Source organism: Microtus pennsylvanicus, chromosome 10 (assembly GCF_037038515.1).
Source record: "Microtus pennsylvanicus isolate mMicPen1 chromosome 10, mMicPen1.hap1, whole genome shotgun sequence".
In the NCBI taxonomy this organism is placed as follows: Eukaryota; Metazoa; Chordata; class Mammalia; order Rodentia; family Cricetidae; genus Microtus; species Microtus pennsylvanicus.
Window position 1 is genome coordinate 33,604,129 of NC_134588.1, and position 288,358 is coordinate 33,892,486.

General features: G+C 40.5%; 1 protein-coding gene across 2 annotated transcripts; it reads right to left on the minus strand.

The window, feature by feature from the left end:
• Positions 1-73,252: 73,252 nt before the first annotated feature.
• On the minus strand, positions 73,253-202,335 carry Nek7 (NIMA related kinase 7). Of its 2 annotated transcripts, none has more exons than XM_075988129.1 (10): positions 202,197-202,335; positions 146,960-147,044; positions 128,688-128,828; positions 117,886-117,948; positions 116,174-116,284; positions 101,799-101,907; positions 100,831-100,938; positions 88,123-88,217; positions 84,209-84,322; positions 73,253-73,470 (listed from the first exon to the last, which is right to left on the minus strand). In XM_075988129.1, exons 2-10 carry the CDS (start codon positions 147,014-147,016, stop codon positions 73,360-73,362), a joined length of 909 nt encoding a protein of 302 aa, XP_075844244.1. In that variant the 5' UTR covers positions 147,017-147,044; positions 202,197-202,335; the 3' UTR covers positions 73,253-73,359. The 2 variants fall into 2 exon arrangements, with proteins under 2 accessions (XP_075844244.1, XP_075844245.1); XM_075988130.1 differs by lacking the exon at positions 202,197-202,335 and adding an exon at positions 201,783-201,880.
• Positions 202,336-288,358: the final 86,023 nt, after the last annotated feature.

Consider the following 288,358-nt stretch of genomic DNA (forward strand, 5'->3'; position numbering starts at 1 on the left):
GTGTTGCATCAGCACATCATGCAGGCAGTACTGCATCGGTACATCATGCAGGCAGTGTTGTATCAGCACATCATGCAGGCAGTACTGCATCGGTACATCATGCAGGCAGTGTTGTATCAGCACATCATGCAGGCAGTGTTGCATCAGCATATCATGCAGGCAGTGTTGCATCAGCATATCATGCAGGCAGTGTTGCATCAGCATAACATGTAGGCAGTGTTGCATCAGCATATCATGCAGGCAGGCCAGAATTGTAGATCATAGGGCTTGTAGATGGATTGTATTTACTTCTCTCCTCTGGTGGCATGCAGAGTACCTCCAGTACCATGAACACTAGTCAGTAGATGAAAGTTCAAGTTAGGCACCAGCTTGACTATGTGTTCAATGAGGTGTGTTCTCTTCAGGAATATCCCCTTATCATCAATTTATAAAAAGCAACCAATAGTCTTTGCAATATCCTGAGAGATTTTTTTTTTGAGGAGGGGTTCCCATGGGAACCCTTTTGCTAGCAACTTATGGTGTGGGACAATTGTCTAAATCTGTCAATTATATTTTAAATAAACACTGATTGGCCAGTAGCCAGGCAGGAAGTATAGGTGGGACAACCAGGCAGGAAGTAGAGGCGGTGCAACAAGAACAGGAGAATTCTGGGAAGAGGAAAGCCCATTCCTCCTCAGTCATTTCCCAGTGTAGTAATAGGAGCCAAAAAAATTACCAAGCCATGTGGCTAAAATAGATAAGAATAATGGGTTAATATAAGTTATAAGAGTTAATAAGAAGCCTGAGCTAATTGGTCAATCAGTTTATGATTAATGTAGACCTCTGTGTCATTTCTTTGGGACTTAATGATTGCGGGAATCAGGCAGGACAGAAACCCCAACAATAAACTTAATTAGATTTAATGTATTCCTGGCATTGGAGGCTTTACTTGGTAGTGAAAGATGCATAGTTGAAGCTTTGTCTCCCCCTTTATTTGATTGCTCCATTTAAATTTATTTCATACATGTATATATTTTAAAAAAAAAACTTCTACTGTACAGGAGGATTCTATATGATCGTTCAAATGGCCCTTAGTGTCAGCTGTCTGGAGAGTGTATTCAATCAATTAATGTCCTGAATAGAACAAAAATCAATAAAGTTGAGATAGAAAAGTTAGGAGAAAAATAAAGAGAAGAAAATGTAGAAAACATCACAATCAAATTCCTTATTTCTTCATAATGAAATAAAGAGACAGTTATTTAGCTAACCTAGCTGAAGAAAGCTTGCAAGACAAGTAGATGATGGGTTATCAGGAGAGCAATGCACAGCACTGGACTTCTATTTTCACGAATTAAGTAAGCCATGTTTGTTGGCTACCTCCTGGGCACATTAGTAGACACTAGATATTTAGCGATCAATGAGATTGATTTGTTTCTGATTACCCTTCTTCTGAAACTTGCTATCTGATGCAACCCTCCTCGTGCCATCATTAAAAGAGGATTTCGCTATGAATGACGTGTCAGATACGGGGTGGGGCTCTTCGTGGAGAGTCTCAGAATCAATCAAAAGTTCCACCTTAACTGTGTCTTGGCTAAGTGACAGCCAGGATTCTTACATTGTCTTTCTCTGGAATAAAAGAAACTAGCTTGATTGGATGGAAGTAGGTGTTGAGTCACACCATACCACAAACTCACATTGGAGGTTTCTTAGACTGGTCTGGGAGAGAAGGAGATCTTAGATGTCTGCTTCTGAAGGAGAAGTGCCTGGAAAGGGGAGGGAGAATGTGTGGTGCTCGTTTTGAAAGGGGGCTTAGCATATCCGTATAGAGTCCAGAAAGCTACAAGAGAATGCATGTAAGGAGTGGCTGTGGTTGGTGATGTAATCTGCCAGGTCCCCCAGGGCAGGCAAGTATAATGCCTGAAGCTAACATTAGGAGCCAGAAAATTTGTATTTTTGGAGACAGGCATGGAATGAACTGTGGATGAAAGTTCTGTACTTCAGAACGTGGATTTCCCTATGAATGTTGCTATGGGGATTTCCATGTAGTATATAAGTAAATGATGAAAATGTTATCAGTAGCACACCAGCCTCTCGCTCACATCCCTCAATAAAAAGCTACTGTTGAAAGTCACAGGCCAAGACATACGTAGTTCTTTCTACCATAGGTAGGATTTAGAATCTAGTCTCAGTCCATTTTCTATTTAGGTCATGGTAGATGACCTAAGGACCGTTGCCTGTCAGTTAAAGACCGAATTCTATATTATTGTAACACAGAGAATCTCCCAATGTTAATTACACAAACTGCAGGACTCCAGAGCCAGGAGAGCCACTGTGATGAATTCATGAAACAGATTTTAAGAATGTGCCATTTCGTTTGCTGAAAACCTGACATTGTCAGTCAATACCTGGGATCTGTTGACGGGCAGAACTGACACTGAAAAAGGCATCCCTCTGATCTTCCAGAGGAAAGGAATGACAGCTGGTGAGTCCGTCTCAGAATTCCTCAAAACTGTCACCTCTGAGATTCTTATCAAGCCCACTGTAGCCACACATCCGTGGCATGCATTAAACATTACAAGTCCATTCATCTCAAAAAGTTGGAAATTACAACGAGAGTTTAATTATTTGTCCTGTGGTCAATTAAAATAAGACTATCAGAGTAAAGCCAGTTTATAAGACTTTTGTTTTTTCTACCAAGCTCTTTAATATGGCCAATTTAGTATGAGATTCCATGCTGGAAGCCAAACTTGTAGTTTGGAAATAAGGTCGAGTTTTCAATTTAGGTCTCCCTCCTCCCTGTTTTTTTTATTACAGCCAAATGCAGCATGCTGTTTTAAGATTCTGTGGATTATAAACATTTATGTGCAATCCTCTTTTAAAATTATTGTTTTCCAGACTTTAAGAGGCTAGACCTATTAAAAAGTTTAACATTTCCTAAGTTCTTAGCTTAGGAGGAAGAGCAGGGCCAGCGTCGACTGGTCAACCTTCCATAAGAGCAAACTCAAGGCTCTGAGTTTTTTTTTTTTTCAGAAAAGACTTTCTCTAAATTTATTTCCAGCTACTTTTGTTTTCCTTGAGGGACCTTTGGAGCACTATATTGCTACTTTTCATGTTTTTTATTTGCCCTCTGGAACCATAAAAGCTCAAAGGTTCATAAATATGCATTCTGTAAATGTATTATGCTGACAAAGTGTTGTCCAAATAGCTGCCTTGGCCTTTGGGGACCGAGTGAGTTTACAGCTTAAACTACGCTTCAGGGTAGGAGGAGAGGAAGGAAGAAGGGAAACAGAAGAGCAGGATGGGGAAGAGGAAGGGGACCGAGAGATAAACAAACAGCAAGAATAAGAAATAACAGCTTAAGAGCCGCTTCCACAAATGAAAGGAAGCAAAAACCAATGAGAAGGGAATTAGAGGTAAAAGAGAAGCTATATTTTATACAAGAAAGAGAAAGAATAATTTCTCTACTAACAACCCAAAGTTGTTTATTTTTCCCGTAAAGTGGTTTGACTGAAGAGCTTCACTTCCTTGTTTTCTAATTTATGCTTTTATTAAAATAAAATTTGAAGAGGAGGTCTATGCCCTTATAAATTCTGATTCTCATTGGGCTCAATATAGTTTGACCCCATTAAGCTCAAATTAGGTAAGTTACAGTTCTGATGATTGCCACTGTGCAAGAAATAGGAATAATAGCAGGGTTTTTTTCATGGTGAAGCCCCTTGCACATCATATGTAAGTCTCCAGTGAGTTGCACTAATGAACATGAAGGCAACATACATGTGAACTGAAGTTTCCAATTTGTAGTAAACCTGTCATGGGCAGCAGTGACTACTGGCTAACCCTCTGTTTAGAGATTCTTCTCTCATGAGAAATTCAGTGTGACATTTTTTAAAAATCATATTTTTGAAATAAAAAATGAAAGTATCATGCCTAAGAAGAAAAGACTTGAAAAAAATCAAAATTTACATGTAACTTGAATTTAAAAAATTAAAAACCAGTAAAATGTTTGAGGAAGAAGAGACCAAAATATGTGAGGTACTTGAATTCATTGGGTAGTATTCCATCAGATTATAATTGATAGTAGTAATTACTACCAATTATGCCACAACCATCTGACTGCTCTTTGGAAATGCTGAAAAAATGATTAACTAGTCTTCAGCTATTTTTCTCAGTGAAGAGTTTCCATAAGTTTATCCTAAAGAGATATGACTTATCTGCTTGACATCCTCACTCCATCAAGAAATTCTGAATTGCTATTAACTGGGTCTCTCTCTCTCAATCTACTGTGATCCTCATTTCTTTAAAATTCTAGCTCTGATAGTAATGTTCTGATCACTTCAAAAGTTGTCTCATTTGCATTTTGGGTGTATGTATATAGTGTATACATTATATAGTGGATGAGTGTGTGGGATTAAGAACACATATTGTGTGTATGCGTGTAGAGGTCAGAAGTCAAAATCAAGTTTTCCTGGATTGCTTTCTATCTTATCTTTTGAGGCAATGTCTCTCCCTGATCCTGGAGATTCCCAATTGTCTATACTGGCTAAGGGAAGCTCCAGGAGTCCTCCTGTTTTTCACCCTCAACCCTCAACCCTAAAACTGGGGTTATGTGGACACACCATTATGTTCAATCTTTACATGTGTGCCTGGGACCTAAATTCAAATCCTTATGTTTGTGCAGCTAAGAGTACTTTTTCCACGAGCCATCTTTCCACCCCCTCATTTGTAATTTCTCTTTCATTTCCCCAGGGGAAATCAAGTACCCCAGAAGGCTGTTCCCTGCACAGTCCTAACTGCAGAAAGGAGATGTAGAAAATCTAATGGGGTAAAATCAAGTGCCCGTGAAGATACTACCAAAATACAGACACAAGTGCTACCTCCTTCCTGTTTGAGACCCGAATGTTCATCCACAAACAAATGGGGTGGAGGTGCAAACAATGGAACTAAGACATAAAATGTGTTCAGGGAGCTGTGTGGAGCCTAAGCCAGTTAACTACCAACAGCACAAAGGCGCTGAGAAGCAGGGAAGACAAGGCTGAGAGAGCAGAGAACAGGCCACTTAAGAAAAGCCCTACAGACTACACAGTGTTCAGTCCATTTGGTCCATCTGACACAGTCCCTAGCATAACAGGGTAAAGGAGGAATGCTTCAGCCCATATGGGCAGCTCCGTCACTTGGGCTGCAGGGAAGGAGAGCATCACAGCTGAAGGATGTGCTTATATAGAGCTTCTTGCCTTATGGCAGCCAGGAAGCAAAAGAAAAAGGCCAGAAAAGGCAGAGAAAGGTACAGCCCTCAAGACATGCCCTAGTAACCTACTTCCTCCAGCAAGGCCCCACCTCCAAAAGTTTCCATGACTCCCCCCTCCCCCGCAGCCCTTCCCCCAGTCCCCACCCCTCCAAGGAACACCACCATCTAAGAAGCAAGCTTTCAATACATGAGCCCAAGGCGCCATTCCAAATTCAAACTGTAACACACAGTGAGGCTTGTAGTCCACTGTCTTTTCATATTTTAATAACAATGTATAAGTTGAAAAACTTAATTCGTGCAACTCAGTTCAAATTCACATATACTAATTACAAGTTTCACATACCAAAATGACCCTTTTCATTTGCAACATACTAATATTTTCTACTCCACTTAATTCATAATATTCTGATTCATTTCTAAGATGTCATGTTCTACCGAATTAATTGTGAACTCGGTTAGAAAGAAAATTTGTCCTATGCAGTGAATTGGAAAGTGGAAATGTTCGAGGCAGGAGCCCGGGTTAGGTAGTGACTGAAATAGCCTAGGCAAATGGCGTACACTGGAAACACAAAAGGCAGAATTGCCAGAATGTCTGAAGAATTCGTTTACACAAAGCGTGAAGCAACTCACTGCATTGTCAATATAATGGTTATTCCCATTTTCAGAGAAGATCTTTAAGAAATGTTCTTTATGCAACAAAACTAAACGCTGGCTATGGAACCCAATGGAAGTCACAGCGGTAAACGAACTTGTCCCTCCCACCTTCCCCAAAGGGCCTCCTCTTTCCCAGGTTGCCTCTCACACAAGGGTAAGTGCAGTAAATCTGCCCTCTGAAAGAGTTCACAAATCCAGACAGGGGCAATTTCATCAACGGGCACAAAAGAAACTATGGAAGATAGAGTTATTTTATTAAGATAGGTTATTTATCTATTACCTTTGTAAACTTTGACAAATTATGCTGGAACAATACAAAGAGGAGAAACGGCCTCTGCCTTTACTCTCTCAATCATTTTTTGTCTTTGTTTCCTGGGCTGGGGTGTTGAGGCATGTATGATTTAATTGTTTCTCATCAGGGTATACATTGCCACACTCCTTCAGAGCTTTTGTAGAAATAAAGGCAGAGTTGGTTCCCTGTCTCCATTTACAAAATATTTACAAATATTCCTCTATTTCTCTTAAATCCCATTTTAAATCCATGCATGGAGGCAAGTCCTATTTCCCGGAGAAGAAGTGAATTGAAATAGAGGAAACGCTATGAAGTTACATAGGATACCCATGGACCACTCCAGAGACTCTCGGCATCTCAGCACTAAGATCCAAGCTGAAGGCCACATTCACATGCTATCTTCTAAGCTACTGCTTAAGGCCGAGCCCCGTTTGCAGACAGGAAGAGAAAGAGGTTCGGAGCTATGGCAAAATCTAGATGCATTAACACCATAGGAAGAATTAGTTAAGATCTCAGGTGTGCTAAATGAGAACATCAAGCCACTTTACAGGCCAACAGTCCCCAACTCTCTTGGATGCCAGTCTCTGCTTCAGATCCTTCCGTTTTATGCGGTCTTCTGTATTATTCCATGCCATGTCTAGCTGTTTATGTTCCGTTCCCCAAGCCTAAATGGCAGTCTTCAAAGCAGGAGCCTTTTATTACGACTTCTTTCCCTTCTCTGCCCTTTGATTTTATCTTATTTTACCTTTTTTGTGCTGTTCAGGAGAGAATCATTGTTTTCTGAATTCCATCACATCTCTGAGGCTCTTCAAGGAAAATGGTAAAAGTCAGCTTTCACAAACTCAATCCACTATCCCCTGAGAACCAACAAACCCTCTACCACTGTGACTGAAAAGGCCTGGAGCATTTCTTAGCTATCCCATCTACTTACTGGTTTGTATATAGAACTTGATTTTTAGTCCTTGGTTATAAGTTATTTCAGAATGTGGATATTAAACAGAAACTATTATTTGAGAGACAAAGGAAAACAATGAACTGTCATTCAAGATTCTACCAGCCAGGAATCTTTGTTAAGGAGGACAAGAAACTGAGAACCATACCTGCACATGCCTCAGCCCACTGAAAATTCATTATCATGATGGGTCTGAGACACAGCAAGGTCCCAGACTGGTGTCTGAGGGACCAGGGGCGTTGCTGCATTGGAAATAGCCTCACAAAGTTGTGTGTGGGGGGGGTGAGGTTTGTTTTGTTGTTGCTGCTGTATGTTTGTTTGAGACAGGATCTCACGCAGCACAGCCTGGTGTCAAACTCACTGTGTAGGTGATGCTAACACTGAATAACCTAACTCTCTTACCGCTACCTCCCAGGTGCAGCTACAGGCACGTACCAGTTCACCAGGCAAGTGCTGGAAGAGTGATTTTCCCTGGATGCACAAGGTTAAAAATATCATGTCGTCTCATTGTCCATACTTTCAGAAATTTGAATAAAAATCCAAACGTCAACAACAGAAATACTATGGCTGGTGTATTCCTTTTAACGTAGACTGGCTTACTGGTGAATGAAATGGTTGCTTATGGTGATGCTGTGCTCTTGGGTTAAAAGCATCAAATCTGATGATCACCTTTACTTTATCCTCATCATCTTTCTTCTCTAATGATGGCTTCCTCTCTTCTCCAAACCCTAGATTCTTCTCCAAGCAAGCAGATTCTGACTTGGTATATCACTGTTTCAACTGCTTGATCTCTCAATATCTCTCCCTGCTCCCAGCTTTGACTAGCTGTTATCAGTTCCTTGATATTTATGTTTTCTTTGGATGTGCACACACATGCACACACACACACACACACCACTATTTTGACCCTCTCAGAACTGTGGTCAGAACCCTGATAGATTCCACAGGATCTTCCCTACTATTGCTTTCTATTATGTACAGAGCCAAACATATGACATTTGGAGCCATAATGTAGCTCAGAGATAGAGTGCTTGCCTAAGATATGTATATTCCTTGGATACTCCACCCTACAATAACAAAAGAACCAAAATTCATAAAAACAAAAGTGACATTTTCGACTTCCCATGTACAAAATGCTTACCCTTATTCCAACTCACCCCCCCTTTCTTTTCAGACCGGTGCAGAGGTCTGTGTCACAAGATTGTCACTGTCACTAAAAGAAAAACTATTGCCATGTAGATACCAACAGCATGAGCACTGTGGTTCAATTCCAGGCCAGGAGATTTTTCTGGGAGTCATTTAATCCCCCCATGCTCCAGTTTCAACACTGTGAACCTAGGACTCGAAAAGTACCTGCTTCATGTGTTTGTAGAGAGGATGAAGGCCAACTGGGTCTTGTTTAGTACCCTGTGCCCCTTCAACACAGCACCTTTGGGATAGAAACTGACTTCACTAGATTGTAACTGTCATAAAGTTAGTACCACCAACTTCACAGCTCAGATCATTCACAATGACCCGCTCCAACTCTGAAAAAAACACCATTATTATGAGGTGAATATGGGTGGAGCAGAAACCCAGTAGCTTCCAATGGATCAATACAAACATGCCGTAGCAGAGTGTTCATAGGATGGGGGACCAGGGAGGTCTGGAGACTCACTGCTGACCTGATGGGATGATCGTGGGAAGACTTTAAATCGAATTCATATGAGTGATTCAGCACCGCAGTTGCCAAGACTCTAACCATAACCGTCTCCTGAAATCAATCCTAAACCCCAAATTTGTACGCATTTCCACATTTAGGTAGGGCTTATTCGTCATAGAAATATTTTCTTTCAGAGTGTACCCAATATCAGAACTCTGTGCCAGGGAGCTAGTATGCAAGAACAATCTTTTAATTGCCAAATAACTTTCAGAAGAGCTTCACTTTAATTATCTTACAAAAATGATACTAAGTATTAGTACGTGGGAAGCACACTCATTTTCCTGTTTGGCATGTCCAGGAAGCACCATGCTTGTCATATGTCATGTGAACTGTTAGTTAAGCCACAGGCTTTGAGATAGGACCATTGCCCTGAAATAGCTGTATGAGAACTAACTGTAATCTGGGACCTAAGTCTTATTATAAAAGAAGAAAGACAGACATTTGCTTATGGACCAAAGAGAAGGAAAGCTATAACAAAGCAACCAGAAGTTACAGCTATGTGGTCAACAAGCCAAGGAACCACAGTGGTCCCCAGATGCTGAAGGAGACAGATGCTCCTCTGATGTCTCTTCTCAGAGAGCAGCCTTGGAGACACCTTGATTTAGCTACATTTAACTCCCACAGGTTTGCAGTCTACAGGAGTCTAAGAGAATAGATCCACGTTGGTAGAAGCCAGCAAGATTGTGCTAATCCAGGGAGGCAGGAATTAGGAAACTATTTAGGAGGAGATACCACCAGGCCTTCTGGCCCAGGGAACAATTAGCAGAAATTCCAAGGGCAGAAACTGGTTCTACTTATCAAACACCTAATGTTTTCTGAGCACTGTGCCTGTAGAGTGCGAACAACAGTTGACTTGGGCCACTGAAGACAGCATAGGCCAGTTGGAGAATTCAAGGACCACAGGCTGGACACACTAAATCACTACAGTCATTGAGAATCACCAGCCTGTTTGTAGCACAAGAAGAAAGCTTAATCTCCAATGATTCTGGCATCCACTCACTCTCTCCCAGTCTCATATGGCTTTGGATATGATCAATACCGTTTCTAAATACTGCAGTGGGGATTAAATAGGCTACCCCTCACAGTATGGAAGACACTGGGCACGTGTGACCATTGAGCACTTTTATGCATGTGTAGGTCAGAGTGAGATGGATCACAAGCGTAAAACACAAGTCGGACTTTGAATCTTCACCTCTAGAAAAAATGTAAATGCTTCAACTTTTTATGTTACATGTTTAAATGATATGTGAGTTGAATATATTAAAATTAACATTACCTTTCTACTTTTCTCTTAATACAGAAAAGTGAAATTCCTTTTGTCTCTCACATTGCCAGCTAAAAGTAACACTGCTGCTCTAGAGAGGCGCCTGTGGCCAGCAGCTGTGAGCATGCTCAGTGATGGTCGACCCCTGTTCTCTACAGGGTCCTTATTGCCCATTGTACTTGTTATTAGCATTACACAGCTTGCTTAAATAGTCAAATATGAGATAAAAATGGATCTGCCCTTTCTAGAAAAGCTTTTTTTAAAAAGCTAGTTGCTAAGATAAATTATTATTAAATTAGGTGTAGATGCCACAAATATAAAAGTGACACCATTTGTAAATCTTAAAGGTCATCATATCGAGTTACTTTTGCAAAACTCTTTATTATTTCCATTTACATAACTAAAAACTAGATGTCCATGAACCATACTAAAGTTTTGACTTATGAATTTATTTCATGATAGTCACCAAATCCTGCACAGGGAATTGGCATGGACCTTGCATTGGAAGCTTATTGGCTAGTCATACTATTAGACATTGTAGGGAATATTAAAACTTGAATTGTGTTCTGTCTTTTTTGCAGTTCTCACTTACATTATTGTCTCCTTAACAATTAGCCTTAATTGTAGCAATTTAGAATGTTATTTTTCCAAACAAAAAATTTACTTCATATTACTTGTGTGTATATTTGTGTATGTGTGGTGTGGGTGGGTAGATGTATGTGTGTGTGTGTGTGTGTGTGTGTGTGTGTGTGTGTGTGTGCACGCGCACGCAGATGAGATTGCAGGTGTCTCTGGAGATTGAAAGAAGGTGTTAGATTCTCCGGACCTGGGGTTACACGTAGTTGTAAGCTATAATGTGGGTGCTGGAAACTGAACCTTTGCAAGTAAAAGAAGAGCTTTGTGCCACTGAGCCATCCCTCCAGCCCAGCCCCAGAGACTGGGCATTTTCTCTATTAGCCAAAAAATGAGAACCAAATAGCCTAAAACACTTATCCAAAAATGGCCTGGCAACCATTCCCCGTGCCCTAGGCTTGCCTATGCTGTAGACTTTTCGCCACTGTGAAGCTCTGCTTTTGGTTTATAAAAATAACTTGGGCCAAGTTTACAGTTGCATGAAAATAAGTGTTTCATCCTAATTCTTCTAATGCCACATTGATCTCTGTACAATTAATTCATGTGATCCAGATAAAACAAAGACCAAATTTTCAAAACACAGTCCTCACTTACCATATGAAATTAAATTCAACTTAAAAAAAAAAGTAACTGTTATCTCCAGATGCAGCAGAATTTTCCCATTTGGCCATTTTTTTTCTCATTTAGAAAATGTGAGCGGTCAATAGAGTACATAACTAAGACCAACTATTGACCTCAACAGCTCGATATGGATGTTCGATATTAGTCAGACATAGCTCCGTTGTCAAATTTGCACTTGAGGAAAAGATGACTGCTTCTATTCCTATTACTTATTCCAGGAACCAACTGATTCCCTGTGGTCCTCCGTGTAACCTATCTGTCATATTCAAAGCAATGCTGCTTTCAAATGCAGTATTGACCTTAGAGAGCAATCCTCTAGGATAGACAGATTGCTCCCGCTCACAGTATTTGTGCTTCAGCCGTGTGTTTATCCTGACTCTTGCCAATCACCAGGCCTTGAGAGAAAAGGATACACGCAATGCCCCAACCAAGCTATCCAGGTTAGGTCTCTGCCATAATACTATAATCCTGCAATCTTCACACTTACTTTTTTGTGAAATCTAATTATGTTTTTCATTCTAGAAAAAAGTAAATAATTGTAATTTTCAGCTGCCAAGTAACAACCCAGTGGAGCTAGTGCAATAGAAAACATCTTTAAGGACTGAGGAGATGGCTCAGTCAAAAAAGGGTTTCTAATGCATTTATGAAGACCTAAGTAGGATCCCCAACATCAATGTTAAAGTCTAGGTGTGGGGGCATCCTCTTATAGTCCCAAGGCTGGGGAAGTAGGGCAGGAGGAACTGTGGAGCTCACTGGTCAACCAGATTAGCCTAATTGATGAACCCAAAATCCCAGTGAAAAACTTCATAACTGCCCTTCTCAGTAATGTTGAACTAGCATCTATGTGTGTAAAATATGAATATGTGTGTAAGTGTTTTGTTGACATGAATAAAATATAATTCAGGGGGAAGCAAGCCAGGGTGTGTGACTCGAGGAAAAACACTCAAAGCTGCTGACATCTGATCACACACACATGCATACTTGCACACTAACACACCTACACACACACACACACACACACACACACCACCACAACAACAACAAGGAAGCAGAGCTGCCAGGTTCAAACGATACAGTGGAAATAAGAGGTCTTAGTAGAGACAATGCAGGCACAGACTATACAGTTAGGTTATTTAACCTGCTCTACCAAGACGGGAACAGTCTTTCCCGATCAAACGCATAATCCAAGGTTTATGGGTGACACATTTTATTCTGCATGTCCATTTTCAGAACATAGCTATTTAAAAATAATTTTTGCCACTTACGTGTTGATGGTGAGAATGAAACACTTGGCAGTTAACTGATAAACAGACGGCCTGTTCATTAAATCATTCAGTCATGTGCTTGGTTTTTATTGGGCGAATAGTGAGTTCTAGTGATAAGATAGATACATGAACACAAGAATAACTAAGACCGTCTGTGGTCTCTCCGTGAGTCAGATGTCGAATATAAGCAGAAAATGTGTGAGGAGAACATGGTGGAGGAAAACAAAGGCATAAAAGAAAGCAGTGCACATCAGTTTCCCTGCAGATGGAAGAATGAGCTGTCAAAAGGAGAACAAACAAGGATGACAGAGACTAGAACTTGAGGCCAGGCCTAGTGGATATGCCAGCAGTATCCAGAATGCTAAGGCAGAAAAGTTGCTATGAGCGTGAGAGTAACCTGGATTATATGATGAGTTCCAGGCTAGCTGGGGCTATCATTAAAAAATTGTAGTGAAGACCAATAAACAACAAGAGAGGGAGAAAGAAAAAAATGAAAAAGAAAAAAAACTGTTAGCTTGGAGAAGAGAGCAGATACCACACTTATGGTAGGAAGGACTCGAGCATAGCCCCTGTCACTTATGAGGTTTAGTGTCTACTTGACAATGGGACATGAATGTGGCATTTGCATCGGAGGAAAGATTATGACAAGAAAGAGAGTAGATTCACAATTAGTGAGATATAATTGTTCCAACACACATTAGAAGTTGGCTGTGCAGGAGAAGAGTCTAGAATGCTTAGCTTTGATGAGTTGTATGACTTGATTGATGGTAATATGAACCAGAGACAAGGAAGATGAGAGGCAAGATCTCTATTAGAAAACTTGTGTGTTGCTTACCCCTTACCTACAAATACACTTACAAAACTTTGTATTATTTTTATTTTAGATTCTATGGGCCTTTATGTATTGTGTTATAGTCTAAGACATAATTATTGGCACAGACTACATTTTTATTTAAAGATGAGAAGAAGAGAAGAGGGGGTCTAGCAGGAATAAGAGACAAAGGGAGGGGGAAGGAAGGAAGGGAGGGAAGGAAGTAGGGAGGGAGGATGGATGGATAGAGGAAGGGAAACTAAGAGGGTCTCCAGTTCAGCAGAGACATATATAGGTCTGCAAATAAAATCATTAGCAAATTGCAGAATCAGCAGTATCTTGTAATTACAGCTTTACCCTTCCATGCCAACACAGAGGTTTTTCTATCAATAAATTGCTTCTTGCATGAACTTATATCTGTTTCTGGTGACTATACATCTGCATGATCAATGTTTACGGTTGCATCTGTAATTGAAGTACTAATTTCTGTTTATTTTGGCATATCCCAAAGCTTAATAGCAAACTAATAGTTCCTTACTTGGATTCATAGAGAGAGCATTATAACATCTCAAATAGCATATTTGTGGTGTGCCATTTCAGGGGATAAGATACAAGCATTCTGAAAACTGCACACAGGCCAAAAGATAGAGAAACGATTGGCTGGAATTGAAGGTTTAGAACTTATAGAAAAAGCATGCTCACTACATTCAAGCAGTAACTGTTCATTTGCGAACTCGTCAAGGAATACTAAGATGATCCCTAATAATTTGGATATTAACATGAGCTGTTTGAGGATAAAAAATAAAATTACTGGAATCTAGAATATTACAGAAAGAAATGGGAAAGGAGAAAAATAACAAGATGAGCTTTTTAAAAGTCGCCGTATGCTTTAATAAGTAGTGTCAAATGTAATTTAACACTTAACACAATTTGTCTTTAACAGGGACCTGACTAGTCATGCAAAATGATTGACATAGCCTCTCCCTATTTCATCTATTGTGATGTTCTTCAATTGCCTGAGCATTTCTTAATCAAAAGACGACTTCTGCACCACCTTCGGATATCAAAGGCAAAGGTTTCTATAGCTATTACTGAATCAAAGAGCTATTCTTTGAACAACCTAAGGTGAAACATTGAAAAATCCTTCTGGGAGGCTGATGGAAAATGCCGCATGTGTTTCCGCCACGTATCCGGTGCCATCCATCAAAAGACTAATGAAAACACAGGCCCACACTCACTTGCTCTGTGTATTCATTTCTCCTATTATTTCACGGCATTTTCCGTGTGGTCGCTGGTCTTCCTCACTCAGAGGATAGCTGGACTAAGGAAAACTGCCAGGGCCTGATTAATGAGTCAGGTGAGAAAATGGCCCCTGAAAAGCTTTCATTTCAATAAGTCTTTTATGCTAAGGAGCCAGGCCAGTGTGGGAGAGGCATCCTCACGGAAGAGCTAAAGGTACATTACACCCGAATAATGATGAGATTTCCCGCATTACGGCGTGTGCTATCTGCAGCCAGAATGTCACTGGGTGAAAGTTATTTAATTACTTTGTTCTAGAAACCCTAGCCTTTTTGGTTCAAAAGGAGATATTTATAAAGCCTAGTGGGAATTAAGGTAATTAACACATAGCCCGTTATTCTAAAGCTTAATTCCTTGAGACTAAATAATTGTAAAATTCACATCTGAAATGACTCGGCAATTTTTTTTAATTTTTTTTTTTAATACTAGAGCTGGTAAGAATCTGTTTCCTTTTTTTAAAAATTTCTTTCTAAGGTTGAAACTCTTCGTCTAAAAACAAGTTGTTAGCCTGCTCCGTGCGTTTCACATCTGGTAACATTTTCATCTTTTGCAAACTAGTAAAATGTTATAGTATTTTTGACAGTGGGAGGTTCAGTGCCAGGAGAAATTTTATCAGTACAAAGAGACTACAAAATGGGTTTCTTACTGGGCCACAGGGTTTCTTAATCCTTATCTTACAGCACAGAAGAGTCACCGCGGGGAAGGTGCTATTTGCTTGTAATTTCTCTCGGAATTAATTTAGGGAGAAGTTAATGGCAAAGAATGGAGTATAACTATTCCCTTCACTGTGTTAATGCAGAGAATGAAATCTGCTGTTTTAATGTTTTGGCTGTTGAAAGGCTTTATGGGCGCTGCTACTTTTCTGGAATTGCTTTGTACCCTTATTCAATCAATGACATCAATCTTTTAACGGACCTCATTTATCATCCATTGACTTAATTTTCAAACAATGCTAGTTTTTATTACTATGTGATATTCAAGGACAATCAAAGTAAATACTATCAGTAAGCTTTTAATATGGGAAATGAAACCTAAGTAGAACCATCAAGTCAAGCTCAGGGATCAGTCAGCATGTCCTGAGGGGCAGAAATGCTTTAAAAGAAGCAGAGCTGGGCACCAAGCAGCATGGTGCAGGAAGTCCAGTTTTGGGTATGGCAACCTTGATTTATCTTCTCGTTCTGGCACTTACAAGTGGATTTACTCATCCTCTAAAGGCACAGCTCTTTGTTTTCTTATTTGTAGAACTGAGCAATTAAGGTGAAGACTAGATAAATTATGGAAAGCACTTAGCATCCACTGAAGTTCAATAAATAATTGTTCCTGTAGGTGGCACCGTATGAAGTTTCAAGCGGTAGGACATTTAAAATATCAACTTCCTGGGATAGGATGATGGTGCAGTAGTTAAAGTGCCAGCTTTGAAAGTGCACCTGAGTTCAAATCCCCAGAACCCACATTGGGGGGGTGTGTGAGGGGACAGCTGGGTACAGTGAGAAATACCCTTGATTTTTAACGGTGAGGAATTTGAGACAGTCATTACTGAAAATCACTGGTCAGCCAGTCTAGGCCAATTGATTCTTCAGGATCATTAATAAAATCTGTCTCAAAAGTAAAAGTGAAGAGGAGTTGAATAAAGACACCCAATGTGACCTTGTAAACACACACACACATACACACACACACCCCTACATGTCTACTCAAATGTACATATGTACATACATAATAAAAAATATATAACCTATTCACAACACACACACACACACACAAATTTTAGCCTTCTTACAGATTTTGAGCAAAAAGATAGTAGGCATACAAACACAAAATAAGCTAATATTTGAGCAGGGGTATATAATATAAAAGCAAAAAAAAAAATAATCTTCTTGGTTTTCAGAAGCCTCTGTATACAAATAAATTATTTATCAAGGACATCAAAGCACTGCTTACTTCTCTGAGGAAAAGGAGGTCAGACCCACTAAGTGTTGTGAGTGAAAAGGAGCAGCTAGACCTGACTCGTCCGCTGTGCTATAGAAATAACTTCCAGGTTAAGACAAACAAAGAAAAGAAATGGTATCCTTTCAAAAGGAAACTGAACAGAAGCTATTCAAGCCTTGAATAAGGACAGTGAGTGGTGCCCCCACCACCAGTGTGTTTCCTCTAGTTCCCGCAAGACAGCCAGCGACCCACACAGAACTGAGGCCCGTCAACGAGCAGGTTTCATGTCACCGCTATTAAAATAACATAGTTTCTTACTTTGCTTGAACCTACTGTGTGTCTTGCGTATTCTCCGTGTTCTTTGTGTAGAGTGGTATTGAAGCTTCACAATTCTATGAGCAAACGGGAGCTAAGACAGGAGATAGCATACCCTAATTCTCCCCACTCTAAAGAAAAGTGTACAAGGCTCGTGGCAGACCTGGCTGGCCAATAAGAAGATACCTTCTGTGTGGAAGATGAACTTCCAAAATCTTTTCTCTAAGGCTCTATAAAACTAGAGCAACTAAGATGTCTGACAAAAAAAAAAAACTAGGTTTATCTCTTATGAAAACTTATCTGAATTTTCCCATCAATAATATGTGTGCATTGCCACAATTTTATGCAACACCAGCAAAGATGCATTTTAAATAGAACGAAAACTTGAAAATGCACGGTTATGTCTGGAAATACAGAAGACAGTAGTAGCAAGTGTGAAATATTCACTTCAGGACTATGTCTCTAAGGAAAAGAATGAGGGAAGTTTTCTTCTCCTTCCGAATGCCATAATGAAACAGTAATATGGCTTGAGCCTAAAGCTTTATCAAACCCAGAAATCGGTGGTAACAAATGCCTTCCACATCTCATCAAGAGGAATGAAACTTCACTCACCAATTCCACAACATAAGAGAGAAAGTATAGAAAGTATATTTTTCAAGTTTCAAGCAGGGAGAAAGGTCTAAAACCTTTTTATTTTATTCTGGAAAATTAAGGCAATCCTGTACTCCTAGTGTTCTTATGTGTGTGTGTGTGTGTGTGTGTGTGTGTGTGTGTGTGTGTGTGTGTGTGTTTGAAGTTGCATGCACATGTGGAGCCCAGAGGACAACCTTAGGTATTATTCTTCAATCAATGCCCCCTCCCTACTATTTTTTTGTCTTAAAGACAATTTCTCACTGTCCCATAGCTTACCGTTTGCCAGGCTGGCTAGCATCTAATAGCTTGCATTGTGAGAACACGTATTCCTGCCTCCAGACATAAGCAGTTTCTAGTACATTTTAGCATGTGGTTCATTTATGTGTCTGTTTTATATACTTATTCATGCCTCAGGGGGCTGGCTGTGGTTTCTGGGAATTAACCTCAGGTCTACCAATTGCAAGGCAAACACTACCCACTAAGCTGTCCCACCTGTATTGTTAGCTCAGTAATTCTGTGTCACACAAGAAAGGAAGTCTCCTGCTGCCGTCCCGCCTTCGGCAGATGTGCCCCTCTAAGTGAGCTGCCCAACCTGCAAAGATGCCCTGATTTGGAACTCACTTAGGGCATTACTCTGCTCAGATTAGCGTTTTCGATAGGTTTTTTTAGTTACATATTTAAGTGAAAATGTTTGTATTACAGATGATAATTGAAATATATCTGGCTGGCCACCATATGCCAAGCGATGAAATAAATTCCTTTCCCCGGAATGAGTTTAATACTTTCAATAAATTTTGGTGCTGCATACCAGGTGAGAAAACTAAGGTTAGAAAAATGAAATCACTCCCCCAAGGTCACATCGCTGATACACTGTGGCACTGAGCCGTGACCTGGGCCATCTGGCTCCAGAAGGCCTCTTCTTAATTAGAACCCTTCGAACAGCTCCCCTGAACACAGGAAGGAAATCTCATCATTAAAGCACTGTGGGAACTGGCTAATGATAAACATCAAATGAGTTCCAAACAAAGTTGATTTTTTTAAATTAATCAACACAGAGACAGCAGCTTATAGTGTCCTTAACTCAAAAGGAATGCTTGTGTGTGTTTAAGTTTTCAAAGACCATTAATTTGACTCCAAAATACATATTCAGACTCCTGCATTTTCAATATTGATTTATATCACTATAAACAGAAGCAAAGAAAATAACCACATGGATTAGCCATGACCTAATTACGTTACTTTGTTCCCTGCAGAAACTTTCCATCTTAATGCTTAGCTTTTCACTGGGCTACAGAAAATCCTGCCTATCCTTATTTATCCTCCATACTCCATACTTCGAAGTCCACTGATAATAGTGATCAGGAATTGAAATCTATCACATTCCATACTGTACACAAGTCCAAGGTTTCCAACTGCGATGATATAAACATGTTCTGAGCGCTGTAATTAAAAACGCTGGGGAAAAAAAAAGACCTCGCCAAACAAGTAAGTTGGTACATTTAGCTGTTGACCAGGTTTTCTTTTTTTTTTTTTTTTGTTTTTTTAACTGTAGAATTTTTCAGAGCTACTCATATTGTGGCCAGTGTATGTTTTGCACCTCTTCAACAAAGGGATTTAGCAAAGTGGCCTTTCTGCCCTGTATTTGGCCATGGAGACTTCAATTGTTAGAGAACATAGGTATGTCTCCTGGAGCTAAGTAATTTCTAGAATACACTTTCGAATACATGGGAATTCCATGCACCATTTTACACACTTAAATTCCTCACAGGTAAAACCTGCCTCCTTTGCTATGCTTCTGAAACTAATGCTAGAAATACTGACAAGTTTGCCTGAGATTGCAGCCATGATGTGGCTGTGGATTTGAACTCATTTCCAGCTCAAAGCCAACTGTTCTGCTCATTCCATGACACACGCTTGCCTCACAATGAAAAGTAGCAACCTCTCATTAAGGTGTACTTTCTAGCCCAGTGTGATGGCTCATGCCTTTAATCCCAGCACTCCTGGAGGTAGGGGCAGCAGACAACTGTGAGTTCAAGACTAGCCTGGTCCTCATAGTGAGCTCCGGGTCATGAAGGGTGACATAGTTAGATCCAGGCCAACCAAAGCTATATGGAGAAACTCTGTTTCAAAAAATAAAAGGTGGGCTGTCTGAAACCTTCTAGTCCTCCGCTCCCCAGCTCTTCTTAGTCCCAGCACACCTCACCACATTTGGATACAAAGAAGAAAACAATCACTGACCTATGGCCTTGATATTCTTTCCACTTCTGCCTCCTGCCCCGCTTTCCCAGATAAAATCATCCCACCAATTTGACAACTGATCCGGAGATGAAGGAGTCCTGAAAAAGCTAAGTTCGGGTCTACCACATAATGCATACCAAAACCCCTTTCAAAGACACTAGTACTTCCCAGAAACCTCCAAGCACAAACACAGTTTCGTGCAGAGAATGAGGGTCCCCTGACCTAACCAATCCACTGTCAGAAACTTCCCGTTCCTATGGAAGTCACAGTGACACAAAATCCAGTTTCTTCTGAGTTATGAACCCTACTTGTGCTGGATTTTATTAGTGCTGTTTTGGTTTTGCTAATTTGATAGAAGACAGAGTATTCTGGGAAGAGCAAAACTTAACTGATGATTGCCTCCACCAGACTGCCTGTAGGTTGGCCCCTGGAGGGTTTTCTTGATTAATGATTAGTGTAGGAGGACCTAGCTTACTATGGGTGGTGCCACCAAGGTACCTGGTAAGTAGGAGGAAGCAAGCTGAGCAAGCCATGAAGAGAACGCCACCTAAGCAGATCCCTCCATGGTCTCTACTCCAGTTACTGCTTCCAGGTTCCGGCTTGAGTTCCTGTGCCAGCCTCCCTCAAGGATGGACCCTGACCTGAGAGCTATAGGCTGAAACACACCCTTTCCTCTCAAGTGACTTGGGTTGTGGCGTTTGATGGCAGATCAGGAAACAAACTAACTCCAAGAGTTTTGTCCCTCTAGATACAGCACTTGGTATTCGGTGAAAGTCTTTCTCTTTTCTATTGTGTGCATAAATGGCTATTGCGTGCGGATGTAAAACTCATGTGATATTTTCTTTGTTCTAAGATTGTCCAAACTTTTCTCCTTTCTACAGCTTTCATCTTATCTGACATTGTAACGACACTCAGTTGTTGGTCTTGCCCTGTGTCAGGTGACTACCACTCCCCCAAACCCGGAAGCAACCCTGCTAGACGTGGAAGAAAAGGAGTGTCCTAACATTTCTGGGTAAATTAGTACAGGATTAAATGTAATCATGAAATAGCTAATCATTATCTTCTTTACTGCATTCTAGATTGCTTAGGTTTGTTTTACTCAAAGGTGAGGGTGGGATGAGATTTATTAAAGTTTGTACAAACTTACAAGTTTAAGCACAGTGGAATTTTGTTCCCCGATGAACAACCTTCTGGTCATTTCTATGCATTCAAGTGGCACTGTTCCTCCTTTCAAGCATCTGGTGTCGTGGCCTGGAATTACACAGTTTCGCTACTAACTCAGCGTCCATCTGCTTTAGCACTCTCTTAAGTGGCCACTGATAAATTCTCTTCAGACAAATAGACATAGTTTTCCCCAAACTGCAAGGTAACAAAAGCCAGACCCAAAACCTTAGGTAATAAAATAAGCATTTTCCCCTCTTCTGTTTCATGACATCACCATTTAAAGGGGTGGCATTTCTTGTTTTCTATTCTGATCGGCCCTGGGCTTCTGACTTTTTAACTGCAAAGTCTTTTGAAATTAGAAGGAGAGTAAAGGCTGGGAAAATATTTATGTAGCCAAACTAAGCACACCTCCCTTTTCCAAGCTGTTCATTTTGGAGTTATCATTTAAAGATATATGGCTTGTAACACAAAGCACAAGAACAGAAAACAGAGAGCCTGAGTTGCCTTTAGAGTAAGCACAAAATGTGTCAAGATACTTTGTAGATGCACGAGGTGACGCACGTTGCATTTTCCTGGACTCCCACTTTCACAGCCTGTGATCAAGTGCCTGCAGCTGAGGGCGAAGGCGGCTTTTCCTATGCCAGCATCAGTTCCCTGCAGTAGTCATAGCTGAGAAATGGTACCAAAAGAAACTTAGTTTTTCTCTTTGTTTTGTTTACTGTTCCTGTCAGGTTACAGAATAAAATCAGAACAAAATAAAAACAAAACAAAAAAAGGCCATCGAACCTGCTCCAGTGGGTGAAAAGGAAAAACTACTAAATTTAGTCCCAAGCCTATGAAGGTTGGGAGTATGTGTCCTGGGCCATTGACTGACAAGGAAGTGTTCAAAGTAGCAGTGTTAGCTGGGGGAAACGAAGAGATGAGAAGCCCAGAGAGAAGGGAGAGCTTCTAACGATTCCCACTAAACACTGGGTTTTACTAATAAATTCTCTGCTATCAAACATGACGAGAGCTTTACCAATAGAGTCCCATCCCAATGGAAGTGCTTGCTACTTGATGATAATGGTTTCCCTCATTTACCTGAGAAAACGTGCAAGCTATTAGTGGAGCTCCACGTTTCATTAAGTAACTGGTGTGCTTTCAGTTCAGTGGAGGCTGCTCACGCACATCTGTGGCATTCTGTCACCCTGCAGACAGACTCTCCCTAAGGCACACAAACCTAAAGAATAAAATATAGGTTTTTATTGGTAGAGGTCGGGACAAGTAAAAACTGGGTTATTTATATTTAATATGAAAGTAAAAGTAAAAAAAAATATTGTTTCTTCATGGGAATAGGTTTTTTTGTTGTTTTGGGTTTTTTGTTTGTTTGTTTTCTAATGAAAGAAAGAAATAGATGGGAGCGAAAGCAGAGTGGATCGTGCAAGAGAGTTTTTACTTTTTGATGAGATTTGGTAAGATAACATCAGTTCCCAGGATGTTCTACAATGGCAGGTCCAGTTGCTATCAGTAGAATATGAAACAGCATCATTGTAGTTTGGTGGGAAAATTTGGAAAAAAAACTCAAACATAATTCAAATAATAAAAAGAGGAAATCGGAGAGATGGAATGAGATAGACATTTTTTTAAGATGAAAAAAATAGAAATACATGTTTTCCAAGGAGATGATTAGCTATTAAAGAATAAAAGTACACCCAGGGTTGTATTTACCAGGAAGTTTTAGCCGAAGAACTCTTAACTTGTTGGCCCCCTCTGAGTTTGGGCTGGTGTATTAGTCAGCTTTCACATTCTTTTTTTTTTTTAAGATTTATTTTTTTATAGTGTTCTGCCTTCATGTATGCCTTCAGACCAGAAGAGGGCACCAGATCTTATTACAAATGGTTGTGAGCCACCATGTTGTTGCTGGGAATTGAACTCAAGACCTTTGGAAAAGCTCTTAATCACTCAGCCACCTCTCCAGCACCAGCTTTCATATTCTATGACGAAACATCTCACATTCAAACAACTCAGCAGGAGGAAGGGCTTCATTTGTTGCACAGTTTCCGGGGTTTTATTCATAGTCATTTGGCTTCGTTGTTTCTGGTACTCTGCTAATGCAGGACCGTGTGGTAGAAGGTAACCACAAAGGAACACCTCTCACCCTGTGGCATTCTAGGAAGCAAAGAGAAAGAGAAAAGAAACAGGAAGACAGAGCCACAGAGGGAAGGAAGGGGGAGCTGGAGGAAGAGAGCAGAGTCCCAAGGGGCCCTTCAAAGGAATGCCCACAATGCCCTGCTTCCAACTCAGCCCAGTTTCCTAAGAATTGTGGCACCTCTCAGTTGCAACACAGTTTGACCACCAAGCATTTAATGCATGTTCTTTCAGGAACAATTCAGATGCAAATCATAACAGGAAGTAACCAACAAAAGCATTCTTATGATGCTGTAACTTTTGGAAGCTTGAAAAATTAACTATTATCACCAGATCCCATTATGATTAAGGTCTTCTTCCACTTGGATTTTGCTTCTTTGGCCTTTGCCTACCTTCTGGTATTATGAGGTGGTTGTATATGTGTGCATGCTACAGCTGAGAAGAATTGAGCTGGAGTTACATTTAATTTGGAGTACCATCAATATGGAACAAATCACACCACAACATACAAAGGGAATTGTTTTAAATAATAATTCCTCCACATATATATTGGGTTATTAAGAAATTGGCTAATTAAAGAAAAAAGTACTCTGAGCTCTCCCAGCTAGAAAGCCAGGAGTGGTGGCTTCTGCTATCCAACACTGGGGAGGCTGAAACAGGAGGATGGTCATTGCTTCAAGGCCAACCTGGGATGCAATGAGTTGCAGTCAAGCATAAGCTACAGTATAAGATCTCGTCTCAAGTTAAGGCTGGAGGATGTGTCTCTCCAGAAAAATATAGGGATGGATGATACACAGAACTGGGAACATTAGGCAGAGACAGTTTGCCTAAGGAAGAATCCGCTAAGGTTAAGATCCAGACTCAGCTGGAGGAGGCATGGTTATGGTTTTCTAAATGACAGAGAAGTTGCCAAGGTGTCCTATTGGTAGAACATGCAAGCAATTAACTCTGTAGGACACCAAAGAAAGTTGTCCCAAGAACACACTTTAGAAATACACTCCCTTATGAGGCCACCCAACTGGATGTTCTTCTGTGTTGGAAAAGTTGGCAGAGCCTCAGCACATGGGATTGTAATATGTCAGCACAGAGGGCAGGTAGCCATATACTTTATCAACACAGGAAGCAGGAAGCAAAATCCCTTCTTCCTGCTGTGTCTTACCAGTGCCTTCTGCTCTCAAAGTCTGATGTAGCAGTTGGTAAAAGAATAACCAAATGGACTGTGATCCTGTCAGGTAGACCAGCCAAGAAATGATAACTTCAGAACTGGCACAGTCAACCTCTTTGTTCAGCTTCTTCAAACAACTGTGTTTGTGTGCACATTCAACTTACAGTTTGTCAACAAAATGACTTCATATTTCTATCTTAAAAGAGATGACTGTCTTGTATGTACAATGCTTCATCCTTCCCCAAAATGTCATTGTATCATCACTACTTTTAGCAATTGTTCCCTGTGTTCATTAATAATCACACTGAAAATTCTAATGAATATAGACTGAATAATGGAACCAGCAGGCCATTTTTTTTTACATAAAATGAAAATATGTAGGAAAGAAGAGAAAAGTTGCAAAGAAATGCAAGTATCAGATGTGTCAGGAAAGAAAGTCTAGAAACTAGTTTGTGCTTATAATTGGCCTTGAGTTTTTGGTTGCTTTCTATAGCTTCTTTCTTTAAAGTCCATTTGACTCTTCCTCTTTTCTCAAGTAAAAGTCAGTTGACCTGGAATCGTTGCCTGATGTAGTGATTCAAGCCATTACACAGTGTCATTCCTTCCTTTCCCAGCCTCGTGGTGATTATTGCGGGTTTCCATCAGCTCTGAGAGTGCTAAGCTCTCCCAAAGTTTGGGTGATCACTTTCTAACTCCTTGAAATACCTAATGTATCTCCTGGTAGAAAGACTCCAGCTTGAAGGCTACAAACTAAATCAACATAACTAGAATGTATCTTCATCTTCTAGTCAACAAATGGAAGCTTTATGAGGAACTTTTTACATAGTTTGGAATAGTTCATCCATGTCTCTTTGCAGTCAAAAAATTTAAAAATAAAACACAATAATTTGCATAATCCAGACTCTCTGTATATATTCCATTTCTATGTGCCTTTTTTATTACCTTTTAATATCCTATTACCTTTACTCATCTATGACCTTCTTCTCTCTCATAAGCCCATGTAAATTTATCCAAAATTGTGACACATTAAGAGGTCTTTTGGTATGAATCTGTCTTTATTTTTAAATGCTCTGTGGGCATGGCTAGGAAAAACTCTGTGACCCTGTCTGTTGCCTCTGCCCCATACAGCATGGCAGAGGTATGTTCATCACTACATGCCATGTTCATCATCCCAGTTCCAGGGATTTAGCAAGTCTAAGTCACCATTAAGCAACTAGTAGCATGCTGCTCACAAACCCCATTTAATTGCTCCACCTCTTGAAAGAGTCAGAGCTGTCCATTCTGCGAGCACAAACCAGGAAACTATCTCTCTAAGGCCAGCATGGTCTGCAAGAGCTAGTTCCAGAACAGGCTCCAAAGCTACAGAGAATTCCTGTCTCAGTGCCCACCCCCCCCCCACCAAAAAAAAATCAAAAACAAAATTCTTTAGGTGCAAGAGCAGAAAACTTTCTTCCACTCTGAAGAGGACGTCTCAGTAGTTCCAAACTTCAACTCTGAGAAATCCTGCTAAGCATCAGGTCCCCAAATGTTTATAGGACTCCATGCCTTTCTTCACAGGAGTTCTACTAAGATATTCTATACTTTTACTACTTGCTACTCATAGGAACCAGGCTATATAATATCAGTGTAGCCAACTGGGTGGTGTTTTGTGGGAGACTGAGATAAGTTTGTCTGGTTTGTCAGTGACTTCCATGCATATTGGACATAGAAACAGTCATTCTTATGCAGGAATAGCTTCCAAGTCTCACTGTCTACTTGTCAAACAAAGAACTCCATAAAATATGCAAATTAAAGACCAACCTTGGGAAATTTCTTACAGTCACTAAATACTTACATATGTGCAAGTGGAGAATTCAGCTCAAAATTTTTCTATTTGATAACAAAACACGAACAACTGAGAAGATCTGATAAATGTTTTATTTTGTGAAAAATACACAAAAAGTTAATTTTTAAGTGTATCAGTCTTGTAAAAAGAGACAATTACCCATTTTCTTTATTAGAACTATAACTTTTGTCATTTGAAGCAAACTAAGAATGTGAAAAATGATGTTATTTCTCCATATTTTGAGATATGTATGGTATCTGTTACATACTTAAAAATTTCAGAGTTTATATTTTTATAATTTGCTTTTAATACATATTCAATGCTAATCATTTCTCATATATTCCTTTAAAAATTTCCAAAATTAGCTTTAGGGTCAATCAACTAGACTATAGCCTATATATATTAAAAAAACATGCAGAGATTGGCTTTGTAACTTACAAACAAATTTGTTTTAATATCAACTTATATTTAATATCAAACATTATTCATACTGATACTTACATATCAACCTGAGACCTAGGTTTTTTTTTATCCTAGTGCAATAAAAACAAATCTAAGACTCCTCTCTATAATGGAATTCCTCCAATAGCATATGTTCTTTGCTAGACCCAGATCCAGAAACACACACATACACAAGCAGGTACATGCACATACACACATAAATTAAGCAAATATCTTAACTTTCCTTAAAATCCTTAAAGTGGTAAGTTTCTATAAATTGTTTTAAACTTTATTAAAATTGAAAGAAAAAGCTTATAACTTTTGCTTACTCAGGGCTGAGCTCAAGGTCCACCATCATTTTTTTGCAATTAACAATGATTGATTAGGATATCAATTATGAATTTTTTTCCCAAAACTGGCATAAAGCATTATGTTCTATATTAGTTGGTAATCATAGGATTTCTGAAAGAAGAAAATGAAATGTTTCGGAGGCAGGGGATCTTTTTCTGTTGTATATGAAGATTTTATGTGAGATTTCTATTCTGATGGAATGCTTTGGTTATATAAAAACTTGAAACTAAAAAATGATAGAAAGTTTTGTAACCCTGTGAGCCTGCCAACTTACAAATCTACATGGCTTAGACATCAAACCTACCTAAGGCACCTTGGACAGAGAGCCAGGTCAGTCATTATTTTAAGTCTTAAATTAAAAAAAAAGTACAATTGAGCCACTTGTAATTAATTTTTATTTTGGCTGAAAAACTTTCCTTTTTAAGTAACTTTTGCCCATGTACACCCTCTTTTTAGTAATATAATTTTTAATTAACAGCCACTGTTCTTATTTATGGGGTATTTGTGATATAAGCAAAACAACGTATCTTTCATTGGTCCAGACTGCCAGTAAATAGACCCTCCTTCCTTCCTCCCTCCCTCCCTTTCTCCCTCCCTCTCTCCTTCCCTCCCTCCTTTCCTTCCTCCTTTCCTTCCTTCCTATTTTGTTATTCAATTCCACATAAAATAAATATAAAGCATGCTTTGTTTCGTTTATTTCTTCAGTGGGCAACATAGCTTTGCTTTAGAGAGAGTTGATTTGTCTTGAGGTTTGATCTGAAGCAAGTGAAACTTGAGCAAATCAGGCTGGTTTTATGGTTGGGATTAATCCTGCCTTTCCATTAAAGTGTTTACCACATTTCCTCACAAATAAAAGGCTATTCAATGTGCATGTGCCTTAGAAACTCTTAGTTCATGAACATGCAACAACCAAAGGACAGTGCCATTCGAAATATAAATGCTGGGGCCATTGCTGTGAGCTAGGAGACAGAGAATTGCCAAAGATAAAAAGAGAAAATGAAGATATTAAAGAAAACGACCCTTCGGAGTAAAGGGAAAGTGATTTAATGAGGGGCTGCTTGTTAAAAGTCAATAAGAAAGGATTAAAACCAAGCAGTTACTTTGCAGAGCGTAGGTCGGAAAAGGGATCTTTCAAAGGTATTCATCTTCAAGACCAGGTGACATTTAGCGTTCCTTTGCTTCCAGGAAACTACATGCACTGCAATATGACCTAACCTAAAGGAAGGAGCTAGAACACAAGAGAAATGTACAAAGAGGGAGAGGAGAGCGAGGGGAGGAAATGGGGGAGATCCGCAGTTTGGGCTGAAATGGAATAAATTATGAGGCTAAGAGGAGACCTGAGTAGTAAGATTGCTAGACATTACTGACCCATCTGCTGCATTGCGTGTATAAACAAAACCAACTGATCAATTATCTTCTTTTAAAAAAATCTTTCCATTTTTTAAAACACTTTATTCGGGGAGGAGGAGAGCTTATGTTCACATGCTCTGCCATGCCGTGCATGTCTGCGTGTGAGGACAGCTCTAAAGTGTTCCTCTCCCTCAACTGTGTGACCTGAAGATGGAAACCGGGTCACCAAGCCTGGAAGCACGTGCCTTTACTGCTGAGCCACATTGGCTGCCCCGTGCTCTTTTATTATACTACAGTGGCAACTGAGCCCCCCCCCCCCCCAAACTAAAGAAGACACTCTAAAGTACACTCCAGCAGCTGGAGACAGGCAGGACTTTGAGGATATGCAGAGAGCAAGGCGACACAGTCAACCCTGCCTGCCCCTCTACCCAGGACGCTTGTGTTCGTAAGCAGATGCTTGGAGAATGAAGAGAGCATCTGAGCTGTGGACTCTCTCTACCTAGCAGAATGTGGGACAGACGAGTGCTCATCTTCTCCTCAAAACACAGGGGGAGGACAAAGAAACTGACTGATGGAGCCTGAGAGACAACAAAAATAGAATATTCATATCTGCTTTCCCGGGTGGACATCTCCTTTGTAATTATTTCATTACTCTGTTTCATTGTCTGTAGCGGGATCCTAGTAGGTTTCTCAGGAGAGGGGGTCAGAAAGCCTGGCGTCAACAACATAGACACTGGGGTCCGGTGAAAGAGAAACAGCAGACTCGTTTATTTAGCAATGGGGAGAACCTTATATACCCTCCCAGCACCCAGACGTTTGGATTCGTTGACATCTCATGGTCACCCCTCACTGCCTAGACGTGATCGGGACCTCTGACAGTGCCTGTTGGTAGGCCTTCGGGGAACATACATGATTATCCCTCATTGGCGAGGCATAATCAGGACCTCTGACGTTTTTAGGCAGACCCTAGGTTGGCTTGTCTCTCGGCCTACTTCCTACACTTGTCTATTTGGAGAAAGAAAAAATAAAAAAAGTGAGAGAAAGAGAGAGAGAGGTCCTTGGAGGCAAGGAAGAGGTCAGTTGCGTGGAATACAGCAGCCGAGCACTCTGGTGAAACGCTCTGCTCCATTAGGTGAGCCAGCTGGAGAGTAGAAAGGGCGTCATGGTCTTGCAAAAAGTCCACCAGAGAAAGCTTCCAAGAGATCCCTTCAGCAGAGGACTGTGGGTAGAGATACAGAATGGCAGAGATGAATCCAGAGTCAACTCTTCAACACTGTGAAACATGCAGTCAGCTTGGTTCCCTAGGGACCCTAAAGAGAGCCCGTATTTGAATGTTTGTTCCCAGAGGCATATTTTCCATAAAGTTACCGAAACTTAAACCTTCAAGCTCTGAGGAGGCTAAATAATACTTGGCTTACATTGTTTGTTTTTGTTTTTGAATTGTATAAAGTAGACTATTGTTATAAAGTCAAAGTCTGAGTCCGGGCAGAGTTTGTCAGTGGCAGCCTAATTCTGACGCCAACTGTGATTAGGAGGTGGGGCCGTCGGAGGCAATTAGGTCCTGAGGCGCTCTTAGGGTCTATAAGAGAAGGTGACTAAGTCATTACCTCCTTTCTTTCAACCATCTGCAGATGCAATTAGAAGAGAGTTTTTCCCCACATATTTCATATGCCAGTGCTGCTTAGATATTGCGGTCCCGAAGGATGAGAAATAAATGAAACAATGTTTTATTTCCCAGATATGATGTTTGTTATAGCAGCCCAAACTTACACCTGAGCTATTGTAACCATAATCCCTGAAGATCACATTTTGTCTTGTTTATTTATATTTATTTATCTATTTATTACACACACATACATACACACACCAGTGGAGGTCAGAGGACAACTTGAGGAATTAGGTTCCCTCCTTCCCCTGGGTGGGTTCTGGGGATCAAATTCATGGCCTGGGCCTTGGTGGGAAATACCTTCCCTTGCCAACTTATCTCTCTGGCTCCATTCTGTCTACTTGATTTTTTTTTTTTTGTCACATTTCCTCCAATTGGGGGTATGCTAGGATCTGGGTAAGAGAAAACGGACTTGAAGATATATAAAGATTGGGGTGAATTGAATGTATTTAGATGAGTCTCAGCCATACCCACAGTTCTATGGTTTCTGGCCTAGAGCAGAGGGGATAATTTTCTGGATATTCTTAACACCCAGTGTATGGATTCCGTCAATGCTGAGGCATAAAGGCTGAGGAGCATATCGCCATTTAAATGAGTTCAATGCCCTCCTCATGGACACATCTAAGTAATATGAGAGAAACAAACTTTTTAAATGTTTGGAATCTGTATCGATCCACCCCAATATAGCCTATATTTTAAGAAAATAAATAGTAACCTAAAATTTGCTCGGTATTATTAAAAGTAAATTCTAACTCTAAAGTTTTTCTGTACTGTCAAAAAATAAAAAGAGAACTTGTTTTCTATAATGAAAAAGAATAAGAAGGCAAAATATAGGGAGAGCGGTTTCTAAATATGTGTCAGTATAACTGCTTTTCTAATGTCTTCTAACCCTACTCCACATTGGGTATTTGTCAGGATGATCTGCTTTGTTCGAGTGTGTGTGTGTGTGTGTGTGTGTGTGTGTGTGTGTGTGTGTGTGTGAGAGAGAGAGAGAGAGAGAGAGAGAGAGAGAGAGAGACAGAGAGAGACAGAGAGAGAGAGAGACAGAGAGAGACAGAGAGACAGAGACAGATACAGAGAGAGACACGCACACACACAGAGAGAGAGAGATGTGGGGGAGGATCTTCTCACTCAATTATGAAGGCTAAGAAGTACCATGGCATGTCATCCACAAGCTAGAGAATCAGAAAAGATACCATCTTTATTACTGAGCTTCTGATGTCTGAGGACAGGAGACTGCATTCCTACAGCTCAAACCAGGAAAGAAGAATCCCATCTCCCCTTACCTCTTAATTCTAGTCAGATCTTTGGTGAACTGGATGATGCTGTCTGAATTAGGGAAGATAGACAGCCTTAGTTTAAATACCAGCTTCTCCCAGAAACATTTTCACAAACAAGTCCAAAAGAAATCTGGACATTAAAACTAACTATGACAATACCCTTACCCTAATATGATACAGATGATTGTTAGGGAACATGGATTGAGACAAAGAATGATACATGTAAAGACAGAGATGCTCATTAATCTACACAAATCAGTAAGGATCAATTAAGAGACTATTCTTTATAGCAAAATATAGTAGATTAATTGTTGATACCATTTCAAACCTTAAGTTCAAATCTGTCTCAAATTCTAATTGTTCAAACAAATAAGAATCAGCTGTTTTATCCCATATTGCATATCATATAATTTAACTAAACCTAATATCATTTGCAATTTATTTTCTGGGTACTAAGAATTGGAGTAGCCAACATTAAGTGGGCTGAAAGTCTAGATGGCTAACTCTGTTTGATAACTTGATTGGATCTGATATCAACCCACAGACATGCCTCTGGGTGATTCTGAGAAGGTATTTTTTGGACGGACTAGATCAGGAGGGAATGCCTGCCCTCAGAGTATCTTTGCTTCTTGCTGGGAAGAGCATCTACTTAGGTGATACTTTTACAGCCTTCAGTGCCACTGCACCTCAATTTCTTCAGCATTCCAATGTGGACTGATGGCCAGTAGCTCTCTAGGGATCCCCCAGGTCTTCAGTGTCAGGACTGGGGGCTTTCACAGCTATCAGATTCTCAGCCTCTCCAGTGTGCAGACAACCACTGTTGGACTATGCATCCCATATTGCATAAGCCAATCAAGTAAGTTTTTTAACTATATACTTGTATATATTATATTATATTCGATATATATTTATAAATTCCTTTTATCTTTCCTATTCCTCTAGAGAATCCTGACTAATACATTGTACTTGCTAAAAAATAAAATAAAATATGCTATTACTATGTTCTAAAATGAGTCTCCACTTCACTAAAGAGACATTTTGCCAGTTTGTTACAGGTATTGGGATCCCTAAAGACCCACATGGCAATATTATCTTCCCCTTGATGTAACCATTATTCATCCTTTTGTTTGTTGTGCCTCCCACATATTCCAGATATTCTTGTGTTTATCTTCTAAGATTACTATCAAGAGGCAGATAAGAACACCTTGAGAAATAAGGTTACCAAGGTGTAACTTCAGGTTAAGAGTCTTTCTGTATAGCCAGAATTATGTTCATACTGGCTCCCCAGAGTTACATATTGTTATCTTAGATCTTTCATAAATCTAATGTTTCCCAGTGAAGAGTCTGAGAAAGTAAACAGGTGGCTCTTATTTATATGACCTTTTTCTGGTTTTTGAGACAAGATTTCTCTGTGTAGCCCCAGCTGTCCTGGAACTCACTTTATAGACCAGGCTGGTCTCAGACTTAGAGGTCTGCCTGCCCCTGACTCCCAGGTGTGGGGATTAAAGTCATGCTCCATCTCTACCCAGCTTATATGACCTATTTTAAAGCTGGCTTGTTTCTAACTTTGTCAGGCAAATAGCTGGTACACTGACTGGGCCATATTTTACCCTCAAAACCAAACTGAAATATTTTTATTCCTCTCTAAGAATCAGCCAAAGGTTTAAAGAATTGACACAATACAAGTAGCTTCTAGACAGCAAAGAGTGAAACAGGAGCCATTTTTTTTGATTGTATACATGCTTCTCCTGACTTCACAGCTCATGATAGCATCCAACAACATTTTGAGGGTGCTATTAACCACTTGAATTAGTGTGTTGGTTCATACATCAAAGATAACCTCAGAGAAGGCACAAAAATGTGTCAGCGCAACTTCCTCTTGGATTAGTTTGGGCAAGGACTATCTCAAATTCAAATTCTCCATTTCTCCATGGTTTTTGTCTGGGTCTGTGATCACTAGGCTGCCTATGGTCTGTCTGTTGTATGCATCTGATTTGTCTGTCCCTATTGCCTGTTACGCCTGTGTCTCTTCTACTCCCATCCCTAACAAAGGGCTTTTGACTGCATTCTTGAACAGCACAGAAAACATATACAGGAAAGGAAACAATGGATTCTTTACAGAAATCTTTAATAGAGTTTTACAATGGAAGAGGTTACATTACTGACCCGGAATAACACTAAAACCCACAAACAGATGTCATCAGCATGCGTCAATATGTTGTATGCAACATTTGTGGTGGGCATTTGTTGTGTTTAAGGTTGACTTCAACATGTTGGCTGCCTTAAGCAAATGGTTTTCAAAACACACATATACATTATTGTGGGTCAAGGGCATGGAAGAGTAATTGATGCATTTAGCCTGGGTTGTAAAAACTGATTATACATGTAAACCAAGGGAGAATAAGGTTGGCTACATCATTCTCTTAATGGAGATTAAACTTATGGCTAAGTACGCAGTAGAGTAGCAGGTTAAGTACACAGTTTTAAATGATCTCGGGGCATATTTTTAATTTGGCTGTGAAATCCTGAAAAAATTCAGTCTCTTTGGAGTCAAGAGGTGTTTTCAGAAAAATATATCGTCACAAATTAACTACTTGCCATTCTGATTATTTGAAGTCCTACAGTGACTCTGAACTATAAAAGTTTTTCTCTGACTTTCCAACTGAACCAGTACATAAAGTTCAGACTGTTTGGATAGCACCTTTAGCATCTCACATTCATTATAGAAGGCACCTAAATCACTTTAAAGGCATAATAGATCTCCAAAGACACCCTCATTGATTACGTGTCAGAAATGAAATATTGCATCTCAACTTCATAGGCTTTGGAGAAGAAATGGGGACAATAATTGAGAGATCTGTGAAGTTAAATTTATGATACCTCCATTCTAAGGCTCCTTTAATTTTTATTAACAATTTTTAAATGCATGACTTGGCTTCCTGCAGTGGATTATATGCCACATCCTGTCACCGTCTGATGATGTTTCAAGCAATCAGATTGTGTTTGTGAACCAAAGAATTTATAACAATGAGCTTCTTGAGTGTGAAATCCTCTGGGCAGTAGGAAGGAGTATAATCTTTAGTGGAACATTTTGCAAACCCCTTGATCTCCTCTTGAAGTGAAAGGATTCTTTAGAGATACAAATGCTGAAAATAATGTAATTATCAATAAGGTGAGGTTGACTGTGGCTCATGGGTAGTTCTTTAGAATGCCAGCATCCAGCATGGTACTTCAGATGTAAATGGGTGAAAGAATCAAAGAAGAAATCAGGACCAGTTCAGCTTCCTGCCTAGCAATGCGTACTCAACTTCTCTGTGTTCAGAAATACACAGACAGAGCTCAGTGGTCTCTGGGCAGCAGGTGATCCGTAAATTCCCTGTCTATCTGGATCTGCTCTGAGAACATCCTATTGAGCTCTGCAATATTGCTGTTGCACAATTTCCTATACGACTTCTTAGTCCTTCAAAGAATAAGGAAATCAATAATGTTTCTTCTGTTTACTTCCTGTTACCTGGCATATAGCCCCTTCAAATCCTCTCCATGCTGGCAGTAACAGCTGAGGGAGGGCAGACAGGTAGAAAAGCATTTCTTTCTCTGGGAGCTTCATTATGTCTCCCCTATTCCCTGTGGCTGCGTACAGGATGATTTAGCAACACAGCACAGTCAGAGGGATGTCATGATGGGCTCTGACATTGCCTGCCTGGGATGAAGCGAGGGCCAGAATCACCATGATTGCTGATCATGCTGGAGAGAAGGCAGACAGGAATCTCAACAACTAGACTTGTTTGCCAGCAAATCTTTGGCTCTTTAAATTTACAGATAACAATTCTAGCAGTGTTGTTCATGTGTTGTCAGGTTCGTCAAACAAATAAACCATCATTTTTGACTGTTGTTGAAGTTATTGGAAGCATTCCTATGAATAAAGCCACCCACTGAAGCAGTATGCTTATAAAACTGACCAACTTGCTCTGATGGATTATGCTTTAACTTAAAGTCTCATTTTGGATTTTAACAAGAAATATGAAAGCTGGACCTCTGAATAATTGACTGACCTGAACATAGCTTCAATACATATATAAAAACAAGGCACCAATTTCTCTGTCCTAGGAAATCTGCACAAAGACGAAGATTTTCTTTTTCAGGTACAGGCATAGCACATAAGACATCTGTTGCTACATTCAGGGTTGGCAGCTAATATACAGCTTTCAAAAAAAATTACTTATTATTCTTGTCCTATTTTAAACTGAGAATCATACTGTTCTAAAACACATGAGTCTTTGGGAAAATTGTAGTTGCTTTTCTTCCTGACTATGAATATAGTTTAACTCTGTCCAAGGTGGGGCCCGGAGACATAGCAGAGGCCTCTGTGCTCTGTCCTAGGTTTCATGCTAACAAACTCAGTGCAGTGGGTCAACTAGGATAAGAGTATCTTCATTTTGCCTGCACAAAAAGTAAATCCAAAGAGGAAGGAAGAGAAGAGAAAATAGCTCTCAGTGTCAATGTAAGACAAAACATATCAGGATTAGTAAAGCGGGAAAGACAGAATTAACTGGTTGGCTGCCTGAAGATACAAATATACATTTATCATCAAGAGAGTCAAATGGGACAATGAATGTGTATAACTTTATGACATGCAAATAACACAAGTGTCAGCGACAACAATAACGAAGTCGGGAGAGCATGCTCTAACACTGTGTCTCCACACCTCCATCCTCACATCCAGGGAGAGAAATGTGTGCTGTCTATGCCAGTGCCCAGCTTCTGTCGCTGCTTCTCCGCCTTCTTCCCGGTGGCTTCTGCGACCTACAGTAGAAATAGAAATCACCTACAATACATTTTGTAACTTAACCTTAAGGAGGGTTTTATCGTCCCCTTTCCTTCTCCTTTGCCATTGTCACAATAGTCATATTGTGTCTTTTTATGGGGTACTTGTGTGCAAAGCTTTCTGGCAGGTTCTTTACTCATATCTAACTCCTCAGCACATGCCATGAAAGATGAATCTTGACATCTTTATGGATGGGGAAGTTGATCCTCACGAGATTGAGTATCCCCTAGATATTAAGTAGCCTAGCAGTAGAAACTTAAAGACTTATCTAATTTATGTTCATGTGAAGTGGTACCACTTTAGTCACCAGAGCTTAGAATAAAGTCCATACTTGTATGATAAGGGAGGAAGATGATTTGTGGGGGAAGAAAGACTCTAAAACTAAGGTCAGCAAAAGAAGAGGAGGCACATGTTACACCATAATCCCTCGTTCTGTCTGTAAAGGTCTATCTACCGGCAATGAGATGGTACCCTCCTAAACTTCCTTTCGTAAGATAAATTCAAGGGAGTGCCCTGTCAGTGGTCCCCAGACGTCTAGAGGAGATGTTTCAGCTGCTTACCTTTTCAACAAGTCTCAGGCTCAGAGCTCTTGGGATGCTGTATATCAGAGGAAACCCCAGAATCTGGGGAGAGTTAATTTTGAGCCTCCCCTTCTCATAGGACAATGCATAGGTATCTAACTTCAGGTCACTGTGCAGATAGTCTGGAATGAGTCCAGACCTGTTATTGCATAACCTCTCTATTAATTGCACTAGATTTACAAAGGCTAGAGAGTGGCTTGCTGACAAAGATAGAAAACAACTCCATGCAAGCTTTCTTCCAAGCCAGAGACATTTCTTCTTGGTGATTGACCCCCTGGCTGCTGCTGCTGCTGTTGCTCCTGCTGTTTCTTCTTCTTCTTCTTCTTCTTCTTCTTCTTCTTCTTCTTCTTCTTCTTCTTCTTCTTCTTCTTCTTCTTCTTCTTCTTCTTCTTCTTCTTCTTCTTCCTCTTCCTCTTCCTCTTCTTCTTCTTCTTCTTCCTCTTCTTCTCTCCTCCTCCTCCCCCTTCTTCCTTTTCTTCTCCTCCTCCTCTTTCTTCTTCTCTTTCTCCTCCTTCTCCTCTTCCTCCTTCTGCAACTAGCTCACTCTCATTGAAATTCTTAAGAGTTTGGTTATTAGTGAATTATTAATATTAAAGTGTAAAATTAGCATAAATGTTTACAAGAGAGTTTTAGTTATCACAGAAAAAAAGGGGGTTTGTGGCTTTTAATAGCTCCACTGGAAAAGTCTCTGATTTGTTGCTCTAGTGAAAGCCAAAATATAGGCACTGTTCTGATTAGTATAAGTGAGAAAGCACCACTCTTAAGTCTATCTACAGGCTACATAGTAAATTCATATTTCTCAGGGTCATATGCTAGCATGGTGAATTAATAAGGTAGAAGCGGGGAGAAATAAGAACCCTAGGTTATACCTAGGAAGTTCTTTTTTTTTCCAGAAAAAACAGTCAACTTTGGAAATGGTTCAGAAGTAATTAACCTTTAAGGTCTGTTGTTTCAGAGCTTGAAGCTGACATATGAACCTATCCATTGTCATCCTTTAGTGACAGTGTTTCCTACCCGCAGGCTAAAGACATGGTGGAGTGACAATGAACAGAAGTCGAAAGATGTCCAACAAAACAAGGGATTCTGGGAAAATGGCTATCATGCCTTTGGAGATGCCAGTGAAGCTCAAAGTGTATTTAGAAGTAGCTGACTAGGTTCGGTGATTAAAATTAACAAAACATGGGATTAGAGAGATTGCTCAGTGGTTAAGAGTGCTTGCTGCTATTTCAGAGGACTTTTCATTCAGAGTTCAGTCCCCAGAATCTATACCAGGAGGCTCACAATGGTCTTGTAACTAAAGTTCCAGGGGATCCAATGCCTTTGTTTCCAAGGGTGCCTGCACTCACATGCACACTCCAACATACAAACAGACACCATAATTTAAAATGTTACAAATAAACTCTTTTTTTAAAAAAATAGTGAAACGTTTCCCAAGATCTTTTTAACTTAACTAATATTTGATAATTCCTCACGATGCCCATTTCCAAATCTTTTTATCCTATGAATATTACCTTATTTGCCAGTGGAATTAAGATTGAGGACATTGGGTTGGGGAGAAGTGGCCTGGATTGTCCAGGTGTGCCCAGTGTAATCACAGGAGTCTGTAAAAGCAAAGACCCTTCTGCAGCTGGAATGAGTCAGAGAAACTGCAGGGAGAATTGGACTCCTCCTACTTTCTCTGGCTTTCAAAATGGAGGAAGAGGCGTGGAGTCATAGGAAGCCCCTAAAAACAAGGAAAACAACTTCCTCCTGCACAGCTTCCCAAGGCAACACGTACAGGCTTACCTCGTGAGATTCCTGTGGAAATTCTGGTCTTGAAACATCAAGGTAATACCTTTATATGTTTCATTTACAGCAGCAGCAAGAGAAAATGGAGGGGACTACAGTGTGTCATCCTGCAGCAACACCAGGTGAGGGCTAAAGTTACAACAGTACATTCAGTAGACCTAGTCCTTATCCTATTGAAGTGAGCAATCTAGGAACTAGAGGTTCCGAGCTAGTGAAAGCTGTGTTAGGCATGAGCTCAATTCCAAACTGAGCCCCTTGCCAAGTCTCCAAGGTAGACAGTTTTGGTAGCTACTACACATGCCTTGTGCAAAAATAGAATGTGCTTTGTATAACTTCAGAGCCGTTTACTACTGAGATAGAATAGCACTCAAGACTTAGGTTTAGAAGGTTAAGTTCCTGCCACACTGCTTAGGGAAAACTTCCAAAGGAAACGTGGGAGATAAAAACAAACTAGGGAAAGATAAAAGAGTAAGCAATACAAGGGATTAAATTTGGAAGAATGACAGTTTGGAAAATTGGTTGTTTGTGAACACAGAAACACAAACCAATGCATAGACCTTGTTAATATATCAGCTGATCTTAGGTCACAAGACTTAAGAAATGGAGCATGTGCTTTCATGAGCTGCATTAAAAGGTTCAATTTATATTTGGAATTTATACAACACACAAAAGTGGTGGTCATTTTATATGACATAAAATTCTATGTCCGTACGTGTCACTAGTGGGATGGTTGAAATGTTGCTGAAATGATGGTTTATTTTTAGTAATTGATCTGGCTTTTTGATGAAACAGTTCCCAACCATACTGTCTCCTTGTAGAAATTTGTCCAAATTTATGTTAAAGTAAGTTAGGAAGTCCACAAATGTCCTTATTGATAGCTGACTTAAAGTATTGCCCTTCTATGTGACTCTAGGAAAGGGGAATTGTAGTGTTCGCACTAGGCCTGTTTTACACTCTGCGTGCTAGTTAAGGTCCGCATTTGTGAGCCGGGAAAGGGGCCTGGAGATTGCAACACATACAGTCACACAGAGACAGAGACAGAGAGACATGGACACAGATCACCCTTGATACAAGAATTTCAACTTTATTGTGTTCAGGGGCAGCTTATGTAGTGCTCTGGCCATGCCCCAGCTCCTGGGATCTCTCAGCTGCAGACTCATCAGAATCCACACCCCTGCCATCAGGGTCTCGTGCTCAGAGAAGCTGCAGGCAGCTCAGAGCAGGAGAAAACAAGTTGTTTACAAGAAATTCAGGGTCTGAGGGTCCACAGCCCCCAATATTTCCTCTCAAGGACAGACATAGATACATTCTTAGTATATAATGTGTAGCCTTCACTCTGATCATCTCCATAGACAGTTTTCGTGTTTGAAGTCAACTTAGTTCTCAATATTGTGCCTCTCTATTGTCCAAGAAGACTTCTTAATTTCTACACCATTTGGGGGGTTGGATAGTCTTTCTTGGAGTCCCCTTTTGCCTCCTCCCTGCCTGCCCCTTTGTGCCTCCTACAACTTGCCCTGTCTCTAATTTTGCCAATCAGACATTGGCAATAGTGGAGAGAGGATTGTAGAACCTTATCGTTTGAAAAGTGTTGGGTTAAATGACTAGTGATTCATGTTAATTAAAATCATAAAACTATATCTACCTCTGGAGACATGAAGTTTCCACTGCTACTACTGATGTGGCAAAGCCGAAAGCTTCCATGTGCAGCACATGGCTAATCTGCTCCCAGGTGTTTGTGTGACCTGCTGACTGCAATGTGCTAAACACAAAATTCTCATCACAATAACCAGCCACTTTTGCTTTCGTAGCTAGAATTAAAATTAAAATTAAAAGCACTCGACATTTCTAGAAAAAAATATATAGGATTTTAGCAATCAGTCCCCAACTAATTCCTTAGACTACAATGTAATGAGATCAAAGGCCAGTCATGTGTGAATAGAGCAGACAAATCTAATAGAAAGTCTGGAATTACTGTAGTGCATCATAAGGACTAAGAGTGGAAAATTTCACAATACAGTAGTTTCAGAGAGACTTAGATGGCAAACTTAGCTACCCAACATGAGATACTGAGGATGGATAAATTCCTGGGGTGTAAGATTTTGAAAATAAATGATATTCCACATTAATATTTATAAATTTTCTTGAAAAATGTTTAATTCTAATAGAGGGAACTGATGGAGGAGAAGAAGGGGGTAATTGTAACAACCTGCTGTGTTATAAATCACTTTTATTTCTGTAACCAAAATGACTTACTCATAACACATAATGGTAGTGCTTTTAAACAGTGCCTTGTGTTTGATATTTTAAAAGAAATCTTTAAATCTCTGGGGTTTTTTAAGTCTAGTAGCAATACCTGAAAATAAAAATATCATCATATAAAATTCAAAACTAGTTTAAATCTCTAAAGACATGTAGTGTAAGTGGAAGCACAGAAAAGGCAGACCTATTGGATCTCTGGAGTTAAACTGTGTTGTGTCCCTGGAATGCTGAGAAGGAAACCCCACAGCTCCTTGGGCAGGCGGATACACTTAGAGAATGGATGGCATGCAGAAAGCTGGCCAAGCAAACCCATTTCACACCTGCATGAGCAAGGGAGCTGGCGATAGGGTTAGCATTCTGATCTGTTCCCAGTAGTGCTTTGTAGTTGGCATTAGCTGAAGAAGTTGCCTTTGTATGGGAACTTTAAAGAAAGCGGCATCATAGGCTTAGGACTAAGCAGAGATCAACCTTTCAAATATTATACTTTCCCATATTTTCCCCTAAATAGAAAGAGGGCATGGTTTCTCTTAATGTGGACCACATTTAATCCTGCTCATTTTACTTATCTGATTGCTGTACAACACATTTCAGGAAACAAGGGATGTTTAAAGTTTACAATTTCCCTTCTTTTAGAAGGTACATAGATTTGAAGGGCTTATTTTTAAGTTCCCATAATGATCTAGGTCATCAAATGTATGGGAAGTCCAGATCTCAAACACTCCTATGCTTACAAACATGCTCGGGGGTAGCTAGGAAGGTTGCATGCTCTTTTTCCCTGTAGGAGGTTGAAATCTGATTTACCAAGCCAGTGGACAGGTTGACAATTGAAATCAAACTGCTCTCTCCCTCTCCAAATGTTAGGCATAAGGGTCGTTTCTACTGATTGGTTATCCCCGGAGAGAAGCAAAGCGAAGAGGGAGAAACTGCTGTGTCCTAATGCACCTGAGCTAGCGGCTGGATCAATGGTCAGGAGCAGCAGGGCTCTACTTAATGAAGCTTGGCCTGGTGTCACTGCCTCGCTGACAACAGTGGGCAGTGCGGGGGCCCAGTGTAGAGGAAGTAGAATCTATTGGAAGACAAAAATAATTGCTTCATTTTGCGGCACAAAGATATAAATCTGATTTTCTGTGTACATGAGAGCGAGCTTTAAATCCTTGACTGGAAGAGAGCTTCACACAGGAACAGGGTAAAACATGACAGGGACGGGGCAAGAACCAGACCCTGCGAAGCTCCAGGAGAAACGCTAACGGGAGGCTTTTCGGTAGGGGGATCACTGGCTGTGTGGGCCAGCACCGCCCCCAAAGCGTGCTGTCTCGGTTACACAGAGGAAAGAGTTGTTTTCATTTCTGTTTTCTCCATGATAAAGTGTTTTGACAAATCAACAGAAGCAGGGAGCAAACCCTACAGATGTTTACAACTAATTTGTCTCTTTATTGCCTCATTATTTTGGGGGCGCCTCAGCAGAGTACCCCTCCCAAGTGGCTGTAACTGGCCTATATTTGAGAATCATAAGGGAAAGGGAATCATAAGTGACAGGCCTAACTCAGTTTCCCATACCTTGTTTAAATGTTTTTGGATTTCCTTACTCGCCTTTGTTCTGGCAAGCAATGTCACGAGGCAGTTGATTCTTTTTCAAGACATGTTTTGAAGGTTAAAATTAATGTGCAATTTCTTTAAGACATCGAGACAGTGCAGCCTAAAAACAAGGAACTCTCTCTCATGTTACCTAGAGGCTTGGTGAATATCTTCAGAGTTCTCCAGCACTGACTGTCTCAAGTCTGGACCAGGTAAAATACGTTGTCCTTGCTTCTGGACACTAGAATAAGTCAGTGTCTTGCTAGACATCGGGAGACTTATTAATGCAGATTGGATTAGCTTCAAAGAGGACCTGGTGTGAGACTGAAGTAGCAGAGAAATTCACTTGTCCTGCAGCCTGGGTGGAAAGAGTGTGAGTTCCAACAGATGCTTGCCCAAGTTGTGTTCAGGAGCCTGGAGGCCAGGCAGCAGTTTCTAGCTACTCTCCACTCACTTTGATATGATTGTTTATAGTGATAGGGAATGAACCCAGGGACATGCTAAACAATTTCTACCAGAGGCTCATCCCAGCCCTCCAACTTTTTTTAAAGGAAACATTCTTCTGTCGACAGCTCCATATGTTTTTAAAAATCTCTTTTTTCCTACTTTTTTTTTAATCCACTGATTTGCCTCTGAAGTGTTTATTTTGATCATTTACCGGATAGGATGTCATTCGTCCACTATTATCAGACTGTGTGTCATTGAGCCTGTCTCTCAAATGTCTTGAGCTCCTCTATTGAATCGAGTTAGGAAATTTGGAGAATATTCACAACTACTTGAAATAAGTTTGATGATTTTGGAAAGATGAATATAGGGACTGTGCCTAAGCATCACGCCTGGCAGGAAGGATGGTCTAATGGATAGAAGTTTAATACTTTGAAATATGCTCATTTTTTTTTTCTGTCTTCTTGGGCACACTAGAGAGGACTACATGATGCTAAAGATGTTTTTACTGAACTTTCTTGTTAGTCTCTCTTATTACCCTGTTATTTAGCCCCCATTTCTCCATCTCTGGGCCAGTCATGGATCAAGATCTTTTCACCCACTAACCACCAGGCTGGCTTGCTTGCTTTTATTTCTTTGCAAGATGCCTCTATCAGAACACTACCAATGAGAGGGAGGAAATATCAAGTCAAATATTTGATTTGTACGTGGGGGTGGCATAGGCCACAGCAGACATGTCACGGTTAGAGGATAACTAGGAGTCTGATCCCTCCATCATATTGCTTCCAGGAATGGAACTCAAGTTCTGGCTTTGAGGCAGGTGGCTTTAGCTACTCAGCCACTTTGTCCGCCCTTGCATTTTGCTTCTTAAAGGTAATCCAGACTATTCCCAGATGCTTTATAGATAACAGATAACGAAGTGTGAAATGTGGACCAGAAGAACTAGAATAGCCCCTGACATTTTCAGCCATCTGGGAAACCCCTTTTCTTCTAGATCCCTAAGAACTCAGCTGCTAAATGCTGAGAGGGCAATGCCAGTATTCTGGTTAAAAAAAAAATGAAAGGCGCAGATAAACATCCACTCAGCAAGAACTCACTTAAGATTGCAGGTCATCTACAAAGCCTGAAGATAGAGTTGGGACAGGAAGGCTGTCTCTGCTAATGGCGAGCTGTGGGCTTCTATGGAAGCGGTAAACAATGGCAGGCTGTTAGGTTCCAAGAGAGCCATGACTTAGGGAAGGCACGCTGCACACAGAAGGACTCCATTGCAGCGGTTATGGATGTCAACAATGGACAAGTTCACTAAGAGAACATGGTCAGTCTTGTTTGAGATACTTGATAACTCTGAGGAATACAGAAACAAATTTTGTTTTTCTATGTCTAGAACTCATAAGACGTAAGATAGAGATGTATCTCCTGTCCATTGACTTCACTCCATTTCCACTCTAAAAGGCGTTGTTAGAAAACAGCCCAGTGTTCCAAATGTATGCACAGGTGCTCTTGGGTGTGATGAAGGTTACATTTCCTTCTCGTGGTTGAGTATTCAAATCCTCTTTCTAATCTTCTGACGTTAAATGACTCACTAAGACATTTGATTGCCAGCTTTCCATGTCTCATTCATCTATCTGTCTATCCACTGAGACACAGAACTGGCTCTTCCAGACACCTAACGAATCTCCAGCTCATCTTGACAAAATTGAAACTCTGCGTGGATTCCACTTTTCTCCTGACTCTTCTGCCCTGGGCCGTGCACTTCCTCTGTTTGGGACACAGGCCTTCCAGCTGCTTTCATTGCAAACTTCCATTTAGTCAAACGTCTTTTCACATGTTTTCACTGATGACTTATTTTTAGATAGTGGATGACAGGAGGGACAAAGTACCACGTGAGCTTTTGGAATGGGCTGCTCTCATGCTGGCCTCATGGCCTCCTGCTACCTGTCATTGTTGACACTGCGGAGATCACCAGCTTCACCCAAGTGAAATCTGCGCTGTTGACCTCTGCTTAGGACTTGCTTCTCATCGACTGCGCAGGACTTCTCTGCAGCAAGAACAGAGGACACTATTGAAAGTCAGCCTGATAGTCACGTGTACATGGCATGTGGGGAAGTCAGTGCCCTGAGACTAGAACAGCGTAGAACACATTAGTCATAAAGTGCTTCTTGGTGTGTGTCGCCGACACTCAGTGGCAGGCCTGCATGACCCAGCTGGAGAATTTCGGTGACCTTGAGTTCCAGATTCTCTTCCGGGGCCATGAACTGAATGAATGCTTTCTACTGCCTTTTTCTGCCTTCCCCATTTCAGGACTTCTACCCATGCTTTTGATACAAGCGCTTCCCCAAACAGATCACCTGCATAAACCTTCTTGTCTGGAAATGCCTTTGGACTGGGGATGCCCAGGTCAGCAGACCTATATTATCCATGTATATGTTTGAATATCAACCCTGAAAGATCGTGAGATAAATCTAAAGCATGATGCATACTTTAAAGAGGTAGTGACAGTCAAGTGATGTCAGGGATGCCAGCACAGGAGTGCGTGGTGACATTGCTTAGATTGGATGGACTAGGAAGGCCTATTGAAGAGGGAGCCCTTAAACTAGTTGTATCAGTGAGAGATAAGAACTGGCTATGGAAGAGTCTATGGGGAAGAAGCTTAAACCTTAGGGCATAGGAGTAAATGCAAGGTCCTCATAGCAGCTTAGGGAAGTGTATTCTGGAAATGGAGCATTAGTGCAGCAGAGCACAGAGGAATAAGCCAATGCCAGCTTGTTCTTCCAGCCTTTTCATGACGCGGGAGCTTGGATTTTGTAGATGATTAAGGAACTCTCAGGATTTTAAGGAGAAAAGGTGAAATTCTGTGATGTTTATTATGACTAGATCATAGTGTCTGCTGCTGGAACACTGTAGGAAGTTAAGAACAGTGGCAAGTATGACGCGGAGAGATGGAGTTGACAGGTGACAGTCATTTGGACTTGGAGAGCTAAAAATGGGGAAGACAAGGAAACTGCAGCATCTACTCCCTGGCAGACTTTGACTCTGAAATCAGAGCTGGTACCTTGAGGACTGGATGAAGGGCATCTAGGTTTGACTGTGACAATGGTACCAGCTGGTATCTGAAGCATATACTTAATGTGGTAGTTTTAAAGGACTTGGGATTTATATTTAAGACACATTGAGCAAGAAATATGTATTTTAGTTGATAAATATTAGCATAGAGGTAAAATTCTCTCCTTTTATAGAAAAGGATGAAATAATAAAATTCCCTGAGAAATTCTAATGCCGGGAACTGGGATGGCTTTCCTAGATATTTGCAGCACATTACAGACTGTTAAGTGCAGACACACTTAACCAAGTTAAAGGACAATATTTTCTGGCAAGGCATCTAGCTGTGTATTTGAAAGCTTATGAGAGAGAAGCCATTTGCAGGATCCCGCCTGGGAAACTTACCAACCTGGCCTCGTATTTATGCATATCTTTGTATGGTTGGGGTAGCACACATATTTTTATTTAAGTGTTGTTTTCAAACATTTTCTCTCTTTCCCATTCCTTGTCTTTCTCTTAAACATTTCTCTTCCCTTTAGACAAATGAGGCTAGCATGATCTGCAGAACCTACACCCCGAGATAAGTGAGAAAGGAGGGTAGAGCTGGGTCTAGCTTCCAGAGCTGGGGCAGAGGAGATGGAGGAACAGTAAGCCAGGTGTGGAGGAGATCTTTTATAACTTCAGAGGTAGGAGGAAAACACTGCTAAGGTACAAAGGGATTAAACAAGTATTGATACAACCACGGACATAGAAGTTCAAATCTGAGAAGAATGAAGACAGAAACCTCTGGTAGTTGATTAGAGATAGAGGCTTTCATAGAACCTGGTAACATTTTTAAAATATAGATACACATATACAGAAACGGATATGAGTACATCTGCATTCATGGGCACACACGGAAGGAGGGAGGAGGGGAGGGGCATCTAGCTTCTAGTGTTGCTATCTCTGTAGAATGAGGGAGGACATCTTGTAAACATTTCTTTTTCCTCTCTTCGGTTATTCGAATCTCTTGGTCCCATGAATGGGTTTTAGTGTGCTTTCTGTAAGTGTGCAGAATGCTCATGCGTGCATGCGGGTTTAGATTAGGTCTAAGTCACCCTTTCTATGGACACACCCAACACTCCTCACAACAGCAACAGTTGTTATTCTGTGTTCAGGCTGAGCATTTTCAGCTTTGATAGATGGGCGAGAACACACACCACATGCCTTTCTGGATCACTTCCTTTTATTACCTGAGTACCATTCATTCTATGGAAACGGCAGTGTTCGTCATGTTCAAAGTTGAATAACAGGCCACTGTGCCCATACCCTATTTTCCCTATCCATTCATGTGTTGAGCATCCACTGTTATCCTTATCATAGCTGTTATAAATGGGGCCACAATGAACACGGATGTGCATGGTCACGATCTCTTTATTGTGCCAGTTCATTTCCTTGGAGTGTTGATGAGAAAGGAGCGAGATGCTGGGTCATGTGCTTGGTGCTTTAGTTTCATGCTTGGTTTAGTTTAATTGCCATTCCAATTATCTCCCCAAAGGAATCATCTTTGGAATGTTGTTTTGTTATGTCATTCTAACTGTGGTGACATGATGTATCTTTGTAGTTTTGGTTTGTATTTCCCTGATAACCAATGCTATTCATGGGTATTTTTATGTATTTGTTTGACCATTGCTAATGTTTTTTTTTCTTTTGAGGTGTCTATTCAACTCCTTTCCAATTGCATCAGGTGTGGGGGGGATATTATTGTCATAGCCTCCTTTGAGCTCTTTACATGTTCTAGATATTAACTACTTGAGGTGAAAAGTTGGCTAACATTTTCCTGCCTCTAAGGTGTTGTCCCGTCACACTGCTGGTAACTCCCCTTGCTGTGCAGTCTTCACCTTGATGCCATTCCATTGATCAGTTCTTGCTTCTGTTTCCTGAGTTTGGGTGTCCTTTTCATAAAGTGATCACCTGTATTAACACCTCAAGGTCTTCCCCCCATGCTTCCTACTGGTTTTACGGGTTCTCACACAGCTTTCCAGGTCTTGCATTGAAGTGTTTGGTTGGCTTGGTGATGATTTTGTAGGTGATGAAAAGATCGCACTTAAGATTGAGCCCTCCACATGGGGATATTCAGTTTTCCCCAGCACTGTTTACTGGTGAGCCATCATTGCATTTTGGGAGGAAAATCAAGAAGCACCTCACAATAGGGGTACAGGCCTGCTTTGGGCTCTCCATTCCTTTGGGTGCCTGTTTTCTGGCAATGTCACAATGCTTTGTCTGCCCTGTCTCTGCCAGGCATTCATCCATTACACTTTGACCATTTGGAGTCATTTCTACTTACATTTGAATTTCAGTGTATTTTGTCTGGTTCTGGAAAGGATATGTTTGGGATTTTGATGGAGATGGAATTGACTGTATGCCTTACTTTAGATAGCATAGATATTTTAACAACATTTATTACTATAACACAGGAAATTGTAGGTATTTCTAACTTTGGTGTTTTAGTCTCTCTCATCAGTGTTTCATTGTAGGGGTCTTTAACTTCCTAAGTTAAATTTATGTCCAAAAAATTTCTTAAGTTTTGTTTTATGCTATTGTGCATGGGATTTATGTAAATGATTTTTTTTCCTATAACAGTGGTTCTCAACCTGGGAGTCAAATGATCCTTTCACAGGGGACATATATCAGATATTCTGTATATTAAATATTTATATTATGATTCATAGCGGTAGAAAAAATACAATTATAAAGTAGCAACAAAACTAATTTTATGTCTGAGAGTCACCACAACATGAGGAACTGTAGTAAAGGGTCTCAGCATTAAGAAGAATGAGGACCACTGTCCTAAAACATGTTGTTAATATATAAAAAAGCTCCTGGTTACTACTGTATGTTGACTTTGTATTCTGTTACTTTACTGAATTAATCACTGCTAAGAGTTTTGTTTCTTTTTTTTTTTCTTTAGGTGTTCCTGTTTATTAATTCATTTGCCAACAGGAATGACTTGACTTTTTCCTTATTTTTCATGTAGCTTTATTGCCTTGACTAAAGCTTCTAGTGCTTGGTTGAGTTGACATTCTAGTAACAGTAGATACCCTCATGTTGTTTCTAAACACAGGGAAAGCACTTTCAGTTCTGTCTTGGGTCATGATGGTTTCATGTAGTTGTCCTTACTTAATATGCATACTATTGAGGAGGAATCATTTTGTACCTAAGTTGCCAGTTTCTTTTTCATTCACAGAGTATGTTGATTTATTTAAAATACTTTGCATCTGTTGAGATGACGTTCATCTTCATTTTGCTGATGTGATGTGTCACATTTATTGCTTGCAGCCCTGGGGTGAGACCAACTTGAACATGGATCCTTTTGCTGTACTGTTAAATTTGGTGTGCTGGTTTATAGTGATGTTTCAGTTTATAATCTTATAGTTTATAAGATGATGCTCAATTGTGTTCCTTCTCCTCATCCTGCTTGACTTCATCCTCCTCCTGCTCTTTCTCCTGAGCTGTCTCTTCCTCTCCTTTGTTTTCCTTCTTTTTTAATATGGTCTTGTACAGTTTTACTAGCAGGGGAATCCTAACTTGATATAACAAGTTTGGAAGAGTTTCTTCCCTTTCAGGTCTATGGAACTACTTTGAGGGAAAAATGGTATTAATTCTTCAAAAGTATAGAAAAAAATAATCCAAAGTCATCTGGTGTGGATTTTTCTTTGTTGGAAGACTTTCTTGCTGATTTAACTATACAGTTTGTTCTTAGTCCATTTGTATGTACATCCTCTTGGCTTAACAGTATCTTCATAAACATGTCCATGTTTTCTAGACTTTTCATCTTGACATCACGTACTTTTCCAAAATACTTTCTAAGAATCGTTATACTTCTGATTTGTCAGTTGTAGTATCTCCTTTTTCATACTTGTTGTTTCTTGTGAGTAACTTTTCTTATATTTGGTAAGTTCAGTACAGCAAACGATTTTCAACTATATTTTGTGTTTCTTTAGGGGGCATTTGAGATGTGTTTCTCTGTGTAGCTTTGGAACCTATCCTGGAACTCACTCTGTAGACCAGACTGGCCTCTGCCCGCCCAAGTGCTGGGATCAAATGCGTGTGCCACCACTGCTGGGCCTACATTTTGTGTTTCTTTGTGTGTGTTTTACATTTATCTCATATATTTCTATTCTGATATTTGTTATTTCTTGCATGGTAATTTTAGACTTGCTTGTACTTACTCTTTAAGAGGCATCATAGATTATTCATTTGAATTCTTAAAAAAAAATACAGACATGTTGCTATAAATGCTACTCTTCGAACTGATTTGGTTTTATCCCTCAAGTCTGACACATTTCCATTTCAATTTGTTCTGAGAAAAGTTTGAATTTATTTTTTGATTTCTTGAATATTCTGCCATTCACTCAGCTGTGTGTGTCTTCAGTCTCCGTGCATTTTTATGATTTCTCAGTTTAATTTTGCTGTTGTTTTATTACATTGTGATAAAATGTTGTAAAATACAAATACTTGCAAATCAAAGTCACTGGATATTTTTGATATCATGGTCATCATGCAGTGAGTGTTTTATCTCAACACTGTGCTGTCAGAGAGAACAACCGCTCTCTGATTTACATTCGCCTTGGCTGGAAGCATCATTTGCCTCACTGCGCCTTTCCTACCAAAGTACATTTCTTGGAGGCAGCAAACTTCCAGGCCTTATGGGTTTGTTTATGAAATCCATTTAGATTGTGTCTTTTAGAGTTTGCTTCTTTGTGCCTTGTTTTTAATTTCTTTTGTTTTGGTGAAAGGTTTTAGGCAGCCTAGGCTAGCCTCCAATTTACTATCCAGAATGACCTTAAATTTATGATCTTCCTGCCTCTACCTCTCAAGGGCTGGGATTAAATCCAATGCTTCGTGCATGCTAGGAAAGCATGCTACCACTTGAGCCACATCTCTGGTTCTTCTGTCTGTATCTTTCAGTTGAATAATCTATCCTATTCACATACAGGATTATTATTGCTAGGTAAAGGCATTCCCGACCCTAGATTTTCCTCTAGTTGTTTTGAATAGTTTCTTCTATTTTATTTCCCTGTGGAGATCCTTGTGCCAGGCCTTGTGACTTGAATTCAGTCTCCAGAGCCCACAAAGAGGCAGACACTGAATCCTATAGTTGACCTCAGGGTTCTGTATTTATGCAGTGATATTAATATGTGTGTGAGTGTACTCATACACAAAATAAATAGATAAGTAAAAAATGGCTAGGAGTTGAATTATTATACCCATTTAGGAATGGGAAAGGGAAAGTATACTGTGGACTTGTAACTTCTTTCTACCAGACAGTAATGAAATGCCCCCAAACTGTAGGGATTTACTGATAGCCAGTTGGAGTCAGCCTGTGCCTCCCCCACTAACTACAGGAAAATGTGTGCATACAATTAAAGCGGAGAGTAGCAAATTAAAGTCCACTAAACTTGGAGAGACGACTTGGGGGTGGAATGATTATGCCGTTCTTGCTGTAGACCCAAGTTCTGTTCCCAGCATCCACACCAGCAATTCACAACGCCTGTGACTCCAGATCCAGGGATTCTAGTGCTCTTGGCTCCTGAAGCACCCATACTCAAATACCTGGACATAATTAAATAAAAGCAAAACTAAAACCTATAGAACAAAAAATTGATGAAAATGGGATTTAATTCCTTAGAGCAGAATGCCAACTATTAAATGTAAAAAAAAAAGTTGGAACTGAAAAGTACCATTTAAATCACAGAACCATTTAAAACGAGAAAACACGAGGAATGGATGCGAAAACGTTTTCTAGAAAACCCAGTATTTGTGTATGCTCATTGTATCCACCATCTACCATTAATTACTAAGAGAAAATAACTTGGTAGTTAAGGTCAGCTACTGCACCGCCTGATCCAAATTGACATCACCAGCAGCAGACAAATTGACAGTCTCCCTCCATGACATGTTGCCCTGAGATAAACTCAGCATCACTTCTGTGATGTAACCGCCCGAAAGTAATCACGAGGAAATGCCAAACTATCCCAAGTTGAAGGGCATTGCACAAAATAACTGGTTTGTACTTTTCAAAACTGTCAGGGTCGTGAAAGATAAAGAATATGCCAAGGGACCCATTCAGACTGAAACAAGTAAGGAGATATGACAATTGAATACATCTGATTCCTAGTCCAAATCAGAACTAAAAAATGGAATTAGAGTATTGTGTTTGTAAAGTAGGGTTTTCCTGAGTTGAGGTTGATTTACTAATTATGGTTTTGTGGGTAGGTAAGAGGGGCCTTCTGTCTTTTAGCAAAGAAACATTAAATGGGGTTACTAAGCATCATGGGTACCATACACTCTAAGTTGGTCTAGGGATAAAGACTTAGATGAAACAATGCTTTACCAAATGTGATATACGAATCCCGAGTAAAACAATGTCAACATTATACCAAATGTTATACTAATCCCGAGTAAAATAGTGTAGGAATAATGTACAGACCTCCCTCTTGGCCACCTGGCCTAAGGTGTTAGCAACATATGTTACCCTTGTCCTCACCTTCCTCCAAGTTCATACAAATGTATTAAACATACATTTTCCTCACAGCTTCTCTTTCTAACACAGAACCATCCCACTACAAACTTGGGAATGGGGGAAAAAAGTATTGTGGACTCAGGATAGACTGAAAATCAACACCATTTTTATTAATATCAGAATGACTGTAAAATATAAATATGGACATTTCCTGTGGGGTTCCCTACCAGTTCTCTGCCCACTGTGTACTTACCCATCTTCATGGAACCATTACAGAGGGTTCTTATGTGTAGTTGGGTTGTCTCTGTAGACTAGACTCCAGAGTTCCAGATTTACATGTTCAATCATAAGAAGTATCCATCTTAATGTTTTAGCATGATATCCCACACATATACACACCGTTCAGTTTAAATTAGGTTTAACGTAGCTATCCTCTCCAAGATTCATCTTTTCTTTGTGAAGAAAACTTTAGTCCCACAGCCAAACATTAGGAGGAGCTTAGGAAGTCCTTCAGAGGAGTGGGAGGAAGGATCAGAGGAACCAAAGGGAACAGGGCCCACAGAATCAGCTGGCCAGAACTAATGGGGACTCACAGAGATTAGAGAGCCTGTAGGGGTCTGACCTAGGTTCTCTGCATATAAACTATGGTTGTGTAGAGGTGTTCTTATGGGATTCTTGACAGAGGGAGTGGGGGTTGTCTCTGACACTTTTGCCTTCTTGTGGGACCCTTTTCCTTTTACTGGGTTGCTTCCTCCAGCCTTGATGTGATGATATGTGTTTGGTCTTATAGTAACTTGCTATACCGAGTTTGATTGATGTCCTTGGGAGGCTTGCTTTTTTATGAGGGGAGGGCAGATCTAGGGGAAAGGCGGGTGGTGATGGTGAGACTGGTGGGAGGGGAGGGAGGGAAAACTGTGCTTGGTACGTAATACATGAGAGAAGAATTAAAAAAAACATATCTTCTAGCTTTTGGAAAAGTACAGTACATTACAGGCATCTGTTGTTACCTTAAAAACAACTTATTTAACTACCAGCAATAAATAGAAAAGAGTTTTTCTACACTGTCAGTATGGACATCAGCACTTTTCAAGTTTGCTCCTCTCCACTGCTGACAAGGAACTAAATTCCTATGTTAGAAACTGTCATTTTATTTTGTCCTTCCTTTTCTTCTATATGCTAATATTGTTGCTCATCATTGTGAGGTTATCTACCTATGAATGTCTCCTAGTTTACATTTTGATGTGGGACTCCCCTCCATATGCTGTGAATATGTTTTATTTCCATTGGTTAATAAAGAAGCTGCTTTGGCTGATGGCAGGACAGAATAGAGCTAGGTGGGGAAAAATAAACTGAATGAAGGCAGAAAAAGGGCAGAGTCAAGGAGACAACATGCAGCTACCAAAGGAGAAAGACACCAGAACCTTTTTACCACCTTGGTCAAGAGTCATTTAGTCTGGATGTGTAGATTTTGTCTTAGTTGTCTATTCTAGCCTGCTGGTCTATGTGTATTTTCCTGCTGGTATTTAATTTTCTATGATTATGTGGTATGTCTTGAAGTTAGATCTTCAAAGTGTCCAGTCTATTCTTTTATGTGTCTATGGGTGTTTTGGTGTACCCTTTAAGTATTTCTGTGTACAAAACTATATCCTGTAGTGTACTACATGTTTCCCTAGTCACCAAGGCCAGAGTAGGGATTTGAATGCCTTGCAATTGCAGACCCAGGCAATTTTAAGTGGCACTGTAGATGCTTGAGAATCTAACCATGGTCTTCTGGGAGAGCATCAAATGTTTTTCATCACTAAGCTGTCTCTCTAGCCCCCAGCCAATCTTTTTTGTTCAAGACCACTTTGTCTTTGTAGATGTGTATGCGTGTGCATGAATGCACTTCTACATGAATTTCAAGATTTCCCCCTAGCTCTACTAAAGAATGTCATTGGCATTTTAACAGGAGTCATATCAATGTGGGTAGGAGGGGGATTTTAAGACCGATACTTTTAATTTATGAATTTGTAAATGTGATAGTTTAATTGCCAACTTGGTACAACCTAGATGCACCTGAGAAGAGTTTCAGTGAGGGATTATATTTATCAAATGGGCCTGTGGGCATGTCTGAGTTCTGGTGAACTTTTCTTGGTTTCCTAAATTGGTGTGGAAAGACCCGGCTTGAAAGTGGGTGACACTAGTCCTGGATTTGGGGCCCTGGGCTGTATAAGAATAGGAAAACCTAGCTGAGGACCAGGCGCACATACGTTTATTTCTTTCTGCTCTGGAGTGAAGATGTGATGTGACAGACCTGGAACTGTGAGCAGAAATAGACCTTTCTCCTGAGTTGTTTTTGTGAGGATGCTTTTTCTGCACAGCAAGACAGCAAGATAAACGAAACTAGAACAACAGGTTTTCCTTTTTTTTTTTTTTTTTTGGTGACTTCTTCATTTTATTTAAGAAACCTTGTGTAATTTTCCTTGTGGAAATCCTTACCCTCTGGTGATTTCTTAATCTGGGAAATACTTGCACGGTTTCTCTTTTTTTTTTTTCTAGGTCAACTGACATTTTTTTAAATTTTATATATTTATTTATTTATTAAAGATTTCTGCCTCCTCCCCGCCACCGCCTCCCATTTCCTTCCCCCTCCCCCGATCAAGTCCCTCTCCCTCGTCAGCCCAAAGGGCAATCAGGGTTCCCTGCCCTGTGGGAAGACCAAGGACCACCCACCTCCATCCAGGTCTAGTAAGGTGAGCATCCAAACTGCCTAGGCTCCCACAAAGCCAGTACGTGCAGTAGGATCAAAATCCCACTGCCATTGTTCTTGAGTTCTCAGTAGTCCTCACTGTCCACTTTGTTCAGTGAGTCCGGTTTTATCCCATGCTTTTTCAGACCCAAGCCAGCTGGCCTTGGTGAGTTCCCGAAAGAACATTCCCATTGTCTCTGTGTGTGGGTGCTTGCACGGTTTCTTAAGAAATTTGATGGTGGTGTATACAAGTGTTGCTGTTTTTGCATGTTACATCCTTCCTCTTTACAAAATTCGCTGACATTTTGATTCCCTTTTGGTGTGGTTTTTAAACATTTCTGTGTACAGAACTATATCTTATTGTCTATATGCCTCTTTTTTACTCTGACTTTTTCTTCCTGACAAATTGCTCTGACTAAAACTTCTAGTATTTTGTTGCTTAAGAGTCACGGGAGTGGTTGCCCCTTGATTTGTTCATGGTACCACAGGAAAGGTTTTGTTTCCTGTTATGCCTCATTTAGTACATGTTGGCTATTGTTTGTCTTATGCAGCTCTAAGATTCTGAGGTGTAATCTTCTGGACCTAAATCTTCATGGCTTTTTATTAAAGGCATATGAAAGTTCATCATATAATTATATGTCTGCTAAGGCAATTGTAAAATATTTATCTTTCAAATTGTTAATATGCAATGATATATTTATTTGTCTTCTTTGAGCCACGTATGGATCTTTGTTATTAAACCAACTTGATCCTGGTATACAATTATTTTGATATTCTATTGAAATTTGAAATTAATGTGCTGATATTTTCTTGAGGATGTTTGCATGTATGTTTATGGAAGATACTAGGCTAGACTCATATGCATGTCCAACATTTCAGTACAGCAAAATGATGCAGTGGTATACGAAATTCATGTTCAAGAGTCATGCCACTGAGTTATAATTTATCATGTATCAGTCATGTGGTGGGGGCACATGCTTTTAATCCCAGCACTTGGGAGGCAGAGGTAGGAGTTCAAGGCCAACTTGGTCTACAAAGTGATTTCCAAGACAGCTATCTCCTTTTCTTCCTGATAGACTTTACTTTTGTTTATTTGTACATGTTAATGAAATTCATGGTGGTGTTTCCATATAGAAGAAAAGCCTAGAGTCACATTTAGGGACCATAGACTTTTTCATTGTCCCTTTTCCTCATACCTTGTAACACTCAATAATTACTGATCTGCTATCAGGCCATTTCTTCTTTAAGTTGCAAAAACCAAAAGATATAATACTCAATTTTACATGCCTGCTAATTTCACTTAAATAAAAGACATCTATTTTGCCATCAATAACAAGAAATCATTCTTTCCAGGCCTAAATCCTACTCCATTGTGAATCTACTTCAAATTTTACTTTTTTATTTATGTGACCTGGAAACTTAACTACATTTGTGATTGGAGATGGGAAAAGTGGGCAGCTGAGTATGTCTTTGGTTTGGGTTTGATGATTTCATTTCTTTTAGAGATACACCCAGATATAGGATATTTTAATAGTATGTGACAAACCTTTTAATTTGGGGGTGAAGTGACTCTGGCCATCTAACCATGGTAAGCACGGCTCTGGCGGGCTTGCCCTTCTCCCTAGTACCTCAGCCTTGCTAAAAAAAACATTAGATTGCATTCCTAAAGTTGGCCACCAAGGGCTGTTTCCTTACTTGGCCACTTCCTCCTCCTGAAGCTGACCACCAAAATCCAACAATCAAAAGCCCCCTTTGGTTTACCTAGTTAACATGCCCAATTAAATTAAGCACCTCATCCTATAACTCGGGGTTTCCCCCTTTGCCTTTATAAACCGCAGTTTGCCTATGAGTCAGGTCCGTCTGCTCAGAGACAGACACCCCAGTTCCCTCTCCCTTCTTCCTTTTCCCTTCTCCCTAGTCCTCTATACCCTTTACCACCACATCCTAGTCAATTCATTCTAACACAGACTTCCCCTTTTCCTCCTCTTAAAAACTACACTTGCAAGGCCATTTCCTGCTCTCTTTTACCTGAGGCAGAAAACATCCACTTAAACTTTTCTTCCCTGGTGTGGCAAGTCCTTCTGTATATGTGTTACTTTTATTGCTTAATGAATAAAGCTGCCTTGGCCTGTGATAGGGCAGACTAGAGCTAGGTGTAAAAACTAAACTGGGTGCTGGGAGAAAGTAGGCGGAGTCGGTGAGATGCCATGTAGGCACTGCAGGAGACAGGCACTTTGGAACCTTGCTGGTGAACCATGAGCCTCGTGGTAAAATATAAAATAATAGAAATGGGTTAATTTAAGATACGAGTTAACCAGAAATATGCATAAGTCAAACAGTACTGCAATTCATATAGTTTCTATGTGATTAAATCGGGTCTGAGCAGCTGGGAAACAAACAGCTTCCGCCTACACTTCCCAACTTAATAAAAGATCTCTCTGTGAAAACAAGTGTTTGGGTGTGGTCTGTGCCTAATCTGGGATCCTGGATGAAGCCCCTACTGTTTGGGGGTCTCCTTCAGCAGACCTCTCTGATCTCTGTAGAAACCTGAGTAACTCAGATTTCCAACAGTATATACTTGTATTTTTTCTTCATATCTCCCCCAGAGTATGAGTCCTGTGGAATTCTTTATTCAGATAAGACATTCCACCTGTATGACATGGTTCCTTATTACAGTTTTAGTTTTCACATATCTGATTTCAGAATGATGTTATCCATCTTTTCAGAGATTACTAAACTTCAGTGTTTAAGTACCAACTGACATCTGCTTTTAGATGTTTGAGAATCTTCCTTTACTGTTTTCCACTGTAGCAATGCTAATTTTAAAGATTTATTTTATCTTATGTTTGTTTGTTGTTTTTTTGAGACAGTCTTTCTGTGTAGCTCTGGCCAACCTGGAACACACTTTGAAGACCAGGCTGGCCTTGAAATCAAAGAGATCCACCTGCCTCTTCCTCCCTAGTGCTGGGATTAAAGGTGTACACCATCACCTGGCTTTATCTTTAATTATGTTTGTGTGGTTGGGTGTATAGATGTGAATGCAGGTGCCTGTGGACATGTTAGATACCCTGGAGATGGAGCTGCAGTTGGTTGTGAGTTGCCTGGTAATGGTTTCTGGGAATTGAGCTCAGGTCCTCCATAGGATCAGGAATATATATATATATATATATATATATCTGCAAGTATTTAAAGTCAATCATTAATAGTATGATTCCTTGTGACTTTTTCAGGCATCATTATTATTTCAGTTCACCAGCCTCCTCTCACTGTACCGTCCTCCCTCCCCTTCCCTAAAGAGCTCTGCATTCTCCCTTTTCCCCATCAGATCACCTGTGTCCTATTCCCCATTACCTTCCTCCTCCTTCTTGGGTATTTCTCTCCACTCCCTCCATAAGGAGCCACCCCTTTCCCCATTTTCCTGATCAGATAATGTGTCCCTTGCTATTCCCCTTTCTCTTGCTCCTCAACCATTCTTGCAACAATTCCATTTTACTTTTCTGGTTTCTGTAGTTATTACAAGCTGTTTTTTGCATCTGAAGATCTGGAACTAGGGACCTCCAATAGAACATGCAACATTTTTGTTTTTGTTTTGTTTTGGTCTGGGTCTGGATTATCTCCTTCAATATGATCTTTTTCAGTTCCATCCATTTACCTGCAATGTTCATGATTTCATTTTTTCTTACAGTTCAATAGAATTCCATGGCACATGTATACCCCATTTTTATTATTCATTCATTGGTTGTAGGATATTTACATTGTTTCTAATTCTTAGTTATTGTGAATAGAGCAGCAACGAACATGGCTGAGCAAGGGTCCATGGAATAGAATGTTGAGTTCTTTGTATATATGCCAAGAACATACATAGGTCATACGGTAGATTGACTTTTAGCTTTTTGAGACTTCTCCACACTGATTTAGATATTTTTTCCTTCTTTTGAGGACTTTCTATTCAGGTAACATGCCCATTTTTCAAAAGGGTCATTTTTCTTTTTCTTTTTTTTTTTTAAAAAACCTTTTTGTTTTTTGAGTTATTTCATCTTGTGGGTATTAATCATCCACCAGAAGTATGGTTAGCAAAGATTCTCTCCCATTTTATGGACTGCTGCTTCTCCACCCTGTCATTTCTTTACTTGTGTAGAAGGTTTTTAGTTTCATGAAGTCTCACTTGTCAATTGCTGGCTGTAATTTTTTTGCAAATGAAGTCCTACCCATATAAGATGCAGATTACTATCAGTGTCTTCTTTTAGGAGTTTCAGTGTTTCAGGTTTAGGTGTTCGATCTATTTGGACTTAGGGTTTTGCAAGGTAATAGATACGAGTCTAAGTCCATTCTTCTGCATGTACACATCCAGTGCTCCAGACCCATCTGTTGAAGATGCTCTTTTCTCCAGGTTAGGATTTTCGCCTCTTTGTCAAATATTAAGTGGCAGAAGTTACATGTGCTCATGTTTGGGTCTTTAATTTTATTCCATTGGTCTAAATGTCTGTTTTGTGCCAGTACCATACTGATTTTATTATTATGGTTCTGTAATATATCTCAAGATCTGGAATTGTAGCCCTTCCAGCATTATTCTTTTTGTTCACAATGTTTTTGACTATCCAGGGTCTTTCTGGTTCCATATGAATTTTATTTATACAAAGAATTTATTATATTTATAGATTTTTTTATTTATACAAAGAATGAGATGGAGATTTAGATTGGGGTCGCATTGAGTATGCAAATAAAATAGACTTTGGTAGAATGGCCATTTTCACTGTCCATCTACTAACCCAGAGCATGGAATCTATTGTTTAGTCTCCCTGTCTCTTTAGTCGGAGATTTAAAGTTTTCATTCTTGAGCTCCTTCACTTACTTTAGATTAGGTTTATTCCTAGATATTTTGTTTTTCTTTGAAGCTATTGTAAAGGAAGTATGACCATAACCTCTTTCTCTGTCTGTTGTTGGTGTTTATGTGCAAGTTGATTCTGCATCTCGCCATATTGCTGGATTATAACCAGGTGCTGCTGCATTAATGAATACATTTTGAAGACTTCCCATCCCTCCGTGTGTGTAATAGTTTTGAGAACACTTGATACTGGCTTATGTTGCAATATTGGAAAAATTCAGGGTGAAGTTACTCATTCCTGAGCTTTTCCAGGAGGTATTTTGATGCGGTCTGAGTCTTGTTCATTAGATTGTATACCCTTATGTCTGGGTCATGCTTTTATAATTGACATTTTATTTAGTTTAGAGTTTGTTTTTATAAGATTCCCTTGTCATCCTTTGTAGTTCTGTGATACTGAATCCAATCTCTGTTTTCAACATTAATTTATCATTGACTTTTATTTTATAAAAATTTTTGATAAAGGTTTTATAGTTATAAATTTTTATTACATTTACTTATTTTGTGCACTGGAAAAGTGGGGGTAGATGCAAAGATGCCACAGTATATGTTAAGCAGTCAGAAGAAAAACTGTGGGAGTCTTTCCTTCATGTAGTCTAAGAGATTGAACTCAGGTCATCATGTTTGGTGGCGTGCCCTTTACGTTCTATGTTGTCTCCCTGGCCAAAATTTGATAATTTTCAAATAACCAACCTTTTCTCCTATTGTTTCTGGTTTCCAAACTTTATTTTCCCTCTGATGCTTGCTCTTTCCTTCCTTCAACGACTTTTGCATTTAGTTTATAGTTTATCCCCCTCACCAGTGTGTGTGTGTGTGTGTGTGCTCGTGTGTATGTGTGTGTGTGTGTGCTCATGTGTGCCTGTGTGTATTGTGTGTGTGTAACATGGTGGAAGTCAAAGGACAACCGGAGTGTCAGCATTTACCTTTCACAAGGCTTGCTGGAGGCAAGGCTGCATGGTCATAGCTTTACATTGGGTGGCCTGCAAGCCAAGGGGACGCTCTTCTTCCACTTACAGTAGCCATGCTGGGGGTTACAGATGCACTCTGCTCCATCTGTCTTTTACATGGGTTCCGGACGTCCAGACTCCTCAACCTGTGTGCTAAGTGCTTCGTCAACTGAACCATCTCTTTAGCTATACCTTATTTTTTTTAAAGACTTATTTATTTATTTTGTTTACAGTGTTCTGTCTGTATGTATACCTGTAGGCCAGAAGAGGGCACCAGATCTCATTACAGATGGTTGTGAGCCACCATGTGGTTGCTGGGAACTGAACTCAGGACCTCTGGAAGAACAATCAGTGCTCTTAGCCTCTGGGCCATCTTCCCCAGCCCCCTCTACCTTATTTTTAAGTACTGATAAAATAATAGTTTGTAATTAAATGCATTTTGAGGAGGTTGGCACTAGTTAATCATAAATATTCCTCTTAGAGAAATTTTGTTAAATCCCACATTTTGGCTTGTTATTTTTATGTTGTCACTTATTTTACATTTTTTAAAAAATTGTCTTTGCCTTCTTCAGTGACACTATTCATTAAATATTGTGTTCTTCAGTCTCCACATATTTGTGTCATTTCTCATCTTTTTTTTTGTTAATGATTTCTGGTTTTATTACTTGTGCTCAGATAAGAGACAGGCAGGTCATGGTCTCAATTTTTTTTTTTTTAAATTTTTAACACTTGTGGTCTGATATGTGGCTTACATAAAACATTTTATATTCCATTGAAAATGATTTGTATTTTATATGTGTTTGATATAAATATCAGTAGATGTCTACTAGGCACGTTAGATAATTTAACAGTTCCCATGCATGACCTTTCCATTGATGAGAGCTGGACCTCTGGAAGATTAGTTAGTGCTCTTAACTGTTGTGCCATCTCTCTAGTCTGATCTAGTCTTTTGTTGAGGCTTTCAACTAGATCTTAAATCTGACTAATTGAATCATCCCATTTTCAATATTCTGACTGGTTGTTTCCAAATTTCATTTTGGATTAATTTATATGGTATTCCAAGTCTCCTCTATCTATATTCACTTGAATTTCATTAAGCTTTTTAGTAACTAGATTCAGATGGGATTCCATTGATTCCATTATGAAAATTACTTTTGGTGGTATATGCTCTCATTTTTATTTTCCTTCATATTTCTCATGTTCCTACCCTGAGATTTGTACTTCCCATGAATCAGGCATCTCTAACACTTTTATGCAGTGGGTTTTTCAGAAAGTGACTTAATGACATGTTTTGACATGTTAGTTTGGCAATCATGGCTTTTTTAGCTAGTCATTGTGATCCAACTTTCCAGTTACTTCTGTGGCTGACAGTAGCATGTACAAGAGAGAGAGATCCACTGTCTTATGGACTATACAAGATTGGGGCACTCTTCGTGGTCATTTCATGTGTGGAATGGACAGCAGTGGAGTTGATGTGCTCACTTTGTGGCCTGAGTCATATATGTAGGATCTTCGGGTGCTAATCATTTTGGCCATTATTAGGATAGGTTTCCGAGAGTGCCAATATTGGTAGAGGGTGTGAAACCAGAGAGTGGAATGGGCTCAGATCTGTTTCACAAGGAGAAGCAGTGGTGAACACTGCAGCATGCCCACCCAGCAGGCAGAGTGTGTTCAGAGGAGTCATGCCTTGAGAAGCTGTCAGTGGTCAGGTAGCAGAAACTGTATTGTCTCTGTTGCAACTATGATAGCAATCACCTAAGAGGACTTGGCTCTCTCTGTCATGCACACAAGGAATAGCACACTGAGTGTGGGTAGAAACAGCACACAGCCAAAGTCAGGCAGAGCTTCTCAAGGTCTTCTGTGAAGTATGCATCCGGGCCCGGTGGTAGCTGAAGCTCTAGAGCTGGAGCCTCACTTACGGCTCCCCAAAAACCCCTGGTGCAGAGAAGGAGCAGAACAATGGTGCTCACTCCCTCCTGTGTTGATAGCACTTGTGCATGGTGCAAGAAACAGCATTTGGAAAGATATGAATCCCTGCTTTAGACAATGCTGTGACGAGACACCATGACCAGGACAACTCTTAAAAAGAAAAACATTTAATTGGGTCTTACTTACAGTTCAGAGTTATAGTCCATTGTCATCACAGCAGGGAGCTTGGTAACACACAGGCAGTCATGATGCTGGAGAGGACCTGAGAGCTCTATGTCTAGATCAGCAGGCAGCAGGAAGAGACACAGGGCCTGGCTTGAGCATTTGGAAGATCAAAGCCCACTCCCAGTGACACATTTCCTCTAAAAAAGGCCACACCTACTACAAGCCTCCTAAGAATGCCACCCTGTGGTGACCAAACATTCAATTCTATGAGCCTGTAAGGCCATTCCTATTCAAACCATCACATTTCACTCCCTGGCCCTCATGTTTCTAGTCCTATCATAATAAAGAAATGCATTCAGTCCAACTTCAAAAGTTCCCATAGTCTCTAACAGTCTCAACACAGTTTAAAAGTCAAAATCCAAGGTCTCTTCTGAGATTCATATCAATCTCTTCACTATAATCCCCTTTAAAATGAAAATTTCAAAAAAAAAAAAACAGACCAAATACTTCCAACATGCAATGGCCCAGGGTATACATTTCCATGTCAAAGCACAGAGAATGGAGCACACTGAGAAAATACTGGACCAGAGCAAGATCAAAACTCAGATGGGCAAACTCTAAGCTCTGCATCTCTATGTCTGATGTCAAAGTGCTCTTCAGCTCTCCAATTCCTCCCAGCTTTGTTGATTGCAACACACTTTTTTCTCTTGGGCTGGTTCCACTCCCTGTTAGCAGCTTTCCTTAGCAGGTAGCTGACAACTCTGACATCTCTATCATCTTATGGTCTCCAGGACAATTCAGGCTTCACCTTCAGAACCTCACCACAATGACCCCTCCAGGAAGGGACATCCCTGACACACGTCTGACCTTTATAATCCCTTTCTTGTATCCTTGACTCTAAAGCCAGAACCACGTGGCTGAAGCTGCTAAGTTCTGCTGCTTTCAGGGGTTGGAACATGGTCCCCTCGCTCAAATACATTTTCACAAGTTTTCTTTTTTTGATGGCTTCCTTTACTGCCTAAGCTTAGCTGTCCTGGAACTCAATCTGTAGACTAGGCTGGCTTCAAACTCAGAGATCACCTGCCTCTGCCTCCCCCAAGTGCTGGGACTACAGGTGTGTACCACCACACCTGGTCCTAAACTTTTCTGTTAACTCATTTCTACAAGTTGGAAGCTTAGCTGGGTGAGGTCTTGCTCTGAAGTCACCATACCCTTTTATTCATTTATCATCAGGTTTTTCTTAAAACTTTTTGTCTCTTTGAGCACTGAACTTGACTTACTTCCTGATGCTTCTTTTCTTCTCAAACAGTACATTTTATATTTTCCTTGCTCAGCTTCATCCATTTCATTACAAATCTGCATAAGACTATTCACTGAAAGTGGACAAAAATGTATAGTGCAATAAGACCAATTAAAAAAAAGAAGAAGAAAAGACTAGCCACTGATAACCAAACAACACAGTCAATACTAACTAGCTTGTCTGGAATTCTCCTTTGCTAAGGTGATTTATTGATCAACAGCTCTTCAATTTAACCTCGGGCAGATCTTTTTGGACAAAGGGAGAAGGCAGCCCCACATTTTACATTCTTCCCCCAAATAGCACAAGAATCTTCCCCACATGCTAACACTCTTCTCCTCTGAAAAGTCCTGAGCTGGACCCCACAGTTCAAATCACCCTCATCACAATTGTCCTCGAAGCTCCTACTTGTATGGCCCATTAAACCCTGCTTAAAGAATTCTACTGGTTTCTTAATCCAAAGTCCCAATGTCCACATTCCTCCAAATAAAAGCACATTCTAGCCTATCACAGCAATACCTCAGTTTCTAGTACCAACTTCTGTCTTAGGGTTTCTATGACTGTGAATGGACATCGTGACCATGGCAGTTCTTACAGAGGAGAACATTTAAGTCTGGAGTGCAGGTTCAGAGGTTTAGTCCATTATCATCATTGGGGAAAACATGGTGGCATAAAGGCAGACAGGGTTCTAGAGGAGCTGAAAGTTCTAACTCTGGATCAGCAGGCAGCAGGAAGAGAGAGAGAGGGAGCGGGAGAGAGACTGGGACTGGTTAAAGCATTTGAAACCTCAAAGCCCACCACCAGTGACACACTCCATCTAGCAAGGTCACACACACAATAGTGCTATTCCCTGGTGACCAAGCATTCAATTCTGAGTCTATGGGAAGCATTCCTATTCAAACCACCCTAAAGCCTGGAGTTCTGACTTCAACTCAAAGACATATGCAGCTAGTCTTACCCTTGGTCTCAGAGAGCAAGCTCCCAATTTCTTTTCTGTGACATGTCCACCATCTCTGTGTTACAACACTTATCCCCTCTACTGCTGAGCAATTGGTGGGTTTGAGTCTGTCACTACACTTGTTCATGTGGGATTTATCTAGAAACTGCCCAGAGGGTCACTGGAGCAGTATATGTGGGGGGTTTGGCTTGGGAAGTTGGGAGGATGGGGGCTGATATTCTGCTAGAGTAACCACTTTGTTCTGATGACTCCTGGGTTCCTGGGACATCATGTGAGACCCTCTTCCCAAGTCATGCTACTGTGCAGGTTTTAGGTTACTAATCTAGAAGGGCTGCCAGTCTGTGAGGATTGGTATGGCAGACTCCTTCCTTCGTGCTTACTCCTGCAGAGGGGAGACTGCCTCTTTCTCTGCTCTGGAGACAAGACGGTAGATGACAGAATACTTTTTCCTACTATGATGTAGCCTTGGGTCTCTGAACCTTACAGGGTTCCCTGTCTGCCTCTTGTTCATTTTCAGTGTCATCCATGGCTACCCACCTGAAAATATGGCTCCCCAGCTGTTACTGTGGCCCCTTTTCTGTGGATGTGAGTGATGGACACCTGTATTTAGCCACATCTGTATTTAGTCCCCTAAAGTCACTTATGGTTACTCATTTGCAAAGCTATTCATTTCCTAAGTTGTCTAACATTTTTCCTTTATTGTTCTTATTTTAAATGTCAATATCAACCCAACTGTTATTTACCTTTAGGGTAAGTTAAGAATCCAACTGTTTTCATATTGTGGGTAGTCAGTTATACCAGGGCCTCTTATTTAGCAGACCACAAAGAAAAGGTTTTCCTACAAATAGAAGCCATTTTTTATATATGAAGTCTCCATGGTATTAGGCATATGTATGGCGTTTTAATTTTGTGCCAACACTATTCACCCATTCTTGGTCCATGTCCTCCTAAGGAGCTAGACAGTAACTTCTCGTGAAAGGTCAAGGTCAATCTTTTGCTGCTTTAATTTTCTAGGTTAGTCCTTTGTACTTGTCCAGAAGAATGTAGTCTCTATTCTACCTGGATATAAATATACAGATATGGAGAAGTTAGGTACCTAGTAAGGGACCAGTAGGGAGGAGAGAATCATCCAAGGAAAGGGAATAGAACATACTGTTATAAAGAATAGAAGGATTAATAGGGAGGGAGGATTGGAATACTGGGTAAATGAGAGACTGTAGAATGAGGTTGGACAATTAACACTAAAGGCCTTTCAAAAAGTCATCTCTTTCTCTGTGTAAGAAATTTAAATGGTGTTATTATACAACAGAAGAGACAATGCCCCAACTAGAAATTTTAATGACACTAAGTAAAACCTCTAGTGTCAGGAATAGGTTACATCTTGAGTCTTTGGCCAAAGGGGTGTGACAGATGCCCACCCCCAAAGCACTGTAGACTATTGTCAAGGTTATTAATGTCCACATCCTGACTGATGTAGACATCCAGGCCTTACTAATGAAGGCACCACTAACTCTTGTTATTGAACATGGACAAGTCAAGATGGTGCATAACTGAAAGCTTCATCTATATGAATTAGCATTCAGGGTGCCCTAACGAAAAGAAGTTCTAATATCTCACAGCTACAAATCTTGCAACTTAAGAAATACACAGGTGCAACAGTGGAACAAACATTATGGGACTAACCAACTTCTGAAAACATTCAAGGCTCATTCTATGACATGCCGTGTCATTTCTGACGCTGATAAAGTGGTCGAGAACTTGATACTGGATAGGTATAATCTACTACACTAGAACTTGATACTAGATAGGTATAATCTACTACACTAGATGGAGACAGCAATACAATGTCTCCTAATGCCACATTGCTATGCCCATAGATCAGTAATTCACTCAACCCACATCAGAGCAGATGCTTCTTGCAGTAGATGGGATTTAGTGGAAATGTAACAAATTCCAGTCTTAATTTAAGACTTTAATTAAGTCTTAAGCATTAAGACTTAAACAATATTTAATATTAAATGGGATGTCTTAATCAAACCCTGCCCTTGAAGGATCAGTAATCTATATGGAAAAGGAGGTGGGACGTTGTAAGAGCCAGAGGTGATAGGTGAGTACAAGGAAACATCACCTTCCAAGACACATGAACCTTCAAAGGAGACTATGATACACATACGAGACCTGCACAAGTTCAAATGAGACAGATCCCAACAGATTCCCCAAGAAGGGGAAGTGGACAAAAATTCCCACATCTAAGCAATAAGGTTTGCAAAGATGCCTAATGAGAAAGGGAAAATCAGTATTCTCCAATGGAGTGTCACCGGGTATTTTAGCTAAGGTTTCTATTGCTGCAATGAAATACCCCCCCCCCAAACACACACACAAAATTGGGGAAAATAGGATTTTTAAATTACTCTTCCATATAGCTATGTATCATTGAAGGTTTAGAACAGGAACTCAAACAGGGCAGGAACCATGAGGAAGGAGCTAATGCGAAGGTCATCGAGGGGTGCTGCTTATTGGCTTGCTTCCCATCACTTGCTCATCCTGCTTTCTTATAGAAGCCAGGACCACCACAGTGGGCTGGGCCCTTGGAGGAGGCATTTTCTCAACAGAGGTTCCTTCCCCTCTGACTCTAGCTTGTGTCAAGTTGACACAATACCATACTTTGAATTAGGCCTGTGCTGCCAGTAGTTGCCAACACAAAATCAACTCCATGATGTGTGAGGATTTGACAGTTGAAGGAAGGGAAGTGGGATAGACACTGTTAGTAGGTATGGGCTGGTTAGAGTAGGTATGGTCTTGTTGGAAGTTTGTCTCGGGAATGGACTTCAAGGTTTCAAATGCCCAAGCTAGGTCTAGTGTGTGTGTGTGTGTGTGTGTGTGTGTGTGTATATATATATATATATATATATATATATATATATATATATCAGTTCCCTCACCAGCACCATGTCTGCCAGCCATGCCATGATGTCAATGGACTAAACTTCTGAACCTTTAAGCCAGTGCCAATAGATGTTTCTTTTATGAGAGTTGCCATGATCAAGGTTTCTCTTCACAGCAATAGAAATCCTAAGATAAAAGTTGATACTGGGAGCTAGAATATTGCTGTGATAGGCCTGACCATATTCTTGTTTGAAGGAATGTGGAACAGTCTGGAATTTTGGACAAGAAAAGCAATTGGATACTTTAAGTAGGATTTAATGGGCCATACTAGTAGGAGCAGGGAAGACAATGGTACTGAGTACAATGTACATTATGAAGAGGCTCGAGAGGTTTCAGAGGAAAAGAATATTAGCAAGTGACCTACAGACTATTCTTGCAATATTTTGGTGAGGAATATGACTCTTTTCTGTGTCCTTTCACAAAAAATCTGCTGATGCTAAATTGAATAGTTTTAGATTAACAGTGTTGGCAGAAGAGATCTAAAAACAGCTTAGTATTGACTGTTTGATTATTATTGGCAAATCTTATGTAGATCTATGATGAAAAAGACCAAGTTAAACAGGAAAAAATGAAAACATAAAAAATAAAAAGCATACAATTTAAGGAGAAAGGGGGCACCAGGAGGTATAACGGGGCTAAATCCTGTGTTCAAGGAGATAAACAGATTACTGATTAAAGAAATATCTGATGCTAGAAGGAAATAAAGGGAGTGGTGACCTCATTCAGCTAAGGTTTCAACTTGTGAAAGTGAATGAAAGAAAAGCTTAAGGTCAGGCATGGTGACCCATATCTTTAATACCAGCACCTGGGGTAGACAGAGGCTACTGAGTTCAAGGCCAGCCTTGTCTCTTTACACTAGAAACCCATTGTAAAACCTTCTGGTTTAGATTTTGTCATTCTTTTCATCCCTCCTTCCTAAGTCCTTGCCTGTTCTGCTTTTAGCTGTAGTCCCAAGGAAGAGCTCAGTTGCATTTGCAGCATCACAATGCTCAATTATTAATTCTGCAGTGACCAGGATGAAGGAGGCATCGTGTTAAGAACTGAACGTCACTAAGACAACAGGAAGGATTTGTTTTACTGACATTTAGGTTCAACCAGGGAGAGTGAGCACCACGTGGAGTCATTTGGCCACTGTTAAGATAGACAGTAAAAACCCTGCATGTCATCTGGGTACTCCCGAAAAAGAACACTTAAGTCACCTTAAGAAGATTTCTTGCAACTTTTTATAGTGAAAACGGACTCATTAGACATTCTACTGGAAAGAAAAGATCAAGTCATTTAAAAAATGAAGCAGTGGGGCTGAGAAAGAGAAAAGGGAACAGAGGATGCAGCTTAAGTCCAAGAAGATGCTCACACATCCTCACCCAGGTGATAATGGCCACAGTTATCAAGATGCTCATGCATTCTTTCCTCACCCATGTGATAATGGCCACAGTTATCAAGCACTCAGGTGGCATGCAATACTACACAAGGTCCTGACAAAGTGAGTCTACCCAGTTAGGAATTTCAATCTCAATTTTGCACCGACAGTAACAGCTAGAAAAATGAGGAATTTTGCATATGATAAGAATGCTTTCCTATGGATTATAACCATGACATGGAAAATAATCTGGTCAAGGTCCTGAGCTACAAACCCTAACTGTAAAGTTTTCTTTTTCCTTTGCCTCTTAATATGCACAGTTTGATTTGGGCCCTGAAATGAACAAAGGGGCCAGTACTGGTGTGGATATTAAAGTCAGTGTGTAAGGTAACTAGGAAGAAATTTCCCTGAGTAAGCCACTCAAAAATAAATGGTATGGTACAGGCTTTCATGGTCTTAGAAGGAAGTCAAGCAAATCAGTTTAAAGAACATCTTCAAGTTCACTTGATAATTTGAGGGACTTCTGAAATTATTTTCTATTTTGATTTAAAAAATTAGCCACGTGAATATGTGGTACCTCAGCTGAACTTGTTAGATTTTGAAATACTTATGCTGGTACTGACTATTCCAAAGAATCCACAGACATTTGAAATAAAATTTACAACTAGCACTAAATATTATAATGTGGTTAAAATTGACTATTATTTTACAATTATGAACACATACCCACATTCCCATAATCAAACCAGTTTCTTTAGTACAGGCCAAGGGTTATAAAATGAACCTATTAACAAATGTCTGATGAAATACATTGCCCCTACTAAGATATTCTAACCCCTTGCTGGCAGTGACCCTTACTTAGGAGAACATTAAATGTATGAGTTATCAGTGATTTTCTTAGCAGCCCACTGTAGCAACTGGTAATGGAACCCATCACCTTAAATTCTAAAGTTTCAAACTAGGAAAGTGAATATCCTTTCCTTAAGGTTAATATACCTTTTATTTAATGACAGAAAGAGAGACACTGAAGACACCAGTGAATTACGTTTTGTAATATAATGCATGTTCAAAATCAAACCATAAAAGCCTCTAGAGAGTGGTGACACTCTTGAGTCTCAGGTTTTAAGCTTCTTCAAAATGGCAAAGTTCTGGAAAAGCATAAGAGCTGTTTCTGTAGGTTCAGCACCACTTAAAACTTGAAATATTTGAAGAGGTAAGAGAGAGAGGGAATTACAGATACTCAGACTTACAGTACTCATCTTTTATTTTTCTATATTTATATTAAGATATTGTACACTTTTGAAGCTAATAACAGAACCCTTTTGCATGTGTATTTAAAGCATAACAAAATAAAAAGTATTTCACAAAAGAAGTTCATATTACAGTACTATGGAGATAGGAGGCAAAGAATACGAGCATTTGTAGGTTATGAACAATACATTCAATTTAAAGAATAAACATGTCATGTGAATAACGGCATCTTGGTTATAATAAATACAGGAAAAGTTCAGAGCAACACCTGAAGTATACGGATACAAGAAAGGTGTTTTGTAATGGACACTCTAGAGAACAGTAAAGCACTCATGCCTCAGGACATCTCGCTAAATTCACAATCATTGCACTGTTGAGCACTGCAGATGGGGGTGCCCTTCATTCACCCCACACCTCAGCGCACCAACCAAAGTTACCGCACACTCTCCCCTGGGTAACTGGTACCAGTGAGGTTTAGAATCAGCTGTACCTTTTATTTTGATTTGCTACTCAAATCAGTTCAAATATTTAACTTAATATAAAATTTACTCATAATCAGAAAGAGAATATTTTACAGGTGATTGTCAAAACTAGAACTTCTAATCAATTCCACAACTGTTTGCAAACATCCCACTGAATTTGGCTTTACACAATGGTTTCTTTGGGGGGAAATATGAACACTTGGATTTAAAAGAAAATATTTGAAAGAAGGTTTCCTCTTGTAAAAAATTATAATGGGCATCCATAACAATTAGACTCTCCAGCTCTTTTTAGGAGACAAATTCATAAAGCAAAATCACTACAAGGGGCAAAGCTAATGAGTTTAGAGCCACTGTTGTCGGCAGGGGATGTCTCATCTCTCTCCCTCCTGTAACATTACAACAGACAAGCACAAATGGTCAGCAGAAGTAGCCTTCCTCACACATCTGGGGACATTTCTATTCGAAGCCCAGTGTAAATGCTATGAGCCACTATGATCTGGGATGCACCCAGTTCAGGCTTCATGACAAAGACCATCCAAGTTTCCTTTGTCAAACTCAATATGAAATTACCCTGAAGATAGAATACCTAGCCAATTAAAATGAGAAAACAGAAATTATTCACTTGAAAATAACGATAGGAACAATACTATGTGAGAAAACAAAACCAAAAAACGTTCTGACAAAATACACGCTCCCTGACAGGGGCTGCCATCCTGGCAGGCTACCCCTTCCCGAGGTTCTAGCACCGCACACACAGCGCTCTGCCACAGCCACTACCACTCACGTTTTCTGAGGAAACTGGTTGGTAGAAGGATGAAGACGTTCAGGGAAACAAGGCTCTGCAGCAGGGTTTCCTAACCTCTCCATCAGGGTTTCCTAAGCAACTCTCCATTTCCTCAACTAAAAGAAGCTTTTCCATGTCAGTCACCCTCAAGCACAAATACAGTACTTGGCTCCAAAGCCTCTCCACTGAAATGTTACTCTCCTAACACTTCTGTCTGCAGTAAGGGCCAGTCTTCATGTCCTTAAACATATTCTAAAATTATCTCCTTGTCCAATGACTCAGAACTGTCGACATTCATAGGCACATTGTAACACACATCGTTCTTCCTAACAAGATAAAAGCACATGCAAACAGAGTGGCCCAAAAGTTTAAAAAAAAAAATTAAATCTAAGAAAAGTGTTGGCATACCAAATAACGTTTAAAAAGGAAATTAATTATGTTCTCAGAAAATCTGAAACATTAATGGATAAAATGCACACACAATATAAATAACTCAAAGGATAAAAAAAAATTCTGGAGAAAATTGATCAAAACTTCAATACAATCTATGAATAAGAACATATGTTTAAATTACAGTGTACAGTTATGAGTTAAATGTATTTAGATTTATAAAGAAATTGAATTATAGTTACTGCACGATTATTCCAAGAATATTCTTCAAATGTACAATAAAAACACACAAAGCCTTGGGCAATGTGCAACTTTAAAAATGACTCTCACACCAGCCAAACAAATCCTTAACCGCTTTTAAAATGGATTTATTTATAGCATTTAAATGCAGAGGCTTTCAAAGGTATTAAAACACAAAACTTTCAGTGTCTGACTCACATTTTATCCCTACCTTTTCACATTTAATAGTTGCATTTTAACGTATAAACTAAGAATTTTATGTTTCTCAAATAGTTTGTCTGCATTTATCATAATTATATTTGAAAAACTATAATGCTAAGAACTAAAGCACATACTTCAAACTTAAAAAAAAAATCACGTAAGTTCACAATTGTGTCCACTGCAATGTCCACAGCGACTTAAAGCAAACAAGTCAACGCCCGGGTCTTTTCCTCAGGTCCTGCATTCCTGATGTGTGCCAACATGTTTATTCACCGTTTGGCATTAGCGATCTACAAACACAATTTCTCAGCAGAAAACTTCAAACGATCCTCAAACCTTAAGTAATTTAAAAACTCTTGTTGTACTTGCTCTCTTAATGAAATCTGAGTATCCCAAAGTCTTGTGGATTTGCGAGGAGATCGGGCCTGGTAGAAAAGGAAGCTTATTTGAAAACTGGTTAAGGATTGAAAGCACATGAGCTCTGACATTTAATCGTAACACCCAGACAAAAACAGGGAGGTATGATTTGCACAAAAAAATACTTTTAAGTTATTCTGGTTGCCTTCTTCATGATTCTGCAGTTTAGCTGCTTGCGGTACATGCATGCATCCTCTTTGCTACGTCATACACGTAGGTGATGTCTGGTCGCTTCTCCGGGTCTGGGTTGATGCAGATATTAACTAGCTGTCGTAGCTGAAGAGACAAAACAAAAAATCAGCTGCCTAATTTTGAACAAAGCAATTCTGAATAGTTCTGTAGAGGTCTTCTAAGTTAACCGTAGGTATGTACACAAGTACCTGATCTAAAAGTTAATATATTAGTTTTAGCAAGCCTATGCTTTCATAAAAGGAGATGAGAATACGTTTGTGTTAGATACACTTATAATGAATTATTTTGTATAAAATATGTATTTTAGTCTTAGTTTATTTTCTATTATATAAATCATCAGCAAGATAAAGTATAAATATGACTCCAATTCTGAACTCTGTGAAGTAGTATTTAAATGTTCCCACTTTATAAAGGAGAGACTTGAGATCTGTCTATATAGTAGGGGAAAAAAATCCCCATAGGTTAAGAGACCTTCCTTTCCAGATCTATTAATTAGAATATTGGATTTTATTCAATTCCAATGACCTTGGTTTGGCAAATTAGGTGCCTACTTGTAACAGCATACAGCATCTTCGTACTCAGTCATAGCATACAGCATCTTTGTACTCAGTCATAGCACACAGTACCTTCATACTCAGTAATAGCATACAGCATCTTCCTACTCAGTAATAGCATACAGCATCTTCCTACTCAGTAATAGCATACAGCATCTTCATACTCAGTAATAGCATACAGCATCTTCATACTCAGTAATAGCATACAGCATCTTCCTACTCAGTAATAGCATACAGCATCTTCCTACTCAGTAATAGCATACAGCATCTTCCTACTCAGTAATAGCATACAGCATCTTCATACTTAGAAATCGCATACAACATCTTCGTACTCAGAAATAGCATACAGCATCTTCTTACTAATATCATACAGAATCTTCATACTCAGTAATATCATACAGCATCTTCATACTCAGTAATATCATACAGCATCTTCATACTCAGTAATATCATACAGCATCTTCGTACTCAGTCATAGCATACAGCATCTTCGTACTCAGTCATAGCATACAGCATCTTCGTACTCAGTCACAGCATACAGCGTCTTCATACTCAGTAACAGCATACAGCATCTTCATACTCAGAAATCGCACACAGCACCTTCATACTCAGAAATCGCACACAGCATCTTCATACTCAGTAATAGCATACAGCATCTTCATACTCAGTAACAGCATACAGCATCTTCATACTCGGACCTTTTTGCCCTGTACCTGTTGTTGTTAGGAGTAATTTAGATATGTCGAAAACTTTCTGGCATGCACATTAGCGAGCACTTAGTGAGCCATTAAATCCTTGACTTTCTTCATGTCCTTCATGGCAGAGATACCGATAAACTCTGTGGGCCAAACTGGCAGATGTGGGGTCAGGCAACGTGAAGGAGGCAAGGGAGGGAGGCGGCAAGCGGCCTTGCTGAAGGAGCCTTGCGCCCTGTACTCTGCCTCTGCAAGTTTATTTCTCTCCCTATTAAATAGTGAGACTAGAGCTGATCATCAGAAATGCTGACCCATTTCCAGTCCTTAATTAACCAATGCTATCAGAAGAAAATACAGTGATTTAGCTTCAGCCATATTTGGAAATCACAATGATGGATGTGGAATTTGTTATATATATATCCTTTGAAAAGGTGTGAAAATATGAACTTATATTCCTTTTAAAAAACATGGAGTGGTATTGAAAGTGATTAAATAATTTGGCAACATATAAGACATTTTATTATGTTAATTTAATAAAAGAAAGGCTAGTATGTTACCAGCTGAAGTCAAATGTACCCAGTTATGTACAATGCAGAAAGTGTAGGGAAAGCCCTTAGATGATGATTCTCATGTTAAAAAAGACAGCGTGTCCTATAAGGTTACCAAGCTGCCAAAAAATAAGAATGAGAAAGTAAACAGAAAAGGTGACAGGAAATGGTAACTAGGTTACAAAAACTCATCATATTCAACCAAAATATCAGTGGGCAGAATAAAAATTTACTTTTTAACACTGCCACGCTGTACAAGCTAGTTCAGAAGCCACCTGGCTGGCAGAGAACTTCAGAACAGGGTGCACTTTATAAGCAATAAATAAATAAGCAAATGGCCAGCCCTTACACCACGAAGAGAATCAGCCAAAATTAGAGGAGGAACAGAACATAAGCACAGCTGAAGGCGACGACACTTAACTGGAGCACTCCAGAGGAGCAAGGACTAGCAACAGGGAGAAACAGAGGCGGGAGCTTGAAGGGGCCGCTGAGCAGTACATTGTCCAGATGACATTCATATAGGGACAGCCTGGAGGACTCCAGAGGCCACCGTAGATGAAGACAATGCAGAACAAAGTGTTTGCTTTTCCCTCCCCTTTTGTATGTTCAATCTCCACCAGTTAAGAAAACTGTCAAAGAGTTTTTTTGCCAGTGGAATCACTGACAGAATTGTCACCAATAGATATGTAAAATATGGAATTCTCAGGCCTCAATATACTTATGAATGAAATGTTGTAAGTGTATTTTGCTATGTATTTTTGTATGATTTAACAAACTCAAATCTTCCTAACCATGCTACAGGACAACTACCAATGTGGTGCCATTTTGCAAAGCAGCAATGGTCCAAAATCATAAAGGCAGGATGTAGATTTGAATTGAAACACCCTCATTTCAGGCACAGGCTTTTAAGAACTCTTGCTGTCATAGAAAAATTATAACTTGGTCTACAGGTTTCTCCAGAACTACCTCTGAGCAAAAGTGGGATGGCCTTTCAGATAGTGACAGGCAGACCGTCGGCTGTTCTCAGAAGACAGTTAGCAAGAACAGCGATTACAAGTTGGTGTTTCATCACAGCAATGAAAACCCTTTGACCAAAGCAAGTTGAGGAAGAAATGGTTCATTTGGCTTACTCCTCCACATTGTAGCCCTTGACTGAAGCCAGGCCAGGAAGCGAAATAGTGCAGGAACTTGGTGGCAGGAGCTGATGGAGCAGAGACCATGGAGGGATGCTGCTTACTGGTTTGCTCCTCGTGGCTTGCTCAGCCTGCTTTCTTATAGAACACTGAGGACCACCAGCCCAGGGATGGCCCAGCCGATAATGGACTGGGCCTTCCCCCATCAATCACTAGTTAAGAAAGTGCCCTACAGGCAGATTGGGAGGCATTTTCTCTATTGAGGTTCCCTCTTTCAGATGACTCTAGCTTGTATCAAGCTGATATAAAACTAGGCAGCACAGTGAGGCTCTAACATTAATGGCCCCCTGCATTCACAGTTCATAGGACAATTTAGATCAAAACAGAAACCAGTCCATCGTGTTGAGCATTTTGTAGAGAAAATCAGAGTCACTTTATCCTGAAGACAATCTTAAGTGTTGACACAAACATGTTCAGTTGAATATTATTGACCTAGCATGACAGCTTGAATTACAATTTCAGTGCTTTTTTTTTTTAAATAAATAACCCATCCATGAAACTGGCAGTAACTCCCTCCCAAAAGGAACATGGATTTCAATTCAGAGCAATTTTATCATTAGATTCTAAATTTAAACACAGTGGGCTGGAGAGCACTTGCCTAACAGGCATAAGACCTTTGATTCTCAGTACTGGGGAGACTGGGATGAAACCCTCATATAAGGGCCTCATTAGAAATAAGGTCTCCAGTGAAAGGGGTACAGAAGACCTTATACAATGCCCCCACAAAAAAGAAGTGACACCAAATAAAGTCAGACGTGAAACATCAAAATAAGATAATTAAATTCAAGACCTCAATCTTCGGGGTGTGTGTGTGTGTGTGCACATGAGGGTGTGTAGGTCAGAGGACAGCTTCTTTTGTGTGTGTGTGTGTGTGTGTGTGTGTGTGTGTGTGTGTGAAGAAAAGATTTTCCTACATAGTTGTGGCTGTCCACTAGCTTGCAGCATTTTCCTACCTCTGCCACCTGAGTTCTGAGAGTAAAGGCTGGCTGCCTTAGTATTTTCTTTTTAAAATGTTTCTCTAGCCCTCTGAAAGAAAGCAAGTTATTTTGAAATTCTTTTTAACAACTAGCCAGTATTTTGCAATGACAGTAGCTGCTATGTTTTAACCATGTTAAAGGAAAATGTCAAGACAATGAAGTCACATTTGCTATCTCTATCGTTTTATGACAAGTTTTAATTTCTAAGACCACTAGGTATTCATTTGCATAAAAATGTCTTTGTGGAAGCAGAGAGTTTTCCAGTTTTTACCTATCAGTGTCTAACGTATAACACTGACAACAGCAAGGACAGCTAATGTGAACCAAAAGATACTCTTTTTTAAATCATAGTTTATTTCTCATGTTTTATATCTTTTTAAAAATATCTGTATGTTATAGCTTTTAATATAAAATGACAAAAAGGTATGACCACTTAGCCTTTTCATATGCTTAGAGATACTAAAAGCTAATGAAGTGATTTCTATACAATATTTGTAAAGAATTATAAAATTAACGTAGCTTTCAAATTTAGTAGATAAACTATTAATATATTTTGATCTATGAATTTCCAAAGAAATGTCAAAGCATGCAGCCTAAATCCAGAAATATTAAAGAGAGTGTCAAGAGTCATTGTTCTCAGGGTGCTAACCCAATTACAGTTCAAGTTCAGCCTCGTAGGGGTAATAACAGTCAGGCTCTTTGTGTATTATAGCTTTAGGTCACCACCGCTATTCTCAATAGGATAATAAAGACTAATTCTATTGGTACTGTTTCTTTATCAGCCCTATCTTAATCCCTCTGAGACCAATTATGCTATATCAGCCTCCTAGATATGCCCAATTTCCATCTATCCAAGGACACATTTTAGCACCCCAATGTTGCTGTAATATATTACAGCCATTGTATTTGGAGCTTTAGGTATTTATACAAAATGATTAGGCATATCCAGCATGGACACCAAAGTGTCACTAATGATTGACTTAGGGGTGGAGAAAAAGGAAAGCCGTCTTACACAGAGGTAATGTCTGCATTTCGCAATCAGATACCATTCAGCGTCTATGGAAACTGAAAGTCTTACAGAAAGTTACATGGTTTTATAGGATCCCACAGGGTATGTGAAATATAGGGCGCCGTTTTGGATCCGTGTCTGCAAGGAACAATTCTCCAGTGTCACTTCAGTAGCACAGGTGAACAAAGGGCCTGCTTAAAGAGATCTACATGTTTAATCAAAAAAGCTTAAAGATCTCCTCTTCCACAGCAACCTTTAATGCAGTGGCTAAACAGTACAGTGATAGGAATATGCAATGTACTAAAACAATGTTTAAGAAGGAAAATCAAATGCTCCCAGTCTCTGAGATAACACTGGATGACAATTTAAATAATTACATAACTCTGATAGTCACATCCAATATCTATATACTCTATAGTAAATATTTTTGTCTTGTTTAGAATATGACTACATAATTCTAAAGGTTGTGAAAACACTTGAATAAATGCTCCTTAAAACAGTGTATGTACCACATATTTTAAAGCCATTCATTTTGGTGTTATTGTAAGAATTTATTAGGAAAAAACTTGCCAGCAACAATTTAAATAACGCTGGCTAATTTTCATTAACAAGCCTAAGAAATTCCTAAAAAAAATCCTATTAGCAATTGAGAATTAGAAACTAAAGAAAATAAATGTTTTATATTATTTATAAACATTCATTAACTTCAAAAAGTCTAGAAACGGCCTACCTGACACTTTCATCTTTTTTTTCTTAGTTACACAAAGCAAGTCTTGAAAACTAAGGATTCTTTGTAAATGTTAACTTATAAATCCCTTCTCTCTAAGATTTGTATTTATGGTCTTTCCTTTGTGCGCATGTGGGAAACAGACGACGTGGCACAGAGGAAGTACCCAGCTGATCACTGGTGTAGGAACTTTAGACTCGGATGATTGCTGCTGTCCACAGACTGTCCACAGACTGTCCACAGAGTACCCTTACTCCTCCATTCCTCTGCAGGGTCATAAGCCAGATGGGCAAGCGTGCTCTCCGACATGATACAGTCAGGGTATTTCAGAGCGGGTGGCAAGTGAAAGGGTGTAAAACGGAGAAGTCTACGGAGCTCAGGAGCTGCCTGTGCTCAACACCTGAGCAGTTTCTGGGGCTGTGAACTCACTGCAGCACAAGCAGGGGGGAGGCAGGGAGCCTCCCCCACCCAACTCAAGTCCACCAGTGCTCTCAGCACACCAAGCCTACCTGATCGTATGTAAGCTGGGACAAAGCCTGTGCCTTAGGTTCTTTAACAAAATACTGGTAAAAGGGTGATTCTGTAAGCTGAAAAGGCAACATTAGTTTTACCAATGCCCTATCAACGCATCATGTTCTCCAAAAACCTATAAAATCCATGAAATCAGTTTCATTTAATTAAAATATTACGACAGCTGATTATGTATCACAGAAAGAATAAGTACAAGAGTATTTTAAAAACTTTGAAAAAATGGCTATTTTGGCGTGTGAGTTCATGTGTGTATTCTATTTATTTGCCACTTCTATTTATTTGTGTGTAGATGTCCCAAGAAGAATAAAAAGAGGTCTCTCCTGCCAGTCCTTAACTTGTGAGTGAAGCACTGGCCGCAGTGCTGTGCCAACCCAGGAAGGCCAGAGAGGAAGGGCGGGGCAAACACACAGCACTGCTCTCCTGCCATCGCTTCTCTCACTTGCCAGAAGAGAACAAACGCAAAGGAGGCACACGGTCCTGCTTTGACGGTGAAAATAACCAGACAGGGTGAGAGCAAAGCAGGCCGGAGCACCTCTGAGGTAAGAGCTTTTAGCTCACTTTCCACCAGCTTTGAGCGGAAACAACCCTCAGGCCCGCATCTCTAAGGATAGTTTTATGAGACGTAGTTCCAATAAACTGCTTTTGATACAGCAAACGGATCTAAATGTTGAACTATAAAACTGACTAACATTTAACATAAAATGACAGGGACTATTTAAGAAGCTAGTGAGTTTTCCAAAATATAACTAGAAAATACATTTTCTATTTTATTTATACACGATATGTTTAAAATTACTGACCTGGGCCTGGTAGGCCAGGCCTATAATCTCAGCTACTTGAGGGTTTAAGTTAGGAGAATCACCAGGCCAAAGGTACCCAGGGTTACGGTGTAATTTTAAACTCAGCCCACACAACTTAGCAGGTAAAGGACTGTGTGATAAAAAAGAGACACAAACAAGTATTCCTATTATTGAGCAAGGTTTACATTTAGAACTCAAACAGGAGAAGAAATAGAAGCAAGGATCAAAGCTGGGATTAAGGCAGCACTGAAGGGCTGCAGACATATTTACTGAGGACTACATCTCTGTCTACTTCTCTAAGGAATGAAGATGATCACAGTGATGTCTCTTTCTCTCTCCTCCCATTCTTTCTCCCTCCTTAAGTAGTGGAAACATGGAATATCTCTTGATTTGGTCAGTATGGACCAAAAAAAGGTCAGTAGCTAGACTAGTGTTTTTTAACAGAATGTGACTTTTGTACAGTCATAGCCCTCCTCCTCCTCTTTCTAGTCAGCTGATGTCTGTAGTTGGATGTCATGCTTCCCCTCCTTCAACTACTATAGCCTTTATGATCTAAACCCTCTTTTTTTTTGGAGGGGGGACATGAAGCCTGGTTCAATCATATCTAAGCATTTACATTATTAAATGAGTCACATAACACTAGAAATTTCCTCTTTTTTATACCAACTCCTTTACTTCCCCAAGTTTTAAAATTCATTAGGCCCTAGAAATGTGGACAAGAGCAGAGTTGCGGGAGATACTTGACCTTGTAGAGGGGAAGGTGCTTATTCCAAGGAACAGCTATCATGAGATACAACCACCAGGGGAAGGTGCGGGGAGAGAAGAGTTAGGGAAACATATAGAGAAGAGGGCAGCTGGAAAAGGGGAAGCGGCATCTTTAAAAACAAAAATTCATGGACCTTCTAGCAGCACACACACTCAAAGTGAGGGAAAGAAGATGTGTCCAGGACCATTAAGTTCTAAGGGCAGGCAGACTGCGCAGGCGCTTGGCTTATGGTTCCTGCAAATCCCCAAGAAGGCCAGGCTTTGTCATCATCCACTAGACAATCTACACAGAGAGCTATTGAAGGGAAGGCAGCTGTTTGCAGCCCCAGTTTTTAAGGATTGTAATTCTCTATTCACACACAGATAAGGTTGATACAGGAAAAAATAAAAAAATAAGGAATACCAAATATATACAAAACAAAGTCATCAGAAACAAGGGCTATAATATACAAGAGCCTCAATGTATAGCTGGAATATTTCAATCTAGAATCTACATTATATGTATATATCATATTTTAAAAGAAAAGATATGATGTACATACTAAGATTTCCAAAGCATATTGATTTGGTTTTTAATGTTAACCTGTAACTTTCTTGTAGGAGATTATCATGGGCAAAATTCCCATTCTTTTTAAAGCTCTTGAGTGGTTTTTTTTTTTTTTTTTAACTTAAAAGGGATGATTGTATTTAGAAATCTGGTTATTTTCCTTGCAACTCCAATTGCTGAGGCAGGCTGACAAATAATGTGCTATCAAGTGTCCCTTTTTAAATCTTCTGTGGGCAGGAAGCTTAATAAAATATTAGTACCTAACTAAGTCTAGAAAGCTCTGAACATACTCCGAAGGTTATTATTATTATTTTGTTTTTTATTTTTCACTTACAGAAATCTACTATTTTAACTATGAAAAGACACGGTGATGTAGTCTTTCATACAAATTCAGTGCTAAAGTTGGCATCTCCCATCACATTGGTCCCCATTCTCTGCTAACTTTGCAAATACCAATTTGGGTTTTTAAACTATTAAAGAGCCTTGATCCTAAGCACGGAGACATCACTAATATCATTATGGCAGCATGAAAGTTGTGTGGGATTCTGCTGCTACCACAGATAAGGAGGAATCTGTTTATATACAAACTGCGTTCCTAATTAGAAAGGGCAAATATTTATTAACACCATCAGCATTTCAAAGTCTTATAGAACTCTTCATGTTTTCATCAGACTAAAGCACCATTTGTTAAATAGACTGCATGCTTTTCAAATTTGTTTCTTAAGAATTATTTTTTGCAGCCTCTTGTTTCATCGGGGCATAACAAGAGACTTCGCCAATACCAGAAACTGCCGTGTCTCTTTGGGAAGATGCACCATATAGCATGTTTTGCTTTATTGCCCTTTTTGGAAATGGTAACTCTAGAGAGTGAAGTAAAAAGTGGAATCTATTTTCCTTTCCCAACTTGAAGACCTTCTATCTGGGCCAGACTTTGATATTTGCCCCTTGGCTGAGAAGCCGCATATCCAACTTCACACTTAGCTGCAGTGAAGTAGCCCTGCAGGCAGGCCGACTTCAACGAACCACTAGTGGTATCATCATTAAAATCCTGCTGAAGGTCACCATGGTAACCGCCTGCTGAGGCTTCGCTGCTGCACTCGGCATCTCCTAATCAGCTACCATGTGAAATGCAAATTCAGACAGTCTGAAAATTAGTCAAGAAGAATAGGGGATGAGGATGCAGATATGTGAAATATTCATGGGCTTCGGAAAGAAGAAGACTGCGTGAATGACACAACAAAGGAAGGCCCCTGACATTCTCGCTATCGTTCTGCATTATTGTTCACACTCTACTGTACTTCGAGGCCTACGGTTCTGAAGTTGGGTTTGTGAAATGCCGTATTTATATTCCATACCCAAAATAGTAATTAAAGATGGCTAACATAAGAGCATTATCATCATTGCTTCCGGAGAGCAGATTCTAATTATCTAAATACAGTGGCACGAGGCAAACATGGAGGCATCATTCGCTATCAGTATCAAAACTATTAGATGAGTGTGTACTGATTATATCCTAGGAACACACATGACCCACATACAGTTAACAAAATCTTTAGATGTTTATTATGCAAGCTATATGGACTTAAATTTCCTTGTCCAACACTAAGACCAGATGCTATTCATTTCACAATAGAAAGTATGCCAAGATTACTTAATAAGTGAACACCATAACTGTTCTGTATCTTTCCTTTGCTCCTTTCCATTTTCCTGGGGCAAAAATATCTGTTGCTCGTGAGATGAGATGTCCAAGGCGTTTTACTGCTTCTCCGGGTAGGTCCCAGATGAGAAGTCCCCAAAGAGCCTTTGTTTGCTCATCCTACTCGACCCCCTCAAATAATCGTGATGTATTAGGATAAAAATGGAAGATCCTGTCTAATGAAAAGCTGGATGTTGGGTAAGTGCCAAAACAACTCATTCCACTGCATTAGCAAGGCAAGCAAGAATTCAGATCTCAAAGTCTTTGAAAATTGCCAGTCCTACCCAATGTATTTTACAAACACGTCTACCATGGTAACCTTAAAACCCTTACCCAGAAGCAGTGATGGGGGTGGTAAGACAGGTACTGCCCAAGGAGAAGAAGTAAGAAAGGGCAAGTTTAGAGCAGGTGGCTGAGAGGTACACAGTTCAGACTTGGGAAAGCGTGAGGAGGAAGTTCGACCTCAGTCAGCTTTCATGTCTGAGAGGTCGGGACTGAGGACTCAGCCTGCCGACACTCACAACAGCCCTCTCTCCCTTCGATGGCTGGACTCCACATAAGGAGAGCCCACTACCTATGGCTCTTGCACACGCTGTGTTGTGCTCCATTCTGCAGTGGGAATCACACGAGTTGTTATAGTAATCACAGGGCAAGTCTCCGAGAGAACGGAAACAATGAAAGGTGCTCTTCCCGCCACCTGTACCGTTCATCTGTATTCTGAAGGAGGGAAGATTCCTTAGTTAACAAAATGAACGAGCCTCTGGGCTGGAGATCACTTACCTCCTCTGAGTAGTGATCTGACGGGAGAGGCGGGTAGTCACATTGCTCTATCTTCTTACACAGAGAGTATAAATTCATTTTGTCACCATAGAAAGGACTCTGCAATGCAGCCATCTGTAAAACACTCACAGTGAAACTGATGTACTTACAAAGCAACTTTAAAGGTGACTTCTTCAGGTATAGGACACTGGGGTAGAAAATAATTATAAATACCTTGAATAAAATTATGTAAGAATTTTGATTTTTATGATTATCATTTTCTATTATTAAATGCTAAAAATATTAATTTTACTTTTGAAACAATTTTATTTTTGTAACATTTAAAATTCCTAAAGAGAAATAGCTGATATATCTCATACAACATAAAACAATACTAAGAAATGGAAGATATTTGTGTGTGTTCATACCTATTAAAAACAACTAGCATATCATGACAAAACAGATATATGGAATGGTTCAACTATGCAATGGTCCAATATAACAAAAACCTGACATAAAACTACATTAAATTTAGCAAGGACTTAGGGACTAGAATGCATGCCATTCATCATTCATAGGATACTATTTAGGAAAAAGGTTATCTTAACAGAGAAGAGACTTGTTAAATATTGTAACTGATCTTTAAATAGTTTAAATCATAACTTTCTTTTGCTAATGTCTCAAGAAACATTAAACATGCTGAAAAATATTCATAACTCCAAGATGCAATTCAAGGTATCCAAAGGTGACTTTTATGCAGAAAAACATAACTTGGAGGGTAGACCACTTTAAAAGAGACATTACTGAATTGAAATGCATTTGAAGACAAGGTTCTAACTTGACATTTAAAAGCGCAAGCAACTACTTGGTAAGCAAGGTTACAAACTAAAAATTCAATTTAAAATGTTCGCATCCTGTTCAAAAACCTTCTCAATCTCTGAGCCGCAGCCGCAAGAATACAACACGGAGTGCCAGGCTGCCCCAAAGTCAGTCACCCTTTTCTACATGTGCTAATAAGTTTGATTTTGGAAGGACAATGTGTACATTCCCCAGACAGGCAGAGTGTGTGTGAAACACGCTGGCCCATGCTGTGCTACTCAGAGAGCGTCAGTGGGGACAGGACAAGCTGAAAATGGCTCTCATCTGTCTCGTGTGCTCCAGACAGGGTGTTAACTCCTTCAGAGCCTCAGCCAGGCAGGGCAGGATTGGAAATCCCACCTAGAAAGCAGCTACATACAGTTTTACCTAACATATACTTTATATAAAACCTCCACACACCCACACACACAACAACCTTGGGAATAGTTCTCCATGACGACATAAAGTAAATAAGGACTTGAATGCCCTAAACACACACCACTGAGCAGGAATTTCTAATGCAGGATTTACCATCATAAACAAGGTTTAAATTTAAAATACAGGGACACTATATGATAAAAATCAAATGTTAAATATGCCACCTTAAAAATAGACCGTAGATATAAGCTACTGTCTCCCCACCTTTGTAAGACCTTAAGTAAATGTACATTCATTCTCTATCATACGCTAGGAGTTCATTATATTACTTTTGTCTCAATACTGCAGAGTGTTAAAAAAAAAATCTGAATGTCCCCTAAGGAGTTAAACAGGAATAGTATATTTTCATGCATCTCCTGCTTTGACAGATGAAAAATGTCAACTGTCCTGTTTTTATTTTCAAGCTTTTGCACTATTCATCTGGTTCATTAGTGCATCTCGGCGCTGCCCCTGACAGCTGCTCGCCCTCTCCTCCCAGCAGCTGAATTTTTCAGGCTAATTTGATCCTCCACACTGAGACGATCGCTAGGATGATTGACTCGCTCCCTGACCTCCAGGGTCTGACTTTCCTCATTAGTATTCTGGGGGTGTCTGAGGGACGAAAGCCCACTGTCTGTCTTCGGGGCTGGTGGCAGCTCTCTTTTTTTTTGAACTGTAAGCCACCAACCTACAACCCTGTAAGGATGCAATTGCCGCAGTGAACAATAAAGGAAATGTGTAAAACCCACTTTTCCATGTAAAGGTCCATGTAGCCAAGCTCAGCATCTTGATTTTAATTAGTAAAGTCTACTTTGTTGCATATCAATTAAAACCGCACTCCCAGTTTTTTCAAAGGTTTCGGGAATATTTGAAAGTCTAATTTCCCGAGTTTCAAATACGTTCTAAAAAAGGGCTTCCTACTCCTTCATTGTTAAGAGTAATTTCTTGGTGGATTATGATAGGGGGAAAAAAACACCCTCTATTGGGTGCTATAGACAATTTTGAAAAGGTAAATTGCACTAAATCTATCTTCATATTCAATATTTTATCCATTATTTTTTAGTGTAGTTTAGTTTTTCAAAATTGTTTGTAGCACCCAATAGAGGTTTTTTTTCCTATCATAATCTACCAAAAATGATAGATCCAATCTTTTTAAAAGTTCTCCAACTCCTGCATTAAGGATTTGAGAAAATGCACTGAAAGGGATCCCACCATGAACATGATTAGCACCTGAACTTGAAATTAGCACAACATGCAAACCGTGAGGCCATGGAAATGTTCAGAGAGAGCTCACATTTTGGTGACCATGTTGAGCATACATAAAAACAGATCCTGTCTCTCAAATAAAAAACAATGTAGATAACTGTTTCGATTTTGATACAAGATTGTAAGAATTAAATAAACTTCTTCTTCTAACACTATGTCAACTCAGCTTTTCTACTGTCATGGCTAACTTTAATCTCATTATTAGAAAGACATTTCCTATCTACTTTTAGGTTGTTTAAAGGAAAAACATTTCTTTGATATAGCCTGAATGACTCTAATGCTGCCTCACCTGGTTAAAAACATTTTTTTTTTAAACATATGGCGTGGTTAACTTTTAAATATTACAGCAGTAATACTATCAAGTCAATTCTTATCAACATTGCCCCCCAAAAAGCCTCATCAGAATTCAGAATAAGCCAAACTTCTTGTCACCCCATGGACACATAAAGATACACAAGCAACGTGGGTCCCTCATCATCCCACGGACACACAACTGACCATGTTCTGCCACATCACTGGCTCATAGTATTTCAGAGTCCAAACTGGTGAGTGCACGTAAGAGCTCGTTAAACCCTTTGAGGAGTCCTCAGTCATCAGAGAAAGCACAAAACCAGAAGGGTCACTTGCCCTAAGCTGAGGAATCTGTAACCAGTCAGAAGAGCCAACAGACAGACACAAACTTTAGACTTCTTCCTTGAAACACACACAAAAAATAATTCCAGGTATTGTGTTTCTTTCAATTCAATAAAACTTACTCAGATGCTGACTGATTTTTAATTAGCATCTTTGACTCTGCACTTTCCTGTCAAACAATTAAAATACCTTGGGTTACTGTCAATGTCGCTGCTCTGGAGGATGATGGAGACTGTGTTACTTAGGTGCCCTTTTCTCCAGATACAAGACTACATCACCACACAAACAGAGAACCATGCTATGGGACTCCATCCTCCTGTGCTAAGAACAGAATTCCCAAGCTTAAGTGAGAACCTGCAAGGCTTAACTATTTCCAAGTCACCCTTAAAAATGCATTTTGCCTGAGTAAATAGGAAACAAAATACTGATAAACATAAATGTTTTCATGTCTCAAATCCATGGCATTAGTCTCCTGCAAGGCACTGAAAAGTTTCCTACATGTTTATCTCTCCCTACGCACATATGGTGAGAACAGCATTATAGTAAAATTAGTATAAAGTCTTTGTCAAACAATGAATGAAAATATATCAGACAAAAAATTAACATGTGGACATTACAATTAGTCGTTGCCTAATGAATTAATTCAGCACAATAAAAGCTGACTACAAAATATTATCCGGGAAAACAAATGCAAACTGTAATACTGGATATATAATGTAAGTGAAACTGTATCAATGTATAGAATTATCAACAGTGCCTACCTCATAGAGCAGACAGCCAAGAGACCAGATGTCAGACTTGAAGTTGTATCCATTTTCATGTATTCTCTCTGGAGACATGTAGTAAGGTGTACCCACTGAAAAGACAAACCAAACCAAACTAGCACCATAACAATGGAGATGTCGGTACCACAAGAAATTAAACACTGACATCAAGGGGGAGAGAGCAGGCTGGGAGGTGGTGTGGCACATAGGAGGGGTTCTAGGGAGGCACTGAAGGGGAAATGATACAATTGGTAATTGTATATTAATCTTAGAAATAAAAAAGTATTGAAAACAGCAAAAATTTGTTAGCATCTTTACTATTCAAAAAAGTACATTTTTATCTATACTACAATAAAACAGAGTGTGGTGGCCTAAACTCATAATGGTCTCCTTTGATCAATCCAAGGAGGATAACTAAGGAAAAACAATTTTTTTCCAGAAAAGTTATACAGGTGACTCATGTGGGATTTTGGTGTTTTCAATATGGCTTCTTTTATTTCAAATAGCTGAGCATGGTAATATTTTAAGTTTCATAGTATTAGATAAAAACCGTGAGGCATAAAGTATAAATACAATGAGCTTAACTACCTTTCACAAAGATAGCATCTCTGAGAACACAGTCCTGGCTCCTAACATGAACAACGCGTGTGCTCAAGCTGTGCTTAGTTCTCAGTAGAGGGAATACCGGGACTGTCACAGGTCAGACGCTGGGATGACCCAAGGGCAGGGCGCTAGCACCTATGCAAAAGAACCCGAGTTCCTGCTGCTACAGAGACTTAAGATGCACAGATGCCTTTTTCTCTTTTGTGGCTCTATTTTCGAAATGCTGACATGATTTTTAAGAAAATGAAAGCATGTCTATTATGCCTTGAAGAGTAAGAACAGTTTAAGTGCCTTTCAAAGTGAGTATCTTTAATTTCAAATATCTCTGCTATTAATTCACCATCATTAGCCTAAGGCTCTTTGCCAAACAGAAAATCAAGGTTTGCAGTAGGTAATCATGAATCTTTTTTTAGCAGAGGAAACCTGTACTAACGATAGGCCACTTCTTCTGGAGAAAGGACATTTTCTAGTTTTTTCCCATTGCTTTTCAAAAAATCCCACAGGTGTTTGCTATAACGCTTAAGGAGATGATTCACAACACTAACGGGGACATTAGTCAGAAACACTATTAAGAGTCACATCGACAGCCATCAACGGAGCACCATCCTTGCAAGCAAAAGTCGGTCTCACATCCGTGTGTGGCAAGTCAACGGTGCCAGTGTGGGAGCGTCACAGGTCTACCTAGAACGGAATCCATTTTCCGTGGAAACGGCCAGTCCTTAGCACTGCGGATCTAAGGCAGGCACTTACAGAAGTGAACGGGAATGAAATACGGTGCGAGAAGATCGAAACTCTAGAGGAAGTCTGAACTACTCTGATATGAAAACAAGGGAGAAAAGCTTTAAGAAATCAGTTAATTGTAGCATGGACCTTGACGGCAAGTGTGCTTATTTCAGTCGTGTCAGAAGAATAAGGAGTTGTTCAGAAACAACAACAACAACTAGCTTCATGGTGTCATCATTGTAGAAAAGCAACACAAGTCTGCAGCTTCCGAGCTAGGACCCCTTTCTCATAGTTTGCATACGCAACTCCAATTACTGGCCAGATGCGCGCGCGCGCGCGCGCGCGTACGTGTATACACACACACACACACTTCCTCTGCTGGCGGAAGGATGGCGGGGCCGCAGTTGGGATAATGAGCAAGCTCCTCGCAGGCTTCTGGTTACAGGACATAAAGTGAGAGACTAGCAGGGAGGGGTGCAGAGAGAGGCTTCCCGGGATCCACAGGGGGCAGCTGAAAACACCAAGCTTGAAGGTTCAGAGTTTACCAAAAGCAAAGGTAATTTGAACCAGGAGCTCTGGGAAGCCTGCTGATACATTAGGGGTTTGGTGTGAGTGTGAAGGATTGATGACAGCGGAGAGGAAGAACAAATGCTAACACTTTACAGAGATTAGCCTCAGCCCCCCATAACACCTTAACGGAAACACCAACCCAGCTCACAAGTGAAGGGAGCAGAGGAAAAGGAGGACGAGGCGGTTCAAACTGCTTTAAATGGCCACAGTCTAGTGTAGAGGAACGCCCTCTGTAGCACTGTTGCTGGGGGTCAGCCTGAAGTTACAGACTGAGCACTAGGGTTTAAACTTAAACACGGATTCTCCATCACCTAAACAATGAGCATCCTCCGACTGTTCCTGCGTGTTTCATCTCAAAGGCTGCCTGAGAATATATTATAAAAGAAAACCGTGCCGCCCCCCTCCTTCTCAGCACATTTCCGATAACCATAGAGGAGAAGCAGGTTTGCATTCGGCACTGCTCCCAACTGGGCAAATTCATAATTACTGTCGACCGGAGGCCCGAGAAGGCGCTTCCACAGCCCCCCTGACAGGCTCCCTAATGTGCCCCTCTGCTCTGGACCCACCTCTTCCGCTGAGCGACCTGAGCGAAGGTGTTCGGCTCCATTTCATGGCAAACTGAGTCATCCTGTCTCCTGTCTTTTGAACAGAGACTTACGGTTTTAAGCGCTTAGGAAATTTTACAGTGCGCTTAGACGCAGTGCTGTGTTTTCAACATTTCAACCTAATGAAGACATAATTATTTCCTAAAACCCTTCCCTTAAACTCCCCAGCAGCTGTTTGCATGGTGACTGCGGCCCTCGGCCCGAGGAATGCTGAGACTTTTGAAACAGCTGTACAAGGGAAGAGAACTGCGGAGCGAGAGGACGAGACATTAAAACAATCATGAAATTGTTACATATGGAGACACTCAGGGCAGCATGATGCATAACTCTGCTTTAGCTTTCAAGAATTTATGGTTATGGGTAAGATGAGACTACATTTCGCAAAACTAGATACTTACGCCATTTTAACCTCTCGACATGAGTAACAGTGGGTAAAAAAAACTCATTTTTTTTTTAATGAAAAGGCAGCTGGCTTCAGAAGAGCTGACAACGTTATCTGACCTCCCTTTAATCAGCACTAATACTGTACTATGAGAATTTTCAACTGTGAAAACAAAGCACTGTCCTGACGTTAGCTGACATAGCTGGATGAGAAGTGCTTCCCACGGCATATCCTTCATGGAACGTAAACACTCCTTAAATCTGTTCTGAATAAAGGGACGGGTTTTTAGAAGTCCCACCACGAGCTTAAGAACGCCACCACATCTCAGGATGCTCTCCCAGAAGCCACGGCTGACGTGGTGACACTTCATTAGAATCAGCGACATACAGAACATTTTCAGTGGGCTCGCCGAAAGTTTAGCACTTTAATCTCTGCAAAGATTTGGATAAAGAAAAAAACAGCACAAGGAAAGAATCTTGGTCATATGATTGGATGTTGTAGTCTATCTTTCTGCTTTCATTCAAGGAGGCAACAGAGTACTGGTCAAAAGCTGGATCTGTGTCTCATGCTTTGCCTCTAGCTATACCCTCCTCCTCTTTTATTTATTTAGTGTGTGCATGTGTGTGCGTGCATGCGTGTGCGTGCATGCACATGTGTGTGCCGCAGTGCACGCGTGGAGGTCAGAGGACAACTTGCAGGGGCTGATTTTCTCCCTCCACTATGTGAGTCTTGAGATTAAAGTCAGATTCTCAGGCTCAGCCGCAAGCACACTTACCCACTTACACACTCGTCCACTTACCCACTTACACATTTACCCACTCGCCCACTTACCCACTCACCCACTTACACACTCGCCCACTTACCCACTCACCCACTTACACACTCGCCCACTTACCCACTCACCCACTTACACACTCGCCCACTTACCCACTCACCCACTTACACACTCGCCCACTTACCCACTTACCCACTCGCCCACTTACCCACTCACCCACTTACCCACTTAAACGCTTACCCACTTACACACTTACCCACTCGCCCGCTTAAACACTCACCCACTTACCCACTTACATGCTTACCCACTTACACACTTGCCCGCTTACACGCTTACCCACTTACACACTTACCCGCTTACACACTTACCCACTTACACACTTACCCACTTACACACTTGCCCACTTACACACTCGCCCGCTTATACACTCACCCGCTTACACACTTACCCACTTACCCACTTACCCGCTTACACACTTACCCGCTTACACACTCACCCGCTTACACGCTTACCCACTTACCCGCTTACACACTTACCCGCTTACACACTTACCCGCTTACACACTCGCCCACTTACACACTCACCTGCTTACACACTTACCCACTTACAAACTTACCCGCTTACACACTTACCCGCTTACACACTTGCCCGCTTACACACTCACTCGCTTACACGCTTACCCACTTACACGCTTACCCACTTACACGCTTACCCACTTACACGCTTACCCACTTACACGCTTACCCACTTACACGCTTACCCACTTACACACTTACCCACTTACACGCTTACCCACTTACACACTTGCCCACTGAGACATTTTGCCTGGTCCTCTAGGGCTACTTTTATTCATTTCCCTTAACTATGAGAAGGGATAGTGTGTAAAATGAGATAGTTTGCAAAACAAGGTATCTCTGAGACACATTTTACACTTCAATTCTACAGCATTTGTAAAAAAAAAATTCTTTAAAAAATTATATGAAAAATTACATGGTAAGAAAAAAACCCAATACACTCTTTATTTAGAGCTGTTCTTTAGGTCAGCCATATAAGAAAGCTCAAGGAGAAACAAGTCAATTCAGGCCACTTTTTCTCAGAATCGGGACAAACTGCAGAAGAAAACGCCTTGAACATTCCTTGCTGGGAAAACTAAAAAGGCACAAGTCATCTTAACCATAGTTTGATTCAAATACACAACCAAGAGACGAAGCATTAATTTCCATTTCTCCTTTGTACTTATGAGCCAGCCAAAAATGCTGTTGGCAGACCAAATGGAAAGAGATCAAATTTATTTCATTTATTATAGGTCTAATCTGAGGTCACTGTGGGATGTCTGAATGCTAGATCAGTATTTCTTCTGCAAAAAACATTTAGAAAATATCTGTCATCTGCGAGGCACACTTAATAACACTTGTGACACTGCAGAAGGAATTTCTGGCTCAGTGGATTTCTTCACTCCCCTGTTCCGGGCACTGCAGTCACTGTGTGTGTTAGGTGAGTGACTTAACAAATGTCTCAGGTGCTACCTGTGGTACACGCTGTTCTAGGTCCTGGAGAGCCAGGAATAAACAGGGCAGCTTCTTAACGTTGTGGGGACCACGGCAGAGCCACACAGGCCTTGTTCTGAGGTGCTGTCTCAGACACTGGACTCCTAAACAGTAATGAGGTCTGCCAGGTCAGGCAAGTTGCCAAAGACAGAAGACTTGCCCAGGGCAACCTAGAATTTAAGCCCATTTAGCAGACAGTTACTTCATTAAACCGACGACCGTGCAAGGTAACTGAAAATGTTTTTGCCTCCCCAAACCAAGGCAGAAGAGAAACTATCATGAAAAGCTAGAAATTCAGGGGGCTGCACGTGAAAATTACACGATGCTACGCTACTGTGGTTGTTTTAAATAAACACTTGTTATGGTGGCTGGGAGGTTAAATGTGCACAGTTTAAAGCAGATAATAGCTTCTTCACAGAGCAATTACTTAAGTAGGGAAAGGACAGGAAGTTAAAAATAAACCAGCGGAAGCGGCCTCCAGGACTGTCTAAACATATGCTGCCTCTACGCTCCACACCACCCCGAACGATGCAAGGAGCGCGGCAAAGATGGACTCATGGAGAGGAGCCAGGAGAGGTGTGGAGAAAACAAGTGCGTGACCGCAGGTGGCACCTGGCACCAGACAGGAAGCTGTCTCACTGCCTGCTTCAGAAACACTAATTTTCTGAGCTGGAAGTAGAGGACGCATCACACTTGGAAACAGTGTGGGGAACACGTATATACACTCAAGAGATTCCAGTGTGAAATTCTAGTATCTGGCCCAGACAGTGGGCATGCGTTTACTCTGCCGACAACATCACAGGACCAGAGAGATGTTTGTCTCCATTTGAAAGATAAACAGAGTTCAGGCTGTCCTATGATACGGCAGCAGCACAATTTCTCCCCAGGGGTTTCAAGTATTTGTCTACTCTAGTTACCAATGTTGGCACCTTCTAGTTAGATATAGAAATCTATTTCATTTTAGGGTATAGAACAATCACATGCAACAACTAAATTCACACATGTGCACACAGAAAAATCCTCTCCACCTTCTCTTCTCGGGGATGTTCTGAAAGCATGCACAGCCGCATCCACACACCAGTGCATCTCTTCCCACCGGTGCTGTCACTGCAGCAGGCAGGAGCTCGCTGGGTCAGCGTCAGTAAGTCCGTACCACCTCGACTGCATGCACAGGAGCATGCTGTGTGGTGGCGGTATTTGTATCTCAGATTAATTTTCCTAAGCAAGCTTCCCTCCTGTTGCTATTTTCTCCTCGCCTACATCCCAGGCCTTGCAAGGGAAGCCACTGAGAAGCATGTCTGTGAGAGAAGTGAGAAGCCCCTGCGGCCAGAAGAAACTTTTGGGAATAATTTAAAATACTACAGCTCCCCCCCACACACAAAAAAGAAACCACTCCATTTTGACAATGAAATGAAACCATTCTACCATTAAACCCCCTGGTTTTCACGATGGTGAAGGGGCAGAAGGCTGGTCATGTGATCTTCCTACTCCGTTTTACACTTGTTTACGTTATGACACCTGCCAAAGGGGACTCTACAGGTGTAAGGTTATACCTGTAACAATACTGATCATCCTAGATGACCACAAAGAGATACAATAAAAGAGCAAGAGACCCGAGTAGGAGGGAGGCTCATACCATGGCCAAAATATGGAAGCATTTTCTAGAACATGAGAGGGGCCTTGAGCCCAACAGATGGTTAGCAAACAGGAGCCACAGTGTTAGCAGCACCAAAAAGCTGAATTCTGCTCCAGAAACTAGAGGAAACCAGAAACAGATGCTGTACCACAGCCACCAGGAGCACTGCAGATACACTCTAGTTAGCTCACCAAGATCCAGACTGGATGCGGTACCCATGAAATTGCAAAGTAATACATTTCTATTGTTTTTATCCCATTGAATTTGGAGCAGTGTGGGAGGCAGTGCTTTGTTGGGGATTCCTGCACTGTGTGGGAGAGTGGGAATTCAATCCCATGTGCCTCAGACACACGCTACAACAAGACCCACACGAGACACCAAGGAGTACAGCAAACCATAGAGTGCTATAAAACGTGTGGTATCTGAGAACTCCCTGGACCACTCTGAGAAGGTGTTCTTGTTTGGGTTATCTTTTGGTGGGCGGCAGTCGGTAGGAAAGTAAGAGATGCCAATATACTCACTACAGGAAGAATAACACTTGCTATAGAAAAACCATGGCTTATGGTAATGGTGCGCTCTGGTTTGGCCATTTACTGACATGCATCTAAGTAACTGTACTTATCTCACAAGCTACTGAACTGAAGGGAAACTAGAAAACAGGGAACAGATCATATGCCATTTGGTCTAGACTTTTTGAAGGTTGACAAGTAAAAAAAAAAAAACATTTATTCTAACTGGGTAGATTGCCCAAATACTGTGCTTATCGTAAGAGCCAACTGAAGATCCACTGGGCAGTCTCCAAGGTCGATACTCAGGTTAGAAAGACAAAAATTCCTTTCGGCCTGCATGGCTTTTGTTTCATTCGCAACGATTTCCACTAGAAGAGTTCATTATTGGTTGTTTTGGGTGGCACCTACAGAAGACCAGATAAGGCATTTTTCCTTTATCTCTGCGCATTATTCCTGGGCTCTCCTTTCCCGGACACAGAGTGGGCTTGCCCAGTCAGTGAAGATAAGACACTGAGTAGTGGAAGGGTTTTGTGTCATAGTCAAGCAGGAGGCTTTAGTTAGCAGCCAGAGAGTGATCGGCATGCTCTCTCTGCCTTATGCAATCAAAGCCAAATGTTGAACTGAAGACAATATAGGACTGAGACTGCCTGAAATCCTGTTACATGAGGAGGGTGGGCCACTGAAAGCCAAGTGCAGGCTGCAAAGGACTCTGGGTGACAAGAGACACAAAATGCTCTGATGCAGAAATACATTTCATTCTTCCACATAATCTCACCCACACTAACACATTTAGTTCAACTCAGCCTGCTATGTAAAACCAGTCTCTAAGTCCCATTCCTTTAGCGCCCGTTCCTCAGGTCTCTGCTGCTGATTGATAGTGGAGAAAACAGCCATTAGTTCAAATGTCCCACAGCCCCAGATGCTGGGTTTGTTTTAATTTTCCCTAAGTCTGGAAGCAGCCAAAGTACTTCAGAACACGAGAAAGCGGGGTATGTTTCACAGCAGATTCACAGGTAATGCACTGCAGATTAGGTGATTCCAGATTGGACAGAAAGCCAGAAAAATGCCACTAAGTACTGTTAGAGTGGGAAATAAATCTCTGAGAATAGCTCCAAACGAAGAAGCAAAGACCTACCCCTCTGCGCTTTCCTCAGCACCAGGAGAGATGCAGCCGTAAGTTAAACGACTGGCGGGCTGTAGAGAAGCCCGTGTGTGTTACTGCCCACGGGCAGCAGCACAAGAACCATACTGGGCTAACTTACATTTGATCAACTGAACTGATCAGACTCTGTCAGACTAATGTCTCCAAGTGGGATAACGGGAACTGGTGTGACAGCCCTGCAGATCTGGACTCATGAGTGAGCTATGTAATCAGCTCAACAGTTTGCGTTCAGCACTGTTTTAACTGAAATAAAAGAACAAGACCGAAACACTCTGCTCTTCGTAATAGAAAACGTGGGTCCACACAACCTCTGCTTCAGCATACTTGATTATGGTCCCATGGGGTCACAATTTTGTTGGGAGTTGTCCTTAAGCTGGATCAAGAGAGAGCTGTGTCTTTACCATAAAATTTTCAAGATGTGAATAGGTAACAGGTTTCCCAACATCTGTTACATCTGTGAAGTTAACAATCTGAAAGAAAACAAGGTGAACTTCATAGGGAAGGTATAGTATTCTATATTCAGTCTCCCTCGATACACAGCCCTATCCATATCTGTAGCACAGCACAAAATGGAGATTCTAAATTCACGTTATGTAGCAGAGGGGAGGTAAAAGGAGACAGAACCTGGAGAACAGTCCACATTGCACCCCACAGAAGCGACCAACAGCCTTCTTAGTCCACAGATCCTCAGAGGGAAAGGGGAGCATTGCTGGCACAGGGACGAACCAGAGTCAGCTGAGTAGACAACCCCAGACATGCTTGACCTGAAGCCGATGAAGGGCACTCATGGCTGTGCCTGGGCAGTACAGTAGGAATACAATATGAATGCTTCCTAAACCTGGCACGACCTCTCCCTTGCCCTGCGCAGGGAACCTGGAGCTCGTCTTGCAGCTGCTTGTGAGCCTGAGAAGTCCCTGCCTGGGTTCTCTTACAAAAGCCTGTTCCTGATCCTTAGATGGCCAGTTTACCTCCCAGACAGGCCCGCCCCACTGCACACTTGTTAAATCTCCTCCACTTTCTTCTCAGCACATCAAGTTACCTCATTGTTTTCTGTGCTTTGGATAAATACCCAAGACTTGTCCAATTCTCTCAACTATGGGTTGCACCCCTATATGGGGTCACATGATCAAATGTCGGGACCAAGGAAACTTGGGCAACATTAAACGTTTTCTGAAAGCACAACCAAAAGTCAATTAAAACTCGGCCCAGTAATGAAACCGAGGTGTTTCTGGCAGCTGAGCCCAGTGAGCAAGCACATGACCACCCTGCAACTTTGGTTCCAGATGCTCAAGCTGCACAACTAGTCCCATCCATGCGGTCACCCCTTGCAACCCGAGTGCTGCTGTAGCCTTGGTTCCGGACCCTCGAGCTGTAAATCTAGAACATGAGCCCAGATGAGTTAACAAAGGGCCGGGACAGAGGTGCTCCAGGGCTGTGATTACACAAATCCAGGACTATCTAGGATGCTACGCTGTTTCTCACACTCAGATCAAAGTGGGGCTGGGGAAGGTATGCTTAATGGAGAAGGAAAGTAGAGTTGATAATAAGCGTGGGAAGTAAGAACTCAATTTCTGGTCCTCCTGCCTTCAGTGGGACTACAAGCATGTACCATGCACAGTTTATGTGGTGCTGGGGACAGAATTCAGAGTACACGCTGGACAAGCACTCTGCCAACTAGTTACATCCTAGGGGCCCCCTTCTGTTGTTGATTTTTCATTAGGAATTGCATTAAACATCTTATTTATTATCTCAGTATAATTTAGGTCTAGTGTAAGTATGAACCATGTCCCAGACTTGGCTACCAGTAAAGACAGAAACTGCAACAATATACAATAAATAAGACTGTTCTACTACATTCTTATAAGAAAAATAAATTTGTATGGGTGGCCATGTTTTCAATTACTTTCCATCCTCATCTATGAGAGGCAAATCAATCTGCTTCTAATAAAAAATATGTGTAATAGCAGAGGAATAATTCTCTAGAAGTAAAAATTCTGGGACCAACTTGACAACAACAAAAAGTGTGTCAGCATCTCTAGTCCCGCTATACTGTAGATATATATTGTTAGCGGAGACATTTTCTCAATACTTATTTTCATTAGGCCCAACGATCATTAACAAGGTGGAGTGCAAACTTGAACCCGTTACTCGGTACACTTCGTTTAGGAACATGAACTTCACACCATTAGAATCTTCATTGTGCACGAAAGGCCAGCAAGAATGAAAGAATTTAAAAGAGCAATGCTTTTTTTCTCAGAATGAAAAAATTACTAAAGAAATTCATTCATTATGGATTCACCACCAAAGAGCCTTGTTTCTCCTCCTCACTGACTACAGTTTGAGAAGTGTCTCAGCGTCAGTAATCATGGCAGCAGAGTGTATGCACATAACTGATTTGAGCTGATCTGATAAATCCTTACTGATTTCTTAAATCTACTAAAATTCACTGTATTCTCCATATCAAACACTTTAGACTGACACATCACCCCAGTCTGGAGATGCATACATATGCTTGTCATTCCTATGCAGGGCCTTTGCAAAAAGTAGTAAGCTACAGACTGAGTCCATCTCAAATTGTTCAAATGTGGACGTCAAGTTATATGTATGAGGTCGGTAAGGCTGGATGGATAACTACAGCCTCCTCAAGAGTGGCTGCAAAACATGTGTGCACAGGCACGTGTAATATGTGAGGCACCACATGGTTGCTGGGAATTGAACTCAGGACCTCTGGAAGAGCAGGCAGCTCTCTTAACCCCTGAGCCATCTCTCCAGCTACGTGTAATATGTGTGTGTATGCATGCAACTATAAACTAGTGTTTCAGGTGAATTAATGGCAGGGTACTGTTATGACACGCCAACCAGGTGAGCAGCATAGAGTGATAGTTCTTCCTAGACATCGTCTACCACATTGACTGCACGAACTCAAACTCCACAAATGAAACTTTATCAAAGGGTTAAGCAAATTTATTGACTTTTTATGAAATTTCCTACCAAGTCTTTTGTGCCTAGAAAAGGTAATGAAGTTCTGTGACCTAAGTGTGAAGCAAAGGGGGAAATGTTACAGAACGGTGTGGAATCTTATGCTCCCCATAACTAATAAAGCTGAAATTCGGGGACGTGTCAGCGATTCCGCCACACTTTCAATCAAGCCAAACTCTGTGTGCAACACCAACTATTAATAAAGATAGACGACAGATTCAAATCTTGGGGGAAACGTCAGAAATAAAAGCCTTTAAAAGTCTCTAACCAGTTGGTTATCTGGATGCTTGTTAAACTGGTTATTGAGTTTAACTCATTGTTCCTCACTGGCCCATTTAAAAGCTCCTCATTTCACATGTTATCAAGGAATTAGTGGCTTCCAAGGAAATCATGACAGCAAAAACAGACACAATTAAATTAAAGCTAATTGACTTTTGCTTTAGTTCTTCTGTCAGAATTCACCCTTTCCTGTGTCTTACACGCACAGGGAGAAAACTGGGGCCTAAAGCACCTTGAGACGCCCTGCTTAAAACTTCATTTCAAGAGCATTTCTTCCAGGAATTTCTAAACAATTTTCTTGGCATTTCTGATACAAGGTTTCAGTTACGCCAATTCTATTTTAGGTACAGAGGACATTGAAGTAATGTTAACTCTAATATGACCAATTGAGGAGGATTTCTTCCACTCTAAAGGGAATTTTTTTTTCCTTCTCATTTGCTATGGATCATCTTTAGGTTTTCTTCCCTGGTTATCACGGTCGCATGTCCTTCGTATAAATAAATATATATGAATTATTATTACCTCTGGCATTTAAAAATGTTCAGTGAAGTCTTCTTCCAAACTAGAGCTTCTTCATTAAGTTATCTCGCAATCATTACAAATAAGATACAAGGCGCTCTCCATGGCAACAGTAAAAGTCAGGCTTATCAGTATTACTTAAAAAAAAAAAAAAAAACCAAACAACAAAAACCTCAGGGCCTGCTTGAGGTCAAATAAACAAGAGTATCGAAACAGTGTAAAAGGTAACAGGGAACTGCGGGCACCTGTCAGGAGCGGCTGATTTCCAGAACAGTTTTATAAAGAATGCTATCAATGCTGCAGAGCTGGCACCCCTGTTTTGAACCATGACCAACACACACACACACACACACACACACACACACACACACACACACACACACAGCAACTAGCCGAAACGGTATTGCGTCTCTTACCTAAAGAATGTGCAGCTGTGGTTTTCGAGCTGAAAAACCGACCCAGCCCAAGATCTCCGAGTTTCACCACCCCAGTGGCTGTAATGAACACATTAGCTGGTTTTATATCTGCGAAGAAATGAAGGGATTGGGTGAAAGATGATGGAATGCTGAGCATTTGGAGGGAAATTTTATATTTGGAGAATAGATATTTACAATTAGAAGAAATCAAAATGTATATTAAATATGAAAGTCTGAACTATGAAATACTCACTATACTTTGAATGCTTCTCATATATTTCAAATTTTCCAGTCCTACAAGAATCCTCAATACACCTCCATGAAGGCTGCTAATACCCATTTCCAAAGAATATTTATCAAAATTTAAGACGCAAAATAAATGCATGCCCCTTTATAACAAGTTTAAATAACATGCTACTGAAGATCAATTTATATATTTATATCAGTTATAACATCATAGCTTAGCAGCACTGTGTGCACTGTATTTAAAATTAGACAGTTTTAGAAATCATAATTCCTGAAATAAATTGCTTCCCAATTTTTAGTACTCCGAAACCAGTACATCGGTCACTTAGCGACTGTCCCTGCTCAACCACAAGAGTGATAATGAAGAATGCATAAGGACTAAGGTTGGAGACTAAAGCAATCTGTGTAGCCAGAGTACACCTTTCATCTAGAGAAGAAGCAAGCCCTCTTCCTCGTGCACATCCAACTGCTTTTCCGCAGCTTAACTTGCTTTACCGATAGGACAAGCAAGATATTCAGAGAAGCCAAGCAAAACCATACTTTTCATTCTTATTTATAGCCCAGTAGGGCTTTACTTATATAGACTTGTAATCTTAATAAACTATAATTTGGACATAAAGTATCCAAAGAAGAGCACTGCAGTGGATTAGACGGAGGCTATTTTGAACTGCCTGACGGCTCACATGACTGAAAACGATGCTACCGTTTCCTGCGCTTCTTACCTCTGTGCATGACTCTTCGGGAGTGCATGTGCTCCAATGCACTGCAGAGCTGAACGAAGTATTTCCACACGGTCCTTTCAGGGATTAGTCTCTTTTGTTTCTTAAAATGCTGTTGAAAATATTAAAAAAAAAAACAATGACTATGAGAATTCAGATTTCTTAAAGTTGAATTCCAGCATTCCAAATCAGTAAGTCAGAAAAATATCAACTTTCATCTCCCCATTACTAATTTTGAAAAAGCATGACTTCCTACACAGAAATGACTCCAGGAATTTCATTTGACATAATGGTTTACATTCCTTCCTACTTATGGTTAGCAAAAGCCATGGAACACTACATCTCTGTCATATCCGACTATTTAAAAAAAATACACCTATATAAAATGATTTATCTCAAAGTTCAAGAAAAGCTACAGGATTGAGAAATGAAGAAATATTAATGCAATGAGACTCATTAAAAGACAATTCCTACTGGGTATGCAGCTCAGCTGCTAAAGTATGTGTTTAGCGTGCAAGAAGTCCCAGGTCCCATGCCCAGCGACACAAAAGTGAGCATGGTGTTGCACGCCTAAAATCCCAGCACTTGTGAGGCAGAAGCAGGGGGAAGAGAAGTGCAAGCCAGCACTTGTGAGACGGGTGCCTGAAAGCAGAAGTTCAAGGTCACCCTCAGCCAGACAGGGAGTTTGAAACCTGCCCGGCACATAAGATTTTAGCTTTGAAATCACAACAAAAAATGTGAAAACCAAGGACAGTTCTGCTTCAGACAGATGTCTTCACTGCAGAATCCTTCTTAAATACAGAGCTATCCTGGCGACCTGAAATACTGTAATCTATTAAAAATTTAGTGAAGGTATTTCTCTAAAATGTTTCCATGAGTAAATCCACTGCACTTTCAAAGCTAAACCTGTCCCTTGAATGAAGGAAGCTACACTCTGGAGAGTCAGACTCTTAGAGGTGAGTTGAGACAAACAGCAGAGAGTACCAGCAGGCTGTGCAGGAGACAGTGGGTCACAGACTGGCAGGGAAATTGTTAGAACAACCACAAGCCATGGCTACAGAGCTCTGTCCATTGTCCTCTATTAAACCTGTTAGAGACTAGGATTGCAGCACACCAAGAACCAAGCTCTCAGTCCCACTGGATATTCTGTACATAAGCATCATTTTTTTCATAACAGAAGTGCAGTGGGTTGCTTTTTGGAAGATATTTATAAATTACTCACATGTAGAAACAGTGCCTTTCAATGGGTTTTTCCACAAAGCTTTCAGACAATTTTATCTGTGTGAAGTGTGTGTACTTACTAACACGTCAGATTTTAAACCTCTTCTTTACTGTATTTGAAAACCACATTCGGAAAAGTTTGACCAATTAATTTTTGGTATTGAATACAAAGGAACTATATATGAGGAAGTGAAGAAAAAAAAACCTAGCCCTTATGATTTACACCTGTGGCCAGGTGAGGTTCGGCTGAAAAGGCAAAGCTACAAGAAAACCCCTGGTGCCCTTCTCCAAAGGCAACAAATGATGCCCCCACCCCACTGTGTCCTTTTGCTACAGCAGAAAAAACTCTTTTTTTTAAAAAAAAAAATGTTACTCTTTCCCAAATAAGACATTTAAAAATCAATTATTCTGAAATTGCATTAGCAACTGAATCAGGAGCCTTATATTCTAAATGGCCAGGTAATAGTAAAGATGCACCAGGGTCTTGGTAAACATTGAGAGATGCTCATATTGTGCTCCAATATGCAGGGTTTCTTTTCTGGCAGACTGTGTCAATATCAGTTTTCGCTGGAAGGGGACAATGCTCAAAATTCAGTTCTTCACACATAATTTTCCTTGAGACTTGGAATGCATCCAAATAAAGCCCGTGCCTGGGCTCCCCCAATGCCACATTAACATATCAGAGGACTGTTTGATGCCAACAGGAAGATGGGCACTGGGTCTCTTTTCATTCAAAAATAAATATACTGTAACATGTAGCCATCAGAACATGTAGAAAAAACTTAATGTTTTAACAGGGTCTAAATTCATTTTAACTATAATCAACTTACCAGTTTATTATTTTAAATAATTAAAATTGAGATTGTAATAGAATTACATCATTTCCCCATTCCCTTTCCTCCCTCAACACCCTCTCATGTACTCCCCATGCCCCTTGGTTTCTTTCAAATTCATAATCTCTTTTTTTAGTTGTTGTTGTTGGTGGTGGTGTGTGTGTGTGTGTGTTTATTTTTAGTCTCATTATAAAAGACAGAATATAAAAGGCACTGGAAAACACTGGCCACAAAATGCACATTGGGGAGCATGTACACAGGTTGAGAAGACCTGTTTCCATGTTTTATATTCTTCTCTGACACTGCTCCTTATAACAGATTAAAAGCAATGAAAATGAGCTCATGTTAATCTCATGTTACCCACACAGACTGACCTGGCAAGGCTCAGGTATCTTACTAAGGGTCACTGCAGAATAACCTGAATTTGACTCTCAGAATATAAATAAAGTCTGATTATACTACGGGTATTGCTCAATTTCTGAAATGTCTACTTAAAGGCTTGGGCTTGTCAAATATTCTTTAAATGCAGGGCTGTTGCGAGTTGAGGAAGCCCACAGCTAGAATGTTGAAGACCTGTCTGTTCTCATGGTGGCACTGTTGCCTGCCTCCTAAAAGAGGGGGAAGAGCAAAGCAGGCAACCCCGGACTGACACTGGAAGGTTACAGTATTCGACTGACTCGAATGCGCACTCCTCTTTCAAAAGGCAATGCAGGATGGCATCACTTCCAGAGCCCCTGCTTTGTGAAAGCGAGGCATCCCTGTAATAATACTTTATTCCATATTATAAAGCATCTAATGCAAAATATAAGACTTAAAATTATGTGCATAGACAACAATTAACACGAGGGAAGTTTCTAAAGACTAGTATCAATAAAAATATTTACATGAAAGGTTACATTTGTGGCATTTTTACCATGTTCACGCTATGCAATAAAATGTCTTTAAACCCAAAATAAAGTCTGTGGACAAAAGTTGTTCCTCAGGCTTAATGGATCACTTGGACATAACTTTTGTTAGGGTTTAGTATTTTTATAGAAAAGGCTTGCCTTGAAATAGTGCATGTATATTCTACCACCATTAACAGCACTCATATACACACTCGATTGTAATTCAACAAAGATACTAGATGCAACAAAAAGCTAAGCAAGTTACAAGCTTAAACACAAACATGAGATCACATTATTGTTTCACTGAGTATATAAAAGTTTACTCACACCTCACTGAGGTGAGGCCAATTTACCTGCTACAGCACATTGACATTGCCACCGAAGTGACTTTCATCGCTATGAAAGACAAGCGATACAGGTAGCCTCCATTTGAATTCTAAGAAAATATATCTTAATAGACACCTTTGTTTTTAATCGTAAAGTATCCTACAAATAGAATGCTTAACACCAGATCCACGAATAAAGTAGGCTCTGAGTAGCTATACTATTCTTTTAACTCAGGGCAAACTTGGCTCCTGCACGCTAGACACTGGAGCCCCAAGTACACTGTTCATTTCTCAAGGTGCATCTCTAGGATCCTCAAGAAATTTCTGGAAAAGCCTCAGTGAAATTTCTCAGCATACATTCACTGACAGAGAAAAAGTAATCCTGACTTGTAACAGGCATTAATATCCATGGCATATAAAAATATTTAAGCCTGTAGTTATGTATGCTAATCTTTATCAAGAAAATTTTCCTAGGGAAACATCTGGGATTCTCAGGGATAGTGTCATGGGCATGAGGCTGTTTTGGTCCAAAATCAGCCACTTGACTGTCACCTCAAAATGTCTTTTTATTTTGACAAAGGGCCCCACAATTACGTAGCTGTTGACTGAAATCTACATAGAGCAACTTTAGAAATGTATTATGCTGGTTAAATAGTAAAATCAACAACAGGAAGTGATTTATGTTAAATACAAGGAAGCATTTCCTACTTGGAACTACTGTCAAATGTTTAAATGGGCCTCTAACAATGCACACGTGTCTTACAACAAAATGGATTATGCAGTTTGACAATAATTAATCATGTGACCTTGAGCAAGTCACTCGATAAAGTTGGCCTGTTTCCTTGATGCATTAAACAGAATTTGGACATGATTGACAAAGCCCCTGCCATCTCTAAATACTGTCTGTGGGTCAACAATTTCAGTAGCAAATAACACATAAATATCCATTTGGCACATTTTCACACTTAAAAACAGTAAGTTTACAGGTCTGTCATCCCTCTCAAATTTCTGTTAGTAATAAAGTAACAAACAGGGCCAGAGATCCTAACAGGTTCACTTACTATGCACATGCTCTCGTGTGAGGCGATGGCAGGTAGATTCCTCTACCAGGACCTTGTAATTAGGTCAAATATTTACCATCAGCAGGGATGTTATATCTCCAAACACCTTTGTAATTACAATGCATTTCTTTTTATAAAATGACATTTTGTGGTTATTATTGCAAAGAATTAAAGGCAGAGACTGGCTACAGAAAAGACAAATTGCTTTTGAATGTGTAACTGGCCTGTTCTGTGCACACACACACACACACACACACACACACACACACTCAGATATACAACTACTTGCTATACACAGATGTGGGAGAATGCTGTGGGTAAACCACCTATCGACTGGCATTTCAGCACTACACTAATTTCAGTATTACACCAAGATGTGTCCTCTTGATGGTCAAGAAGAGGCTCAGAGACTTCAGATTGATTTCTAAGATGCACAGCATAATGGGCCTGGCCACTAGGCCCTCACTGAACACACCCCACTGGCATCTTACTTTACTCTCTTTGGCAGAATATTTTCCAACCAGGTCACAATGTTCTTTCACCTATAGGTTCTCTTCTAAACACAGGTATATCCACACCAGGAAAATTTCTTCAGGATATTTTTAAAAAAGAACAACCCCTAAAGCATTTAAAAACATAATAACACAAGGGATGACTCCTACATTGCAGGTGAGTAAGTCTTACGAGAAGGGACCTATGACTACAGCAGCTAAACACGCTTCCATGCGGTCCCAGTGTTTCACTTTATACTACATAGAGTGGTCTATATAAAGTTAGAGTTTTAAAAAACAGAATTCAGGCATGGTGGCACACACCTGTAATGTTAGCAGTTAGGAAATAGAGCCAGGAGGATCAGGAATTCAAGGTAGTCTCCAGGTCACACAGCAAGTTTGGGACCAGAATTAGCCACAGAAAATCCTATCACTAAATAAATTATAATTCTTAAAAAAAGGAAAAATTAATCTTCAGTATGACGTGGACATACCAAAATAAAAATATTTGTCTCTGTTAAATTAGACTAGACAAGTGTGAGATAGTTGTTTTAATTTTTTATATGACCAAAGAAACCACAACAGTGCCACAAGATGGCAAGCGGAGAAGCTTAACACAGAAGAGGCTGAGTTTGTAGGCCCCATCTCTTCCCAGAGTTCCTGCAAGGACGTGCTAGGTAGTTTGCCCAAGTGTCTCTGGGCCACTGCCATTGATGCCTCCCAACATTAGGAACCACGGACTTGGAAAAGCACCTGCTCACGTTCCCAAAAACACACAGTGAAGAGTTTATACATAACCTTCGAGTTATGTCACAGACTACGTAACAGTCTTGATGGCATATCATTTTCAGTGTCAGGAAATTCTTAAGTTCTGCACTATTTTGCTATGAAACTAGACAATTATAAGAAAATACATGGAATATTTTACATGTTACCCTGCTCTGTAAGAACCCTGCATGGCATACTGTATACACTGAGCTAATGGATACAATATATGCACAGGTGTTTACAATTATTGCACGACTTCATTTGGCATCACTGGCAAGGGCTGGTGGCCTGACAGGCACTGCAACTGCAGCCACAGGCTGAAATAGGAAATGTGGATATCCCGGTACGCACAGAAAATCAGCCCTATTAGAGAGAGATGATGCTACTGGGAGGACCTCATTGTTGTAAGTGTGCAAAGGTCAAGTATAAAAGGCACTTCAAAATGACTGCATTTCCAGTACAACCTTTACATTTAGATAAGTAAAACAAAAACGGTCTTAGTGTAAAACAGTAACTCAACCAAGTAAGTAAATGCATTTTTTAACGTTTAATCTGTAAAGATAACAATTACTGTAAACATGGCTGATGGTCTAGCTAATTTATCATTTTGTGATAAGGTGAGTTATAAGGTTTATCTCACTCCTGAAATTTGCCAATTCCCCTTGACATTTATTTCTAAGCTGGGTGTGGGGGTACCTGTAATCCCAGGATTTAGGAAGTGGGGGCAGGCTAGAGAGTTCAAAGTGAGCTTGGGCTACTTAGTGCGATGCTGTGGCCGCTGATGGGTTGTCCATGCTGCAATGAACAGCCCACACGCACCTGCACAAAGTCAACACTAATCGCAACCGGGGCTTTGAATACAAATAATAATAAAAGAGGAGGTGAATTAGGAAGATGGTTTGGTGGGTACGATGGGGGGGAGCTGAAAGGATGGAGTAGGAGGAAGACTAGATAAAAATATACTGTGTAAAATCCTCAAATAATAAAACTAGTGTTTTAAAAATTTAAAGAAACAAAATATTGCTTCCAGATTATCATCATCATCAACATCATCATCATTACTATGTGACAGATTACTTTGTACAGATATAATTAAGCTTCCCAGCCAGCTGACTTTGAGTTAACCCATAGGAACATTATTCTGAACCGGCTTCACATAATCTGGTGAGCCCTAAGTCAGAGAGACTCAACCAGAAAGACTCTCCTGGCTTAGTATGTGAAAGGATCATGTGACAGAGGAAAGCAGGGGCCTCTGCAACTGAGGATGGCTGCACGGTGGCACTAGTGACTTTAATCATATGGCTCCAAGGAACCAAATTCTCTGATAGTCAGGGAGCATACGAGACACACACATGCAAAGGGAAAGACCCACAAACAGAAACAGTACCAGGGAAGATGACAAGCTATGACTAAATGCATTAGAAATAAGAGCCTTAATTAATTGGTTGGAATAATGACAACCTCCAGTCTATATATATTCTTTTAAATTATATGTATTGTATATTTTACTGAAAATATTTTTGAAAATAATATTCCTCTCATCCTTAGACATAGTGTTGTGGTAAGACATTTGCTAACTGCTAGACTCCTGAGCTTCCCCTAAAGAGATTAATTACATACAACTGTGTTGTACTGAAAGGGCAACAAAATACAGGCTTTAAAAATATAAATATATATTTACTTTTTTCTATTGAGTTGACTTTCAAGCATACACTATAAATTTTTATTTGCACTTACGTCAGTTCAATGAATGGAGTATATTTTGCAAAAGGGGTTATAAAAATTTAAAAAGTATTGTAATGATACCATTGACAAGCATAAACAGAACTCTTGTTCATGTATTTAGTTAGTTTCATTCCTTTACATTTGAGTCTGAATAGACATATTTCCTGACATTTCAACAGTGAAATAAGCACACAGGGCTCATCACACGATGGATTATACAAGAGTTCCATCCGTCCAAAATAGAAAAAATATATACCAACGGCATGACTTAACTGAACTCAAATCTTTCCTAAGACCGTTTTATTTTAGAGTTTGTGATTACAGCTAATGAATAAATCTATGATGAAAAAAAAAATCCCAGACTTCCTTTTATCCTCAAACTCAACTGGGAAGTATTTCATCTGACCACAGCCTCAGGTAATTCCTTTGTCACTAATTAGAGAAAGACTGAATATTTCAACTATAAATTGCTTAATTATATTTGTCAGTCTGCTCTAAACCAATTAATTATTTACTTGCGAGAATCTTTGATGCAATGCTATCCAGAGGTTCATCTCTGGAATAAAGACCAGGAGCTATACATCCGTTTCTAACCCAATTAGGCTGAAGACTTGAGAGAGAGTGAAACACAGTGGTACTGCATGGGGATTTTACGAAACTCTAAACACAATGCAAGCCTTCATTGCTGCCTTTGTGAAGTGTTAAGGTTAAGCCACTATCATATTCTTGCATGAAAGAAGATCCTGGGCCATTATCCTTTCATAATGCCTTTAAAACTGGGAGTTTAGAAAACAACTGTGGAATTTTAGGAGCCTCCACCCATGCCCCTTTGTGCAACTGCTGCAGCAGAAGCCTCTTCTATCATGCCAGCAGGTCACCCACTAATGGAGCAAGTCTGGAAGAGACCAAGGTATAAAGTAGGAGGAAACTGCCACCCATGTCGCGTACTGGCCCTGGGAACAGGAAAGTGTAGCCAAGCTAACAGAACCAATTGCTATATGGGATGTGGAACTCCAGGCACCTCCCTAACAGCAGACAACCTAGTGAAGAAAGAGGACACAGTCGGGTCAAGAAAACATTAAGTCACAAACAAATGAAAATATCAATAAAATGATGTATGCAAAATCACTATGGAGTTGCATAACTAAATGCTGGAAAAGACTGGTCTCCAGAGGAAAAAAATGCATATCTCTAAATACATTTATATAAACGCATCTTTGAGGTCAAAGGGAAAGGCCTGAGGAACTGGTATCTGTGAAGGGCTCAAGGATATAGAGATAGAAAGTTGACCAGGAATGAAGAGGGGGCGCTCTTTGCACACGGAACTGCATACATGACACAAGAGGATGAAACACTAAGACAACAGTCGAGGAACTGACATCCGCAGAGACTATGGGAAAAGCAGGAGCTGGATTCTGCAGGAGACATTTAAGTGACTACCCTGGGCCAGGCACTCTTCCAGGGACATGGAAGGTGGACACACAGATTGAGAGTCTTTCCTTGGAACACAGGCTGCCATACAATCCACTATTTACCATCATTAAGAAATCCTCGAAGGATGTGACTGCATGCAGGGGCTTTCTTATTCTTCCAGGACACCCAAAAGCTGATGAAAAAATATACTTGTAGAATGGATCCTGGTGAGTGAATTGAAGAGCTCTCACTCTGAAGAGAGATGGCTAATTTCAAACTCCAGAAAGAAAAGGGCAAGGGAACTAAACAAAGGAGAAATCTGAAAAATGTATAGAATTTAAAAATTGATCAGAACTTTGCAAGAAATTGAAATAGGTCACAGAGAGAGAGAGAGAGAGAGAGAGAGAGAGAGAGAGAGCGCAAAGTGTCAGAGAAGAGCTCTGATCTCTAGCATGCTCTCAAGCTGAGCCTCCACTTAGAAATACAAGGGCAGTCTATAAGATTGTGAGTTTGTTTCCAGACAGAGAATAACTGAATTCAGAGGCATAGATACCATAATGGGTCAAAAGACAAACAAAAGGCTGGGTTTGGTTTTAAAACTGCAGGAGTAAAATGACTGGGCATGAAACTCACACCTACAAACCCAGCACTAGGGAGGAACCAGAAAGATTAGTAGTTCAAGACCAGATTGTTACATAGTGAGTTTGGGGCCAGCCTGGACTACATGAGACCTTACGTTTAATAGTCAAGAGTAAGACAACTCCCTAAGAAGAGGTTAGCAATAAACAACATTACTTTGATACGTGGTGAGCCATCTGGAGTATTCTAAGAAACAACCGAAAAGGAGATTCAAATGCTGCCGAGCAATCAAGAAGAAAGAGGACAGGAAACCACTGGAATTTCTGACAGAGGTCACCACAGAAGCCTTTCATGGAGCTTCGACAGTGGCTGAATGGCAAAGCAGGCAGAGGTGGCACTGGTAAGACCTGATCAGTGCGACCCTCTCAGATCTTCTCAAGGGATGGCTTACCTTTCCTCTTAACTCCACTTTTGCTTTTTTGAACTATATTAACCAGGATCTGGCAAACCATACACTTGCTTATCATTTTTCTTTGCCTTCCCCACCAAAACACAAATTTCTTGAATGAATGAATTAATAAAGAACATGTTCACATGTCTGTATGTGTATATATATGTAGTCACATAAAAGAACAATGAAACAAAGATATTTAAAAGATAAAAAAATTAACCCAGGAGATGCAGGTTATAGTTAAAGAACCAGGAAAGATAAGGCTTGAACTGAGAAAGGTGGAGGGATGTACGACAATCCCTCCTGCATAACAGTATGTCAACAGAAGAGCACAGGAAAGCACAATGCCACACACAAGTCACCATGGCAGACCCATGGGAAAGTAAAGGTGCAACCCTCTCGCACAGACAGGCTAGTCACTCTGAAATGAGAGGGTAAACTGGATGACTGAAGGGGTGGGTTAGGTAGAGTACCACTCAGAGGCCTAAAGAGAATAAAAAAAACTTGAGTACTTATTGAATCAAAAATTCAGATTGCCCAGACAATGTGTGTTCATTTATTTGTAAAAGTCTAAAAATAAGTAAACAGATAACATACACATATGTATGTATTGTATGTGTCTATATGTGTGTGTGAGTTGGCCCTCATAATAACATTAAGACACAGGTATTATAAACTAATTTATAGATATGGTAGCTGTGACTCAATCACTTAAGAGAAAGTAAATCACGGTCATCTAGCACCCATTGCCTTTTACTGCCATCAAAAGTTTCCATTCTCCTCCCAAATGTCCTGATGAAACCCCTATCTTCTTTATACACATTACTGCAGCAGAAGTTACTAATTTTCTATGAATATTGTCTTCTGTGGTTGATGTAGAATTTCCCTCTGTATGCTGTGAACACCAGTGGTTAATAGGAAAACTATTTTGAGCCTATGGCAGGGCAGAACACAGGTAGGTAGGGAAAACTAAACCGAATGCTGGGAGAAAGAAGGCAGAGTCAAGGAGAAGCCATGTAGCCCCACCAGAGATAAACGCTGGAACTTTATCAAAAGGTAAGCTACAGTCTTGTGGCAATACACAGATCAGTGGAGATGGGTTAAATTAAGATGTAAGAGTTAGCCTATTAAAAGTTAGAGCTAATGGGCCAAGCAGTGATTTAATTAATATTGAATCTGTGTCCAGATAAAGAACAAAGTGGGGGAGATTTTGTGCACATAAAGTTGGTGGTTACCTCTGGAAAATGTTAACTAGAGAAAACAAATTCAAGACAAGAAGGCCTTTTGTATTTAAGACAGTGGATAAGCACAAAGCTTAAACCATATAGAGGGGAACAAACATAAATGTATGTGCAATTGTTGTAATCCATAATAAAATTCTACTCAGAAGGAACCAGAGGAGATCTTCGAGTCAGATCATTCAAATTTATTACATTATTCCTCTGAACGCAAAACGAAGATTTGGTCAAGTCTAAAATAGCATACTGAAAACACACACACACACACACACACACACACACACACAAATATACCTGGGATCCAAAGTGATCCACCAGGAAGTGACCTTAGAGATTCAAACTTAACAGTCACAGCTGTTTGACGAAAGATCTGCAGGTTTGACAATATGACCTTCATGTTTTAGATCTGAGATCTAAAGGAACCCTCAGAAGGTTTTATACCTAGACTACACAAACACTGCCAGAACTCACCAGAAAGCTCAAGTATCACCCAAAAGCTTACACGCTAACATACATGAGAGAGGAGCACAGAAACTCTAGGATTTACCAAAGTACATTAAATTGTCATGCTCACAATTTATGAGTAATTGAGTGATACTGCTAAAAAATTCCCCCTGTAAAAAGTCCACTACGTCATACACATCTGCAAACTTTAGTCAGAAGCCTCAAGAGCACAGCAAGGATGGCTCCACCTGTCTATAGGAGTACTACTCATTCCACATAGACTTCTGGTGTTCTGGATCTTCCTTAGAGAAAAAACTTACTCTTTCCAACAGCACCACCAGCTTAGTAGTGACAGAAAAATAGAAGAAAAGAAACCTCACACCTATAAGTTCAAATAGTTTTATGTAAGCTGTAGTCATTTGTAAAGACAGCTTCCTTTTGTATGTTCAAACCGTTGGGAGGCCAGGTGGTCCACTAGAAGTGGACAGAGAAGACATCCTCATTTCCTTTTAAAGCTACCACTATAAAGTTTTATTACTCCTTAACTTGCAAAGAAATACTTTGGCAGTTGGCAGCTTAAGTAAGTGGTGGGAAGTCCCTGAGCCAGAACATCAGATAACTGGTTGGAAGGGATTCACTTTAAATACCGTGCTTAGGCAGCTCCCACAAAGTAATACCATTGCTCTTTTTCTCCCCCCGCCTGTGCTGGGAATCGAATGGGCTAGGCAAGGACTCTATCACTCATCTATTCCCCAGCCCTTCTTACTTCATCTCACACAGTGAGTGCTGAAACTAGAAAACACCAGCCAAGTGTCCTCAACTTCCAGAATCCGAGTGATACAAGTGACCGTGGTCTATAGAGAAGCCCCGCTCAGGAGAAGAGTTCTTAACTATTGGACACCTTGGTCAGAAAATCTAGAAATGAGATGTAAGTCGTGACACCATTCTTTTGAGTGGATGGTCAAGTACTTGCGCCTGATAATCAAAGGAATCCTGCTACACAGGAATCTTTAAGGACTATCAAAGGGAAACGTGTGGATTAGTGTACTAAACAGACCTAATTTCCAGAGGCCTAGCTCTGCTATGTGCTAGCAATGGTACTTTCTTATGCTCTTAAAGTGCTGCATTTACTTCCCAGGATCCTGGCGAGGATGAAAGGAGCATGTTTGGCACTCTCGGTTCAATATCCTGCAACAGATTATTAGCGATTTACCAGATTCTGCTAGTCCAAAAACTCAGTGCACAAGCTGACAATACCCAGACCCCCTCACGGAAACAGAACTTGAAATCACCGTGGAATCCTGCCAGGAAACCAGAACATCAAGTCCACCTACAGCCAGGTTACCCTAAAAGCTTCCACCCAGGGTATCCCTAACTTTTAAGCCCCTTTACTTCTGCAACGCTGTTACTCCTCTTCAAGCCTTCAGTCTCAACCAAAATGGAGGCAACAGTGGGTGATTCCTTGACTTTAGAAGGGTCTAAATTACCTCACCACCTTTGTTTTTCTTCTTTGGTTGGTTTGATTTGTTCCCACACTGTCTAATTTGCCTTCCACAATAACAGAGGCCTAGCTGGCACTGCCATTTAAATATAGGCTATCATGCAGCCTGTCTTGTTGTAGGAGGAGCCTACAGCCAGCTGAAACCGACCGTGACAGTCTGGGAAAAAAAAACCCTCAGGGTCAGTCAAGTATGCTCATGGGTAACTTCCCCTTGAGCCAATTGGGAGCTGGTCTCAGTGCCTGAGACTGAGGACACCATGACATCAGATGGCCGGAGCCAATAAAGGAGAGACAACACAGGTTCCAGATGACACCAATCCTTAGGTCCTGGGAAGGGGCGTATAAGTTTACCTAAAGTCCCCAATAAATGAGTCTGCTCCGTCACTTCCCTGACTCCCAGAGTCTGTGCCGTTGACTCTGCACCGTCTTTCCCCTACCACCCAGGGTACGGTAGTGGGAGGCAAGCAACATCTTAGAGAGAAATATGTCTGTGAGGCTATATCAGGGGACTGAAGCTGAATGTGAAACACGATTTTAAGATCTGGATGAGCATAAAAGGATTTAATCACTGCAATGTCCCTGTGAATTATATTTTAGAGAAAGTGGTGCAGAGAAGTAACATACACAAGGATGAGCAGTTTCTTAACTTACTCTCATTCAGTGGTTTCTATTACTGCAACTCAACATAAACCCAATTAATACGCTTTTAAGGAAAAACGCGAAACAGCTTTTCAGTCAGACAGACATCCAAATTCTTCTCTGAGGAGGCCTCTCAGCTCAGCTTCTAAGCTGCTCTTAGATTTCTTTCCTTTATGCATGTGTCTGTGTGTGTGTGTACACAAACACACAAACGCATGGATTGTGTGTTTACACGTGAGCAGGGGTGTGTATGTCTATGTAAAAGTTGGAGGCTAATGTCTTCCTCAACCATTCCCTATCTTCTATTTTGAGACAAGGTCTCTCACTGAACCTAGAGCTCACCAAAACAGCTCTACTGGCAGGCCAGGGAGTTCCAGGGACCCCTCTGTCTCCACTGCCGAGAGCTCCGATAACAGTTCCTACTCCTGCACCCGGCTTTTTACATGAGTTCTGGAGATATGCTCTCAGCTGCTCATTCTTGTGTGGCACGCACTTTAATAATCAAGCTATTTCTCCAACGTGGGATTTCTTTCTTCCCCCTTTCCCTTAGGTCTGAAGACAAAGGATCAAGACCAGGCTGCTCCTGAGTCACAAGCTGAAACACTCCAACTTCAGAAAACAAGTCGCTATTTCCAAGTGATTCGGGTGCATTTAGAAATGTAAGGTAATTTAGGTGAAGTTTGCTAAGTCAACTTCATCACCACTTCCATCCTTCCCGCCCGCCATATGCCAACTGTTACAGCGAGGTCTTGAAAGTAGCTACCTCGGTACACATTCCACAGAACAAACGCCCAAACTTACCTTTATCATTCTGGAGAGGTCACCGGCATCTGCTAATTCCAAAACTATGTTCAGCTCATTATCTTCGATGAATGATGCATAATATTTAATTACATTTGGATGATTGAGTTGCTAAGGAAAAACAGCAGAAATCAAAAAGTTTTATTTTAAATTGTAGTAAAGTTTTAATAAGTTTAATTTAGCTATGGCAACTCATTTTCAAATTGCAAATATCTTGACAGCATATTTTTATGACAGTCAATTTTAAAACACATAATTATTCAAAGTAAAACTAGATATGAATAAACTTATTTTAATATTTTATTAGATATAATAAATGATGTACTCAAGACTTTTTTAAGTACTGCAATGACTAGTAGGCATATAAATAAATGCAGTAAGTGAATGCTAGAATTGAATCATTAATTGCTCAAAATTATATCCTTCAAAATGAGAACTGTCATACAAGAACATTCGGCTGTAAAAGTGTCTCTTTATGCTCCTTCTTTTAAAATTAGAGCTGTTCCTAGACAGCTCGACTGCTCAATACCACAATTAACACTGACTATAGAGTAACTAGATACTGTTGTACATCAAGAGATAAAAACATGTGGAACCTGTCTGTGTGAGTTGACTGAGATCATCCCTAAAAATACTATCTCACCTTGTAGAAATATACACAGTAACCACATTAACAACTTTTGATCTCACCTTGTAGAAATATACACAGTAACCACATTAACAACTTTTCTGCTCAAACTTTAAACAAGTTTAACACAAGACATAATTTCTCAAAGAGAAATTCTCAAAAATTTCTTTATATTCAAGTTTTTATTCTGTACTGTTCATAGTGATACTATTTCTATTTTTAAAGTGTGTGTGTGCGCGCACATTTGTGCGCCTGCGTGTGTGTGTGTGTGTGTGTGTGTGTGTGTATGTGTGTGCGCGTGCGTGCGTAAACCAGTCACTTCAAATGTGAAGAGTGGAAAAGCAGTTTTGAAATACTTTGGTCAAAGCTGACATGTTAAGAAAAAGTGCAGATGTACAAAACCCCACGCTTTTGCTTTTCTTTAAAGAGAAGCTCTTATTTCCCAGCCCAGGCTGGCCTGGAGCTCAGGTTCTGCCTGTCTTGACTTCCCAGGTGCTGGGATCACAAGTATGGGCCATTGTACCTGACTGAAAACAAATAAAAAATACAGCAAAGGTCATTCTGTAAAAGAATGACTGTCCCGGGTACTGGAACCTCGTCACACTCTCGGGTGGACAGGGAACCGAATGTTGATTCCTGGCACACTCTCTCTGTTCACTTTGCCTAAGTCCACAGAAGTGAGGGTTTTCAAAGTTTATAAATGTGAAGCGTCTGGGTTCGTCCAGGCTCATGTATGTGCATGACATACCATGACGAGACACCACTATGCACTTATATTACTTAACAAGTAGGATAGGCTTACACAGAATGTTCTACAAAAACAGTTCTCCAGTGTTTATGACTATAGATCTGTTCTGCTTTGAAAAAGTGGATTATACCTAATATTTTGATTTAATTATTTTATCATAAATCAAAATTATATCCTCCAAAACATACATACTCTTAATTTGTGCAGTGTTATTTAAAACCAGTGTGTCATCAAGCAAGCCTTAAAGATTGTTCTACTGTGAAATATGACATTTTGATAAGTCATTTTATCAACACGTTCAGAATTTTAATAAACAGACCATAGGTCATTATTTACCTTAAGGAGATCTATTTCTTTGATACAATCAGCACGTGCTTTGGCATCCATTAAATCAAATATCTAAAAATAAAGTTTAGAATCATTTAATAAAATAGTGGCCTATACTTTAGCCTAACATATAAATTCATAATAACGCATACTCTGTGTGTGTATATACATATACACATACATACATACATATATATGTAAACACATAGAGATAAAACTTTTATTTGCAGTTATTTACTGTGAAGGTCCATAAGAACTTTATCTTATGTTAATGCAAAACAACAACAAAAACCTTAGATGCCTTTCCTCCAAACGCAAACAGCTGGTTATATACTCACAGAGATCTACCTGCCTCTTTCTCCCAAGTGCTTGGATTAAAGACATGTGCCACCATCACCCAGATGCAAATCTTTTTAACTTGGCAAAGAATACTGACACCTCCCAGTAGGTGTTGCCCTTTTTACTATAACCTTACCCAGGAAAAGCTGGCTGCAGGTCAGAGACAAGGAGGGAGGCATGGAGCTAACAGTGATACGATTACAGTCACACCGGGAGTAAGACTGAGGCTGGAAGCCTGTGTCTTTCTCCAGCTCCACAGCTGGTGACTTCTCACACTGCCCTGGCCTGGTCTAAAGTCTAACACTCATAGATGACTACCAAGTAATTATCTATGAATAATGTGTGTATAAAGTGCAATGTTGGAAACCTATAAAGGGAACCCCCATGAGGGGAAGGGCTAATATTAAAAGTAGAAAAAAATTAGTGGCTTCTACCAGCCAGAATGAAAGACATCTGACTCATAGACATGACTTTCTGATAAGGGCACATAATTACAGTTTATATTAAAAGAACTTTTAATAGCTGTCCTTCTGAATATTTAAAGCTGCACAGGGCTCTAATTTTCTCATATTTAAATAAACCCAATATAATAGAACAGTGGTCACTAAGGTTAAGAAGGGGTGGAGTTGGATAATGGGTAACAAGGCACAGTTATATAACAAGTGGAGGTTCTGCATGTTCTAGAGTGCACACCGCAGGATGAAGATTATAAATATTAACTCATTACCTACTTTCTTTTAAGGAGGAACTAGAAGAGGGGTGCTTGTAGCTCCCCAATAGTGAGAAGTGACAGGAATTCTGCTGCTCTGATCACCACATGTCGCACATATGTAGTAAATTATTAGTGTATCCATCAAGATTTACAATTATGCCTCAGTTAAAAGCAGTAAAAAATCAAATGAGGATATTAATTTAAAAATTTAAGATAAGCATAACATCTATAAACCTCTAGACTAAAGAACTGAAGCTCAGCCTGTTCCAGTTTACTGTAGCGAGTCCTACTTTTTATAGTAAAAACAGGAGCTCAGAGTAGCAGAAGAGAGAGGAGAAAGAGTTCAGGAGAGGGCAGAAGGGGTTTTGCCAGTTGTCAAGTTGCTCTCTATATGAGGTTTTGGTAGAGAGACGAAATAGATTGGATATAAATGGAAACCAAAATCAGGAATTAAAACAAAACAACTAATGTTAACCTATATCCCGTGTCACCCTTATTGAAGAGAAGAGGAACATTATGCACTAAGTTCCAAGTAATCCTCAACTAAAGTTTTTAGCCAGTCTAGGATACAAAAGACCTTGTCTATAGAAATTACACACACACACACACACACACACACACACACACACACACACAAATGAGCACCAATAGAAATCATAAATTCTCGCCTAATCATGAAGGCTGATGCCATGCTCAGAACCACTGGCTTTAGGCCCTGAGATAACTGAACCTACTTAGAAAAGTTGGCATATGGGATAATCATGGGATACCTATGGCAAAACAGCCCAAGAGGAGGAGCAAGGAGAAGGGTGGTCTCAGGAATTAAAAAGACCTAAATCCACAAATCTAGAGACTCATAGAAATAATCTCAATAACCAACGCCTCTTAGATGGGAGAATATTTGAGAAACAAGAACCTAAGAGTCTGAAGCACAATGCCTTTAGAAAATCCTGCACACACACACATATGCACACACATACATGTGCATGCTGTACGGAAGGCATGTTTATTCCATTCATATTATATTTCAGCCAATTTAGAATTGTGAGCTGGGTTTTATTTTTGACTGAATATATCAGTATCAAAGGTTGCTCTTTAAATCCTGGGGGAGGAATCCTCTTCGCTGGCACACTTAATGTGACAACATGTTCTGAACCAAACATATTTACAAATGCATTTAACTGGAAACGCATATCTTATCTTTCTTTAGTCTACATGTCAAGACACAAGGAAAGGCTGGGTCTCTGGAATAAGGCATTCCCACCACAGACTCAAAGCCGCCTGGTGATTTAATGAGCAAGGAAAGACAAAAGAAAAAAAAAAGATTTCTAGTTTTGTAAAACAAAAACCACTTTCTACATAACACACGTGTACAAGGAAGGCTTCAAGGAGGTATTATTTTCAAACCAAATTTTCATTGGGCTTCAAATTTTATTTTATTGTTGGTTAGAACCAGTTATTAGCTGTTGTTAAGTAAGTAATGGCTGATAAATTCTTGATATTCTCTGAATCATTTTTAAAAGAATTTCTCTGTCATCTTCGAATTTTACCCAAATTACTCATAACTTACAAAGCTCAAAAGTTAACATCAGTTTATCTTCAAAAAGAATCATTCATGTAACTTAAAAGAAATGTCTCTTTAAAAAGAATGCATTAAACTATTATGAAATGACACATGAAATGTAGCAAACACAAACATACACACACACACTGAGTGTAAAATATTCATATGTGCACCTATATACAAAGTGTAAATATTTTACTTTAAACTTCCCACATAGAAATCATCTCCTGGCCACGGTACTTTAAAGGACTCGAATAAACGAACTGAGCAGCTTGTTCCTACACTGAATGGCCTTGTCTTCCATGGGCCAGTGCCTCATTCCTCCTTCAGCCCTCACACTTAAATATTGTATCCCTCTTAACCTCACCGTCAGAAGGCTTCCATCCCTCTATTCAAGCTACCAAGTGGGCAGCCAGAACCCTAAGCCTTTACTGGGTAGGAGACAAAAGACAATCCGCCCTGTCTACAAAAGCTTGCTACCAAGTGTAGCCATGGTGGGTGGAAGGTACTGGGCACAGTGAAGCTGAGACATGCTAAGCCACACACTCAGACCAGAGGTTAGTGGGCAGAGTCCTATGTCCTTCTCCTGGATTCCACAAGGACCTGCCATATGATGGGCTGGACCTAGACACCTCTTTGTGTCCAATTATTCCATAACTATTGAATTGTCCCTAGGGGCATGCCCTATAACTCAGCAAACTTGTCAATACAGGGTAGTCTAACTTCCAGTACTAATGTGAGCTCTTTTTGGACTGCTTGCTTGCTTGCTTGCTTGTATTCTTTGGGGATTTGTTGATGTCTGTTTGTTTGTTTCCAGGATAAGGTTTCTCTCTGTGACCCTGGCTGTCCTAGAACTCACTCCATAGACCAGGCTGGCCTCGAACTCCAAGATTCACCTGCCTCTGCCTCCCAAGTGCTGGTTTTAGGGGTATGCACCACCACCACCTGGCTCTGGTTTCTTTTAAATTACAAATCTGAAGAAAATATTTCAAAATTCATGTTTTATTAATAATTTATGAAATCTAGAAAGACAGCAAGCTTTATGGCCTGTAAAGGCTACTCTTGAGGAAGCCACCAAACAGAGGTACACAACCATGCAGGGGTACGCAACAGTGTGCGGTACATGACCGCGTAGGGATACATAACCGTGTAGGGAACGCAACCATGGAGAGCTATGCAACTGGAAGCTGCCATGAGAACGCAGTGCAGGAGAAACAGTAAAACCTCATTTTTTTTTTAAACTGAGAACTGTTCCCAAATGGAGTGGGGAAAGGAAAGCCTTTGGAAGGAAATAAAGGGAGGAGAGGCAAGAAAGCCCTAGGGTAGGACCAGGGGAGTATGAGGAAGCCTCAGGGAACTAGAGCAACAGTTTCTCTAAAGATACCAGGAATAAAGTGAACTGGGAATGTCTGTAGGGAAAGGAGACTCATGAGGAAGAAATGCAGCCGCTTGCAGGGGGGAGGAGATGAGAAAGAAGGAAAAAAACAGATGCATCCAATGTACCTGATTAGTTAGGGAAGGTGAGACAGCAATAATCATAAAGCATGCTGGAGAGGAGATGAGCTGTTTGGCGTGACCGCATAGGGGCTGTGGCTAATGGGGAATCTAACCCTTTGATGTGAGGGGCTTCTGATACAGGGGTTAGAATATACTCATTAGAAATGTAAAGAATATACTGCCAAAGGAAAGCAGCAAATTCTCAAGACATATCCTGAGCCCCCTATGCTGAGAGACTTGGAAAAATGACTGTGAACAAACAAATAAGACTTGAACACTGGAGACACATGAGGACTAAGATTAGAAAGAGACAGAGGGGCTGTGAAGTGATAGCAGCTATCCTAGAATTTATTAAAATAACCGAGCAGGATTAAATCAAGTGATAAATACCAAATAAGAAGTCCAAATAATATTGAATGGTCTTGAAGGTCAGATGAGGCAAATAACTAAGTACGGTTTGAAAAAGGAACTGGAAGAGATGAGAGTAGATAGAAGAGTTAGAAGAGGATTTTGAGACTTGGAGACAGAACAGACACCAGGAGCCTAGCTTCAGAAAGATCAAGAACAGGCCAAATGTGCCAAAGAGTAGATGAAAGAGGAAGGGAGGGAGGGAGGGAAGAAGGAAAGGAGGGAGAAAGGGAAGGAGAGAGAGACTGAGAGTACACTTAAAAACAAAACGAAAGTACTAACAGACAAAGGAGAAGGGCGCTGTCTTCTACACAGGAAAGCGTGAGATTACTGACACAGAACAGGGTGTGAGGTGGCCATGAAAAGAGCCACACTGCAAATGACTATGCTGTGCCTCAGAAGGGGAGGCCTTAGGTGGGAATGGGCTGTGAGGAGGTGGGAATGCTAACTGGGCTGGACTCACTGAAACAACAGGGTCAGAACAAAGGACCAGTGTATTGCCCTTCAAAACTACCTCCTATGTGGAAACCACAGCTCAATGAATTTGCTGTACTCTAATTAATATTTGCAAAATGTTCAAAATTTCATGCTTTTATCACATTCATTTCATAAGTAATAATTATTTAATACCTGAATACTTCTCAAGTAGCAGGTTGTAGATTATATTATGTAGCAAAAATGATAAACCACTTTTGCACAGTTGTCTGTTTAATCTTTAAAAACAGTCTAGCCTTTTTTCCTCACCCCATGCAAACCCCTTCAATGGTTCCCTTGCTGTTATAGCAAAATATAAAAACTTCTCTCCACAGTCTATGAAAGCAGCTTCTAATGTCTAAGCTACTTCTAGCTCTGGAACCCAACACAGTGAGAAGCCCTTGGTCAATTCTGAAACTCTCCTGTTCTCTGCAGCCTGGGACTGCTCTGTTCAGGGAACTTCCTTCCTCCTGCCTTCTGGATGGCCGAGGACTCTCCTCCACCTCAGCTTAGATTTCCCATCAGGGAAGATTCTGCCCTGCCACACACAATCCAGAAAGCTGCGCCCCTCCACCATGTTTGACTCTAGTATAACATGCTCATTTGCTTAGTCTGTACTTACTTGATTTATTATCTGTCCTTCACAATGAATTCATTTACCAAGTCCCTAGCACACAATATTAGCTGTCAGATAGGAGAGCTTCAACAAATATTAATAAATGTCATAAAAACCTTCAACAGTAGAAATAAAAAGTGACTTTCGCTGCATTTATCTCCTGGGACTAAACATCAGAAAATCTCACAGTTTCAGGTAGAATACATTTTAACATTAGTCATCTGTTTACACTAAATGTGGTCCTGCTTTTCGTCCTGCCCGACTCCCGCACGGCTAGCTTAGCCCCGAAATAATTACACGGAAACTGTATTCTTTTAAACACTGTTTAAACCCATTAGCTCTAGCCTCTTATTGGCTAACTCTCAAATCTTGATTAACCCATTTCCATTAATCTGTGTAGTACCACAAGGTGGTGGCTTACCGGAAAAGATCTTAACCTGCTTCTGTCTCGGGTCAGAGAATCATGGCAACTACCTTCTACCCAGCAGCCTGTTCTGTTTACTCCGCTTACCTAATTTTCTGTCCTATCAAAGGCCAAGGCAGTCTCTTTATTAACCAATGAAAGTAACACATAGATGGATTACCCACCTAACCAGTGAACCACTCAGAAAGACTACACAGGTGCTACTTGTTATGCCTATAAAGATTTCAAATAAGATTGTAAGCACTAGAAAGCCTTAGCTTTTAAACCTGTATTATTAATTGTGGTGTGCGTGTACCTGCGTGTTGTGCATACGAATGTAGGTATACCTATCATGGCTCACAAGAAGAGGTCAGAGGACAATTCTTGAGAGTTGACTCTCATTCCATCCATGGGATCTGGGTGCTGAAATCAGGTCACCAGGCTTGCATGGCCAACACCATTACCCACTGAGCCATCTTACTGGCCCAATAAGCTTTAACTCTTCAGACTACTTTACTAATTGAGACTAATTTACTTTAAAGCTGATTTGTCTTTTCAAGGGACCCTTACCTCCACTGCCTCAACTGTTCTCCACTCAAGAAAATGCTGACTGTGTGTCCCTTACACATCCTCCTCATTTTCCAGTATTTCATTAACTGCAGGTTTGCAAGAAGTCTACAGAATGAAACAATGAAATTTCATAAAAACTACAAGGCAAGTTCAGTGGTCACAGCCAACTCAGCAGCACAGATTAAAGATGCTGTGAAGACATCGACATCAACTGGTTGATGAGGAAGCATTGCAGAGGAAGCCATCACTGTCTACAAAATTCTAATGAGCACAGAAGCGCATGCATACACACAAAATTACATACATACATACATACGAAATCTAACTATATGTATGGAGATCCAGAACTTAAAATTATTGTATGCAAAATGGCAAATTGTATTTGACAATTTTTAAAATTATATTAATAAATGTAACAAATGCTTTAAAATAACTAAAACTGAGTAAACTACTAAACACCTAAGAATACATTTTCAGAAGTTTCATAAGATCACAAAGATGAATTTGAACAAAATGTTCAAAATGGAATTTTTATAATACACATGAAGTATGTTTTTAAAATACTATCATGTGTACATAAAACCTAGGAAGAAGAGAATTAGACTTTAGTGAACTATGGATCAAATTACTTGGCTGTATTGAAAACTTACAGTTATAATAGCCAAAGAACTTGAGGTACAGTAACCCCAAATTCCTACTTCTCCCCTGGTAAGGTCAGTGTCTTCACTCCAGTCTTACTGCTCTAACCAAGGAGCTAAAAATAGCAGACAGCGACTATGGCTAAGATCCAAGAACTTTCCTCAACAACCTTACCATATGAAATGCAGAGGTTTGAGAGTCACCTGCTCCATACACAGACTACGAAAGTACCCTCCCCCCATCTGTGCTCCTTTAGGCTGCACCCCTCAAGCTGTGTGCCAGGATTTTAGAAATGCCTTTGTTCTACCACCCACCACCATAAGAATCTCATTAAGTTCCAGCACAAATATTTTGGTCTCAAAGTCTTATTCACTGGCTGATGACACTAAATAATTAAAGAATGCAGGTGGAATTAACTGCATCAGCAGCAGGAAGGGAAGCTGTGCACGAGAAAACTAGAAATGGGGAAATTAGCACGTAGCGGTTCGGAATGGTTACATCAGGTACATACCATCTTACTCTCTGCAAATGATGGGTGTGGGTTTTTTGAAAGATAGTGCTTTAGGCTTTCAGATTTCATTATAATTTCAAAGGAGCCACAAGGTCAGAACAGACACTCCTTCCACTTACAGACACAGGCAAAGCTGCAGCGATGTAGCTAGAACTTGGCACACTGGTTCTTAAAGGCCCTACGGAAGTGAAGTGCATGATGGGGGACAGAGTCCTTACGGGCTCTCACTGATGAGCTCAGAGATCAGATGGTGAAGTTATAAATATTCCACTACAGATTTGCAAACAAGAAAATAATTACAGAAGCAATACGTTAGCATCTGCCCAGTGCACAGCCAAAACATTCTGGAAGGATTTTCACAAGGGTTGGGAATAGTAGTTCTGAGACTAATGATGTAGGCTTAAAATTCAGTATTTGGGTCTTCAGGAATTTTCTGAATATTTGCTTGGAAGTATTCACAGCAGAACATCACCTGGTTAGCAATGCTCTTTCCTTGTAAGGAGAGCCGATTACTATTTTTGAAAATGGAAAACAGTGGTGTCCCTTGTTCAGCACAAGTGTAATACATCACAGAAATCAATACCATGTCTGAGATGCAAATGCATTTCTCCTCACAAAGCCTTGAAAGGCCGTTCCCTAATCAAATAAGCTAGGTACATCTGTCTCTCCCGTTCAAAGTTATGTTTAAACGGGAGACAGCACAGCATCAACAGTTGAAGAGAAAGGACAAAACCCAAAGCAAACTGACAACTTCCCACCGCACCTGAAGCATTCGGCAGCAAATGGGGGCAGCCAGAAGCAAAGAGGACATTGGAAGCTGAACAGAAACGCAACTCTACAAACTAACACACTCCTTGTCAGCCTTCCAAACTACCAAGGGCGAAACACAGGCAAGGAGACAGAGTCCAGATGCTACTGGGAGAATGAATATAAGAAGTGCTAATGTTCCTTCCCAGGAGCCAACCCCCACTCCCTCCTTCTTCCTGGTTCTACCATCAAGGTTCTGGCACTAAAAACTCATCACAGCAGAGAGCTAGAGCCCTGTTTCTTTTCCACACTTACAGTCATTGGAAACCAAGACAGGAGCCAAGAAAGCCCCTCAATTTTATCCGTTGGCCCCCTCCACCACCTTTGGGAAAAGGTGAGGTTTCCTCTCCATGAGGAACCGAATGAGGAATTTGTAATTTCATTTAGAGACTATTGGAATCTACCTAAAGATGGGTCTGTAGAGAATCCTTTGTCTTCCACTGCTCAAATTCCTCTTCCTAACTCCAACTCCTCCCATTTATAGCCTGACTTACACTCCTAACAGCTCAAACTAGCATCTCTATTCTGTAAAGTCTTACTTAAATCAGGAGTCCATGCCACAGGGTTTATATTAATATGCAAGTGTTTTAAGCCAACTCTTGGTCCTGATAGTCAGACTACTAAATCGGAACTTAATAAAGTTTCAATACAAATTAAAGAGTCTTTAGTAGAGGAGTAATATTACCCCAAGGTATGTGTTTCTTAAACATTGACATCTGTATCCTATATTGGTCTCGCTATATAACCCAGGCTGGCCTCAAACTCAAAACCACCCTCTTGCCTCAGTCTTCTGCTGCCAGGAAAAAGTAAACTAGTCCAACTTGGAAAAACAACCCAGAATTAACTTGTCATATACAAGAATGCTCAAGAGACTACCTTCTCTACATTTAGGCACAAATTAAAAAGAATCGTTTGCATGTGCATACTAATAAAAGCATATAATAATATCATGCAAGTGTTGTTTGACCAGCCAACGCTTTTCAGAGACCTCAGCAGCCACTAAATTTATAATACAGATCCCTTTGAGGAATGGGTAAAAGGCACAAAAAAAATATTTTAATGTTTACTTCTTAAGCTGAGTATTAAGTATAAGGACACCACCACTAATGCTTATAACTTAAACATATGACATATGGATCTTTCACTCAATATTTTTTTTCTAGTGCTGGTGATCAAACTCACTGGCTCATACATGCTAGGTAAGCACTCTCCCTCTAAGCTCTCTGTGTTCAATCCTAATATTTTAATTTTGAAATATGAATGAAAACCTTGTTTCTGTAATGGCTGCTACAAGCATATTGATCCCGTGAGAAGTAAAAGAAAGTCAAAGGAAAACGTTAGGTTTCAGAGGTTTCTAGAGCAAAAGGGTCTCAGAGCAAGAGACACAGTAAAATGGGACCTGGATGGCAGGAACCAACAACTCATTCACCGAGAAGGCAAGTAAACCTGTGTGATGCCATTCAGATTTTTACACAAGGGCTAAGTGCTTCCCAGGCTGAGGACCCCCACTAGGACAAATGGAACTTTTGTTCTACATTTAGGGCTCTGGAAAGTGGGCATGCCTACATGACCATGGCATGCCTACCTGGGCATGCCATGGTCACAGAGACTAGAATACCAGGCTTAGGAACAGGCTTGGGAGAGGAGCCGAAAAATCCTCAATAAATTCAAAAAGAACAAAACTGGCCCACAAAGTTGACTCTGCAATGACATTGACCCAACACGGAGATTGTAGATCACAGGTCGAGCCTCTCATTTCCTCTACATCACGTCCCCCAGGTAAATTAGAGCCACCTGCCACTCGCTGGTGTCATGCAATTTGGTTTATGAAGCAAGTACTTCTTTTTACAGTGAACAGATACAGATCAGCTGAGACCTTCTACTTCAATGTCTAGTTAGAAGTGACGGTGACAGCTCAGTTCTACCACTTGAGTTCTGCCATCATTTCCAGTCACTGTGGGTTATGGGGGAAACAGTTGCCAACATTGTAAAGCCTGGAAATACTGTTAAAAGTAAACATTAATTTCTGTTTATTAGAGGCACACGTAATAAAAGTATAACAAGACAGGTTTAGCATGGGCATGCAAAGATGGGATGAGAAAGTTAATTTCTACCCTATATTACCTTCAAAATACACTATTAAAATATAAAGTTCTTTCTTAAAATGCTCAAACTATAGCTTCATGACCCAAATCTTTCCAGAAATTGTTTCCTATCTAGTTTTTAGATACCATACATTCACATGGATTTATACAGTTAAAATCATCTTACCTGCACTTTTTTTAAAGCTACTGGTACTCCATCCAAGAGACAGGATGCTCGATAAACTTCACTAAATTGTCCACGGCCAATTTTCTTTTCTATTCGAAAGTTGGCTAAGGTATTATAGCCCATATCCGGTCGTAATGCCTTCTGCAATTAAAAACAGTACAAAAAAGTTTCAGTTACACAATATACACAAAGACGTGACTTAAAGGTATGGTATATATATAACATACTACCTAGAGTAAAGTTGCAAATATCTCACACCAACAATATTGGAGCTCCTCAGAATACAGCAGCAAACAGAAGCCACAACTTCTGCCCTGGAGGAACTCACACTATAGGGGGTTTGTGGGGTGGGGGAGGGGCAATGAGCTGAAATAGACACAGCATTTAAGAATGGGAAGGCTAGCCAGGTGTAGGGTCATACCCCTTTTATCTTGGCACTTGGAAGGCAGAGGCAGGTGGATCTCTGAGTTCGAGGCCAGCTTGGTCTACAGAGTGAGTTCCAGGACAGCCAGAGCTACATAGAGAGACCCTGTCTCAATAAACAAAACAAAAGAACGAGAAGTCTGTAAACATAATAAATCAAAGGAAAGAGATAATAAAGGATGAGAAGGATTTTCAAATCTTAGGTAAGAATTTCCTGTAGCTTATCTTTAGTCTGCTTCCATAAGCCAGTCTCAGACATTCTTTTTTTGTGTAGTGCTTACTCTCTTTCTCAAAGACTCTTGGAACTGAAACACACACCACTCCCCCCAGCCTTGCCCACCACACACACACACACACACACACACACACACACACACACACGGGGTTCTGCTTCTTACTTAGGATTGTTGGCTGCACTGGTCCACAAAGGTGGAGGGAACAGAAGCAAGCAAGGGTTCGGACGGCTTGTAGATACGAATGGAAACAGCCCTCTGGGAAGGAGACAGACTTCAGTGAATCAGCTCAACTTTATTCCAGAGTATAAGGAATATATAGGATTGGGGAGCCTGGGGACAAACTCTGATTTGCATTAAGTGGTAAGCTCCTGTCACAGGGCTTTGTACGTGGCAGTCAGCCTATCAAAAAGGGTACAACACTTGCCTAATTACCATGTGGGTCATCAGGGGAAGAGCCTTTGCAGGGAACTGTGTCAAGAGTCATCCCTGAGGTAACTCAAGCATCCTGGGCCTAGAGACATCCTTCAGATAAAGCTGGGTAGAAAGCAGGAATCTTTGCTGGGAGGGAGTTTCCATATTGCTGAGCTATGGAGATATGAAGCTACTAGGCCAGAAGGAGACTGTGACCTCCACTAGCCAGCAATGTCTCCCAACACACATACGCACATATAATCACTTACTCTAAACTGTCCACCAATACACGCAACAAGTTTTAAATTCCTGAAAGTTTTTTAGTTTATGAAAAACTATTGAACTAGCTGAATAAGTAAATAAATGAATGAATAAATAAATACTGCCAGTAGCAAGAAGTTTGCCATTATAGTATTATATTTTTAAATAATATTTTATTGTCTTTGTGGAAGAAATCACTTCATTCTTTTTTAATTGAAAATTCTTTCTAAATTTGTTATACAATGCATTTTGATCATAGTCTTCCCCTTTCCTCCAGTTCTCCCAGCCCCTATGTTCACTCACCCAACTTGACCTTCTCTCACTTTTTTACTTGGATAAAACCAACAAAAAAGAAAACAAAACCAAATCCCCAAAGACAAAAGACCACTGAGCCATAACAACAACAACAAAGCACACAAAATAAACATGGAGTCCATTTTGTGTTGGTCAACGACTTCTGAGTATGGGGCCTTCCTTTGAGTGTGGTTGGTACACTGAGTGTCATTCACTCCACTGAAGAAAACAGATAATCCCTCTCCTAGTAGCCATTCATAGCTTCTTGAGTAAAGCGAAAATAATTTCATTCTTGCAAATATTGTTCTACTACTGCTAATCAGCCAAAACCTAAATGAATCAGAAATCTTTTCTGCTTTCCCACAGCTTCCCAAAACACACAGAAGAGGCCACACTGGGCCATGAGTGATGCAATCATAGTATTGGGGAGATACACAGTGGCGAGGCTTAAGAAAAACTCTACTTACAAATTTCAACCATTATCTTCATTCTTTTGTTGGGTTCTTTAACTCTACAACGGTACTAATATAACTAATTCATGGACCCAGTCAGGCATTTGAGCAAATAGTTACAACAAAACTAAGCATTAGTGGAAGGAACACCCAATGCTCTCAGATGCTGACATTTGTCGGGCTTATTACCCATACCCATGGAATGTTCCTGGTCATCATGTTAGTAACTCTAAATATATATAACATAATAAAATGATCTGTTTAGCAATCATATGCCCTTCTGGGGGGGCAGGAGAGCTTCATAATATTTTTGGTGTTTTTATGAGATTCCTGAATTGGTGTTGAGAATACGCTTGCGCCCATCTCACAGCCTTAGTACTTGCTGTAACTATGAGCTAAGGTCTAGTATACACAGCATTCCAGTGGGCCTGCCTCGTGCATCCTCTAATGAACGAACAGTAAAGCCTATTAATGCATCCAAAGATGGCATCCATTCGCAAACAAATTATATGCAACTTGAACTGTTGGGCCTTCAAATGAACTTTGGGTGAGGCTGATAATGCCATGTCCCAGACTTATCCAAGAGTCTCTTTTGATTTATGAGCAGTACATTAACTCCTAGCCTTCTACACTTTATCTTGCTAATTGCATCTCATTTATTATACTGAGGGAAACTGTAAAATTCTGCTATGGAATTCCATGGCTTTAACCTATTCTTCCTCAAGATGGGGTAGGGGATAATTTGCTAGTTATACATTGCTTTCACAGAAAACCAACTATTCATTTTTTTTAAATACCATTTTTGAGCTGGTGATATGGTTCACTAAGGGCACTTGCTGCAGAGTCTATCTGAGATTGATGTAAGGGACCCATATAGTAGAAGTAAGGTTGTCCTCAAGTTGTCCTCTGTCACACACTGTGACATGAACAAGCACACATACAAAATAAATATAAAATGTAATAAAAATATTTAAGTAAGTCATTCTTGTTTTAAAATATATAAAATAAACCAAAGCATTAAAAAATTACAAATTCATTTTATCAAAGACCATAGGGTAATTACTACGATAATAAAATAATAGTAGCAATATCTATTCAACAGTAACAGAAGCTCCACTCTGGTGCCTACTGCTTAGCAGTCCCTACTCATTAGGGTTTATACCTCGTCTAATTCAGTACTTCTGCCAACCAAATTTAGTTCTTATTAAATCAAACCTGCGATTCCCAAATACGCAGCTTGTGGTCTGCTGCCATGGGGACCAAGAAAGTCCCCTACAATGAGACACCACACTCCACAACTTGACTCAGTGATTCAAGGTATGTTTAATTTCAAATTTATTGAAATTGTTTACAGTGAAACTTTAGAAGTCTACTATAAGAAAAAAAAAGACATACACACAAAGAAAAAGCAAAGTGAGGAAACTGTCAGGCTGCTTGTTTATAAAATTTTTTTGTAATCTCTGAATTTACAATGTTAATTAAGACAACATGGTACATATTTAACAATGGAAATACATAAAAATGTCATTTTCAGATACATTCAATGGGTAGCAATGTTTAAAAATTGTCTAACTTTCAAAATGCCTCATTGAAAGAGGAATTTTTAATATTTTCATGTTTTTTTTCTGCTACAGATTTTTTTTTAAAAAAAAATAATCAAGAAGATACCCTTCCAAGCCTTTCACTGTCCTCTTGAGACCCTGGATACTTGCTCTATGAGCTAACTTCAAGTAAAGAAGACATTGGAGTAGGGTCTCATAGAGCACGCTGTAATGAACTGAACGTTAAAGACCTATTAATGCATGCGTGTGTGTGCATGTGCATATGTGCATGCGTAAGCACAAATAAGCACTCACGCACACACGGGACAGTATGCACCATCCAAAAAATGCAATTCCCTCTTCCATACACATAGAAACCATTCATCCTCTTGATGAAATCTCATCAATCTCAACAGCAAAATACAGCTTCATTACCAGGAACACTGTCGTCTACTCCATATACTTTCAATCTGACTGGGAATCCTATCTTCTGTCGGCACAATAACTTGACAAATATTAGCATGAATTGCTAAGGCGGTGTGACAACCACATGCTGAGAGCAAAGTCTCACTAATGTGTTTTGGCATGCAGGTTTGTAATCACACATTTACATATGCAATGACCTACATTTGCATGTCAGATCACACACTGTCTTGGTTTATTAAGACTGGGCACCTCCCTGTGCTTGGCGGCCAGAGTGGCGAGAGAGGGCCAGAGGGCGGTGGTTTTTGGCAGTTGAGGGATGAACTGCCACCAAGGATTAGGTTGATATGGCCTGAGCATTAGACACTTCATTAGACGTAATCTGTTTAACAGTGGGCAGTGTATGTAAGCTTCACAGCCCATTTGCGGCACCTTTCTCCCCCCATGGCCTTTCTTCAAAGGGCAGTGTGGGTGAGTGACAGCTTGTCTCATCTGCTCCCATGTCCTGTCATGGAGTGAGGATGTGGAGAGCTGACATGAGAAGGAACATAGCTGCACATCGCCAACTACCCTTGGGTCTCACTATCTCACCGCAATTTGTATAAAAATAAGCGTGTGTGAGACGAGGGCTCCTTTAGGAGAGCCCAGACAGGTCAGCACTATTCTCCGGTCTCATCATTGGACACTGGATTCAAGGCCAGGCTTCATTTTGTGAACCAGATGCTACTGTTGATAGAATCATATTATTGCTTTAAAAAAGGATATCAAGTGAGTCCCAATAAAGAACTATTTTTAGGAGTAGTGATATCTTTAAATGTTGTTCAATTGCCCGTCTCCTTACATGTATATACATTATACATGCATATGTACATACTTATTAGTTTAGCATCTTGAATTGTACTAGGAATAACAAGATTTAGGCCAGGATGCATTAAAAGCCAGGTGAAATCACTTACACTGACTTTGCTGCTCTAGGCTTGGAGTGAAAAAGGAATCTCACTCTCTACCGAGGTGCACAAAAGGTACCACTTATAGGGTCTTCAACTTTCATCGGAGTAAAACCTGACTTTGTTTCCTATCACCGTGAACATATACCTTATATGGGAGGGGCCTGTAACGTCACCGGTGTATCCTGGCCATGGGCCCCAGCCACAGCTGTGCCACAAGCTTTGGCTTCCCCGGGGCTTTGTACTCGCCAGTTCCCACACCTTCTGGATCAACTTCCTCGCATGTGGCAAACCACAGCTGTCTCTGCAACTTAATTCCACCGTTAGCCCCTATAAAACAACCATCTTCAGCTCTTTCAAGCAGCTTTATTGCCGGGGTCCTGCCTTAGTGGCTCTCCAGCAACTGAAGCAGCCTTCCTGACAGTAGCCATTCAGTTCAATAAAGTGTTCTACAAACTCAGGCCCTATGCTAGATTCTAGATCAGCGGTTCTCAACCCATGGGTCATGACCCCCACAGGTGCCACATTTCAGACATCCTGCAGATCAGATATCCACATTATGATTCATAACCATGGCTAAATTACAGTTATGAAATAGCAACAAGGTTCTTTTATGGCTGGGGGTCACCATAACATGAGGAACTGTATTAAAGGGCCACAGCACTAGGAAGGGTAAGAATGTCTGTTCTAGTTCATACTTGCTTTGGACTGTTTGCATGTACGTGGATCTCCTGCTATATACACTGATTTTTCAAAAGCAAAGGCCAAGATCAAATTCTTAGTTTGTAAGCAGAGGCCAGGAAGAAGAGAACTCTCCACTAAGAGAATGTACGGGAACACTCTGAGCGAATGGAAAGTGTCAAGCACAAGGCATGGCAGCGAATTAAGACAGGTTCTAGTTACTGCCTAGTAGAGACAGCAGGACCGTGTAATGAAAACGAATACCACATTTGCAAGCCTCTGCCTCTCGGAGCCTTCCAATAGGTGAGTTCGAGAAATTTCCTCCATCCTACCTATTAATAGAGACTTTAGTAATAAATTGTGGTCCTTTTGGGTGGAAAAGCACTGAACACCACTTCAAGTCAACCTTGATGGAAAGCCTGGCTAACCACAGACTTATAAAAGTCTACCGTGTTTTCACGGCACTCACTGGGACAGGTTCTGGTGTTCAGCAGGGCTAAGCTCAAAGCCTAGTTTCCAGTTTCATTCTGAGCTGGGTGTGTGTTCATTTCCATTGCCAACTTGCCTGGTCTAGAATCATCATGGAAGGATGTCTAAGTGAGAAACGACTAGAGTATACCGCACTATGGGCATGCCCGGCAGGGCTTCATTTGGTTAACTGAGTGGGAGTCCCACTCTGAATGTGGGCAGCACCATTTCATGGGCTGGACCCTGGAATGAATGAAGAAAGCGAGAGGGAGATCAACAAGAGGATCTGTCTCCGCTTCTTACCTGTGGGTGCCATGGGACTATCCCTTCAAGTTCCTACCATCACAGGCACTGTGAACTAAATAATCCCTTTGTCCCTTACACTCCCTTTGTCAAAGTACTTTCATCATTTCACCAGAAAAGAGACTAAGACAACAAGCCATCCGGGTCCATCTTCTATTTCATATAAAATAGGAGGGGAGGCTACCTCAGAGAACTGCATGTGGGCGAGCGATGAACATGAAGCACCGCGGACAGAAGCGAGCATCCCACAAGGGCTTCGTGTCCTTTGAGACCCTCCCTTCCCCAGGACAGTGACTGGAGAAAAGGCTGCAGCACCCCCCTCTCCTGGCTGTGTTCACAGACACTCAAGCACTGCTTCTTCCATCTCCATCTGGGATCCTTCTTTATCTAGGTCACCACAAGAGGCTGTCTAGACGTTCCTGTGCTCCGCCTATGCGGTGGCATACTCAAGAGCTGTCCCGAGCATCTCCTGGTATTGAGCTGGGTCTTACAACTGGGATATTCATCACCACATGGGTCATCCTCCCAACTGATGCATGAAAACAGCCAACCCCCTTGGTGAGAAGACCACCTGGGGCGGCACAGGACATGTAACTGTCACCTTTCTACCCAAAATTCTTTGAACACTTGATAAAACTGTATGAAATTTATAGCGTCTTTGGTGGCACTTAGTCTATATGGTTGGAATATGCTTACAACAGTTAGAAATCACAGGCTCAACAACAGAATTCTGGTCATGATTCATTAGCCAGGTGTACCACTGCATGTTCTACACGACAAATGACATGGAGAAGATCTCAGAAGTTCAGCGCATAGGGTCTTTAAAAAGGACTTCAGGCCCCATGTAATATTTGCAAACACTCATTTTTGGAAGAAACCTTAAAATACAACTAATATGAGTAAGAAATTCATGGCTGTATAAAGTGATTTTCAATATTATTTTCTGTCTAGTCAACATCCACAACTCCTTAATTAATAGACAGAAAGAAATATAATTTTGAAAGTATTTAATATTATTTTCATTGTACATTATTAATTTTAGACTGTTTCTGTATGTGTGTGTACTCAAAGGCAATCCTCTGAAAAAATTCTTAGATCCCAAAACATCATATACAAAATCATATATGGCAACTAAGAAATTAAACTCTCAAGTAAATGAAGCTTTTCCTATGTTAATGTTCTGAGCTCTCTCGCTGGCATGTCTCACTGACCTGGAGGACTCAAGCAATAATCTTATGAACTATAGAAATCATGGTCATCTTCTCTACTTAAGCTGTGTTTCCCCCACATGAACACTTTTTGGTTTTAAAATTAAATGCATTCTGTATGACACTGGCTCTTATTTAAATAATTAATAACTTCCTAGGATTAAATTAATTTGTATAATTTGCTTTAAAGTTTGAAGGCAAGGACATGTACTGAGCAATAGATGATCGGGGCAAACATTCTAATGATAATTCTCTATGGAGGAATTAGAAGAGTTACAGCATAAACTCCCTGGAGAGAAAATTATGTCCTGATATTCCTTGAGGTATTGCAATGATGCACTACAGAAGCCAGAATTAAGTGCAATATTTAACATCATTAATACGGTTTTTATCATTGTTGCAAACTCCCCTATTGTTTTCCACTTTACTACTTGCTTTAAGCAATGAATTGGTTTATATTTTATATATTTTTATATAGTTTATATATTTATATTTTATATTAATGTTATTAGTATATTTATATTTTATATTAATGTTGGATATCTGCAAAACTGAAAACTGACAAGATACTAAAGTCCATCAACGTTCCTTTTGTGGTGATATTTATGCTGTGATCACTTGTTATCTGAAGCATACGGCTCATCTCCAAACCACACAAATAAGAACCCCTCTTCCGACGTATCTAACAAAATTCTAACATATATTTCACTCAGATCTCACTGGAAACCAGAAGAGAGAAACACAATGGCATGCAGAGCATCAGTGTCCAACTATCTGGGCTTCTTCATTTGAAAAAGTATCTTCCTAAAATTTATTTATTTCAAACACCACCCATCCCTAAAGTCCTCTAAGAACAATAGACAACATCTGTTTCTAAAAGAAATAAGCCATTTCTCACTCTAAATAGATTTATTAATTTAAATAGGAGAGGGAAATGAGTGACAAACACATGCAAATATGCAACTTAATATGATGAGATCTGGTATTTGTGGTATTTGATCACCATCAGTTGTATTTCCCACTATAATAATTACTACATCTAAATGAAATGACTGAATGAAAAATATTAAGTTACCATGAGCAAGACAATTAAAGCCAAATGCACTCCCATCTTCCTCACTTTACTAGCTACATCTAATAAAAACATAGTGTAAAAGAAAAAGCTTGTAATAAAGCAAATTCAGAGCAAAACAGATTGTCTTTCAGACTGATCATTTATCCCACCAATACTGATGTGGGAAGTTAAACAAAAAAGAACCATTTAATGCTGTGACAATAAAAAGACAATGCCTACATGGCAGTATTTGGTATTTACTCTGCAAATTTACACACTATGCAAAGAAACGAACCTATTTCAAGGAGTCACAGTTTTAGATTACACGATGGAGGGATGGCCTTGCTGAACATGAAACCTTTATACTGAAATTAAAAGACAATCTAGAGGTAGAATTCAGTGGCAGAGTACTGCTTTAGCATGTGCCTGAACCTGAGTTTGATCCTCATCACTAGAAAACAAAAACAAAACAAAACAAAAAGATTAAGTTTGATATCTTCAAGAGACAGCAAACAGGATACAAGAGCATATTTGGGCGACTGTGTTAAGAAATAAGGTTAAACAGATAAGCACTGATGAAATCCCCTTGAGTTGTCTGACAAGAATGAGGGGTTTGGAATCTAACCCTGGAAGCACCATGCTGTGTTCTGGGACACACTGTGCAAACCCCTAAGGATGCTGTGTGGGAAAGGGCCTGCGAAGCGGGATGAGTGGAGTATAGGCAGAAAGGCATGGGCTGTGCCTGGAAGCAACAGCAATAGGAAGAATAGGTGAAATCAGGAGGGGCCAAGAGATCTATCTGCCAAGGCAGATGAGGACCAAGAAGCAAAGAGACAGCAATATTACTGACTTTGGGCTTGAGCACAATATGGGCAGTAATCTCATTTACTGAGATAAACTAGACTAAGTGAGAAAGTTTGTAAAGAAGATAAACAATAAAAATATAATAAATAAAAATGCTTGATATAGCAAAACAAACAAGCAAATGACAGAAGCCTGTGGGCTGAGACAGTTACAGGCACTAAGTGTGGAGGCACAGGCCTATTATCCCCGCATGTGGTCAGTAACATAACAGTGGACGCAAGGGGATCAGCCTCAGCTACACACAGCAGGCTTGAGGATTGCCTGGGATGCACAAGACACTGCCTCAATAAGCAAACAAGAGGACACTGTTCCTAAAGCTGTATTCTTATTTGTGCTAGAAACAAGAGTTTTGCCGGCAGACATGGACAGGCATTGCATGGGTGTCTGGTGCCCATGAGGCCTAAAGAGGACACGGGATTCCCTAGAACTGGCATTACAGTTGGCTGTGAGCCACCACGTGGGTGCTGAAGACTTAGCTGGGTCCTCTACAAGAGCAGCAAGTAGTGCTGGAGTCATCTCTCCAGCCCCAAGAAGACAATTATTGACACTATGCTGCCACTGTCATCTTCATCAATGCTAGCATTTAACCAAGGGGAACTATTGCCAATCAATATACAAGACGAAAGCTGCATATCGACTCTATGGGGCAAACGCTATCCTAACTTATTGATGGGAAAACTGAGGATGGTAGACAGTAAAGTATCTTGTCCTCTATAGAAAGCGATAGCACCAAAACCTAATCCCAGACAATTTTACATCAGAGCTCACGCTACACACTCATAGTGAACAGCCTCCATTTCCTTCCAGTTTCTAAATACAGAATCACACTGCTGATATCTGGGGAATATGCAGAGAGATCAACCCCGGGATCTTTTATCCTTGGTTGTTTGAAAAGGGATCCTTCTCTAGAGCTCTGGCTGTCATTAAATTCACCATGGATCGAGAAGTCAAGTTCAGCTTCGGCCTCCTGGGATTATATATGCATGTACCACCAAGCCCAGCACTACTGACTTCTAGCAAACCAACCTACACATTAAATGTTATCTGGAATGTCTACCACAGAATTATTAGTCTTATTCTAGAAAAGCTTCAAGTATTGAAGAGAAATCTGAAGTCCAAATTGAGCATTGTGAGGCACTAATTAGTGAACTACAATAAAATCATAGGTCTTAAGTAAAACTGTATCTTATTTTGTTGGAAAAAATAATTTTACTGTTTAAGTAAATACATAGCTCTAAAGAATTCCAGGATATTTTCAATTATTAAAGTCATCCTCAAAAGTATAGATATTTCATGGTTGTGATTCTTAAAGTCATGTTTTTGAACTCAGCTTCAAAGCCAGTCTGATGACTACAGGCTTCATCCTTACCCGCATCTTTCTGAATGACTTCAAACTCCAAGAGGGCAGAAACGAGAATCCTAGCCCTTAAAGACCCTCCACATGTCCTTTGAAATATGAGGGATGTTCGCTCCTTAAGTATGTAAACATGAATTATCAATCTAAAATCAAAGAGAGCTCAATCATATTTTAAATATGTTGTAATCACTATTCATTTGACAGTCGTCTTGTTATTGAATAACAATAAAAAAATTCTAAGCAACTGAAATTCACATAATACAACATAATACACTTTGATCCATATTGAACTGAAGAGGTTAAAAATGAAACTTTCCATTAGAGATAATTACTCACTCAAAAAGCATTTGTTGATTACCAATCATCTATCATGCATTAATATAAAAATAATACATAAATGAGAACAAGCCAGGCCTTACCAAGCCTGTAATTCCAGCTATGTGGCAGGCCGAGGCAGGAGATTTTTTTCAAATTCAAGATGCATACACTAAAGAGTGAAGTAAAGGCCAGCCTGGGCCAGTTAATGAATGCCTGTCTCTGAAAAAAAAAATGAACAAAGGACCAGACCTGCCTATAATACAGTAATACAATGTTTGCCCAGCATGTGCAAGGTCCTTTTCAATCCCCAGTACAGGGGTGGGGTTTTAGAAACAGGAAGAGAGAAGAACTATATAAAATATGCATGTATGTGTCTGTCTGTCTGTGTGTTGGTAACAAACTTACTAATATAAGGAGTCACCCATGATCATTATTATTCACAGAATGATCTTTTTACTGTCTTCTAAATTATCTACTTCCTCTATTATAATATTTTCCTTAAAGCCTCGATCATTAAAACCATAATTCACAGTAATATAAAACATAAAGAGCAAAGCTCACTACGTCCCATCAGTGACCACATACTCTTGACAACCACCTGAGCCCTTACACTGAAGATGAATGAAAATATGTGGGTTTCACAATATGGCTGAATCAGAGTTTATGACAGAGATGTCAATGTCGGAGATGCACTGGAGAAGCAAAAGGAGACAAGACAGTGCAGATCTTTAAAGTCATATACAAATATATAGAATTCACCCCAAACCACAAAAGTCAGAAGAAATAAGAAAAGGAATAAAATACAATGTGCATTTTAAAAACGGATTCTTACTGCAATGGAAAGAAGTAACCTGAAATTATGAAGTGAATACAATCTGGGTCATAGCAATAACAAAGGAAGGAAGGAAGGAAGGAAGGAAGGAAGGAAGGAAGGAAGGAAGGAAGGAAGGAAGGAAGGAAGGAAGGAAGGAAAGAAAAAAGAAGGAAGGAAAAAAGAAAGAAAATAAAATGGAGGAGATGAGAAGTTGCATATATAATGTGGGAAGTGCTGAAGATAGTTACTTAAAACATTATTTAAAAGTTGGTATTTGTAAAGAAAAAAGATGGGCTGATTATCCTGGCTCTAGAGAAATTCCCAGTAATCCACAAGGATGACCCCAGCTAAGACCCTAAGCAATAGAGAAGAGGGTTCCCAAACTGGCCTTGACCTGTAGTCAGACTGATGAATATCTTAAATATCGCCATAGAACCTTCACCCAATAACTGATGGAAACAGAAGCTGAGACCCACATCGGAGCACTGGACTGAGCTTCTAAAGTCCAGTCAAAGAGTGGGAGGAGTGAGAATATGAGCAAAGAGGTCAAGACCATGATGGGCACACCCACTGAAACAGTTTCCCTGAACTAATGGGAGCTCACCTACTCTAGCTGGACAGGAAAGGAACAAGTATAGGTCTAAACTAGACCCTCTGAATATGGTTGACAGTTGCATGGCTGGGGCAGACTGAGAGGCCACTGGCTATGGCACCAGATTTATCCCTACTGCATGTCCTGGCTTTTGGGAACCTTTTCTCTTTGGATGGATACCTTGCTCAGCCTAGATATAGTAGGGAGGGCCTTGGACCTTCCCCAAAGCAATGTGCCTTACTTTCTCTGAGGAGTCGGTAGGGGATGGGATGAGAGTGTTAGGTGGACAGAAGGGGAAGAGAGGAGGGAGTGGGAACTTAGATTGGTATGTACAATGAAAAAAGATAGTTTGCTTTCTTTTTTAAAAAAAAAAAAAACTTAAAAAATGGGCTGATTTGAAACTACATTTGTATTTATTAAAAACTACTAATTGAATGGCTACTGAGTGTAAATCAGACTAGTGACACAGCTTACAGTCTAAGAGAAGAAAAACAATGAACAGAGTTAACGAAGATTAACGAAGTTAATTACAAAGTTAACAAAGATTTCAGGGAAATACAGGCCAATGAAGGTGTATTATATGGTTAGGAAGGCTCAGTTTTCACTTAGTGCTAAGAGGTCTCTCTCTCTCTCTTTCTCTCTCTCTCTCTCTCTCTCTCTCTCTCTCTCTCTCACACACACACACACACACACACACACACACACACACACAAACTTCAAGTACATATATAAATATATACTTGAAAATGATGAATAAGCAGATGAGAACTCACAGAAAAGTCCTAAACAAGCATAGCTTGACTGCCATTTTACAATAGAGATGGAAGGGGAGAAGGGAAGGTCGCGGCAAGGTCAGTGAGGAAGCTATTACAACACAGCAGAAGACAGTCCTGGTGAAGGGAAAGTAAGAAGTAAAATCTCCCAGTTCTAAAAATGTTTTACATATAGAGTTAGTGGTGCCTGATAAGTCAAACATAAATAAGAAGAAAAAGAGGATGGCAAGGACATTTCAGTATCAGTTGCAAAAAAGGTGACCTGGCCAGTAGCTGGGATTGAGGAGGTGAGGGGTAGGATGCCCAGGAGGCAAATACTCAGAGATCAGCTGAAGACCACTATGGCTTTGATGGACAGTGAGATTGGGAGGGCTGCTGAACACATGAGCTGGGAAGAAGCAGAATTCTAGGTTGCAATGACTCTGAGAGTCACTCGCATGAAATTGTAAGACTGGAAGAGAGCCCAGGGAAAGAATACAAATGGACAAAAAGAGACGTAAGAACCCAGCCTGAGGGGAGGTCATTATTAAGATGTTCTAGAGGTAAGGAAAGAGAGGACAAAAAGATAACTGGAAGTCAGGAGAAGGGAGGATTTCAAGGAATAGTGTATTCCCAATTATTTTCTAATGCACTCAGTAAGATGAGGTCTGAGTAGCTCAGATCGCGAGAAGGGGTGGAGCTTATACAGGGTAAATTTAAGAAAAAGAAGAAATAAAGACTTGAAAATAAACATCACTCTCTAGAAAAGTCTAGACTAAGGAGGGGATAGTATAGGATCTGGCTCTTTTGGCAAGTGAGGGCAGGGCGGTAGTTTCAGCCCATAACTGGAGGTAGAACACCTGAGCACAGATTCTAGCTGGGAAATGTGTGACCCTCAGGACAGGACTTGTCAGCTGGGAGTGAGGTCAGGGGATGCTAGTTTGAGGTTGGAGGGGAGAAGAAGAGCTAGAAGGCGAAAGGCGAGAGAACTTGCGGGGGGCGGGGGGGCACTAGGAGTAAAGAACCAGAAGTTTTGAGTGCTTGGGGAGACAGTGGGAGGAAAGAACTAAAAGGCGGGAGAGCTTGGGGGACAGTGGGAGGGAGAGGATCTAGAAGGCGGGAGAGCTTGGGGGACAGTGGGAGGGGAGAGGATCTAGAAGGCGGGAGAGCTTGGGGGACAGTGGGAGGGGAGAGGATCTAGAAGGCGGGAGAGCTTGGGGGACAGTGGGAGGGAGAAGATCTAGAAGGCGGGAGAGCTTGGGGACAGTGGGAGGGGAGAGGATCTAGAAGGCAGGAGAGCTTGGGGACAGTGGGAGGGGAGAGGATCTAGAAGGCAGGAGAGCTTGGGGACAGTGGGAGGGGAGAGGATCTAGAAGGCGGGAGAGCTTGGGGGACAGTGGGAAGCCGGGAGACTTGGGATGTGACCACGAAGAAGCCTTACTGAAGCATCAGGCCGTGAAGCTCAGTTATGGCCAGATTGTCTTTCCTCAAAGCCGCTGTTGCAGTTTACCGCCTTGTGCCTACAGCTATAAAATCTTCATGAACTGAACGCTTGTAAGGAGACTACACCACCTAAACTGCTATGAAGACTTCCCAAAGAATATGCCCCATGGCAAACACCTTCACAGCCCCAGTTCATCCACACAAGCAAAATGAGACTTACTGCTCAGGGAAGAAAAACGAGAGGTGGGTGGGGGGCACAGAGAGAGAGAGACAGAGAGAAAGACAGACAGAGACAGACACAGACATAGACAGATAAGGCAATACAGATCAAGACCACGCCCTTATGCTGTGAGACACCAGGGGGCGCTACCTTCCTCCTGCCCACAGTCAATACTTGTCATACCCTGAACACGCAGCAAGGAGCCTTTGACCAACTCCTAAGTGAACACTAGCTTGTGCTGCCGGGAAGCTGAAAAAAATGACAACCTCACATTGCGGTTGAAGAAGCCAACTCTAACACAGTGTCCTCATACTCTGCAACCTGTCAAAGTATGGGCTGTTTTCTCCATGCAACTCTGGTATATGTTCTCCATCACAAACAGCCCAAATATTATAATATTTCAAATTGCAAAAATAAAAACAGAAACCCCCAGAACTCAAACTTCTGATCATTATTTAATTAATCTTAGAAATTCTTAGAATTGCGCTGATAGCTGCTATAGAATTAATTTTAGGGTTATAAAGTAGATATGCAGCGTAACCCTCCTCACTTAAAAACCACAAACAAAAACAGTCACACCTTGTCATAAACCTCTACTGAAAAGGAAATATAAATTTCCATTTTAAAATTAATCGTCCTGTGCTATTTGACGTGCACTGTCCCCATTATCTATCCGGTATGAATTAGAGGGGGAAAAGGACAATCTTCTGCTGGACAAGTAGAGACTTGAGTGCTGAAATATGGGAGAATCAAGTCCAATGCACTCACTGCTCTCTAGGTGGGAGTGCATGGAATCACGGGAGAAAGAAAAGAACCGGAACGCTAAGGAACACATTTGCTCTAACTTCATGAGAGCAGCAATAATGCAATAAATCCCACGTTCTAAACCTTAACCACAAAGGGATTCCTACTGTACGGAAGTGAGAGCACACGTTATAGGCTCAGTATGGGTTTACAGGCTCATCTCAACCAGGGAAAGGAAAGCCATGCTAGGAAGACAGGCTGTTTATCACGCCATCAGAATTGGTGTCTGACTTCTTTAGGTTGTGGTTTATGTCCACACTTCCATTAGCATTACAAAAGTGAAGGAGTCGCCGGGCTAACCATATGTTGCCATATCACCCCCATTATTCAGGCCAATGGTGTGGAACAAAACAAAGAGGGTTGTCAACCCGGGGCTGAGGCTGCCCTTCCCAGACTTTTCAAATGCCACCGAGGGCAGGAACATCTCTCAAAGACTTAATAAGCAATAGCGCCTATAAGCTCTTGTCAGGCAATCTTTCTTTCACTATCTCACACCGCCAGTCTGAGGCAGAGAAGAGGAAAATGGAAAGCTCTCCCTTCCCCCACACGCCACAAGGCAGCCAGAGCCTGGCATGACACTTGCCTATTTCCAACAGGGAAAGCGGTCCAACCACACAGGGGCAGCAGCAGGAGGCAGAAACGAAAGGAATAGTGTGAAAAGAGATGCAGAACCGTTCCTATGATTTTGAAATTTAAACTGTGTGGCAGCCCAGTGCTTCGTAAGAAAACACTTACTTTCATGTCTGCCTCCTACGGCCACCCCGACCTTTCCTGGTTGGTGAGTCAGTAGGAGGCAAAGAAAAAAAAAAGTGAATTTTTTTCTTTGAAGCACAGCCACAGTCAAAACTGTGAACTTCAAAATCACAACATGAACTGCCTAATTTTTAAAGGTGTTCTTTTATTATTTTTGCGAGGAACGGAGTAATACAAAACAATGGTGCCTCACCAGAGGTTTGAGAAGGCAGAGAGCTGGGTGTATCGACTACAGTTTACTTACAAGCTTGATCGTGGAACTTAAGACCACTGCAAAGTTACAGATGGATTGGACAAAGCCAATCCTGAAAGCAAATGTGTCCTTCCTCTACATGGCTTTTCTCAACACAGAAAATTCAAGAACATCGAACAAAACAATGCAATGTATATTAAGAACTAACATAAAAAGTCCTTTAAAGGACATCCTGTTGGGTTTCAACTCTGTATCTAGCTGAGCCAGCCCTGCCACATGTAAAACATAGAGTTCCACAGGGTATCCATGGTGATGTATCCTTTCCCATGAGATATTAATAAGGAGAGAGAAGGGAAATCCCCATATGAGAAAAGTTAACAAACATAACTAAGATGCAGGAGACATGGAAGAAAGACTGAGAATCACTATCAAATTTCCAGGGGAAGACCAGGAGCTCTGACAGCCCTATGGCAGTGCTGTGCTTTAATTGGTCCTGGAAGGATGAACCATTTTTAAAAAATGAGAAAGCAGAAAGGGGGGTCAAAAAGGAGTGACTTCACAGAGTCACGATGGCAGTCTTCTGTAGGTGGTATTTCTGAGCTGTGCTCCCGGGAGGAGGCAACAGATGCATTAGAACAAATGACAAACACAGATTCAGCAAGTTTGGCGACCAATGTGGGCGCCACATGTACTAGCTTTGATAGTCAGTGAACACTGCATAGAGAAGTCGGAGGAGACAATGCCACTGGCGTCTCCTTATCACTAGCCCAAACCCACTCCACTACAATCTCACTTAAGGGAACTCCTACCAAGTACTCAATGCTGAGGATAACCTCCGAGCCACACTGAGGGAATGCCAACAGAGCGCGTGTGAGGCTTGATGTAGAAGACCTCTCGAATACCACAGCCTGTGTGGAAAACAATAATGATAACGAGGGGCTGCCTCCAAAAGTGAAGCTACTATTTTAGCCCATCGCATATTGGGCTCTGCAGAATGTCTTAACAACAAATGACGGAAACTCTATGTTGAATTTCAATAGTATGGACACACTGTTTTACCAAGACACCCTATCTACTTCATTTTACATTACAAAAAATAGGAAATAACATAACAAGAGAAACATTTCCAGAGAGACTGAGACCACAAGGGAAGTCAAGAGCAGTGAGCCAAAGTAGAAGTGGGTTCAAAATGCAGAGATACTCCAAAACCTGCCTTTTTCTCTCTCCATAAGTCTACCAGTAACCCGTAGAGCCGAGAAGTCACCGAGATGAAATCTTAAGCGAGAACTGGCCTCCCATCATGTTCTATAGGAAAGCTCGCATTATAAAACACACAGAAGCCAGTAATTCTAACTACAACTTGGAAATTGGAGATGAGCATTTTGCAGCTACTTTACTGCAGCTGCAAATCTACCCACACCTTTAACAGAGAGATAAATGTATCCACTTATTTAACTTACCTGTGGCTGGAACTGAGGAACCGGCGGCCCTTGCATTCCTTGTGGTTGTTCATCCATTGTCTGACTCAACCGGAACTTCAGAATCCTGTAAAACGGAAAGTTGAAACTTAAATCCTACAGTCATTACCAATTCAAGCGACTTCCAGAGGACCTGACACATGCCCCATATAGCGCAGACCTGCAGGGTGCTGTGGAACAATGAGGACACCCTCCGCTTCCATTTCTGACACTAAGTCCAAACTCTGCTAGTCCACGAACAAACACTATCCCACCATTTCCATGTAGGTGGACAGAATCCCACGCTTGAGATACCTTTTTCCTTTCTGTCTTCTCCCTGATAAATGTCTTATAAACTACTCATGAACCGGTTCCCTCCTGTAAGTTCCCTTGATGGTATTTTCAAATGTCAGGTGTATTGTTCAGCCTTCTGCGTTTAGACGGCTAAATGTCTGGGATTGTATTATGCAAAAGAAACTGTTTTTCCTTATGGATACCCAACTGTAGTCTTTTTAAAGAGTGCCCTTCACCACCCCACACTGCGGTTCTCTCATCCTTGTGCTGTGTCAAGTGACTCGGTACCCAATCAGCACTCTGAGTTCACAGGGCGATGTCCGTTAGAGCACATAAAGATACTACTGGGCTGGCGTTACTCCTTGAACAGCTCTTTGCAGAAACTTCATCAGATGTGAGTGCTCTCTGGATGGCTGAGAGTATATGAGAGGATAATGTGTAGGTCATACGAAGCTATATAAATGACTTGAAATACATATGCCCTAATTTATAAAGGGTTTATCAGAATACCATCACATCCTCTGCAAAGCAGAAGATCCCGAATTCAATTGCCTGCCAGTATCATGGGAGCATGTATCTACTTCATCTTAGCATCCGTTTCTGTTGAGAGACATTTGTCTCCGCTTAACCCTCCTGTCACCAAGCACCTGCCTTACCTGTACTGCGGTGTTCGATGTGCATAGCTACTGCCATACAGAATACAAAACTAAAGTATTAACTAACAATGCTTTATTATAAAACAATTTGGGGGTTTGAGACAAGGTTCTCTACATAGTTTTGGCTGTTCTGGAACTTACTATGTAGACCAGGCTGGTCTAAAACTCAAAGAGACCCACCTGGCCTCTGCCTCCAGAATGCTGGGATCAAAGGTGTGAGCCATCATACCCAGCTGACTACAAAATCTCGAGAGTCAAGCACGGTGATGCATACCTGTGAATCCTAGCACTTGGGAAGCTGAGGCAAGATGATCACTATGTGTTCCTGGCCAGACTGGGCTATACGGTTGGTTATATTAAATTCTCTCTGAGACTCAGAGTAAATATTAGCAAACTAAAAAGCCCCAACAGCACTTTTTTAAATTTGAGATTATTTAATACTGAAGAGTATTATGCAATACTTTTATTATCAGACAGCTTGATTGAGCCAGGAAAACACTGAAAAGTCCGGCTTTAGTGTTCAAGTGTTCTCACCATGCACAGTGGTAGATGACAGCACCTACGTAAACTCAAGTAGGAGAACATGGAGCCAAGGCAAAGGAACTCAGAACTGAAAAACCTAAGGTCACCTAATCAATAATCTGCCAACAAACACCGATCTCCTGAAAACAAAAACCCATATGATATGTTAAGCTTCAGCACCCAAGCAAAAGGAACAAAAAGCTACATAATCTTCTTTCCTCAGGTCTACCATGGTTTGGTGGGTCACTGAGTGCTTTGTCGTTGTGTTCATTGTGTATGTGCATGCATGTTCCTGTCTACGAGCACGGGTCTGTGTGGGCCACATCGAGCCTGTGGAGATCAGTGGGACCCCCGTCCATCTTGTTTGAGACAAGGCGTTTGCCAAGTTAGTTAGCCAGAGCTTCTCCCGTCTCCCCTCCCATCTCTTGCTATGAGACCTCTGGGATTTTCTGAATTCTGGGGATCTGAATGCAGGTCTTCACGCTTGTGTGACAGGTGCCTTATCCACTTAGCTCCCCAGCTATTGTGCATTTTTATTACATATTTTACCTGCACAACTGAAGTAAAACACATATTAACACGTGAAATATATTTAACATGTATTTGAACTTCTAGATTACAAAGGCTAGATTTCAGATGCCTATGTTATCTACTGCATTTCTATTGCTCGGTTCAATGTCTGGCATAAATAGGTAGCTGAGCAGATATTTAATGAAGGAATACACATGTGCCTGTCACAAGGACATCAAGTGATTATTGATGCTAAGTATAAAGTTAATAATGAAAATAATTGCCAAATTCAACTAATTTGTAGTTAATCTTTAAGCCGAAAAGAAAATTGCTGTTACTAGAAAGATGCTCGTTGAGTTACATTTTAAATGATGAGCAGGAAAAATTAACAAGGTTTAGATGGGAGCCAGAGAAGGAAAATAACACATCAAAATGCAAAATAAGCAGAACATCTTTTACATAATTTCAAATTAAGGTTGGTGGGTGATGGAGGATTACTGTCAGAGCAAAGGACTGCTGAGGAGAAAGAACTTCACTATCCAGCCAGTGTGTGGGAGTACAGATCTTTAATAATCTCAGCACTCTGGAGACAGAGGCAGGAAGACCTTCAGCCTGTTCTACATATTGAGTTCCAGATCAGCCAAAAAATAAATAGAGTTCCCTATGTTTCAAAGATAATATGACAAGCAAGAAGTCCAGTTCACAACTTCTGCAAACCCATATAAAGGACAAGATGAGCTTCAGTAAGACAAGACCCTCACTAGCCTCAACGGCATTCCACGCTACTGACCAAGCAGTGGGGACTCTACTGAGTCTTGAGTTGATCTTAAACCATCTCTCCTCTTTCCTATGAACTTTTTCACAGTTACCATTATTCTCTACCAAACACTCGATTATTCCAAAACTGGAAATTTCTGTTACAACTACACTTTCTTGTTGTATCAGTCTATGGCTTTGGTTTTGTTTGTTTATTTGTTAAAGCATGGGGAATGGTCGCAGTTTGGAAGATCTCAGTAAATCTGTGAACTCTAAATACTACTCAAATGTGATCCCTGGCAAATTTATGTCTTTCCTAAGCTCTGAGCTACAAATGCCTGTAGCCAGCTGGGCTACAGGCGCATGCCTTTAATTCCAACACTGGGGATGCGGAGGCAGGTGGATCTCTGTGAGTTCCAGGTCAGCCTAGTCTACAAAGTGAATTCTAGGACAGTCAGAGACCTATGTAGGTAGACATACCATGTTTCAAAAGTAACTAAATAATAGTTATTTTTGAATTTTATTATTGGCACAAATTATGTTAGTAGTTTGCCTTCATAATAACTTTCAAGAAATAGCTACAGAAATTTCTCAGAATAATCACAAGCTGTCAATCATCCTAACATTAAAATGGTGCTCCAAATCTAGGAGCTGTCCCACTTCTTCAAACACCTGCAAAAGCACTCCGCCTGGAGGTGATTGATTTCTTGGAGGTGACTATAATTTACCCAGGTAGCATTTTAAAGCTATGTCTCATCTTGTCATGACACATCATATTCAAAGACATGTCATCACAGCTTGAGATTTGATAATATACTCATTTTCACTTCATCTCTGTCAATTCGTGTTGGGTAATTTTTATTAAGTCTCAATGACTGAGGTGCCTATTTAGCATATCAAAACTGACCTGGCAAAGGTTCTCCCAGCATCCTTCAGTCCCTGCTAGTTACCTAGTTTGGGGGGCATACTCTGCACCCTACCCTGAACTCTCTAGCCCAGACACTGGGCGGCCCTCCCCCAAGTTGCCCTTCCCTATATAATCCAATCATTTTGGTTAGCCTGCTCTTTCTTATGCACCCTTTATTGTCCTGACTCTCCCCTTCTCTCCTCTCTGTCTCTACGTGGCTCAGACTCTGACTCTGGACTCTTCCAGAAGTCCCTGTCCTGGGCTTGTTCTCCCTCACATCTACAATAAACCTCTTCCTCCACCTTACCTAGGGGCAGTCATGTCCTTCCTCTTAATTCCATTTTTTCTTCAGTTTGGAGGAGTGGGCTCAAGTCTGACAAGCAAGTGCTCCCCTAGTGAGACATGCCTCACCAGCCCCAATCAAGAGCATTTTTAAGTAAAGCTTACATTTAAAAAATAAAGCTTACAGCTATATAGCAGATAAAGGATACAAAGAGCAGTACATTTTCCTACTGTGCTGATAATGGCTTTGTAATAAACATAAAAACATTTGATCATGACAACCACTTAAGAGGATCTTAAGGACCTGACCATATCTCCTATGCTTCTGTCCACAGACTGTGCCCTCAACACTTTAAAAAGAGCCACTTTGGTCAAAAAATCTAAAATCTAAAGCTGGAGAGATGGCTCAGGATACACAATCACGAGAAGCGAAGTTCGAATCTCAGTACCCACACAAGCCCAGTTCTCCTGCCTGCCTGAATTCTAGTTCCAGGGCAGGGGAGAATCTCTGGGGCTTGCTGGTTTCCATCCTAGTTGAGGAGAGGCCAGCCCTACATTCAGACAGAAATCCTGCCTCAAAAAAAGAGGCGGAAAGATAGAGAGGAGGACAACGGATACCCTTTCCTGACCTTTATGCACATGCGAAAACACCCACCCATGCGGGCATCTACACGTGCTCACACAGACACACAATCCTATTTTAAAATCTGTAATCTATCCAGTTATTTCTCTCATTACTTTTCCTGGTCCTCCCTGTTCTGAAGCTATTTAAGATTGACGTTTTATCTCTGAAATGCATCTCTGACATCCTCTCTCACAATAGCTTAGCCCCTTCCTTCTTGCTACTTTCCATGAACACTGAACTCTCACTTCCTGTCCCTGAAACCTGCTAAGCATTCTCTGGCATCAGAACCTGCTGTTTGCTACCCTCTGGGTTCAGAATCCCCCAACAGCTGGCTCAAATTTGTAATTATATTGCTGTGTTTCTTGGGGGGGGTTTTTTGTTCATTTTTTACTGTTGATCACTGCTATTATACTGCAAACAACTCAAGGGCAGGAGCAGGAGCTTGGCCATTTTGTGCCTTACTTTATTTCTCAGACATTACCTGATATAAAGTAAGCGTGGCAGCATCTAGTGACTGAATGAAAGCTGAATGGTAATGGGGATGAGGACAGATTTTAGTCTTGCTTCTTAGTTTATCATTATATATTTGGGACTTGTGAATGATTAGATTTATCTGGGAGTAGAAAGGGAAAGTTACAATTGATTGCAAGATTTTTTTCCTAGGAGGAAACAGCATATGGTGGTACCACCAACCAAGTAACAGATGCGAAGTGGAAGCAGGGTGGGTGTCAGAAGAGTAAAGGAGAGGGCGGGAACAATACAGAAAGACCTCACCGTGAATTATTAAAAGTCGTGCATAAAAGCCCTTGCAGAGAATCTTTGGAGATGTAGAGGTCAATATATTGTCTTGCCATTTTCAAAGCATTGCTATTTATTACTATTAGCTAAGACCTTTTCATGCGGTTGAAAGCATCTTTTTTTTCTGTGAACTGAAGCTCTCTGAAAAAGCCATACCTATGCCGAAGGTTAGTCTGACAAGAAGTTCCTGATTGCCCAGGGATGGAATGTTGTCGCCAATGAGAGCCATTCCATCCATGTCTGTCTCTAAGCTAATATGTCTTTTGTCTATCAGGTAAAACCTTTGAAATGTGTTCTTAGCAAAGCAATACCTTCCACCAAACCAAAAGCTAACTGTGAGGAGTTAGTAGAGGAAACGGGTAGGAGTTTCTCCGGCTTTGTTTCAATCTGCCTACCACCGGTCTCCACCAGAGCACCGGTGGCAAATGCACTGATTTACAGCTGATTTACGACTGTCATTACTCTGTGACTATAGAGTGCACGCAACCATTTTCACCATAATACATATCATCCAGGGCAACTTGAATTCACATCCCAGGCCAATGGTCACTCATCAGTCACTGGGAGGTAGGGGGTGATAAAGAATTCAAGTCTGCCAGTGAGCTGACTTTAAATATGATCTTAACAAAATTATTAAATAAAACATAATACATCATAAGCAATGCAATTTACTTCATTGGCAATGTAACCACCTTATTGTCCATACTAAAATAATATTAATATCATTCCTTAAATAAAATATTTCCTTGTTCCCATATTTAACCAATTTATCAAAGGTATACAAACTAAAACCGTGAGACCATCATTAGCAAACTAAATCTCTATGGGACAACCAGAGTCACTACCCACTTCGGCGGAATTCTTAAGGACTGTGTGTGTGTGTGTGTGTACGTATATCTATATATGTATGTGTGTGTATATATATATATAAATGTATATACACACACATACACACCTACAAAATCCAAAGTGAATGTTATATTTTTAAAGTCTGCATTGTACAAAAAAATAAATCAATACATGTTTCAAACCTTCTTAACAACACTTAAACAAAACACAAGTTTGAAGATTAAGTTAAAGAAATTTTGTTAAAGGGGACTTTGACTCTTTAACACTAAGAGTGTTCAGCTAAATGGACTTATTTTCTTCATTACTTACCACCATGAAAAATATAAAAACTAGGCAATCTCAAAGTACTTCCAATTCATCTTCACTTTCACTCAAATTGAAAGTCATTTTTAACAACAAAGGTTACCTATGGAGTCTGTTTTCAAAAATACCTTTTCCCGATCCTATCACATACCCATGGTTTCCCAATGCAACGTACACTGTTCGTAGAGGAAATGCATGGGGATCCAAAGAGAGGTTTCAGATAAGCAATTACAGGCTGTTTGCACTTTTTTGATTTTTCAGAATTCTAATGGGTTGTACATGGGAAGGACACGATCCAAATTTAAGCTTCCTTTTCTGAAATGAATTTTTCCCTTCGATCTTAGAGGTAATAAAATGTTTAGTATCCCTTTACAATGTCCACTATGCTTACATATCCAAATATTCTCTACAAACATTAAAAGATTGTTTTATTAAACGACAACTCTTACTTAAGAAGAATGAAATACAGAACAAAATGGGGAATAACTATGCTAAATAATAGAAGCATCCTTCCCCCATCCAAAGGACCATTATTGATCTAGCTATATAAGTGCGCACACACACATACACGCACATGCACACGCACACACACGTGCACATAAATGTCAAGGGACATAATGGAAAGTTTAAGATGACTGATCCTTGGCAGAATCTGGATTCTTAAATCCAGATCTAAATATTTTTCTTGGCCCCAAGTCACCATTCAACAGGAATATTCCTGACCTCACCCTCCTGTCTCCATTTAAGTGCGTGAGTCATCCAGTATTTCCCATAATGAAGCAAGTGACGCATCGACTTCAGCCAAGACGAAGAGAGTAAGTGCTCAGAGTCAGTAATCCATTCATACATTGCTGTGTTGTGATGAGTTAAGTCTTGAGGAGATACTGGAATGTTTATTGAGCTTTTGAAGAGAATGATGGATGTTTCTAGAGCATCCCAGTCTCAAGATTTATAGTGAAGAACTATAATTTATCAACAAACTTGGCTCACGCAGCCATTCTCCCTTTAAAGGAATTGGTGCTCTATGGAAAAAGTAGGAGGTTCCAGAGTTCGGGCTGGGAAAGTACAAGCTGAGCCTGAAACACCGTGTACCAGAAAACAAAGCTGTGTTCATAGAACAATGGGGACATGTCAAAAGAAATGGAAGTCGGCTTGAAGGGACGTAGACGGGATCCCTCTGACCACATTCGGACATTTTAGGAGCACACGGGGGTCCATTTAGTAAAACAAGAACTGGGATCCATAAGGATGTGCAAACAGTGGAGAAGCAAAGGCCACTCTTGACAACAGACTGCCATCAAAGTAACAATGGGATTTAAAAGTCACTGGCTAGTGGAACAAATGAGGGTCAGCAAGGAACTGGGCTCCATTCCTCCAGAGCGCATCTCTTTTAGCTGGACGCACCGTTCTAATAGGAACAGGTACCTTTAAGAAATGTGCTGCATTTAAGGCTGTGGGATCGCAACTATTTCAATGACCTTGCTATTTCTAGTTCACTTTGCAGCTCATAAGAAATTCACCTCCTATAAATGCTATTTCCACAAGTCTGGATGCTGCAGAGCCCTCTACTAAGAAAGCCACTTGAAAAGAAGGCATATATGCACACACACCACAAACCAAAATGTCTACTTGGAACAGCCCCAAACACGAAGGTTTAAAACTGCAGTGTAAGTGAGCATAACTGTTGGGGAGGAGGTCTCTGACTGGACGGTTACTCTCATTCTGATTCATAGTGAAAACAACCATTGTTCTGCAATCTGACTCTGGTATCTTCTGCTAGTCATTGCAGAAGCCTTCTGCTGCCACACTCAACAGGGGACTGAGTTAGACATGCCAATCCAAGTGTAAGACAATAATATCACAGTACCAGGAATGCCATGAATTTCAAAACATGTGACTCTTGTTGAAATCTTAACCCATGATTTTTTTTCATAAAACAGTATGTCATTCTAATTTGCTTTCAACCTAAGTGACACAAATATCTATCTATCTAACAATCTATCTATAGAAAGATAAGCTATAAACATAAAAAAATACTATCTCTAATAGAAAATACTAATTTAAGTAATGATGAAAATACATGATATGTTGATACAAATTTCTATGTTATAAAAATCAGAGGATATAGATATACATCAGTGTATCACCTTTCTAAAAGATAGTAAGTCTATTTTTAAAATTTTGTGTACTACTGAATACTTATTAATCCCTCAATTCTGCTCTAAAAATAATAAATCAGCAACTGAATTTCAAATTACATGCAAGAATGCATATGACAAAAGTATTTATAATAAAGAAAAACTGGTAGGAACAACATGAAGGTTGACTAAAAATGGGAAAGAAGGGTCTCACAAGATGGCTTAGCTGGAGAGACTCTTTCAGCCCCCAGGACCTACAGAAGAGGACCAAGTTCCAAAAGTGAACCTCTGACCTCCACATCACACACACACACACACACACACACACACACACACACCACAATTTTTAAATAATTTTAAAGTTGAATAAATACAAAAATTTTAAAACTAGACTAAAAATGTTTCTTTACACCTTGAGTGACTTTACAATGTAACCAATATACTGTGAAGTGATATATCAAGACTCAAGGAAAAATTTGATTATATGTGCACTTCATGGATACTATGTCTACCAGACTTCAGTCAATTACTTAATTGGACAGTTTATACTATTTCCCCTGACAATATATAAGCCATATAGGAGCAGGAAATTACGTATCCTACCTTGCCAAAATACAGGCCAAATAAGGTTGGGATATTGTGTTTTACATACCTCTTTACCCACAGTGCTTGGCACAGGGCTAAATGTTGCAAATAAGTATTTGTTAATGTACCTAAAGTGAATACATTAAATAGACCTAAATGTACAATAACATGTAACCATATTAAATCAAAACTACCATTTGCACTCATGTATAACAACGCTTTCAGTCATGTCGACTGAAATACACTTCCCTCTCTTGGGCTGGTTCCACACCCTGTTAGCAGCTAATTCCTGAAACATTGTCTCATTTGTGTGCACGGGTAGAGGAACATTTTATTTCCATATTGACAAAAACAATCAAACTCAACCTCTGAGGACAATTAGTTGGACTGTTTATGAATGTGAATGCAACATGACACCGAAATACATCAAAGGACAAGGCTCTAGGGGATGACAAGGAACCAAGAAAAGCAAGCCCAGCACCTAAGCATGTTTTCCATTGAGTGTGGTGTTGACAGCCCAGAGACAGCTGACGCACTAAGAGGAGGCATAGCTTCTTTTTGAGAACAGAAGGCTGTGGTGAGCACGTGCCCCAGCACTTGGATGGAGACCTGGAAAGCCTTAACTCTAACAGGATTCTTAGCATTCTACCGGTTCAGATCTAGACTAAGCAGTCCCTGGGAACCACTGCCCTCAGACACCTGGCAGAAACAAATGAGAACACTCGCTGGAGGAGGAACATCCAAGGCTCCGTTGTATTTCTATAAATGATTTCCCACGTATAATATCCAACACATGATAAAACCACATATTGAAGCAATTAAGAACTCATGAACAAAACCAAAAGACAGAACCAATAGAAATGAAAACACTCTCAAATGGAAAGCAAAGCCAGGAAGCTAAATAGTGTATGTTCCAGTTGGCCTTCGGTTGCTGTGATAAACGCTGACCAGAAGCAACTTGGGGAGGAAAGGGTTTAATTCAGTTGACAGCTGACAGTCCATTAAGGGAAGCCAAGGCAGGAACAGAAGCCGACACCATGGAGGAACTCTACTTATAGGCTTGTTCTCTGCTTACTCAACTATGTTCCTAATACAGACCAGGTCCACCTGCCCAGCAGAGGCACTGCCCAAACTACAGGTATTAGCAAAAGAAAAGGCCCTACAGACATGTCCATAGGCCTATCTGAAGGAGGCACTTTTTCAACTGATGGTCCTTCTACCTAGGTGACTCTGGTTTGTTTCAAGTTGCAAAAAAATTAAAAAAAATAAAAATAAAAACAAGTCAGCAAAGCATGTGATGGGGAAATTTAATTAAATGCCACCTATCTGAAAATAATAGGGTATAATGATTATAGAATTTAAAATGTACCTAAAATGTACAAAAATAATCAATTTATAAACAGAAGAAGGTAAATGGAGCAGTGTTCTAGGTTTCCTATTAAAATGTGTGCAAAAACAAAAGGCAAAATCAGCATATTCATTTCATTTTTAATGTTATGCTGTCTACACATCTGACAAACACAGCGGTACCAACGCACCAAAGAGCTATTCCCATGGCATCTCCTTCCACACTCAAGCCCTCTCTGGTCCCAGGCTACTGCACGTCTGCATTTTCCCTCTGTAGTTCGTCTTTTCTAGAACATCATATTAATGCAGCCTCTTTTAAGATGGTCCCTCCATTTAGCATGATGCGGTTCTTGTCCCCACTGTAAACAGGTTATTCATCCTAATTGCTCAATGCCATACCATTCCATGTACGGCTGCTGTAGGAATTCCTACCACCAGTAGCCTTTAAGTTACCCGCCCACTTGGGCGTGGCCCCTTATACTACTTATGCTGATGTAAGGCACCCATCAGGCCTTTTTTCTGGCTGCAGGATTCAGTTATTGTTTCCTGTTCCAGCAGAGGACTGTGATCTGTGAATCTACCCCTAAATAAATAACCCTCCATTATACTCAGTTCTGAGCTAGTGTGGGATTTCTTTTAAGCGTCCTTCTTCAGATGGCCTAGTCCTCAAGTGAAGAGCATCTGCATCATTTCCAGTTTTGGAGAACCATGAAGAAAGTTACTATAACCATTCCTATATAGGATAGTTTCAATCCACTTGGGGATGAACACGAGACTAGGAAAGAGAGCACTACTAGATTCATTAATGATATACAGAAAACAAGCAACTTTTTTCTAAGAAATAAAACAAAAAATAAAAATACTTCCACCTGCCCTGTCTTATCACATGCCTTCTGTGGCCTCAGCAATTCTTCTCACTCATTCTTTTAATTCTTCAAGATCTTACCAAAAAAAATGGGTAATACATCTGTGTCTAAGATATATTCTGGTCACTCCATCAAATGAAGAAGAAAGTAAAGGACAGGAGTTCTAAGCCTTTCAACTTTATAGAAAAGTAGACACTAGCCTTTCTCCCACTATATAATAATTAGAATGGCCATTTATCAAGCTAGAATGACAAAATAAAGTGGCAATTTGTAGGATATAAATACTATATTTCCATTGTAAAATTAAGCTCACCACAAGATTATAAATTCTTACAGTCTGACAAATTGCATGTGGCTATTAACTAATCAGTAATTAACAAATACTTGAAAGTGTGGAACACAGCTAACCAGGTAAATATTTAAACAGTTAGACATAAGGTTTTCGGGCATGGAATCATTTATATGTGTCATTTTTCAACATAGTGACATACGGAAGACCTGCCCATGCTTGGCAAACATCTCTCCTTCGAGCTAGCTCTTTAGAGTGACTGTTCTACTTCAGAAATGTTTCCCGGCAGCATGGCTCACTTCTCAGTAGTCACCTACTGGGAAGGATTCTGCATTAAATACCAGCTAGGGATCCAGGAAAACGCCACTGTAAGGCTGTTCTGGGCTGAAACATCACAGAAATAAAACCAAATTTTGATACTGATGAGACTGATGGCTTTATGTTTTTTGTTGACACCTGCTTTATCTTCTTAATATATGTCGGAATTTTGAGAGCCTTACATAAACAGCATCGAACACAGCAACTTCTAGGCTGATTAATTAAGGATCCACTGCCCCGAAAACCAAGCGTGCTCACATCAATCACTCAAGACCCAGGCCCGCTGGCTTTTACTGAAACGTGTTACAGTGGTGTCCACCGCTCTCTTCCCCATGCTTACCCCATACAAACTCACTACGTTCCATGTTAATTGTCTCCTTTAACTATGAGACACGATTCTGAAACAAAAGTTACATTTTAAAATTTAAACTGTAAAAGTCGGGATGCTATACGAACAAAACTTAAAAAAAAAGGTTTAAAGGAAAAGTTGGGTGTCTTAAAATATTATACAATGAGACTTTTAAAATGTGTTTTAGTAAATTACATATCATATAGTAAGTAGTAAGCTCTGAAAAAAGATGCTGTGGTCCTACTAAGCCCTCCTGTAGTAATAAGGGGTAGAAGCTGTGACGATGCTGTGGTCCTACTATGCCCTCCACGTTTTACTCTCAACTTTCCAAATCTCAACATATTAAAACATAGTAGGAAAGAAAGTGCACTGTCATCTTTCTAGAGGTTTCTAGTTCATATTCTAAATGTAAATGGCAAAGACCCTGTGATTTTAAATAGTAGCTTTCTAAGGGGAGCTACAGTAGCTGCCTTGAAACTGCCGTTCACTGTCTTTCCCTGGCTTCACAAACCCAAGTAAGTTGCACAAGATCAGAGAAACGATTAACTCATGTGTAAGGTTAGACCTTTGGACCTAAGGATGTCTAAGAGGAAGCAGAGCTAAATAAATAAATATGCAACCATGGCATAAGTAAATATGTGCCTTTCACTTATTAACTATAGTCTGCTTCTCACATGAATGAAATGTACTCATACTGAGTACAAGCTGTATCGGGAGAGCTAAAGCTCGTAGCACTTAGAATCACCTATAGAAGCTTTCCTGTTTCTTTGTTTTTATTTTCTTTTTTGCAATATATCATGTTGATCCACCCACTCCCATCCCTGCACTGACTGAACTAAGTGTAAAGTGGAACATTTCTCTATTTTAAAATGAACACATAAAAAGGCACGTGATCAGAAGGCGCCAGGTTCAAGATCTACACAGTATGTTAATTTAGTAGGTCACAGTTTGGGTCTATTTTCAGCTGGGCCCTTTGTGTCCAGACGCAGCATCACAGCTGATGGGTACTTGGCAGTGGCTGCTGAAACTGCCCCTTGTGTTTGGCCCCACTAATAAAGCTGTTTCAGATGCAAGCCAGGAACACGAGAGTGGCAGCTCATGCCCAGGACCTTTCTCAATCTCACTTGGATCCACATTAAAATAAGCAACTGCCATGGCTGGCTGAGGTAGTGGAAGGCAGGCCAGAGGATCATAGGCCAGAAGCAGGCCGGAGCCTGGGCGGTCCTAGGGATAGGAACACAGGCCAGAGGCAGCCCGTAGTCTGGGCAGTTCTCGGCATAATTTTGTTGTTGTTAACATTTGCTGTTTTATTTTAAAAGAAGGAAACTTGGGAAGGAACACAAACATCTCTTTCACATGTACATGCCTCTTGTACTCTTCACTCTGTTTTATGATAGTGAAAGTCAACCATTAGTTCAAATCTATATAAAATCTGATTTGTTTCCCAAAGTGCAATATTTGGACTTGTCATTTTTAATCCTGTCTCTAAAGGAAATGTCTGGATCTGGATTTGACTTTTAAAGAACTTTTTAAAAACAAAATCAAGCACTCCCAGTGTTTTCCAGCTAAGGGATGTGATGTGCAAACAGGATCAAAGTTCAGCAAAAGACAGTACTGTTATGTTCCCATGCTTAGAGCGATCCCTCATGTCGCCAAAATATCCAAATACTACTTTCCAGAATAGGACCTCACAAGAGAAAATAGGAATGTTGAAGGCAATCAAATAAAGTCCAATGACGTCAGCATCTGACTTTCTCTAGGACAGGTCAAATCGATGCCTCTTTCTGAACTCCAAATATTAGGAAGCCCCTGTTTTGACTAGATTTTTCTACTGTTATTTCTGTGAGCTTTTTCTTATGCTTCTTCTCCTACTTCATTACTGGTTAAAGAGTGTACACTTAATATCCAAGTGTATGTGACATTACTTAGTCCTCACAATCGCTATCCAACATACGGGTATGAGCCACAAGATCCTAAGTGGCACTGTGTCCACAGGGAATCCCATTCTCTTCTTTGATAAAGGTAACAACGGCCCAGAAGACCCATGTCATTATTTCCCCTAGACCTGAGAGCATAAGTATTTTCACAATGTAGCTGAACTCTTCAGTATTTTTACAGTGGACTGAGAGTAACAAAGATAAAGCCCATTCCTGGAACCTGAAGCAGAAACTTCAAGGGTTTATACTGTAAACAATCCACGCAACTTCTTGAGTGTACGTGTGTGTGCATGTGTGTACACTAATTCAATAATGGAGATGGAGGCAAGACTAGGTCAGGTGTCATCCCTTAGATCCCATGCAACTTGGTGTGGGGACTTTTTCTTAGAGACTGGATCTCTCCTTGCCCTTGAGCTAATCAATTAGACACAGTGAGCTGCCCAGATTACAACTGTGCCTGTATCATAACTTTTGTTGTTTGTTTTTTAAGATTTATTTATCATGTACACGGTGTTCTGCCTGCATGTACACCTGCACACCAGAAGAGGGCACACAGATGGTTGTGAGCTACCATGTGATTGCTAGGAATTGGACTCAGGACCTCTGGAAGAGCAGCCAGTGCTCTTAACCTCTGAGCCATCTCTCCAGGCCCTTGTTTGATGTGGGAGTGTCATATATCAATCTGTTGATTTCATTGGTTAAGTAATAAAGAAACTTCTTGGCCCTGATAGGTTAAAACATAGGTGGGAGGAGTAAACAGAACAGAATGCTGGGAGGAAGAGGAAGTGAGCTCAGAGGCCATGCTCCCCTCTCCCGGGCTGACGCGATGAAACTCCGACCCAGGATGGACGTAGGCTAGAATCTTCCCGGTAAGCGCACCTTGGGGTGCTACACACATTATTAGAAATGGGCTAGTCCAGGTGTGAGAGTTAGCCGAGAAGAGGCTAGATATAATGGGCCAAGCAGTGTTTAAAAGAATACAGTTTCCGTGTAATTATTTCGGGTATAAAGCTAGCCGTGCGGGCAGCCAGGTGCCAGGAGTGTAGCCCGCCACTCTTATTACAACACTTGTTTGTTTTACTGATATTCGAACTCAGGTTGTCAAGCTTGCACAGCAAGGACTGTAGTGATTTCCCTCAGTGGTTTCATTTTTTCCATTGTACAACATGATTTTCGAAAAGCAAATAAACAAGTACAACGAAAACCTGCAGTGTTGCTGAAGACCCGCCATGGAAGAGAGTTGGGAGGAACAGGCTTGGGAGAGCGACTTCAGCAGAAATACCTGTCATAAGGAGGTGAATCATGGTATTCAGAAGCAAAAAGGAGTTTGCATATCATCTCTCTCAGCCTCCTATCATCTCTACTGACACAATCCATCACAAAGATTAACAGACTTTAGGAATTACTGGCAAATGAGAGGAATCATTACAAATGCCATGTGAGAATTCAGGAAAACTTATTAAAGATTTGACATCACTCTGAAGAATCCGTAATTCGGATGTCAAATCCAGCTTCTAAAAAAGAAATGTCAACAAGGCCTTTTCTCAAGATAGTACTGCTTACATGGTCTCCCTGTCCCTGTCTACAGGGATTCCAGAAAGAGCACTGTGAGCTTGGCCATTGTCGTGGCTTCTGGCACGAGGTCAATGGAACAAGAAGGAACAAGGAGGAGCGCCTGGAAGCTGAACACCACCTGCCTGGGAAGCAGTGCACACAGCATTACATAGGTGCTACCGTCATCTGCTTCCAACCCAAAAATAACACCTTCCACAGTAATGAGTTTCCACACTGGATCTCAGGCAAGTCCCTCGGTGATTGACAGGGGACGGCTGAAGTGATGAGACTGCCAAACCAGACCTCGCCAGTCCTCCTCCTGAACAAAGACTGGGTCACACTGATTTTTTTTTTCAGATTCCTGACAACACCTACAACAGCATTAAAACTTTAATATGATGATTGATGCCTGTGAGCATTCAAATCCTAAGCCAGTGGAACTAATGTGGAACTCCAGCGAGGCTGAGCCTACGTCTGAGTTATTTCTGGTTTGGAAACAGACATGGCAAGGCACCTCTGACTTTTTAGGGCTGGCCAAAAAGAGGCAGCGGACTAGATGCCCTAAGATAAATGATTGTAATAAACTGTCCTCAGACATGAAACCTTAGCTTGGTGCTAAATCCATCCTACAGTGCTCTGATGGCCACCCGCTTGTGGCATCTGCCACACAAAGGGCTCCCCAATGAGACAGCGTTCAGTCGGGGTTTATGTCCCACACTAACTTCAACCATGGTGTAGTTTGATCGTGACCCAGAGTCTCTCTTAAAACAGCGCTGCGTGAGCAGACACACCTCTTCGCTTGCACTCTGTATCTACACTTAGATCTGCAGAGCAGAAATCCTGACTGTGTCTCTGTGTCAGATGTACCATCAGACTATCAACAGAATCAGTTTCCAGAGCAAGACGGAAATGAGAGCAAACAAGGCATTTCTTAAAACATGAAGGCAAAAAGGAGAGAAGATAAATCTATCACGCTATAACCAGGTCCTTGGAATATTAATAATGAACTCCATGAAAAATAAATAAATCACTCTTCTTTGGTGATCCAAAACAGAGAGAAACAAAGTTTTCCATGTAGTAAACATTTTAGGCTTCACGGGTATAACATGGTCTCTTTGCAACTGCTCAATTCCACCGCGGTAAAGCAGTCACTGATGACATTAAAGGGGGAAGGAGTGGCATTTAAAGGAACAGTGACAAAAATAAAGAATGGCTCCACTCTATACTCCTAGAGTTAAAATGAAATTAATCAAAGCAAGTCTGCAAGAACAGACACATACCCACTCAATTTACACTAAAGCAAGGCTGCACTATGTTGTGCTCATCTAACGACTGTAGGGATTAAGCATGAACTATGAAATAAAATTCTCTCTTTTATGCTGGTTATCTCCTCTTCACCCAACACACAGAAATGCAACTTTAAGAAGTCCACCATTAAAGGAATTAAAAACAGTATTTCAGGTCTTATACACTACAAGAATTTCTCTCTACCCAAAATTCCCGGGAACTCAATGAACCGGTGTGAATCAACAAAACTTCTGCAGAGAAAAGGCATGGTCAAGCCTGCTATCCCAAGCAATCCAATCCGCCCACGAGAACACAGCTGCCTATAGGACTGAAACAGAAACTGTCGCAGGCTCCCGGTCTGGAAGGCAGAATTAGAATATACTTTTGGCACCAATGTGCAGGTCTCGGTAAATACGGTAGCTGCTCATTGAAGACCTCAGAAGCCAACCAAACTTCTTTTGGTCTTTTGGTCAAAGTGAAAAATGGTACCTCCACCAGAACAAAAAAAACCTGACTTTTAATGGATACACTATCTAGAGCCTCCACATGCTTTCATGTTTAATGCCTGGGGTAAAAAAGAAGGAAAAAAGAAAGTCTGACCAAGACATGAGATGTATAGGGGGAGGGGAATAGTTCCACAAATAAATTAGATTTTATAATAAAAAGAACTTAAATTACAGGGTAATAGGTTCTATAAACTGAATGAATGTTGAGAGGAAAAGAGGCCTCAGTCCCAGACAAAGGACTACAGGCAAGTAAGGAATGCTGAGAGGAATCAACCGTTTTCCCCAGAGAAGAGTACACCAACTGGACGGAGGATGTTGTACTTACGTCCTTAGGAACACACACACACACTAACATGTATGTAACAATGATTAAAGAGAGGCCTTCAACTTGAAAGAAAGTGGGAGGGGCGGTACACAGGAGAGTTTAAAGGAAGGAAAGGGAAGGAGAAAAGGAATAATAATCTCAAAAAATTAAAAACATGTATTTTTAAAAAGAACATGGTTACTGCCCACAAAATAATAAAAAGTCCAAATTTAACACTGGCTCTAAATGGACAAAAATGTTTTGAAATCTCTAGGCTGTCTACTAACAGAACAAGAAGAGACATACAACCAGAAGGCTATAAAGGGGGAAAAAACACACACACGAAAATGGATTGGTTTTAGAAGTATGAGGAACAGAAAAGAATGGAGAACAGGTGAAGCAACAGAAGAGAAAAACAAATACAGATTTATGCCAAATGGATCACCAATGGCAAAAAATGTAGTGCACAAAAAGTTCCAGGAACAAGGAAATGATAAAACATTTTTAAAATTCTAAGTTGGTAAAAACAAGTCTTACATATTAAAACCCAAAAAGCTCTAAAAATTAAAGAGAAACACAATGTGGACCCTGGCCAAGGGAAAACTAATGTAATTTCATAGACAAAGGTACCGCTAGTATTTGTAAGAGAAAACTAAAAACAAAGAAAAATAGTTCATAAAAGTAAAAAGGATACCTTGAAAATATACCACAATTCTACACATGAGTAATACAGCAAGAATACATAAAACAAAACAAACTAAAAACTGAAAAGAAAGACAATTCTACAATTAAGAGCTGACTGAGGTGGGGTGCTAATATCAGCAATAATTAGAAAATGAGGATAAAGAGCATCAAAATCAAATACCAGTAACACCATCAAAGAACCTACCTAACAGCAGTGAAGTCTGAGCATCAGCCTCCAGGCAGCAGAGGGAGAAACTCGCTTCCCACCATGCAAGGAAGATGCTGCTGAGCGCTCACACCTGAGTCCCTGTCAAGGCAGCTGCATCCAGTGACTGTTCCCCGCGAGTGTCCATGGGTCCTGGCTGCTTGCATCAACCTAAGCTGATCCTGAAGAGCTCGTCTAGCTCCAGAAGGCCCCCACCGGCTGGCTGGGACCTCTGTTGCAACCGTACTGCAGTTCAGGTTCTTCTGCCTCACCCTGCTTTCTTCCTTCCCAAAAGCATTGAGCAACGAGCACCGGGAATGGAAATCTCCGTTTCAGAATGGGTTACTAGGGAAATGCAGCCTACTTCAGTTGTTGCTAAAGTGACCGAAACTACAGACTCAAAGATGGGAGTTTGAGGCTAAACCACTGGTTGGTGTTAGTGACCCCATCATTGATGGCAATCAAGATATGGACAGCAGAGTATAATCATTTTGTTGGCATAATCTAGAGTCACTGGGAAGAGTCTTAGAGAGGAATTATTAGATCAGGTTGGCCTGTGGGCATGTCTTTTAGGGATTACCTTGACTGTGTTAACAGAGATGACAAGGGCATTACCTAGGCATAGAATCCTGGACTGTTCAAGATCAGAGAAAGAACGCTGATCCCAAGCATTCACTCATTCACTGCCCTATGTTCTGGACTCTGGATGTAACTCTGCTTCAAGTTCCTGCTGTGTGGTGGCATTTCATCTGTATTTTAATAAATAAAGCTTGCCTGAGGATCAGAAAAGTAAGACAGCCACACTGGCCAGCCTTACAAACCAGGAAGCAATGACACACATCTTTAATCCCAGTAGCCACACTAGCTTGTCAAAGAAACCAGACGGTAATGGTGCACGCCCTTAATCCCAGAACTAGAGAGGATTATAAAACAGGAGGAGACAGCTCCCACTCTGTCTCACTCTGAGGTTTCCTAGAGGCAGGATCACCATTTTTGGACTGAGGTCGAGGTAAGAGCCAGTGGCTGGCTGCTTTGCTATTCTGACCATCAGGTTAAACCCCAATTTCTGTCTCTGGGTCTTTATTAATCGTGCATTACTGCTGACATGACTTCCGGGCATGGCACTAGCAATTGTGAGCTAAAATGAGCCCTTTCTTTCCTAAACTGGTTTGGGTAGGGTATTTTATCACAGTAACAAAAACCAAACTAAGACACTGGTAAACTTCCAACAGAAGTCTATTGGGAGCTGAAAGAGAGCCCGAGAAGCAGTAACTATAGAGCCTAGCAGATATCAATGCAGAAATTAATAAACTAAAGGGAGGTTTGGGTTTTTTTTTTCCTTATAGAAAACAGAAAACAATTTGAGGAATTACACAAAAGAAAATGGGATCTCTGAAGAACACAGAAGAGGGACTCATCTTATTTTGCTAGAAATCAGGAAGAGCCAAGGATCAGGTCCAGAACTTAAATTTTTAGGGCAGTAAATGAACAAGGAGTTGGAAAAATCCTCAACACACACTACTGTATTTTTTTTTCTGTTGTTTTGATAAAAACACTTTGTCGGGGCAACTTAAGGGAGATGGGGTTTATTTGGCTTGGTTTCAATTCCATCTCAACAGAATCAAGGTGTCAGGAGCTCGATGCAGCAGAGTATTTTACATCTGAAGTCAGAAGCAGACAGTGAATGCATGCACACTACTGCTCGAGTGCATTTGCTATGCTTTTCCAGTCCAGGGTCTCCTGCCTAGGGAATGGTGCCATCCATGGTGGGCAAGACTGCCTACCTCAAATAGTGTTATCAAGACATTTGGCTAGAGACTGGTCTACCAGGTGATCCTTGGTTGTATCACAATTACCACTAATTATCACACATCACAAGGTCAAGATTCCAATTAGGAAAAATCAAGAGTCTCAGGAATGCATGCATCTGGAAGCTTGAAAATCCTGAAATTAAATCCGTTTAAAACCCTTGGACATGCAGAAGAGGCTCCTCCTCCACTGACGATGCCAACAAGCTTATACATCATAGGACTTTCCCAATTTCCTGGCTATCGGACCAATAACTAGTATCAAAGGAAAAAGGTCATGACCCAAAGGAGACACAAGGACAGACTGGCAATGATCTACACACTCAGCTTGGTAGTTACATGGGTGTGCTTGCTTTACATAAATTTATTGAGTTAGACACTTAAAATCACTGAAATGTTTTATATGTTAATACTTCAATAACTTAACATTTTGAATGTATGGGTATTTTGCTTCCATATATGTATGTGCACCTCATGCATGCCTGGTACCCATGAAAGTCAGAAGAGAGCTCAGGTCCTCTGGGATTGGAGGTACCGACAGATGTGAGCCACAGTGCAGAGAATCAAGTTGGGTCCTCTGAAAGAGCAACCAGTGCTCTTAATGGCTGAGCCATCCCTCTAGACGTTTTCAGTGGGGTATCCGCAAAGCCCCACGGGGCGGGCGCCAAATGTATCGGCATAAATAAATGTAAGGCAGATATTAAAGAATATATAAAGCTTTAATGACTAAATAAACTTACAGAACCGAGGTTCCCGTGTAGCACAAGAGGCAGGAAAAAGGGACGAGCAGCCTGCGCGCGCCCGATTTATCAGTATACATTCGCCCAAGGCAAACCCGCCCCCTAAAGGGGCTGGCTTAACCCTACAATTAATGTTTCAAAAAAAAAAAGGGCTTTATAAAGAAACTTGTAAGACATACTGTCATATTGGTATTTGTATATGTAACTATCTGACCAATTAACATAATAATTATCTATTGTCGGAGGGACAGTAGGCCGCTTCCCGCCGCCCGGCTCCCATACGGCTAGCTTTACACCCGAAATAATTTACAGGGAAACTGTATTCTTTTAAATACTGCTTGGCCCATTAGTTCTAGCCTCTTATTGGCTAATTCTCACATCTTGATTAACCCATTTCTAACAATCTGTGTAGCACCAGGAGCTGGTGACTTACCAGGGGGATTCTTAACCTGCTTCTGTCTCAGAGAGGAGAGGCATGGCATCTGCCTGACTCGGCTTCTTCCTCCCAGCATTCTGTTCTGTTTTCTCTGCCTATCTAATTTTCTGTCCTATTAAAGGCCAAGCAGTTTTCTTTATTAATTAACCAATGAAATAACAGATAGAAAGATGACCCTCCTCCATCAATTATCCTTTATTAAAAATATTAACTGGGAGAGACCAGTTTGAATAATAAACTCAACTACAGAACTGATGGAGGAAGGTCATTGGTTAATTATAATAAAGAAACTGCTTGGCTGGCCCTGATAGGTTAAAACATAGGTGGGAGGAGTAAACAGAACAGAATGCTGGGAGGAAGAGGAAGTGAGCTCAGAGAGACGCCATCCTCTCCTCTCCTGGGCAGACGCACGCGATGAAGCTCCAACCCAGGATGGACATAGGCTAGAATCTTCCCAGTAAGCGCACCTTGGGGTGCTATACATAGATGATTAGAAATGGGCTAAATTAATATGTGAGAATTAGCCTAGAAGAGAATGGGCCAAGCAGTGTTTAAATGAATACAGTTTGTGTGTTATTATTTCGGGCATAAGCTAGCAGGCAGCTGGGGTGCTGGGGACACAGCCCCGCCGCTCCTATTACAACACAGAACCTCCTTAACACCTGCCTAGTACATCAGTATATTTAATTACTGCATAAATCAAAAGTAAAACCAAACTATTATCTTTATAAATTAATATGAGCACATGACTGGGCTAAGTACCTGCTGTATTAGTCATGTAACTCTCATAACAATCTTCATGCATTTTTTTCATTGACCAAACGCAACTCAGAAATTGTCTTAGGTACTTACTAAAGGATATTCAGCAGAAATGAAAAAAAAAATAAAAACAAAGTTCATATACTCTCCTAGGCCCAAGGGTTCATTTACTATCCCAAAAAGAAAGTTTCCCACAGGACCCATGGTTACTGTGGTACATGCTGTCTCTAGACCAACCTGCATCCTCCACAGCCTCTCCCTTTGGTGTCTCCACCTCAGACAATGAAAAATCCCTTGCTGCCCACTGTCTGCTACAGCTACAATGGACCATTTAGTCTACAACTGTCGAGACATAAGCAAAACTCTCTCATCCTAATTAAAGCTTTACCTCTCTCCCACACAGTGCTGCTGGGATGCTTAGAGCTGAAGCAGGCACTTCTCTTTTTCAAGAGCAAAAAAAAAAAAGGGCAAGGAATTTCCCTGCTGCCACTTCTGACCTTAGTGAATGCCGTCACTGACAATGAGAAAGACACTGAGCAGCTACTGACTCCAGATTTCTAGTTATGTAAGAAAATACCCATTCTGTAGTTAGCCACTGATGCTATCTGATGGCAAACATGCTCCGAACAGATGTCACACAGCTGGTATATGGGGAACCAAGATTAGAAGCTTGGGTAAATTTTCCATGAAGTAGGTTTACTCCAAATTATTATTAATACACAGCATCCACTTACATGCTTATGCTGAAACCAGATGATGATGATGATGCATAGGAGAATCAAAAAGACGAGCCATGTGGGAACTCTTCTTTCTCTCGCTGCCCACACTCGGTTACCGCACTAAACAAGCTTATGCCCACCCTTCCCTGACCTTGGTGGAGAGCAGTTAGATGTTTGTATTTAAATAAGGATACTCCTGAAAGCTCCTCGGGAGCATTTTGCCTTAGAATCCACAAATGTGAAACTACAGTTTTCCAAGAACAGGGATGGAGAAGAGTCTTAAGCATTTCCAACAGTAACATAGAAACTTTGCCTTCGTCTTATCAAGGCCTAAATATGAAAAAGGTACCTTCTGCCAACAGGGGCAATAACAGAAAAATATCGAGATAACGCTCTTATTCAAAGAAATACTCCATATCATGGGAAACCTTCCTTGTGTTAGATTAGTAAAATGCTTTTTCTCAAACAAAAGAAGCACTAGCTCTCTCTTATTCAAGTCCAACTTCAAAACCAAATTAAATCCAGGTTTTCAGAGAGCTGTTAGAGCCTATCCCTCTAAATCACATAGAAGAACCAAAGAAAGGGATTCCCCGCTATGAAGCCTGAGGTACCTGTGTACCACTCCCCGACCTCCAGACTCGGCACAGGTCTCACTGACTGAGCATGCGCCTCTGTGGTCCAGGGCTGTCTCCCCACCACACTGTACTGCCTGTCTACTGAACTGGACACCTCTGCCCTCAAGAATGACTCCATTCAGTGTTCATCTTTCTCAACCTTCCAATCTTCTCCCTGACTAAAATCTCACATGCAAGGGCATGAAATTAAGAAAATGGGCACACCCTGACATTCAGAGGACTCTGGGAGGCCAATACATTTGCTACAACTAGATACCAAAAAACAGGACCAAATGACAGGCTGTCACAATTTTTCATGCCAACTCTGATTAGGATGTATGACAGAATTTATATACACATAATTTGTATACACATATATAATATATAATCTTGGGATTGTGTTAGGAGCCAAGAAAAATGTTTAAGTATATTTTTTTTTACATATCTCCAGGAACACAAAACTTTAAACTAACATTTTCTTTTTAAAAAAATCTTATTTTACATTATTTTACATACCAATCCCAGTTCTCTCTTCTTTCCCCTCCTCCCACTCCCCCCCACACACCTTCCCGCACCATACCCCCCCCCATCCACTCCTCAGAGAAAATGAGACCTCCCATGGGGAGTCAATCAAGTCTGTCAAATCACTTAAGGCAGGACCAAGGCCCTCTTCCCTGTATCTAGGCTGAGCAAGGTATCCCTCCATAGGGAATGGGCTTCAAAAAAAACCAGTTCATGCACTAGGGATAAATACTGGTTCCACTGATAGTGGAACCCACTAACTGCCCAAGCCACACAACTGTTCTCCACGTTCAGAGGGCCTAGTTCGGTTCTATGCAGGTTCCCCCACTGTCAGTTAGGAGTCAGTGAGCTCCCACTAGCTCAGGTCAGCTCTCTCTGTGGGTTTCCCCACCATGGTCTTGACCCCTTTGCTCTTATTATCATTTCTCCCTCTCTACGACTGGATTCTAGGAGCTTGGCCTAGTGTCAGAACCTGGAAATAACCTGGATGCCCCTTAATCAAAGAATGGATAAAGAAAATGTGCTACGTTTACACAAGGAGTACTACTCAGTGGTAAAAAAAAAAAAAAATGACATCTTGAAATTTGCAGGCAAATGGACGGAACTAGAAAAAAAAACCATCCTGAGTGAGGTAACCCAGACACAAAAAGATAAATTAACATTTTCATCTGATTCATTTTCAAATAAAATGTAAACACAGGGGGGAAATGAATTACAAAATTACTTATAGAAAAGTGTTTTCAAAGTGTTGCATCTTAAATAAGCATTTGTTTATATAGGAATACAAGGTAAGTAATTTAACCACTTCTACGTCGTACTGAAGTCTAAGCATTTCTTGAAGGTAAGTATGCTGTTTTAGTTTATAATAGTCACAGCTTACACAGTTTTTAAAGCTTATCATCTGAGGTTATAATAGCTTTTGGGGTATAATACAAAAGATAACACTGCTATAGAGAAATGAAATTACTTTAAGTTACTAGGCCCAAATAACTCATATTTCAGAAAGCAAACCTCCCTCATCTCAAAAGTCAGAATGTCTAAAGAGACATGTATGTGGGTCATGAGATGTTTGTTCCAAGGCTGAGAAGCTGTATGCAAATTGTGCCCTGGAAAGAATTTTCAACCCGAAGTTATAAATACCCAAAGAAAGATTAATTAGGGAGCTAACAGTAGCCTGACTACTGTGATGTCCCGGACTTGCTGCTCACACACAGTAAGGATGATCCTTAGTCCTTCCAACTTGGAAGTTACAAATGTCCACTTCTTATTTTAGTGTTGTTCTGAGCGTAAGTGTCAAGCCAGGGCATAAGCACATACGACTGGGCTTTTCACAGCAAAACCAAACAGAAGTCCAAGAGCTATTTTAACTCATTCCCCACTCTCTTTTCCTGTTTGACACTAAGAACAGTAAAATCTTATTTCAAGCTTACATTCAAACTCTGTAGTAAGACACATATGAATGGAATTAAATATTAACAATATCTCTCCTGGCAAATTGCTAACAGGATTTTGAAAACTCCAGGAAGTGAAAATTGTGCAGGAATTCTTTTTCTTTTTCTTTCTTTCTTCCTTTCTTTTTTTTCCCCCAGTGTGTGTGTGTGTGTGTGTGTGTGTGTGTGTGTGTGTGTGTGTGTGTGTGTGTGTGTTTTGAGACAGAGTTTCTCTGGTAGATTTGGCTGCCCTAGAACTAGCTCTGTAGACCAGGCTGGCCTCAAATTCACAGATTCACCTGCCTTGGCCTTCTGAGTTCTGAAATTAAAGGCATGTGCCAGTGCCTAGCTTATACTGTAATTCTTAATATAGTACAAATGTTACTCATTACCTCTCCCACTCAGGCCGACATTTGGTTCCATGAACTAGAAGCCAACAGTTCAAAGTCTGTCCCATCACTTCTAGGTCGAACCTGCGACATGTGCAACTTAACCTCTCAAATGTGCCACTTTCCTTCTCTGCAAAATACAGAGTCAGACACGAAGTCCTGACGCATTTCACCAAGCAGCCAGTGACTTAGTGACATAAACTGTGGAATGGTTTATTACCACTAAGAGCAGAAGTCACATGCAGTATGATAGTACCATACTGCTTCCTGTTCATTGTTTGAAAAAAATGTCTAGTATATTTTAGGTGTTTCCATTATTAGTAGAATCAGGAGAACCAAATGCCCCGGTAAAGGCCTCATGGAGTTTGCCAAACTCCAAAGTCTAACTCCCTCTCCCCCTGGGCCCTTTCTGACAACTACTGACGCAGCCCGGGGACTACAAAAGAGCATCATTGCAATACTTACTCCAAGGTTGGGGAAGGCAGGTTTGCTTGGTGCTTTCTACAAGTTGGGGCGAGTGCTGAGCTCTGTATTCCTCAGCTGTAACCCAACTCACTTCAAGCACAGCTACCAGGCAAGGGCTTGTGGGTAAGAGCACCAGCACTTAGGAGGTTAGTTCTCCAGCTGCCTGCCGTGCTTTCGACTGCAACCATGATCTGCCTGGCACTTCTATCACCTGTGAAAGTGTGGCAAATCGATGTGCTAAACAGACATTTCCTTTTGAATCCTGTTACTCACTGCATTCCGTGTGAAGGCTGCATTCTTCCTTGGTGGGGGAGGGAGGAGCACCAAGCAGTAGACTAAGATAAACAATGACTTAATTGGAATATCTTCCAAGAGGCCCAACCAGAGGCAATGTGGATACGGTTTTTAAACATGAGTTCCCCAGAAAGAGGAGGGTGACGGCCACTGAAGCAATGTGATCACGGAACTCAACGATGGAAGCCTCAAAGCAAGCAGCTGGCCTAAACCAAAGCCGAACCGTTGAAACCAAATGCACCTCTAGAGAACTGGGGATTGGGAGGCAGTCCGTCTCTTTGAACGAACTAAGCAAGTGTGGCACTTTTAAAATTCATTGTTAGGCATCTTCACTACCAAACTCTGGCCTTTGTTCCCGGATGTGCTAGCCTTTAAAAGAGTGGGTCTCAATTCTCCCAATGCTGCGACCCTTTAATACAGTTCCTTATGCTGTGATGACCCCCAACCATAAAATTATTTTGTTGTTACTTCATAACTGTAATTTTGTTGCTGTTAGGAATAATGCAAATATCTGTATTTTTCGATGATCTTAAGAGACCCCTGTGAATGTGTCCTTCATCTCTAAAGGGAATCTCGACACTCAGGTTGAGAACTACCCCCCTAAAGAGAAAGGAGCCCAAGACCAGGACCACAGGCTGCAGGAAAAAAGGGCAGAGAGGGCACAGCCAGACTGTAGGACTCTTCTGAATCCCGATTCTCACTGGGTTATCTTCCCAGTTTTTCTTGGAGGGAAAAGTCCACACATTCGATTGTCAGGACTTGGGAATGAACAAAAGAGCAGAGGTTACTGGGAAAGGTACAAATGGGGCCACCCAAACCCTTACCATGCGCTGCTGTTGCTGCTTCTACTTCTTAGCGTGAACATAGTGTGGAAAGTCTGACGTGTGTGGACCATGAACACTTACTAATCCACAGAGTGGTTTATAGATTTGGAAAAAAAAATACTTGTAGAAAGGCAATGGTGGAACCATACAGATCTCGTCTCCAAGTGAAACATTAAGAACAGCACAGGACTCCAACAGACAAAACACATCCACGGCTTAGGGCTTGCACACAGTGAGAAACAGAGACAAGCGGCATTTGACTGGAGTCACTGCAGGAGCAAGGAAACTCAAGGCACTGACAGCCTGCAGTGGACGCGCACCAGCCCAATTCTGTTCTTGCCCTTGGCGCTCATGCTGCTCCAAAGACTGCAGAGTGAATGAAGCGACTGCACCAACTAGAAACACCTACTGTGCCGTCCTGAATAGTTCTAGTAGCCATTTCTCAGTCCCTTGGGAACCAGAAGATCAAAGTCGGTTCTCTTCAAGGGGCAGCAGTTTCCAGAACAAGGCTCCCTGACTAACCACAGGGATACCTGACTTCTGCTGGATGCCCAGATTCTGAGATAGGGGATAACTCTCCTCAGAAGTGCCTTAGACGTGCTACATCAAGGACAACACTTGCATCCGTAGCGGCAAAGAACAGGTCACGTGACAGCCCAAGGGTAGCTCATTAATCCTGACAAGTTCTAATGATAACCTATCCAAGTCAAATGCTTTCAGTTTTCCTGAAACAATAAGGAAAAATTACCTCCCAGTTCCTACCTCCTAAACAGCAAGCTTACATTGACATGAACTATCTGGGTATTAAAAACAGTTAGGCCATATTATTAGAGGAAACAAGGCTTTTGTTTCCGACAGAACTGAAAGTATTCTGTGGCAAAGGCGCTCATGCCCCAGAGCAAACGGTGAGAAACTCATCCTCACCTTGGAAGATCTAAACCCACTCCCTCACATAGCATGGGTAATAACTAGCCTTAAGCTACATCCTGGCTTAACGGAAAAGGTACAAATAATAGCTCTGGTCAGATGAAACAATCCACACAGCATGTAAGAAGGGACTCTAAAGAACTATCCGATATAAAGGGGGCTGTGCTCTCGGGAACTTTACTTTGGTTTGCTCAGTCCAGAATCCTAAGGAACATGGCTGACTTGGCACTGCCTTCTGACCTCTTTTCATTGATAATAGGCTTAGCTGTGTACTCTATGAAGTATATTAAAAGAATTTGATCTTAACCTGACAGTACACCCAGTCTAAGCTATGAATGGGGTAGTATATTTATAGGGAAATATGCGCAGGTAAAGAATAGACCATTGGCAAAAGTTGTCATGGTCCCGCATCCCAAATGTCCTAGTACATCATCACCAAGACTGCCAACCTCTCTGGTACCCACTGCTGAACCGTTTCTGTAGCTCGGTACCAATATGTAAATGTGGGCCACAGAAGCTTGGTTTCTACTGTGAGAAACCTGCTGCTGGCGTGACCAATTAACATCACCTGTAAAAGGCATCGAGCTCTCTCTCAGGCTTGGGTTCTTCAGCTGTGACCAACTGGCTTGAAGTACCCACTTATCCAGGCCAGGCATATCTCCTCTCAGGTGGGACTGGAGGCCCGAGAAGCATAATACTCTTGCTAGTATCTTGTTCTGGTCCCACATCTCTTTCCAGTCCACCTGTTCTCTCTGTTGACTTCTAAACATATCACTACTCCTTCCCGGCCCAGTAACTCCCAAAACACCACAGAGACACAACAATGGGTTTTGGACACAGTCTCCAGGAGCTACAAAGCTTTAAAGGAAGTTACCACAGTAAAACCAAGGTCAACAATCCTGAATATTTACTTTGCAAGATTTAATTCTGTTTTGTCAAACATTCCAGGTATTGAGTGTGTCCTAATTTCACCTGATTTCAATTTAAATAAAACGATCATTAGAAAAAAGATATGGTAACACAGAAGGTCCAGGCCGTGGGGGGAGGGGAGTCACAGCATACATCATCGTCTACAGCCCCTTCTGTCTATCTACCTTAACAGAGAGAAATGATTGGGAAGGGCTGCAAGATGGCTGAGCAAGTAAAGGCGCTTCTGTCAAGCCGGATAACGGGGTCTCATCCCTGCTGTGCACACGCTGTGCACACGGTGGGAGGAAAGAGCTGACTCCCAAAGGTGGCCTCTGACCTTTCCACATATACTAGGCTGTGGCTGACCAACTCCCCTTTTCACTATGTGTCCACTGGTACAGCTTCAAGAAATGGAAGTGGAAACTGAAAGGGACGACAATCAGCAGTCAGTCGCCTATCCAAATGAATGAGTCCTTTCCTTATAATAAAAGATACATGCATATACATATTCACAAAAATATAAACGTGTTTCCTTTTTGGTGTCTTCCGATTTACTGACACTAGTAACAAGACGGCCTTTCTACCTGGTCCCTTTCTTCCAACATTGTTCCTTCAACATCGTGAAGTTAATACTTAAACATCTACCATATCTTGTAGTTAATATTTAAATATCCACCACACAACGCTCAGAAAAACGTACCGTAATTCATACTAGGTGAGGAGTGTTTGCTTTCTCATCAAACTCAACAATTTACAGCTTTCTAAGGCTGTTTCTTGTAGGTGACATCACAGCATATCTGTGTGGTCTCCATTTTCAAAAGGACAAGAAAAACACACACGAGAATTAATTTAGCCTTCACAGTGTGGGGCTTGCAGGCATGCTCTGTCCTTGACACGCTTTCATTAGCGTGAGAAAGTCTTTAGAATATTTTTAATGTTCAAATCGGTTTGGGCATAATTAAGAAAAGCCAAATGAGAAAAACAAAAGGGGAAATCTCTTTGAGTTCTGCTCCTTTTCTATCTACAGCAGCAAGCTCAGTGGGCGGCAGAGCAACCAGCGAGGCTTCCATCCGCAGCGGGAGGTTCTGTAAGAAACAAAAGCAGCTATGGTGTTGGCTTGAGAATCTGATGGGAAGGCATGGAAAAATCAGACTTTAAGTATAAATATGGCTGTTAGGAAAACTTAGCTGTCCTAAAAACCCTTTAATCTACAATGGTGTCCTGCCAGCAAGGTATGCTAACACAATGGCAGAACAAAGCATGTGAGACTGACCGACCAAGATCTGATTTGACTCCATGAGATGAAACCCTTACCTGTCCACTTGACTGACCAAGAACTAAAGAGACCAGGGACCTAGTTAAAATACTACTGGGGGGGGGGGCAATAAAATGACTCCTACTGATATCCTGTCACACTTATAATCAGTGCTTGCTCAGTCACAATCAGATAAGGCTTCCTTCTGCAGCAGCTGGGAACAAATACAGAAGCCCGCTGCCAGATGAATATGCAGAGTGAGCCCTCAGAAGACTCATCCCTGTCCGAGATGTCTCCATCAAACCCCTCCCACCTCAGGGCTCAGAGAGTCTTGTGGAAGAGGAGGCAGAAAGAGTGAAGAGCCCAAGTAGGTAGAAGAGTTGATCAAGGAAACAAGACCTTTAAAACATAGCAAGACAGGCACATTATGAACGCACAGAGACTGAGGCAGCATGTACAGGACCAACCTGGGTCTGCACCAGATGCAGTCCTAGAGCTGAAAGAAGGGGGCTCATGCCTCAATCCCTAACCCAGTAGCTATCTCCAATTGATAACCACTTGTAGATGAAAATTTAGTTTACTCTGAGTGAGTCTCTCTAGGGCAACAAACTACTCTCAAGGGTAGGCTGCATGCCCAGCAGTGGATGGCCAAAGAATGCAAACTCAGTGGCATCTTTGGAGGTTCCTTATCTCATCATGCCATGCCAGGGCTTTTCCCTACAGTTCCTTTGATTTATGTGTCGCTTCAGTTTTATGTTTTTATGGGACTCCTGAGAGTGGGAACATGTGCATCTCTATCTGTTTCTCGTACCTTTTCTTGGGCTCTTTTTCTTCTGTTTGTTTTGTCCTATTCTGATGTGTTTGTCTTTAGTTTCTCTTATTGGACTGTATTTTATTATTCTCCCTTAGAAGCTAGTTTGTTTTCTAACGAGAAAGAGAAAGGGGGTGAATCTGGACAGAAGGGATTATGGGGAGGAACTGGGAGGAGTACAGAGACAGAAAACCATAATCAGGATATATTATATAAAAAAATCTATATTCAATAAAATAAAAATATAGATAAATTAGATAGATGATAGATAGATAGATAGATAGATAGATAGATAGATAGATAGATAGATAGATAGATAGATAGACAGACAGAACGAACTTAGCTCTCAGCTTAGTAAACTTGATGCAGTGATAACCAGCAGGCGAAGGAGCTTTCCCAGCATTGACCTAGACTCCCTTAGCATGGTTAAAGATAACCTGCTTCCCTTGTCATCATGGTGGTTCTGCTGTGTGTGCTACACACTTTAATGTTGGTAAAATGGCTTGAAATACAAATTAAACTTCATTTAGAAATCTTAAGTTTACCATTAATTACATGCTTTCTGGTTCTTTAGAAGATCTAGGAGAGCAAGAAACAGGTCAGGTCAATGAATGTATAGAAGCAGTACGATTATTTTAAATGGAAACTTTATTCCAAATTATCCAAAAATGGCAAGGCAAAATTCGTCTCTCCTTTACAGAGGCTGATGAAGCACATCAAGCCAATTCACTGAAGAGAAAGAAAAATCATGAATTATCTTATTTCAAAAGCTGATGCTCATTCAAAGTCATAACCGATGCTATGAACAATTTCTGCTGTGTGAATCAGTGAAACATTAGGGTCAATCACTTAGGACTGGCCAATAAATCTACTTCTTGCATGCTACTTAGAATATTTTCAAAACTAATGACTATTAAGTAGCAGTAATAACATACTTTTAACTCTAAACTCTCACATATATGTATCCTCATTATAAAACCAGTTTAAAGAAAGCTACTGCTAGGTAGGCATTGAACTTTTAAACAGCCTAGGTCCCTCCATTATGCAGAATGTCCAAGGTGGGTCCCTACATTCTGATGTCCACTTGTGACATTGTTTAGGATAAAATGGAGTAAAGGGGGAAAAGCCTTTTTTTTTCATGATTGGTAAACCACTTTTAGGGTTCTGACCCACAGCAGACCATTAAAACGCCTGGAGTTTGTCATGCTGACACCATGTTTCCACCCTGATATCACTGTAGGTGTGCTGTAGATATGCAAATGTTTCCTGAGCACATGGAAACATGAAGCCTACAAAATCCAGCTTTGTCTCCGTGGACCTGAAAAGTATTGGTAAAGACCATCTGTAAATGGTACCTTGCAGTCAAACAAGAAAAGCACAGACTGGAACCTTTTGAGAGACTACCACAGGTATAAGACATCACTAACTTTACTGTCACCCAAAAGGGTATCAAAGTGCAATACTAAGAGGACATGCAAATGGGCCCTTATTCAGGCAAGAGGAATTTTCTCAGCTCCTTCTATGAACCAGCAGATGCTAATGACAAGATAAACAGCAAAGGCCCTTCTACTGAGACTCAGAACCTCGCGGAGCAGTTTGCAGAAACTTCCACCTCGGAGATAGGCAAGGAATATCAACCAAGTCTGAGGCTACCCAGTGTGGCCCTTAGGACTGAGTCTCAGGTACAGGGTGGGGTTTTTATTCTACAGATATACCACTCGGGCCCTTGAAGAGAGAACAAATCAGTCTCACACCCAACTATCAATGCTTACAAAAAAAAAAAAAAAAGGCCCATTTCTGGTCTTCAGAAATCTTAATTTTACTCATTGAAACAGATCCCCACAAAGCAAGGGACAAATCTGCATAGTCCCACGAGGGCTTTACACAATGACCCCCACCTGGTTCTACTACCCGTTGCGAGCCCCATGCCCTGGTAGACTCTTGGCACTAAGGCCTTTTTCCTAGCGTTAAAGGCACTACCAAGAGGGATTACGAAGGCCTTACCAGCAAAGTCTGCAGTAGAGCTCTCTGACTCTCCCATAAGGCCTGGCACAGTTCTTTTTCCACAATTAGCCTTCCTGGAACACAATAAGCTACTGTGGGTTACCAACTGTGTTCCCTTTTATTCAGCTCGTCTGTGAATGCTGTAAACATTCAGTATGAGACAGAACACAGTTAACGGTTCCTAAAATCTGGAAAACAGAAGAACGTTCAAAACATCAACTTAAATTCCTACAATGCCTACTTTCAAATTACTTAATTATCGGTAATTCGTACTGAGATCAAATGCCCAGATCTGTTAGAAAGAAAGAGTCAGAAAATCAATTTCAGATTTTGACTTATTATCCATGGGCTGCTCTATGTTGAGAAAGCAGATATACGAAATAATCTCTCTTCATTTCTCCCTTTTATCACACATGCTCATCCGTGCTGACTGACGACTTCACGGCCTTACAGATTAAAGCAGCTTTTTCTGTCTAGACATAATACAGGCTAAAACAGGGCTACTTATTACTCAATGCAAGAGTGAAACAAACGAGAAGAACTCTAAATATCAGTGAAACATGTATTAGTGAAATTAGTATGTAGACAAATAAGTTCCCAGCTGAGAGATATCATTTACAGGAATCTCTCATTTTTCTGGGATTCAGTCTCCCAGTGAAAACTGTTCATTAAACAGAACTTTCTAGAAGGTGACTGTTCTGATACCTACCCCTGACCTTTCCCACTTGTTTGTCTTTTGGTTCTTTCAGTCTAATTTCATGAGAAGAGAGAATACCCACCTATAATTTGTTCAACATATTAAACACACAAAGCCATTTTAAATGAGTGTTTATCACTTTTAGATTAGAAGAGAAAACCAATAATGCTAAAATATAACATTATTTGATAAATTGACAAAGTTTAATGAGTTTTCTACTTCAGCCACTTACCCTTTAATTTGTCGTTTTAAAGAAGTGTTTGCTTTACCATAACTTAGTTAATTATTTATAATACACACTGAAAGCAAATGCCTCAGGCCTGGCAGCAAGAATATGAGTCAGAAAAGCTGACTTTTAAATGTTAGTAAATTATATTTTAAATGTAATTATGGGTTAGTCCATGGGCAAAATACATTGTTACGTGATTGTTTCTCATGCAAGGCAGTGGACCTAAGAGTCCCACAATCCTGGGAGTTTCTGTCTTCACCTTTGCGGCTATCCCACTCCTTGGCAGCCTGGATGTTACCTGGGAAAGTCTCACAGAGGAACAGTCACAGGAGAGACCATCTTGACACAGACTCCTCCAAGTCTACCAAGAACTTTCTCTGAGGTATCTGACCAACCTCGCTGAACCTTAGTTACCTCAGCATCAACCAAAGCTACTACGAGGCCTCCATTCTAACTTCTTCACAAATAATAACTCATGTTACACAAATTCAGAGTTTACTGACATTCTGAGTCAGATGGGAATTTAGGGGTGCTGTGGGTTAGTTGGAAGTGATGTGTGATTAATTCCAAAGGTATCCCTCAGTTAATATTTTCTGTGGAAAAGAAAATTATTGAGTGTTTAAAGGTAAGATATCATGAAGGATAAAGTTTTTTTTTTTCTGCTTAGAGTGGCATACCAAACATAGATGACCTCAACAAAAACAAAACAAACAAAAAATTAATGTTGTTTTAATTTCATTTGTTAGTTTTTCCCAAACGATGTAAAGACAACACAAAGCTCTAAGATTTCAAATTATAATGAGTTATCTCGGCAAAAGTTATCTGGGCAATAGCATTTAGTTAAAGTAAATGAGCAAAGTAGAATAGTGGGCGGCTTCAGGGCAGGAACTTTTCCCCCTTGCACACACTTCCCCACAGTTTTCTCACATTAAAACGAAATCAATCACTAGCAATGTACACAGTATTCCATGGTTTCCCATTGCAAGTCAACACTGAAAACGTCTCAGCCCTAAGCCTATTTACTAATTCACATATTAACTTTTAGTAAATAACTATATGAAAGGAATTCACTTACTACAGCTGTGAATTTGTTTCCTCTAAGCTAAAAATTAATAATCACTTTTTCTTGAGAATATTCCATGTGTATCCTCATTGTGATTTTTCAATAAACATTATCTTCTGACTACTTCCTAACTATTTTGTTATGATAATTAAAAAGGATTACAAAGTCATAATTATCAGCAAGAAGATGTATCCCAAAAGGGAGAAACATGCTAAAGGACAGCAACAAAAATTATTACCTCTGGCCTTGACTCTACACTCCTAAGCAAAGCAGACTTAGGCAGACCTTGGGTCTGTCTCTTGCCTGTCCCATCCTTCCTCTGCAATCAAACAAGAGAGAGAAACCCTGCCCAATCCTGGGGCAAACTGTTAGGAAGAAGGAAAGTTTACCCAACTGTGCTCAGGTTTTCATCAACCTACAGTAAAAAACAGGTCTCAGTGTGCATTTGGAACAAATTAGAATAACAAATACAACATCAAGATTACAAACTACTACACAACTGTGTTACTGATGAACTTTTTCTGCGATGTAAAGACTTTTAAATATTAAGGCAAGCTTATTTTTGAACTTGAAACTCATACAAAAAAGAGACAAAAAAATCTTCAAGTTGCCCTTCTGCCTTGATTTGAAATGTTTACAAATTCTGTTGGTATGTATTCTTCCAGCAAAAATACAGTTGTATACTTTTCCACAGGAAGCATTTGAAAATATTACTAGAGTGAATAGTAAATAGTCACAGATTACAGATAAGAAATTTAAAATGAGAAGCCGTAGTCATGAGCGCTCTGCACATGCGCTCATGCACAGGGACACAGGGAATTAGCTGGGTGTACTGGAGGCTCCTTCCTGGCAGGAACAAGTGTAGAAATCTCCACCATAGGAACAAGATTTTCTCAGACTCTTCAAAAGCCACAGGTCAAGGCTAGACCTTCAAGAACTATACAGACATGGCCAAGACCACAGAGACTTGTGTTTAGTTCAAAAGTCAACCGCATCCTGGAAAATTCCAGTCCAGCTTCAGTCCCCAAATTCCTGTACAACCGCTTCTCTTTAGGCATCATGTATGCCGAGAATCACACTTCTTCAGTGCTCAAGAATCTTTATGAATACAAGCCACTTAATGATTAGACCATAATTAGCTTCATCTTAAGAATTCAAGACTTGATGCACAAATTAACCAAATATGAAAACCTGTCCTAAAGACCATCAATTTCAATTCTCAAAAACCATGTTTTACAATTTTTTAAAAAAAATGGAAAAAAACATAATAGGCTTTCTTCTAAAGCCTAAAAATATTTTAATCTTAAAATTATACAAGGCTATATTACAAATAATACTTTCACTTAAATAGCTAGACCCATAAAGCCAGCCCTAGGACAGCTCTTTATCAGAATGAGTAATAAAAATCATAAGGTTCACATATTTCGCCTATCAAAGAATTTAAACTACACCAATTAAGAGCACAGACTTGATGGGTGAAGTTACACAGGACTTTAATCCTAACACTCAGGAGGCAGAGACAGGCAGATATCTGAATGTAAGGTCAGCTTGGTCCACAGAGCAAAGTCAGGCTAGTTAGGACTACACAGTTGGGTGGAGGTGACAGAAAGAGAGATAGAGAAAGAGAAAGGGGAAAGGACAGACTTATACAAAATTAGAATATTAAACTGGCCATATCCCAGGTCAAACAATAATCCCTGTTTTGAAAGAGGACTTTTGGTTTCTTAACTAAAGAGGAGCCAGGGTCAGATGACAACTTCTTGAAGCTACGCATACAACTCTTACTGAATTAGAGGCGTCAATGAACAATTCAGCTATTTTCGAGCAAGTCATCTTTATTTGTGCTCAAATAACTCCTGGTCATCATTATTGGTAAGCATATCATTTTATTTTGTTTTTATGGAAAATCTGCATACGTCTATAAAAGCGATCTCATAAAGTACAATACAGATAATGTATGTTAATCATACAAGCATGGGATAAATCCGGACTAGCTGAACATAGAAGACAATGAGGAATACTGAGAACTCAAGAACAATCGCAGTGGGTTTTTGATCCTACTGCACGTACTAGCTTTGGGGGAGCCTAGGCAGTTTGGATGCTCACCTTAGGAGACCTGGATAGAGGTGGGTGGTCCTTGGGCTTCCCACAGGTCAGGGAACCCTGATTGCTATTCAAGCAGATGAGGGAGGGGGACTTGATCGGGGGAGGGGGAGGGAAATGGGAGGCGGTTGCGGGGAGGAGGCAGAAATCCTTAATAAATAAATAAATTTTAAAAAAAAAGAAAAAAAAGATGTACGATATAGGTAATGTATGTTAAGCATTCATATTACTATATAATATGCACAATACATGGAATGTACGTTAAACATTCATGTTACTATATAATATGTACAATATAGGTAATGTATGTTAACCATATGGATCACTATATAATATGCTGAAATAGTTACACAAACCACATCTTTATGAAATTCTTTTATCACCTATATTGCTTTACTATGAGGGGTCACAACATGACACATGGAGGTGGGGGGTCCTGAGGAAAGGTTTTCAGAAGACTCTCTCCCTGCTTCTGAGCCTGTGGGTCTTGTGGGTGGAACTCAGGTCCTCAGCCTCGGCACTAAGAGCTTGAAAATATGAGCAATCTCTTGCAGGCTCCAACTACGGGCTTTATTGTTCTAATTTTACTATAGATTTTTACATTTCTGTTTTACAAAGCTTGCTTTTTAAAAGACCAGCCTCCTAGGACTTGTGAACTGATATTTCATGACCAAAATACAAAAGGGCAGCATTCATGTCAAATGAGTCTACAAGACCCTGAGCTACGAGCTTCCTAACATGCTAAGGCACACTGTACTATGCCCAAAGATGCCTTATGCAGGTTATGCTCTAGCTATAAATTTCTATTAAATCTGAATTATGACCTTGGAAAATCCCTGGTAGTCTACTGGACATAGCTTGGTGACTAGATGATAGAAATGTTTTCTGTTGGTCCTAATTCTGGCAGGTTTTGGTCAACAATTCAGTAGGATGGGTTAGAAGCTCCCTGTTCATTTAATATAAAGATTTAATGCACAAATTTAAGAACTAAGTTTAGAAGTATAATTGTGCAGGCAACTCACGTTTCTTCTATTACTCCGATTATTGGGGCATTGCTTTTGTGATTCTGGTTATTAGAGCGCTACATCTCAGGACACTAGGCAATTCTTCAGCCCTGTCTAATGATGATCCTCATTAACTGTACACTAGAATTCACTCTGCTACCTCTCTGTCTTTTCTGTTGTCTGTTCCTGAAAGGTCTTGGCCTATTTTTTATTTTTAACTTCCCTCGCTTGATTGGTTCTGGGATGGTATCTCCTAAGTGCACACAGTCGAGGACTGTTTGTTAATCTAAATCTTTAACAAATCCGTTACTATGCTGCAAGAAATGTTTTATTTACACTGTGTCTTAGGCATCACCCCTTACACACACTATTTTTAATCTCCTGCCATGGGGACTGCGTTTTCTGGCTTTGATCGAATCAAGCCTAAAAAAACAAGTACACAGCCCTGCCTCCCTTACTACCAATGGCAATGCCAAGCTGTTCAAAGCCCTCCTTCAACAACACTTTTGCTCATTTGAGAGGTGTGCTATACGGCCCCACACTGGCTTAGGAACTGACCCTGAAGCCTAGTCCCTGTTCCCTAATATTTAGTTCTTAGATTAAGCGCTTTCAAACCACAGCCTGTCTCTCTAACTGCTTCCGGCATTGTGAAGAATTTCCAGTCGCGCAGAACACTGGTTTAGTCTTCTGCTTTACACTTATTCCCATGTCATCCCCAGAGCTTCTGTTCAAAGACAACACCCCCGCCCCCCCAGTTACCAATTACCTCTGGGAAATTCTAATTCTCTAATTTCTAAAAGCTCACGGGCAACATACATCTCTCTAAACCTTGAAGATGTAAACATATCGCTCCATTGACATCATGTATACAAACAATAATTTGATTGTACACATAAATTTTTTTAGACACTGCCCAGTTTTCTTCAGATTATGAAAGTAACTGTTGCATTGTGCTTGACATTTCGCGACAAGTCTCTGATCCCTTCCAATTTCTTGAAGACGAGTGTGGTTCTGGCAACCAGGTTTCGTTAAGCACTCGTTTAGAATACTCCGTGTGTAACTCTTACCGCTCCGTACTCACAGGCAAGAAAGCAAATGAGCCAGGAGAATCTAAGATGAAGGGCACGGTGAGGAAATTATTTTATCTGTTTTATCATTTCTATACAAAATGAGCCTTCGGCTCCATGATCAATAAACAAGGCTGCTGATTCTTTGGCCCGGGTTTCCATTAACAGTAAACCCCTTGATTATTTAAATCAATAGCCATGCATTTTCAGTGGCACAGAACCTGCCTGCTACATACTGATGAGTTTTACACTGTAGAGTAGCTCTACGTGCCATTTGCAACTGCCGTTATCTTTCTGTCCAACAGCCCAGGCACAATATGCCTGAAGTCTTAAACATTCTAAGCCCATGCAATCCTGTAGTCCCTTTTCTGTGACTGTATTTCTGCCTTGGCAACCTATCTACTTCTCTAGGGTATAGCAATCCTATCACTTCCTTACTCTCTTGCCTTCATAGAAGGCTTCCTTTCTTACTAATTATATCTCCCAAATCTCTCTCTCTGCTCAGGCCAGACCTCATAATTCTTGCTAGTACTACAACCTGCTCATTACCCATTCTGGTTTCAGTAATAATTCCTACTCTATGTGCCCATTAAATATATACAAAATATATAATGATATATATGAGATGAAAATCAAATAACTGTCCTTCCTATGCTTACAATTCCTTTAAAGAAGGAAGCATAATTTTCTGAGCCTTTATCTTTTTTCATCATCATTTATTCCCACAGAAATATTCTGGCCTCAGTATACCATATATATATATATATATATATATATATATATATATATATATATATATTCCTCCAAATGCCAGGTTACTTCAAACCTTCATTCCTCTGACACAAGTTGTGCCATCTTATTGACGAAGCCTTCCTGAGTGGCTGTCATAGTCAGCCTTATTCCTTCCCAGGTGACCCTCTGTGCTAGTTTGCACCTGTGTTACTATGATAGAGCACTAAGCAAAAGCAACTTGGGAAGGAAAGGGTTTATTTGGCTTATAGTCCATCAAGGGAAGCCTAGGCAGGAACTTGGAGGCAGGAACTGACACAGAGACCAGAGGGAAACTGCTCTTTGGTTTGCTACTAACGACTATATTAACTTGTTTCGTTTCATACAACCCAGAACCACCAGCCCAGAGGCGGCACTGCCCACATAGGGCTGGGCCCTCCTATATCAATTATTAAGAAAATGTCCCCATAGACTTGCCCATAGGCCAGGCTGATGGAGGCATTTTCTCAACTGAGGTTTCCTCTTCCCAGATGACTCCAGTGTGCATCACTGTCTCAAAGCCAGCACACTCCTTGTCGCCGTATGTTTTAATGAAGGAGTTATCTGTCCATCTGTGGTCCAGTCCATCTACTAAACAGATGAGGCAAGGACTACTTAGAAACTGGATGTTTACTCCTCATGTGTATGCCTCCAGTACACAAATTTCAATAAATATTTGAAAAACACAAAGTCAGAAGGAAAACGTGATTATCAAGAGTACTGACCTAAGGGTCAGGAAATCGAATGCAAATTCACGTGGGCATCTAACTTGAGGTGATTAGGAACAAGAGCGCTGTCTCCTTCCTCAGCTGTGTCTCGTTAAAGGAAAGCGTGTGATGTCCAGGAGCGATGACACAGCAAGATCCCAAATCTTTATCCTGGAAGCAACAAATCTGCTACGTGCCATGCAAAAGGCTGAGGACTAAGTTTCAGGGATGCTTCTCCTACCTGTGAAAGGATACAGGGGTAAGAGAGCACCACTTCTGCTTATTGTCCCAGAATTTCTCCCTGAGAATGTGAAAGACGAGATCCCTATTTGATTTTTGAAGTTTAACAAAAAGAAAAAAGAAAGAAGGAAGGAAGGAAGGAAGGAAGGAAGGAAGGAAGGAAGGAAGGAAGGAAGGAAGGAAGGAAGCTCACTCCTGATAAACTTCCTTTGTGTAGAGGCCACTCATGTGACTCCTATGCCATCCATTCGCTCACAAAACAACTAAAGCTTGGTATGGCTGCTAAACACCACAGCAAATAGACTGGCGCAAAGGACCAGGATGAACGTGCCAGCTTGCTTTCTATAGCTATGATAAACACCATGACCAAACGCAAGGCAGGAAAGCGTTTGTATAACTTACAGGCTACAAAGGAATCCAGGGTAGGAGCTTAAGTTAGGAACTTGGAGCCAGGACCTGAAGCAGAGGCCACCCCACCCCTGCTTCCCCGGCCACCTTTCTCTTGCAACTCAGGACCACCTGCCTACAGTAGCACCGCCCACAGTGGACCGGACCCTTCCTCATCAATCATTAATTAAGACTGTGCCCCAGAGACTAACTCTCAGAGGGCAATCTGATGGAGGCGTGTTCTTAATTGAGGGGCTCTTCTCAGGTGATTCTGGCTTATGCCAAGTAGACAAAAAAAAAACAATCCATAATGAATAACTTGGACCCATCTCCAAATCTCTCTATTACAAATGTGCTGAATTTATTGTACTAAATAATTCACAGTAGTGACTTCTCTCACAATAAAGTTGACAAGTCTCTTTGGAATAAAGGCAAACAACTTAGAAATACTTGGATCCATATGAATTATTTATTATAAGGCCATTTGTTTCCAATGGCCTTTGGTCTGTAACAAGCACTCACTAATAGAAAAGTCATCAAGAAGGCAGAAAACAACATCCATCTAAATAAAATAAAGTCGGCAACACTGAATTAACCAGTGTAGCACTTTATGCTTGTAAAATGCTTAACTGCCCATAATTATTAATTTAACATTCTTTGCTTTCCTGCTGATGCCCCACAATGCTTTATTCTTTACATACTACAGTTTACCACAGTGCACAAAGTGGCTGTAAAACCTTTCTCATCAACTCGTCAGATGCTCCCATGATCTAGACGAAGAAACGGGCCCTGGCTAAGAAGGAACGCTACAATCCAGGGCTGCTGTGGCTCTCCCCAGCGAGCATTTTCATTAACCCTGGCCCAGGCCCTGACTGCATTCTTGGGACCTGAGTCACGGCAACAGTCTATTTAATGAATAATTAGGTTAGTAGGGCATAATCAAGATTGAACCAAACAAAAGGCCAGTCTGCTACTTTCCTTCTACCAAACTTCCAGCTTTCCTTACCTATTTTACAACACACAAACATTTTTAAAAGGTATAATATTTATAGCCTGTTGTGTGTTGTTAAAAAAAAAAAAAACTAAGCCTGATCCCAAAGCAAAACAGATTAAAAGAGAGGATGCAGGGCATCAGTACTCAGGTGACACAGCTGATGTCTAAGAAAACAGCAAATCGGGAAAAACACAAGGAGATAAAAGACACTGAGAGTCCTGATTCCACAAACCAGCTTTTAACTAGCAACATTTTCAAAACTGTTTTTAAATTAGGGTGTGTGTGTGTGTGTGTGTGTGTGTGTGTTCCTCAGAGAACAGAAGAGGGCGTCAGATCCCCTGGACCTAGAATTACAGGCAGTCTCAAATCCCATCCTGTAAAATAGCATCTGTCTGGCCTCACAGCAAGAGCTGTTGATGTATTTATAAAGAAAGTCATGGCCATGCAGTACATTTTAAAATTTATTTTCTGAGAAAATTAATTCAATTTTTCTCATATCAGTCTTTATACCTCAGAACTACTCTGAGTGAATGGTCCAAAGCTCACTTGGGAGCTCCTAAACCTGCCTCCTCAGCAAACGCTGCCGAAGTATTTTCATCCTAGCCTGCCTCGCCTTGCAACTGTCTTCTTGCTCTGAGCAAAACACAAAAAACAATGCCAAATTGTGAGTGTGTCTTTTTAACACACATAAGCATACAGATGTAAAAGGCATTTTCTCCAGAAAATTTATGTTGTGAAACCCTGATTGCATGAAAACATTATTCAATAAGCATTGCCACTTTAAAGTAATATTAGGAATAACAAACAATGTTCTTCTGATGACAGTGGTTTCCACTATTACATTAGAAAACTGAAAGGAAACAAACCAACACCTGAAAATCTTGTTGTAGTTGAATACTGTTTTTAATTCTTAAATATTATTTTAAATTTTTTTACAATTTCATACACTAGTACTATATTTACATCATTCCACCCTTCCAACTATTCTGTGGCCCCACACCCTCTCAAATTCATAACCTTTACTTTTATTGTTGTTACACACACACACACACACACACATGAATACAGCCTGCTGAGTCCATTAGTGGTGTTGCTTACGTATGTATATACTTAGGGCTGAATACATGGGATTAGATAACCTACCAGGGGACTCTGTTGAAGATATTTTCAAACAATCAGAATGAAATTACATAATTAATATCCAGCTAAATTATCACCTGAGCTTTATGAACTTCTGGAAATCCATTATTCTGACTGTAGAATGAAAATGTTCTGGGAAGACGGTATAGACTAAGAGAGCTTAAAAACAATGTTTTATTAAGGATAGAAATGGCATTATTTAGGTGCATAAAAGAAAGTACCTTAACCCATAGAATGGGCTGAAGTCAGACAACAAGTTAGCATTCAGCTGTCGCTAGCATCCATGAAGACTAATTTGCCTTTAATAAAACTGTCCTTTTAAATGAGCTCAGATGAAAGGACCTGGAATACATCTTCTCTACACCCCTAAGAGATGCATCTTCCTCCACACACATAAAAAACCTTTCATTTATTCTTAACGTGTTTAACAGATCAGCTTCAAGTCAAATAACTCTGACTTGCAGTCCTGTCTGACTCCAATGGCAGGCACTTCCTCACCCTAAGCTGTCTTCCTCAGGCCTCCAATGTACCTAATCACCAAGTCAGTTAGGGTCTTTTTGACTATACACTCTCCCTCACAGCAAACCCAAGTCTGATATACCTAATCCGAGTTCCTCTCAAAGGTGCCACTAGAGATATTTTAGAACTCATATACAAAGTGCTTGCTTCCTGTCAAGGTCCCCGAATATCCTGACAAGGATCTCTCCTGACACGATTCTCGCCTGTTTCACATGGTACACTCTTCCCCCCACCCCACCAACCCACCCATTGAACATGCAGAAACCTGTGCCTGGCATCCACCCTAACCTTCCCTGAAACCAGTTGCTCAATTATTCTGGACATTTGGTCTCTCACTGCTAGAACTTGCCCAAGCCCCCTGCTGCTTCCAGTCTCTGGAAAGCAGGCGTCTGCCATTCCCTGAACGGCCAGTTCTGACAAGAAGGGTACTAGGCTCTGGAGGAACACAAATATGTACAGGACATGATTCACACCTTCCGGAAACCGATATTCCTACATCACGGGGGAGGGGGGAGGGGGGAGGGGGGCAGCTTATCAACGATGAGAGAGAAAGCGCCAGAGGCTGAGAGGCAAAGAAACAATGACTTCTCCACAATTTTCTGTCTAATATGGAACAGGGCTTTAAACGATGAGGATGACTGTGATAACTGAGCTGGAGTAGGTTAGGTGTGGAAAGAGGTATAAAAACAGTGAGAAAGACCGAGCAATGAGGAAGAAAAGCATGAATCAGTTCAAACAATGAAGTTTAAGTTGTCAGGCATGATTAAGGCAAGGGAGTACAGAAATAAAACCAACAAGAGAGGTCAGTATAGGTGGAATCAGACACCCCATTGAAAACAGGTGAGTCCGGCAGTAGTATACAATATTAATGGTTAATTTACTCTCATTTTCTATACAGAAAGCTGAAGTATGAGTACAAAGCTGGGAATTGGCTTCGATCTGGAGCCTAATCCTACAGAGTCGATGTGCAGTCTAGATATGACAGTGGGGACGCCAAGCAAAGTCCCATCCTGAGAGCTGGCAGAGAAGCTTAGCAGCTCCGGGTGGAGCAGGAGCAGGTTCTCTGGGCCACGCATTAACTAAAATCTTCCATCCTTCCATAAACAATCAGCAGAAGCAGGTACTGCCTAGCAGCTTTTATATCTACAATAAATAATCAAACCCGTGTAAATCTAAATGTTTTGTCTGCCACCATAATTCCAAACCAGAGGAAAGCTAACCAACCAGGACACACACTACACGCCTACAGTTTCAGAATAATCCCCAGTAATCGGGCTGACCAAGCAGCAGATAACTTACTCACCTATCTTGCTTTCTCATATTTTTTGAGCCGTTCCCTCCCTGTTCATGGTCTCTTTTCTTTCCTAGCTCACACCAATGGTTCTGTCTCTGTACCCATCCCTTCCAAATGCCACTCCTGCCTGGGATTTTCTTTCTCCCTTCTGTTATGGCCCTTTCCTTAAACGTCATCGGTTCAGTGCACACTCAGCTACACACCTACGAGCTAAATTTCTCGGGAATAGAAGAATAAGAAGAAAAGGGAAAAAAAACAGAAACAAAGGCAATGTCATTAGAGAACCATCTGGAAGACGATGGGAGGCTCCAAAGGCCACATGGTCTGTCCCTGGCAAATAGGGCTTCAGAAAAGCTCACTGTGATTTGAAACTGACTTTAGCAGCAAGCTCTGCAACCAACTGGCTCATCTTCTGAATGTTCTCAAAATATGTATGCAAAACACCCTGCATGGTTTTCAAGAAAGAAAATGCAGAACTTCTACCACCCTGATCCTGATCACCGACCTCGTGGAGAGCAGAATGAGGGCTTGCACAGTGGAAGATCATGGTCCAGGCACAGAGGGGCTGGCACTCCGTAACTGGCTCTCTGTACTGTACTCATTATAGCATTGTTAGCTCAGTTTCTTCATGTATACCTCAGTCCACACGCACTCTATCAATGCTCTCCCCGAGACCAGACAGAGAACTGAACTCCACGGCTATTCAGTTAGCTTATACTGTCAAACTGTGCATTTGGCATTTGAATATACAAAAATGAACCTGGACTTCTGATAGAGCTTCAGGGCAAGGGATGGGAATAGAGTAGTAAACAAAACAAACAAACAAAAAAAAAAAACCAGAGCTGTAGTATCATAAAGTACCTATTTAAAACAGAAATCACTGAGCAGCTTTCAAATGACCAAGCAGACGTTCTCAGACAAAGAATCGTTTGTATGCAAAGTCTCACGTCTACAGACAGGGAGGAAGTCTGAAGGAACACAAGTACCAGTCACATGTTATCAGAGCACCAAGTGGAAATACAGCAGTCATGGAAAAAGGGGAGAAGGCGTGAGCAACGCATCCTAATGTTCCTCACGCTTTCCAGTATGGCCAGGGAGTCAAGACAGAAAACCCCTGTGTAATGAGGTGAGAAAACCCAAATAGGTCTCCAGCCCAGGGAGCTAGAGGCAAAAGCCCTGCATGGCAAAGCAAAGGAAGTTTGCTCTTATGCAAAAATAGAAAAAGAAAAAAGAACAAGGCAACCTGGGAGCAAGGAAAGTGGTAAGCTTCCACAGTGCACTCCAACACTGGAACAATGCCACAGAAAGGCAGAGCAACACACAGCATAAGCAGCACGCTAGCAGGGGGTTAGGTAACATGCAGCTAAGGCTGAAGGGTTGGCTCGTTTCTCTCACCTTACCTGAAACAAAATGTTCCTCTGTTTTTTTCAGCTGTCATTTAGAAATATTGATCTTCCTTATTTAGTGATTATAGTTAGTTCCTAACAGGGATTTCAAAACACGTATCCATATTCTGAGCTAAGATGTTGTTTACATATGCTCAGAGAGTCTGGTTGCTAGAAGAAAGCTACGCCGAGATACTGCAAACCCCTGTTGGAAATGATATGTACAATAGGAAAGTCTCTCTAGACACACACACACACACACATAGTAAAGCAGAAGGAAAAAATGCTACAACAGAGCACTCTCTGGGGGTGGCCTGAGGGACCCCTGCTTGAGTCACGGGCATGATGTATTGACAATACAAGTTTCCAGCACAGAATAGCCCTTCCAATGCCAAAACTCATGATCATCAAATCAGAATTTCTTACACAGGCACTCTGAGGACGGAAGCTTCAGGAAACAATCTTGAAAAGCCATAGAAATTTTTCAATGTATACAGTATTTTAGATGTACGAATGGATAAAACTATTTAAAGGAATCACAAAATCCCCTAGTGTTGGTCTGATCCATTTCTACTCAGCAAGAAGAACTTTTACCACACGGGGAGCACAGACAATGAATAAACCCAAGTTAATTTCTAAGAGCAAATCACTACTCAAGAGGTAAAGGTAACTGAGGAACTGTTTGGTGTCTGAAACACAGAAGAAAAGGCACCAGAAGGTCTAAAGTATCAGTGGATATATTAAATTTTCAATATAGTAAATAGTAATGCCTGAAGTTTACTAAGAAAGGTATGAGATCAGTGTGGGAAGGACGACAATCCGTGACTACCCATGAACACTAACTTTTCCTGCCCTGCCCACTACTGTAAGTATGGACACTCCCCTAGGACAAGCCTCCATCCCGAACATTTCTTCTGCTTTAAACCTATTCAAAGTAAAGACGGAACACCAAGCTTTAATGTTTCTCTTCTTTGCTGCAACAGAAATACTTCACGAGGTCACACCTTAGCATTCTGCTGACGGGATGAAGTGCTCAAGGTTTTAATGTGGGTGCTGGAAAAGGGACAGTGTTACCTGTCTATCAGCAAATCTTAAGAGCCACCAACAAAACACAACATGTTTGGTCATTCAAGGGAAGTGAAAAGCACACAGTGCATATTGTCAGAAGCTGTGAAACTTACACAGGCTTCAGCACTATTAGAAAACACAGAAGAAGCAAAAGCCTAAGTTGTGAATCAGGAGACATGGGATCCAGTGCGACATAGATGAGCGAACTGGTATCTCTGGGTTCTAGTTGATTCCCACATTCAATGCGAAGTCTAATCCAGACTTCGTCAGCCTCCTGCTACTTCGGAAAAGACATGATTTAGTAAGTTAGACATTTGCAGTCCCCTTGGGGAAACAATAGGATAATAATGGGAAATGGAAAGCTTGGTTCTGGAACATTCATTTTACTGTTTCAGAAGAATACCATTCCTATTATAAATGTATAAAACAATGCCCATCTTTATCTCTAAGACGCAGCCCTTCCACAAGCTTAAAATCTGCCATTACAGACAAAAACATCAGCAGTTTCAGAATTCTTCATACAGCAAAGAATCTCCTGAGGAGCACAGATGTGGTCACATAATTTTAAGCGCACAAACTAGAGGTAAAGTGTGTCCCCGGCTGAGGTCCTTTGAAGAGACCCTGAGAGGACAAAGCATAAAGCCCTAAGAGAGAAGTCTAAGTCACAGTGGAGACACCAAGGTGTTGGAAATGCCAGGAACATAACAGCGTCTACAGAGGAAAGCCGCAGGCACCATGTAGACTCAAGCCCAGATAAATCATGGGTATTACAAAGGGCAGAGATAGACAAAAAAGAGGGTCTATCTCAGCCCATGTGTGTGTGCTGAGAAGCTGCCACCAAGGGCCCCAGGCACTGGCTAAGGAGCAGCAGAATCTGTTGTATGTTCTCTAGGTTTCTCTTGGGGCCTTTCCTTGCTATGCCCCATGCCTCCCATTTTGAATGACGTTGACTTTGTGCTACTGTATATTGAATGTATATGACTTGGATTTTTCATTTTACAGGTGCTCATAGCTAAAACGCTGAGCTTTTAAACAATGTTGGACCTGTTAAGACTCAGTTAGACTGAATACATTCATTTTGTATTGTGAGACAGCCATTCACCTATGGATGTCAGAGCAGAACGCTACAGCTTGAATGTGAAACAGCTGCCACAGGCTAGTGTGTCTGAACACTTCCTCTCCAGTCGGTGTTGCTAGTTGGGGAGACTGGATCCTCGTGACATCGAGTGTACCGAGCAGAAGTATGTCACTTGGAGAGGAAGGGTACCTTCAGAGTTAAAGCCTGGCCCTGCTGCGGGGCCCACATCTGTTTCCTACACCACCAAGCTACGAACAAGCTGTATCACACACTCCTACCACCAGAGCCAAGTCTCTCCCATCACAGTGACTCCTCCGACATAAAGGGCTGTACCCTCTGTGACTGTGAGCCAAAATAAACCTCTCAAGCTTAAAAAAAGTGATTGGACATAAAGATAGGACCATTAAGATGTCTTTATATGACAAGACACAGATATAGATATAAAAATGACATTACCAAGTAACAGAGGCAGATTAGAGTGATATTTTGTTAATCAAGTAAAGAAAAAGCGGCTACCAATACTGGAAAGATAAAAAGGAAAAAAAAATAGACACAGTGCACACTTTCCTGAGCCATCAGAGAGAAACTTGATCATCGGTCCAGGTTGTTTAATAACGCCAGCTAGTAGTGTGTACAGCAGCCCTAAGAAACTCACATTTGATTCCACTTCTGAGAAGGGAATGGGGAGGGCATGGTTCTGAGGCACCCAGAGTATAACTTCCTCCTTATTGCAGCTCCACTAACAAAAACTCATTAAAATGCTATCTCAAATTATAATATGGGAATGACAGAGCAAAGGGAAAAATTCAGGAGAGAAAGCCGTAAGTGCTGAATAGTGAGCCATCTATTTCCAACAGGGCTGGGCCATGGTGGATGATAGAACCTGTCAGCACAAGTATCCGCCCACTGTTTCCCTCCCCTGGAAGCTCCATGAATAGAGACATGGATGAAATGAAACCCCCACTCAGTGACCCTACTATTCTGCACTTACAAAGATGTTTCATTTGCTATTCAAAGCAAGCTGATGTGAGCTGAAAAAGCTATAGTCGGAACAAACTAAAATCATTCAACGGTGACAAGGTGACAAACCAGGGCGTTGTACCTGGATTCTTCACGTCGTTGTAAACACAGCAAAAGAGAATACACATGCAGGAAGGGCAAATAAAGATGTTACCTGTAGCTGACGGCAACTGGCCACAAGCTCTGAAATGTCCCTATTTCCACCCGGCCTCCCTGAGGACTTATGGAGTCAAATTCCCGCTAGGATGAAGAAGTTCTACTGTGTGATTTGTAAGGTGTTTCATTTTCCACTGCATTCCACTGCTTCTCAGGGGCTGCACCCCAGCCAGCCTAAAACTCATTCTGAGAGCAGGAGGAGGCCTTACTCGTCCCCATGGCCACTCGCTCCTTGACCACAGGCCCTCACAGTTAGTTTTCCTTTTTCACTAGGAAGACTAAGTCCACTTGGCTTTCCTTTGTTTTTGCAAGGGGGGGGGGGGGCACGGTTTGTTTTGTTTTCTTTTGTGGCTGATGTAGTTGTTGTTTGAGATACTGTGCAGTCTAAGCTGCATTAGAACTCCCAACACTCTGCCTCATCTTACCGACATGTGGTACTATTCTCAATTTTTCCACTTTAAAAAGGAGAAGGAAAAAAAAAGAGGCTTACTAAATCACATATGCCTCAAATTCCCTCTAATGGGAGCAGGCAATCCAGTAAGTTAAAATAAAAACTAATTGATGAAACACATCAATTCGCTCCAGTTAGCAATGTCACTAGTTAAAAATAGAGACAAATGACGGGCATCGGCTCCTGCCTTCGTTTGCTAAAGAGGAAGCAGGAAACAGCACACACTCACATGCTCCTACATCACAGGATGGGCCTGGGGTCCCCCAGAGGCAAAGGCTGTCTAAACATAACTGTAGAGACAGACCTCCCATTCCCTCCCCAGGCTTCTCTTTCTGTTTGGCCCCTGCATCTCTGTCTCCTCCTGCAGATTATTTTCTCTCTCAAATCTTGTCTATATCTGCTGGGGTCTAGTAAACACTTTTACCCCAGCACCCTTATTCTCCCCAACAGGACACTAACCTTAGTGGCTCATCTGTTTATGAACACCAACAAGCAAACTTTGAAAATGCACGGTGGCCATTATTCTAGGGAATTCATTAGAATTCTCACACAGACTCAAAAAGTAAAAACATTGACAGGGCACTGTTGTCAGAAACTCAATGGCTTAGAACTCATGTGTAGGCCTTTGATGTTATCTTCCACATAAATAAAGTTTTATTGGAACACAGCTATGACCACGTATATGGGTATGGTCTGTAGCCGTAAAGGCAGGAGCTCTAGCAGATAACACTTATTACCGGACTGTTTAGAGGTTGTGAATCGCCGCCGGTACAAAAGCAGCTGGGGCTTGAAAGCAGCCCTTAGCTACTGTCCACTCAGCAGCCGTGGTAATGTACAAAAAGGACTATTTCCATTAAATCAGAGAAAACACACTTCTGTAGATTTCTACAAGCCAGTGCATTTTTCTCATTTGTACACTATCTGCATAATACTGTGGCTAGTTATTTCACTCCAGTACAGCTCAGCCTATTAGGGTATAGACACAGTATGACACGGTGGTTTTTAAATAAAGGTTTTTAAAAAATCATGTATCCTGCTCAAAAGAGGAAAGAATGCTGCTAATAATCTGTCTGCATTCCCACCACTCACCAAACACATGAACTATAAGTTGATTTCTTTAGAAGCAGAAAATATTTTGAGAAATAGGCAACACCATAGGGATAATCACAATATGGACTGACAAATGGCAAAGCTATAGTTTAGAAGTTTTACAGCTCATAAGTTGTGCAAATCTAAAAACTCTAAACCAAGAATAGTAACTCATGCCTATAATTTCAACCCTTGGGACGCTGAGGCAGGGGTATGTCATGAGTTTGAGGCCACCCTGGGCTGATAACATAGGAAGTTCCAGGCCCGCAAAGGATACCAACTGAGACCCTATGTCAAGCAGAAAACAATTAAATTGTAAACTTCCTTTATATTCCACAAACACATATGCTTGGTTATAATCCTATAACCAAATGTTATTCCACCTATAATCTCCATGGATAAAAAAATGCAAGAGGACGCATTAAACTGAAACAAGTTCAAAAGTATAAAGAAATGTTTCTTAGAAAATGTTGCTGTATTTGGAGAAATGCAGATAAACATCAACTCAGAGTAAATAGTTCGCACCCATTTAATTCAGGCATCTTCAGAACTATAGTTAAGTTTGGACTACATTGCAGTTTAGATTATGAAGTGAAGTATCTGCCCACACAATACTCAAATATCTGAAAAGACACTTAGGTGAAACTGGGAACAGATACCCTGCACATTCTTATAATAACAAAATCTACTTTTTAAAAACATCAGTTTTGGGTTTTTGGGGGGGGGTTTGTTTGTTTGGGGTTTTTTTTTTTTGTTTTTTAAGGGGTTTTTTGTAAATGTTACTTAATGTTTGTAGTTAGGCAGGGTTAAAAGGCTTCCACTGCGATCACCAGAAGCCCAGAAGTGGGAGAAGAGTCCTGGCAGCACTTATCTTTACGGAGTATAACTGCTCTGCACTTGAGCTTATTCGAAACTGGTTTTTCATTTAGTAAGGAAAGGCATGCCAGCCCTGCGGCCTCTGCTCCCCTCCTCCGCTACTTGCAGCCATCCTACCAGCGGCGTCTTCCTTCTGTTTTACTACTGGAGAGAAATCTTCTAGGTGTCCAGCCAAGAAAGCGTGTTTGTGGGAAAGGAGTGACGTGAGGCAGGTATTAGCCAGATAAAATAACTTGAGTTCAGATTACAAAATGGGTCTGTCTGTCTGGAAATGCAGTCTTGACTTTTTAAACTCCTGATTGTCTTAACGGTAGCAAGCCTGCCACCCTGCCCTGCCATGAGAGTGTCTACCGAGTTTTCTTCCGGCAGTTCTTGGTTTTCAGTTTCATATGATCTCGGGGTAAAGCCCCAGGCAGTCACCGACTATATTTAATTTGCTGACCAGGTTCGTTTCTTATCTACTATGGTTTCGGTGGAAGCGCTGACTTCAAGCTGAGCCCGAATCTTGAAAGGTAACAAAAGGTGCAAAGGAAACCAGAGCCCCCTCCCACTATTTTTATGCCCTGATTTCACAAGACTGAGCCTCGGCCCTTCTTTCCACAGGCCCACATCCTCAGAAACTTGGCCTCCTCTCCCAGCCCAGGGCAGCCATAGGAAGTACCCGCCTCCTGGGCTCGGGCCGGGTGTCCTCGCCGTCCATTGGCTGTGGTGGCTGTCAGTGCTCTGAAGGGCGGGGTCTTCCACCTTAGGACTGCGTGGTCACTGGGTCCCGGATTCCCCTCCACTCCACCCCAGTGTCCCTTCTCCTTTCTCCACAGGCCCCCCTTATTCCCCCCCAGACACACACATACACATTCCACCCCCATCCACTTTATCGCCCCTCTAAGAAGTAAACTTTTTCCAAACGTCCAACATCCCCCACCTCCGCCTTAGCCAAAGCAGAGGATGCAACGGTTTGGGATGTAAAAACAAATTATGGACGGTATCTCTCCAAGTGTAAAATTAAATAACTGTGAAATGAAAATAACTACTTAGGTTGCATGCCAACTGACTCAAGTGCACAGGCCGTCACCAAATACTGCCGCCATGAATACCAACAAGAAACGCTACAAAGTAATGAAGGCGTAACTGCCTTTTAATTCACCGTTTTCAGAGCTTGTCCTGTTGTCTCAAACATATTACAGATGTTTGAGTATGGGTACTAAACCTCTCATGGATCACATCAACATCCCATCGTTCAGCAGAGAACAGACTCATAATACACACATTTCTATAAAGCAACCTATCAAAGCGCACCGTCGTGAACGGCTGTAGGTAACGTGCCCACTGGAAACTGCAGATTCCTTGGAGGAGAAACTAAACTGTGGTCCTAACAATACTCTACAAACTAGGACCTCTAATTGTCTTTAATTACAACTTTTAAGACCAGCAATCTCAAAAAGAAAAAAAAAGTCATTTCATCTCTAGACTGTCTTTTCTATATTCGGTTTCATCACCAGGATTGTAAAGGCAGAAACATATCTTACTCTAAAGTAAATATATTCTTAGCATTTAGCTAGGGCAAAGGCTATGAGAGTACAAAACGAGTCCATAAAAGCATCTGCTGTGGGGCTTCCAGGGCCTCCAGCACTAGGCGGAGGCAGCCGGCATTGCTCAGCAACACCCCCACTGCCCTCTAACTTCACCAAGGCCCACTTTGTGACTTAGCTCATACTTTGCTGCATCCCAGTCCGGGACCGGTCCCGATCGGTTCCCGATCCTGCTGTCGGGCCACCCCGACTCTCAGGTCGGTGAACTTCACTTTTCTAAACTGGGCTGCAGCCGAATCGGTTGAACCAATCCGCGAGCGGTAAATAGCCACGGTGACCAATGAGCTCGGCCCGGAGGCGGGTCTTCGCTGGAGTTCCTCCTGTCTGAGCTGGGAGACCTGTTGCCGCCGCCACCACCGCAGCGAAGCTTCCCCGGGGTCTCGGTGCCTGGGAGCAGAACTCCCACCGCCAGTGGCCTGCACCGCCCTCCGCCAGCTGCAGGAGACCCGGCCCGACCTTGGAGGCACTCGAGCCCGAGGCTCCACGCGGCCCACCCGCTCCCAGCACCGGCCCCACCCGGCCGGGCCGTACAGACTCACCGGGACGCCGGGACAGCTCGGTCCACGCGGGCTGCAGGGCTGCGGGCTGCGGGCTCCCGGGCCGATCGCCTCTGCCCGCGCCGCTGCAGGCGCCGGCTCCCACCCCGCTCGGCCGGCGCTTACCACTGCGAGCCTAGCGGCGGCCCATCCTCCCGGCTCCGCTCCTCCTCCCGCGGCCGCGGCTGTCAGGAGGGTAAACATCCCGGCATCCCCGAGGAGAGGGCGGGCCGCCGCAGGCCCCTCCCCGCGCCCGCACCCTACTCCGGAACCCACGCCGCCGCTTTCCAGAGAACTGGGGTGTGCCTCGCTTATGGCGGTCGGCCCCTGCCTCCAGATCACCGTCTTTGGATCCCATTCTCTTGGACCATGTGGTTTAAGCTGCCTCTACACCGTATCAGTGCAGGGAAACGAGAGTTTTCCCGGAGTCTGGCTAAACAAACCTTGACTTGAACGTCCCAGCATTGGGAATGCCTTTCAGGACGCTTCCTAAAGTTGAACTACCTGGTACGACATACAGAATCTTTGAGATACGGCCATACTTACAAAGTGAAAGTACGGAAATATTACATTACATAAATATATTATACATGTCATGTTTGCAATACGGGTCTACCTCTAGCACGTGGAGCTGCTGAAAAAGCAATGCTTTGATTTCTATGTTTCACTAAGCAGACTTGAACTACTGGGGCAGCCAGCTAGGAGGCAGTGTAGAGTCTGTCATGCCTGGATTCTGGTCTCTGAGAGGCCGGCCTCTCAGTAGTAATGCCTGTCCTTAGAGTGTTTTTGAGAGCAGAACCTAGCTAGACATTCGGTATCACCTAGGTCTTTCTCTGGTTTCATTCCCCTGCCAAAGAGAGTAGGACCAAATATGTTTAAACAAAGAATTAGGATTTAGCTAGATGGTTCAAGAGGTAAAGGCGTTTTCTACCAAGACTGACAATCTGAATTTGATTCCCAGGATTCGCATGATGGCAGAGAACTGACTCCCCGAAAGTTGATTTCTGACAGACACTGCAGTGTGGCACACATACTACAAGATTGTGTGGGGGGGGGGGGGGGAGGGGAGTATGATTAGAAAAAAAGTTTTGCAAACTTTAATTTTAGAAAGAAAATTAAGATTCCAAGATGAGACGTTGGTGCAAGTATCTGAAACTGCACAAATGTGTCTGTCAGGTGGAGTTCTGAAATGAGGGCTCAGTGTTACACCTACATTCGGGAGCCCTATTTTTATAGAACTTCAGTGAGAAAGTAAAAAAAAAATGCCCAGTGTCTTTCATATCAGATGGCAAGTCATAGAGAAATAAACTGAGGGGGGGGGTGTCACTCTACATATGCTTTTCTGGGAAAGCCACTAGGCAATTGAGCACAGGCCTGTAGAAGTAAGAAGTCATGTGACTGCCAGGAGATAGAATGTTTAACAGAGAAAATGCAGAGTTACTGTGTGTGGAAGTGGGTTTGTCATGCTGGAGAAACAGCCAGGAAGTCAGTGCATGCAGAATCCAATGAGCAAGGGGCAGTAGCTGATGAGATCAGAGGGGGCGGAGACCAGAAAAGGGATAGGTGTTGAATGAAATGAAAGTCATTACAGGGGGAAGAGTATATTTTGTGGCGAATACACTGCAGAATGGAGCAACTAGTAGTTGAGAAAAGGTAACAATGGTCCCTGAAAAATACGTCAGTCGGGCTTGGTTAAACCAGGGTGCTAGCGGACCTCAGGTATATCTCCATTAACTGACCAACAAGATTTGCTCGCATGTTGAATGTGGTGTGTGAGGGGGAGACAGGATGGGACCAGTGTGTTGGCATTTAAACCGTATCATATGGTCATGTCACACCTAATCAGTCACAGGAACAATGTCACTTGAGTTGCCATAGCTTGAAGAAAAATTGACACCTTCAAGGTAAAATTCCACATGAGGACAGACGCATGGTTTAAAACTTGCACTTACTATGTTTGATGTTAGCATTTTAAAAAAAAATGTAGGTTGATAGGTGGCTTGTACAATAGCCCACTTAAACAAACCACCAATTTTTCTACAGACTAAATAGTCCGCTGCTGAGCAAATACTATACTTATTGAACACTGTGTGATGGTCAAATTGGGCAAATATTAGCTCAAGCATCCTTAGTAGCTGCAAAATTTTTGTCTAGAGAGACTCCCTTTGGTGTTGTATGATATCCAAAGAATTAAAATAATTTACCATGCCCTGTTTTTTCCGCCTGAAAAGGCTTCATAGCTATAGATAAATAGTATTCAGTGCTTCAGGACTTGGAAGAGGGTCAAGAGAGAAGACATTATACTTTTCTTTCTAAATTCATATCTCTTTTGTTGTGGGTAGGCAAGGTTATTCTCAGCCACCAGCACCAGGCCCCTGGCCAGGAGCAAACGCTAATGGAAAATCAGAGGAGATTGCCCACGGAGGCTGCTCTGGTCCAGGACACTAAAGAGCAAGAGGCAGCTCTAACTGCTTTTCCATTCATTTCTCCTCTGAGCTTGCTCCCAAAATGCTGCTTTAGCTCCAATATATGCATTAATTCCAGTCCTTTGAATGAATGACCCAGTATTTATACATAGTTACCACGAAACGCATGTATTATATATCAGATTAACTTCATTATCAATGGTGTTTAGATGTCATACTTAATACCTCTCCGTTTTTAACCAAATCTCTGGGTTTTTTTTTTCACATAGATCTGCAGACCCCACGTAAGAAAAAAAAAATATCCACAGTATTTATTCTCAAAACCATTTCTCCGTAAACTAACCCAAAACAGATGTCACATACCAGTTTTGGCATAAATGTAATTTCTCCATAAGGAAAAAAGCTTAGAAGGGAAAAAAAATGTTCCCTGAACAGGAATGATGACGTATTATTAAAAATAATTCTCCTTTGAGAGAGAGCCTGGCCACTGGGGGAGACCGGAAAGGTCTAGTCTTCTTGATTCAAACATAGAAACCTAGTACTGGTAACAGGTGCACTTAAAAAGCTACTAGCGAGACTGGCAGCCACTAAGCTTGGCAGCTACATGGTGATGAGGCTTAGTCAAGCTGTTGAAATGTCTGGACTGAACGGGGCCAAGAGAAGGAAGTCAGAGAACAGACTGCAGACAGCCCACGGGAGATCACTTTTCTCCGGCCTTGGCATGTGGTCACTGTACAGTGTCAGAAAGTAAATACGGTGCCTTGAAAACACCCGCAAAAAATATTAGCCAGTTTTCCTTTCCACGGTTAACGGCTCCTTGCAATTGTTAGTGGGCCGTTAGCAGATGAGCTTCAAATAAAGACAGCTAAATTCATCCTAATATCTCCTCACACAAATCCCTAGAATTCAGTCCCAGAGATACAGCACTGCTATGTCCAAGTTATTGAGTTATGGTAGCTTGGGGATATAGTTCTTGGTTTAAAATACTGGCATGCTGACTGTGGCTTTTTCGTGCTATTTTTGCAGTAGTTTTGAAACTGAAGTGATGTTTTGAGATATATATATATATATATATATATATATAACACTGAGATATACTTGTATAAAATAGAAAGCAATCATTCCAAACACCAGCTTGTATTTATATCACAATTCCTTTGAGCAACAGAATTCTACTGAGTTTAGGTTTCTCTCCTTCTACAAAAGTCAAAGAATCAATATGCAATGGGCACAAAGAACAATGTGGGAAATATATTAAGAAGTTACACCCTATCCCGTGGAGCCAACTATGAAGTCATTTCACAAGCGCAATTTCCTCAGGAGCTGTGGCACCTCCAGCCATCACCACAGTTTGTGGGCACCCCTCAGTTTTCTGTATTGTCAGAAATCCAGGCCAGTGAAGCAATCGAATCGCAAAGATAGTTTTGAATTGCGGGTTTCTTTGTCGCGTAAGCATATGCTTTCGTGTCCACTTGGAAATAAGATGTTATAAATACCCCATCATTTTACACAGCTAGATGGAAAGGGTTCTGAGAATTGGGTTTAATTTCCTGGTCCGTCTCCACTCACCTCTTCTCGGGGAGGTTGTTGGGGAGGTTGTTCTGCGTTCCTCGCTCCAGCTTTAGAATGGGCCAGATCCACCCAGGTGTGGACAATAGGAGCAGTGGTCTGTTTCCTAGCAGGAATGGGAGCAAGACAATAAGTGCTTCTGTTTCGCTTTCCCATTTCCTCATACTTGCCTTGAGAGCCTTGCCTCGGGTTACATTTCCAAAGCCTGCTCCTAACGCGTTCTGTGAGAAGAGTGAAAGCCGATACTGTTTTCCTCCTTCCAGCTCTCTTTGTTCATCTGTAAGTATTGACTGCTTAAAATGTGCATTTCTTCGGTCCTCTACTTAATGACAGAAGTATAAAATACTTCAGTAATTTTTTTCAGCAGTTCAATTGGGTGCTAATGTTCCAGCTGCTAGGAAGCCCAGGGTGTGAGTAAAATCAGATGTGGACTAGTGCCCTACTGAACCCAAAGGTATTACTGACAGCAGTCTCTGCGTGCAGTAGAACACAGAGCCTAGTCAATCATAAGCAGCCTCAGCAGCTATCAGACATTCTCAGGAACCCTCTTTTGTGGATTTCTGTGGATTTCCTGATTTATGATTCCTCAAGATTATGTGGCCTTAAACAATACCAAAGTGAGTGCTAATCTGCTTGTTTCTAGGCACGCAGTGGATCATCAGGGTAAGATAGCCACTGTGAGTTCTATAGACAACAGGGGTTTGGGGTGGAATCTTAGAAGAAGGAGCTTCTGAGGCTCCTTCAAGGATGACAGATTGAGATCAGATGCTAAAGTTAAAAAAAAAAAAAGACAGGACCAAGGTAAAGGATGGACGTGTCAATGATTTGTAACAAACCACATGCAGTGTTTCCTGGCTGCATGAACAAAGGCAGCAAGACTATACTATGCACAGAAGGCTGGCCATTCTCCACCCTAAAGACAGAGAAGCAAGAACAATGTCCAAAAAGATAGGGCAAGGGAAAGGAGAGTTATAATTTCATTATACTCTCAAACACTAAAAATAAGAAAAAAAAATAGGGCCTACAATTGGCTCTAAACTATGTAAACTTTCAGGGTAAATAATCAAACATTCTGTTCTCATGAAATATTAAAATGAAACACACTTCTTGTCATTGGCCTGCTTTAAATGTAACCTGCCTAGAAACAAAACTTGTCCCATTGTGGAATTATATATTGGCTTGTTTGCAGTATAGCACTGGGGAAATGTTCAACTCAGTCAGTTTATCCTCCCCTATGTGGGGGGGGGGGGGGAGGGAGGCATAGCTCTGCTCTCATTTACCTTCATGTATTAGCTATACATGTTGAGTCTTCTCATTTTAAAGTGAGTAACTCCCACCATGTTTATTTTCAAACTGAAACTTGTAATTAATATTCAGGCTTTCGTTTCTTTGGTCCTTAAATGTTTTTTGATCTTCGCCATCTCTGGCAGCATGGATATACTTCTGGAAATGAGCTACACGTTAAAGCAACTTAATGAGCACCCTATGGGGATAAGTAGACAGCCTGAAAGAACAGAGGATAAGCTGCTCCAAAGGGAGCATCAACAGGGGAGGCGCTTTAGATGAAGTGGTCCAGGCTTCTCTCTGCAAATGTTACCTAAAGTAGGCTGTGGTGACAGGGAAGGAGCTAGCAATGTGCACACCTGCACCGAAGGCCAAAGACAACACGGTTACCCTTCCTCCTACTCAGAATGAAAGCAGGCAGGAGCCCGTGGACCTCGGAAGGTAGTATCTTTGTTTTGGTTAAGTCAGAAGCAGTTAGGTCACTAGTAGCCTAGTAAATTGTCATACATGTGATAGCTTTCCATTGCTGTAATAAATACCAGTGATTAGGCAACTTCAAAAGAAGAAGGGCTCAAGTGACTCACAGTATGGAAGGTTTCAGCCCATGCCCAATTGTTCTCATGGCCTGAGGCCTGTCCTTGCACAGAGCACCATGGCCTGAGCACAGGGCAAAAGATGCCAGTTCACCTCTTAGCCAGGTGAGCGGGAAAGGCAGAAGACAGTGGGTTCCCATCCCCACTTCCAGGATGTCCCCCAGTTATCTAAAGAGCTCTCACTTGACAAATCTCTTAATGTTTCCACTGCCTCCCAATAGCACAAACCAGGTGTTAGATCTAATGTAGGGAACTTCAGGGGAGTTTAAGATCTGACTATAGCAATCTGTGAAGCAAATTTGGAAATGTTTCTCTCCCAGAAAACTTTAAAATTATGTGTGTTTGGGGAAGAAAATATAATTAGATCTCAGAACTCTCTAGCACGTTCCATTCCCATTTTTCCTCACAATATACCAACTTTCTTTCCCTCCCTCTCTGCCTGTCTTCTTTCCTCTTTCCTCCCTTCCGTGTTTCTTTCTTCTTTACTTCCTCCCTTCCTTTTGTCCCAACCTCCCACCTTCTTTATTTCTTTTTTGAACTTTTTTTTTTTTTACAGAGTTCTTCTAAAGCTCCAGGACTCTACTGAATTTGTCAATTACGTGCCATTGTTTCCAAGACATTTTTCAACATGAACATGTGTGAGCTTCAAATGCATCTCCTATAACACCTTAAAATAAGCAGAGAGTGATACAATCTTTCTTATAAAAGAAACAAAATGTTTTTTAAGGAATGAAAAGATTGCCTAATGGTTAAAGCTACTTAGTGCCAAATCTGAGGGCGTGAGTGTTATCCCTGGACCCCACATGGCGGAAAAACAATGCTGACTCCACAGATTTGTCCTTTGAACTGCACATGGGCATTGGGTCATGTGCAGAGAGAGACACACAGACAGACAGATGCTTCAATATTTTAAGCAAAACAATTTTCATTGGATTGAAAAGGAGGCAAAGGATTGACTCTGATGATCCGTGAAAGCTTTCATTGCTGCAATGATTCTCTTAAATTATAGAATAATGAAAAATAAATAATGAAAAAGTAACTTAGACTAAATCTTATTGAAAAGAGCGTCTAGTGACAGATTTGATCATTGTCAACACAGTACCTGTGATCATCATGGAATTTTCGATCTTAATTGTGGAGAAAAGGGCGTAGAAAAGAGAAAGATTCCTAAAAGAGGAAAAGAACAGTGTATTTCAGATGAAAGAAAGTAAGGGGGAGCTGACCATAATTTCCACTTCCTACAGAGGAAGTGGGAAGGAAGAGCCACCATCCAAACAAGGTGACTCTCACAAACAACTGTGATCCAGGCTCGCTCAATGGAGTTGACTTTTATTGGAATAAACGAGAGCAAGCAGAATATGATGTCAGTGCTCTGCAGTGTTTCTCAACTCAGGGCAGGGGAAGTCAGCCAAGTAGCAAAGCTGATGCTCAAGAGAGGACTGCTGAGAGGGGAATGAAGTCAAATGTCTTGCCTTAATTCAGCCGCACGAGCCATCAGCCTTCCCAGTTACAGGAGAGGATCTACTGGCTCTCAGTTTCAGCCTGGCGGCTTAATGAAGATGTCCGTGCCTGCAAGGACAGGAGCCCTAACCTAACCAGTTTTATGTTACATGCCATATCCATTCGGAGCAAACTGACATCTGGCCGTATCTCCTTCCTTTGAAGACAAGGAGGAAACAGAAAGGTGACAGAGCAGGGGTGGGGGTGGGGTGGGGGGGGTGCACAGGCCACTTCTTCTCAGAGCATGCATGGGTCTAAACTAGGTCCTCTGCAAATATGCTGTATTTGTTTGGGGGTTTTTATGGAACTCATAGGAGTGGTGATGTCTCTAACTCTTTTGCTTGCTTTTGGGACCTTTTTCCTCCTACTTGGTTGCCTCCTCCAGCTTTGATATGAGGATTTGTGCCTAGTCTTCTCCTGTTCAGTTGGTATCCTGGGGAGGAGTGCTCTTTTCTAAAGGGAAATGGAGGAGCAGTGGATCTGGAGTGGAGGGAGCAGTGGGGATATATTGTATGAGAGAAGAATAAATTAAAAGCAAAGGCAGGGGGAGAAAGAAAAAACAGATATTTACATTACTATTCATAATATTAGCAAAATTACAGTTATGAAGTAGCAATGGAGGTAGTTTTATGGTTGAGGATTACCATGACACAAGGGATTGTATTAAAAGGTCACAGCATTAGAAATGTTGAGAACCACTGATCTAGAAGAATCAGAGTGGCTGTTCTTCCTATAGAAACACAACAGTATTGTGCTCTTGGACTCATCCCTAAACCCTAATGTGACCTGGGCGGCTAAGATCATGGTTTCCTAAATCTTCCCAAACATGGCCACAGGGCACCCTACACCCCTACAGTAATAGCTCACATTGGTCATGGAGAGCAAACCCAGGCAGAAAGACTGGACTTCCATAGCGTGTCTAAGGACTTCTGTATGGGGTGGTAGTTACCACTTGCCTCTGTTCTTGCACACTGTGAACACTGGATCAGGATGCTTCTCTTTTTCTTTTCAGCCCAACTATCGCCATCTGGGACACAGTCCATGTCTTAGTATCTTTAGGTCTAGAATAAGCTTAATGGTTGTTCTGGTTAATTTTGACTAATAGTTTGAGGCGACTGAGAAATACCTAGAAGATGAAGCAAGTGCAGCTCTGACTATGATCTATAGGCTTCTTCCAGAAATGATTAGCTGTTGAGGGCCATGGTTTAATCCATTGGTGGGGTAAAGCTCTTAACACGGAGAGTAGGGACTATTTAGAAAAAGCGGGTCCCTGGCAGTGTGTCTCTGTGGAGTCTATCTGGTTATGGCTGTCTACTGTTACCTGTTTTTGCTTCTCGACAGCCATGATGTGAACAACTTTCCTCTGTCTACCCTTCCTCATTGTTTTCAACTGTCATTCACCTAAACTCAATGAAGGAGCTAGCTACAAAGTAGAACCTCAGAAACAATGAGTTGAAACTATCCTCCTCCTTTCCGATGCTTCTCTGAGACCTTTGTCACAGTAACAAAAACTAATGTAGTGATATTTAGCATATCATTACTGTAAGTGTTGGATGAGATAAAACATACAAAAAATTATCTGATCAAAACTATAATTAAAAAGAAAACAGTTGTACTAGATTTCCCCAAATAAAAAAATCTTGTGGGTTATTAATTTGTCTTAAAAATGGTTATTACCTAATTCATATATAATGTTTCTTTTAAAAGTGCTATACTAAAAAGATCATATGCAATAAAGAACACAAATATTAATTTCACAGACCAACAGCTGATATGTGTATATATATATATATATCATTGTCATTTTTCCATTTTCTTTTTTTAATGCTAGACATATATATTATATATAGGCATATATATATATATGCTTATTCCAAATATTTTCCTTTCTTAGCCAGAAGTTCCTTCAGTCAAGCCCCTTCAATCCAGATAATTTCTCTCACATAGATTATTGCTCCACATTCCAAATCTTCCCATATAAAGTACCATACAGTGTTGTGAAATAGAATATCTGTTTAATTATATAAAAAATGTGTTCAGACCATAGCTAAAACCCTGCATAAAGTATTTTAGAAGAGAAAAGGGTTTGGAGCTGTAATGTTAAACACTCTAGGGATCTAAGGAAGAAGACAATGAAGCACAGACAATAATGTGATTTACTATTATCCCTATTATCTGTAAGTATTAGAAAAATACATCCAAACCTTCTTGATCCATGCACAGATGTATAAACAGCACATTGGTAAGTCTTATAAAGAATAAATACTCATTTTATTAACTATTTGTTTAATTGTATAAGACAAGCAGTGTCTTCTACCATCGTTTCTCAACAGACAATCTATAACAAATTCTTGGAGGGAATTGTTGAAAATATCATAGCTCTAATCCAGAACTACAGAATTTCAAATGGAGGATATAGTGAATATAGGCATATGAATGTCTTAATAACCACCCCCAGAATTCTAATGCTTAAAACACTTCAAAACCACTACCTAGATTACTATATTTTTCTTTTGAGAAGAGTGTCCTCCTGTGTGACATGAGGAAGAGGGGTTAGCATACCAAAAAAAATGAAATTTACATATATATATATATATAAACTTTTCCTGTGATTAAAAATTGTATTAAATCATAATTTCCAGGTGTGTGTATGTATGCAGTGGTAGATATATAAGATATATAAGTGATAGATCTATAAGGCCCTGAGTTCAGTGTCTAGCATTAGAAAAAAAGAAAATGAAAAAATGACAAACCATACTAATTCCAAAGCAAAAGAAATTGTCAGCAGCACAGACACAATACAGAATTGGCAAAATTCTTTGCCAACTATATTTCAAACAGGAGTGTAATACTCTGAATGTACAAAGAACAACAAAAATTAAAGATGAAAATTTAAAGGTATCAATCAACCAATGAGCTACTAAAATGGCCATTCTCAAAGGAAGAAACCCAAATGGCCAGTAAGTAAGTACTTAACATCTATTGCATCAGGAAAATGCAAAATAAATATATTTTGAGATGTCTGCCTCACCTCAGTTAGAATTGGTCATATCAACAAACAACATCAAATGCTGGGGAGGATATGGGGAAAGAGAGACCATTATTCACACCCATGGGACTGCAAACTAGTACCACAATTATAGACATTAATATCGGGAGTCATCAAAACATTAAAAATAGCTCAGTCTCATCCCCAGCTCTGTACCACAACATGTCAAGCAGCCTTCCCTGCCTCAGGGTTCCCATCTCCTATGGATCCATAGATCTTCCTCTTCTAACCTCCCTCCCTGTAACACCTGCTAAACCATGGGCTGCCTGAAGATCTTCTCTTCTCCCTGGTCCTCCCAGATCCATTGTCCAGTCTCAGCCACTGCTCTATAGCAGAACACCTGTGGCAAGCTTCCCTGTCTCCCTGGTCCTCTCTGTGGAACCCACAGATCTTCCCTGTCTTGACTAGGGTTTCTATTGCTGTGAAGCGACACCATGACTGTGGCAACTCTTATAAAGGGAAACATTTCACTGAGGAGGTGACTAACGGCTTCAGAAGTTTAGTTCACTTCTACCATGGAGTGGAGGATGGTGACATGCAGGCAGACGTGGTGCTGGGGAAGGAGCTGCTACATTTGATCCACTGGCAACAGGAAGTAAACTGAGACACTGGGTGGTATCTTGAGCACAGCAAACCTCAAAACCACCTGCACAGTAATACACTTCCTCCAACAAGGCCTTACCTACTTCAAAAAAGCCAAATCTCCAAGGAGTGCTATCCCCTATGAGCTTATAGGGACCAATTACATTCAAACGACCACAGTCCCCCTTTAACCTCCTTCCCCTCACTCATCTCTTTGTTCCAGCCCCCAGCCCCAGTAGGCACACCCTACTAATCCCAGAGTTGCTCCTCCCAAGGGAACAGGTAGGTGATGGCAGACCCACAACTCTCCTTCTGCTCATCAGAGCCAATCTCCCCAGTCTCATCCCCAACCCAGTATCAGGAAATCTGTTGTGGTCTCCTTTTCCTCTCTGATGCCAAACCCATACATCACAAAGACCTCCTGCAATCTTCCTTCCCACAATTCATCCCAGTATCTCAGCCTCCTGTACTAGCAGGCATTCCCCATGGACACAACAGCTGAGCAGGCCAGAGGAACAGATAAGCTACCTAAAGACCTTCACCACTCTTTCCTCTGAGCAAATTCCGTTCCCAAGTCTCATACCCATTTCTGGAACAGAATACCTGCTTCAGCCTTCCTTCACCCCTCTGCCCCCATCTCCAGTGGATCTCACAGACCTTCCCTTCCTAGCCTTCTTCTCCCAACTTGTAGCTCTATCCCATTCTCAAACCCAGCGGGCACTCCCCACAAACCCACAGACCATTCTTGCCAAGAAAGCAGATAGGCTGTCTGTAGATCTTCCCTTTTCCTTCTGTCCTTCTAAATCAAACACTCAGTCTCATTCCCAGGACTATAGCAGATCTTTAATGGTAACCCCTCTTACGGTCTCCCTCCAGTCCAAGAAGATGAAAAGAAGATCCTGGAGAAACATTCTGCTCTCCTCCCTTCTGTGAACCCCTTAAGACTCCCTATCCTATCCTGATTCCTCCAAATAACCAGCTCCAAATACCCAGAAATACATTTTATCTAGAACTCCCAGTGGCCATATGATCAGATTCGAAGAAAATTTCCTACCAGGCAGCAACAGGAATCACATTGTCCAGAAATCCAGAGAGGAAATAGAGACCAAGGAACAAAACACCTACCCAGTGAAGAGAAACCCAGAAATCAGCACTTAGACATATAATGATCTCCATCCCAGATACCTAGATGCCAGAGTGAAAATACAGTCAATAACAGCCCAGACAATATGTCTTCAGTATAGCCCAGTTATCCTATCATGGCAGGTCCTGGATATTCCAACACAGAGGAAGCACAAGAAAAAGACCTTAAAACACCCTTTATGAATATGATAGAGTCTTTAAAGGGGAAATGAATAAATCCCTAAAAAAAATCTATGAAAACACAAGCACCTAGTGGAAGGAAATGAATACAACTATTCAAGACCTGAAATTGGAAATAGAATCAATAAAGAAAACCCAAATAGAGAGAATTCTGGAATGAAAAATTTAGGAATTTGAACAGAACATATGCAAACTTCACCAAAAGAATACTGTAGTTGGAGGAACAGCGGGCTGCTTCCCACCACCTGGCTAGCTTAACCCCTGAAATAATGACACAGAAATTGTATTAGTTTAAATGCTGCCTGTCCCATTATGTCCAGCCCCTTATTGGCTAACTCTTACGTATTCGTTTAACCCATCTCCATTAATGTGTATGGTCACTTGACTGTGGCTTATCGGCATGAGTCTAACCAGCGTCCATCTCAGAGAGGAGAGCCATGGCAGCTGCCACCTGCCCTTCTTCCTCTCAGAATTCTGTTCTGTCTACTCCGCCCACCTAAGGGCTGCACTATCAAAAGGCCAAGGCAGTTTTCTTTATTCAACCAATGAAAGCAACACATAGAAAGAATACTCTCCTACACCAGAATACAAGAGATGAAAGACGGAATCAAAGGCATTGATAACATGATAGAAAAAATGAAAACAACCAGAATATATAGTACAGTAAGAAAAAAACAAAACCTAAGAAGAATAGAAATATAGGAAGGAGCAGAAACCCAACTGAAAGGCCCAGAAAATGTTTTCAACAAAATCATAGAAGAAAAAATTTCCAATCTAAAGAAAGAGATGCCTATACAGGTTCAAGAAGCTTACAGAACACCAAATAGATTGGACCAGAAAAGAAAGTCCCCTCAGCACATAATAATCAAAACACTAAATATACAGAATAAAGAAAGAATATTAAAAGATGCAAGGAGAAAAGACCAAGTAACATATAAAGATAGACCTATTAGAAATACACCTGACATCTTAATGGAGACTCTAAAAGCCAGAATGTCATGGACAAATGTTCTACAGACTCTACAAGACCATACTTGCCAGCCCAGACTAATATACCCAGCAAAATTTCAAGGCCATAGATGGAGAAAACAAGATACCGCATGATAAGGCCAAGTTTAAACACTATCTATCTACAAATCCAGCCCTGTTGAAGGTGGTAGAAGGAAAACTCCAACCTAAGGAAATTAACTACACCCAAGAAAACACAGGAAATGAATAATCTCACACCAGCAAAATCAAAAGAAGGGAAGCAGGCATATTCTCTCTCTCTCTCTCTCTCTCTCTCTCTCTCTCTCTCTCTCTCTCTCTCTCTCTCTGTGTGTGTGTGTGTGTGTGTGTGTCTAACATTTACCAATGCAGCAAATAAAAGATAAAAGGTATAAACAACCACGACTCATTGATATCTCTGAATATCAATGGTATCAATTCCACAATAAAAAGACATAGACTAAAAGAATGGGTGCGGGGATGGAGAGATGGCTCAGCAGTTAAGAGCACTGCATGCTTTTCCAAAGGTCCTGAGTTCAATTCCTGTCAACCATATGGTAGCTCACAACCATCTGTAATGAGATGTGGTGCCCTCTTCTGGCTTGTAGGCATACATGCAGGCAGAACACTGAATACATAATAAATAAATCTTAAAAAATAAAAAAAAATAGGTGGGAAGAAACAGGATCCATTCTTCTGTTGTAGTCAAGAAATACCATCTCAATATCATCAGGTAAAGGGTTGGGAAAAGATATTCCAAAGAAACAGACCCCAGATGATTTCTCAAAAGAATCAACTCTTTGTTTCATTGATTCTTTGTAGTATTTTATATGTTTCTTTTTTATTTATTTGAAATAAAAATATTTCTTGAGAAAATCATCTTAGGTCCATTTGTTTGGAATAGCTGTATTCCAATAAATGCCAACCTGGTATAGCTATTTTAATATCTAACAAAATAGACTTCAAACAAAAAAACAAAAACAAAAACAAACAAACAAGCCGGGCGGTGGTGGCGCACGCCTTTAATCCCAGCACTCGGGAGGCAGAGGCAGAGGCAGGTGGATCTCTGTGAGTTCGAGACCAGCCTGGTCTACAAGAGCTAGTTCCAGGACAGGCTCCAAAACCACAGAGAAACCCTGTCTCGAAAAACAAAACAAAAACAAAAACAAAATAGACTTCAAATCGAAACCTATCAAAAGAATACATACTGATCAAATAAAAAATCCAACAAATTGACATTTTAATTCTTAACACCTATGACCCAAATACAATGGCAACCAAGTTTGTGAAAGAGACACTGCTGCAGCTTAAATTGCCCATTGACCCTCACACATTGACAGTGGGAGATTTCAATATCACACGTTCACCAAGAGACAGGTCATCCAGACATGACTTAAACAGAGAAATGCTGGTGCTAACTGCTGTTATGAACAAAATGGACCTAACAGATATTAGATACCGATCACTACACCCAAACACAAAAGAATATGTCTTTTTTTCTGCACCTCATGAAAATTTCTCCAAATATTTATATTAAGTGCACATCAGATAGAAGACTAATATCCAAAATATATAAAGAACTTAAGAAATGAGATACCAAAAAATCAAATAATCCAATTTAAAATTGGGGTACAAGTCTAAACAGAGAATTTTCTATACAGGAAACTCAAATGGCAGAGAAACACTTAAAGAAATGTTCAACATCCTTAGCCATTAGGAATTATTTTTTAACATGTTATTCTTTTTTTCCTTTTTTCTTATTTTATTCAAATAACCTTCTTAATTGATTTTAATTCTGACTGAAATTTCCCCTCCCTGTCATCCCCATCCTGCCACCAGTCCACTCCCTGCACCCAGCCCACCAACCCACTCTCTGCAGTTCCCATTCATCCATCCCCCCTTCCCTGCCCCCAGTTCACTCAAGAGATCTCCACTATTTCCCATTTCCTGGGAAATTCATGTGTTCCCTCCCCAGGTCCTCCTTGTTATCCAACCTCTCTGAGGCTGTGGATCATAGGTTGGCTACCCTATACTTTACTCCTAATATCCACTTATGAGTGAGTACATACCATGTTTGTCTTCTTGGGTCTGGGTTACCTCACTGAGAATAATTTTTTCTAGTTTCATCCATTTGCCTGCAAATTTCATGCGGCCCTTTTTACAGCTGACTCCATTGTGTAAAGGTACCATATTTTTCTTATCCATTCTTTGATTGAGGGGCATCCAGGTTCTTTCCAGATTATGGCTATCATGAATAACACTACTGTGAACATGGCTGAGCAAGTGTCCTTGTGTTATGATTAAGTATCCTTTGCATATATGCCCAAGATTTGTATAGGTGGGTCTTGAAGTAGATTGATTTCCAATTTTCACCATACTTATTTACAAAGTGGCTGTACAAGTTTGCACTCCCTCCAGCAGTGGAGGAGTGTTCCCCTTACACCACATCTTTTCCAACATGAGCTGTTATCGGTGTTTTTGATCTTAGCCATTCTGACAGGTATAAGATGGTGTCGTTTTGATTTGCATTTCCCTGATGACTAAGGATGTTGAGCAATTCCTTAAATATTTTTTAACCTTTTGAGATTCTTTTGTTGAGAATTCTCTGTTTAGAACTGTACTTCACTTACTTTGATTATTTGGTATTTTGATGTCTAGTCTCCTGAGTTTTTAATATGTTTTGGAGATCAGCCCTGTGTCAGATGTGGGGTTGGTGAAGATCTTTTCCCATTCTGTAGGCTGCCGTTTTGTCTTATTGACCATGTCCTCGGCCTTACAGCTTTTCAATTTCAGGAGGTCTCATTTATTAATTGTTGATCCCTGTCTCTGCTGCTGATCCATAGAGTAGTCTCCTGGGCCATCCAGGGTTCCTTCCCACTTTTTTTTTTCTGTCAGTTCTTGTGTGATGGGGTTGGTGGGTTTGGGTGGTGGAGTGGGTCACAGAGGTTTTATAGAGTCCAGTGGGTGTTGGTGGGATGTTGATATAGCCTGCCCACAGTTCTCTCACCCATTGGCCTGTTGCTGGGGACTGCTGCCGATCATGGATATCCACCAGAGTCTCGAAATTACTTAGAGATTCCATCTTACACCTGTCAGAAAGGCTAAGATCAACAACATACGTGAGAGCTCATGCTGGTGAGCATGTGAAGCAAGAGGGCCACAACCCTATTGCTGTGGGACTGAAAGCGTGTACAGCCACGGTGAAAATCAAGATGGTGTTTCCTCAGAGAGCTGGTAATCAATCTAACTCAACATCCGGCTATACCACTCTTGGGCATATATGCAAAAAATGTTTCATCTAACCACAGGGATACTTCTTCAACCAAATTCATTGCTGGTCCATTCATAAAATCCAGAAATTGGAAACCACCTAGATGTCCCTCAATAGAAGAGTGGATAAAGAAAATGTGGTACATTTACACAATGGAGTTTTACCCGGCTGATAAAAAAAAAAAAATGACATCGTGAAATAGTCACACAAATGAATGAACTAGAAAAAAAATCTTGAGTGAGGGAACTCAGATCCGGGAAAAATAAATATGGTATGCATTTACTTATATGTTAATATTAGCCATCAAATAAATGATAATAAAGCTACAATCTATAGACCTGGAGAGGTTAGGTATTGAAGAAGGGACTAGGGAGGGAAACATGAATCTCCCTAAGAGAGGGAAATAGAATAGATTTTGTGAGTGGACTGGAGACTAATGGAGGTATAAATGAGGGCATACCTGAGATGATCAGGTGGGGAGAGGGAGGAGAGATAAGGTTGAAGGAGGGAATGCAAGGAAAGACAGCTGGAATTGAGGTACATTAGAGGGATGGTATGAAAACCTAGTGCAGAAAAAACTCCCTAAAATATATGAAGGCAATCCAAATCTACTAATAATCAGGGAGATGCTGTCCCAACTAGCCATCTTTTGTCACCAGAGCTTCCAGTACCAGGAATGTATGGCATTCAATTGAGTTGTTGCCAAAGCAGATCCTATGGAAATGTCCAAACAACCCACACTGTTACTAAGACAATGGGTTGTTCTCTGTAAATTGCCAATGGCACTCCTTTGATGATGACAACACCCACACAGCTCATTGAACATGAAGAATCAGAGCTTGTACCTGCCTACATGGGGCCTTCATCCCTACATTCTAGTATCTTTGGTGCAGGAAGGTACTCTACAGGCTACTGGAATAGAAATGTAAACACCAACTCAGCCACAAAACCTTCAATCTGTCCTCTCTGCAAGATATGTATGTTAGGGCAATGGTGACACAGAACTTGTTGGAGTAGCCAACAAATGTCTGATTTGACTTAGGCCCACTCCATGACAAGGAACACATGCTCAACACTGTTTGTGTAACGAAGAACCAGAGACTAGATAGCCCAGAGACCTGGGGTAAAACCCAACAGTACTGGTCTAAAAAATATCAATAAAGTAGCTCCTAATGATACTCAGTTACACTCCCAGACCAGAGTCTCATTTAGTCACCATCATGAGAGAATCTTCCTCCTGCAGCCCAGGGGAACAGATGCAGAGACCCACAGCCAGAGAGAGTTCTAAATGTTCACACAGCTCCAAATGAGAAGGAAGGAGGGAAGGAAGGAAGGAAGGAAGGAAGGAAGGAAGGAAGGAAGGAAGGAAGGAAGGAAGGAAAGAAGGTTGGTTAATTTTGGCCAGCCATCTTTATAGTCTTACATTTCTAGCAGAGAAGTATAATCAAAAACTAAAATGTTCAACTACCCAAGGAATGGGACTCCCCAACGTTAGGAATATATATATATATATATATATATATATATATATATATATATATATATATATATATATATATATGTGGGTGGGGTGTATAATAAAATATTATATATATTATATATAATATAAAATGTTATTAAACATTTTAGGTTATTTTTCAATTATGATATCTTCTTGATAAGGACAATGATGTCCAGATATAAGAAGATGTCCGACCTTGGGTTATGGCAACATCTACAGCCAGAGAGATAGACAATTTTTAACCTAAAAATTAAATGATGTTAAATATTTCTTCTCTGCCTTTCTAGAGGCCATGCGAGACGGAAATTACACTGATTGTAGCCATCCCAACAGCTATCAAATGGCACAAAAGCAAACCATGGGTTCATCACTGTGGAGACCAGCCTTAGAGACCAAAGAATAATGAGGAGCCTTCCAATAGGTAGATGCTCTTGTAAGTCCATCAAGAAATTCTCTGTTCTGGGTTCTCTGAGCTCCCTGCCTGGTACCTATGATGCTAACAATGTCGATGCCTTTACTTCTTCCTCATATCATCACTTTCTAGACACCAGTCAAGGATTTCCTTCCTCCATATACCTGGCTGTTATGCAAAATAAACTGCTGATGCACTGTTGGCATCTTTTACACAGGCCCACTGGAGGGGTGATCGACTGCTGGGCCTGATGACTCCATCCAGTAGGAAAAGCCAGATCAGCTGTCACCCCAGTCCCATAAAGGTAGATAATGTTTCATCTTTAGAGGGGAAGGAGGGTATTAAGAACAGGAGGAAGAAATTGGCTAGGAAGCTCAGGGTTAAATAATCCTAAAGGGAGGGGGAAGAGCTAGGCAGTGGTGGCCCAGGTCTTTCATCCCAGAGCTTGGGAGGCAAAGGGAGATGGATCTCTGAGTTCAAGGACACCTGATCTACAGAATGAGAGTTCCAGGACAGCCAGAGCTACACAGAGAAACCCTGTCTCTAAACAACAACAACAACAAGATCATAAAGAAAAGTAACTATTTTATTTCTTATATACAAAAAATATCTCTGGGCTTCTTGGCAGTCTCATCCTTGATAAAGACCAAACATGTCAAAAGTGTTTGGGGGCAGGCAAGATCTTTGATCTGATTCCCAAATCTTTCTAGGGTTACCGTTTCAGAGTAGAGAATAATACCTATTAAGGCCTCTTAGAACAAAACTCTTCTGACCAGGAGAATAGAACTTCTGGTCAGGATGTAACCTTCACATTATGGTTAGATCAGGTCCCTTGCTTGGTCAAAGAACACTGCTAAAAAGGTGGACTTAAATCAAACTTCAGCCATTACTTATCATAGTAATAATTTTCTGTTAATTGAGATTTCTCAATTAATACATGTTGGCTAAGATTAAAAAATGTATAATAAAAAGGCAGGAATTATGGAAAAAATTTTGCTATTAAAGGTAGTTTTTCTTTTTTTTCTGTTAAAGGAAGTTTATGAGCAAACACTCATACTTCCTAAACTCTTAGCTTCCCTTTTGTGAGGATCAGTCAGCCTCACCAGATTGTGAATCTGAGCTCCTGCCAATGGGTTGAGACACAGTTGCCACCTACTTCAGGGCTAAACAAAGAGAAGCCATCTTGGTCAAATGTGCATACTATTCTGGTTTGGGTTTTGGGACACATTTCATAAAAAGCACTGTCTTGTGGAGATTATGGAAGAAATTTTAAATTACTGAAAGGAACATACAGGAAATGTGGAAACACCATGGCATGCCTAAAGCTTCTAATTATGGCCATGGATGAGGGAGAAGATTCCCAAATCAATGACACAGGACTATATCTAGGCTGATGATGTTGCCTCCAAGAATCAAAGACCATCTAACAAAACCAGGCATGAGAAACCCTATTTTGGACAGTTGGTCAGGGATGCCTAAGAGACAACAAAAGCATGACAGGCTATTGTCATTGGCTTTGGTTGACTTTCAAAGGTAAAAAGTAAGTTTCTATTGCTGAGAAAACCAAGATCTTCAGACACAGGGCCCAGAGGCTTCTAATATGGAATTGTCCTGAATGCCCCTCCCTGGGAACTAGCTTTTATGATACCACAAGTTACCATGAAAGCTTTCAAAGGAAATAACTAAATTACAGTCCTACCCAGCTATGATGCCAATGAACCACAACAGTGACCAGCATGGCACAATAACCTTAAGTGTGGTAATAGTGGCACATATAGTTAGTGGCAATAAATAACAGCTGTATAATTGGACTTTATATCTGTTCAGTAAGAGAGAAGCCACTCCTGGTACCGGAAACAGCCAACTACTTATGGCTAGTGAAGTGATGAAACTTGGATGAGAACCTCTGAGTTCCCCTTTACTAAAGCAGCAGAGTTCCTAACTACATTCTAAATGTTTGTCTTTATACCAACAAATAACTAGTCCTGGCCCTTCTTCAAGGAATCTTCTCTTTGCAACAGACAGAATTACCACACTAAGACTACAACCAATAAAGAGTTATGGATTCCCAGCCCAAACTGATACATCTACAACACAATTCCTGCATCTAAGACTCAGGAATCACTGGAGAAGACGGGGAGGAAAGAGTGTAGTAGCCAAATGAATAAGGAGTTGACTGTGAAACTGTGTCTCCCAGGCAGCTATACTCATAAAGTATCACCAACATGACTACCTAAACATGAGACGAACAAGAACAAAAAACTACAAGCCATTGAGGAATGCCAAAAGTCCGGAGAGAAGCGCACCACCTGGTTATCTGATACCAGCTGATCAGCTCTGAAAACACACATACAGTAACACTTTACAGACTGAGCAGGTTGTACTTGAGTTGTTAAGAAAATATATATGAATGTATGTGAATATATTCATATTCATCTATGCAGCAACAATGAATGAAAAAGAGGTCATGAATTTGAAAAAGAACAAGGTATATGGGTAGACTGAAGAAATGAACAGTAAGGGGGAAATGATGTAATTGTATTGTAATCTCAAAAAGTAAAAAAATAATTTTTAAAAATATTTTAAAAAGAAAGAATTGCCTCACTGAATTTTTTTAAAAAAACAAAATCTTGTTTTTTCAAACTACACACATACACAAACAAACACACACAAATACACACACACACTTTTAAACTGTTGAGCTGTGCTTTTGTTTAACTCATAAATGTACAAAAAAGGTTACTACTCAACAAGCAAATGCAAATTGCAATTGAAATTATTACCTAACATTAGGATAAACTAACTTTAAAATCTAAAATGTGAAACCCCACAAGTGTTGGTGAGGGAATTTTGAAAAGGTATAAATGCATACAATTATCAGGAATGCATAGTAATGCAATATTTAGGAAAATGCTCTTAAGCTTCCAAAAAGAAAGAAAACACAATGTGTAATGCTGATAACCCTTGCCTTTACTTCTTCCTCACATCTTTTACCAGACACACCCTTTCTTTCCTCCATATGAGTTACGGGAATAAACCACAGATGCAACTTTGTATTCTTTTAGATAGATCACCTGAAGGCATACCCCAATGCCACACCTGACACCCCATTCGGCCTGAAGAATCCGGAAAGGTCAATGCCCCAGTTCTGTAATGTTGGTTTGGGTTACATCCTCAAAGGGAGAATGATGAGAACAGGAAATGGAAATATTTTCTGGTAGCTCAGGGCAGGGACCCCCAAAAACAGCAATTCTAGAAACATTCTTTGCCCACTGGACAGCAATGCCGAAGGGAGCTCTGGTCTCTTACTTCCTGCTCATTGAGTACATCCATCTAAAGGTTGTAAGTGAAGGGAGAAACTAGAGCTCCAGTCCCTGATGCCTTCTGATGGAACCAATCTCTAAATTTGGTGAAAACGGGATATTTATTTATAATTTCATAGATAAATATAGGACATACTTGTGAGTATATAATATATGAATATAATACATAATAATAAAAAATATATTGTGAATATATTTTTCAGCCCATCTCATCAATTATTTTAGGGCTACCTCTTTATAGGGAGAAATCACATGAAAGGAAAAGCCCATTAAGGGAAAACTAGCTCTTTCTGGTTAAGAGAATAGAATTCCTGAGCAGGATTGCACACTCTGGTAGGGCAGGGTTAATGACTTGAATAAGGGAACACCACTCAAGGAGGCAGGACCACCCCTAAGAAAATGAGGTCATTTTAAGCCATGCTAAGGAGATGGACAGAATAATTATCCCTTCAATGAGATAATGATTGTTTTTCTCTTTTAGCTCTTGGCTATCCAGCACCTAAATAATGATACAGAGACTTATTCTTATTTATGAATGCCTGCACTGAGCTTGGCTTGTTTCTAGCCAGCTTTTTTTTTAACTTAAAATATCCGATCTACCTTTTGCCTCTGAATTTTTATCTTTATCTACTCTATATACCTTTCTTTACTGTTTACCCTGTACTGGGTAGCTGGCTTTTGATATTCTCCTCTCTTTCTCCTTTTCTCGATCCTCGATCTTTTCCTTCCAGATTTCTCTGCCTATTTATACTGTCTGTCTAACTGCCCTGCCTATCCTTTCTCCTGCCTAGTTATTGTCCATTCAGCTCTTTATTAGACCAATCAGGTGTTTTACATAGGCAAAAAGAAAAAATCACAGTTTCACAGAGTTGAACAAAGGTAACATAAAAGAATTTAACTCGTCTATGCTTCAATAAACAAATATTCCACAGCATAAATAAATGCAACACATCTTCATCTCATATTCTACAATAATAATGTTCTTTTATTTCCCAGAATTTCTGATCATTACCCAAGTAGTTCACAGAGCCAGAGGTATGCAACTTTACAAATCAGCCCACTTCTCTGAATTACCCAGAAAAGTGTCCATGTTTCCTTTTTATTTTATTTTCTTTTTTTAAAAGATTCATTTATTTATTATATATACAGTGTTCTGCTTGCATGTATACTTGCAGGCCAGAAGAAGGCACCAGATCTCATTACAGATGGTTGTGAGCCACCATGTGGTTGCTGGGAATTTGAACTCAGGACCTCTGGAAGAGCAGTCAGCGCTCTTAACCTCTGAGCCATCTCTCCAGCCCTCCTTTTTATTTTCTTGTCTGCTCTGCACACTCTTTCCTTCACACTCTGCTCCACACCACAAAGCTGCCTGCCACCATGTGGCTGACCTCCATGCTGGCTTGATTCAAACAACCTGGCTTAGTTTCCCTCCCCATACTCCCCCAGGCAGGTGCTATGACACACAGCTTGCCTGTCAGAAGTTGTCTCTGAAATTCTAATAAAATTGTCCTTGAACTTCAAAAGAAAGGGAAAAAATGAAAATAAAACTACCATACGACCTAGCAATCCCAATTCTAGGTAGGATAACCATGGGATAGCGGAGAAGTGATTTGCTTCATGCAACTCTACTCTCAGCAGGCAAAGCATGACAACATAGGCCTAAGCTCCCGTCCAGTAAGGAATGGAACAAAGCATGGAGCGTGCATTCACCCATTCGGTGAATTATTTGCCTTAAAAGGGAATGGAGTCCTTCTATCTGTAAAAGTGTGGATAAAGCTGGCGGGCACTATGATAATGGACACAAACCTGATCCACGCCATTTGGGATGAGGAATTTGGATGAACTCACAGATGAAATTAGTATGGAAGTTTCTCAGAAAATTAGGACTCAAATTACCTCAGGACACAGCAATACCACCCTTGGGTATATACCCAAAGGATGCTCAGTTATACTAGAAAGACATTTGTTCAACTATGTTCATAGCAGCATTATTTGTAATAGCCAGAACCTGGAAGCAACTTAGATGCCCCTCAACTGAAGAATGGCTAAAGAAAATATGGTATATTTGCACAATGGAGTACTACTCAGCGGTAGTAAACAATGCATGCAAATGGGTAGAACTAGAAAAAACCATCCTGAATGAGGTAACCCAGACCCAGAAAGATGAGCATGGTAAGCACTCACTCATAAGTGGATACTAGCTGTAAAGCAAAGGATAACGAGCCTATAGTCCACAGCCCCAGAAAAGCTAAGTAAGATGGAGAATCCTAAGAGTAACATATATAAATCACCCTGGGAAGGGGAAAATGGACAAGATCTCCTGAGAAATTGAAAACATAGGGGTGGAGGGAGAAGGAAGGGCAGAGGGGGAGAAGGAGGGAAGAAGGGGAAGGTGGATTAGAACTTGAGGGAATGAATGAGTCAAGATGGGGGAAGAACAGAGACAGAGAATAAGAAAAGAGATATCTTGATTGAGGGAGCTGTTATGGGGCTAGCCAGAAACCAGATACTAGACCTAAGCTAAGACCCTAAGCAATAGTGGAGAGGATGCCCAAGCTGGCCTATAGTCAGATTAATAACTATCTAAAATGTCACCATAGAACCTTCATCCAGTAACTGATGTAAATCGAGGCAGAGAGCTACATGGGAGCACTGGGCTGAGCTCCCAAAGTCCAGTCAAAGAATTGGAGGATTGAGTATATGAGCAAAGAAGTCAAGACCATGATGGGGATACCCGCTGAAACAGCTTAACTGAGCTAATGGTAGCTTACCAACTTTGGCCAGACAGGGAAGGAACCAGCATAGGGCCTAACTAGGCCCTCGGAATGTGGGTGACAGTTGTATGGCTGGTGTAGACTGCAGTGAGACCAGCATTTATCCCTACTGCTTGTACTGGCTTTTTCAAACCGGTTCTCTTTGGATGGATACATTTCTCAGCCTAGATATAGCAGGGAGGGCCTTAGTCCTTCCTCAAAGCAATGTGGTAGACTTTGCTGACATGCCATGGGAAGCATTACCCTCTCTGAGGAGTGTGGCTAGGGAGTAGGGGGAAGGTGGAGGGAATGGGAGGAAAGGAAGGAGTGGGAACTGGGATTAGTATGTAAAATTAAAAACGATAGTTTGGTTTTTTTTAATAAAATAAAAATAGAAAAAGCTTTTAAGGGTCACATTAACCTACTTATTAAGAATTAAGCATCTCTTCAAAAAAAGATTAGCATCTTCTTTTTCTAAAAAATTGTTTGTTCTTATATAACTTTAATAAAATTTGAAGCCAAAAATATCAACTCCCAGAGTCTAGAGCCAACTGTGAGTAGTAAATGCTTCTTGTGTTCATGTAATCTCTGTATTTGTCTGACATTTTGAAAACCATGCAGTCTCGCTAAGAGCATATACTAGAAAACACAGTACATAAGTAGTTAACCTAGTAAGGTTTTCCTTTCCATGATTTTGAGAATTAGAGTTAGTCAAAATGGTCAAGGTTGCAACTGCCAGTTTAGTTCTTTAGCCAAATTGGCTGTGATCCTTTCTGTTTTTAACTAATGCAGGTTTCTTTGCCCTAAGTACATCCATCCTCATGACAGCATCATGAGGGCTAGGAGAGCTGATCACACTTGCTCCCCGGAGGCAGGTGGTATTACAGTTCATCAACTGGGGAAACAGTGCATCTTCAAGGGTGTTCTCCAAGCCAGTCAGCTGGCGTTCACCATCATCACTGAGTCACGGATTAGAACCCGATCAGAGACATGCTTTACGAGTCATCCGAGAGTAATTTGGAGCAAGGTGCTTCAGGATGGCAGAGTGGAAATACCATTAGAACACATTTATTACCGAAATGACATTCTACATCATAGACTAGATGAGCTTGCAAATTGTGAAGGAAACAACTGAGATCTATTCCTCAAAGTACTTTCAGATTCATAACAAATAGGTCCTGGAGTCATAAATCGGGTTTCAGTTACACATGAGAATATTAACATCTTCGCAGAGTAATGATCAGAACTTATTCTTCTGTAGCTATAAATGTCATACACTCCATGCATATGTTTCAGGTGCTGAAAAATTATAATTAACTCATATCCTTTATTACCTAAAAATGTGTGGGGATGCCATTCTGATCCTATTTTGCCTTTTTGAATTCTACAACATTATTCTGCATGTAATTTCCAGTGGCATACTCATGGCTTTTAAGAAACTGTAGAGTCATCTGCCAATACTGCAAAAGCAAAACCCTTACCCCCTGGTTCCGCTAAGTCTGTATTTACAAAGCACATCTCTCAAAAGGCCAGCGACCTAAAAACTAGTGCAATGTGGAGATGTGGTAAAGCCAAGAGGTTTGCTCATTGACACCTACTCTTCACTTGATTTATCATTGTAAAATATAAAGTTAATAAGAAATTTTGCTCAACCATATTAATACTATTTTAATTCTATTATTTTGATTATTCATGATTTCCACTTTTTGTTGCAAATTCAAGTTTCTACCAATAGGAAGCAGATAACCAATTTCTCTCTCTCTCTCTCTCTCTCTCTCTCTATATATATATATATATATATATAGATAGATAGATAGATAGATAGATAGATAGATAGATAGATAGATAGATATAGATATAGAGATAGAGATAGAGATAGAGATGGATAGATAGATAGATAGATAGATAGATAGATAGATATAGATAGATAGATATAGAGATAGAGATAGATATAGATAGATAGTTTAAAATAAAAGCTGACCATCCTCTGTCCCTCTTCTTTTTCATCCCCATTTTACAAAGATAGCCATTTTTACATGCTTGGTTTCAGTCCTTCTGATAGAATCAGATGGTAATTCTTGATCAATTTTATGCTCTATTTGCTTTCTTTTTCAATAAGCAAAGATCTAGGTAAAATAGCTCTAATCCATGCTCTCTAAATATTTCTATATCAATACTTTATGCATCCAGCCACACAGTCAATGATTTTATTTTCCATTCCAGGCTTTTCTACACAGCCACATATATCAGCTAACAAAAGGCATAAGACCACTGCCCCTACTTTGTAGTTGTGAGGGCCAAGTACAGGCCTTTAAGAATGTTTAGCAAATACTCTGCTATCACTGAGTTCTTTTAAAATTAATTATTTATTTTTAATGTGCATTGGTGTTCTGTTTTGTCTGTGGAAGGGTGTTGGGTCTCCTGGAACTAAAGTTACAGACAGTTATGAGCCACCATGTGGGGGTTAGGAACTGAACCTGAGTCCTCTGGAAGAGCAGACAGTACTCTTAACCGCTAAGTCATCTCTCTAGTTCCCCTTCTGAGTTCTAATGCTAGCCAAAAACTCTATCTCAGTTACAATAAAATAGATGGCATAATGAAGTGAATCATCGATAGTCCTACATATTGCAGTTAGATGATGAGAACCATGGGAAAATACAAGGTAGGCAGCATTGGGCATAGAAGTGAAGAGAAAGGGGACTTGAAGATATGATAGAGTTGGCGATGCAGGCACTTGGGGGAAGTGTGTATTCTCCAAGACAATCAACTACTGCTAAGGAACGAATGCAGAAGTTTAGGAATCTGATGCCCGCATATGATAAACAAGAGGCCACAGGAAGAACAATGGATAAGAGGAGGAGAAGGAAAAAATGAGGTCACGGGGGAGAGTGATAGCAGATCAGTAAGACTCTTGGAAGGCCTTCAGCCTTATTCTGAGTCATCTACGAGGTCTAGGCATGGTTCTGCGTGGAGACATGACAGGATTTTTCCTACGGCTTGAGAGGCACTCTAGCTGTTGAGTTTAACTCTTCTGCTACTTGGAAAATGAATTAAGCAGCAAGATTACCTGGGAAGCTATTGCTGTAATTTAGGGATAACTTTGATAGGAGGGTGGGGCAGTGCAGCCCCCGAAAGCTATTGCTGTAATTTAGAAATAACTATGATAGGTGGGTCTGAGTTGATGAGGACGATTGACCAGGTCTCTTCCTCTTTGTATGGGACCCTTTATTTGACCATCTGGACCTCTTTCCACCCACATACTGTTTCCCCAAGTTTCCAGAGGACCTAGTTGGTTGTTTCCAGTCTTGCCATCAAGGGGACAGTCACCAGGAGACCAATATGAACAAGTCCAACAGAAAGACTTGGGTAAAAGTCCCAGAATCTGACAGTGCCCCAGTACCTCCATGTCCTAAGCACAGGACAGATGATGTTTCTCTCTTAAAGCCAAAAGTGGAGAGAGGACCTGATAGAAATGAGCAGGAAAGGCACTTCCTCATGCCAAAGAGGGTCACCACAATAGGGACTGGAATGTGAGAACACTAAACACAGTCGGGGAGGACCAGATTGCTCATGCATGAGCTCAGTCACTTCAGGTGGGATGTCATTGGACTGGCAGAAACACATTGGACAGGAACGTAAGAACTTAGTATATGGATGCAAGATTATAAACTCAGGTGGAGAGGGAAAACACACAGCAGGCATAGCTTTAGTGCTATCCAGTTTGGCTCAAAAATGCATAGGTGGGTACAGACCTATAAATGACAGAATTATATCAGCTAGATTTTAGACAATGACACATCCAGTAACCATCATACAGGTATACATGCCAACAGTGGAAGCAGAAGAAGTTGTCATCAACAGTTTCAACACAGATCTACATAATGAGGTAAGTAGGGCACATAAGAATGACATACTAATCATTATGGGTTACTTCAATGTAAGAGTGGGATCTGGCAAAAGAATGGACCATAGTGTCATGGGAATGTATGGATTCAGACAAAGGAATGATAGAGGGGAACGACTGCTTGACTTCTGCTGTGCATGTGATTTGTACATATCCAACACAAAATTCAAGCAGGCCAAGCCATCAAGATGCTGGATGTGGGAATTCCCTGACAAATGCACATACAGCCAAATTAATTGCATTCTGGTCAGCAGGAAACTTTTACCTAGCATTCAAGACAGTCGATCATTTCCTAGTGCTGACTTAGGGTCAGAACACCAACTTATGGCCAACATCCAACTGAAACTTAGGAGAGGCACACCAGGCAAGATGAACCACAAGATCAATTGTAAACAACTGATGAACCCAGCTGTGTGGAGAGAGTATAAGAGAACCTCTGAAAAAAAAAAAGACGAGGGAAATCATTAAACAACCCTTTACAAATATAGAAAATGAATGGGATAAAATCAAAAGAGCTATACAGGAGGCTTCGAAGGAAATGCTTGGTTATGCAAAAAGGGCAACGCCAGCAGAATGGCTTACTGCAGAGATGATCAACCTGGCAGAAGAAAGAAGGAAGCCAAAGAGCAAATGAAGAGGCAATCTGTAGGCAGCAAAACACCACAACCATCTGTGAAGGGAGGTCAAAAGACAAAAAAAAAATTCTGATGAGTTGAACTCAAGATATTAAGAAAATGGTAGCAGTAAGTAATATTTTGCAGAAGGAAGTTTCTGTCCTACCTGGTCCCGCAGCCATTCAGTTCCAAAGAAATTTACAGAGGCATATATTAATTTTAAACTGTTTGGCCTATTGCTCAGACTTATTATTAACTAGCTCTTACAACTTAAATTAGCCCAAAAATCTTGTCTATGTTTAGCCACATGGTTTGGTACCTTTTCTCAGTAAGGCATTCTCATCTTGTTTCCTCTGAGTCTGGGTGGTGACTGACTCTCTGCCTTTCCTCTTCCCAGAATTCTCCTAGTCTAGTTGCCCCACCTACACTTCTTGCCTGGCTACTGGTAAATCAGCATTTTATTAAACAAATATGAGTGAAAAATCTTTATCATGTACAAAAGCATTATCCCACAGCATATAATGTTTGTCTTTAAATCATTTTATAATTTTATGTTCTCAATATAGTTCTAACAATGTAAAGGCACTTGTCACATTTTAATAGCATATTTGGGAAAGAAACTAATGTCATCAGTAATTCTTCGCCAATATGAGAGGTATACTCCAAGTCTCACTTTCTTTGCAACCACAATAGAGTTATGTGACCTAGTTTCTGGCAATCAGATTCACCTACTCAAATCTTACCAATTGGTGATAACATGAAGGGAAGGACCTGGCTACTGTGAGCTGCATTTGAGCAGGTATGTGGGCGATAGTGGGTGGAGCACTTGCCTCATGTGGTCAGATGTGGTCCTGGCACAGAAGAGTAATCAGTTGGGAAGCAGATGCCCTTTCCTCTAGTGCTCAGGAGACAGCACCAGGAGTTTATCTGTTCAGCAACATGTTCTTGGGTGCTACTCTTAGAGACAGCTTTGTCCCACCTCCCACTTCATCTTTTCAAAACTAAATTCTCATTGTTAGCTTTCCAGTACAACTTAAGCAGTCTCTTTCCGGTTTACTAAAGTCGAAGTTATCTTCCATGACTTGCATATGTACTTGACGGGTGCTAGCAAGTATCTACATCCTGCCCAGTTCATTTTATGTTGCTGTAACCGAATGCCACATGCTGGATGAGTTATATGAAACAAACTTTCATTTCTCATGGTTTTGGAGACTGAGAAACCAAAGATGGATACTATTGAGTTAGCCCGAGGCTCAAGGTCTGTGTCTTGGTGCATTCTCCAGAGAGGAAGACTGTTGTAAAAAAGACAGGCAACCCACTCCCATCAGCCCTTAATAGTGGCATTAACTATTCATGAAGGTAGAGCCTATATAATCTAAGTACCTTCAAAGGGCTCTACCTTCCAAACTGCTGTGCTAGGGGCTACATTTCTGCTCTTTTTCTTGCTTTGTTGAGACAGAGTATCATTACATAACCCTGGCTAGTCTGAAACTCACTCTGTAGACCAGACTGGCCTCAAACTCACAGAGAGCCACTTGTCCCTGCCTTTAGAGTGTTGAGATTCAAAGTTGTTCTGTGACAAAGAGCTTACATCTCCAACATATGAAACTTGGAGGACAGGATCAGAACACAACACCGTGTTTTCATTCCTTATTTTGTTGGGTAAGAATGGTGATGAGCTTGTCTTGACATCAGTTTTATTTGCCATCATACCATCGACAATCTAAACTTAAACTTCTGGGGAATCAAGACTGATTTCCATCTTAGTTCAGTTTGCTATGACAAAAGACTGGATGGCAAACAAGAGGAACTTCCTTCTCACAATTCTGAAACCTGGGAGTTTTGAGATCCCACTGCCACATGGGCTTCTCCTGAGGAGGGTATTTTTCCAAACTGTAAAGTACTGATGTTTGTGTCTTCAGAGGGCAGGGAGCGTTCAGTAAGGGCAACACTCACATTCATGAAGGCTCCACCCTCATGAGCTAATTGTTTCCGAGAGGCTCCACCTCCAAACACCACCACATTTTGATTTAAATTTTCCATATGTGAATCTGAGGGGGACACAAACATTCAGTCCATAAAAATGACATTCATATGTGGATCTGTAATCATTACTAAGTCTCCTTTGCTTTGTCTAGAACTTAATTGGGGAGGCAAAATCAATACACTTAAATTATTATTTGTTATTTCAAACCAAATTAGTATTGCAAAACAATACAACATGCCTTATAAATCCTGGATTATCCGTAAACCCTCCTTTGTATTTTCCTTCCACAGTGACTTCTGGGAATTAGCTCAGGTCATCAATCTTGGCAGCAAGGGTTTTTCCCATTGAGCCATCTCACTGCCCCATTGAGTTATTGTTAAGATCACTTCAAGTACAGGAGCACAGTCAGTGCCCAGACTCGGTGTTTTTCCTAGAAATCCATTTTCTTTGGCTCTGACCAAAACCGACTGTGAACTAAGCCCTTCCTCTTCACTCTCTATTTTCATTACCTTTGTTACAGCCAGAAATTCTTGCATTTCTTGCCCCTCACTTTTTGTTTAATTTTCTTAACTCAAAAGTTTCTAAGAAAGGCAATTAGAAGGTTTATTTCCAAAGGCTAAATTTGTAAAGCAGAGGTTCTCCACATTCTTAATGCTCCAATTCTTTAATATAGTGCCCCATGTTGTGGTAACCCCAACCATAAAATCATTTCATTGCTACTTCATAACTGTAATTTTGCTACTGTTAAATATAATGTAAATATCTGATAATGCAAAATATCTGATATGCAACCCCTATGTAAAGTCATTTGATCCCCAAAGGGGTCGCCAACTATAGGTTGAAAACCACTGGTCTAAAAGGACTTGTATATTTTGCCCTTAGGTTGAATTTTATTCTGAAAAAAGAATATAAAGTATACATAATTTTCTTTTTAATTTTAAAGTCATTATTCAACTATCCTTTACCATCTATTTTCTGGTATCCTGTAATTCCCATTCTACTTTCTCTCTCTCTCTCTCTCTCTCTCTCTCTCTCTCTCTATATATATATATATATATATATATATATATATATATATATATATATTCAATAATATATATATTATTGAACTCTATATTTTTCTCTCCTCACCTCCCTGCCTCTCCCCTCCCCCTTCAACCCTCTCCCAAGGTCCCCATGCTCCCAATTTACTCAGGAGATCTCGTCTTATTCTGCTTCCCATGTAGATTAGATCCATGTATAGAATCCTCATTGTTGTCTAGGTTCTCTGGAATTGTGATTTGTAGGCTGGTTTTCTTTGCTTTATGTTTAAAAACCACTATGAGTGAGTACATATGATAATTATCTCACTCAAAATAATGTTTTCTAGTTCCATCCATTTGCCTGCAAATTTCAAGATGTCATTATTTTTTTTTCTGCTGTGTATTACTCCATTGTGTAAATGTACCACCTTTTCCTTATCCATTCTTTGGTCAAGGGACATTTAAGTTGTTTCCAGGTTCTGGCTATGACAAACAATGCTACTATGAACATAGTTTTTAGCACATGTCCTTGTGGCATGATTGAGCATCCTTTGGATATATACCCAAAAGTGGTATTTCTGAGTCTTGAGCAAGGCTGTTTCCTAATTTTCTGATAAATTGCTACACTGACATCCAAAGGGGCTGTACCAGTTTGCACAGACACTGAGAGAAATAATTAATAAATAAATGTAAAGCAAAGAATATGGTCAATGAGGCAAAACAACAGTCTACAGAATAGGAAAAGGTGTTCACTAACCCCACATCAGACAGTCTTATCTCTAAAATATACAAAGAACTCAATTGGTTATCAAAAGAACAAATAATTCAATAAAAATGGAGTACAGACCTACCACAGAGAACTCTCAACAGAGGAATCTAAAATGGCTGAAAGACACTTAAGGAAATGCTCAACATCCTTAGTCACCAGAGAAATGCAAATCAAAACAACTCTGAGATTCCATCTTACACCTGTAAGAATGGCCAAGATCAAAAACACTGATGACAACTTATGCTGGAGAGGTTGTGGGAAAAAGGAAACACTCCTACATTGCTGTAATTCCCATTCTTATGAACATGACCCCTTCTTGGGGGAATCTGTGAGGCAAGGTGCACTTACTGTTCCCATTTCCCAAATGAGGGAATAGGGCAGAAAAAAGGGACATATGTAAGATCACACAAACAGGCAAGAGCCAGAATTCAAGTGTGGTCAAGTTATCTCACGACAGTGATCCTGACTGCTGTGTTATATCATGTCACACATTTACAGCCTTGAAATCGGCATTGGTTTCTTCCCTTGAGGGAAGAAAGCATAGGGTGTTTCCAGAAATGCAGCCAGAAGAAGGCTAGGGACTGTGTTGGGAGAGAAGGAATGAGAGGGAGAAATAGTAACATCAAAACCACCTCTAGCCTCACACCACCACTGCTAGCACAAGCTACTCAACCTGTAACACTGTGATTTCTTGGCTTGCACAAGTCAGCTCCCTCCTGGTTTTTCTGCTTTCTCTCCCACAACTTCTTCTTAGCCTACTTTGAGGGCTCAACCCCCCCTCCCCCCTGCCCCATGACTCAGTCTCTAAATCTAGCAGTTCTTAGGCTGACTGGCTTCCGCAGCTGTGTCTCTCCATATTTAGGACACTAAATACCATCGTATACAAATTTTCAAATGTATTTCATTAGTTTATATTCTTCTACTAGGCTCCAGATTTATTTATACAAGTGCCTACCCACATGAACTGGAAGCATCCCAAGATTAGTAGGCACTGAATGAAACTTCTCTTAGTTTCCTTGCCCTTCTTCCATGCCTCTCAAACAGTCTCTTTCTTTTACTTCCTCCCTCCAGTTCATCACCAAGTCATATCAGTTAAACCTACAAGATATTTCTAGAATTCACCCAATCCAATCACCTCCAATTTGCACACCCACTGAGGCCTCTTCATTATTCACTCTGATTGGCTGGTGCTTTCTGGCAATCCACTTTCACACAGTACTGGGGGCACTTTGAAAAGGTGAGTCTCTCTCTGTATGTGGTATCTCTACTCTGAAACCCTTCAATAGCTTGCTTTCTTTTTTGGAATAAAATAAAACTTTTTTTCATGACCACTAGGTACTTTGATTTACACTGCTAACACTCATATGAGCTAAATTTAGTGTTTTAAAGGATAACTAGAGAGTTGTGGGGAAGTAGGTTGAAAGTAGCCAAGGGTGGATACAAGGAGAAATGCAAGCAAGGCCTGGCAAAATTCCAAGGGAGAATGTTAAGCTGCAACAGCTCAGGGAAATGGGCTGAGAAAATGAGCAGAGTGGGATAGACTGAGTTTTAAAAATTGACACAATTGTGTCATCATGAAAAGGCAGACACAAAAGAAGAAAAGAAAATTGTGGAACAAAGTATACTTTCTGAGGCCACTGTCGGCTATCTGGCTATCTGTAAGACTCTTGATTGTTTTGCAGGGTTAGATACATAAGTAACTCAGCTTTGGCTTGCTGAGTTGAACCTTAAAGTGAGTAACTCCATGTTGGTTTGGTTTGTTTGGCTTAATGTAAGAACTCTGTCCAAAACAATGACAGTCCCCAATAAATTTATACTTAGTATGTGTGTGTGTGCAAGCATGTGTGCACACACATGTGCACTTGTGTTGAGAGAAAAAGAGAGAGAGAGCGAGACAGAGAGAGAGAGAGAGAGAGAGAGAGAGAGAGAGAGAGAGAGAGAGAGAGAGAGAGAAAGACTGGTTTTTAAGCAAACAGGGTCAATGAGGGAACACTATGGAGAGTATACCAAGGAAAAAGTGGGGCTGGGTTGTTGAGCTAGGAGAATGTCATGTTAGGTAATGTCAACATTTTAGAGCAAAGTATGGTCTTCTGATTTAGTTTCATGGGTCTCTACCTATCTAAACATTCTCTTTCCAAATTTCAAGCTTTTCCAGTTTGGAAGGAAAAAAAATTGCATTTAATTGTTTTAATCAATAGTTCTTTGCGTATTGTTAAAACCTCCACTTTTAAAGTCTTTATTGATAATTGATATACACTTTCATAACAGAATAACCTGTTCCCATTCTATTTTTATTGTTCTATAGAATTTTATCAGCTAAGAGGGAAATCACGGATAACCTAATAAAACTAAGTTAAACCTTAGATAAATGGATCTTTTATTTAGATGTCCTAGTCTAAGAGATGGCACATGCTACTGACAAGACAGGCATGAGTGGTCAGTGCAATGTATGTGAGGTATAAAATTCCACGTCTATAAAGGATAGAAGAACTATTTTTGAATCTCTGTGACTATTTATTGACAACCACAACAGTACTTTTCTGAAATGAAGCAATTGACAGAGTAATCTAAAAATCCTTCTAACCCTGAAATTCTGTCATTAAAACAAACACAAAATCGCCATTCTTAGTAGAAAAGAATTGTAGAGATAATATGTATACTAATTATATTTCAGAGGAGCAGCTTGTGTCCTATTTTGTCCTTTGTAATTTAGGAATTGCTGTAGTTGATAAATTTGCATTGACTAACACAGAGTCACTTGATAGATAACTGCATAAGCTCTCCTCTACACATTTTATTATTTAAATAAAGAAAGAAAGTGAGAAAGGATAAGCATTTTTTACAAGATCACTGAGACAGCTTGCCACACACACATATCATGGCACGCACCTTCCTCAGGTCACTCCTCCCTAAGCTCAGCCCTTGGGAAACTGCCAAGGAGTGCCAGCTGGTGAACAGGGCTAGAGCTGGATAAGGAGCTAGGGTTGTGTGGGGAGCAGTAGCTGCATTGGAACTTTAGATAAAGAATCTGTAGAGTACGGCCTTTGCAAAGGAGATGCACATTAAATATCTCGTATGTGTCTGGAACATACATATTTTCATTAATCAAATTTAACAGCAGTAGAGCGAAAGCAATCTGGCAGGCTGCAGAGAGTTCTATATTCTTCCTAAAGCTTAGAAAGACCTAAAAGCTGGTGGCTGGCAAAACGACTACACTATATTGGGCAGCAGATCACATTTCAAATTAAAATCCCTGCTCACCAGTAAATTTATTATTTACCTTCTCTGTGTGCTTCTGAACTTTACCTTTTTGTGGTTGGGTATTTCCACCTCTAATGGTATAGAGTCTGTGTGCTGCAAAATGACAGGCGTGACGTTATGTGAGACATAAGTTCATACTCGGCTTTAGAAATAAGCAGAAATATAGAACTGTCTGGGTTCTCTGACTGACCTTTCTAAATTGCAAACCACAAAATCACCTTAATGATGTTTTATGAGATCTGAACTCTTAACCCCACCAGTTACAAATTCTCAGAGAATATTTGACCTAGCGGTCAGTATTATGACTTAAAGTGACGTCAAAGTCACAGCACAAACATTACATAATCAATGTTTTATGTGTTGAAATGCGAGACGTTGAATGGTCACTTGCCAACAGAGTCTGTGCAGTTTGAAATTCTCATCATTTTTAAAAACCGTCTAAAGACTAGCCAATTAGAAATCTTATTAGGCTAACCAATTGGAAAGCAAGATTTAATTCTCAACATTCCATTAGTTTATAATATACAATAAAACTTGGGGCTACTACTTTTCACTAGCCTCACAAATTAGCTTGTCTACATGTAGGCTGGAAACTGAGCCAAAATTCAGTGTTAAAAGGAATTAAAATGGGCTCTTAATCTGTAAATTCTGCAGACCATACCACACCACTGTTAGGAGTGAAAAAGTTCAAGTACCAACCAATCCCACTTTACAGTCGGAGAAGTCCGGCAGCGAATGGTGAACTTGGCCATCTTTATGCTTTATTGGTTGAGTGCCAGCATCCAAAGTCTCTATCTAGTATTTATTCTGCTTGAGCCTTCTATATTTTGTACTCTCAGTGAAGATTTGAGATTTTGTTTTTAAACTCAGCACTTCTTGGAGCAGGCACAAGTTATTATTTGGAGAGTTGAGTTTATCCTCAAAAGAATGTTTACTTAATGTAAACATTAACTTGTTTTTGTTTTGTTTTGTTTTGGTTTGTTTTTTTGTGGGGGTGGGAATTCAAAACAGGGTTTCTCTGTGTAGCCCTGTAGCCCTGACTGTCCTGGAACCTGATCAGGCTGCCCTTGAATGCAGAGATCTGCCTACCTCTGCCTCCAGAGTTCTGAGATTAAAGGTGTGCTCCATCACAGCCAAGAATGAAAACCTTACTTTTCTATGTGCTCTTGATTGTGGGGATTTAAGGCAGTATGTAGGGTCAGAACCTGAAAATGATACTATTTATATGCAAAAAACTTATGTTATATAGTAACAAAATTATATGACAATGCTAAATGCATACTTATATTCATTACAAGTTTATACTAGTTTAAGAAAGTTTAGTTCATTCAACTAATGTTTATTGAATCCTTACTTTTGCCAAATCCTATTTTAACAAGATAGAGAAGGAGTTAGTTTACATTCCGGGGAGGATAGATAGATGTTTGATATGCCTTAAATGTGCCCTAGAATTTCAAAAATATATAGTAAATTGTTTAAAACTAGTGGTCATACATAGTTATAAGTGGAAACAAAGAGACTTGGAAAATATCAGAAGCATCACGACCCTCATTCATACATAGAGGGATTCTAGATAACTACAGATAACAGGGGCTGTTGGTAGTGATTGGCGTTGAGTTAACTGCCTACCTATACCATTTTAGTCGTTTTACTAGACTTTTTCTGTAGATCATGCCATTCAGGTCTCACACCTCATCAAGGAAACTTCTCATTACAACAGACAGAGGCCATTACAGAAAACCACAACCAATCAAAATGCAGCCTTGTGGTGTCTCGTCCCAAAGAATACATGGATCAAACAATTCCCATAGCTAAGACTACAGGAACATTGAGGAGGGACAGGAGATGGGAACGGGGTGGGGGTGGGAGGGCAGAAAGATCGTAAAAGCCAGAGGATCAGGGAGTTTGCTGTGAAACTATATCTCCTAGAAATGTCAGAGCTACACCCATAAAAATATCACTAACATGAATGCCTTAAAATGAGATGACAAGGACAACAACAATAAATATGCCAGAGTGGGCAGGAGAAAGACCAAGAGGCCTCAGTCCTACACAAAGGACTATGGGCAACTAAGGAATCCAGACAATGGAAGAAATGGTCTTCCCCAAGTTAGCTTATACCGCTTGGTGATCTAGTACCAAATGGTCAGCCCTGAAATCATATCCATAAAAGTATGAGCCAGCTATGTGCAGGAATGCACAAGTACATATGCACATGAAACAACAATTAATGGAAAAGTATTTAGTCATAGATTTGAAAGAAAGCAAGAGGGTGGAGCCAGTTGAACATTTTGGAAAAGAAAATGCACATCAGAGAAAAACAAGGATTAAGCACTCATCCTATCTGAAAGTTACTAAACACCCTTGTGCTGGCTGTCTTATATCAACTTGACACCAGCAAGAATCATTTTTGAAGAAAGAGCCTCAGCTGAGAAAATGGCCCCTTGAGATTAGCCTGTGGACAAGCCTGTTCTGCTTCTTTTGTTTGAATGATGATTGATGTGGGTTAGGATTAGCTTACTATGGGCAGGCTACTACTAGGCAGGAGGTCCTGAGTGTTATAAGAGAGCAGACTGAACAAGCCATTGAAAGCAAGCCAGTAAGATGCACTCAGCCATGGTGGGTGCAGCAGTTCCTGCCTCCAGTTTCCTGTCGTGAGCTCCTGCCTTAACTTCCCTTAGGGATGGAGTGTGACCTGAGAGTTCTAAGATGAAATAAGCCCTTTCCTCCCTACATTGAATGTGGCCATGGTGTTTTATCACAGCAGTAGAAAGCCTATGACGTTCTTCATGACATGTCTTGGAAGTATCTCACGTAGTTACGCAGAGTATGCACCAGGTGTGTTCTTTCTGCTTCAGTCCTTTAGATATCATCAACAGCTCTCCTGTAAACTCCTATTTACTTGCGGTTTTCTCATTTGGAAGGATGTTCGAGTTACTGAGTTTCGCAAGCACTAGAGACCAGGCATTGCCAGGGCTGTCCTTTTCCTACGATTAGCATTTCTAATAGCATTAGACATGCTTTCAGCATCCATGGAGGATGCCTACTCCCTACAGCCATCATGAACCATTAACTTTAATTAAAATTTACAAGTCTAATGTTGTTACATCTGCTAAAAGCATTAACTTCCATGTTAATTACCAAAATGTTAATGTTGCATTAAAATAATGTTCCCATTTGACAGTTCATCTATACTTTAATTATTTATTTTGTTGGGGAATATGTCTTAAAAACTGAAAGGAGAAAAGACTACAAAGTTGTTTTTTTTTTTTTAAATTAAATACTGCTGCAAAACCAAGGCATGAATGTCATGGATCACTGAAATGATTTATTCTACAGAAGGCATGCCCTTTGATCTGCATGGGCACTTCTTTTAGGTTACTTTCTCTTTCAACTCATAATGCTAGCTCTACTTCCATGCGCTTTCCCTTCATCCCCAAGTGTTTATGTGGCTGCTCAGTCCTTTATCCCTACTGATCATTAAAAGATGACTCCTGCTTTAAAAAATTTAGCCTTCTGTGTTTTCTTTTTAAATATTTACATATTCTTAAAAGCATATTTACTTCAATAAACTCTCCAATACACCTCTGAGGAAACGAAAATGCTCAAAAGGAATTCTCAGTGATGTCGGTGGAAGCAGGAAGTCACTACTGTAAGACCGGCAAAGCATTGCCAGGGCACGGCGAAGGCTTGTGATGTCTTTCAGGATAGCAGTGGCATTGTCTTCTCCCGGTCATTCTTACTGGACATATACTCTCGCCTTAAAGTTGAGGGGCACAAGTGAGTTTTCAAGGATTACCACAAGAATATATGTACAGTTGAAAAAATGAGACTCTAGGTGAAAGGGCACAGAGACCTTGCTTGAGTTTCTCTGTCTATCCACAACCTTTCCCTGCATATAATAAGTGCTTGGTGAGCCCTTGGTGGTTGATTGAAGTCCACTTCAAAGTTACTCTTTTGAAATCTTATTACTGTGTGCCTTGTCTTCATCATTTTCTAGACAACTCTAGAAGTTATCCGAGTCAATATACAAGTCTGAACTTTGAACCTGGTCCTCTCCAAGCCGTAGCGATCACTTTCCTAGGGGCACACTATTCCTAAGTATGTAAATACTAGAAATGCTCACATATCAAATAAAGTTGATTATTGGAAATCCACAGAATAGAATTCTTTCTATATAAAAATTAAACTTTTAAGCACTAAGCACTCTAGGTGTTTTTATGTCTGAGAAATTCCATTTTCCCTGAGTCAATGAGCAGAAGGCAGAGCACTAAGTCCTCCCTAATCACAGATGGTCAGGTCTGGCCATTGCTACCTTCCTGGCCTCTTCTCCAAAGGACTGCCATAAAGGCCTACACAGTTTGGCCAACTAGTGAAGAAACTTTATTTAAAACAAAGTAATACAAAGACCAGAATATTGTAAAGGAACATCAGGCCACATGAATGAAGCTATTTGAGGGACCCCATTATTGCTTGGGGATTTATTTTGTGGGGTTCAAGAAAAGAAGTAGGAGTTTAGTTGCTAGGGGTGCAGCAAGGGTGGGTTTCTGGTTTGTTAGATTAGGTAATGTGATCATTTTTCTACTGAGCATATCCCTTTAATAATGCTCAATAGACTTTTGCTTCTTTTTATTAGATAGTCTAGAGATTATAATTTAATTACATGTCTCCCTTCCCTTTTCTCTCTCCAAACACTTCCAAATAATCCTCATTAATCACATATACTTCCGATTATACATAGGTATAAGATAAACACAGGAGTTCCACTTAAATTTTACTTCAAAATATATTTCCCTTACTCTGAATGCAAGAAAATTCAGTTCAGGCTGGCTCTTACAATCTGACCAGGAAGTACTGGGAATAGTCATCAAGGTTCATGGTCACTAAGAGGAAGAGAAGCTTACTCCATTGCTGGGAGTGGTGCATATATGCACAGTACCTGCAGGTGAAGCTGCTGTCAGAAGAACTTTTAGAATAGGCGCAAGCCCATATTCTAAACGAAGTAGAGTCCCAGGTTGCTACACTATTCTTGATAACCTTGCTATCCACGAACTATTGCCGCAGATGAAAAATGAGGACTGACTGATTTCACTCTAGCTCTCAATCTATGCTTCAGCATATCAGAGAATATAGCTGGGATGAAAAATATTCTTTGACTAGGTTAGGAACCATATTTGTCTTTTCTGTGGTCCTATATTCACAGTTATGTCTTATAAATGTTCCTTATGCATGCACTATCTATGATGATATAAAATTGTGTTTCACAAAGGATCTGAGGCATTTACCGAAAACACAGACAAAGCTAGAGCTGGCCATTTCTGCCACTAATACCAGTGCTCGGGAGGTTGAGGTAGGAGAATTACTGTGAGCTCAAGGCTAGACTAAGGTCCTGTCCCAGAAAGACAAAAAGAGGAGGGAGATAGAAAAGAAGGAAGGAGGGGAAGGTCAAATGGAGGACAGGAGGGAGGCAGGAAGGGAGAGAGGGAGGGGGAGGGAGGTCATGGGATTGGGGGAAGGAGGGAAGAAGGAAAGAAAAATCCCTAAAATAATTAAACCAACACAGAGACAACTGAAAGGGTTGGATAAAACTAAAGAGAACACAACGGGGACAGGTAAATTGTATGGTTCGTACTGAGCTGTAACTTAGCCCTCTGCAACTGGTAAGTAGAGGGTTGCTGTGAACAATTCTTATATTCCAGTGATCAGAAGAGGAAGAAAACAGCTTTGCCATATTCAATATGTCATTAAGGGGTCTCTTCCTGCCATCTCTGGCTTCAGAAAAAAATACATTACATATGGCTTTTCATTAAAGTACTTGTTGGTTTCAGAAAAAAAAATAGATTAGCTATGGCTTTTTATTAAAGGACCTGGTGAAATAGTATAATGATTTTCCAAACTGTTAACAAAATGAGAATTACTCCTTCGTACTATTATCAAAATGAAATTCTATACATAATCAAATATGCAAAATAAGAAGCTGAGTAAGGAGGCATACACCTGTAATCCTAACACTTGGGAGATGCATATATATATATATATATATATATATATATATATATATATATATATATATATATATATATAGAGAGAGAGAGAGAGAGAGAGAGAGAGAGAGAGAGGTGAGGTAGTATAATTGTTTAAAGATAAAAGTAATACTGTTCTTTTTTAACTAGATCCCTAGGTTCCCTGAGCTTCCCCCTCCTTCGTCTGTTAGTTAGAAGCTTGGTCACCCAGGCTGCCTCTTTAGAGCTTCCTCCACGAGTCAGGCTTAGCATCAGAAAGTTTCTGCAGGACTCTGAGCATAGCTTCCACCCTGCAAGAGAGGAATGTGCGTGGGACCAGTCTCTGAGTCATAAAGAAAAGGCACCGAGCATAGCTGGCGGAACTGTCCTGTGAACTGTGATTGTCATTCCAGGTGTAGAAGCAAACATGGACTTACAGTCACACAGGCCTGCTTTTGAACCCTTACTCTACTGGAATCAGTATTAGGACTTGAAAAAACTTACTTAACTCAGTGAGTCTCAGTTTCCTCAAGTGGTAACCAAAGTTGATGATGCCGATATTGTGCACATAGCTGGTACTTAGCAGGAAAAAAATGTAACATAACATAATAACCACTTCATACTTGTTATATAATATTAGTGTGTAAATACAGCTAAAGTTATCTTTATGGAAATTTCTCCAGATTGCCCTACAAAAGGGGCTAAAAACTTGAAACAAGTGAGGCTGATCTCAAGTTTAAGAAGTATACCTGGGTCACTCCTTGCTTGTAATACCTGGAACAATGCTGGCTGAAAGGAGACATTTAGAGACAATTAATTAGGTGTATTGAGTGACTTCCCCACCACACAGCTTGTCAGTGGTTTCATCGGCACTCAAATGGAAACTGGAAGGAGGTGGCATCACATAGGAGCAAATGACACATGAGAAGAAAGTGTGGGACACACCCAAGAGAGACACTTGGATGCCTCGGTTGAGGAAGAATAGGAGGTACCAGGCACAGGGTGTAAAGAACAGCCATACATAAATGAAGGGACGAGCCCAGAGAGGATGAGGTCATGGAAGCCAAGAAACTGGTGACATTGATGAGGAAAGAATGTGGAAGCAGGAATGTTGCTGAGCGAGCCATCACACAGTGGTTGCTCCGGATTGAACTGCTTGAGACAATCGGTGGCTGTAGTAAAAGCTGTTCCTGACAGGTGGCTGAGAAAGAACAGGAAAATGATACTAGGAAAGGGGAAAGGGAATTGAACGTCCAGGCCTGAAGGACTGAAGTAAGCGTTTGCCTCAGAAAGCTGCTGTGAAGGTCAAAAGAATGGATACAGGAAAGGGCTTAGAACAGTACTCGCCAGTGGGAAGGACCAGGGCAAAGCTAACTGCTTTTGGTAAGTCTAAACTAAAGATAGACAAAGGAAACACCAGGTGATGATAAAGACGCTAAAGAGGGGGGAGGGGTTCCATTATAACAAGACCAATTAAAGTGAGAACAAGAGGGGAGATGACCCCGAAGGAAAGATGATGCTGACTAGCGGCTTTGATTTCCAGGTTATTATAGAACACATGAAGCTAGCTGTGATGAAACTAAGTACAGAAGAGCAGGTCTCAAAGTTTACCTTGTGTGAGGAATCACTGGTGAGGGCTGTTAAAATGCAGATTCTCAATGAAACTCTTTTTTTAAAAAAAAAAAAAACCTATGATCCAACAGACTTAGTATGGGAATCTGTGCCTTTTCTTAGACAGTCCTGATGCAGCCAGTCCCTGGCGCACTCTGTAAGAACTGTGGGCTGATGTGCATGCTGGGGAAGAGCTGGGTGAAGAACAAAGCAGAGAAGCCTGAATGTAGGATGACTTTGTGTTCAACGCAAAGGGGGTCTCATGACAGAGAGGAGCTGAATGAGTGTGAGGATGCTGTATGCTGACAGGAATCTCATCAGAAGACCCAAGAACAATGATTCAGTGTGGATCGTGAAAGGCAAGTTATTTTCTCCAAGGAAATATAACGAGACTAAGAAGCTTCCATATTAGAAGGCTGCAGAAGAAGCTACATACTTAGACATGTGAAAGTTAAAGTTCAGAAGGTGTCTGAAAGCGCTGGATCATGGGAGACATTTCAGAAGCTTCAATAAAGGGTGCGGAGTGTGAATGTGGATTGGAGATAAGGAAGCAGCAAACATCATCTGACCAAGAACTTGAGAGAGTAAAATTGACTAGAGGCATTGACCTTCCTATGCAGAGAATGTTATCCACAGAACAGCAGACATTCACATCAGGCAAGCAACCAAACCTTGTCTTCCCCTCTAGTCACTTTGGGGATGGGAGTGAGTTTTAAATAGGAAAGACAGCCAGAAGTTGCTTGAAAGTTTTCTTAAATTTCTGTCTCATATACTATGCACTTTTCAAATCACAGTAGCCTTTGTGGAAGTAGTTTCTTTGTGGAAGTCCTCAGGGTCAAGGAAACATCAACGAATTCTGTTTACTGAGTGTGAAGATCCCAATAAACTTAAAAACTTAATATGTACTTTGCAAATTATATTTTTGAAAGTTGTAATTTTTATTAATTACCCCTAATCATCATTTACAAATGGCAATGGTGTCAATATGTTTGCGATACCAAACAACCACCAATTCCTATGCCACACTAAATTTTACATAGTACTTTTTTAAGTTTAGAAGTTACACAAACTCACCTTTGCAAAATTACAACACCATCAAAAGCAATGTAACTAGATTTGTCATCCAAACTATTTATAAACTTGAACCAACAAAGCCTGTAAGAGATCTTACAGTTCACACTAATGCTTCTGTCTTTGTCTTCAAATTAATACATACCCCAGTATACCACTAAGTCTCTGTCAGGTTTTCAAAGTATTGTGGTGTATGTTTGCATATGTATGTAAGCTACAGAATCTGAACGTTATTCCTATCATAGAGACCCGTCAAAGGATTTTAAATCAAGTAATCACATTTTTAAAGAAATATTGGTGAAGAAGGTGAGGAAGAATAGAGACAGGGAAGGTAGATGTAAGTAGCAACAGTTCTGGAAATATGAGAGAGGCTTGAAGTTAAGTGCTGGCAGGAGCTGAATGACAAAGGTGGCAATATGGAGCAAGGGAGCTGACAAGCGGAGGCAGTTTATTAGTCAGGTCTCAATTGGTCTCCTGTGCATTGAAAAGTAGCTTGTCCCATCTTCTTGAATCTGCCTCTATGATTGTTTCAACAATAATATGATAGCAGTGATCGTTAGCCAATGTGTGGGCCAAGGAAACTCACAGTTTCCACTTCCTGACCTGTGGGTTGTTTGTTTCGAGATCGACTTCCTCCCTCATGGTGTTTATCCTTTGTGCTATGAGACAGTCTAACAGGTGGAGAGGCCTACGATGAGATGAGGTTTACATCATAAGGCGGCGGCGGCGGGAGATACTGGTTCTGATGAGAAGGATGAGGAGATGCCAGCCGCCAATCCAAGGGTCAGTCGCAGGGATTGCAAACTGCGACCAAAACAGCAGCCAGAATTAGCCCTGAGACCAGACAGGAAGAGGTAGGTAGGTACAGGTATAACTTAACCTGTGGGTGAAACACCAGGAATTTCAGGAATCTGGGCTTCGTGACCTCTGCTAGGTCTGTGGTTTAAGGTCATGTGTGGAGATAAGAAGAAGGCGGTGCCTGAAGAAAGAGTGGGAAGCTTTCTTTGTTAATGTGGGAAGATTTGTGCCTCTGGTAAATCACTGATGACAATGTAAAGTTGTCCTGGGTGTAAAATTCCAATTTAATTTTAATTTTTCATGAGTGTGTGATTGGGACACTCAATGAATAAAAGAAAATAGATATCAACTTAAACTGTAGAACTTAAGATAAAAATGTGTTAAAGCACGAAAATATTTTCATTAACTTACTGGCTAGAATAGGAATTATTTTAGTGAGAAACCTTTGTTGGGAAGATTGGTTGATGTGGTCACTCAGGGATTTCAGGCCAGTAGTGTCCCCTCTGTGGTGAAGGTGACCTCAGAACACAAGAACAGAATTTTCTTTGTTTCTAGAAGAGTTAGGAAGGAAAGAGAGAAAGAGTTCAAAGAAGACACTAAATAGAGAGAGGCATGTTCTTCTTAAGTCATCTTCAGCTCTTTAGTAAAATTCATGAATCTTGTAAATATTTGATCCTATTGGAGGGGAGAAATGGTTTAACTCTTAGTAGCATTGACTGTTCTACTAGAGGACCTAGCTTTGATTCTTAGAACCCACATAGCAACGAACAGACATTTGCAATTCTAGAGGAGCCAATGCTCTCTTTTGTTCTTTTTGGACACCAGGCATGTATGTGGTGCACAGACATACATGCAGGCAAAACGCCCACACTCATAAAATAAAATAATTTTCTAAAAATTGATACTAAAGCTGGATCTCAATGTCCCTTGAAGGCTTATATACTGAAGGTTTGGTCTCCAGGATGGGAAGCCATTGAATCTTTATTAGGTATTTTCCAACTGGAGCTGGTCCTTAGATCAGGGGCATGCCCTTGAAGGGGCTATGAGACTTGATGCTGATGCAAGCCAAACCAGGACAGTGCTGTGAGCGTAAAGCATGGTAGTTGGAGACATCCAGACATCACCTCAAGGCTAGCGACAGACTCAGGAATTTCACTTCAAAATAAATTTAATGTTTTAGAAGACATCCTTATAAGGTGAAATATTTTTATATAAATAAAAATTGTATTTATTAAAATAATAGAAAAGAGAAACAAAATAAAATGTAAATCAGGTTTTCTCTATTATGTGATATAGCCATTTAGTTCAATGTTTCAGACTCAACAATATTAGAAAAAGGTCTTCAGAATGTTAATACCAGTTTACTTTAATTTAAATTCACTTGGTTTTGTTTTTTCCTTTTCATTGATTCAGTACATAGTAAATCAGAGAATAGCAGTTGTAATTGTTGAGAGGCAAGCTGCTGGTGAAGGCTACTGCCTTAGTTACTTAGCCGTTGTTGCAATAAAATACTGTGCTAAAATCAGTGTGAAGAGAGAAAAGATGTACTTGGCTTACAGTTCCAGAGGGATACAGTCCATCATGGCAGGTAGAGAAGCCATGATGGCGGAAGTAGGAGACTGACTGGTCACATTACATCTGCACTTAGGAAGCAGGGCGTGAATGGGAAGTGGGGCCCGGCTATGACCCTCAAGACCCACTCACACTGATCTTTCCCCTCCTCCACTGACGGGGATACCTTCCCCAACAGAATCACCCGAGAGTAATGAACTGTCTAAGCACATGAACCTTTGAAATATATATTGAAACAATGAAATAGTAAATAGATTGTTGCAAGATAGATAGATAAAAATTATTTTATGAATAATTTTATTGGAAAAATTGGCATTTCATTGCTGATGGTCTTCATATAAAACTTTAAAAAGTCTAGTGTGTTTCAACCTAAATTTGGTACAAAGTGTAATAACAAATCTTGATTATCAGCTTGATGGGCTTTAGAGTCACCAAAGATATGTGTTTCTTTGGAGTATGTTCATAGAGTTGTTTACACAATACCTTAAGTGAGGTAGGAATGGGCAGCACCATAGCATGGTATAAAGGAGAAATCTAGCTGAGACCAACATTCTTCCCTCTCAGCTTTCTGACTGACGATGCAAGGTGCTAAGAACAAATGAGTGATACCTTAGATGTCCACAGCAAAATAAATTTAAAAAAAATAAAAAGAAAGAAAGGAATATGTTAGCTGGAAAAAGAGGCCCACCTGGCCCTACTGAGCTCAGCAAACAGAGTAAAATGAATGAACCCAGAGAAAAGCATCAAACGAACATCCCAGGAGTTGTAAAAGCCAGTTCTTATTATTTGAAGTCAGTTATTCAAAGATGTTTTTATGTGGTATTGACTAACTGAATTCTGGCAGGGTGAGGGTGCTATGGGTATTTATGGAGCTTCCAGAGTTGATGGGTACAAAGGAGACACATAGGAGACACAGGGAAGATAATAAGATTTTTGTAGTCTTTGCAGATACCACTCAGACTCTTGGATATATTTCTGAAAATTACTTTTAAAGATGTTAATTTGTGTTTTAAGAAACATTTTAACTACATGCTATTCTTTCTTTCTTTCTACAAATGAAACATGCCTTAAGACTGTTTTTTGGCAATGAAAAGGTTACTAGGAACATATACATAATTTCTGGGAAGCTAAGGAATGAATTATGATTCCTCCTTGTTTTCTTCTACCTTTTCTCCTTCTCATTTTTCTTCCTCCTCTTCCTCCTCCTCCTCCTCCTCCTCCTCCTTCTCCTCCTTCTCCTCCTTTATCTTATATGCCCCATGCCCCTGAATTCAAATTCCCCTTTTCTATGCTCAGAATTTCCATCTTGAGTAGAAATGAGAAAATTATTGTAAACTGGTTTTCTTTTATATAGATTTTAGTTCAATTAAGCATCATTTTACATCTCTTTAGTGTATAATAACATTTAAAGAAACAGCTTCAAGGATAGGCTATAAAAGCAGTTTTTAGGGAAACCTTCATTGAAATGGGGCAGCTGAAGACAGCCCACTCCTGGGCTCTGTCATGGGTATAGTTGCCCAGAGCAGGCCTTGTAAAAACAAGATCACTAAATCGTGTACCTTTGAGGTCATATCTTCTGGAAATAAATGCCTTTTAAACTTCTCATTTTATAATTTAGTTGTGTCTTGGCCTCACAGTACATAAATATTTTAAGAAGTAAAATATTGATATGAATAGAAACTGACATCAAATATCCAATCCCTGAACGTCACCCAAATTAAGGTAATTTTTTGCACATTGCCATGTTACTACCATTCCTAACTCATTGCACCCCCACCCCTTGAGCTGCTCAGCTCTTAAAACTGTCTGGAAAGCAAGCCATACTTTAAAAATTATTTTTACGGGGGGAAAATGAAAACATATTTCACTTTTCTTTATGGAAGACGGTGTACCGTCCTATGACTTTGCAAGAGCCTGAAGTGGCTACATTTCTGCTTGCTCTCTCTCTCCCCCAGGAAGAGACAGCATCCAGACTTCCTGTATTTCTTAATCCTTAATTTCCATCAGATATTATCAAGATGCCCCTAACAATAGCAAAACCGCTCCTCTCTAGTCAGTAGCCCCTGATAGATTTTTAGCCCCGCAGGAACTATGATTCTTAATTCTTTCAGAGGCTTCCTAACCCCATTTTTTTGCTCAAGCTTTGGAGTATGTTAAGAAGGTGGCAAGTACTTGTCAGAATAAATTACGGGTTTTGGCAAGCAGCTGTGTCTCTTAGCCACTCAGGAACCAGAATATTGCCTTGTAAAACAGCGCAGCCCTTCTATTAATACCTAATTATAAGGCCAAAAAGAGGACACTGTTTTATTGGTTCTTTTAAGGCACATGCATAGGATTTTCATCTTGGAACCTATCAAGAGACTGAATTTTTCACGGCTGCCAGCAGACTGGCTCTGAGGACACCAGCAGAGCAGGGCTATGCTTGGTCAGGAGTTCAGATCTTAAAGTCCTGGGTGAGTTCACCGCACATATTTCCTTTGTCTGCGCTCTCCTTCATGTGAATGAAAAAGTTCAGACACACTCCAAACCCGAGCAGAAAGCCGTTCTTACAACACAGGTCCCATTCTGACAACCCAGATCCACGTGGGTCCCAAGAGAGGAGCTAGGAGAATCCATCGCTGACATTGGCCCCTCAGCACCATATGGCATTTCTGGTAAGGGGAAGGGTCCTCATGATGCTGTCATTCCTCAGATCACAGTTGCACGGGGTCTCTGTCTTACCTTCTCACTAACTAAGATGCCTGAGTTCACTCTAGCCTCTTATGCTGTGGTTCTCTGTAGGACCCTGGGCTGTGCGATCTTGAATAAGTGGTCGATATTCGCCAAAGGGTTTGGGATGGTTGGTGCATTTCAATGGCTCAAGATTTGATATCTCCATCCCAATCTCCTACATTCCAGCTTTTTAATTTCTTCAGGATCAAACACCTCTAAGAGGACTGGTTTACAGCATCAAAATTTAGGTTTAAAAGACACAAATCAGAAAGTACATTTCATATTTAAACAATAAGCATTGCTGGCATCCCACTAATCCTCGGGACGTTTTCTTCCCATGAAAACACTTATTAAGTAGAAATTACTTCCAAGGGCTTAGTATGAATTCGAAGCCCTTAGTGTAGGACAGTATTCATAAGATGGGCCTCTTATTTTTAATCATTCATTCATTCATTTGTTCTAGGGCAGGAAATCGAATCCAGGATTTTGTGCATAACTTGGCACCTGAGACAGATGCTCAGCTTCTAGTCGTTCTATTGGTTTGTTGCCCAGCCCTTGGCACCATGTCTCCTAATCAACCCTGGAAAGCTGCTGACCAGTTTAGTCCAAGTCCCCTCACCACTCTTAGAATCACACTGAATATCAGTTTACTTCAAAAGACTACATCAGAGGGCATGTGTAGCTGACAATAAAGGTGCTTTAAATATGTTTCTGATTGTACTTGATCTCAAGCAATTTGGAATTTTCTGGGATGTTTGGACTTGACACTTAACCTAGTCTTTTAAGCAAGAATTTTATATTTAGGAAACCCCCCCAATTTTAGCATTTTTTATTGTGGGTATTACTAGGAGATCCTTGAAATGAAATTCTCCTGCCTCAGTCTACTGAGTACTGGGGCTGCAAATGTGCGCCATGAGTTCCAGTTTTCACATTTTGTTTTATTCAAATCCTAACTCATTACTAAAGTATTATGAATATTACAGATACAGCAAGAGGGCAAAAAAACATAACACATTAAGTATTATTTTCTGTTTTCATGTCATATGTCAAATGTATGCTAAAAAATATATAGATAGATCAATAGACAGATAGACAGATATAGATATAGCTTTATCAAACCCTTACAATGTTAGTAAGATACTCATAAGTACTTTCATTTTACAAGTAACATAGTCCCTGTGGTCTATGTGAACTATTTAGTGCTCAGGGCTACTGAGCAGTAGAGTTAGAATTTTAACCCACATATTCCATGATACAAACTTGTTTCAAGTGTCTATGTTGAAGATGACCTAATTACTATTTTTCCCGCCTCTCTGAAGTCTGGCCTCTGAGTCACCAAAGACTTAGTTCCCTACCTTGACAATCCACCGCCTACACACAGGTGTGATACAGAGTCCATGGCTCAACAACGTAGAAGAAGCCATAAACTTAGCTTTCCAGTTTCAGTTTGCCAGGATAATTTAATGTATCTGTTGCACCAGATGCGATATAAAAAATGCTGACAATGCGAATAAATCTGATTTATCAGAGGATGAATTTATTCCAGGTGCTGCCCTAAACTCATTGTCTCTTATCATCATGGGAATCTTATCCAGTGAGATTTACTACCCCTTTTACTGAGGAGAACACCAGACAGTAGGTACTGGTGAGGCACTGTCTGTTGTCTAAGCTCAAGGAAAGGAAAGCTGGTATTGCTACACTGAGACATGATGAAATCCCTAACCACAGACATGTTCGAGAAATCCCTATAGCTCTTGAATCCTGGGTCCTGCTTAGAAGACTTATAAGTATCAATTTGTAATAAGGACATGAAAAGGTCAATCTTCATGGAAGAAAAGAAATTCACTGTAACACGGAGCTTTTTACACACGGTCCCTTCAGTACTGGTAACAGTGAAGGGCCAACCTAGCTGCTTCATTGTGAGCCCACACAAAAGAAAAGAGGTTGGTTGATGAGTGTGTAGAATGACAAGAGCTCTGCTACTGCTGCAACAAACTGTTGCAAATTTAGTGGCTTAAGTCATCAGGAGCCTGACTCCACCTCATCATTTGAAGTTAACTCTCATACACCATGATGGTACCTAATGCCATGCATTCCATTCTTTACATATGAGCACTCCTACAGTAAAGTGTTATGTATGAATTATGTGGATTTGGAGATTAACAGCAGCTAATAGTAACACATAACAGCATGCAATGATAATTTACTCTGAGTGGTTTATTTATGTCCTTTGTGGACTTAATTTGAGGAAATTTTCATCTAATATTTTCAGACCACAGTTAACTGCAAGGGGCTGAAGTAGAAGATGAAAATGGGTATGGCCAACATCAGAAACTGCTTTCATTGCACGAACACCGGCACATGCATTCCTTCTGGAGGCTGAGGCAAGAACCCACTTCCTGGGCTTTCCTTGGCCTCTAAGAGGCCCCTAGCGTTCCCTTGCTCCTGGCTCCTTCCCTGCATTTTCAAGGTCAGCAGTAGCCAATCAGATATTTTTCTCTTCCCAGAACTTTCAGAGGACCATTTCTGCTTCACCTCTATGCTGGAAGGTTATTGAGATAACAGTGGGTTTACTTATATCATGAAATATATATTGTCTTCCTACTCTGAAGTCTGCAAGTCTGCACATTTAATTCCATTTACAACCTTAAACCTCCTTTATCCTATCTTCTAACAGAGTCACAGAACCCAGGGACATCTTCTGGGTGAGGCATTGTTTTCCCTAGCATACAGGGACATCACTGACGTGCTTTAGTGACAGTTAGCAGGGAGGATTTTTAAAGAGATCACAGATTCCCAGACTCTTCTGAGCTACCGAGGCCAATGGCAAATGAACAAACCCCGAGCAAGGTAGAAGTTTAGAAGACCTGAAGTATCCTGTGTGCAGTGGAGAGGGGGGCTCAGCTTCCAAAGTGTTTGACTTTCTCATTAGAACCACGCCAGCAGGAAGGCTGATAAACATGAGCTGCGTAAGCTATGGTTTGAATGTCCCCTCTGAAGTCATGCTAAAATCTAATTGTTACTGTGATATTAAGAATGAGATTCCAAGCTGGGTCTTGAGAACTCTGGTCTCATGAATGAAGCTGTAATGGTGAGAAAGAGTTAGTGGCCACAGAAGGGCATCTCATCTCATGAGAGGTTAGGCCCCTCTTCCTTCCTCACGCCATGCGCAGGACAGAGGCCCTCATCAGGTGCCAGCACTGCGCTCTTGGACTTCACAGCTTCTACAACTATTATTTGCTCAAATGTCTATGGTTTGCAATGACCTAGCCTGTGGCAATATGTTATGACAACAGAAAAAGCGATTGAAAAGTGTTTCCTGGGAGAGATGTGTCTTCTGAGAATTTCTATCCCATTTGGGACATCACTCTGCTCCCAAGAATCACTTCAGGTTTCACAAGTTTATAGGAGCAAATGCACCCACCATTGGTCATTCCTTCCTTGATTTCCTTCTATGTCATTCAAAGTGTGCCTTGTATTGTCAAGGCTGTAAACTCAGGTGTAGTGGGCCACAAAGACTGAAAGGGAAGTGTAGCTTGTTGAAATGAAAAGGAAAAGCTCCCCCATTGGAAAAGAGGCCTCAGGGCTATTCAGAATGAATGATATCCATGACCCTAGGGGAGTTGTTCTACCAGGGCTTTGGGATCTGTGTGTCACCTTCTCCAAGCCAGAAGTCTAACTCAGAGGTGACTGAGTGAGCAGAGAGGACTAGACAGCCTCTACCAAAGCACAACCAGAAATGACAGTGGACCAGAACAGTCACAGAGAGACAAAGTTACAACCTATAACTTAATAATGGCATTCTCTCCTTTAATAGATCTAGTTTTGAAAGAGAGGAATAAGGAGAAAAAAGGAGTAACTGGAAGTTTGACAAGAGAAGAAAAGTGTAAGAAAGTTATAAGAAAGAATTATTTGTAATATTATTTTTAATGTTATGTTTGTTCTATCCTTTATACAGAAAAGGATCTTACCAAACTACATAAATAATAACCAAACTTCTCTGTGTGAGTTAGGATAAGTTAGGGTTCTTAGTCATTAAGTGGGACGGCTTACATTCACCTGCACCTCCACCCTCAGTTGCTGGTAGCAACACAAACAGCAAATATTCACTAGATCACTCAGTTTACAGAGTTAGGCCCTCCCCAAGTTCTTTTGTGCTCAGCTCTAAATATACATAACACTAAATAGATTCATTGGTGTGTGTGTGTGTGTGTGTGTGTGTGAATACTGTGTAAAATGACAATAAAGAAGGGATCATGAGGGGTGGAGAGATGTCTCAGTGGTTAAGAGCACTGGCTGTTCTTCCAGAGGTCCTGAGTTCAATTCCCAGCAACCACATGGTGGCTCATAACCATCTGTAATGGAATCTGGTGCCCTCTGCTGGTGCGCATGTGTACATGCAGGCAGCAGACAGTATACATAAATAAATCTTTAAAAAAAAGTTTCATAAAAAAGAGAAGGGATCATGAATGAGTGAGAGAAGTGTGCATGGGAAGAGCTGGGGGTGAAAGAATGGGTGCAAATGTTGCAAATCCAGTACTCATGAGTAAAATTCTCCAGAAGATTTATAAATTGAAACATTAGAATCCAATGGTTTCGTTTCTTACCTGATAACCTTATAGGTATCTTTTACATTTTTCATATCTTTTAAGCCGAAATTAGGAAAAACCTTAATGCTACATACTTATGTGGACTGTTATTAAAATGTTAGTTAATGTGTTCTGTTTTGAAATTGTAGAATCAATTAATATTATTAAATAATATTTATTGTACAATTTTGTAGACCTTCTTTAGTTTTACTAAAGAGTAATTGTATATATCAAATTTTAGATTTTTTTCTTCATAACACTGAAAAGTATTTTGCTTACTGTGAATGAACAGTTTCTGAATACGTTGTAACCAAAAGCAATGATTTTTTTTATTGTGAGTTTTCTTAGTGATGCCCAGTGATTTTTATGCCTGAGACTTTTCAGATCTGATCAATATACAGGCAGGAGCAACAACAGGAAATGTCCTAAAGTAACTATTATTTGAAGTGGTCTTCTGCCATATAGCATGAAGTCATAGCTAGACGTAAGGCCACAACGTGGAAATGAAACAGCAATGGTGTGAACTGTGCCTCTGCTATTCCTGAGAAAGTCCCTCCCCCTGCCTGTGGTTAACCTTTCATCAGTAGAGCACATACAATGGTGAACTCCAAGAACTTCTGTAGCTCTAAGTAAGATCATGTCTAAACGCACAGGAAACCCAACCAATCTATGAATATGGAACCGTTTCTTTTCTATGTCTTTAGCTACGCTTCACTACAAAGTCCTGCCTGGTGTTTCCATTAGAAACTCACAAAAGGAAACACAGTCATCATTTTTCGGACTGCTCCCTCGATGGCCATAAATAGATTTCAATAACAAGCTGAGTAGAGCCCCATCTATTTCTAATTTCCAAATTGTGAAGGTTTAATTGGTCAGATCAGATTTTGTATTGTAGTCATTTGAAACAGGCTTAACCTTTAGGTCGACGTTGAGAAGCTGACCTTCTTTCACTACTGAGTCCCTGCTGCTAGAGTCTTTAGCTTTGTGGTATTTGGCTTAGTCAGCCTGGTCATTTCCAGGGAAAGCCTAGTGAGAAATGGCAGAGCCTAGACTGGAAATCAGATCTTCTAACTCCAAGCTCAAGTAAGCTCTTCGACAACTGCATTTTGTCAAAGCGTTTTCATACTCGCCCACCAGTTAGGACAGTCTCAAGGAGCCAAGCTTAGCATTGCCATCTAATGCTAGAAAATTAAACCCAAGTCTAAGAAGCTGAGAATACAGAGAAATGCTCTGTGCCATTGTTAACAGTCATGGTTGTAGTAATAAGGGCGGCGGGGCTGTGTCCTCAGCACCCCGGCCGCCTGCTGGGCTAGCTTATGCCCCGAAATAATTACACGGACAGTGTATTCTTTTAAGCACTGCTTGGCCCTTTAGCTCTAGCCCTTACTGGCTAATTCTGATATCCCGATCAACCCATCTCTAATAATCTGTGAGCACCGGTCTTATCGGGAAGATTCTAGCCTAAGTCCATCCTGGGTCGGAGCTGGGGCATGGCGTGCGTCTGCCTGGGAGCTGGAAGCATGGCGTCTCTATGAGGCGTCTGCTCTGGAGAGGAGAGCTGTGGAATCTGAGCTCACTTCCTCTTCCTCCCAGCATTCTGTTCTGTTTACTCCACCTACCTATGCTCTAACCAATAAAATGGGCCAAGGCAGTTCCTTTATTAGCCAATGACCTTCCTCCATCACATGGTATCCATCAATAAAACTGAGGAGATAAACACAAAAGCAATTGATGACGATCTCAATGATGAAAGCTCCAAAATGCACCTAAAAAAAGTAAGATTGTATTAACTATTGCACTGGTCTCCACCCCTCTGGGGCTGAAATATTTATTTAACTCCCGTGGAGATCTGTTTTCAAGGTTTTGCACTGAGCATGTCATTATCTAAAGTTTGCAACTGCAGTTTGTATGTCACTATCATAGATGTTTGTTTCCAAATGGTATCAAAATGACCAAAGCAAAAGTTCTGACTACCAGAGAAATGGACACAAACATACTTTTAATGGGAAAGCGAAGCCTGGCAGCGTGGGAGAGAGCTCAGTAAAGTACTTGGCACACGAACATGAGGATCTGCATGGAGACCTGAGTTCAAATCCTCAGCATTGTGTAAAAGATGAGTGTTTTAGTGCAGACCAGCAACCCCCATGCTGGGGGTAAGGAGACAGGTGGATCCTGAAGCAGACTGGTCAGCTCAATTAGCCAAATTGATGAGCACTCAGCTCAGCGAGAGCCTGAGTCTCAAAAAATAATGTAGAAAATTACTGAAGAAGACATGCGATGTCAACCTCTATTCTCCCCCCATAGGTGTATACGTGTGCACAAAACCCATTTACATGCATGTACACACACACACATGAATGTCTGTCCACGTGTATATACCACATATATATATATATATACAAAATAAGCAAAGAAAAAAGAGAAGAAAGGCAAACCCAATTTAAGTGAGTGATGCCTTAATGAGAGGTTGGCTTGCTTGATCACCAAGTTTCCTAAAGTTCTTCCCAAAAAAGACCCCTTATTCTGGCCATGAGCCAGCACTGGAAAACTGCCTTATGAAGCCTTCAGGTAGCGATGTCAGCCCAAATCTGCATGTCTCATACCACAAAATGAATAACAAGGACCTTCCAGATTCAGCTTGGTCCAATCCCTCCTAATAAACAAAGCCATGACATTACAAGTAGAATTTGAAATGTGAGACTTTCTCCTGGATTTTATCCCCAGTACAGAGAGCCCTGATTTGTGTGTGTGTGTGTGTGTGTGTGTGTGTGTGTGTGTGTGTGTAGAGCTCAGCAGGGTTTTCAGTCTTTCTAGTGGGAAGTGTTTGCATGCTCAACTTAGCCAAAATGCATCACAGGTGCTGTCTTTGCATCCCGGTGTTAATGTCTACTTCCTTGCCCCATTTAAACTGCCCACCTTTTCCCTGGCATTACTCAGCATCTCCTGGGCTGTCTGTAGTTACAGCCAAAGTTAACAGTTTGGAAATGGAGTTAGCAATGTGCCGTGACTGCTTCCAATCAAAGTGTTCAGGAAATCAGGAAAAGAAAAGAAAAGAAAAGAAAAGAAAAGAAAAGAAAAGAAAAGAAAAGAAAAGAAAGAGCACTTTCCCAAAGCCCGAAGTAAAATTTTACCAACACGAATAGTTTTCAGGGCGTAGGTTGCTGTTAAACCTTTTCTTTATAAGTGTTTTCACGTTCCTTTGAGAGTGTTCTCAGAGTTCACAGATGCTTATAATATCTTGACGATTCAAAGAATGTTAAATTTTAGAATCAAATTCTAAGTCCCCTCCAGTTCAAAATTTATTAATTTTATTATCTTCTCTCCAAAGGTCTGGCAAGCAGCTTTGAGTATATAATGTGAAACTGTGTCACGTGGATGGTTAAAGCAAAAGTTTATTACCTAAGTCTTGACCATTCACAATGTGCTAAGTTTAATTACCCAAATAATACATTAACAAATTCTCAGTTAAGCTGTTATTTAAACCAAAACTTGGTAAGTCATTGCTCTGTGTCAGTGCTTAAGTGGAAGAGCTTCTCATGTGGTCCCTGGATTCACTCAGAGCCAAATGCAGAAGTCTTGAATGATTGCTAACTATGGTGCCCATCATTTTGCTTACCATTTTTAAATGTGAAAATTCCTTATTTAATCACTCAGGATAAAGCCGCTGTTCTCTAACTTTTCCACCCTAGGTTTTTCTAGCATGAAACATGTCAGGCCATTTCAAAGGCAAGGCATTTGGTGATTCTGATTTTTACTACCCCTGCTAAAGATAAAGAATCAACTGGGACCCATACAGATCTGCCATCACCTAAGTGCACACAGACCCTCGGCTCTCTTCATAACAAAGGAACCAATGATTTGGATGGATTTCAAATACTTTTTAAAAAGAAATGGTGAATGGCCATTTGCCTTGAGTTGTCTACAGCCACTTATTTTTGCTTTGCTCTTGACATTGAATTAGCCTTTATGCAAATAGAATGCCAAGGAGCAAGACTTATTCATTTCCTTTCTTTAGCATACAAACTTTCCCAGGGAGTCAAACAACTAAATAACTAGCCATTGCTGGGTCTCTGTCTTCTCCTGACTGCCTTGATGCACACTTTCCCTGGTTTGCCTATTATGTTTACAAATAGGTTTTAGTCTCCTAGTGTGTTTAACACCCAAGTGTAGATTCTTAATCAACAAATCAACAACAAATCTATAGGAAAAAGAGCTTAAGCAAACTGCCCAAAGGATTTCCAAAAGTGAGAGTGTGTTTGCTTTTTTTCATTTTGCAATTATTTTTGATATAGATTCCATTTTCTCTTATCAAAATAATGCACGCCAGACTCTGGGAACCAGAGGCAACACTGAGGTTGAGAGTGGCTCACGTTGATTCTAGATTTTGTTGGGGGAGGGGAATAAAAACCAAACGCGGGCAGAAGAGATTCTAAGAAGCCAGGAGCCAAAGCATCCATACGGGAGTTCTTTGTGCAAATGTGTTGGGAGGAGCAGAAGCACCCACATGCTTCAGCCAACTTCTTAGAATTATCCAAGAAAAGATGATATCTTCCAGGAAGGGAACATCTGAAGACACGGCAAAGACAGGCATGGCTTGTGATGAAAGAGAAATGAAAGCCGACATTCTTCCAAAAGGTGAAACAAGAACGAATTTCAAGAACCCAAGGCCCCTAGGAGCTTGCTTCGGCCTTCTTTTTGAGTATTGCTTCCCAATCAAAGGAGGACATCCAGCTTATGCATTGGTGGCAAAGAGACCAGGGCAGGTGAAACAACCTTGCTGCAAATGACAAGTCACTGCATGAAAAGAAGGTGCTGAGCTGAGAAAGGAAATTGCTGCCTACCGAGTAAAAGGTAACTGGTGAATTACAAGAGAAGGCACAGTCGGAGCTGAGACAGCAAGAAGGGGCAGGACAAAGAGGAGAAAGAGATAGGACAAGGAGGAGGGGGGGGGGGCAGATGAAAAGAACAATGATGATGAGTGTGTTGGTTCTAATACCCTTTTCTCCTCGTGTATAAAGCATTTTAGTCCCTGTATATACAACTCACTCATCTTAAACAGAAAGGTTAAAATATAAGGCCATGTAAAATGCTGCAGTGTCTTTTTCTGTGATGTTAACATTCTTCCAAATGTGTCTTTAGGATGCCCTGGTCATTAGCCAATAACCTTGTTTGGTGCATGGTAGGGGCTGTGAATCCACATGGGAACACACAGAGGGGTCTTGGTTCCCAGCACAAGTGGATTGTATATAGGAACAGCAGGTTTTCATCTTCAATTACTTCTGATATAGCATTTATAAAATAATTCTACTCCTATAAACTGAGTATTGCAAAAACAAAAACTACAGCTGTTTGGCTGACATTCTGAATGCTAAGTATAATTTTTAACAAAAAGTAAATGTAATTTGGAAAAAGTAAATTGGAAAACAAGGTTCATATTCTAGTCACCACATGTTTAACGTTATGCCTCTAAACAATTATTTGTCAGAGTATACCATAATTCAAGCTGATCTAAGAAAGTCCAAAATATAACGAGGTAAGTGCATTAGAGGTTATTGTTTCCTCTTGGATAATTTCCAGCAGAAACTGGGACAACTTGACAGTGCTGGGCCGCAGGTTTCTTCCTCTTGCTGCTCTGATCCTTTCTAGGATGCGGCCCAACTGAGTGTTTAAGAGAGTCATGCGTGCTCCTTAGCTCCGTCCACACCTGGAGAAGAAGACGGAACCAGATAGGAGGGAAGCCTCACGTCCTTCAAATGAAGGACCTGATCAAATGGCTGCGCCCTTTGCTTCAGCTGGCTTCCATATTGACCACAGTTAAGAGGAAAGAGAACAGAGCCCGTAGTTGAGGAATCCCGTTTCCAGGTCAGTTGCCATTACGTTTTTTAAAAGGCAGAGTGAATATTGCAGGATTAACTAGAAACAGTGTCATATTTACTACAGCTGCTTATGAATAACTAGCTGAAGATACTATCTGTTGAGTTCTGTGATGCTTCGTCCAGATCTAGGAGGCCTCCCCTTCCCTATGAAATCACCTTCTTTATTTTTATAATCATTCCCCCCTCATCAAACCACTTGCATCCTTCCTGCCATTCGTATCTACGTTTCTACTGTTTTTTTTGTCACAATCATTGCCTACAATTTTTATTACCCAAGAAAAAGTTTATCTGTGTTCCTGCCTTGAGACCACCATCCAGCCTGCACCCTCCCTCCACCCTCCTTCCCTTCACTGCTATCCCCTCCCTTCAAGCCTCAGCTGCTTCTTTCTTTCTTTTTTTTAAAAATTTATTTATTTATTAAGGATTTCTGTCTCCTCCCCGCCACCGCCTCCCATTTCCCTCCCCCTCCCCCAACAAGTCCCCCTTCCTCATCTGCTCGAAGAGCAATCAGGGTTCCCTGACCTGTGGGAAGCCCAAGGACCGCCCACCTCTATCCAGGTCTAGTAAGGTGAGCATCCAAACTGCCTAGGCTCCCCCAAAGCCAGTACGTGCAGTAGGATCAAAAACCCACTGCGATGGTTCTTGAGTTCTCAGTGTTCCTCATTGTCCGCTATGTTCAGCAAGTCTGGATTTATCCCATGCTTTTTCAGACCCAGGTCAGCTGGCCTTGGTGAGCTCCCGATTGATAGCCATGCTCAAGCTTTTATATTGTCAAGGTTAAAAATGTTTGTATTCTTTTATTTTTCCAAAGGAATTCTTCAACATGTCCTTCAATGAAAGTTGAAAAAAAAATATTAACATCATGTGGCAGTGCAAATGTTACTATTGTGCCAAATATAGTTCCTTCTAGAAGTTCCAGGTACTTCTAGAAGACACAGGTTCATGGGCATTCAAAAGAAAATCTTTCTAGACATAAGTTCATGCAAATCTCTTCTCAATCCTAATCTTTACAAGATCATTTCATATTTGTTAGCTGGATTTTTGATTTATGAACTTGTATAAATATTTAATCTTTCTGTTTTTCTTTTCTTTTTTTGTTTTTTTTTCTTCCAACTTCTTGCTTATTCTATCATTTGCTTAGAACCCATTTCATCTGTCTCCATGACTCATCCTGATTATTTCCTCAACATTCAGGGAAACATTCACATGGAGTTACTAATAACTCTGGGCCTTTTGCTGTCCTGACCCTGAGTTTTACCATAGGTTCTGTGGGCAACTCCGTTCTACTGTCCAGCCTGGCTGCACGGGTTCTGCTACTTGGTTTTCATCCTAGGTGCTCTTCCTGAAGCTGGAGCAGGCTAGAGTTTTATAAGTCCTATATGTTACTCTATACTTGTTTACCTTTCTTTCTTTTTTGTTCTTTTTCTCTTTTTTTCAAACTGCTTTTATTCAACCTAGCATGGATTGATGCTTGGTCATGGAATTCTGGATTAATGGCATTTGCTCCTCAGCTTGGAAGAAATTGCTGTGACCTATTTTCATCGTTCAAAGTTCCACCCTGAAGCTAGCAATTGGCCCCTGATTTCTCCCCACTTCTCCAGTTTTCCCTCTGGCAACCTGGCACGGTGGTTAGGAGCCCTGCAGCTCCTCAGAACTCTGCTTGTCAGCTTGGCATCTCCTCTCTACTCTGAGGAAGCCTCTCCATGGGGAGTTCAAAGTTCTTCTTTCTCTTCAATATCTCTATTGGAATTTTTCTCTTTCATTTAATTTTATTGTTTTTAATTGTGCAAGTGTGTGCATGTATGTATATGCATGCAGGTGCCTATAGAGACCACAGTAGTCAGATTTCCCAGGAGATGGAGCCATGGGCAGTTGTGAGTCATATGACATGGGTGCTGGGAACCAAACTCAGGTCCTCTGGAAGGGCAGTATGTGCCCTCAACCATTGAGCCACCTGTCCAGCCTCTCCCCAGTTCTTCCTGTACAAAGGATTTCTAAATTTCTGTTTGCAGCCCTGATATATTTACCTTATCCTGAGACTGATTCTTACTTGGACATGGATAGTATGTGGACTCTGCCAACTCATTAGCTCACTTTGGGGATGGGGCTAATATGAGAGTATACAACAAAGAAACCAGCCCAAACCTAACCCAGTTCTAGGACCAGGCAACAGGAAGGTGGGTTTTAGAGAGTACAGCATTGCCTAACTGTCGTTTTGGAGATTTTCTCCTTTGTAATGTGAGATTCAAGCTCTTTTTTTCCTCTGTCTTCCCATAACAACATGGCAGAGTGCTTTTTCTCTGTGATGCTTGCAGATAGACTTGTACCATTCAGTTGCTTAACTGTTACCATACTTTTATAAAATAAGCATCCCTTATAGATGGAAAGTCAAGGCACACAGTTAAAATGCTTGCCCAATAACTAATATCCAGGAAGGCACAGAATGGAAATAAACTAGGACTTTATCCATTGTTCTGTGTTGATTTGTAGAGGTGTTAGTGAAAGCTACTCTTTCAGTATTGTGTCAAAGTTGCTTCTGTATGGAAAATGCAAGATGCCACCTAGTTCTGCATCCAGGCAGTGAGTGGGCACAGGCAGGTTAATTTTAGGGATTCAGAACAAAAGATTATGTAACAGTTAATCAGAAGCAGAAGATTGCTTTCCCACTTCTGTCAAAATCAAAGACCACGGCTTCATCATCCCTACCCCTTCAACATTTACTACAGTGTTTAGGGACTCATAAATATCTACTAAATTAAATAATAGTACAATAAATTTATTAAACAATCTCTGTGTGTCAACCAAAAAAATTAATCCTAATAATTTGAAGGAAAGACATTTAGAACTGGCATGAGATGAATAACAGCAGTAAATATAATTTGCCTTCATCTTTTCTTTTCATATCTCATATTTAAAAAATAGATAATATAATGCTACGGCATTCTCATCCATAATCAGTCATCAACTGCCAACTTTGGACGTACAAATTAGACCTGCTACTTAGAATTCTTTTGCCTTGAACCTGGGCTCAAATAATATAATTTCTGCGGTCAGTAAAGATTAATAATTCATCTTAACACAGAGAGATATGGAGAATTAGTTACCATTATGTTACCAACTTTCCTGATTATGTATTCTCTCAGGATTAACAGTAATTGTGATTTACTGACCGAGAGCATATGTTTTGTTTTCATGACATTTAGCAGGACTATATCATTAATCAAACGTTTGTTTTCCATAAATCTGAAGAGTCATTCTAAAGGAGTTTCACAGAAACTCCCAATTACTGAAAGCCATGATTATGCTACTACAGAATGTTCTGAATATAAATATATTAAATACTATACTTATGGGTATTAATTATTAAATTCATCTAGGAATAATAGGCTTCATAGTGCAAGTCATAACAATGGCACAAAAGAATACTTAAGACCTAGGAGGGACATAGAGACCGCATCAGCAGGTGTAGGATCGGTAAATAACCCTGAGTCAAATATCATGGAGAAACACTGCGGGATCTCACAGAAGTAACTGCTTATGAAACTGGTGGGGGTGGCAGATCTTGGTTCTATATGTCTTTTCTCACCTATTATAGGAATCTATGGGCAAAATATCTCATAATCATAAAGTCTGTATTCTCATACATGTGGAATAGACAAGCCTAGGGCAGGAAAGGATAATGCAGTAATATTTCCTCTGTAACCAAAGATCGTGTTGACTATTGGGCTGGCTACCCGCTCTGTGCCCTTGACTCAGCTGTCTTTTCTGATCTACCCCCACACCCGCCTAGTTTATCTGTCTATATAATGGGAGAAATACTCCCAGTTATAGGTAGCTGATCAAGAAAACCTTCATAGGAGGTAGGGCTCTTGCTGCAGTTATTGTTTTTAGGTAGCTTGAGTGATATAAAGAGTTGGTATTTCTAAGAAGCACAGAAAGTTTCAGAAGGTTCTAATTTCTTTATATATACTAGAAAACCATAGTTCATAGTGTTCAAGGAAAATGGTACACCTAGAAATAGTTTCTGTAACTGATAAGAGCTCATATAAACCCATAAGAAAAGAAAGAGAATAGTAAAACTTAGAAAAATTGAGTACTAATAAGCAGTTTAGAAAAATAAACAATATCTATGGTAAATGCTGTGGCCTGAACATTTATGTTTCTTCAAAATTTATACACTGAAAGCTTTACTCCCAAGGATTTTTTTTTAGGTGGGTCCACTGGAGGCTGAGAAGACAGTTGGACTAGTGTCAGGGTTAAACAACCTAAGAGATCTCCTTCCTCATGAGGCCATACCGAGAAGGTGTCATGTGTGAGCCAGAGAACAAGCTATTTCAGGTCAGAGACTAATGTTGTTAATATTCTCATCATGGACCCCCTACCTTCTTAACATGTCAGAAATAAATGTCAGTTGTTAAGAAGACCCCGTTAATAGCCTTTTGTAATAAAGATGTTTTCTATTGCTGTGGAAAATGACCATGGCTAAAGGTGAGTGGGGAAGCAAAGGGTTTGTCCAGTCTCACAGTTCAGTTTACAACAGTTTAGCCAAGGGAAACGAAAAAAGAAACTCAAGGCAGGAACCTGGAGGCAGGAACTGGAGAAGAATGGAACGCTACTTACTGGCTCTTGATGACTTGCTCAGCCTGTTTTCTTATTTAATACAGCACCACCTGTCTAGCGGTGGCACTACCCCCACATCAGTCATTAGTCAAGAAAATGTCCCCACAGACTTGACCATGGTTCAACTTAATGAAAGCCTTTTCTCAGTTGAAGTTCCCACTTCTCAAATGACCATGCCTTGTGTCACATTGACAATATAAATGATAATAATAATAATAAATAAAATCATCATTATCTAACCAGGACAGATTATGACAATGGCTACACACAATAAAATGCATAATTTGTCTCATAATAGAAAATATTATCAATTAAAACCTATGAGTCCATTTTTCACATGTCAGAAATATGAAAACAAAAGCTGATATCTCTAGTCCCAAAGAGAAAGAAGGGAGTCCTCTTAGGCAGCTGGTTTCAAACTCATGGACACAAAAGATGCCATGCCATTTCAGCAATCCCTCTTCAAGGGACACAGTCTTTGGGCTTACTTTGATAATTTTTTCCAGAATACATAAGCATATTTATTATAGAAAGTATTATGAATATCAAGAAGGAAAAATGTTAGTAACAACCCATGCCTTAATTACTAGGAGCCTGGCTAAAGTATAGAACGTGCATATGATCTAACATATGATAGAGGCTCGGGTATCTTTAAATTGATGTAAAAATAAATAATAAAATGTGACATGTAAAAAGTATAGAGACTTCAGAGTCTTCTGAATCAAATCAGGATATAATTGTTTATTTATGTAAAAATATTTATTAGTGAAGTTTTTCTTTACATCCTGCACGTTACATTTTAATCACGTTTACAACGTTCATCATTTTGTTTGCTGAAATGAACTTGATTTCTTCATCTATTGTCATTTCTCAGTGGTTCTTACTGTATACGCATGGCTTAACAAACTACATCCACGTGCCAAATCTGATCCTCTGTTCTGAAACTCAAGCCCTGCTGGAATGCCACAGTGTCCATCTCTTTGCACACTGCCACAGCTCCTTTTCTGTATAGGACATGTCATTAGCGCAACAGAAACTACATAGCCAACACCAGAAATAGCCATTAGCTGACCTTTTATAGGAAAAGTTTGTCAGCCTAATACATAGAAGAAAATTTGGGGAACTTCATGTATTAAGTATAAGCAGTTTGCCCACTTAATCTTCATACTATTTATGTTTTCTATTTTTCTAGGCTTTCTCAGTTTAAAAAAAAATCCCATCTCAGTAATGACAAAACTACCTTTTTATTTTATTTGAAATGTTAAACTTTTTCCTCTGTCCTAATTACATTGAGGAGAATCTCCAGGAAGCTATCAAACAATTTGTGTAGTGGTTGATAGTCTGACTCTAATAGGATTGCTTCTAAGACGTCACTGCAAACATGATCGTAATTTTATTTTTAGATGTGTACTTTTATCATATTAAGGGAACATCAATCAAGTGTTGTATTAGTCAAGAATGACCACTGGTCTTTATTAAAGAACATTGTCTATGATCTTTTTACAACATTAATAAACCTTCTGATCCGGCCAATCCAGAGATTTAGTCTCTATCTCATTTCCTGGAAGACTTGTTGATCAGGCCAACTATAGGAAGTATATTCTAAATGTATATTGAATTTCAAAGATGAAAATACTTACATACTTATCTAATATTTATATACTTATATACCACAGCAATTCTTACACTTTTAATAGCTCTATTGGTGGTTTTTTGCTTTATTCAAAAATATATTAACCTGGTTTTACTCTAGACAAGGACAGCTTTGTTGGTTTCAGTGCAAAAGATACCGATTAAGTGCAGTGGAATGTGACCAAAATATCATGAGTACAGATAATCCTTCCAGAGTTATCTATCGAAGCAAATAAACATCTAAAGACAGTGAATTAGTACTGAGATTAACATTTGGGAAAAGGTTATTAAAATAGGAATAAAATAGGAATCTGAAAATAAAATGATTCCAATTTGGAAAATAATATGAATAAGGATTAAAAGAAAACAACCTTGCAAGTCATGAATGAGCATCTCTGAATAAAGAAGTGGATGGCAAGTTTAAGGTGCTTGCCATATATTTAATTTTAAACTTTAAAAGCTATTGTAAGCTGTTTAGATTAGTTTCTAGATACTCTTAATCCAACCATGCATAGTATAATTGAGATCTGAATTTGACCTTATGGAACTCACATGGACTTCAGAAGGAATGCTCAGCAAGGTGATCCCAAAACACATGTTCACATGTGGAAAGAGCTTTAACGTTTGCATTTGTACATTTAATTTTGACTGTGTACCTAAAATTTATTTTAAACCACCTTCATGCCCAAACATATTTCATGTTTTTATCAATTCTGAATTTTTAAAATAAAAGCCTACTACTTTTATTTCCCTATAAGATAAAATATATGTACCAGTGGATTGAAAACAATGTGTAAGTAGTTTTGCCATTAATTATATATTATTCTTGGAAATCACTGATAAAGATGTACAATTAACCTAACATAATTCTAGTACCCATCAGCTGCCCATCCATGAGTTAGTTCCCCCAAGAAACCAGCTGACCGAACAATTCCTTTCAGAGGCATTTCACTTTCTAACATGTCTTGACCTTTTCCTTCCACATGTGGAAGGCTACACTTAGTGATGGCCAAAATGTAAAGAAAAATAAAATATATTTACTCTATTACACAGGACCTTTTTTTTGGTTTTTGGGTTTTTTTGGGGTTTTTTTGTTTTGTTTTTTGAGACAGGGTTTCTCTGTAGCTTTGGAGCCTGTCCTGGAAATAGCTCTTGTAGACGAGGCTGGCCTCGAACTCACAAACATCTGCCTGCCTCTGCCTCCTGAGTGCTGGGATTAAAGGTGTGTGCCACCACCACCCGGAATTACCCAGGATCTTATGAGAATACCATTGACTTTATAAATCAGAGAAATATCAGAAGGAGGATGTCTCACATAAAATATTTTAAACATTGCTCTTTTAATGAGTTAATAACCTGGTAAAGTCATTGATCCTTGCAAAGACACAGGCTGAGTATAATCTATTTAGAGGGAACATGCCATCTACTTCTTTATGTGAACCCCAGCTATACTTTCAAGTTTTTCATAAATATGTGAAGTGCCGAGAACAATGGAACTTACTCAGTAGAACACAGAGTGCTAACTTTTGATCCTATCAGCACACGCACTATTTGAAAACAAAAGAATTTCCACATTCTCAGCTGACAGAAAACCTTACCAGCTCTGTTTGTAACTTGCATTTCATTAAGTACTGTGTAGTGTCCTGTGATTTGCAGCGATGCCTTAGAATAAGCTGTTGTATCAGTTCCGTGACCCAGAAAGACTATATATGTACAGCATATACGTGAGAATATTTATGATAGTGATTAATTATAGAGAATGGCACCTTAGAAGCATGCAAATGAAAGCGTGGGTAATATATTCCATTATTAATATTCCTGTGTGAAGTGGGTGGTCTGAAGAGAGAAGAACAATGGCAGGCAGAGAAGTTGGGTCAGACCGAAGGATAAATCAGTTGTAGGAAAACGGGGAAGGAATTATTGCAAGCATTGAGCTATTATCCTAACATGGGAAGTGCAGAGCAATAACACCATATTTGTGATTGTAATGATAGTCTTATAAATCAGAGATCAATTTTGAAATCAGACTTTTATATTTTTGAATAAACGTAGATAGTATATCCACAATAGTAATGACAAACAGTTCATGTTATGCCTCAACAGAATCTTAAATCCTCAAACATAACTCTCTCCATGGATCTGAGGCAGGAAAAATTTCTACCGTTTCATAGACAAGAATCATTGTTCCGATTTTCTTTTATTATTATTATTGTTATATTTTTTTAAAAAGAAAACAAGTTATCTTTTCTCGTTTTACATAACAAGCCCAGTTCCCACTCCCTCACCTCCTCCCATTTCCTCCACCTTCCTCCCATCCCACCACCTCACCCCCCATCCACTCTTCAGAGAGAGTAAGGCACATTGCTTTGGGGAAAGTCCAAGGTCCGTCCTACTATATCTAGGCTGAACAAGGTACCCATCCAAAGAGAATGGGTTTCCAAAAAGTACATGCAGAAGGTATAAATCCTGGTGCCACTACCAGTGGCCCTGCAGTCTGCCCCAGCCATACAACTGTCACCCACATTCAGAGGGTCTAGTTTGGCCCTATGTTGGTTACTTCCCTATACAGTTGTGGCTATTGTAAAGGGTAATGTTTCTCTGATTTCTTTCTAGTTCACTTATCATCTGTGTAAAGGAGGGCTATTGATGTTTTGGAGTTAATCTTGTATTTTGCTACATTACTGAAGGTGTTTATGAGTTGTAGAAGTTCTTTGGTAGAATTTTTAGGGTCGCTTATGTAAACTATCATATCATCAGCAAACAGTGAGAGTTTGACTTCTTCTTTTCTGATTTGTATCCCCTTGATCTCCTTCTGTTGTCTTATTGCTTAATATAACCCCAGTAGCAGAGACACTGAGAGAAACAATTAATAAATAGGACCTCCTAAAACTGAAAAGCTTCTGTAAAGCAAAGGTCATAGTCAATAAGACAAAATGGCAGCCTACAGAATGGGAAAAGATCTTCAACAACCCCACATCGGACAGAAGGCTGATCTCCAAAATGTACAAAGAACTCAAGAAATTGGTCATAAAAAGAACAAATAATCCAATAAAAAATGGAGTACAGACCTAAACAGAGAACTCTCAACAGAGGAACCTAAAATGCCTGAAAGATACTTAAGGAAATGCTCAACATCCTTAGTCAACAGAGAAATGCAAATCAAAACAACTCTGAGATTCCATCTTACATCTGTAAGAATGGTAAGATCAAAAACACTGATGACAACTTATGTTGGAGAGGTTGTGGGGTAAAGGGAACACTTCTGCATTGCTGGTAGGAATGCAAGCTGGAATCCCTTTGGATATCAGTATGGTGATTTCTTAGAAAATTAGAAAACTACCTTCCTCAAGACCCAGTAATACCACTTTTGGGTATATATCTAAAGGATGCCCAATCATGCCACAAGGACATGTACTAAACTATGTTCACAGCAGCATTGTTTGTCATAGCCAGAACCTGGAAATAACCTAAATGTCCCTCGACCAAAGAATAGATAAGGAAAATTTGGTACATTTACACAATGGAGTAATACACAGCAGAAAAAAAATAATGACATCTTGAAATTTTCAAGCAAAAGGATAGAGCTAGAAAACATCATTTTGAGTGAGGTAAGCCAGACCCAGAAAGACAGTTATCATATGTACTCACTCATAAGGTTTTTTTTTTAACATAAAGCAAAAAAAGAAACCAGCCTACAAATCACAATCCCAGAGAGCCAAAACAGCAATAAGGACCCTAAAAGAGGCATACAGGGATCTAATTTACATGAGAAGTAGAAAAAGACAAGATCTTCTGAATAAGTTGGGAGCATGGGGACTTTGGGAAAGGGTTGAAGGGGAGGGGAGAAGCAGGGAGAGGAGCAGAGAAAAATGTAGAGCTAAATAAAATCAATCAATAAAAAAAGATATTCAACAATCTGACTACAGGGCAAGGCCAGTTTGGGCACTCTCTCCTCTATTACTTAGGGTCTTAGTTGAGGTCATCTTTATGGATTCCTGGAAATTTCTCTAGTGTCAGGTTTCTTGCTAGCCGCAAAATGGCTCCCTCAATCAAAATATCTCTTTCCTTGTTCTCTTCTCTGTCCTTACTCCATCTCAACTATCCCATTCCTGCAAGTCCTCTTCCCTCCCATTCTCCTCTACTCTTCCCCTTTCATTCTCCCTTCTCCCCTCACCTCTATGCTCCCAATTTTCTCAGGCAATCTTTTCTATTTCCCCTTTCCAGGTAGATCTATATATGTTTTTATTAAGGTTCACCTCGTTACTTAGCTTCTCTAGAGTTGTGGACTATAGGCTCGTTATCCTTTGCTTGAAAGTAGTGTCCACATAAGAGTGAGTACATACCATGTTCATCTTTCTGGGTTACTTCACTCAGGATTTTCTAGTTCCATCCATTTGCATGCAAATTTCAAGATGTCATGTTTTTTTTTTTTTACTGCTGAGTACTATTCCATTGTGTAAATATACCAGATTTTCTTTATCCATCCATTCTTCGGTTGAGAGGCATCTAGGTTGTTTCCAGGATCTGGCTATTACAAATAATGCTGCTATGAACACAGTTGAACAAATGTCCTTGTAGTATGACTGATCATCCTTTGGGTATACTCCGGGTCTTGAGGTAGGTTGATTCCCAGTTTTCTGAGACACTGCCATACCAATTTCCGGAGTGGTTGTGAAAGTTTGTACTCTAGCCATGCTGATTTTCTTCCACTTGCTCCCTACCTCTGACTGTTACTTAGAAGTAGTCCTGACCATGAACAGCACCCAGAGGGAGAGAACCAGGACCCGCAGGCACACCTCAGAGTCCTGGTGGATGGAACAGGGATGACTTTAGCCATGATTTTTCCATTGCTGGGTCACTTTCAGTTCTTTATATACCAGACCTTATTCATGTCCCCACTTTCCACAGTGCTCCAGACTATGCCGTGTTCATGGCAGACACTCAGTGACTTCTCTAAAATACTGTTCTGTATTTCAGGGAAAAAAAAGAGTTGGAAGAATCGTACTGGAAAAAGAAAGGGAAATCCAGAAGCCTGGCTAAGTGTCAATATCAGCCCTAAGTTTAAAAAATATATGGATTCCTTGGCACGGTATCAGATGTATGATTCAACACCGCTGGAGTACAGCCTAGGAATTGAGTTTCATGCGGATCCCAGGCGATTTTCATGTGCAGCTGGCAATGGGAACGCTTGGTCTGAGACCTAATATTTCTTTATTTGCAAGACTAGTGTTCCAAAAATTAGTGCAATAAATAACACCTTCTTGCTATATATTTCTCAAAGTGTCTATATATATAATATATATATATATATCCATTTCCTTTGAGTAATAAAATTTAACAAATTGTATTCATCAAAGATATATTAATGCATTGTTGCTGGCTGAGCATTGTTCTGCCAGCTGCAGCTCTTTTCTCAGGCAATTAACTTCCTCCTAAAAAGGGCCATCCCCCAGCTCTCATCTTTCTCGCTATCATTCTGTGTACTCACAGCCCTGACTGCTAAGGACCAGTGAATGGACTGGGAGTCCTGAAAATGACTGGGGTCTGCAGCTCATCCTCGATGGCACACTCAATCAAAGAGACATAAATCGTCCTCTGCTGCACCCTTCTCTAGTTCATTTGTTCAGAGATAGGGAGTCGGGAAACAGAGACTTTTCAGACTAAATAAAACTTGCCTGGGTACAGATACAGTGTCCCAAAGCAGTGTGGCACAGACACAGTTGCCAGTGTGCACTCTTGGCAAGAATTCCTAATTTTTCAGGCCTCCTGTGTCACTCTAGGAGGAGAAGAGGCCTGATAGAGAGGTTGGATGCAGCCTCCCTGCCATTGTCGAGACACTCCTACCATGGACAGCTGTTGAGGTTCAGGTTGTGCAAGTGTTGCTGCATTTCTGAGTCTGTCATTTACATCGCAGACTCCTTTATTCCAACTTTACCGAGCCAAAGAGGCAACTTCCACATTTGTCAGGACAATGTTTTTGGCAAATGACAGCCAAGCTTCTTGTTCTAGTGGGATTAGTGCTTGCCGCTCCACTTTAGTTCACAAAATGGAATTAATTGAATATTTAAAAAATCTCACCAATCCAACATAAAAGATTAGTCTTTATTTCTGAGCTATTATTGTTTGACAGACTGTTATATTTAATAGCAAATATCTCAGTACTTTCAAACTCTCTTGCTTGCATATGAATGCAGTGGGTGAATTAGATATTTCAAGCTGCCGTGGATAGCCTTGTGTCTTTTTGCTTTGCATTGCTGGAATAGTATTTCTGATTTCCTATATAAACGCATGGTTATATTAGTTAGTTAAAATAATAACCAACTATCACAAAACAGCCTAAAAAGTTATTTTAATGCAAATTTCTTATTAATATATCATAATCTAATGATTACAGCTTAGCAGGTATAATATGTTGTTTTGGTCTTCATTAAAGCAATATTTAACTGGGGCTTAAATTAAGATCTTGTCACAAGTGTAATAATTTCAAAATATTACAAAATATTAATTATCACATTGCTTCTTTCCAAATATCAGAAAAATTTGTGTTAATTATGATAAAAAGAACATATAAATCTAATAAAGAACTTAAATATTTGGAATACTGAATAGACAAACTGCAGAAAATACATGGCATCCTACAGTAAGGGGATATAGTCAGTACGATCACTGTGTTGCACACTACGCAGCACGGACATATGTGGTCTAGGAAACACAAGGTGAGCTTCAGTTCTGCTTAATGCTAAACCAAACTGAAGGGGAGAAAACGGAATTTTTAAAATGAAGAAATAAACCTTAATTACATTAACCTGATTTTTGACAGAGAAGCCAAAAACATACACTGAAGAGAGGACAGCATCTTCACAAATGGCTTTGAGAAACCTGTGTATCAACATGCAGAAGGAAACCAGATTCTTGTCTCGTGCCTTGCCCAAAACTCAACTCCGGGTGGATCAAATACTTCAACATAGTAAGATCTGACAATCTAATGTGCTAGGGGAATACTTTAGGGGTAGCTTGAACACACAGAGGTTAGTAAAGATTCTGGCGACACAGAAAATAACACCAATAATTGACAAATGGAATCTCATAAGATGAAAAAAGCCATACAGCAAAGGATGCACTTGAGTTAAAAGGTGGACCACAGAATAGGGGAGGGGACTTTGCCACCTATACATCCAACAGAGTATGAGTAATGAGAAAACCAACATTCAACAACAACAACAAAGATTAGACACCAAGCAAATAAACAACCCAATTAATGGCCCATAGAGAGTCTCAAAAGACAAAAGATGGATGGCTAGGAACCACTTTTAAGAGAATTCCACAACCTCATCAGTGAAGCACTCTGAAAATCTACCATCTCATCCCAGTCAGAATTGCTGTTGTCAACAACATCAGTAACAACATATCCTGGTGCAGATGTGGGGAAGGGGAGGGTTTATCCACTGCTGGTGGGAGGATGAACTGGTGCAGCCACTATGGAAGGCAGTCTGGCAGTTCCTCAAAAAAACTAAAAATAATATTACTCTATAGCCCGGCCATACCAACTTCTGGGCATAGACCCAGTAATTATATTTATAAAAAACAATTTTTGGTGATAAATAAGCTATAACCATTTGAAATGTATATCAGTACAGTTAACAATGAACAACACATAGAAAACAGAAGGGTTGGTCTTGATTACATATCCCATAGTCCCTATGTCTTTATTTTAAAATTAAATTTCAAATCAATTTCACGATCTCTGTATCATACAGAAGCATATCATCCTTAAAAGAAATGTTTTTTTAATAGTGAGAAAAATCACAGTTTTTGAACTACCACAACCATGTAAACATCCTTCCTTGTCAACCATCAATGACACAGAGCAAACTGTAACATTAAAAGACACTGAAACTTTTCTCAAGTCAGACACCCGTAGAGAAAAGATATTTAAAGTTAAAGTATATTTAAGACTATTTACTATCAACAATATCACAGGAAAAACAAAATATTGGCACAAATAACTATCAAAAAGAATTTTATTCCAAAAGGGCAAAATGTGTAACTATTTCTAATTTATTTTTCAGTCCTTTAGAGCTCCTATTTATTGTAGTTGAATATTTTAGTGTCACTATTTTATGTTCAATTACTCTACATGGTTTAAGAAAATAACTTGCTGACAAAGAATTTCTAAGAGAGAAACTACCCCATTCAAATTCATATGAAAGTACCCTAGCCGTGGTAGCTCTGTCCTAGGTTCTTAGTCTCTTGCTAGATGACCAGGAGGGTAATGGGATAGGTTTCATAGTTACTCTAGCTCAAAAGTTCCAGGAAGACGCCCACCTGGAAACCAGTGGCCAATGGGATGAGACATTTGATTGTTCACATCTAAACCACATGATCACTGTGCCACCACAACTGGGGGTCAGAGGTCAAAGGAAAATGGTGACAGCCCCAGTGGAAGCTACATGGAATTGGAAGGATGGCTCTGCAGAGGAGAGGTTGAACCCCTTGATACAAAAAGAACGAAGGGGAAATGTTTGGCAGGCTAAATCACAATGACTATTATTGGTTGGCATTTTTTTTTAGTTGATTTCTGAGTTTGTAAAAACTTAAGAGGTAGTTGACAGCAACAACTAAGATTTTTATTACCTCTGGGCTGAAGATGGTGTAGGAAGTCTTTACCACATAAACATGAAAACCTAAGTTTTATCCCTCAGAAGCCAAGTAAAAAACAGGTGTGGGGGCATGCATGCCAATAATCCGAGCTCTGGAAAGACGAGAGACAAAATGATCCTTGAAGCAGACTGGCCAATCGGTCTAACGAAGTTGGTGAACTCCAGCTTCAGTGGGTTTAACTCTGTCTCTAAAGGTAAGGCAGAGAGTGGCTAAGAAAAACCTGACCTTGACCTCTAGTCTCCAAGTACACGTGCAAACACCTGCTCACAAGCAGGTGCATACGCAAGCAAGCACATGCAAACGCATGCAAACACGTGCAAACGCATGCGCACGTGCACACGCACACACACACACAGTTTTATCACCTCCTTATAGAGTGTTCTAGCCTGCTTCCCATTGCTGTAATAAAATCCTCACCAAAATCAAAGGTTTATTTTTAACTCACACATCCTAGTGCGCCATTGAGGGAAGCCAAGGTAGGGACTCAAGGCAGGAGCTTGAAACACAACCCCATAGAATAGAGTAAAGCTTCCCGCAAGTTTGTCCGTAGGTACACGGAGATCAGACCCACTCACAGTGGGCTGGGCTCTCCTATAGCAATGAGCAAATAAACATGGCCACAGGCCAAGGAAACTTCTTAGTTAAGGTTCCCTCTTCCCTGGGAACTCTAGCGTTGTGTGGAGTTAAATTACTCTAAATGCGCGCAGATGGCGAGGCTGCACGTCTATGCTAAAATGCCACTGTCTTCACTTCCGCATATTTTTAGAAATTTGTGGCTTAACATTTTTAACTGCTTAGTAAACATTTGAGCATCTATTGTTTTTTTTAAGATTTATTTTTATTTGTTTATTTATTTGGTTTTTCGAGACAGGGTTTCTCTGTAACTTTTGGAGCCTGTCCTGGAACTCGGGATTAAAGGCGTGCGCCACCACCGCCAGGCAAAATTTATTTTTATTTTACATATACTCCTATTTTGCCTGCATGTATGTTGGTGTAGCACAGGCATACAGTGCTTATGGTGGCCAGAAGAGGGCGTCTGACCCCCTGCACTCAGTAAAAGACAGCTGTCAGCAGCCTTCTGGGTACTGGGAACTGAACCTGAGTACTTCGGAAGAACAGCAAGTGCTTTTACTCTCTGAGCCATCTCTCCAGCCCTGATCACCCATTCGTGGGGGATGTATTTTTGATATAATAATAAAGTACTAAGAATGTTTTCTTTTTCTAAGGAGGACTAACTGAATTTAGCAGGTCCCCCAGGAATTACAGTAAGGCCATCAGAAAATTAGCCTTTTACAGAATGATTTCTAAGTAACGTCTGTTTTCTTCAGGTGTTCCAGACACCTGAACAAAAATCACTTTTCAATATCCTCGTGATTCCCTCCGTCCTTGTTTGCACTGGTCAGTCCTTCCTCCGAAGCTGCGGCTTTATAAATCACCTTGTACGGAAAGAGTAGGGGAAAAGACAACTACGATTTAGCATTCTCCTGTGTCCCTGCGGACTCTGAAGTCTCCCTGTGCTCACCACCTTGTCTATATCATTGGTTTTGCCCCCACTAAAGAGAGAATGATGTGATTTAAGAAATGTTTATGGTTTTTTATGTAGCCAGTATCAGGTATGTAGCATCAAAGGTGCTTTCTCTGCTCACGACTGGTGTTAGTAATCTTCAGCAGATGCTTGCTGTCCTCCGTGTCTCATTGTAACTATAAAATAAGTATTCTGGGTAGGTGTTCTCTTTTCACACCCTCGCATGCTTTGTGGGAACCAAAATAAATGACGCATAGTTGTGAAAATTCTTTGAAATCCTAAGATCCTATATCTTTCATAGTTTCTGAGCACTAAGGGACCTAGCTGTCACCATTTGGGGGTCACCCCATTACCATAGCCTCAAAAGTCTAAATAACGACTTTCAAATCAGAAATGGGCAAAGATGGAGTTGTCTGTGCTTGACAGGCTGAAAATGGGTATTTTAAATAATATCAAGCAGTGGTTGTACCACTTCATATTTACCTTCCGAGCTGTCTGAGGAATAATCTTAGAATTTAGTTACCAAAAGCAGTGGGCTCTGCATGCAGCTACCCTCTGAATTAATTTGAGCTCACTCAAGCTAGTAGTTTACAATCGGGCTGATTTTTGTTTTCAGGAAATGTCTAAATGATGGTTTGCCAGCCCTTTAAATAAGGTGAACATAAAAAACAATTAATAAATTTATGTGCATTCTCCGAAATGGGAGGAGAGATTATTGTTCATCGAAAGCAGCTCCTCCCTGGCAAATAACAGCGGTGGATAATGAGGCTGCCATTTACACAGCCCTGCAACGTTTCCCTAAACATGATGTGCAATTAACACAGCAAACACACAAACCCGACAAAATGCACCAAACAGTCAAGGCAGATCAATTAATAATGTCCTGCAAAGATCAATTAATAATGTCCTGCAAAGATTCCACGCAACTCTTTCTGGGTCTCCTGGCCCGTTTCAAAGCTATCGCTCTCTTTCATTCTTTCCAGTGAAGACAAAGTAGGTCACATTCACGAAGCCGATCATTTCTGTCCAACTCGTAGGAAGGGAAAGAAGGAAATAGGGCAGGGAAGAGGGGGAAAGCACTGGCTTTTTAGCAACCGATATTCAAAACGCTACGCTACAGTTCACAATGGAGATGATGCCTGGCTCATGTTTGGGCCCGTTTCCTGTCTCCACAGGCTGAATTGCCATGATTACATAGTGTTCTGCTTATTTTGATTAACATTAGGATTTACATGTCGGTAATTGCATGTTTGCATTCTTGTATACTATCAGCAGAAAGAATACGGCTAGTGACACAATGTGCTCTCTTTTGTGTGATAAAGGATCAGACCCTCGCCAGACTGCGCGGGCTTATCAACACCAGGTGTGAGTGTTCAGGAAAATGGAGATGACGTATCCTTTGTTTTATTTTGACAATATAGAACTTTTTCATTTTTAATGTTAAAATAGACTCTGAAGCCGGGTGGTGATGATGCAGTACTTGCAAGGCAGAGGCGGGCCGGTCTCTGTGAGTTCGAGGCCAGCCTGGTCTACAAGAGCTAGTTCCAGGACAGACTCCAAAGCCACACATTGAAACCCTGTCACAAAAAACCCAAACAAACAAAACCATAGTCTGATGAAGAACAACACTGGGAAAACCAAAGGCATCATGATTTACATGGACAAGACTGTTAGGTGGACCTGGGGAATGGCTCCCTATGTTTTCCATATAAACATGAGTACCTGTGTTCGGATCCCTGTCATCCACTTAAGACATATGGCACAATAGAACACACTTGTCTGGGGATGTGGAGACAGGCAACTTCCTGGGCTTACTACACCCCAGATCCTAATAAGAGACCCTGTCTCCAAAAGCAAGGCGAGTGGATAATGCCGAGATTGACCCATATGCGTATGTGCGTGTGTGCGTGTGTGTCTGTGTATATGTGCACACACATACTATCAAGGAAGGCCCTAGCCAAAACAAGTGATTGGGTTCTATACACTCTGCTCTTCTTCCCTCACTTAATTCCCAGTAGGCTTTGATCCTATTTTCTCTATATATGATAATAAGAACTAGACTACAATGCCTGCCTCCCCGCTAAAAGCCCTTCTGTAGTTTTATATACACCACTTAAATGACAGTTTAGAATATTCATCTTTACACTACTGAAATTCCCTCTGTCCCTTCGCTTGCCCATTGCCCTTCATACCCGACGCATGGGATCATTACTAGATCCATGAACTCATAAGGCCTCTAGCATAAAAGACGGATGAGTGGCACAGACAGGAGAAAGAGGCACTTGGATCTCTCTGGCAGTGGTGACCAGCTCTAAGGACAAAATGTTATAAAAACCCAAAATAGTCTCCTGAGAAAACCATGCAGAATATCTCATGCCAGTTTGGTTCGGTGCTAAAGGGGACGTGACAACATGCTGCAGCGAGCAGTCCCAGGCAGCAGCTCAGAAATCTAAGGAGGAGCAGTCAGAAGGCTCTACCTTTGAAAAGATCCCCCTACCTCACCCAAAGTAATCAAGAGATAACTAGGGGAGATGCTTATTCACTTATAACCTGTTTGATCTTGCTTGCAGACAAAGCAAGTCTCTCTCTCTCTCTCTCTCTCCAAAAAAAACCCTGGCAGGATCATGTTTCTTGATCTAGTCACGGGGCTATATTTGCTACACACACACAAATAAAATCATTGAGCTGTATATTATATTTGCACACTTTTATATGTCTGTGCTCTATTTAAATTATTATTGAAAAGCTTTAAAATGTGTTTGCTCCTTTATTGTATTTGACTGATTTGCTTTTAAGACATGGGTAAGGGCTCGAGGTTTAGCAGGGCAGGCTAGGGACATGTGGCCACCTCTGCTCACTCAAAGGCTACCATAAAAATCTGAAAATATTTTTAAGGGACTGAAGACAGAAGAGGACTGGAAAGTTAGGAGGGTCAGAAAACTTCAAGTGTATGAAAAAAAAATAAGTCAAGGAAAGTTTTATCGTAAAACCACAGACTAGCTCTTTCCAGAGGGCTCCTGAAAGAACACTAGCTCAGGGGCAGCTTCTGCAGAAAGAAGGCATTGGCTACAATGATAATTGAATTCACTGTTGCCTTGGACCGTGGTGACTTTGGAACCCCTGTTGATTTCGGTGTAGCTTAGGCAGATTTCCCTCCCACTCATCCTCAGCATGCAGAAAACATTAAGAAGTTGGAGGTTTTAGTTGTCAAGGTCATAACTGAATCTTGCTTCCCCCTGCCCCCTTGGAGGAGTTGTCTATATTTTGGGACCTAAAGGAGAAGCAGAGAAGAGCCATAACTAACCATCAGGCGGTCACTCCAGCCATTAATTAGCAGAGAAAGCAGCTCCATCCAGTGGTAAAGCATTTTAAAGCTAAAGCAGTCCACCCCAGTAAACTGCGTCTTACTTTAATAAAATGAAGGCTACAATGTGCCTGGAAAAATTCCACATTCTAGAGCTAGCGCTCTTGTTTGAGGAAGCAGCATGCCAAGAAAATATAATGATACAGTTTCTGAAGAAATTAACAACAAATATATACAATCCATCTTTTCAAAACACAAAATATATGAACACAAAATAGGGACTCAAGTCACTTGATGGAAACTATCAATGCAAAACATGGGCGTGGGAAGGACACGTATTCATAGAAGACAAGAAGAAAGTACACATATGCAATGGAAATTTCCGTAGGGACAAACAAGTGGGTACATAGTAAAAACAAAGAGAAAAAACAACAATGTTAATAAAAAAAATTAAAGAATTTAGCAAAAAAAAAAAAATTGGGATTGGGAGAAAAAGGAAAAATTCCAGACTATGACAAAGCTAAATGTAGAACTGGAAAACTAGACCATAAACACAAACAGGGCTGTGGAGACTGGTACCCGTCCCATCAAGAAACAGAGCAATACAGTAGAGCTGGGTTCACTTCCCATGCACACACGGGAGAGAAAGAGAGATTTTGTGCACACGTGCACAGCAATCGGCACTCGGGCACTATCCACAACGAGGCTTCTCAGAAAGATATCTTCTCGGTGAGCAATTTAAAAAATATCCCTTACTAGTTTGTGTAGGTAGCAAGGAAATTTATCTTCACCCACAGCTCCATCTCAGCGGTAAAACATGTTAGAGACAAGTGACAAAATGAAATCAGAGCTTCTGCTATTTGGTGAAAGGCTCTCGGTGCCACCAAGATCATCTAAAAAATCCTCCACAGTCCCATCTCACTACATCGGCGAGCCCACGCAGAAGCAAATCTCAAATGATTTTGTATCGGTCCTTCCACAAACAGAAGCTGAGACCTGCGACAGCAAAGCTAAGCTGTTCTGAAGATCAGGTTATAACAGAAAATGATTGTGCATAAGACAGAACTAGAACATAGTATCTCAAATTTGGAATCTGAAGAGCTTAAGATTAAAGACATAAAATAATTTTTGCTAATTAAGAAAGGGGGTAGAAACCACAAACTCTTCTTTAAAATGTGAAAATTAAACTAAATATAAAATCTAAAAAGCAAAATACAATGAAATATAAGAATCATTGATTGAAACATAAGCCAGGATGGATCAGGTAACTTAGACACTAGACACAGCTAAAAGGATAATTCATCAAGGGGAAGTTAGAATTCAGGAAAGTACCCAATAGAACAAAAAGATGTAAAGAGATGGGAGACAGTAAACAGCATCTCAGATGTGCAGGAAGAACGGGTAGTTCTAGTGTGTAGTTAAGAGGGCTTCGGAAAGATAACACAAAGGAAGAGAGCAAGAGTGGCGTGAGGAGGCTGTGATTAAAGATTAAATTAAAGATTGTTTTAATTAATGACAATTTCTAAATCCTCAATCAGAGCCAAAATTAAGAAAACATAAATAAAAGGAAATTCATAGCTCAACTACTTTCGTATAAATCACAGACATCAGAAGCAAAGACAATCTTAAAATCAATCAACGCAAAGGACAAATTATCCATAGAAATTAATGAACAACAAAGAGAACCTCTGGGACAATGAGCTGACATAGTCAACCTCAAGAAAAAACAAAAAGACCTTTCTACACCTTCAGAGATTGAGTTTGGGGTCCAAAGATTCTCTTTGAAAGACTTTCCAAACTGTCTCTTGAGAGGAAGAACATTGAGCTAAAATGGCATGGGTAACATTTGCAAGAAGCGACAGAAAAGAAAAGAAAACAACAAAAACTGTAGTGGTTTTAATGAAAACAGTTTCCATCAGCTCATATATTTGAAGATTTGGTCCCCAGGTTATCAAACTGTTTGGGAAGGAAACTGTTGGAGGAAGTTTGTCAGTAGGGGTAGGCCTTGAGGTTTCCAAAATCCATGCCATTTCCAGTTACCTCTATCCTGCTCTCCCTCTCTCGTTCTTTCTCCCTCCTCTCCTCCCCTTTCTCTTTTTCTCACTCCCTCTTTATTCCTTGTGCTGTTGCGCCAAGATGCGAGGTCTCAGCTACTGCTCCAGGGCCTGCCTGCCTCTGCCATGCTCCCGGCCATGAAGGTCATATGGACTCTAAAGCCCTGGAACTGTGAACCCAAATCATTGTTTCCTTTTATGAGTTGCCTTGGTTATTGTATCTCTTGATGAAGAAGTACTTTAAAAATAAGCATCAATAGCACTTAAGTTTCAAGTCATTGTTTAGACTGAAATCCTTCAAGCTTCTTGTCCTGTTTGCACAAATGTTTTTGGCACAAATTTAACCTTTCGATTCTATGTCATGCATGCATTTCAAAGAATAAATACAAAAGCCATCAAACTGAACAGAGGAATAAGATAACTCAATGTAACTGATATCATGGAAAGAAAGACAAAAAAAACAAGTTGAAGTCTTCGGAAATTAATTAACAGTAGAATTTATATTAAAACCATTGTGATTACTTTTATCAGTAAATTGCACAAAAGTTATCTATACTGGGAATCAATCATATTCATATTTTATACATATGTACACACAAAAGAATGAAGCACAGAAAAATTAGGAAATTTGCCCAGAAGACTAAAAACAAAACAAAACAAATAAACAAACAAAAAAAGAAGAGTTGGGAAACACGGGGAACCAAAGGAAGCTGCAAATATCTAAGAAGAAAAATTTTAGAAAGAGGGGCAGGGTAATAAAAAGTAAAGATTCTTGTCTTAGGCAGTCTTTGCCTGACCCTTTCATGGTAATTTTGCCTGCCATCCTTGTGGCTTGGGAGGCTGAGGTGTGAGGACAGATTGAGCATAGAAGTTAGGGTCAGCCACAGCTGCCGTGAGACCCTGGCCTAAGGGAGGCAGAGACCTCAAACACACTTTGCTTGTATATGCATACATGGTTAGAGGCCAGCTTCAATTGAAGTACTATATGAGCAGATTTTCATGTACATGGATGTACAGAAAAACAATCAAAACCTCACATATCATGCCACTTTTTATTGAGTAGATGTGGTTCTCCTGCCCATTGCAGGGCACTCAACATTCCTGGCATAGGTTTATAAATGCTAGTGACTTCTCCTTTTTATAATTAGTGATTCTGCCAAGAATTTTCAGGACTGTGCTTCACACATTTAGAGGAGCACCGGGAAAGGAGACAGCACCAACATATTCACTAAGAATTAGGCTAGAAACATCCTTCCTGTATCTTCTGCTATGCACCAGAATACTTTTGGGAGATTGTATTTTTCATATTGAGAAAATAAGCAAAGCAGAATATTTCATAATCAACACTTTAGGAGTTCATTCCTTCATGCCTTTGTTCAACAATGGACGCACATTCCACTATCCTGGAATACAGTGAGAGGAGGGAGTTCTGGCTTCGTGGGGTCACTGGACACATTGGGCAGATGAGGGACAAGCAACTCAGTAGTAATCGGAAGCTGGGAGTGAAGAGCACGTGCTGCTGATTGATGCCTTTGTTTACAACAGCAGCAGTAATTATGGGAAAGAGGAAGGGTCTTTCGAGTTCCCTTTAATATCTGTTCATTCAGATACTGTAAGTCATAAAGAGCCATGAAGGTAAGATGAAAGCTAGGCATGATTTACACGCTCAGACTAACATCCTCAGGAGGTAGACACAAAGGATGGTAGCAAGTTCAAAGACAGCCTGGTCTATAAGGTGTGTTCCAAGTCGGACAAGATTACACAGCCGGACTCTCTGAATATGGCGGACAATGAGGGCTGCTGAGAAGCCAAGGACAATGGCACTGGGTTTTGATCCTACTTCATGTTCTGGCTTTGTGGGAGCCTAGCCAGTTTAGATGCTCACCTTCCTAGTCCAGGAGGGAGGGGGGAGGACTTTGGACTTTCCACAGGGCAGGGAACCCTGACTGCTCTTCAGACTTGAGAGGGAGGGGGAGAGGAGTGGGGGGAGAGGGAGAGGAGTGGGAGCACGGGGAGAGGAGTGGGGTGGGGGGGAGGAGTGGGAGGCTGGGAGGAGGCAGAAATTGTTTTTTCTCAATAAAAAAAAAGAAAAAAAGATAATAAAAGAAATCATAAAACAAAATCCATTTCCACTCTTCTAAAGGAGAATAGAATTTATAAGTATATATACACACAAACACACACACACGCACACACACAAACACACGCACACACATTCTCAGAGGGAGTAAATTTGGAAATAAATAGAACTGAATTTCTAAATGTTTTAAATTGTCTTTTTTATTAAGTGAATATAATTGAGTTCCCTGTATAATCGTGCACACCAGTGAGATAGGGAGGAAAAAAATACCATGCTCGCTCAAAGGTGTCACTGAGGCTAATGTGACAAGAGTCTCGCTCTGGAAGAGTTCACCCGAGTTCCAGTAGCCGAGCCAATTAAGCAGCTGGCAGAGCGGCTCCAGGGGGCACCGCGGCCCCAAACGCACCACTCATACCACGCTCGCTTCAGTCTGCTGGAGGAGCGAGAAGAGGGCTTCACTGATTAAAGCGGACAACAGAGAGGCAGACAGCCCCGGAACCGGGAGAGCCCAGGAGCGCCCCAATAACGCCGGGAAGGCTCAATTTACCTTCATTTCCAAAGTGGTCCCTTGAACTACAAATCATCCTCATTAACTTTAATACAAAAGATTTTTTTAATTCTCTATATGGTGATCCCAAGTTAATGAATCTCATACTTTACCTTTTAATCTACCTGACATACTAAGAAAATGTCAGATATTTCTTTAGGGTGTGTTAATTATTCATAATTCTAGAATAAAATCACAATGGTCGGTTGTGATTTTCCTGAAGTAAAGGCACATATGCTTTTAAAGTTTATTTCCGCGAGTTACTTTAAGTTGAAAGTGAAAGAGCATTATATTTTACTTTGTGGTGAAAACCAGATGGTTTGATTAATTTTTATTGTGAAATGAACTCTAAATCTTAAATTACACATACGCTCAAATTAGCTCTTTGTTCTTTTTCAAATGTCTTTACGTTTCTAACGTTATCTTCACCTGGAATGGAATGTACTCCCCTCTGTGGGTATCTTGCATGCCCTATGCCCAAATCCAGGAACATTCTGAAGGACAGGGAGAGTTTTTCTTGCCAAAGCAAGTGAAAAAGAGCATGGGCCATTAAACTGACTTCCCGGAAACTGGTATTGGTTGCTATATTGAACTTCTTTCATGCAAACCTTTCAATGATCTGCTTAGAGTACAAGGTTAATGGAAGTGATATCATAGCCCCTACACATTTTGTGAGATGCTGAAGTGCAAAAAAGAAAAGATCAGTGGCCACAGACTTCACCCAAGTGCCAGTCAGCCATCTTGCAAGTAGTATTGTTGGTTTGCAAAACACCCATAAGGAGATATGAGTGACTTGGAGCAAAACATTATTAGGAGCACACAACTCATGGCCAGCCCGGCGCTGGTGAATATTGTTGCATTGCCACACTGAGGTGATCCGCCCAACACTGTAAGAGATATTAGTCTCGAGTAATTTGTACTATCACCTTGGAGAGAACCTCCTTATGTTGAAGTGAGTGTATGCCTCCATAATGATTATTTTATTTTAAATATTTAAATATGTGTATCTGTATCCTATGCTCTTTGGTGTCAGGACATCAAAAACACGCTTTTAAAATATTCATTGGTTTTGCTAATTTGAGGCCCTTCAAACGCATTTTTTTAATTCCCTCTGCTGATCTTGACATTAAGGGTGCACTTCAAATCAGAAGCATACGATATTTAATTGGTAGATAATGTTTGATGAATGTCTGACACATGCGGTCATATAAAAGCCTTAAGAGTATACACTATGTAGCTCTCTGACATAAAAGATTTAGCACTACAGCCAGCTTTTAACTTTTCCAGTAAGTCAATAGCAAATGCAGTTTATGGTTGTTATTTATTTGGTTTTTTTGTTTGTTTGTTGTTTTTGAGACAGGGTTTCTCTGTGTAGCCCTGG

Bases quoted from the DNA above. Each gene is read 5' to 3' on its own strand.
- Nek7 (XM_075988129.1), bottom strand. From the start codon at position 147,016: ATGGATGAACAACCACAAGGAATGCAAGGGCCGCCGGTTCCTCAGTTC. The intron at 117,949-128,687 runs GTAAGATGATTT...CTTTATTTTTAG, and splicing joins TAGCTTTAAAAAAAGTGCAG to ATATTTGATTTAATGGATGC. The intron at 101,908-116,173 runs GTAAGTTTGGGC...TATTTTCAACAG, and splicing joins ACCTCTCCAGAATGATAAAG to CATTTTAAGAAACAAAAGAG.